At 51.5% G+C, this 283,700-nt stretch overlaps 7 protein-coding genes across 27 annotated transcripts in view; 2 read left to right on the top strand and 5 right to left on the bottom strand.

The window, feature by feature from the left end:
- Nucleotides 1-11,318, bottom strand: part of FCHO1 (FCH and mu domain containing endocytic adaptor 1) — a 24,487-nt gene extending 13,169 nt beyond the window's left edge. For 2 of the 4 annotated variants that reach the window (XM_073324176.1, XM_073324177.1), the window contains exons 1-5: nt 11,214-11,318; nt 5,294-5,363; nt 3,461-3,545; nt 2,480-2,674; nt 111-202 (exon numbers count right to left, since the gene is read on the bottom strand). In XM_073324176.1, coding sequence (XP_073180277.1) covers nt 111-202; nt 2,480-2,674; nt 3,461-3,487 — 314 coding nt within the window. In that variant the 5' untranslated portion in view covers nt 3,488-3,545; nt 5,294-5,363; nt 11,214-11,318. The remainder of the gene's footprint in view (nt 1-110; nt 203-2,479; nt 2,675-3,460; nt 3,546-5,293; nt 5,364-11,213) is intronic. The other 2 variants (XM_073324178.1, XM_073324179.1) reach the window with 2 other exon arrangements.
- A 1,599-nt stretch (nt 11,319-12,917) lies between these two features.
- Nucleotides 12,918-43,034, bottom strand: MAP1S (microtubule associated protein 1S). 2 transcript variants are annotated; one of them, XR_012156189.1, is made up of 8 exons: nt 42,855-43,034; nt 34,723-34,824; nt 28,391-28,473; nt 27,871-28,011; nt 23,377-26,704; nt 22,198-22,415; nt 20,248-20,937; nt 12,918-13,099 (listed from the first exon to the last, which is right to left on the bottom strand). XR_012156189.1 is itself a non-coding variant. In XM_073324175.1 (7 exons), exons 1-7 carry the CDS (start codon nt 43,006-43,008, stop codon nt 20,782-20,784), a joined length of 4,182 nt encoding a protein of 1,393 aa, XP_073180276.1. In that variant the 5' UTR covers nt 43,009-43,034; the 3' UTR covers nt 18,596-20,781. The 2 variants fall into 2 exon arrangements, 1 of the variants encoding a protein (XP_073180276.1); XM_073324175.1 differs by lacking the exon at nt 12,918-13,099 and having other exon boundaries at nt 18,596-20,937.
- Nucleotides 43,035-50,185: 7,151 nt separating this feature from the next.
- Nucleotides 50,186-58,053, top strand: LOC140903215 (zona pellucida sperm-binding protein 4-like). Its single transcript, XM_073324148.1, has 12 exons — nt 50,186-50,369; nt 51,281-51,402; nt 52,512-52,596; nt 52,986-53,141; nt 53,502-53,689; nt 54,503-54,600; nt 54,917-55,044; nt 55,617-55,806; nt 55,887-56,034; nt 56,550-56,637; nt 57,210-57,326; nt 57,899-58,053. Exons 1-12 carry the CDS (start codon nt 50,186-50,188, stop codon nt 58,051-58,053), a joined length of 1,659 nt encoding a protein of 552 aa, XP_073180249.1.
- Nucleotides 58,054-61,735: 3,682 nt separating this feature from the next.
- On the bottom strand, nt 61,736-72,842 carry LOC140903196 (uncharacterized). Its single transcript, XM_073324101.1, has 3 exons — nt 67,804-72,842; nt 64,825-64,908; nt 61,736-63,785 (listed from the first exon to the last, which is right to left on the bottom strand). The coding sequence occupies exons 1-3, from the start codon at nt 68,602-68,604 to the stop codon at nt 63,678-63,680; spliced, it is 993 nt and encodes a 330-aa protein (XP_073180202.1). The 5' UTR covers nt 68,605-72,842; the 3' UTR covers nt 61,736-63,677.
- Nucleotides 72,843-74,017: 1,175 nt separating this feature from the next.
- On the bottom strand, nt 74,018-80,922 carry LOC140903188 (uncharacterized). 3 transcript variants are annotated; one of them, XM_073324075.1, is made up of 10 exons: nt 80,738-80,922; nt 79,134-79,205; nt 78,649-78,768; nt 78,268-78,465; nt 77,559-77,753; nt 76,919-77,044; nt 75,995-76,063; nt 75,246-75,368; nt 74,764-74,842; nt 74,018-74,308 (listed from the first exon to the last, which is right to left on the bottom strand). In XM_073324075.1, exons 1-10 carry the CDS (start codon nt 80,783-80,785, stop codon nt 74,217-74,219), a joined length of 1,122 nt encoding a protein of 373 aa, XP_073180176.1. In that variant the 5' UTR covers nt 80,786-80,922; the 3' UTR covers nt 74,018-74,216. The 3 variants fall into 3 exon arrangements, with proteins under 3 accessions (XP_073180176.1, XP_073180173.1, XP_073180174.1); XM_073324072.1 differs by having other exon boundaries at nt 74,753-74,842; nt 80,738-80,921; XM_073324073.1 differs by having other exon boundaries at nt 74,757-74,842; nt 80,738-80,921.
- A 13,980-nt stretch (nt 80,923-94,902) lies between these two features.
- On the top strand, nt 94,903-97,052 carry GADD45B (growth arrest and DNA damage inducible beta). Of its 2 annotated transcripts, XM_073324039.1 has the most exons (4): nt 94,903-95,215; nt 95,355-95,456; nt 95,733-95,949; nt 96,231-97,052. In XM_073324039.1, the coding sequence occupies exons 1-4, from the start codon at nt 95,172-95,174 to the stop codon at nt 96,342-96,344; spliced, it is 477 nt and encodes a 158-aa protein (XP_073180140.1). In that variant the 5' UTR covers nt 94,903-95,171; the 3' UTR covers nt 96,345-97,052. The 2 variants fall into 2 exon arrangements, with proteins under 2 accessions (XP_073180140.1, XP_073180139.1); XM_073324038.1 differs by having other exon boundaries at nt 94,903-95,456.
- Nucleotides 97,053-152,026: 54,974 nt separating this feature from the next.
- GNG7 (G protein subunit gamma 7) lies at nt 152,027-280,352 on the bottom strand. Of its 14 annotated transcripts, none has more exons than XM_073324379.1 (6): nt 280,137-280,351; nt 254,041-254,117; nt 226,284-226,411; nt 204,587-204,612; nt 162,263-162,381; nt 152,027-158,098 (listed from the first exon to the last, which is right to left on the bottom strand). In XM_073324379.1, the coding sequence occupies exons 5-6, from the start codon at nt 162,341-162,343 to the stop codon at nt 157,973-157,975; spliced, it is 207 nt and encodes a 68-aa protein (XP_073180480.1). In that variant the 5' UTR covers nt 162,344-162,381; nt 204,587-204,612; nt 226,284-226,411; nt 254,041-254,117; nt 280,137-280,351; the 3' UTR covers nt 152,027-157,972. The 14 variants fall into 14 exon arrangements, with proteins under 14 accessions (XP_073180480.1, XP_073180473.1, XP_073180474.1 ...); XM_073324372.1 differs by lacking the exon at nt 226,284-226,411 and adding an exon at nt 167,188-167,227 and having other exon boundaries at nt 280,137-280,349; XM_073324373.1 differs by lacking the exon at nt 226,284-226,411 and adding an exon at nt 167,188-167,227 and having other exon boundaries at nt 280,196-280,349.
- Nucleotides 280,353-283,700: the final 3,348 nt, after the last annotated feature.

Here is a 283,700-nt window from a genome sequence, read left to right as displayed (position 1 = left end):
AGCACCAGCTCCACACTGGCCCGGAGCCGGGGCAACACCAGCGCCCCCCTAAGGGCGGGAAGCACCGCGCTGCTGGGGCCCAGGCGCCCCTCCCGCACCCCTGGCCCTACCTCTCGCGGACAAAGTCGGCCAGCTCCTTGGTGGAGACCTGCCCATGCTTCACGTTGTGGTACAGCACGTCAAAGCCCTGGTTCTTCTCTCCCTGCAGCGGGTGGCAGAGAGCAGAGGGTGAAGGGGGCAGAACGCCGCCGGGCCCAGATCCTGCCCCTATCCCTGGGCGCTCTCCAGTGGGCTTCGGGGGAAGGGGCATCTGGGGTCCCTGGCTCTGCCTACAGGCCAGACAGGACCCCACGGGCGGGGGGTCCCCCACAGTCACTGCCCATTGCCTTCCCTCCTGCCCAATCCACAGCCCCAGCTCTCCGCTCTCTCATGGTGGCAGGAAAACCCAGCCAGGCCTGAACTCTGCCCACCCCCCGGCTCAGCATTTGCCAGGGAGCCCCAGTGGCCACTAGCGCAGAGCAGCGGCCGTGGGGGGAAAGGTGGCAGGATGGCATTTGCCAGCCCTCCCCAGCACTCGCTCCAGGAGCACGGGGTGCCGTGGGGCTGCTCTCCCCCAGCTCTAGGATCCCCCTGGACTATTTCAACCCTTCCCCCAAGTCAGCCCCCCCCACTCTGGCCTTCTTGTAAACAACCCAGCCACATGGCCGCAGGCTCATTAGTGACCCCCCAATGCGGGGGGTGGGGGGCGGTGCCAGCCACACCCGCTGTGTAGAAAAGCAGGAGTCCGGGCAGGGCCGTGCAGGGAGAGGGGCTGACAGGAACTTGCTCGGTGCCAAGCTCCAACAGGCATGTGGTGCCAGCCATGGGCAGGCAGCTGGGAGGGCTCCCACTCACGCTCTGGGATGGGGGTGGTACAGATGCACCTTCCCACTACCTCAGCTCCTCCTGGACCCTCCCCCGGCCAGGCAGCGGGCACCACAGCCAGGGCTGGGCAGGGAGGGCAGAGGCCCGGGTGGCTCTGTGCTGGAGATGGGTATGAAATGCCCATTGGTTGGGGGGGCCCCACATCCTGCAGCAGAGGAGAAGGGCGATGGGTGGGCAATGCCACTTGAACACACCAGCCCCCCACATCCTGGGCTGGTTACCAAGGGGGGCTGTGGGCACCCCGTGGGTGAGCTCACAAGTGCCTGTGGACAGCCCGTTCCCGCCCCACACCCAGCACCCCATGAAGCAGCAGCCACAGCTGCTGGGGAGACAGGCTGGAAGCGCAGGATGTCAGGGGGGGTGGCCCAGGGGAAATCTGACCCCTCTCCCCGCCGGGTAAGAAGTGGGGTGTGACAGCCGGGGCAGAGGTGTGGGGCAGGAAGGTAAAGGAGATGCAGCAGTTAATGAAGGCTCACAACCCCACTACCTCCCAAGTCAGCATCACTAGCCCCATGTTACAGCCATGGGGAAACTGAGGCACAGGGCAGGGAAGTGACTGTGCAAGGTGGGAGGGGCAGCCTTTGACCCCAGGCATCCTTAGCTCCCAGGCCCACGTGCAAGGAGAGGGGGGCAGGGAGCGGCCGGCTCTGTCATTGGTGGTTGGGGCTGAACCCAAAGGGGAATGATGGGGGGGGGCAGTTCACTCTGGCAGCCCCCTGGCAATTTCCCTGCACCACCAGGACCCATGTGCGCCCCAGCACAGAGCACTGTGCATGGCAGGCAGAACTCCTGGGTTCTAGGCCCAGCCCTGGAGCATACTGTCCACCCCGCGGCCTTTCCGAGGTGGGCTGCGGTCGGCACGGCCCAGATCCAGTCCCCAGGTCCTTGGCAGCCCCCTACCCCACACCTCTGCCTCTGGAGATTCCAGGTGGGGGTGGGGGAGGGTAAGGGTGCGCTGTCGCTTTAAGAAAGCCACCTGGCAGAGCCATTGGGGCAGCAAGGAGAGAGCAGTGCACGGGTCCCGTTGCTACGGACGATGGGGTTGCCTAGCTACGACTTTGCCCTCCTGCTTATAAACTGGATCTGGTTGGAGGAACGCAAGGGGGGGCATCATTTTGGGGGGAAAGAACGGAGACACCCCCCCACACACTTCCCGGGCGCTGCGCGAGGCACGGCTGCAGGCAGGCGGCACCAGGCTGGGCGCGTTCGGACCAGGCAGTGGGCAGGTGTCGGCTCGCGCCCAAGCCAGGCCCACCCAGCCCAGACCCCAAGAGATGGAAGTGACCCATACCTGCTCACGGCTCACCCCCAACTGCACAGGGAGGGGGATGCCCCCTTCCCATCCCAGTGGGGCTGGACAGCAGCTGGCATGTGCCCTGCGGCCATACCAGGCATGCCACTCTCTGGCCAGGCAAATGCCCCCCAGCTAGTCACAGCGGCGCAGTCCACACGGAGGAGGACCAGTGGCCTCATAGCCCGTCTCCAGGCTCCCAGATCTGTGCAATCTCCACATCTACCCCCCGCCCAGAGTCTAATGGGCTCCTTGCCCCTGTACCTGGCGCAGGTCTCCCCCATCACGGCTCCCGCCGGCTAGAAATCTCCCCAGCACAGCCAGGCCTCCAGGGCCAGCCAGGGACTGCCTGCAGGGCAGCGGCGGGGCTCGGATCTCCCCGCACAATGTGCATCCATCACCAAGGTATTTCGGCAGCTCCGCAGTCCTCCCAGGGCTGTTTCCCTTCCCAGCAGCGAGCTGCAGAGGTGGAGAGCCCCTAACTTCCCACAGCTGGAGGAAAGAACCCCCCCCGACATCCCCAGAGCAGAGAGCACAGAGCCTGGAAATCCCCCCTTTTGGCAGAGTGGGCACAGATGGGGCGAGGGGAAGCACAGCCAGGGTGTTACAATGCACCAGATGGTCACAGCCACCCAAGCCGGGGAACTCCGGGCCAGCAGACCCATGGCCAGCACAGCCTAATCATTCGGGGAGCCCCTCCCCGCAGCTCTGCACCAGGGACAGCCTACGTTCTCTGGCTCCCAGATCTGCACTCAGTCCCCTGGGCCACATCCGTCCTGCCACCCCACAGGGGGCAGTCCCAGTTCAAAGCCAGTTTGCAGCAAGGACAGTCAGGCCCACAATTCCAACTGGCGGAGGGGCAGCGCGGCCTAGGAGACAGGAGAACGAGACAGAGTCGGGTGCAAGGGGAGTCTGGACTCCTGGGTTCTCTTCCCAGCATTGCCACCAATCTGCTGCAGGACCTCAGGCAAATTACTGCCTCAGTTTCCCAGCTGTGTAATGGGAATTAGACTCCAGAGCTCATGTCCACCAGCCTCCTAAGCCAGCCCCACCCCAGCCAGAGCAGGGCATTACAGTGTCCGGGCCAGGCGCATACCCCAACGCAGACCCACACGCCGCAGTCAGGGCCCAGCTCTGGGGTTTATGGACAAGACCCATCTCTCCAAGGATGCTAAGGAACAACCCAGCTCCATTTGAACCCCACAGCTCAGAGTCCCCCCCCATACCCTCAAAGGAGACACTTACCCAGAAATGCTCCCCAAAACAGGACATCTTGGAGCTGGGCGGGACGACGCTCCCTTCCGGATCCTGCAGCTCAGCTCTCCGGCCTCTGGAGCAAACATAGAGATCAGGTGGTGCAGAGGCAGGTTTCTTCCCGTCACGCCCCACAGGGAGCACCGCAGGACAGAGAGATCTCTGCTCGGGGGCGGCGGGGGGGGGAAGAGCTGCTTAACGAGACAACAAGGGGACAGGCCCATGGGGACACCGGGGAATAGGTGTGATACATAATTCTCCAAGGGTGGGAACATGCTTGAGAGGTTAGAGCAAGGCAAGCGGGGTGTCAGGACTCCTGGATTCTATTTCCAGCCCTAGAAGGAAATGGGATCTAGTGGTTAGAGCTGGAGGGAGCTGGGACTCCAGACTCTTGAGTTCTAGTCCTAGATCTACCAGACTTGTAATGGTTAATTCTTCCGGTGCCTTGCTTTCCCCACCCCCAAGGCACAGAGCCTCTCACAAGGACAGCCTGCAGACTAGGACTCCGGACTCCTGGGTTCCACCCCTGATTCTGCCACTGACTCCATGCATGAGTCAGTGCAGCCCAGTGCCTCAGTTTCCCCACTCAACGCAGAACCGGCCAGCCTCCCTTTCCTCCCCGCAGGCTAGTGGGGAAAAGCCGCGCCCGTGTGGTGCTCGGGGGCAGAGCCAGGGTCTAACGGGGGCGAAGCACTTTGGAACAGGGTGCATGTTTCTTTTAAAACCTAATCAGCTCGCAGACCCCGTGCTGCCGTATCCATGGAAACGGGCTGTTCTTTATATCCCACACTCGCTGGAGCCCGGTGTGCCACCCTGTCCTCACACTCCTCAAAAGGGCTGGCCCTGCCGCCCAGACACCCCGGCGCATCGGGTGGCTATCTCCAAACCCGAGGAGGTTTTGGACCCTGGCCGCGCATCCCCACCACGCAGGGAGCCTCCCTTGGCACCGGCACAAGCCAGCAAGGAGGGCTGATCAGCGCCAGGCAGTGAGCAGGTGCTAAATGTCACGGCGAGAACCCAGGGATTGGACGCTTGAGGAATGCAGCCAGGATGAGGGCTGGGGCTGACACCGGATACACGGCTGAATAATGAATGAGGCTCTGCCTTGCGCCCCCAGTACCTCTGCCCGCAGCGTCCCAGCGCGCTCACCAAACCACCTAACGCCTGGGCCACCTTCCCCATGGGGAAACCGAGGCATGGGGCGGGGAGTTGCCCAAGGTTGTGGAGCTAGTCAGAAATCAGGAGTCCCGAGTCCCAATCCTCCCTCCCCCATCCTCGCCACTAAATCCTACTCCCTTCTCAGCGCTGGGGTAGAGAACCCAGGAGTCTTGGCTCCCAGCTGCCGCTGCCAGATTGCTGAGCCCCCAGCTCAGAGGGGATCCCTGGGCCATATAGCAAGGTGAGGCACAAGCATGACTTTGTAGAGACCCTCACAGCCTACCGGGTCCCTAGTTCTCTAGCCCAGGGGGGGGCGCACCTGGCTGGCCTGTAACCACCCCCTGCATCACCTGCTTCCACAGTGCCGTGAGGTGAGCCTGGGGTCTCTAGTTCCCAGCACAGCACCGCGGTCCATGGGGGCATCCCCAGCCCCTGGGCTCGTTCACAGCCCCCCGAGCTCTCCTCCCAGCCTACCCCTACCCCTCCCCCTCCGTGCAGGAGAGAAAAACAGGAAACTAGAAAATCTTTGCATGCTCAGTTTTTTCCTTCTCTCTTTCAGGCCTTGGGGTTGGGGCCAAGCTGCTCAGTTCTTGCCGTGGTGCTGAGCCCTGGCCCCATATGCAGCAGGGCCAGCCCCCGTGGGCCCCCCAGGGCCACCAGACTCACCCAGCACTGACGGGTGCACGGTCCCCGCTGGTTCATCCTCAGCTCTGTCCTCCTGGGGGACCCAGCGCAGCTGAGAGAGAGAGAGAAACCAGAAGTTAGCACAGCACCACTTCCGCTGTGGGGGCCCGGGGGGGCCACCAGCCAGTTAAGCAGAACCAACACCTGTGAGTGCCTGCTGCCTCCGCCCACCCCTGGCCCGGCCTGGCACCCCCGCTCCTCTGGCGCATGACACGAATGGGCAGGTCTCAACCCGGGCCATTTCCTAACCAGCCCCCCCGCCAAGCTACATCTGCCCCTCCCACTCACGTGGGGCTGCTCTGCACACTTACCACCTCCCATCCCCAGGGCCCAGGGCACTTTCTAAAGGAGGAGAAACTGAGGAAACAGTTAGGGGAAACTGAGGCACAGAAAGGGAAAGCGACTTGCCTGAAGTCAAACAGCAGAGCCGGGAATAGAACTCAGAGCTCCTGAGTCCCCGGCCAATGCTCTACCCACCACACCCCGCTGCCTCCGGCCTAGTCATACTCACCCCCAGGCACTGAAGGCTCACACCCCCACCACCACCGTCTGCTCTACCAGAGAAACCCGGTGAGATGGCGCTTCCCGTCCCTGCTAGCCCTGTCTTTCCATGGCAGCCTCACACATGCAGACATGGGGCTGGGCACAGGAGCAGGGAGGGGGACCCAGATGGGAGCGGAGCGGAATCCACTTTGGGAGCAATGACCCAGCGTGGAAATCGATCAGTCCTGCTGCCCTGCCCGGCCTGTGGGCTCAGGAATCAACAGGGGGCACCTGCCTGGCAGGGGAAGGAAGCTGGGGACTCCTCCGCCAATGCTAGGAAGCAATCAAAGCAGGGGCCCTCGTCCCCATTGCTGGGACGCCAGCTGGGCACCCCCTTACACCGAATGAGGAAGGGGCTTTGCAGCCAGACTATCCTAGATGGACCACAGAGATTCCCAGATGCACCCATGGCATCCCCTGCACGGCCCCTCGCCAGGCAGAGGGGACGACGCCACCAGCCCTCTTCTCTGATGGGCTTTGGCGTCTCAGGGGCGGCAAGAATCTGCTCCAATTGTTGGCAGAAGGGGAGGGGGGAGGTCGGAGTCTGCTCCCTTTCCCAGCCTGGAGGGCACTCTGCCAACAAAAGGGTTCATATTTCTATAGTCCCTCCTCTTTCCCCCACGCCTCGGCCAACGTGATCCCTGCTTATCGGTGAAATGCAGCCACCTCTGGGACGGAACATGGCAGCTGTTTAATTGTACCCAGCAACGTGGCACACACCAAAGAGCAGGGAACCCCCATGGCAGGCTGGGATGGACACAGCCCCCGGATGGAGCTGCAGAAGGGACGGAAGTTCCCCAGGGTAGACTCTCACCAGGTCAACGCAGGCTGCATCCTGGAGCTCTGCATCTCAGCCATAAGACCCCAGGATCAGATCTCACAATGCCCCTGCCCCCACCCTGCCAGGCAAGCTGAGTTCTTCTATGCACACTGCCCACAGAGGTTGGCAAGGCCTGGCTCATGCCATGGTACAGCACCCATGTGGTGATGGGCACCTGTCGGCACCGGTGCCGTTTCCGCCAGCACAGGCCCAGCAGACGCTGGTCACCTGGAAGCACGGAAGGGAGCCAGAGGGATCGAGAGGCCCTTGCTGCCTTGTGACTCCTCTGGGGTGCCCCAGGGCTGGTGCCAGACTCACACTGCCAGGCTCTGACCTGCAGGGGGCATAAATGCACCCTGGAGCGGGGGTCACACCCTGCTGGAGTCAGCACAGCATTTAGGGAGAGGAACAAGGCCAGCCCACGGAGGGTGCTGGACTGGGAGGGCAGGGGGCTGTGGGTCAGGACTGAGGGGCATCAGCAGAGGCGGGGGGGGGTATGTTCGAACTGCCGCAGAGAGAAGCTTGCACAACACCCACCTCCGCTGCCAATCTCTCCATTTCACAAGCACTAAAATTAACGCACAGAAGATGGAAAAGGCCCAGAGCGCAAGGAACAAAGCAAACCCGGGGGGCGGGGGGGGGCGGGGGGGGGGGCACAGCCTGATCGGGTCTAGCAGCGCTGGACCCCAGGGAGCAGCAAGGCCTGCGGACAGAAGTCCCCAAACCCAGATGCGTCTGCCCCGGCCAGGGGACATCAGGGGCTGGGGTTTAAACATTAACCTCAACCCAGGCAGAGCAGGGCAGGGAGCACAGAGCCTGCCTTAAACATGGGGATACCCCCCCTCCAGCCGCCTCCCCACCCTTCTCAGTACCAGGCCCCCACCCCGAACGCTGCCCCCCTGCTCACCCAAGGCCTGGCCCCCATGTATACCCCAGCAACTTCTAGGGCAGGGTACTTGGTTCAAGGTACTTGTACCTTCTCGAGGGTACTTGGCCCAGTTTTTGGGGGGGAGGGACAGAGGGGGTGAAGGCCCTGAGTTACCCCTCCCATTGGAAACGGAAGCTCGCAGGGAGGGTCTTGTGCCATCAGGCTCATTGTGTGCACCTGGCAGGGGAATTGGACGCCTGGGTCCTTTCTCCCCAGCTAGGGCCGCTCCAGCAGCCTTCCCTCCATGAGCGTCCAGCAGTCCCACATCCTAGGATAAGCCGCGAGCAGAGGGCGAGAGGATGGTGGGGCAGGGTGCTGGCTGGAGGGCTCCCCGGTCCCCCTGCCCCAGCAGTGGAGGAGGGGGAAGAGACGGGGGGAGCGGCACCTTGCTTGCCAGGCCATCCCGGAGTCATAACCCAGGAGTCCTCCCACACCCATACATGCCCTCATCTCTAGGGCACAGGCGTTCCAACCCCCAGCTCCCGCGATCCCTAGGCCCCTGCCCTAGGCACACGAGCGCACGCCTGCCTGTGATTTGCCAGGCGCCCCAGTCAAACCGACCAAACAGATCTTCAGATGTTGCAGCCACGGGGAGACATCTCCTGGAACCCAGCGCCCAGCTGTGCAGCTCAGCCCCGGGGGGGACGGGGGGACCGAGGGGGGGGAAGGAATTCAGCTCTCCCAGCTAGCAACAGACGGTGCACCGCTCCACGGGGTCATTCCAGGCCAAGCTGCCACTCTGGGCAAGGCCTGAATAAGACGCAAGAGGAAGATGCGCAGGGCTGGGCCTGCGGGGCACTGGGCTTGGCAGGAACCGGGCACTGCGCTGGAGCAGATTAACACAGAGACAAACAACAAGCGGTCGTCTCAGCAGCCTGGCACTGCCAGCGCCTCCCGCGTGGACGCAGGAAATGAGCACGCCAGGCCCCGATCTCACCCCCTTCCTGGAGCAGCTGCCAAACCTCCCCAGGCAACTGGTACCACAGCAAATTTCCATCAAGAAGCTCCCCCACCCCCAGTCAGTGCTTGGCCCTGCCCGCCCCGCCCCCCCCAAATGCCAGGGCACAAGGCCTGCCAGGGCTCTAGCTCCGATATTGCCAGTCAGCTTCCTTCAGTCACTGGCATAGCAGGTTTTCCCCGGCTCAGATCCAGGCGCACACAGGGAGAAGCTGCAACAGGAGAACATGCCCCATCGCCGAGCCAAGCTCTCAGCGGCAGAGCGAGCTCTTTCCCACTACCCTCGCCCGCCCTCTGGGGCGGGGGAACCCTGGATAGGCTGGAACAAAGCGGCCCACAAGGCTTTCAACCCTTCCCATCGACAGTCCCAAGCTAGGAGCTTTACGGCTCAAGGTGCCGGGTTTCAGAACTGGCCTGGAAGCTCTACCGAGGGGAAGCAGGGCTCTCGAGCTCTCAGCAGATCTAACACCTAGGTTTAAGGAGGCAGGAGGAGGTAAACGGGCCCTCCCTTAGCTACCATGGATGGCCCGGTCTGGGAGCCACTGCGTGCCAACCCTGTCCTACCCTGCCAGCGTAGGACTAGAGCAAGACATGGCAGCACTTCCCACTCAGCATGTGCCATGCTTGCAAAGTGGGCAATATGCTGCCTTCTAGTGGCCTGTGCATGGAGAATAACACTCTACTACTGCTACCAGCTAATGGCCTTACCCCTTTGGCTCACCCAGGTCTAGGCTGAAGACCCCAGGTTCAAACCCGGCTCGGATCGGCACCAGAGCAGGTGGGAGCCAGAATGGGAGATGAGCAACAACATTGTTGGACCTCCTCAGAGAGGGGCAGGGAACGCACAGCCAGCCCCGCCAGCCTGAAGCACCAGCCCCGCAACGGTGCTTCCCAGGATCCAGTCACGGACTCTCAGAGGATCCTCATCAACCGAGATGACCAAGGGCACAAGGCCCAGACAACCTGAGCATCCCAGTGAATGAAATATACAAGAAGGTCACTGCGGACGCATCTCAGGAGGGGCAAGGGGGCCACGATGGACCTCAAAGGAAAAACCGCCCACTTGCTCCATAGGCAACAGGTCAAGGAAACCGTGGGTCATCCCAGGCCAGATGCCAACATACACAGCCGCTCCCCCCCCCGAAATGTTTCCACCCACCTGAGCGTCAGCCCTTCATTCAAAGGAGAGGATCCATGCCCTGGCCAGGAGAGCTCCGGCCGCCCATGAGCCCCTTTGCTCCGGAGGGCATGCAGCACACAACCCAACCCTGCAACGCTCCCAGCGGCCGCCCACAAGCCACATCCAGTGAGCACTCCCTGTCGCCCCACGTCAGAGGTCTCAAACGGCGCGTGCTTCCATGTGCGTGGCAGATGAAAGAGAAACAGAACGTTTAAACAGCGCCTCTGAAGAACACTTAGCAAGCTGGCGCGCGCTTTCGGGTCTGCCTCTCCCACACACAAGCCGCGGAGACAACCTGACAGCCTCGCCGTCGTTCAGGCTTCAACAGAGACAACTGCTTGGGAAGGCGTTCTCTCCCCCCGCCCCCACCCTTCCCCGACAGGCAGAAACCTGCTGGCATCTTGCACCCGTCTGAAGCCAGCTGAGGGGCAACCGCTCACCCAACATGGGGATCACAGCCTGCGTGCACGCCAAGTAAGGCTGGGGTTAAAGAACCCCCCCCCCCCCCACACACACACACTAAAATCCTTCCACACCCCCACAGCGCGGGAGGAGAAATCCAAGTCCACTGCAAGAATCAGACAGGGGGGGGGGGAAGAGCACATTTCTGAGTCCCCGTATCCAATGGCCTTCACCCGAGAGCACAGACACCTGCCCCAAACCTGCAGGGCTGGAAAATTTCAGGCAGGTGGCTGGGCTCAGGCAGCTCGGGAGCAGGGAGCAAATCCCCCAGCTGCAGGGACTCTGCCAAAAATATTAAAAGCGCCTTCCCAGCGAAGCTACACACTTGCCAGCCCCCCCCACACACACACACATACACACACACGAGCCCCCCCATCTCACCTTCCTAGCACCTGGCTCAACTCACGCCCTCCCTGGGCCCTTGCCTGCTAATGACAAACATTGGATTTTTCCAGGCCAGACCCTCAGCTGGTGTGATCATGGTGTTCAGTGGGGCTGGGGCCCACAGCCACCAAACGAGGGGATTGGGGGGGGGGGAGGGATCCGGCCCCCACTGGAGCGGGGGCCCACTGAAGCGGGGGCCCACTGACACCAGCCGGAGAGGGGAGAGGAAAGTGGCCCCACACAGATTTCATTTTACCCTCCCTTTCCCATGACAGATGGGCACCTGCCCCCTAGCCCGAAGGGGCAGGTTTGCGGGGCGGCCAGTCCCTGCCAGGGGTCTCAGACCAGCAGGTCACCCCCGTGCACACCCCAGGCCCACAGAGGGGGACCCCACGCGGGATCGGCCGCGGCCGGGGGGGGGGGAGGGGGGAAGAAGCGCAGGCGGCTCGCAGAAGGGAGGGGGGGCCCTGTATGGGGGGGGATCAATGGGGCGAGCGGGGCGCACAGAGCAGCGGCAGCTCCCAGCTGGCCCCCCAGCTCCCCATGGCGAGGGCAGGTCACGGGCGGCGGGAGGCCTCGGGGGGTGGGGGGCGGAGCAGCAGCCCGGCCCCGGGCAGGGCGCACTCACCTCTCCGAGCCCCGGCGGCGAGCGCAGCCGCACCCGCCCGCCCCAGCGCCCCAGCTCGGGCTGCAGCCGCCTGCCCGCCCCGCAGCCGGCCGGGCTGGAGCGGGGGCGGGGCCCGCGCAGGGGCCCCGTCGGGATTGGCGGGTGGGCAGGTGGGTGGTTACAAAAGGAAACAGGAGCGGCTCCTGATTGGCCCAGCCGGCGGGGATGTTGCTCTTGGCTGGATATTTGCATCTTTAAAGTGACAGCGCCCCCTTTTCCCTCACCCGCACCCCCCCCTTAGCCCGCTGCTTTGTATGTTGCCAGGGGGGAGCCGCCGAGGCACCCCCTTCCAGCCCCCCCGAAGGTGGGCTGCTCCTCTGCTGGGGTCAGGGACCTGGGGCCTCTGCTTGTGCGCAAAGGAGCCCTGCGCTGGGCCAGGCCCAGGGGAAAAACAATGAATAAATAATAAACCCTGAAACCCTGGATCTGGGCACCTGCCGGGGAGGGGAGGGGCGTGAAGTAGGTGCCTTGGGCAGCAGTAATGCAATCATGGATTTAATGTCCCTAAACCTACCATGCACCCTGATTGGCCTCTAACGCCCCTAAGCCTCTAATGCACCAAGATCTGGCTATAAAGCCCCTGAAGCTAATATACCTAAACCCCAGGTGGATCCAATCACCCTACAAGCCAATGCCCTTAAAAGTTGTATCTACAGCTCCTCACCCTAGAATGCGCCTCAGCCTGAACCCAGCATCCCTTGTGTTGGTTGTAACACACCTGCACTGGGGCATAATGCCCCGACTCCATCATATACCATTTCAGCCTGGGTCTAGTGTCCTCACCTCACTGCCAGGCCCAGAGGCCCTGCGAGGATATTCAGGATCAGGGCGGTCCTGGTTGGACTGGCCTTTGTCTGCGCTGCCAGCGCTCACACTGGCTGGTACATTCCAATCCTCTGGCTGCAGCCTGAAGTGAGCTCATAGCCCTGCTCCAGCTGACACCAGGACAGGTTTGTTTTCAGGCTGGAGCCCATCACTTACTGTTCAGCAGCTGCTGGGGTGGGGTGGGGGGGGGTGAGGATGTGCTCACTAGCCTGCCAGATGTGCCCTGACGTGCCATCAGTCTCCGTATCCCACTAACAGCTGGGCAACCCTGCTCATTCTCCTGCCCTGAGTGGTGCCTCTCAACCGGCTTCACATAAACACATTCCTCAACCAAGGCTCGGGGCATGACTTGTCCCCGGGAACATAGGGACAACGTGAAGCACGTAGAAGGACAACAACTTGCCTTGCAGCCAGGCAGCATCAGAGCCAGAACTAGAATCCAGGACCCTGACTCCTAGCTCCCTGTTCTAAGCCCTAGACTCCACTTCCACCACATGTCAGAACTAGCAGCTTGGAAGCCTGACCCCTTGCTCCTGTGCTAACCAGTGGACAACCGCTCGTCTCTGGCGGAGTTGCAGGTACTTCCCCACAGGGAACAAGTCAGAAAACCCCCTCAGCACAAAAGGGGAAGCAGAGGAGAGCTAAAGGAAGGCTGCACTGGACGGCCTGATATAAGTATTTACAGTGTGCAGTGCCTAGCCCAGTAGGGCTCTGGTCCATGACTGGAGCTCCTAGGCTGTACAGTAACCCAAATGACAGCGATGCTAAACCCAGCCGGTCTCCTTGACTTGCTTGATTGCTTCAGGGTTTCCTGTTAGCCAAGTCACTGAAAGACATTTCTGCACCGATCTTCTTCCACAGAGGAGCTCTGTATGGCCGGGCCTGAGCATGCAAAACTCTGAGTCAGACACCCCCAAAATCATGACAGTGACTTTAAAATCATGAGATTTTATCAAAACATGACACATTGGCGTCTTCTTCTTTGCCTTCTGATTTCTGAGCCTTCAGGGTCAAGTTTTTCTCTGCAAGCAGAAGGGTTAGAAACTTACTCATTTTTTAATGTGAGGACAAGGTGGATGAGGTAATATCTTTTATTGCACCAACTTGTGTGGGTGAAAGAGAAGATTTCAAGATCCACAGAGCTTCCAGACCTGAAGAAGAGCTCTGTACAAGCTTGAAAGCTTCTCTTTCACCAACAGAAGTGAGTCAATAGAAGATATTCCCTCACCCACCTTGTCTCTTTCATATCCTGGAACAACAGGTCTACAACACCACAGTGAATTTACTTCTTAATGAAAGCTGAGCTAATCCCATATTCACCTGATTCCAGGAGCTGGAGTTTTAAGGAAATCACCCAATATCGCATCAAATTGTGAGAGTTAGCAACACCGAGGAGCTGGCCCATGGGGTGAGCTTATGGAAAACATTCTTTCAAACAAGCTGTCAATGCCGGATTCTTTGCTACTTTGAGGGACGTGGGACTTATTTTTTTTTTAAAGTCCGAAGCAGGAAAACCCCCTAGCTCATTTTAAAACCCTTTTAAAATGGACCCCTCTTCCCTTCCCAATTGCTGAGCCCATTTTCACCCACAGAAGCAAGGTGGTTCTGCTTCTCCTGCACATTCCAGACCAGCAGTTCTTCAAACTGTGGGTCGCGACCCTGTTTTAATGGGGTTGCCAGAACTGGTGTTAGACTTTCTGGGGCCGAAGCTGAAGCCTGAGCCCCACCACCCAGGGCTGACACCACACCACAGGTTTTGCCGCCCCCCCCGCCCCGGTGCAGGGCAGTGGGGCTCAGACTTTGGGACCCCCTGCCCTAGGCAGCAGGGCCCCCCGAACTGGGGCATCAGGGCTCAGGCAGGCTCAGACTTCCATGCCCCCTTCTGGGGTCATGTCGTAATTTCTGTTGTCAGAAGGGGGTTGCATGCAAAGAAGTCTGAGAACCCCTGTTCCAGACAATCCCAATGCTAAGGAGCAACGGGGAAAGTCTTGGGGTTTCTTTGTGAAGACTTGGTTCATTTTGGAGGGGTCACGGGGAGGTCAGAGTTCACCCAAATGTTGTTGCCACCCCTTCTTTAACATCTGTGTGGGCCACCAAGACACTGGGCTCAGCTCTGCCCTCTGCAGGGTGCAGCGGTGGGCAGCAGCTGAGCCCTGGAGTCAGGGAATCAGCAAGGGAGGGCCATGGCCAGTTTGAAAAGGAGTCTCCCCTTTTCACAGCTCTCACCCCCATTTTGCACTGGAGTTCAGGGCTGCACCATGCCGTGGTGAAGCAGGCCCCTGCCTTTAAAGAGGTGCTGTTGCAACTGATGGTGAAAACTGGGCCCATCAGCTCAGGTGGTGCCCGTCTATCCGACAACTTTTCACTTCCCACCCAGCCGAATCCGGGGTGAAAATCCTGCCTCCCAGAGCGCTCGGGGGAGAGAGGGTTTGAGGAAGGGATTGTGGGGGAGAGGGACAGCAAGGACAGAGGAGAGATGCAGAGAGGCTGCTGCAGAGGAGAAGCTCTTGGGCCAGGCTGGGAGCAGGGAGGTGAGTAGGACATACACAAACAATAACAAAGATTGGGGGGAGAGGGGGGAAGCAGCCTCTGCAGCCTCATGAAGCAGCTGTTGGGGGGGGGGTAGCTGCACTGGGATTTCTGCTGCCAAGGAGCCCTCTCATAAGAGTCCCACCCCTCTTCACGGGGTGCTTAGCTGCACAGGGAGTTCCAGCCCCATGGGGCTGGGGGAGCCCTGCAGTCAGTGCTTAGCACAGTCCCTGCTGGGGATGGCCTGCATGGCCCAAGCTGGGACCCAAGACCTTAGTGAGCCAGGGGAAACCCTCTGCTGGGAGGCTGCTCCCTCTCTTAGGCCTGGCCTCACTGGTTTGGGCCAGACTGAGCTGGGCTCAGCTGGGAGCTGCTCTGTGCAAGGCGTCACCCAATCCAGCCCGCTGGGGAGTGGCCATCTCTGACCCCCGGCTGGGGCATTAACAGCAGGTGGCTGGAGATAAAGGCAGGGAGGTGCCTTGCTGAATCTCGGGGACACACCTACCAAAGCCCAGGTCACACAGCATATGCATGCCAGAAGCTGGCAAGGTTCTCAGGCCTGCCTCCCCAAGGCTGGATTAGCAGCCTTGCCCACTGCTGCAGCAGGCAAAGGGCCCAGCCTGAAGCCCAGAGCCAGACCGTGGGAAGATCTGGGGGATCGCTTTGTAGAGACTGGCCTGCTCTTACCAATGACGCATCAGAGTTGTAGACTCCTCGGGCTGCCCCTGCCCATGGTGGAAGCTCCCTGCAGCACTCTGGCACCTGGGAAGCTGCCCGGCCGGCTCTTATCTGGCTGCTCTGGACAAGCCTTGGTTCCAGCGAGCAGCACGGAGGGGTCGCCTCAGCCCCCAGCAGTCCGCCTACTACAGCTAGTGCAGGCGAGGGGCTTCCAGCCCCCAAGGAGCAGCCAGGCTGAATCGTAGCTCAGGCAGACGCCGGCTGGTCTCTGCGCAGGACAGCAGCAATTTGGTTACAGAGGGTCAGTACAGCCCCGTGCACCCCACACTCAGGCTTCACTTGGAGGGAGGCAAAACCCAGCCCCAACCTCTTCCCTTCTGCTAGTGGCTGGAGCAGAGGCCTGGGAGCCACGTGTAAGGGGCTCCATGCCAGTTTCTGGCACTGATCTGCTGCATGACCTGGGCCCAGTCATATTCCCTCTCTGGCTCCGTTTTCCTGCCTGGGGGATGGGTACCTGCCTCTCAGGCCAGGACTGGGGTTAACAAACATACCCTAGTGCTGTGCTTTGAGGGCACACGCCGTTACACTTAAAACACCCACAGCTGGAGCACCACCTTTGGACCAGATTCCCAGCAGGGCTGAGCACCCACAGCTCCGGCTCAGGGCCTTGAGGCTTACATGGGGCTCAGCCCCTCCAAGAACCAACTGTGAGGTTGGGCAACAGAAACGTGGCTGCTTCTGAAACTGGGCCTGAGTGCAGGAGCTCGGAGGTACAGGGCTGGGACAGGCCTACTCAAGGGCAGGATTCAAACCCTCTCCCCTTCCATAGGGCTGCATGAAGGCAGCAGAGCTGGGCATCCCTCTGCTTCACCCCCACCTCGCTGGCTGCAGGTCCCACTCTGGCTGAACGGACACAGTAGGACCCGGGCCAAGAGCCAGCATGTTAGGACAGTGCCCAGCCGGCAGCCCCTCTCTGCTGGGTGGATGGATGAGGGAAGGGGCTGGTGTGGCCTAGGAGACCGGGTTAACAGGGCTGGGCAATGCCCAACCAGTCAGCAATGAGCCCCCTGCAGTGCACTCCCACTTCCCAGCGCAGCCAGGGGCTCAGGGACTCCTCAGCATCTGTGGAGTGGCTGTCTCTTGCCATGCAGCAGCAGCCGGGGGTGCAGGAAGGGCAGGGCGAGGCAGGCCTGCATAGCCCCACGGCCTTATAAATGTACCAGTCCCTGCACATCACCCCGCGCCCCTCACTCCCCCCAGGCCAACTGCCCATCCCTCTTGCTCCTGCCCCCAGACTCCCACCCCACCCCAAACCCTACTCCCCACCACCACTGAAGCAAGAACAGGCCTGCAGCATGCAGCCCCCCCAGCTGCCCTGCTCTGTGTGTTGGGCCTTAAAGGCCCCCCCATTACTGGGGAGGGAAGGTCTTACAGCTGCAAGTCAGGCGCGCCCTCCCCCCCCCTTCTTCTCCAAATGCAGGGATCTCAGCTTCAGAAGTTTCCCAGCCAGTTGCCATGGCAACTCCTCACCCCATCCCTGGCCACTGTAGCCAATGGCAACGCTCGGGCCCAGGCTTCCCAGGCCTGATTTCTGGAGCTCTAAAAACAAAATCAAAAAGACCCCGAGTCAAGGATTTCCACCCCACCTCCCCAAACTCCTGGAAGGGCCTGTGCTCCCCACAACCTGCCCAGCGCCAGGGCCTCGGCCTCAGCAAGCAGCGATGACAGTGCATGCAAGGCAGAGCCCCGGCCCTGCACAGCACGTGGGGAGGGCAGCTTGACCGTACAGCCCTGCTAAGATACCCAGGGCTGCCCTGCTTGGCTCCCGGCAGCCACACCAGGACAGGGGCGAGGGGGCAACACCCAGCTGGGCCAGGTCCTTGGGAGAGCTAGGCCTCCTGCCTAGTCTTAGCGAGCCTGGCCCCTCGTCTAGCCAATGCCCCTTGCTGCTGGAGATTCACCCCACGGGCATCTCCCGGGGGGAGGTGAGGGGAGTTCACTTGAGCTGAAAGAGGAACAGGGTTCTGGTTGCAGCTGCATCAGGCTGCTGCTGGGCCACAAGGGTCCCAGCAAGGATCCCCCACCCACCCAGCCCCTGATCTCCAAGAGCCAGGGGTGCAGGCTAGGCCGGCCTCCAGCAAGGGATGCAGAGGCAGCACCCCCTCCTGGAGCCACAGCGATTGCCTGGCCCGGTTCTAATCCAGCCCTGCCCCGGTTCTAATCCAGCCCTGCCCCATGTCACCACGGAGGACGGACAGGGGGAAAGGCTGATTGCAGGCTGCTCCTTCCCCCATCCCTCCCATCCAGGATCTACTCTTCCCCTAGGATCAGGAGAGGCAGGATGGCACCCTAGGCTGCTGAGCAGCTACATGCCCCGCCACCAAGGGCTGCCCCACAAAGGGAGCCCAGGAGTAGCCCCCAGTGTGACTGTTTGAGCCCTAGGTACAGACACAGGCTGGCTGGCCCCTCCCAGCGGTATGACACTGCAGGGTTTAGCATGCTCTCACAACCAGGGCTAGCATGGGTGGCTCCTCAAGCCAGCAGTTACACCTCTAGTGCAGGGGGAGAGAGGGCCTCAGGGCTGAAGCATAGCTATGTGCAGGAGGCAGGGGGAAAACCCACGGCCATGCCCTGGCGTAGACAGCGCTACGCTGCTGGAAGAATCCTAGCTCCTGCCCCTTGGGGAGGTGGATTAGTTTACAGGGAAGGGAGAACCCCTCCAGGCCCCGTAGTGAGCAGACACACTGAGTGGTATAGCAGTAGGGCTGCTGCATTTTCACTGTAGATGCACCCAGGGGTGAGTTTAGCACTAATGACCCCAGCTAGCTCTGGCAGCTGCGTGGTACAGGCTGCTGCTAGCAGCGCTTACCTGGCCCTACCCGGGGTCCTCACAGTGTGGCTTGGAATAGTTAGATCAGAGGGCAGTCGCCAAGGCTAATTCAATCCATCATCCCCCTCTGCCGAGGCTACGAAGCACAGGCCACTTCCACCAGGGTCCGACCTGAAGGACCCAGCTTGATGTCTGCACGTCCCAGGCTTCGCCCAGCGAGGGGAACTTGGTGATGTGAGAGCTGCACCCCCATAGCCTGAGGCAGGAATTTACATCAATGAAAACCAATGCAAGAGTCTGTGTGAACAGCTGCAGCCTGCTGCACCAGTTTGAGTTCTCTGGCAGATCAGCCCCTGAACTTTCACTGGCCGCCCCCAGGTCTTGCTCCAAGAACCCCCACAAACCCCACTGCCTCCCCCTCGTTGTGCATTTGGAACCAAGGCCGCCTGGCCCTGCTAGGCAGCCACAGAGCACACAGCAATTTGTTGGGCTAGTGTCTCTTTAATGCTTGTTCAATACATTTACCAAACCATAACATCGTGTGTGCAACATTGTGGCGTGTGTCGGTGTCTAAAACTTCTAGCAAACCCACCCCCTGCCCCGGCCTGGGAGAAGTCACAAAGGGGTGGAGAAACAGGTGGTTACCACCCCCCACATTTTGAGCTATAAGAAGGTGGGGCAACCTCATGATCTCCTTCCCTCACCCCCTCTTTAAAAACATCTTCTAGCTAAGAAAATATATAAAGCACTAAAAGGTGAAACATTCAATTCCCCTTTCCCCACCCACCCCGCAAACATCTCCTAGACACATAGTACAATACAATCAAATGTAAAAAGGCCTCCAAGCCCAGCCAGGCGAGCACTGAGAACAGGATTAAACCCTTCTGCCATGGATACAAGAGGGGATGAAATCTGCAAGGAGCTGAGCCCCCCTTCCCAGCAGCTCACCCGGGGGGGACGCACTGGTGCCTCACAGTGGTAATCAGATAAATAAGAACCTTCTGTGTGTAGCAATTTTGGTTTTTTTCTTCATTTAAAAAAAAATTTACAAAAAAAGGTAAGTTGCAAACTTACAAAACAGGTTAGTGTCACATTCTCTCCCCAAACTTGCTCTTCAAGATGAGTTAGAGAAAAAGAAAGATGCGGAAGCTGTGGAGAAGCTAGAACGTGGCTGGGGATTCAGGCCCCCCACAAGTTTCATGCCTAGCGGTGCCCCCTGAGATCTGCTTGGCCTACGCAGACTGCTGGGGTCAGCAGCAGGGACGCAGGGTACAGGAGACAGGAGCGGCAGGGTTTGCAGAAGGGGGATGTTAGCTGAAGTCAGGAGCACCCCTGGTTAGTTTTGACACAGAGATTGGAGAAGGGGAGGGGGGGCTGTTACAAGACAACTCCAATTCCCTTCCTCCCTGGGAGACATTCACACCCCCCACGCCCAGGCCCTCTGCTCCCAGCAATCACACTTAACATGAACTTTCAAAAGGCCCGTGAAATTTGGCTTTAAAACATTTACAGCAACATTAGGGCTTCTGAGGTCCGCCATGGGGTGGGGCTGGGGTTGCCAGCCCAACCACCCCCACCAGGCAAGGGAGACTGGGCTGGCATGGGAACGCTCTAGCAGGGTTGGGTCACAGTTCCACACCCCATGCAGGGAGAACCCACTCCATGCTCCACTGCTTTGGAAAGCAGGAAAGCATCAGTCCAGTCCAGCCCCCACCAGCCCCAATTCAGCTTCAAACCTCCCTTAATCTGGGTCAAGAGATCGTGTCCACCTGGGAACCTGGCATCTCTGTGGGGGCAACAGGACAGTTGGGACTTTAGTTTTGAGGGGCACAAGGAGACTAATAGCAGCTGGGGGAAGGGCAGTCAACTGGGATACAGCCCCCCACCACTATAGCAGCCCCCCTCCCTGGCACATGGTCATGCTGTCAGGGGCATCACTGGGGTGTATGACTCGCAGACTCGTTTCACTTGTGCCCTCAGCCAGAGGATGAGACTCCAACTGGCTGCCAAACAACAGGGAAGCGACTGGATGCTACCACTGATTGGAGCCCCAGTCCAGGCTGCCCGTAGGAGCCCTGGGGCGATGCTGCAGTGGGATGGCCATTGCTGCATCACCTGACCAGTGTAAGGTACCTGCTTGACATCAGGGAGGGCAGACTGGTCCCGTTTCCATCACTGGGGCGGACAGAAGAGGGCCGTGCCTGGGCTGGGGAGAGAGGCAAGGAACAGCTATCCTGTAGCACACCTCGGCCCCCAGCCACAGAACCTGCTCCCCACCTCTGCCAGCAGTGGGGATTACAGACCCGGCCAACCCACGATCCAGCCCCCCATCCCCCTGTAGGGATACAGAGCAAGAGGCTGGGGCCTGTGTGCATGCAATAACCAGACGGTGAGTGTCTGTGGTGCACAGGATAGGAGAGGTAAGCACTCAGTGTAACCCTTTCCAGTCCAGGGGAGATTCCCTCCCATCTTGCAGGAAGCTGGCCATGCAGAGCTCATTCCAATCTTACAGTGCCTCTTCCCAATCACCCATGGCCAACGGGGCCTTGCCAAGCCCTCCCCCCTTCCAATGGGTTGCGATGTGCAATGACTGTGGGCGATCTCCCCTCTGCAAGGTCCAAAGCACCTGCTCCAAGTCTGGCTGGAAAGGGTTAACGCGGGCCGCCTTCAGAACTCCACTTTGCATGCTGGGAAGGTCTCGTCCTGCATGGCCACTGTACTGTTGCTGCCCAGCACTGTGATGCCCAGCTCCTGCTGGCGCTCGTGGGTTTCCTGGTACCATTCGTGCATCACCAGCGAATCAAAGGTTGGGATCAGGGTCACCTGAGGAGACCAATTTGAGAGTCACTCAGAGGCAGCAAGGTCTAGTGGGTCTGGCCCTGATGGAGCCAGGGCACCAGGGCTTCTATTTCTGCCACTTCCCTGCTGGGGGATCCTGGGCATGTCACATCTCTGCCTGTTTCCCCTCTCCCCCCCCCTTTGTCCCATCTGTTTCAGACCCCAGCTCCTTGCAGTGCGTCTGCGCAGCACCCGGCCCATGGGGCTCTGATCTCAACTGGGGACGGGCACTGCTGTGTTAAACACTCTGGTGGGGCAGACGGAGGCCGGAGCAAGGGGAGGTTCTGCCTCCCTCAAAATATGGGCACAAACAGCCTCACCACATCTCCAGCTGCTTCTGCCCCAGCTCAAAGCCACCCTGCCCCAGCCGCCAACACTTGTGCCAAACAGGGACACTGAGGCACACCAGTGACTATCCCCCAGGTGAGGTCACAGAGTTAACAGTTCAAAGGTCAGGGCCCCTCCTGCCTCAGGAGAACCCAGCCGCCCCTGCTCCAAGCCATGGCTACGTGGCCGAGCCCCCTACATCGACACGCATAAGACCGCAGCTTTTCCGCCGGCATGGTACCGCCACCTCCCCCACCGAGCCGTGCCATGCCAACAGACACAGCTGTGCCCCGAGTGTAGGGTGACCAGATGTCCTGATTTTATAGGGACAGTCCCTTTTTTGGGGTCTTTTTCTTATATAGGCTCCTATTACCCCCCACCCTGATTTTTCACACTTGCCCACCCGAGTGCCTCTGCACAGCGGGGTTGTCGGGGTAGCTGTTCTGGAAGGGGGCGATCCCCCCCCCCCCCCCACTCCTCACCAACACAGCTACACCGGCATAACTCTCCTGTTCAGACCAGGCCAGAGTCCAGTTCCCTGGTGGCCTCTGCTGAGTCCCCCCTCCCGCTGCAACCCCCCACAGTAACCACCGCCCCCCCAGCTGAGCCAGATGCCCCGAACGATACACACCGGGGACTTCTTGGATCTGGCCAGTAGGGGGAGCAGGTTCTCCCCACAGGACTCTGCCAGGGGAGGAGGCGGCCAGCAGCATCCACAGCCAGCTGGATGGCACAGCCCATGCAGTGGGGCAGCACTCCCAGCTCCCGCTCAAGGCAGAAACACTCCCCCCAAGCAGAGGGCTCGGGGTTGGAGCATGGGGCAGGGATATGGTTACCCGAGACCCCAACCAGGCCCCCCCGCAAGCCTGCCTGGCCATGCTCAGCGCTGCCCCCTGCTGCCGTCCTGCCAAGCCCCACCTGGACATCACTCCCCCAGTGATGTTTGCCCGCCAGCAGCGCATCCAGGATGGGTCGCATGACGCCCTCTTTGACATGGTCGTCTCCGCTGATGACGTAGCAGAGGGAGCGGATCCGCCGGAAGAACTCCTCGTCCACCGTCCTGGCGCTCCAGGAGCCAGGGATGTAGGCCAAGTCCAAGTAGATTGGCGGCTCAGGGGGAGAAAGGGCCTTGGAGCCTGAAATTGCAAGACGGGGGAGCTTTTAGACACAGGGGGCAGGGCCAGGGCTCCAGCAGGGAATGCCAGGCGGCCCGGTGCACAAGGGCCACACTATTGAAACATGATCAGAGATTTTGGGAACCTTGATTTCGGGCATTGCAGAAGGGCTCAATTTGTGCCCAGTGCTGAATGCCAGCCCACAGTCTGGCCCTTCCAGGCATCTCCCATTGGGACACCCAACAATGTCCAGTCACTTGACACATTCGATCCAGGATCCCAGGCTCGCTCTTGCACACCCACACCTGCTAGGGCACTTCCAGCACTGTCTCTTTACTGGAGTTTTAACTAGATTTTAAATCCAGCATCTCGCTCCCTTTGCTATTAGGGATGGTCACTCTCTGCATCTGGCTGAGCCTGGCTGTGCAGGGAATGGGTCACTAGCTCCCTGGGTCTGCAATGCAGCAGGGGGGCTCCAGAAGCTTTGCAAGAGGCTCTTCTGGAATCCACACATCTGGGCCCTGAGTTACGTGGGACTCGGGCTCACCAGCACGCAGGAACACCAGCCTTTTAGTTCCTACGCGCTGCAGGATTCCCCAGGATCCAGACAGCCCAGGCCAAGCCCCCCCCCCCCCCAACTACCGTGCTCACATGCCTCAACTCAGCCCCGAAGGAGCCAACATCTGGGGCATGGCCACCCAGTCTGTGGCACACTCCCCCAGAGCCAGAGCAACTCCCACCTGGCACATGCAAACTCTGGTGGTGCCATGGGCACCGACAGCAACGCAGCTCATCCCACAGGCCAACACACACCTGCAGTGACTGCCGTGGGCTGCAAGGCCCCATATATCCTCCACCCCCCGAGCCAGCCAGTCCCCTCGGCCTGGGGCTGGGTTAGCATGGGAGTGACAGGCTCTGCTCCTGGCCTGGGATCAGCTGGACTCTACGCCCCATCCCCATTCAGCGTGACCGCAGCAGTTACCTGCGGGAGATGATCTGCCGGCTCCCGAGAGCGGCCTGGCCCCAGCGCTGCGGCTCTTGAGCGATGCTCTGGTGTCCCCGCCGGCCCCGAGGCGTGGGCCCTTCTCCATGGGGGTGCCCTTGGCTGGGGGAAGCGTCCTGACCTTGTCTGCTGAGCCCATGGGGCCTCTGGCCTTGCTGCCCAGGGTCGAGTGTTTGGGGTTTTCGGCTTTCTGGGACATGGGGGCCGAGCCCAGGCGGGAGGGAGTCCTCTTCACCTTGCCAGCGGGCTCCTTCTTCCCCGTGCAGGCCTGCTCTGAGGGCACAGCCTCTGGATCCACCATGCAGATGCCAGGTTGGGCAGGAAGGGGGCAGGGGTCTTTCAGGGGGCCAGGAGGAGGGTCTCTGGCCCGGGCAGGGCCCCTGGCCAGGTGCTCCGACTCTTCATCTGAGTCCAGCCCGCCATCGGCCGTGATGGAGGGGCAGTCGTCGGTGGCAGGAGGGATGTCTGAGTCTGAGAGCGTGGGGAGGGACTCGCTCCCAGAGGTGGGGGGGGTCTCCGCGGCGTGCGGCGGCTGCAGCCGGCGGCCCTGGCTCCTCAGGCCTCTCCTCTGGGCCAGGGGCTTGGCCAGCTCCTGGGAGAGGTCGCTGTCATTGGACAGGTCCCGGGGGCTGACGTTGAGGGAGGGGGGGCGCTCTGACTTGGGGTGCTCAAACTCGCAGGGCGATACCAGGCACAGGTCCACGTCGTGGGGGGAGTCGGAACGGTGCCCATGCCGGCGCAGTCCGTCCGCCCCGTCGCTGCCCAGCTGGGCGTGGTGGCAGGGCTGGATGGGCAGGGACAAGCTGCCTTTGCCCACCGAGGCGTCTGGCTCTGGGGTCAGCCCGCCCGCCTGCGGCTGGTTCAGCTCCTCTTGGGGCGACTCGCTCACTGGGGGTAGCACCTGCTCGAAGGAGACCGACAGCGACTCATCCACCTCGGTGGAGTGGGGGGAGCCCACCTCAGCCGGCAGCGAGGGGGTGGTGATGGTGGGCGAGACGTCAGGGAGCTCGTCCTTGAAGGGGCTGAGGGACAGGCAGCCCGCCTGCTTCTCCTGGGAGGAATGACAGGAGTTGAACTGTTTGTTGTCGTTGTGGCCCGTCGCCAGCTCCTCTACCATGACTGCGTTCTCCACCGGGGACTGGTGGAACGGGGTGTGCCTGGCACTGGCCGGCCCCGAGCTGGGGGGGGACATCATCTCCAGGGTCTTCTCCTCGGAGCTGCCGCATGGGTCCTCGGCGCCCTCCTGGCAGTGGTTGAGAAGCCCCGTGGGCGTTAGGTCGAAGTCCACACTGTGGTCGCTCTTGGGGGTCTTGGCGAGGGGGGAAGGGGGCCAGATGGCCTTGAGCGGGCTAGTCTCTAGGTACCGGAACCCCTGGGGGCTGTCCAGCTCTTCTGGGTCGAGGCCGTTCTCCTGGCAATCCATGGGCCCCAGCCCGGCACAGCCAGCTGGGCCCTCAGTGCCACCACACTGCCCAGCCTCCCCGTTCTCCAGCGGGGACGGCTCCAGCTCACTCTCCGCTGCGGTGATCCCCTTGTCTGTTGACTCCTCCTTCTGCCTGGCCTCGGTGCCCGCCCATGCCGCCTCCTGTGTCAGGGCCTCCAGGGACAGTGACTTGGAGCCTTCCGACCCACCAGCCTCAGGGGGCTTCTTGCCAGCTGCACCTGCCTCCTTGGCCGCTTTGGCCTTGGGCTTCTCCGGCTCCTTCTTGAGAGTGGATTTCTTAAGGCTCCCTGTCCTGAGGGCCAGCTTGCGGGGCTCCAGCCCAGGCGGCTTGCGGGCAGGCGGCTTTGCGGCCTTCCCCTCAGCCTTGCTCTCCTTGGCATCCTTCCGCAGCAGCTCAGCTTTCCCCTCCCTCTTCACGGCCTTCCCCTCGGCGCCATCTTCCTTCTTCAGAGGCCTCTTCTCCTCCTTCCTCACCTCCTCGGGCAGGGACTCTTTCTTGGGCGGGGCCTTCTCCTTGCTCAGCTTCAGCCTCACATCCGGCTTGAGCTTCTCAGCTGAAGAGTCGAGCTTGGCTCTGGGCTCCTCGGCTCTCTCCTCCTCTGGCCTTGCCTTGGCCACCTCGCCCGGCCCTCTGGCCTTCTCCTTGGGCGCTGGCTTCACCTCCCTCTTCTCTGACTTGAGGGCTTTCTCCTTGAGAGCCGGGGGCCCAGCCTCCACCAGGCTCAGTCTGGAAGCAGACCGGAGGCTCTCCTTGGACGCCGACTTGAGGCTCTCCTTGCTTTCTGCCCTCTTTGGCGTGAGCTGCTTCTCGGGACGGGGAGCAGCCAGCGCCTTCAAGTCCTTCTCAGTGACCACCGGGTGTTTCAAAAACGCCAGGTGCTTCACCTTCTCCAGCCCCTCCAGGATCCTGCCCTGCGGGGTGCAGCCTGGGAACAGGACCCGGATGATCTTCTCCAAAGGGCTGGCGGGATGCCAGACCAGCAGGGCGCAGATGGAGGTCAGGCACTGCAAGGGCAGCTCCTGCTCACTGGGGTGGCCGTTGCCGGACCAGTGCTGCAGCAGGAACTCCAGCTCCTTGCTGCCCCGCACCGGGTTCAGCACGTACATGTCCAGTCTGCCAACGCCCATCTTTTGGAACAGCACCGTGGGCCCCAACTTGGGGCCGCTGTCCCTGCAGAGTGGGTTGGGCCTGATCCCCAGCTTCTCCAGGTAGCGTAGAGTCAGGCTGGCTTCATCACAGCTCTTCAGCACCCTAGAGTTTCCCTCAATACCCTTCAGCTTCTCGGACGCGTTGAGGAACATGACGCCCAGCTCGGGGGAGATGAGGTTCTTCACCCAGTCCCCGTTACTCTGGGAGCCCTGTGAGGAGGGGTCCTCCTCTAGCTCAGCGACCTTCCTCTGCAGCAGGCTGTTGACCCCCGGCAGGCTGTCCGTGCCGATGTGCGTCACCAGGATGGAGTCAATCCGGTCCAGGTGGCGCACCAGCTTCCAGAAGGAGGATTTGGGGTTGGAGCCCCCGTTCACCAGGACGTTGAACCCGTTGACAGCAAAGAAGGCTGTGTCCCCCCTCCCGCCGGGGAAGACGTAGCAGCACGGCTTGGAGAGCTTCAGGAAGCCCACCATGGTCGGGGGCTCCAGCAGGTCAAAGGGGGACTGTGGCTCCAGGGACTCCGAGAGGTATTCCACAAACTCCTGCAGCCCCTCCATCTCCGGCAGCATGCAGCCTGGGTTGATCCGCAGCTCAATGAAGTCCTGGAGGTTGTACTGCTCCAGGCTGGAGTCCTGCCACTCCCCAAAGTCAGGGCAGCTGACGGTCAGGCTGGCCTTGGCCGAAGGATCTGCAGAGCTCAGTATCTCCCCAACCTAGAGAGAGAGAACCCATGGTCAATGCCAGCACCTGGCTGAGTTCAGTGTAAAGCGACAGGCTGCTGAGTCATCCCTTGTCAGCCGATCCAGAGCTCCAGCCCGGCCATCCCAGGGGTTAGACAGACACGCCACCTCCAACCCGGACTGAGACACGAGTTCCCAGAGGGGTGAGGCCAGTCGGCAGCCACTAGACAGCCCCACCCTGCCCTCCTTCACCAATATGGGGAAGGCCATCCCATAGCAGGTTTGGCCGTGACACTGCAGTGTCACTCAGCTCAGCATCATTTCCCCTGTGGTCTGTGCTATCAGATGATTGTGCATGGGGGCGATCATCACTGCGAGCCCAGACTCTTCCCTTTGCATCATGGGAACATGCCCCACGAGCGCCGAGGGCAGCAGCCCACCTACTCTGCACCCGATCCTCCAATTCCCACCCCTGCACTTCCTAATTGAGCAGCCCTGGCTGCTGGTGTGATTCAGAGCGCGCTCCCTGCTGGGGAAGGAGAGATGCTACTGCCGAGCAAGGCCACGTTTGCACAGAAGCGTGGGCCTGGCATGGGGAGCAGTTCCAGGGCTGCTGGAGAAGCAAAGCCTTGGCCACACACAGCAAGGGGACCTGAGGCTGCCAGACTTCCAGCAAGACTGAACCTGCTGCTACGCCTGCTAGGTGGTGGGGATGAAGAGGCCTCATATGGACAGTTCTGGATGCAGCACTGAGCAACAGCCCAGCTCCATCAGCACCACTAGAGAGTGGGACTCCACCAGCCCCACGCCCTTCCCACAGGGCTTCGCTGCTGGTGCCTAGAGCTGCACATTCAGCCAGTTTACAGCCACTCCAGCTGGGGCTCAGGATCCATGGGGCTAGTGAGAAAAAAGTGACTAGGGTCCAGAGGGGCCCACACTGGAGTCACCTTCACTGCCAGCAGCCATGTCAAGGTTCTGCAATGTTTCCTCCTGCAGCCAGAGGTGGAAAGGCACACGAGCCCTGAGCCAGGAGAGAGAGACATGTCTCCGCATCAGACAGTAATGGGATTACCCAGGCCTCTCCCCCAGCCCCATTAGGAATCAGAGCTGCCTGAAGGAAGGCGTTTCCTGGCCCAGAGCTCACGGCCACAAGGGTTAGCCGCCAAGGGACGGATCGCGGGCACGGTGCCAGGACACACCTCTTTGTCCGTGAAGATCTGGAGGAAGTCCCGCAGAGAGAAGCAGCCTGTCTGCAGCATCAGCTCCCCGGTCTGCTCCACACAGGGCCCGGCGAACACCAGCAGCTTGTGCTGGGACACGTCCGTGATCAGGTTCCGCAGCTGGGGACCGAGGGCGGTTGAGTTCAGCTGTCCCCACCCACCCCACCCGTGCTCGGGCCCGCCACCCAGGCCCACCGGCCTACACCAGCTCTAGGGGATCTTTGCTGCCACACAATGGAGCAGAGACCAAGCCCCGGGGGGGGGTGGGGGAGGAGGTATCTGCGGGGGAGGTGTTTGGGCTGGGGAGGCAGCAGGCGCCTGGCCTGATGGAGTGGGAAGGAGGACAGGATGTGAGAAGATCATGGAGGGGAATGCAACCCCTACACTCCTGCAGGGTGCTCGTGGCCAGTGGCCCGGCACCTCCTTGCCCCCCCCAGCACCCCCCTCCCCGAGATGGTAAGGGCCCCATTGGAACCCAGTTCCCTGCCCACCTGCTCACCTCATCGCACAGGGACTTATCCGAAGGGTTGAGCAGCACCAGTGTCTCCAGGACATCTCCCCGGTGGTGGAGGGTCCGCTGACCTGCCCAGGAACAAGAGGCCTCGGCGTTGAGACCAGCTCCCCTCCAGGTTTTGGCCCCCACTCCCTTCAGGGAAGGGCCAGGCTGGCCCGAGAGCTGCACAGAGGGTGGCTGCCCAGGGCACAACGAACTCATGGAATGGCGAGAGGCCGGGCAGCAAGGAGCCTCCAGACAGGAGCCTGGCAGCATACCATGCAGCACTCAGCTGGCATGGTCTGCCCCAACATATGCAACCCGTCCCAGAGCAGGGAACCCCAGGCAGCTCTTGGCTGACCCAGGAGGCTGTTCAGAGCGTGCACAGTTCACCTGCCTTCTGGACCACCGCTCCCCTCTGCAATGCCGCAGCACTGCCCCCCAGCACCTCTGGGACCCTGGACATGGAGAGCACATCCGGGTGGCGTTTCAGGGAGATGTCTGTGCCGGACTTAGACAAGGCTGGCTAAGGAGACAGCTGTCAGGCAGTGCAGTGCAGAGACAGCTGTCAGGCAGGGCGCAGGGAGGGGCAGAGGAAGGCCGGTCTTGGGGCTAAGGCCCTGGAGCCAAGAGATCTGGGTCCCTGGCTCTGCCACAGGCTCTGAGTAGCCTGAAGCAAGGTGCCAAGTCTGTGCCACAGTTTCTCCACCCAGGAAGCAGGGCGATCCAAGGCAGCCCCTGGAAGGGCGGTGGGCGAGTGCGAGAGAGAGGGGAACCCGTAGTTCCTGACGGCACACACCACAATCCCAGCTAAAGCTAGAGGTGCCGGACGGGATCGGCGCGCCGGCAGCTACTGCAGAACCCAGCTGCGACAGGGAGTTTGCCCAGCACAAGCTCTGGCCATCCCCAGGCAAGACCAGTCATTCTGGCAGCAGGCAGCCTGCCCAGGCAGGGACACAGGCCCACACACAGACCCCGCTGCTGCATGCCCCCTTCCCAGCCTCCCCCACCCCTTTCAGCCCGGCTGAAGTTCAAGGCTGGAGGCACGGCCGCTGCAGGACCCCACTGGCCGGAAAGCAGAGCTGTGAGCCCGGATGCCACAAGAGGCCAGCAGATCTGCTGAGTCGAAGGATGAGACTCCCCTCCCCCCCACACACACACACTTCCTTCCCACTGCGGGGGGGGAAGGAAGGAAGCGGAGGGGCTGACTCAACCCACGAGGGACCCCCCACCCCTGTGCTCTGCTCCCGATATGGCAACAGCACAGGAGCCGGACAGGGATTGTTTTTAAGCTACGAACACAACCCTCTGGGCTCCCCTACCACTCTGGCTGGAATGGGAAACGTAGCAGCCTTGCTAAGTGGCCGGCTCTGCCAAGGCCCCATGGGTACCTCGGCCCCTTGCCCCCATTACTCTCAAGGCCCTGGGGGTCCACAGATGGGGAGAGGGAGGCCCTGGCCTGAAGAGCTTAAATGGAAAGCAGAAAGAACCCATATCTTACTGATTGAGCAGGGCCCGTGGAGGGGAAGTGACTGGCCAGGTCACCCAGGCATCAGCAGGAGAGCTGGGAACCACACAGACCCCCTGCATGATTGACCATAGCGGCCACTTCAGCCTCCCTTCCCCCACTGGCCCCCCCACCAGAAGATAGGCCAGGCCCAGAGCAGCTAGATGACTTGGCCCTGCCAGTCCACTGCAGGGTTGGGAAAACACCCTGGGAGCCCTCTCCCTAGGCACACCTGAGTGATTCTCCCCTCCACGAGGAAGGTCATGGGCCAGCAGAGACCCAGGCCCACACGGGGCTGGCCCTTTGCAGCCCCAGCTGGAGGGCAGCGTTATGACCACTGGCATTTCCTGCTCTGTGCCCGGACGATGCGGCCCCAGCTCAGGAAGGCAAAGCGGACAGAAGCTGCCTTCCGGAGGCCATCAGCGCACCACCTCCTCCTCCCTGCAGGCATTGGGGGGGCAGACTCCACCTTTATTTTCTGGGGTTGTCGGGGGTGGTCCAAGGCAGCACAAACTGCTCCCCCAGCCCCATTTTCCTTCCCAAGGGTAGAGCTGGGGCATGGAGCAATGCGTGTCCAGGGACCACCGAGTACCGCTTCTAAGCCCCTCCCAGCCAGCAGTTGCATGGGTCTCAGCTCACCTGACCTCCCAACCGGAGCAGAGACTCCCAATAAGCCAGAGACCCAAGCTCTGTGCCCCCGGGCATGCAGTTGGGCACCATGCAAATGGCATCTAATGCAGACAGCTGCACTGCCCTTCACTAGAGGGCAGCAATGGGGCAGAGAAATGGCTCAGTGTGCAGGAAAGGAAAACAACCTGGAAGCCCAGCCCCCTAGCGAACTGGGCTGGAGGCTCAACGGGTAGCCACAGGCACGGCTCCTGCTCCTGACGTTTAGTGCCCCAGGAAGGGAACCGAATTGGCTTTAACTCCACGTGTTCAGCGTAATCCCAGAGCATGGAAGGAAGTGGTTCCATTGGGCTGCTAACAATCTGCTCTGCATGCCCCAACTCATGGGGCCCCAGGCCCACGAAGGCCAATTTATGGTCTGGGGGGCAGGAAGATCCGAGGCACAATTAGGCCACAGGGCACCTCAGGGTGTTGGTGCCAGCGAGCTGAGTGGTTTACTACAGCTCAGTCCCAGGAACGAAGAGAATTCACAAGCCTGCCAAGCACAGGCCTGTCGGGGGTTAAATTCTGCCTCCCTGAGCCAGCTGGCTGCTGGGCTGAGTGCCTTGGGGTCTGGAGGCCTGTACTCCACAGCACGGGGGAGCTGAGTCGCTAAGGGCTGGCCTGGGACTCAAACCCACGTTCAATTCCCTGCACTGCCAGAAACTGACCCTGGGCAAGTCACTGACTCAGTTTCCCCATCTGTACAACCGGGGGGGGGGGAGTGAGGATTTCCCTGCCTCACAAGGGTGGGGGATGGGCTGAGGGGCTCAGACACGAGAAAGCTGGACCCATTTAAGCCAGCCCAGTATCATTAGAGCAGACCAACCTCCCAGTGCCGACGCAGCTGTATCAGAGTGAAGGCATTTCACACCCTGCTAGCTACTCCCACACAGGAATGGTCTTAAACCTTCCTGGCACGTGGCACCTTTATAGCACCATCCCGTTGTAACAGGGGCCACTGTCCATTTAGAGATGTCCCGTCCCAACCCAACCCACAGTTAAATCAGAACAAAAACGGTTCAGTCCAGGCCTGAGCACCTGAGCTGGGCTGGAAGCTGCAGCCTCCCCAGAGCGGTCCATAGTCCCTTCCACCCTTGGCCTCCCACAGAGCAAAGGCTGATCGAGCACCTGGACTGGAAACGGGACACCCCTTGCCACGCCCATGTCACAGGGCCACCGAGCAGCTGCTGGCAAGCAGCGATTCCGTTACTGCCGGTCAGTGCTGCCTCTGAATCAGCAGCCTGGGGGGTCAGCGGCTCCCTATCTGGTTACCAAGCCCCCGAGCCACCCAGCCCCGTGCACAGAAGGGGCCTCTGAGTGCAGCCGCCCTAGTTTCCAGAGAGCTCGTTTGGAAGAGCAAACAAACGAACCCTAAAGGAAGTACCCGGGGAGGCTGGTCTGGCCGGACTGGAGGAGCCAGCCGGAGACACCTGGGCAGGAGGGAGAGCAAGGCGAGCACAGCGCTGGCTGCAGGGAGCCCATTTCACGGCCGGGGCACCCAGAAGGGATTTTAACCTCACGGCTTTGGGGTGTAAGCCAGCCCCTTAGATCTTGAGCAAGCCAGACACAGGCGGATGTGGGACACCAGCCCACAAGGGTATTTCTTCCACCTTCCTCAAACGCATCCAGGGCCAGCCGCTGCCAGAGACGGGCCCGAGGAAGGGCTCCGTGCAGGCGCCCGCATTCGCAGCCCAGCTCCGTTACATGCACGGCAGCCTGAGCTGGTCAGGAACGAAGGCATTTCTACTCTCCCATGGCCAGTCACTTCTGCAGAGAGGCCCGTAAAACCCTCAGCACACTCGTTCCGGCAAGGAGACCCTGTGCTGGGCTGCAGGCTGTCGGGACCCCTGTGCACGGCCCAGCCCCTCGGACAGGATCAGCGGCTCTTCCAAGACCGACAGCGAGGGAACGATGCCACACAGCGCTAGCCCACGAGCCACCTCTCCCGGCCCCGCGGTCACGAGACAGCCACACCAGCAGGGAGCAGAGCCAGGGATCTCCTGGCAGCTGCCCCAGCCCCTTTCCCCTCCCAGCCAGCGGCTGCACGGGTCTCAGCTCACCCCACCTCCCAACCGGAGCACGTGCCGCAGCCCAAGTAGATCACAAGGCAACAGATGAGCCCCGACGCCAGGCCGGAGGCTGCAGCTCAGCAACTTGCTGCACAGAGCCGGCCTGCTCCCCGGCGCGGGAATTGACAGGACCAGGGATCAGACACGCGTCCAGCCCCAGCAGCAGCCCGGGGCGGTGGGGACAATAGTGCTGATGGAGCGACCCTAGGCTCTCCCCAGGCTGGACGCGTGGAACACGGCAGTGTACGTGCTGGTCTCTCTCTCTCTGGCGCCCCATTGGTAGCCGAGGCTGGGGGAGGGTTTTACCCATAGCAGCAGCACTAGCTGGTGCCCACATTGTTTGAACCCAGCCCAACCGGTGCCTCTGCTCTCCCTGTGCCACAGGAGAGGGATGCTACCAGCACGGGAGGCTCTTTAATCTCCTTGGGGAAGGGGCGCTGTTCCGTCTGTACAGCGCCTAGCACCCCCGGCAACAGCCACGCTGCTCCCCACTCCGGAGCACAAGGTCTGGCTTCACCTCAGCCAGCCTGCAGGGGTTATGCTAGGAAAGCACAGCCAGGCCAACGTCCTGCTCCACCCATTGGGGTCCTCGAGCTCTTCAGCCCCCCTGGAAAGGGGATAGTCCGCAGGACCCAGCTACGCCTGACAAGCAACAGGGAGCTCAGACCCTCATGCAAGAAGCTCCCTTCCGTGGATGCCTTAGAGAAGGGCATAGGGGAAGCAGTACCAAAGTGGGTTAACCCCACAGTGGAGCAGCAGGGATCCCCCCAACACTTGTGTCTAGGCACAGATGTGGTGAACCAGCGGTTCCCCCCTACAAGATGAGCAGGGGAGTATCTTGCTACAGCATGGTTTTGACTTGGAGTCAAGACGTCCCACTGCGAGCGAGGTAGACGGAACAAGCCTGTCCCTCGATCGGGGAGGGCCGGCCCAAGTCTAGGCACTGCAGCTGAAGGCGGTGGGGCAGCGTAGCCAGAAGCCAGCCTGGGTGTGACAAGGCCTCACTGGAAGGTGCGTGGAGAGGGCCGCCGGCCCATCCTCCCAGCCCGGGAACCCCTCTGCGAGCCGCTCCCCAGGAAGAATGAGCGCGTTTGTCTGCTTGGAGGGGCCAGGACAGAGGCATCAGCTGAGGGAGAGCACACGCAAGCAACTCTGCACAGAAGCAGCTTTGTAGCCCTGGCTAAATGTTTGCCCAACCCAGCAAAACACCATCAGGAGAGGGCAAGGTCCGGGTCTGCAGCCGACAGGCAACTCCCGGAGCGACCCCTCCCCACACAGCAGGAAGGACTGCACTGCCTCCATGTCTATTTGCAACTCCCTGGGCAGCCTGGCCTGAGATACAGATTGCAACACGAATTAAACACCCAGATCCAGGCCGGGCATGCGTGGAATGGGTCACGTGAGGTTTCTGCTGATGCCGAGCAGAACACGAGCTCCCAGACGCTGCGTCTGCTGCTGGATGTGTCCGGGCACACGTTGCCATCTGCTCCTGGTGGGCATAGCCAGCATGGATCCAAGTGTCATACAACCCTGCCCTCCCACCGCAGCCCCCCAGAAACTGGAGCAAAGGGGACCAGCCCTATGCACCCCCTGCCTCACAGGGAGCAGTCAGGAGTTGAGATGCTCAGATACTGGGGGGCACTGGAGTACCCCAGACAGGTTATTTCCAGTGCTGCTTCCACAGCAGGGTGGGTGTTTGTGAAACCCACCCCCAGCTCACGGCAGGGCCCGCTCGGAGCAGAGCTGCTGCCTCACTCCAGCAACGTTCAGACAGTCAGTTGGGTTTGCAAGAGATTCCCCCCGACACCAGAGCAGGGCGAGTTCTGGGCCAAGCAGCCTGGAGAGCTCCTTTAAATACTCCAGGGATGAGTGAATTCGCAGGGTGCAGGGACAGGACAGTCCCTGGAAATTCACACTGCGGAGTACCCATCTGAAAGCAGCAACGTGCAGACAGGGGGCCATCTCCAGCAAGGTGCCAAGCCCACTACAGCTGGGCTGCTGTTCCCGGCAGAGGGCTGGGCCCCTCACAGCCGCCTCGGGGTCTGCACAGCTGGGAAGGTGGAGACAGGAGAGGCCTGGCAAATCGCCCTTACCTTTCACGATGCTGGAGAAAGTGGCCGAGTGCCGGGACACAAACAGCTTCAGCTGCTCGTCCAGGTTGCAGGAGGCGAGGTCGATGTCCCAGCAGCGGATCCCTGGGGGGAGAAAAAACAATCAGCACCCACAGTTCTCAAAGGGGTGCAGAGCCCACCCCACCCCAACGCTGCCAGGAGAGGCACAAGGCTCACGGAGACCAGCCACCGCTGGGATTCCCAGGGGCTGATCTTGGCTGTGACACTAGCCCCGCTGGGCAAACAACTTCACCCGCAGTGGCTTCTGCCTCCCTGCCCACCCGTGGAACGAGGCCAGCTGCCTTGGCACAGGGTGAGCAATCGGTCTGCTCCGAGGGCTTCACCCCTGGGGAATGCAAGCACTGGGGACCCTGCGCGAACTTGGCTACAGGGGACAGGGAGAGGACATGCCTAGCTGGCAGGGCAGATTCCTCTCCAGCAGCACGGGCAGCGAGTCCTGGGGAGAAGGCAGGACCTACGGGACATCCTGGGCTATCAAACGGGTCAGCCCCCAGCCATCTCCTACTGAGCCATTTAAGGAAGAGCTTTCCCAGCACCCGGAGCAGGCCCCTATAGGGCCCCCTTTGCCCAGGCAGCTGCAAGGCCAGGACAAGCCACGGAAGGGAAACCAGGACCAGCAGAACTGCCCCAGATGAGGAATATGCTGAGGGGGGAATGGGTCAGCAGGGAGCCACCTAGCAGTGGGTCTGCTCTTGCTCTCCTCTTGCATGTGGGGGGAGGATCAGTTACCAGCCAGGTAAGTCGGGGGAACCAAGCCCCCCTGCCAGGGTCTTTAATCCCTGACATAGCACTGTCTTGCGGAACAATCCGGATCAGGCAGAAAGGGCTGAAAAGCAGCCGCAGGCCCCTGCGACAGCCTCCGCCAAAAGGGCATGCCGCACCCAGCCCCATCCGGAGAGAATCCTGCCGCCTTACAGGGACCTTCGTGCCCCACGCCGGGGGAATGGTGCCCTACTCAGCTAGCAGCCCAAGGAGCAGGGATGGGAGCTCTGCCCAGGGGTCGCTGGCCCCTCATGGCAAGTTACAGGGAATACACAAAATGGACCGAAGGGAAGAGCATGTGACCCTGCACTGTAAGCCCTCAGGGTCACACGAGCCGAGCCGCTCGCAGCCAAGGCAGGTGCTACTCCCGGCTCGGGGACAGAGCGGATGGCCAGGTTACAGCACACGCAATAGAACAACCCTGCCGTGCACACAGAGCCCTCCCCACCGCCATGCGGGGAGGGGAAGGGGTTATGCAGACACACGCTGTGCAATACGATGCACTTGCCGTCACTTCTGCAAGAGCGGGAGGGAGAGATAAAGTGACTAGAAGCCGCAGCCCCTGTGCTAGGCCTGCTCTCAAGGGCTGATCAGAGTGAGTGGCACTAAAGGCTTGTGCTGACCTCCCCCCGCCCCCCGTCCTCAATCCCACAGGCAAGCATAAGCGCTCCCAGGCAGGGCCCACAACTCGTCTGGCTAGTGTCCAGCCCTGCAGGCGTCGCCTATAAACATGAGCAGCTTTTAGGAGACAAGAGAGTTCCTTCAATAAAATGCAGCATGATCCGGGCACCCTGACAGCTCCGCACAGCTGCCCCAGCCCAGGGCACAAGCTGCTGCCACTGGCCCCCATTGCTGGAAGCCCCTCAGGTTCCTCATCCTCCCTCTTGCCTGGCAGGGTGTGTCCTGGGACAGACAAGTCTGGGGGCCTACGAACAGCCATGGGGGAGGAATAGGCTTCCGGCTCTGGCAACAACAGGCCATTTCCCTCTGCCACTTGGCTAGTGAAAGGGCAAAGTGCCAGCAGATATCCACAGGGGCCGGGCTAGTGAGAGCCACTCCCAGCCTCACGAGGGAAAGGTCAGTGCAGCGCAAAGGTAGCAGGAGCCCCCCCGTGCCAATCGAGGGAGCGTCGAGTCAAGTGCTGCCCTGAACCCTTGCCAGAGAGAGAAGGGACTTGTGTCCAGCAACGGGCAACCCAGCAAGCCTGGCCTTTGGAGCAACAGCTACTAAGGCTGTCCTGGTGTAACGGGGCTGTGTCGATGCTCAGCAGCAAGGAACACGGAGGTTCCAGCCGGGATCCCGACTCCTGGGACATTCAGCCTAAGGCAGGTTGGACCCAACAGGCCAGTGCTGTGCCCCCCGACCCTGCCTCAGCGTCCTGAGAACCCAGGCCTCAAACAGGAGTCCAGTCGCTCTGGTGAGGGTCTGAGCCGCTCCCCTCAGTAAGTGAGGGAGTCGGACGCTGCCGTGCTGCAGCTGACAGAGGAGGAATTGCCCAATCACACATGGCCCCCCAGACTGCTGCAGTCCCAGTCCACAAGGCAGCTGCACGGCCTGTGCCTGCGGGAGCTTTTGCCTCCAGCCTCTCTGCAGAACCTGTCTGGCAGAAAAGAGGTAGTGAGCAAAGGTACTTCTACCTTCCCTCCCACCGCCACAAGACTACCGGGCTGGCTGGCGCAAGACACAGCCTTTTCCATGTCTGCACGGACCGCCCCTCTAGTCCAGCCCAGGGCCCCTCTTGCCCCCTGACCTGCAGCTGCCCCAGTGAGATTCCCAGACCGACTCTTCCTCACAACCCAGATCTAGAGACATGAGCAACAAGGGCGGCCCAGATGCCATGCAGCCCGACCAACCAGCTCCAGCTGCGTTCCAGGCTAGGAGTCAGTTTCGCGGCCTTCTTCCAGAGTGACAGTCCCTCAGTCTCCTTCCTGGGGGTCACGGGTTCAAACCCTGGCCCAGATGAGTAGCAGCTCAGTCATTACCAGACGCTGTTTGGTGGCCCCCATGGGAGTTCAGTTGCTCACAGGCAAGCTCCCCAGGGACAGCTGTTCACATCACAGCACCCTTGGCCTGTTCAGCCCTTGGTCTCTGCCAGCAAACAGGAGCCCCCCTTGCCAAGCAGGGCTACAGTGTGCTGGCAGGGCAGTTTAGGGAAGCTGGCACGGCACCAGCTGTGGCTAAGTAAAGCTCAGTGACGATGGCTGTCACTTCACCTGCATTTGGAGTCGCTGACTAGTCCCTGCTCACATACACTGACTGGGTTAACACGGGTCTCTTGCAACGAATTCAAGTCACATCCTGCTGCAAAGCAGGGTCACTCTGCAACTGGCTCCCACACCTCCTTCAAGCAGAGTCTGGAAGCCAGGCGCCACACAGCTGGGCTCTGTGCTGTTCTGCAGCTCAGCATTTACCAACCCATCCGACCTGCCCATCTTCTCCCCAGCTCCTTACTGCACGGAGACTTACTGGAACTGCTCTGATCTCCTGCACAAGGCAGCAGAGCCAGGCTGCCTCATTCAGCACCTGTGACTGAAGAGGCCTCTTGGGGGCACAATACTAGGACGGCCCTGCCTTTCTCAATGAGAGCCTACGCTGCAGAGACCTGCGCAAGCCGGGGATGACCCAGCTGCATTGCATTCTGCCTCCTCGGCCACCCATTCCAAGCGGAGAACTTGCTGGGGCAGCATCCGGCCCAAAACTCACACCGCAATGGGGAGAGTGTTTCGCTGCTATGTGAACTCAGCCAACATGCTAGGAAACCCCCCTGACAGACTGTAGCAACAGCCCAACGGGGCAGGAACTTATCGCCACCTCGGCTGTACACAACACTTGACTACAATCCCTTTGTGGCTCGCTTCCTGTTTGGTGTCAGGAGAGAGGCCTGCATGACAGGGCAGTGTGTCAGCCGGAGGCTGAGCTCATCATGGGGCCTGGAAAACGGAAAGCAACATCCACAGCAAGCCAGATAAGAACAGAGCCAGTGCTAATAGTGTCACCCAGGCTTTTAAGTAACTTAAGAGGCTTCCCCTACATTTGCATTAGAGCTGCTGGGTGACTGCGCGCCAGGCCAAAAGAGGGACAGCTGGACCACCAGCACAGTACACTATGCTAGCTAGGTGTGGTATCAGCGTGCTTGCAACAGAGAAGAGATCCGGAGTCTGCCCCCAACCCCGTCCCTGATACTTTTGTTCATGGAACTGAGTCTCGGGGCTTGTAAATAGTCTCCTGTGAAATCATCAACCCTATTACACTGAAGGGAAACTGAGGCATGGATGTCCAGTGACATGCACTTGGGATGTGAAGGTCAGTTCCTGGCAAAGCCAGCAATACAGCCCAGGGGTCCGAACTCCCAGACTCCTGCTCTAAGCAGAGTCCCCCCCACCCCTCCAGTGTGGGAACAGAACCCACTGGGATGACTGCTGAGTGAGGACAGGTCTGGCTGCCATAAGGGGGTGGGGGAGAGAATCTGCCATTACATGACTACGACCATACTAGGTCAGACCAAAGGTCCATCTAGCCCAGTAGCCTGTCTTCCGATAGTGGCCAATGCCAGATGTCCCAGAGGGAATGAACAGAACAGGGAATCAAGTGATCCATCCAGTCACCCACTCCCAGTTTCTGGCCAACAGAGGCTAGGGACACCATCCCTGCCAAGCTTGGCTAACAGCCATTGATGGACTGATCCGCCATGCATTTATCTCGCTCTTTTTTGAACCCTGTTGCTCCCACTCGGGTAGGGGACAGGACACCAGCAGGGGAAGATCCCATGGCAATTTGGACAGTTCTGAGATGTGGGTCAGATGCAGGGTGACCAGGGCCCCCAGAGCAGCATGGTGGGGAGACTAGGTCCCAGTAGGCTGCCCCGCAGACAAAGGGGGACCTGATAACATATCTGGAGACAGCTACGGGCTGTTATAAAGAAGATGGTGATCAACTGTGCGCCACGTCCACTGAAGGTAGGATGGGAAGTAATGAGCTTCATCTGCAGCAAAGGAGACGTAGGTTAGATATTAGGAAAGACTCTTCAACTCTAAGGATAATTAAGCTCTGGAATAGGCTTAATTAGTCCCATAGAGTCAGCGCATCTATGGCATTTGCCGCATTTCCTAGATGCCAGGACCGGTGACACATGCCAACGCCCCAGCTGACCCCCAGCCCCGGCTGAGTAACATCCTTCTCCAATTCAGGTTTGAAAATGAAAGGTCAGAAGGGGTCACAGCCCAACTCCCTTCAGTCACTGGCTCTAGAACACTCACGGTGAGTCAGCTCGAAGACACCAGGATCAGATCCCCCTGCTGTCCACAGACAGCTTTATCCCACGGCTCAGAACTCCTGACCCTCACCAAGCAGCTCCTCAGGGAAAGGAAGCCAACCGCTTACTGTGGATCTGCATTTACTGCATCTATATATATTTAGATATATATTCCCCCTTGGGCAGCCTCCCCAGAGAGTTCAATGAACCTTGGTTTATAGCTGCACGCTCCCTGCCCCAAAGGGCTGGTGGAAATCTTCACAATTAGACTTCTGCCCCCTTCCTTACAGGCATCCATTTTTAAGCATCCACGGCCCTTTGAGTCAGCACCAGGTGAAATGCACAGAGCAGCTCACTCCTCAGCTGCTGCTTCAAGCTCCCTTAGACATCACATGCTGTTGGTTTCTTTGCAGACATAACTGCCTGAGGCTTTGGGGTTCAGTCTTGGCTCTCCATGCGCCCCCACTAGCCCTTCACAGCTTCCTCAGCCCCTGGGGAGGACAGAGCCACTCTGCAGGTCTGGCTGGGACATGCCTGCCTCATATGGGATGTTAACGGAGGTGGGTCAGGAGCATCTTTAAAGGCAGCACCAAAGACGTGCCTTCATGTTCCCACCACATTACAGGTTCCTTGACATTCACCTCTTAAGACAGGTGCACGCTTGCTTCCCCTGGAGGCACGCACCTTGCAGGAGTGACTCAGCCGCGCCGGCCTCAGCCAGACAGAAGAGCATTCCCTCCGGCTGTGAGCGCAGCCGCCTTCCCGGGCTGTTCTGTAAGACGCTGCACGTACAGCCATCAGCTGCGTTAGAAGCGGTGTTCCAAAAGCCAGCAACAGTCTCTGCGCTCTGCCTCCCCAGCTACCAGACGCCCTTGTACAGCAGCCATCTGTTCATTCCTGTCCCACGCTGGCCAGTCACACTAGTCAACTGGGCTCCTCTCCCCACCCCAGGAGAGTGGGTTTGATCCCTGCGGCCATAATGCTTCAGGAATTCTAACCCCAGTTCAGCAACAAAACACAAACCCCAGGCCCCTGTGCGGGGATTACAGAGAAGCAGCCTGTTTCACTCCCATCATGTCGAGTCCCTGGAAAGCAGGCTCCTGAGTAGTGATTTACAAACCGGCTTAGCAGGCAGGCCTCTTGCCCATCGCATGAGCCACCAAGCCAACAAATGAGGAAAAATACCGATTCATTCCCCCACCATCCCCCAAGTCTGTAGAACGGTTAACGATCCTTCCAACCAAAGGGAGATGGTGCAAGATTAGGGCATTAGAAGCGATGGGGGGAAAAGATGCAGAGTTGCACAAACCTTGCTCAACGTAACTGTTTTGGCCTTCTCAGGCTGCTTCCTCAGTTCATGCATGGTAGATACATATATTTTTTTAAAGATCACTTCCAAATTTGTGCCCCCTTCCTGGCCTTGAAAGCACCTTCCGCAGAAGGAGACACTAACTCTCACCCTGCTCCCAGCACCTCAAGTCTCCAGCATTTAATACAAAAAGAAAAGGAGTACTTGTGGCACCTTAGAGACGAACCAATTTATTTGAGCATGAGCTTTCGTGAGCTACAGCTCACTTCATCGGATGCATTCATTGGAATGCATAATTGATCCAATGAAGTGAGCTGTAGCTCACGAAAGCTTATGCTCAAACAGATTTGTTAGTCTCTAAGGTGCCACTAGTACTCCTTTTCTTTTTGCAAATACAGACTAACATGGCTGCTACTCTGAAACCTAGCATTAACACAGTTTATGCCAGTGCCATGCTAAGAACGCAGAACCCCAGCAGCCAGCCAGTTCCAAGACTGGAATTCCTTGACATCCCGTTCCAGGCGAAGGTTTTAATCACCGGTTCGTTAACAGTCAATGCAGATCCACAGCAAGTCCTTGGAGGAAGCCATGAAGCAGGTTTAATTACAAGTCATCCCTTCCTAGTTTCAGTTGGCAGTTTCCTCAATCCATGCTGGCCCACTATAGCAGAACACACCCGACAGACCAGAGCTCCAGATCACTTCCCGATGCCAGACAAGCTTCTCCAGGCAGACAGCTCCCAAGGCCCAGTGCAGGCCAGCTGCCCCATCCATCATGTCTGATACTCCCCCGCCCCGCTCTAATTTCTTGAGTTGAAAACAGGTCCCAGCCCATCTCAGCGATAACAAAGCAACCCCCAACCTTTGTCTGTTGCTGCTATGCTTAGCACCACAGGCCTCCATGCATAGGGTGCCAAGGTGAAAGTCTAGAGGGGGAAATGGGATGGAATTATACATATGCACTAAGCAATAAAAGCGTGAGGAATTCACGCAGTTGGGGACAGACCTGCTATCACCCCCACCCATGTTAAAAGCACCATGAACTGCCCCCCCATAGGAGAGATTCCCTTTAAACATAAGCAATAATCTGGTGGGCAGGAAGGGGGGAAGAGGAGGGCTGCACTAGACCACCACAACTGGATTTTGCATACCTACCCCCCACCTAGTCTGAAGTATCAATGCCCCCCCCCCGACCATGCAACTCAGCAAGAAAGGAAAGGAGACGAGGTGCTGCAATGAATCGAGGGGCGCTACACCCACACACAGGGCACAGCTACATCTGGGGGTGCTGCACCTTGCAAGTACGTAAGCCAAATGCAAAGGGGGAATTGCCCCAGTGCATCAATGCACACAGAACAGCACAAAATGCAGCAGGACAAGCGTAAGATCCGGGCCACGCTGCTCAGGGGGGTGGGAAGCAGGGCCACCCACCAGCGCATAAAACAGCACCCCAGGGGAGAGCCCCTGCGGAATTAGGGCATGGGGCACCAAGGCGGACAAGAGCAGCAGAGGAACGCTGCATGGTGCACGAGTGCGGCCTTATACCCTGGCGCACGGGGGAGCCCCGGGAAAGCGGGGGGTGCCCTGGACACAGGAGCTGCGCGCACCGGTGCAAGGGGAGCCCCGGAAAAGCGGGGGCGGGAGGTGCATTGGGTACAAGCAGGACAATGAATGGGGCCCGCGGCACCTCGGCCCGTGCTGCCTGGGGGCTGCAGCGGCGCCCGGCCGGGGGTGCTCGGCGCTGCGCGGGCCCGGGCGGGGCGCTGCTCACCTCTCTCCAGCGCGGCCAGCACGGCGCCCAGCAGGCCGGGCCGGTGGCAGCCGCCGCCCACGATCACCAGCAGCGAGTAGCGGCGGGGCCCGCGGGGCGGCGGCGGCGGCTCCCCCGCCCGGCTCGCGCGCTCCACGGCTCCCGCCGCCGCCATCTTCCGGCCCGGGCTCCAGCACGACGTGCGGTGGCTGGCCCCGCCCCTCCCCGCTTTTACGTCGCCGCGGCGAAAGCCCCGCCCCGCTGATATCATCGCCGGCCAATCAGAGGGCACGGAGAGGGGCCAGGCTGGGCGGGGCTCTTAAAGGGGCCGGGCACTAGGAGGGGACAATGGGGGTGGGGGTGTCAGAGGGGAAAGACCAGGGACCAAAGGGGGTGGGGCTGGGGGCAGCATAGATTGGGAGCTGGGGAGCTTCAGGACTTGGGAGACCTGGGGGGTATTGGGGTTGGGGGGGTATCGGGGTTTCGGACATTGGGGATGGGGCATCAGCACTGGGGGGCATCCGGCCTGGGGGTATCAGGGCTGGGGGTATCAGAGGTGGGGGCATCGGGGCTGGGGGTATTGGGGGTGGGGGCATCCGGCCTGGGGCATCCGGCCTGGGGGTATCGGAGGTGGGGGCATTCGGCCTGGAGGTATCGGGGATGGGGGTATCTGGCCTGGGGGCATCAGAGGTGGGGGCATCGGGGCTGGGGGTATTGGAGGTGGGGGCATCCGGCCTGGGGCATCCGGCCTGGGGGTATCGGAGGTGGGGGCATCCGGGCTGGGGAGGCATCAGGGCTGGTGGTATCAGGACTGGGAGATCAAGGGGCATTGGGGCTGGGAGGCATCAGGACTTAAGGAGACTGGGGGGCATTGGGGACTGGTGGGCATCAGGGCTGGAGTTTGGGGGAGTATCAGGGCTGGGAACTGGGGAGGAAGCGGCGCTGCTCCCGCAGGGTTGCCATAAGTACAGATAAAAAGCACTTAAGTCTAGATGCCAAGTACAGCATTACAGAAGTACATAGGAGTACAAGTATGCAGTGGAGATAGTATTTATGTGTTTAAAAGTATACGTGCAAGTATTTCCAACTCCTGTATTCCCTACGATTGTCTGGTTAATATATGGACAACTACGTAAACAATAAAAGCACATAGTGGAAGAGAAAGAAAAAGAGCAACAATGACTTTTTATTCATCTACACAAGGCAGCACGGAATAAGAATGAAAACAATCTCTTACCAATGTAAATAAATGTATAAATTTCCTTTCTGTTACTTACAGCTAGGTAGCTTCGGATGCAGTAGCTTGATCATTATGCTTCAGTAGGTTGTCACAACAATCCAGACCTTATTAAAAAACCCAGGTCCTTTACATTTTTTCTCTAATCTTGATTCTGCAGCCAACGCAACTTTAAAAATGTCTGGGATACGGAAGCAGCAACAAATGACTTTGTACTTCTGTTAGTCACAGCTGTATCACAGACCAAAATATTCCGAAACCGTTTTCTAAATCCTGCCTTCACGTTTTCTACCAAGCAAGAAAAAAGCCCTGGCAGCCAGAACTCAGGGCCTGAAGCTCCCAAGCCAGGTTCTAAGGGCCAAACAGAATATGGGATAGTGGGGAGGCAGGTGATTGTTTCCAAAAACTATTTTGAAAAGGTACTCGAAGATAAAAGAAAGTTATCCTTTCTGTACTTTTAGAATGTATTGAAATACAAGCACTAAGTACAGAATATGTAAAGTACTTAAGTACAAGCACGTAGAGTACTTTAAATACTTAAGTACGAATGTACTTACAAATAGGTGAACGCAGGGTTGGGAGCAGTGGGGGCGTCAGAGCAGGGAGCTGGGGGGGGTGGGGGGAGCATTGGGGCAGGGACATTTGCAAAGAGCAGTACTCCCCACTGTGCCCATCCCTAATGACCTCTGACCTTCCCATAATATCTTTCATTCCCATGCATCCTGACTGTCTACTCACAGCCCCACCAAAATGCAGCCACTTCTGAGGAAGGAGTGGGACATGCTGCACAAGGCCGGCCCCATAGTCAAGTGAAACCAGAAAACATACAAGCGGAGTGATTTCTCTACCATCCCTTCAGAGACTTGCATTGAGTAAGTCTTGAATACAGAGCCATATTTACAGACTCAAAATCTGACTAGAGATTAAAAGTTTTGGCTTGACATTCTCCCAACCAACCCTTCATTTAAAGAGGGCCTTTCAACACCTTCTGTTTAACAAGATATGAAATTCCCATCAAGCGAAACTACCCCCTTTATTAATCACACGTCATTCATAATAATACATTACAGCCTAAGTTTACAGCCACAACTCCATGAGGGTGACTATTTCTCCTCCGCTGCTGGGGGTTGCAGCCTGGCCAAGGGAGCACCATCTGAGTGGGAGTTTGCTATGTTGAGGGTGGATTCCCCTGCCAGCCTCTTTTCTGGGAAGCAAGTTGGAGCATTCGACTTCCCACGACTCTGCTCAAGGAGCTACAGCTAAGGTCATCCGTTGTGAGCTTCCCCCCACCCTGTCATCACGTTGCCCGGCGAGGATGCCCCAGCCCTGGGAACTGCACGCTCCCCCACCTGGCTCTGTGCATTCCTCCCGGGAGGGGTGTGCAGCCCAGGTGAGCACCCACCCTCACACGCAACCTAGGCTTCCTTAATAATTCCCCTTTGCCTACTCAGAGCACTAGACAGCGGCATCAGGACAGGCAGACAGCTGCGGCTGCCACTTCCCCCATGTTCTGCTCGTTGGGCTTTTTGCAATCAGGACAGTTGAACTGCCACTCCCTCCAGGCTGGCCCTGCTTCCCATGCCCAGGCCAGTTTGCATCTTGCATCCTCACCCTGCACAGGCTGGCCAAGGACAGGAGACAGCTTTCCCGGCTGGCAGCCAGCCCCACGCTCTGCTGGGTGTGGAAGGTGGAGAAAAGCCAGTCTGAAAAAACCACCGGCGTGCGCACGTGTGCGTGTGCGCATGCTAGGGGTGCAAGTCAGTCTCTGCTCTCAAAGGTTACCTGCTCCTTGGCCACTTCTGCATTCCCAGTGGCACCCAAACCACAACATGTTTGCAGAAGCGGGGCTGAAAGTGGGTTATCAAACCTTACCCCACACCTGCTGCTGCTCTGGTGCATTCTCCTTGGGGGGACGCCCCCGTGTGCACAGCTAGGAGCCTGTGTGGGTTTCTGCCCCATGGCAATTGGTGGATTAGGTTATACACTCCCAGTATGGATCTGGTTATCCTATAGCCCCAGCCCTAACCACAGGAGCCATTAAACACTGCACGGAAACACACCCACAGAACTGAAATACCTTTGGGGCTAATGCAGCCCCCTCTGGTTTTGAGAGGGTGGCCTTCTGCTTTGGGAGCCCCGAGACCTGGGGTCAACTCCCGCTTCTGCCATCTCCCCGACTGTGTGTCCTCAGGCCAGCCGCTGAACCGCTCTGTGTCTCCGTTCCCCAGCTGCCCAATGGGGATTTGTCTCTTGCACTAACAGGGAGCGTCGCTCACGATGTGAATATCCAGCATCAAGCACAACTGCTCCTTGAGTTCAGAAGGGGCCTGGAGGTGCTGCTGGAATATAAACCGTAGATGTGGCCTTCAGGGGCCAATGTGACGTCATGATGCTGGTGTTGTCACAACGTGACATCCTTGTCCCAGAGGATGACATTTGAAGAGTTGCAACTCCCAAGGTCAAGCTGGCAGTGGCCAAAACTTGTGACCATCCAGTGGTTCTTTGTGGGTTAGGTGGGTCTTGGTCCAGGTGGGCACCCATGACACACGGCCCTCTGATGGCAGGCTCAGCAGAGAGGTGAGGATGAAATGGGCCGTGGAGTTAAACTCCCACATCTGACTCTGGGGAGGAGCCATGGCACAGGGAAGGTGCTGGGGGAAATGGACGGAGCATTCATTGGGAAAGTCAGTTCCAAGTGAGTCCCCTCTGTGAGATACCTTGGCCACATTCTGTGCAATTCTATTTTAAAATCTAGCACCTGGGAGAAGGGACTTGTAGCCATTAACCCAGGGAAGTTGCCCCTGGGCAGTGAAACTGAGGAGACAAAAGCTATAGCTAGTTACAGTCCATAACTAACATCTAAAGGTCTGTGCTGAAGTGAAACTGATTTCACCGCTGCATGCTAGAGCCCTTCACTGGGAAATTACAACTGACAGCTGGCACCTGCTGATCTGACTGAGAAACGAAGCACAAGACTGGATCTCTAGTACACACATGCCCTCATGCCCACACACACACTCACTCAGCTGCCCAACTGCAGAGGGAATTTGGGGTGCTCTATCCCTGTCTGATCCTTCCCATTTTACAGATGACAAAACTGAGCCACAGAGCAGGGACGTGACTTGCCTAAGTTCACCCAGAATGGGATAGGCCCCCAGGTCTCCTGCAGCAGAGCATCTGCTTTCACCCATAGGCCCCACTGCTTCCTTTCAGAAGTGAATGAAAATGTTTCCTGATGTGGATTTTAGGCATTTCCCCGCACCTGTATAACCCACAGCACGAGTCAAACACCGGCTAACCCTAGGATGTAGCTCAACATCATTAGCAGAGACAGAACCATATCAGCAAGGCAAAACCCTGTATATTTTTACTGGCATTAAATGTATGCAACTTTGCATAAAATGCATAATCCGCATGGATTTACATAGCTGAATCCTGAGGTGCCAAGATGGGGTGTTATAACAAGGGAAGCTGCCTGCCAAAGGACCTCCCCTTCGGGATGGAGCCTGTAGTGGTTTCAGGGCTATAGACGATTGCCTTGGAATTATGGGAAGGTCTTTTTCCCTTGAAGAAGACTCATGGTGGGAGCTCCTGCTGGAGAACTGGGACACTGTCTGCTGGGAGCACAGGTGGGCTACTGCTGAGGTGGAGGTTATGGCTGGTTGAACACTTTCCATCAAAACTTTGAAAAATGCACCCCGTGCATCTGGAGAAGTGGGGTTTTTACCCACAAAAGTTTATGCCCAAACAAATCTGTTAGTCTTTAAAGTGCCACCGGACTCCTCCTTTTTGAAAAATTGGGTTTTCCACCACACACTTTTTCCGAACAAGTGCCTGTTTTCTACAGATAATTTTGATTTTTCACGAAAAAAGAAAAAAACCCTCCAAACACCTGACAACCAAAATATTTCAGTTTGGCTATGCTGCTGCAATGCCTCCTGAGAACTGTAGTTCAATTACTCCACATCCCCATTTTCCTCTATGGGCCGGGCTCCCTGACTGCACTGCATCTCCCACAATGCACCATGGCCATGGAGTCCCATGATGCCTCTCCTTTCCAAGATTTTGAGTTTTGGCCGAATTTTTCAGTTTTTAAATTTTCACCAAAAAATTGAAATTTTTACAGGGGAAAAAAAAACATTTTTGAGCAGCTCTGGCAGGTCTGGCCCAGCCTATAGGAAACATGCCTGTTTTCCAGGCAAGTCAAGGCCCTGATGCTCACGAGAAGTTGGCGTGAGAACCTTCCATCGTTGCCATGGTGGCTGATGTGACCCATGGGTAAAGAAGGGATATAAAGGAATCCCCAGCAAGAGTTGCCTTTTTCACTTTGTATGTTGGTGTCTCTCCTTTTTCTTATTTGCTGCTCTGCAGTGTGGGTCTAGTCACCATAGCACCCAGATCTCATCCAGCACATTTCATCCTTTCATCTCAAAGAGCTTTACGAAGCAGGTCAACCACCATTTTACAGACTGGGAAACTGAGGCACAGAGAGCAGAAGTAACTTGCCCTAGGTCATCCAGCAGGTCACAGCTAGGAATAGAACTGACATCTCTAGTGCCCCAGCCCAGGGCTCTGGCCAATAGGCCACATTGCTGCCAAACCACCTGAGTTGCAAGCCCTGGGGTCTGTCAGGTTCGGGTGATGGGCCCCTGCCGTCCTGCAGGAGGCTCCTGCTGGCCAAGCCCTGCTGAGCCTGTCAAGCTGACCTGCCCTCCAGCCTGGCCCAAATGGCCAGGAATACAGGTGCCCCTGCCTGCCCCGGAGAAGGTGCCAGTCTACAACCAGCCACGTGTATCTGCCCATAGCAGACCTCGTGTCTTTCCCTTTGCCCTCCCCCTGGCTCTTTGCCGGCTGTCTGTCTGTGTCTGCTCTTTGCAGGGTGTGGGGTTGGGGGGGGGACTGACTTGACAAAATCCCAGCTGTGCCAAGGAGCCGAGATCATTTCAGTCGCGACCCGCTGAATGGGATCAGCGGTGCCTCGGTGATGTTCCCCTCACAAGCTGGGCCAGGCTGGCCTGGCAGGCCGAGAGGCCCAGGTCCTTCGTAAGTCGCACTTTCCTGGGAGCACCTGGCAAAGGAGGGAGGTTTCTGTCCCCTAGGGGAGCAGAGGGGGGCCCGGTAGAGGAACTGGCGCGTGAGCCCATTGCAAAGTCAGGCCTGGGCTAATGCCATCACCACCACGGGGGTGTGGCGAGACGCAGGCACACGTGCAGGGAGGGGCAAAGCGTGGGGCCCACGGAGGGCATGTCTCCACAGACCAGAGCCAGCTTTGATCTAGCTAGCATGGGTACCAACAGCAGCAAAGCTGCAGCAGCAGGGGTCTCAGCACAGGCTAGCCCCCTGAGTAAGAACCCAGGGACCCAGGCAGGCTTGGACAGCCTATGCCACATGGCTTTGCTGCTCCCGTCCCCGAGCTAGCTGGGGTACACCTACGTGTGCTGCAGTCACCCCCCTGGATTGCAATGCAGACGTAACCTGAGGGGGAACAGGATGAGAGGAGAAAAGTGATCCTGTGGGGGAAGGAGAGGCTAGGCCTGGGGAAGCTGCAATTGGATTAATTTGCACAGATACGTCTCCCATGGGAGGGAGGGAGAGATAAGATTGGGGCTCAGTTTACCCCTCTATAAATAATAAAACCTCCTAGCACTTTATAGTCATCTGACTAAAGGAGTTCTCAATCTCCAAAGCAATCTGGCTTTCTTCCCTTTCCACACTTGTTGTTTTTTTTTTTCCAGCCAATAAATAGCCCCTCACCCGCTAAGTACCTCTTCAGCCTTCAAACACTTTATTTCCCTTTTTAAATGTTTCCTTTTGAATTAGCAAAACCTGTACGGGTCTTAACAAGGGCTTGGGGATGAGAAAGAATCAATAAAACACTTTAGAAGGGGTGTGGGATGGTTTTGATCCATTTGGAGCAAGTACAGTGAGTTTCAAATCAAGGCCAATTGGAAGGTGTAAACTGACTGCTGGCCAGCTGGAGTCACACCTGGTCCATATGGGAATTTAGACCTCAGTGCTGGCCAATCAGAGCTCCTTGAAAGGTATAAGACCTGTGCTAATAGCTTGGAAAGCAGTGAGTAGCTGCATAGGTGGGCTAGTTTGTGAAGTGAGGCTGATGGATAACATGATGTTTTGGCTCTTTTGTGGCCTCTTTTTTCTGATTGGGGGAGCTCAGGGTGGCTTTAGGAATGGGGGGGTTCTTTGGAATATTAGCCGGCTGACCTGTGGGCAGAGAAGCTTGGTATTCACCCTGCTCCCAAACCAGACTGAGATAGCTCCCCTTGTGCTGAGAGCTCTGGGTAAGTTGAACAAAGCTTAAAATCCTTTAGTCTCTCTAAGGTGTTGCTGGGATTCTGGGAGGAAGTTTCCCCTAGCAGGTAAAGCTGAGATGGTGCTGTGGGGTCTTTGATTATGAGTAACTTCCTGGGGTGTTCCTCTGCTTGCCTCCACTGAGGGTACAAATGTAATACTTATTGACTGTCTCCAAAGATTCTAGTTGCTAGACCAGGGAATGCCTTGGGAGTAATTGGCTCAGTTACTTTGCAGAAACTGGCAAGTGCCCAAAGGGGGCTAAAACACCTGACTGCTGGTGCACTAACGAAGCCAGTAATGCATAAGAACATAATGGTCAGACCAGTGGTCCATCTAGCCCAGTATCCTGTCTGGCAATAGTGGCCAATGCCAGGTGCCCTGGAGGGAATGAATACACCAGGGGATCATCTGGTGATCCATCCCCTGTGTCTGCTGGAGACCTGGCTCTGGGGTGAGGTGCATTGGATGCTGAATGACTTGAGTTGGCTAATATTACTCCTTGGCTACAGCTGTAGGGGGGTGGGAACTCCTCCTTCCTGAATATGGAGGATGGATGCTGAGGTGGTGTGAGGGAGTGGCCTTTGTGAGGCCAAATGGAGTGAAACTAGCCCTAAACCACATGGGCTAGCCCATGGCATTGGCCTGTCTCTGAACAAACTCCTGTTCCCTGTAAGGAAGGCTCCTACTCCATCCCCTCCCCAACCACACTCATGACCTTTGAGGCATGACCAGTTAAGGTCAAGTGGTAGTGGAAGGGAGGGGTCAGTGGCTCCTCAAGGCCGGTGTGACTCCTCTGCAGAGCCTCCCTGCTCAGGGTCTGGCAATGGGGGGCAGTGGATTTGGGACTAGGAGGAACAGGGCTGAAGGTGCTTTGTCTGATGATCCTCTTGGCCTCCAGATGCAGAAGGCAGGCCCCATGTTCTGCAGAGCAACCCTGCCTGTGGGACGCGTGTCGAGCAGCAAGCCAATAGCTCTGTGGTGGTTGAAGCGTCCTATGCTGGATGTTATGTCAACGAGAGAGTAAGGCCCTGTCTGGGAACCTCCCTGGTGTGAATGGGATGGGTAGCAGTGCTTATGAAGGGGGAGTGTGAGGAGACCATGGTTGGATCTGTCTGCAAGGGCCTAACCACTAGTGCACAGAACTGGGAATTGGGAGACCTGAGTGCTAATCCTGCCACTAACTTCCTATATGGGGCAAGTCTCTTCACATGCCCAAGCCTGCTCCTGAGCTTCAGGAAGGCTGAGGCTTGGCTGGTGTCCACACAGTGTCCTGAGAGCCTAGGCTGGCCAGTGCTGTGAACATGCAGTGTTACTAGCTGGGGGGACTTGATATGTGTTCACGCTACTCTCCTTCCCCCACCCCTTCCTTGGAAACACTTACACTGGCCTGGCTTCCATCCCTGGAGCTGGGAGCTAGTGATCTCTCTGCTTCCAGTGTGATGTCATTGCAGCTGGCTTGTCTTGCCCTTGGATCTGCTGCTCTGGCCAGCAATCCCTCTGCTGGCCCAGCTCAGAGGGTGGAGTCCCCCACTCAGAGGGAGAGCTTGGCTGCAGCAATGCGGGGAGGAGGACCCCAGTCTGTACTGGAAGGCCTGAAATCTCCCCCTTGTTGCTTCTCTCCCCATAAAGCTGGCTCTGTCTCTTGGTTAGACCATGGCTCAGCACCTGCCTGTGTGGGGGAGTGGCCTGGCCTAGCAGCTAGGTCAGGGTGTGAAAGTCAAATCTTGGTTTCTTGTCTGATCTGCCACTGAGATGCTAAACCCCTCCAGGCCAACTGGTGCTAGGGTCAGTGACACGGCAATGCCAATCCTCTCCCCTTGAGGAGCCGTGGTACCAAAGGCAGAGTGTCAAGGCTGGGGCGGATGATCTTGGCTTTGCCATACTCCCTCCCCTGAAACTGAAACCTCCTTTAGTGTTTGCTTAGCAGCTGCCGGCTCATGTCGGCTGCCTGCAGCCCTGGTGAGACTTGTGGGCCCATGTGCCCACCCAGGGGATAGGTTGGGCTGCCTGTAAATCCTGCTGTCCCCCTAAATCATTCATGCTCCTGGCTCTCCTTGAGCACATGGTGCTGGGGAGGGACTCTGAATACTTACACCACAGTGATGGTTCATCCTCTGCTTCCTGCCTAGGATGGCAGCTTTGTGATGACAGTCCAGATCGAAGGCCCTGTGGCTTCCTACAAGGAGGAGCTGAGGTGCCCAAACCACCTTCTAGGTAAGGGCACCCATGCCTTGGCCAGGGATGGGACTGCACCATTGCTGGGATCTTCCTGAAGGATACTACTTGGTGTGGCAGGAGGCCTTGTCTCTGGGCATCCTGTACCAGCTGCCAGGAGTTAGCCACCTCCCTGAGGAGGGACTGGGCCATGGGAGATGCTGTTGTCTCCTGGTCCATCCTTTGGGGTGGATAACTGGGGGTCCAGGCACTGACAAACCTCTCCTGCATGGCTGAAGAGAAGCAGGAGTTCCAGCCTGTGGTGCTGCAGGAGGAGGCCAGGCCTCTCTCAGCCACCCCGTGGGGCTTCCTCTGCCCATGGACAGGGTCTGGTGGTTTGTGGGGAGGGCAGCTGTCTGAGCAAGCACTGTCTTTGCCTCTCTCCCTAGCCCGGGATGCCCCGAGCCCTAGCATGTGCTCTGCCATCCAGGCCTCGGCTAGGCTGCCGTGCGCTGCCCCACCCATCACACGAGGCGACTGCGAAGCGCTCGGCTGCTGCTACCAGCCCGGTGACAGGCTGACTCCCTGCTACTATGGCGACAAGGGTGAGCGGGGGCTTTCCTCTGCCCGAGGGACCTGCTGGGGATCTCCGCAGCAGACCGATACTGGAGGGTGTGTCCGGGGGGAAGAACCCAGTTGGGGCCTAGGGCCACCCAAGGGCCTTGGTAGGCTTTAGGACCCAGTGATGGCGTTCCTGTCCCTTTGCACTCAGGCCTGTCCTGTCACTCTCTCATCCCAGTGACTGTTGGGGGCAGGACTAGTTCTAGCAAGTCAACTCCTCCACTGTGTCTAGAGACTCCTGCTTCACTGGGGTGCTAGCCTGGAGTTTTTGGGGGAGTCCCCAGGCAAATGGCTCCAGCAGAGGCTGCAGCTCCCTGCTGAGAGGCTGTGTGGCTCTCCCCCAGTGACCGCGCAGTGCACCCCAGATGGCCAGTTCTCAGTTGCAATCTCAAGGGATGTGACCACACCACCCCTGGACCTGAGCTCCGTGCACCTGGTCAGCGCTCACGGCAGCAGATGTGCCCCGGTGTCTAGGAATGAAGACTTTGTTGTGTACCGCTTCCCACTCTCGGCCTGTGGGACCACTGTCCAGGTAAAGGAGGGCACCTGTTGGTCAGTCCACCCTCCGCTGGGCAAGGCACTTCATGAACTCTCATCACTCTCTGATGACAGCTGATTGTCCTTGAGGTTATGGGGGGGGGGGTCACTAACAGTCATCATGAGGCTGTATTTGATGTGTCCTGAGACCATCAGATTTGTCCCTTGCAGCCTGGGGTTCTGAGCCTACAGCCTCTGCTTATGGGTGGTCTCCTAAGGTTTGGGCCCTACAACTCTGAAGTGGAGTTGTGGTGATGCACAAGCAGCCTATCAACCCTGCTCCCCAGTGGCTGCTAATGCTTGTGGTGAAGAAAGGCCAAATAGCTTTGGAGCTAAAGGGGACCCATGGGCAGGAAAAGGGGGGAACATGGCACCCATTGATCTTCCTGGGTCCCTACATGGAACAACCTTAGTGTCTCTGGTGTCAGCTACAGACTGGCCATGAAACCAGCCTGTTCAGTGTAGCTGGAAGTCTAGTGGGTTAGTGAACACTGGGGGGTGTGCTTGTCCTGGAAGGGGGTGGGGACTAGCATATTGACTGGTTTCTGGTTGACTTGAACTTGAGCCAAGTAAAGCTGGGCTGGATCTCTCCTATGCAGATTGGCTCCAGTCAATCCTCACAGGACACGACTCCTGCAAAAGCATGGTGGGGCAGGGAGGGGTGTAGCCTGGGCCATTAGATCTCAGACCTATTGTCTGTGGGGGCTAAGCTGCTGACCCCATGGGAGCTGCTGAGTTCTTGTGTAAGGGAGAATTCACATGTGAAGGCCTTTCTGGTGCCTCCAGCCTCTCTTCTCCCCCTGTGTAGGCATCTGGTGACCAGAGGGTGTATGAGAATGAGCTGGTAGCAGACCGCAAAGTGCTCACATCCCATTCTGGCTCAATCACTCGGGACAGCACCTTCAGGTAACAGGCCTGGCAAAGCTTGGAGGCCTCTGCTGGAAATGGGGGGGGGGGCATGTCAGCCAAGCAGTGTTTGGGTCCCTCTCCTAGGGGGGCACCTCCCCTGCCAGGGAGAGCTAGGGGATATGCACTGGCTCTGTCAGCCCACTGCTGAGCTCCCTGCCTATATCCCCTCCTGCTAGGGGAGGCCACCTGATCCCCTGGAATTAAAGGGGGGAGGCACTAGCCATTCACTGAAGTCTCAGGTCTCCCCCTGGCATCTGAGTATGCTCTCTGGGGAGTCCAGAGGTGACCAGCTGTCTGGCCTTTCCCCACCCAGGCTGACCATCCGCTGCAGCTACTCAGCTGAGGACTTCCTCCCTGTGAACATCATGGTCTCCACCCTTCCTCCACCCCTGCCTGCAGTTGGGCAGGGACCCCTGGCCTTGGAGATGAGGATTGCTACAGGTGACTGCATACAGGCCTGCCAAGCACTTGAGATGCTTCTGAAATGTTGACATGTCTGGCCCACTTCCATGCCTGGCTATCTCCAGAGCCTTGGGCTGCTGTGTGGCACTCAAGACTTGAATCACTGCTCCTTGGGAGTGGGGGGGGGGGGTGCCACTTACCTGGATGGTGGGGGTGACTCTGCTCCTAGAGCAGCTGGTTCCCACTGGGAGGGAAGGAAGCTTGGCTTGGCCATGACCTAGCCTGGGTGGTCTCTCAGCATGGCTGCACTGGCCTCTGGCCCTTCAGGGAGATCACTGCTGTCTGAAATGACTTTCCTGGTCTGCCTCCTGTGGTGTCCCAGCTGGGTCCCAGGGCACAACTGCCCTTGCTGATCATGGCTCTGATACTATACCAGTGGGACCTGGTCACCAGGAGACAAAAGCCTCACCCCATCCTCCTAGAGTGAATAGGAACCAGGGGGAAGTGGGTGATTCTGCCCCAGTACTTGCCTTGCAAAGTACCCCATGAAATCAGTGATCCTGCCAAGGGTCAGGGCAGAACTTGGTCATCTCATTTCATTCTTGCTGCAGATGAGCATTACAGCACCTACTACACAGACCGTGAGTACCCAGTGGTGAAGCTTCTCCGGGACCCAGTGTATGTGGAGGTCCGCATCCTCCAGAGAATGGACCCAAGCCTGGTTCTGGTCCTGCATCAGTGCTGGGCCACCCCAAGCACCAACCCCCTGCAGCAGCCAGAGTGGCTGATCCTTGTAGATGGGTGAGTCTGGGTGGGGATGGGAGCGGGGCAATCTTCTGCCAGGTGAGAAGCCTCAACCATCATTGCTTGGCCCCTTCTAGGTGCCCTTATGAAGGTGACAACTACCAGACCCAGCTGGTGCCTGTGGGCGAGGCCTCAGGGCTGCAGTTCCCATCTCACCATCAGCGCTTCATTGTCAGCACTTTCACCTTCGTGGACATCACCTCCCAGCGAGCGCTCTCAGGCCCGGTATGGTCCCACTCCCCAGAGGACTAGTCTTGAGACTTCCCGTGGCCAAGCCAGTAGGTCAGGGATCCTCCTGCAAATGCAGCTGAGACGGACCTGAAGCTGCTTTGCAACCTCCCAAGGCAATTCTGCCCCTCTCCTGATAGCTTGGGTGGGGAGCACCTGAGTGGACAGATTCTAAGCTACTGTGTAGCCTCGAGTGACCAGCACTAGCTTACCTGGCCTAAAGCAAACACCATCCAGTGTCAGGGGCAATCATGACCCTGTTGCCATTCTCATGGCCTTAGGCTGCAAAGCCCCATGCTGGATCATGCCTGTGTAGCCACATGGCAAACTAAGTTTCTGCTCTTAATGGCTCTGCAGGAGGCAAAGAATCCCATTGCTGTAACTGGCTGGTGATGTCCCTCTCTGGCTTTCACAAGAGCTGGAAGCAATCTTAGGGTAGAGGGAGGCAGTGACCCTCTGGTGCAGGTCCCCTTAGTTCTTCCTTGCCAAGCATGAATTCTCTCTGCTTCCAGGTGTATTTCCACTGCAGTGCCTCTGCCTGCATGCCCTCTGGACTGGAACACTGTGCAGTCCAATGCCCCACAAACCTGCAGGGGAGAAGTAAGTCTGTTCCTCCTTGGCATCTGCCTCTGGCTCTCAACCGGCCTGAGACCCTTGGGTCTTTCCCATTCACCCTCCTTGGCAAGTGCCAGCTCTAGAACCCAGCGCCCCAGACCCATGGGGTGCTGGTTAAGACAGGCCATGGCAGGAAGGTCTCCACTCTAGGGATACACAGGGCATGAAGGCTTGGCTAGATTGAAGCCACCTTCAGGCCTCCTGCAGGTTACCCCTTCAGGGGATATGACCCTGTTGGGAGGGCACCTAAGACACCCCCCCCCTGCAGATTGGTCATAGGCCTCTAGCAAGGTACCCAGGCACTAGCCGGGGGCTTGAAGTGAGACCATGGATCTCCCCTTCCCTGCCTGTGTGCACAATGACCGCTTCTATTGAGCCTCTCCCTCAGCAGTGACCCTGGGCACCTGAGTGTCATCTGGACTTTCCCATGGGGACTGGAACTGGGCCACAGGCCTTGCACTGGAGACAGCCTGCAAAGCCCTAGTCCATATGGGGTTGGGGGATTGCCTCTTCAGGAGCTGGGAAGAGAACTGTATTCTCACTTTCCTCTCTCCTAGTGAGAAGAGCCTCCCAGAGCCAAGCCTGGGGGGAGGAGCCCCTGAGCCTGGTGACAGCTGAGGGGCCTGTGGACTTCCAGGCTGGCCAAGAAGCAGAGGATGACCTTGCCCAGGAAGGTAATGGAGCAGGCCCTGGGGGTGAAATGGGACCATGGCACCCACCTGCCTCATGGGTGGGTGTTCATTAAACTGGGGGGTTGAGTATTCTGGGAATGGGGGGCCAGTTCAGAACCTCTCAGGTCCCCTCTCCTGGAGGGTGGGTGTTGAGGATCAGTGGAAGGAGAGGCTTGTCCCTCCCTCCATCCAGTGGTGAGGCAGCTGAGCCAGGGAGGAGGCACAAAACCGCCCCCAGGCTGCTGGTGGCACCATGAGGCAGTGCTTAAACCTGACCAGAGATGTGAAGAGCCCCTCACTTCCAGTCAGGGCCTAGTGTAAAGCCACTTCACACTTCAGCAGCTCCTGAGCAGCCAGTCACCCCTGCCCTGGAGACTATCTGAGGGAGCCCCTCAAAGCCAGTGCACCTCCTTTGGCTGAGCTCTGCCAAGCCTTGGCAGGCCTAGTGTGGAATGGAAGGGGGCTGTGGGGGGTGAGGCCCCTGCAGGGCAGGGGGGAGGACTAGGGTGGGATCTGGCAGTGACCACCTGAGCACTGATGTCTGGCTTGCTGTGTCCTTGCTCCTCCCTCCACAGGTTCCCATGGACTCAGGCCCCTGGTGGAGTGGGGAGAGGTGCTGGTGTCCCTGGCAGGGGCTGTTGCTGCTCTCTCGGTTGCTGTTGTGGTGGCTCTGGGCCTGAGGAAGCACTGGGGCAGGTGGGGACATGCCAGGGGGACTGCAAGTGCCTAAGGAATAAACCAATCAAGTGAGTGAAGCCTCCTGTCATTACTGATGGTGCAGAGTCTGCTCTGCAGTGTGGGTCTGCCATTGTGCACTGGGGAGGGTGAGAAGCACAGAATCCAGAGGGAATCGAGGCACTGGGGACCCATAGCACTGGGCAGTCCTGGCTCATCACACCAAGAGGCAGCTCAAGGGTGCAGGCCTTGCTGATGAGGGGAGTGGTGCAGAGAGGGACCTATAGGGCTGGTAGCAGCTAGTGATTAAGGGAGGCAAATGCCCTGCACAAGAAAGCAAAGACCCATAGGGAGAGAAGGGTGGCATCTTGTCAAGGTCTTGCCTGCTAAAGTGGCTGGTTCCAGAGCTCTGCTGCTGAATCTCCAGCTCCCTGGGCTCAGCAGGCCCCCCTGTGCCTGGCAGCTTGGAGGGTGGCAGAGCTGGGACCAGATTCCTGCATGCTGGTGTCTGCAACCAGCTAGACAGCCTTGGCCTGGTGCCCTCAGGACATGTCTTCCCTCCATAGAACACACTAATCAGCTGTTACATGGGGAAGGTTAATGGCCAGGGCACTCTGGTAGAAATTAAACCCTCCACCTACAGGAAGGCAAACAGGGGCTGCTGTGCTGGTAGAGTCAGGGACCAACTCCAATTTGTCCAGCTCTTCCTGCTGGCAGGGAAAACACTAGGCCCAAGACCCAGCAGGCATGGGGCTGGTCTTACTGCTCTGAGCCACATTCTGCTGTTGTGATTGCCACTATTGGAACAAGTGGACTCTGTCCCTCCCTATGGGGTGGAGGGGATGTGTGCTCTGGCCTCTCAGCTATGGGTCTATGCTGGGGCCCAGTCCAGGGAAAGGGTGTTTCTACCAAAAGAGAGACCCTTGTGCAGAGGGTTTGTGGTGGTAACTCCACCCTGCCACAAGGCAACCTGTAGTACAATTTACCTCTAAGCTCCTGGTGGCAGCTGGGGCCATCCCTGTCCCTGGGAAGGGGGAAGTCAATCACCTTTCCAATTCACTGGAGTAGCTGCAGGGATGGTAGAGGATCAAGCATGTGCTGCCCCAGCTGCAGTGGGTTTCCCATACAGCACTGCAGTGCCTTGGCTGGGTGTAGCACAGTGATTAAGAACTGGCTACAGGGGAAGTCTGGCTGAAGCCTTGCCTATACAATTGGACAACATGGTGCCAAGTCACTCCCACAGCTCGTGCTTGAGCCAGGGCACCCAGGTAATCCACTGCTGGGCTGAGAGGAAGGGGAGCAGGTCCAAGAGGGAGTCTCTTTGGGCTGGTTCTAAGATGCATCTGTCCTCTAGATCACATTAGGAGTCTCTTGTATGCATGGGTGGTGCTTTTGTGCTCATGCTGTATGATTTTAAAAATAGCCTAACTAGAATTGGAAACCAAGTTGAGCAGATCATGTAGAATAACTTTACCATTATGGACCATTGACCTTCAAGAAATTCCTGTTATTTATCAGGGCCAGATCCCAGTGGTAGATGGGGGCTAAACTTATCAGGGAACTGATCCCTTTCAAGATTGCTGAACTGTCAGCTTCAGTGTCAGCAAAAAAGCATGCTGAATTTTTTGTATCAGTGTTGGGCTATCCATGGCTGTAGTTCTGGGTCCACAGAAGCAGTTTAGGCAAAGGAAGTTGTGTTTTTAATATTTGCCCTCTAATCATTCTCTAGTTTCCTGCCTTATAGGACCATAAAATAGTTTGCATAGTTTAACAAATCATGTCTATTCTACTGGTACTGAAGGACTCTGTACCATTTTGCACAGCTCAACCTTTAGCAAGTATGTTCTTTTTTCAGCTGAGGCATTGTGCAGTAAAACAGCAACTATATTTAATTTTAAAGGGAGGGGGGAGCAATTCCCCTTCCTTACACCAGGGCTAGGCTGCTCAAGTAACCCTGGCCTAGGGCCAATACCCCACTTGGCCTGCAACAAACAGCTTGCAGGGGGTGGCAGCAGAGGCTGGTAAGGGGCAGGTAATCAGTGGTGTCTCTGGCTACATGGGAGCCGGTTGAGCCTTGAGGGTGCTACATTAACACTGGGGGAGGCAAAGGCTCATGGGTAGCCCCCTGTTACTGTGGGGGGCAAAGTACTAGTTGGGCAGGGGTCTGCCCATTCCACAGGCCACGTGCTCCTGGGGACAGGGCTCCAGTTGCTATGCGTTGTAAGAGTCTCAGGACCAGCGTGACCTAGTCTCTCACCCCACCAGCTGCTGCAGGCTGTGGGGTTTCTGCTGTGGTGGGACTCTGGCTCCTGCCCCATCTAACGCACACAGCTCAGCTGCTGTATGTCACATGACAGAGAACTGCAGCAACTGACCTGCATGGCACAAGAGCAGGTTTGTTTCTTCCCCTGGGGGGGATTAGGTCAGCTGTGTCATGCCAGTGTGAGGAAACACCCTTTCCCCTCTAGGGCTAACAACCACCGTGGGGTGTGCTGGGTCCTCTTGGGGTATGCCAGACAGCAGGGCCTGGGCTGAAGAGGGAGGAGAAGATGGCCAGAAATGGCTGCTCCCAGAGAGGCCTGAAGGCTGATGTGACATTCCCACAGGAGCAGTGTGGGGATTTTTCTTTAGCGTGAATACCCTTTGCTGCTGGTGCTGATTCTGAACCCCATCTTGGGGCTCAGGAGCGAGGCAGGGGAGAGAGAACCTTCCTTCTCCTGAGCCCAATCTAATAGCCTAGGGCCGGAGCAGGAGGCTGGCCCTGTGCATCTGGTATTTGTGTGGAATCTTCCCTCTGTAATGGAACACAGCTGGTGAGGGCAGGGTCCCCTGCCTCTCAAAGTGGCAGATCCCTAACGAGTTGCAGAGAGCCTGGGGGGAGAGAGGATCATTAGCATTTCCTCCTCCGGCTGTCCAGACCAGCTGGTGCCTAGCCACTGAGCAGGGCAGGTCTGTGCCAGCCGCTGTGGGGTGTATACTGCCAGGGCCTACACTCCCCCCAAAGCCAGCTGGCTGGAGGCCGCTCTGGGTCTGAACCCTGTTTGTTGCCCCCGCTCCCCTCCCAGGCTAGGTTCTGCCAAGCTCCCTGTTCCTCTCACGGTGTTTCCCAGCGTGTGGCTGGAGTCTGACTGGACACGCAGCCCTGTGTTGATGGGGCTAGATCCTCCCCATCCTGCAGGGGTCACTTGGAAATTCTCCACAGGCCGGACCTGTGGCAGGGTTTGCCCTGGCCAACAAGGCCCTGATCCTGAGCAGTCCCTGTAGGAGGTACTGCTGTAAATACCAGCTGACCTAGGAAGAGCTAGACAGAAGCTTTCAAGGGGCATGTAGGTATTATGGGCCCACTGTGAGTCAATGCCTCTGAAAAGCTCCTCACCGTGCCTCCAGGGCTGACAACGTGAAGCAGTGCCCCTGGGGCTGGTTTAAATACACGCTGTCCTGCTTTGGTGCCGTTTGTAGACACCCCAGGGTGGAAGTGGGGCTTGTACCTGTAGACCTTTACGGGAACAAGGTCTACGTTGTATGCTGGGTCGGCCCCACCTTGTCTCTGCTAGAACTGTTGGTTTTACCCTGACCGATACGCTTCCACTGGTACAAACTCTGTGTAGAGCAGGCCCGGGAGGACAGGGAATCCTTCAGAGCAGGAACAGGGTCCCCTGAAGCCCTGGGAGGTTGGCAGGCAGGGAAGTGGAAACGGCGCATCACTGAAAAGAGGAGGCTTGAGGCAGGGGCTTGAATACAAATCATTTAATAGGAACCCCCATCCTTGTCCATTACTGTTTGGGCTTCCCACAGGCTCAATGTGCTCTGGAAAACGAATGGGGAGCGGGCTGGAATTTCAGGGCAGATGCAGCTTTTGAAATAAACTGACCCCTTTAAGGGCCACTCACTATTTCTTTCCCATTCCCCCTTTGCGCTCCAGTCCCTTTGTGGCCTGCCCCTCCCTTGACCTGCCCCTTGTTTGGCCATTCACACAACCAGGCGACGTGCACAGCAGCTGTTTTACCAGGCTGCTTCGGGAACGTTTCTCATACCCAGCTGGCACCGGGGCTAATAAACACCTGGTGAATCAGGGCCTTCAGTGTGACGGTTTCCCTTCTGCTCCGGCACTGGGAGCTCTGATGGTCATTGCAATGGGCGGGTCTATGTGCACACTTCATATTGTGTCTGGGGCGGGGGGCAGGTTTCGTTGCTGCCGCTACAGGCGGAGAGCACAGACAGGGCAGCTGCCCCATGTATCTCCATGGTGCATGCTGCTGATGTGGCATGTCTTGGGCTCTGTTTATTTCCCAGTGTCCGTTTGAATTGCAGAGACGGGCTAAAGCAGTTAAGATCTGGAAGCGAGACAAAATCCGCACATGCATTGACTGCTGCCTTTGGGGAATGCTAGCAGATTACCTGGAACCAAGACTGATTCTCTAAACAGGGATGGGGGCCCTGTTTTCTGGGTGCTGTGCAAACACAGAGTCTAAACAGAGCTCACAGTCTAAACAGACATGATGGGCCAAGGAAGCGTTGTTATCCATGTTACCGGGGGTCCGTGAGGTTGAGTGATTTGCCCTGGTCACACCAGGAGTTAATAGCAGAACTGGGGCTTGAACCTGGATCCCAGCCCTGTGCCTTAACCTCCCAGGCCAGCCTTCCTCTCATTACCTATTGCCTCCAGCTCTCCCCCTTCCCCCACCCCATTTGCTGCCATGCTGCACAGCCTGGCTCTTTGCCTAGTGTCAGGGTGAGCGGGTTTCGTGCAGCAGCTGGGGAGCAGGGAGCATGGTTGGCTGGGGGGAGGTTTTAGACATGCGTGTGGGGGACGTTCCTTGGGGGTCTGTGGATCTCCAGTGTTTGCATGCAGCATGGTTTGCTCAGGTCCCCTCTTCCTGCTGCTCCTTCCTCCCCTGGAGAGACAATCCAAAACCACCCCTACTGACGCTGCAGGGATGCCTCTGGTGCTCAGATAACAGAGAACTCGGAGACCATGCCTCAGCAGCCAGCCCCTGGGAGCAAAGCTCCTTCGCCTGCTTCCCCTCCCCTGGCATGAGGGATTCCCAGAAGGCACTGAAGTCTCCATAGCTGGCTCCTATGCTAGCTTCCTCACGGCCTCTTGTGCAGGAGCCACGGCAGGGTGAGATGGGGCAGGAGAGCAGCGTGCTCATGGCTGGTACCTCGGTGCCATGTTAGAGCAACCCCCAGGCTACTCTACCGACAGCCAGGGACCAAGCAGAGACACGAGAGGCTGCAGCCAGCAACCTCCCCCTCTGCACTGAGCAGAGAATCTTTGGTCACGCGTCTCCAGGCAGGGAAAGCGGGAAGAAGGGATGTGGGAAATGTAAGTGAGGCTGGAGGCTGATTCTCAGAGCTGCTGAGCCCCTGCTGGCCCCACTGAGATCAGGGGCTTGACACCTCGGAAAAGCAAGCCAGGCTGGCTTCTCCTAGCACCTTGCGGGGCAGCAAGGGATCAAAGCAATTACAAACTGTGCACAGAGAGCTCCTTCCATCGCAGGCACTGGAATGAGGGGGGAGCCTTAAGGGCCGTGAGGGAAGTGACAAGCTACATTTCCTAGCACAGGAGAAAAACCAAACCCACCTCCTGAAACAGGCAAGGTGGAGATATTAGGACCAGAAGCTGCTCCCCAAGGCCCCTTCCCCCCACCCCATCCTGTCTTCGTGTTCCTGTCCTCCTCACAAGCACTTGAGGATGTAGAAGTTGCAGGCCGTCCCGCGGGGGCACTTGCAGAGTCTCCCGATCCGGGCTCCTTTCCTCACGGCACACGGCTCGCCAGCGTCGCACTAGGAGAGAGAAGGGCCACTTGGGTTGGAACAGCTGGTCAGATGCCCCTGGCTCAAAGCTGCCGCCCGCCTGGCTGACAAGCCATTCCCAGGCACCGATCTGTCCTGTCAGGGCTTACACAGCGCTGCAGATGTGCATGGTACACGGCCCCCACCCCGAGAGCTCACAATCAACTCCCTGTAACACTAAAAAGAAAAGGAGGACTTGTGGCACCTTAGAGACTAACCAATTTATTTGAGCATAAGCTTTCGTGGGCTACAGCTCACTTCATCGGATGCTGTTACTCTGAAACCTCCCAGTAACACTGCAGCTGAGGCTGTCGGGTAAGGACCTTGGAGTAAACGGAATCGTGAGACTAGAGGATCACGAGGGACCCTGCTGGTCTGAGAAAGTACAAATCTAAGGCTGCCGAACAAGGAGTTTATATGGCAAAACCTTGTCTCGGGGAGCCACGTTGGATGTTGCATTGTTTGCATTTGGGTTACTGGGCGTTGTCCCTTTAAGAAGTGAGGGGGGCCCTCTGGACTGTGGAGTGTGTTTGCAGAGAGCTGGGAGATGGCTGGCCTGGTTCCAGAGCATGAGAGACCTGCCTGCATAACCGCAGGCAAGGGCAGAATGTGTGTGTGGGGGGGAGGGGGTTAACCGTATCTTTCAAGGAGCCAAATACCGGGGGACATGGGGCTGGGGGAGCCCCCATTGCTCATACTGGTGGGGGAACACGGGGGGCCGGGGGAGCCCCCCCTTGCTCTCACTGGCAGAGGCACACGGGAAGTCTCCGTTGGTCGCCATGGGAGCTGCTGGGGGCTGGGCCCTACAGAAGATTTGGCCTCGTCATTCAGGCTCCCAAGTGGGAGCTGAGCGCAGCAATCTGGCGGTGGCCGTGCCGAGGTGGCACTCGCAGCTGCAGGGAGATTTACTCACCACCTCCCCAGGGCAAAGCGGCCAGGTCACGTTTACCCCAGGCCTTCGTTAAAGCCTCGGCCCTGAGCCAGACATGGGCGGAGCAAGCTGCAAGGGCCCGAAATAAAGGCTCCTTACCGAAGGCACTGAGCTCAGCTTCTTCTCTATGGAGGGCAGCCTCTCCGTCTTCAGTTTCTCCAGCACCTCTTGGAGAGCTTCAATCTGTGGGTGAGAAAGAGCGAGTCGGGCGGGCACCAGTCGGGTGAGCAGGGCGCCAGGGTCCTTCTCCATCCACAGCCAGCACTGCAGCCCGCCGTGCAGTGGGGAGCTGAGATTGGTCGCACCAGCTATTAGCGTGGCAAGAGGATCAGCTTGTCACAAGCACTGGAGTCTTCAGCCACGGCTACGCTTATGGGTGCCATAGTGTAGATATTTCCTGCCGTGGCTGAAGGGGTTTCCATTCCACCTCCCCGAGCCGCAGTAGGCCGGTTGATGGAAGAATTCGCCCATTACCCTAGCAGCGTCGATACAGGGGGATTGGGGGTGGGGGGGAAGGTTGTCTTAACTCCATCACTCAGGTGTGAATTTCTCACGACTGAGCGACGGAGCTAGGGTGCTAAGAATTGTCTGTGTAGCCACTGTGAAAGTCAAGGGGGCTTAGGAGCCTCCAGTCACTGAGGTGGGCTGGAAAGCTTCACCCCGCATGGGGCTGCATAGATACACACGGGACATCTGCATGAACAGCATGGCTTGGCATACCAGTGCCAGCCTAAATCTAGCTCGTGCTGGTAACAATGGTAGTGCGGACATGGCAGCACGGGCTGGCAACTGGAGTACAAGCCCACAGGGGAGCCTGGGTAGTCTAGCTGCCCCGGCTACCCTCCTGTTGTTACCCACCCTAGCTAGATCAAGGCTAGTCCGGGTGTGCCGACCTGGCTGTAATCCCATTTCCTTGGCAGTGTGGATGGACGCTGAGTGAGGGATGGTCCCTGCCCCCAAAGAATATTTGCACCCTGAGAGATTCAGTGAGTCCCCCGAGGGACTGACCCCAAAGTGCCAGCCCTGCGCCGTGGCCACAAGCCCGACCGCTTTACTTGCAAAGTCCCTGAATCAGTGTCTCGAGGGGATCGTTTGGGTGGCTGGAGCAGCCAGTGGCACCAACAAACCAGGACTGGTGCTGCCTGCGTTCTCTTGGTGCTTTAGCCTCAACCCCCCGTCCCAGCAGGGAGGCACATTTATTCTGCAGGTCCACCGGCGTTTTCCTGTCGCTTAGGATTTTAGCCATCGCTCCACAGAGGAGGACAGTGAAGGGCATGTAATCGGAATGCCTTCTGGGGTCTTTTATGGAGAGAGGTTGTTCTCTTGCCCAGTTCCATCTTCCACCCTCTGCGACCCCTTCACTTTAAACACCGGCTGGGCATCTCATGTATCTGTGCAACCTTGGGCGAGTCGCGTGGCAAGGCCCAGATTTTAAGAGCCACTTAGGCAGCTAAGGATGGAGTTACAGGTGATCTTGAAAACCCCACTAGTCACCTGTCTGCACCTTTACAAAGCTGGGCCTCACTTTGTGAAAGGGAGAGGATGAATTGTCTTTTCACCTCCCCGTTCTCTGTCTTGGCTGCTTAGACTGGGAGCCCTTTCGAGCGAGGACCGTTCTCAGGGCACATCTGTGCGGCGTGTGGCACAATGGGGCCCTGACCTTCGTTCAGGATTCTAGATGCTGTGACAACACAGTAAGTACCCTCCCTCGCGCTCAGTACTTTGACGGTCCCTATTACTGCAGTATCCAAGTGCCTCTTGAAGTCGTATTTCCCATTCTACTACCCAGGACAAGCAGGGACCTCTGTAGAGCTCTCTCAGGTGGTGAGAAGGGATCTTTGTAGCTTTCCAGCCCTGTCCACTATTGTTACGGTAACTCCTTGAAGCTCGACCGCCTCTTGCTTCTGCAACCCTGGATAAAAGGCGGCCCAAAAAGGAGCATTAGATTCATATGCACTAGAACAGCCGTTTGCTGACAAACTTTAAAAAGGGAGACCCGACAAACAGCGTGAAAGCTCAGAAATTCAGAGCCCTGGTCCATATTTCTTGTTCCAATAGCCCACCTCCAGCACTGGACTGCTAGTTAAAAAGTTTAAAACATTCATTAAAATACCAGACCCAGAAAAAAATCACCCACTCCGATACATTTGCATCCAGGTCAAGAAATGAAAGGATCCATTGTGGGATCCATTCCGTTTCTTTATGCAGCAATCTGTACGCAGAGGCTGGGTGTGTTTTAATCTAATCATAGCGGCATATTTAGGGTTTGTTTCATGTCGCTTTTAACCAAACAACATCTCTGAATCCGTGCCATAAAAACCAATCAGCTTTTTAAAGAAAGTGCCTGGTTCTCATTGGACAAACCTTTAGCAAACCAACAGCCGTGACTGATCTCTGGCTGGGCGAGAGCGGAGTCTAGTTGTCACTGTTACTTGGCTAGACCCGCTTCCTAGACTCTTGCTGGCCTGTTTGTTCTGGACGCAGGAAGCCCCTTTCTAGCTAGCTGAGCTGATTTCAGGGCATGCCAGCGCCTCCCGAGCACCGGTGACTTTATCCTTGCAATACCCAAGCGTCACCCTGGCTCAGCAAAGGACTTGCGCCCATGCGATTGACCTGGGGCGTGAAAGAGACCAGAGTACAGCTACCCTTGAAGCGGGAGCTGTGATTGCCAGCGGGGGTAGAGGTGCGCAGGCGAGCACCGACGGAACTAGTATGCTAAAACCAGGGGGATTGCCACAGATATCTACCTCGGGTCCCAGGCAGGGCGGTGCTCGGGGCAGCTGGCCCGCTCAGAGCTAGCGGCCTAGGGCCGCGTGAGCTGGAAATAACACCTCCAGGGGTGGCGGCGGCGGGACCCGCTGCCAGGGGTTTTCAGTGGGAGCTGGGCAGGGCCGCAGGAAAAAAATCTCAGCCTAAGTGACTTGCCCAAGGACACACGGTGTCCGTGGCAGAGCCGGGCAATGAGCCCAGAGGCCCAGCTGAGTGTCTGAGCCACGCGCCCACCCTCCCACCTAGCCCTTGAGGAGACGGGCAGCCCCTTGCACGCTGCCCCCAGTCACAGCGTCCTTCCCCCCTTACCAGCTCCTTTTCTTCTTGGCTCTTGCTCGCCGGGCTGCCCGCAGCCCTGGGCCCCAGGGTCTCCTGGCCGGCGGCCAGCAGGGAGAGCAGGGAGCAGAGCAGACAGAGCCGGGAGCTGGCCATGGTCCTGAAGTTCAGGCGTGACCCCCTTGGCTCGCCCCGGTGCGGCAGCTCGCCGGCTGCTCCGTCGGCTCCGCGCGGGGGGCGGCCGGCTTTATGCAGCGTGTCGCCAGCTCTTTGAATGCGGAGCGACACCTCCGCAGGCGCCGGATTGGTGGAGACGGGCGGGGGCGGCCTTGGGGGGCTGGCCGGGGAGCTGGAGCTGGCTGGTAGCACCAGGCCTCCTGTGATGGATTTTAGCCTCCTGGCCCCAGGGCGCCCGCCCCCCTTCGCCCGCCCCCAGCCAGCTCCCCGCAGGGCGCAGTGACCCTGAGTGCCAGGAGCACCCTGCCAAGGGCTGAAAGGCAGCAACACCGCAGTGCCCCTGGGCCCCGGGCCCGGCCCTGGGCTGCCAGCACACCGCCAGGCAGGGGCCCTTCCGGGGGCTAAAGCTAGCCCTGGCAGCAGGGTAATTAGGCCTGGCTCAGCGGGAGCAGCACAAGCCAAGCGGCTCTGAACCAGCTGGGTTCTAATCCCGTTACCACCAGGTAACTGAGCCAGTCCCACTTTTCCTGCCTCAGTTTCCCCAGTCTGTACAATAGTTAATGATGCTTGAGCTGCCTTTGCGAAGAGCTGGAGCCCTGCGGCCGGGAACCCCGAGCGCTGGAGCCAGTTGTGGGGGAGGCAAAACCCCTGTTTCATTTAGGCCCTAAGCTCTGCAAGGAACCCAGCTCGACAGAGAACCGAGCGGAAGGGGCAAAGGCTGCTTGAGAGACAGGCAATAACTCAGGCTGCCTGGCTCAGAGAGTCTTAAGTAGGTGGAGACAAGGCCCAAGAGCTGCACTTAGCAGCTTAACTCCAAAGGGTGGAAAATCAATGGATGAAACGGGCCAGGGTTGGGACCCTGAGAGCCTCATCACAAAGCAATTCCGCCTTGTCAAGAAGCATCAGGGCTGATCCGCCAGGACGCTGTGTCCCTGCCAGTAAATCACTGGAACTGTCCAGCCCACACACATTAATGGGCCTGTGGGGACCAGCCAGCCTCTGGGCAGCCGTATGAGGCCAGAGCACGGGATTTCCTCAGTGCATGGTGGGGGCTGGAAAGTGTCAGACAGGCCGGTGAAGGGATTTCTCTTTGAAGGCTACATCCTGGCTCATCCCTCAGTGCAGAGTGATGGGGCTCTGGCTGTGTGACGTCACCCTTCAGGGGCTCACAGACGTTAAGGTCAGAAGGGACCATTGTGATCATCTAGTCTGACCTCCAGCACATCGCAAGCCACAGAACCTCACCCACCCACTGCTGTAATAGACCCCTGACCTCTGGTTGAGTCACTGACGTCCTCAAATCACAGTTTAAAGACGTCAAGTTACAGAGAATCCACCGTTTACACTGGTTTAAACCTGCAAGTGACCCATGTCCCATGCTGCGGAGGAAGGCGAAAAAAACCCCAGGGTCTCTGCCAATATGACCTGGGGAAAATTCCTTCCCAACTCCACATATGGCGATTAGTTAGACCATGAGCATATGGGCAAGTCCCACCAGCCAGACACCTGGGAGAGAATTCTCTGTAGTAACTCAGAGCCCTCCCCAGCTAGTGTCTCATCTCCGACCATTGGAGATATTTGCTGCTAGCAGTCGCTGATTGGCTACACGCCATTGTAGGCCGTCCCATCAGACCAGGATCTAGGGGGAAACTGTGAAAGGGCTAGGACATCCTGTCCCCGCGGGCTAGACATACTCCTGCTTGGACCACAATAGGTGCGTCTTCACTGGGGGGGAAGGGCTTGCAGGACTCACATTAACACCTGCAAAGTAAAATCCGAGGGCCAATATGGCAAGCTATAGTTTTTACATGAATTAGTAGGTTGAAGTACAGACACTGGGGGAGTGCAAGGCCTGTCCCTTTAAGGGCTCAGGGCCAGGCAGTCTTGTTTAGTCAGCCCAGCCTGCCACCTCTGCTGGGCAGAGGCCTCAGGAGGAAGCCCGGTGGACAAGCCCAGGGAGTCAGAGCCCCACCTGGAGCAAGACCCATGAGCTGAGCCCAGGAGGGCCAAAAGACCTTTGGTTTGTTGACTGTGGACTAATGGCAAAGTCGGGGTTTGCTTTGGGAGCTAGACAGTCCATCCCTTCCAGGTACTACAATGCTCCTTCTACACTACGAGTGAGGGGTGAATCCCCTGCTCGGGGGCACATGCTCTCTCCATGCTGATCACACAAGCTGACAAGCTAGCGTGAGTATAAATAACCTCGTAGCTGCGGTGAGCCATGCTGAGCGTGTATCTACCGGTGCCAGGTGGACCTGTCCCTGGCATGGCTCAGCCGTGCCCCCAGGGCACTACCATGGCTACACTGCGACTTATACTCCTGTTTGCTCCACGAGTGCACCTGCACACCAGCAGAGGGATCACGCCGTAGCGTAGATGGAGCCTGAGCCACCTGGGCCAAGGGTGAGACCAGGGAAGCCCCAAGAAGGTGCAGGCCGGGGAATCGGTTCTGTGCACACGGGGCTTGAGCTGGGGCTGCCAGGGAGCCGAGCATCAGCCTAGATCTGCAGAAAGAACAAGGAGGACTTGTGGCACCTTAGAGACTAACAAATTTATTTGAACATAAGCTTTCGTGGGCTACAGCCAGACCTGCTAACTGAGGAACTACAAACGTATCAGGCCTCACTAGGATTTTGCCCTGTGTAGTTCCCACGGGTGAAGACAAGGCCCAGCAGCCCGGCGGGAGGAGGAACGTTCCTCCGAGGCGGCTGGTGCCGGCTGGCGCTGGGCTCTGCTCCAGGCTGAGTCCCGGGTTCCTATCACAACTCGCGGGCGCTGAGGAGGTACGTAAACAGCCCGTGCGCGGCCACCGAGCCGGTCACCCCGCAAAGGGCCCTGGTGCTGCAATGAAATTAACCAGCCAGGCTCCCCCGCCCCAGGACATCCCGCAAGGAGCGAGCAGCATCCGACCCGCACCTGGGACTGAGCAAACAGTGAGGCAGGCTTTCTGCGCAGCCGGCAGCCACGGGAGCAGCTAGGTCTGCGCACACCCCCTCAGTCACCGTCACCCTCCCAGGGCAGGGGCAGCCAATTCACTGAGCCAACATTACTCCCCCCTCCCCAACACACGACGTCTCAGCCTCCTGTCCCCTCCCCAACCAGGCACAGAGCTGAGCCCAGCAGGTCCCCGCAAACAGCAGATGGCTGCAAGCTTCAGCCACGCTGCGGCTAGGGAGACCTCAGCTGAGTAACTGTGTTTGTCAGATTCTGGCAGCGCTGCCTCTTCTCCCCTGCCCCAGGGAGACCTGTGCCGAGAGCCGCGCTCGGCCCTCTGCTCTGGCTGGGCAGATCAGCCCAATCTAGTGGCAAGGAGTTCCCCACACCCAGCTGGTTTCACCCGGGCCAGTGTTCGGGGAAGGCCAGCTGGAGAGCAAGGCAGCCCTTTGTGTAGCTAGGACAGTTACTTTGCAAGTGGGCCTGGGTGGGCGCCTTCCAAGGGGGAGCTGCTGAGACTCAAGCAGCTGCGGGTTTCGGTTCCTTTGCAATAGATTTGATGATATTTTGTTTCACTCTTCGGGGGCAGGGGTGGGGCACTAGCGGCTGGGGAGCAGGGAGAACAGGCTCCTGCAGGGCCAGGCCCCGTGAGTCATGGGCAGGCATGCCCAGCCCCCCGGCCGGCTGTAAACCCGATTTGTTTTGCTGAGTCCTTAATGGCACCTGCAGCCGGGCCCCGAGCCATAAATCCTGGCAGCAGGAATAACAGCAGGTAGCCGCTGAGCGCTGGAGGAATCAACTGGCCACCCCCAAAGGGGGGCGGCTCCATCAGCCTCTCACGGCTCCAGCCCCCGTGTTGTGGCTGAAGTGAGGATCAGGAGCAGAGGGAGCAAGCAGGGGCTGAGGGCAGATTCCCTGCTGGGCCCGCAAGCTAGAGCAGCATTGAAGGGGGGCGACCCAAGGCTGCTGCTTGCTGGTGAGGATGCGAGGCTGGGAGTGCGGAGGACGTTACCTGTCAGCTCTGTGACTTGGGGAACCAGGGCGCAGTATCCAGCCTGTCTGACTCATGAAGGACACCTCCCTCCCCAGCCTCTTGAACCAAAACCCATCAGAAGAAAGACTTACAAAAAGCAATGACAAGGCCGTGGGAGACACCTAAACCCCTGGGACAAGGGTGACAGAATTAAGGGAACTCCCCTAGCCTCATCTGCATCGAAGATGGGACAGGGAGGCATCTCCATTAGCGCACAGACTGGAGAACAGAGATTTCAAGGCAAGAACCGCATGGAACTCAGGGACCAGAAAGGCAGGGAAGCAGTGCATGATGGGGGAATCTCTGCTCCAGATGTTAACGAACCCACCTCTGCACACACCCAGCTCTGTAGTTATCAGACCAATTCGAGCAATAAGTCCTTTACTGGCATCCAGAATACTTAAGCTGCCAAATTGCATTGTGAGCTCCCTGGAAGGAACACCGCCCATAGCCAGGAATGAGCAGTTCCTATTGTCTAGCCTGAACAAAACTTTGGTATTCTCCCTTGAGCCATCAGTTTACCCACAAACAAATCAAGTGTTCTCCCTTGAACCATTGTTCTTTCCCGACAAAAACCCTGACCTATGCTCAAGTTCTCTGATGCCTGGATCCAAAATCTGCATCAGTTCCATTGGGACTTCATCTTCTCCTGAGTGATCGTGCCAGGGGCTCTGCCTGGCTCCACCCCTCCGGACCCTCAGCTACCGCCACCAACTTGGACCCTCGACCGATTCCAGCTTCACGGAGCGATGAGAACCCAGCTCTCTCTTGGTGCAGCCTTCTGACCTTGACTTGTGTGATCAGTTATAGCTTTCTAAACCTGATTTTGTAATCAAATTTCAGCTAGATTTACTATTGTAACTGTTTTGTTTGTTTGGCTCCCCTTGTAGGGTTATCACCTGGCAATAAATAACTTTTATGGTTAAACTGGTTGCTTCCCTCCCTCCCTCCCTCTTGTGTTTTTGGCTTCCCCATTTGCTCTTCAGCAACTCTCCTCGTACCTAAACTAAGATCCCTGCAGCGCCCAAAACTCCTGTGGGGTTTGCTCATCAGTGGGTTATGACCAAAACAACTGTAACGTGGAAGTGGGGATAGGGACGTGCTGAACCTGGGGCATAGGAGGGCAGCAGCTTGGAAGAGCTGCTCGGAGGAGCCTGCTGAGTTCAGGGACATATAAGGGGTTAGTCAGACACACGCTGTAAATGTGTGTGTGTGTTCGTCTGATTTGGGGCTGCAGGACCCAGCCCTGGGGGCCCTAGGTCCTGCAGGATACCTCCATTGGGAGGGAACTTGCAGCAAGAAGAAGCAGAGCTCCATACAAAAACACAAGTAGGACACTGATAGAATTACAGAACCCCGCCACCCTCCAGAAGAGTAACCCTCATAAATGAGCATACCCCAAAGTAACAGGCAAATCTGGAAACAGGGAGATTTAAGGCACCAGGGCAAATCCTTGCATTTTCTAAGGGCTCATGACTGTACAGGCAGGACAGGGACTTTGGTTTCACCTCCAAGCCAGGCACAGAGAGAGTGCGGCCCAGGCCTAGGCTCACAGGCCCTAGCAGGGCGAGGGGCCCGGATCTGACCCTGTGCTGATGCGGAGTCACACCACGGCACCTCCTTGAGGCACTGTGGCGCTGGGAGCTGCCCAGACACAGGCCCGAGCCCCAGGTGCAAAGACGAGACAGACGCACGGGGCGGGAGGGACACAAAGGCAGGAGCATTCTGCCCATTTTACAGAGGCCCGGAGAGATGTAGTGACTTGCCCATGGCCACCCAGGGAGTTTGTGGCAGAGCCAGGACTCGAACCCAGGACTCATAGGGACCATCTGATCGTCTAGCCTGCTCCTTTTGTGTGTCACAGGCTCAAGAACTTGTACCCAGTGACCCCCCCACGGCCTCTCCCCCGAAAAGCCACCCAGCCTTGGAGGGGGGCGAACTCCTATGGGCGTAGGGCACAGCCCAGCACCTTAGCCCATCTCGGTCACAGTGAGCGTGTTTCAAACGCGGGAGCCCACTGACATCCCCCCCTCCGGGTCCAGCTGATGGGAAAACCCCTCTCCCTCCACCCGTCCAGAGCAATAACCTCCCTGGAGCCCAGGGTCTGACAAACACCTTTTATTGGAAACCACCGACGGGCACCAGCCCTCCCGTCTACACACGCCTGCCGCTGGGGAGCGATGCCTCCACACCCAGGACGCCAGCCAGGCTCGGAGCCAGCGCGGGACCAAGGCTGCCTCCGTCCTCTCCCTCCCCGGGGTGCACGGTGAGCTGGTACCCAGCACTGCAGAGTCCCAGTCCTCTAAGCATGAGCACCGGCACCAGCATGGAAACCTCTGGCCGACGGTGCCGCTGTCTCCAGCCTGCCAGGGCGGAGCAAGGAGCCAGACCCAGCTGCAAGGAGGAACGGGGAGGGATGAGGGGGAGGAGACGAGGTGACGCTCCTACCTCCTGCTGGGGGGCTCCCCCAAAGCTTCCCCGCTGACGGGAGGAGCCTGTGAAGGCAGCAGAGGGATGGATTGCCCTAGAGATCCCTGGGGTGCAGGGGCTGCCGTGCGTGGGGCAGAGCGGGCCACAAGGACTCATCCGCTCCCAGGGGAGGTTTATCCACATCACAGCGCAGCTTGGCACAACTGGCCACGTCCGCAGGCACCTGGTGGAATAGCCGGCTGGGGGGGAGGGATAAAGACTGAGGGGCACTGGCAGATCTGGGGGCAAGGAAGAGCCCTGTGCCACATGGACCTGCTCACTTCCTGCCCCACAGCCAGGAGCCAGTGCCCGGTAAACACCCCCAGCATCTCAGCTCCCCCCACAATGTCCGCACAGTGCAAACCCAACCTGCCCCTAACTGCGCGGGGACGACTTCTTCCACCGTGGTCCCTGCTTTGCAGGGGGGACTGCCGCCTCCGCCCGGCCTTGTCTGAGTCCCTGCAAGGCATAAAAGGGTTAATGTGTAGCACTCAAAGGCTGCCAGTTCGAATCCAGCCCTAGGCACGTGCCAGCTCAGCACCTGGACGCACCCCCGTTCCTCTGCCCACCAGCCCCACACCCACACCCACCCCAAAAAACCCCCTACAGTGAGGGGAGCCCCTAAGGGCATCCAGCCCGTGTCCCAGCAAGCCGCTCCCCCATTTAGCTCCGTCCCAGGAGGCTAAACGCAGAGCTGCAAGCAGCACGGCTCACGCCCAGCACCGCCAGCCACCCTCTGCAGCGAGGGGGGGGTGGTACCGCAAGTGGCCGGTGCAGCCTGGCCCCCACCCGGCAGCACCGGGGAGACGGGCAAGACAGCCCCACTGTCTAGGGGGCAGATCCCCACCCGGCCAGGCCTTACCATGTAGAAGCCAGTGTGGTACCCACTCATGTACCAGGCCAGGAGCATGCAGGCCAGGGCACCCCCCTCATCGTCCTCCGCGCACAGCGGGTCCAGAAGCAGCGGTGGAGGGGGAGGGACGACCTGGAAAAGCAGCAGCAGAGTTCCTGGTCAGGGACCTTCCCTAGCAATAAAGATGCTTACAGAGATCCCCCCTCCCCGGGGGGGGGGGGCGGGGGAACAACTCACCCGGGATGCACAGGGACCCAGGAGCTTTACATGACACCCCCCCCCCCAGTCCTTCCTACAGTGATACACAAATCAACAGCCCACTGGCACCACCTAGTGGCTTCTTTATGCTCCAGCCTGTGGGGGCTCCCTGCCCCCCTTGCCTCCCAGAGAGGGCAGGGAGAGCCTGGGCAAAGCTGGGGGTGCCCCAGCGCTGGGCTCCTATGCCAGGCTCAGGGGGGTGGGCTCTGGCTCCATAGCTCATGGGGCTGGCAACCCCAAGATTGGACGCTGCAGGATGGCAGCTCGCCCTGGAAGTCTGGCCAGAGCATGAGCTACCAGAGATGGCAGTGGGCTATCAATACTGCCCTTTAACAGCCACCAGGCTTTGGGTTCTGCACTGGTTTGCCCCCTCCTCCAGCCCCGGGGGGAGGGCTGGGGCAGGAGATCAACAGCCAGGGCCCTTTCCCGCAGGGCGGGAGTCGCGGAGGCTCTGGGTTTGCCGTAGAAACAGGTCCCCGACGAGGAGCGTGTACACTCACCGGGGGGCAGGCGGATCTGCGGGGCCGGGGGCCGAAGGGCAGCAAGGGACCAGGCCACCAGGAGCCGCTCTGAAAGGGAGGCAGAGAGAGCGCCCAGCGGGCATGAGCCCAGAGAGAGGACGGGGATCTGACCCCAGTGAGCCAGGGATGGAGACAGCCCCATGGTGTGATCCCAGCATCTCCCGCCAGCTGTTCCAAAACCCCAGCAGGGCATGGGTCACTAGCCCCCAGACCTTAATGGGCTGCCCCTGTCCTTCCCCTCCCCTCCCCCCACTCCCCTGGGTCTGGGCTAAGTGGGGAGGGGGCCCTGTTACAGGGCCATGACATTTAAAGGGGAACCAGGGCACTCGAAAGGGCTAATCCCACTAGTCCCCGCTTGAAGGGCCATGGGCCCAGGCCCTCCATCGCGCTGCTCCTCTGTGAGGGCAACAGTGACACAGCGCCCCCTACTGCACGGGTACAGGAATGACTCCCAGGGACAGTGACCCCCCCCCCCGCCCACCTACCACCAGCACAGCACCCCCCAGCTCCACCCTGACTGCCAGGGGAGAGCGCCCCCTAGTGCCATGTTGGGCACTGGAGTCAGCACCCACTCCAAAGGGACCATGCCCCCTTCCTGCAGGCCAGTGCCCCCTAGCACCACTCTGGGGTAGTGGGGTCAGCGCTGACCCCCGGGGGAGAGCTCCCCCCTCTGAGACACCTCGTTCCCATGCAGCAGCCAGGGCTTTCCCCACAGACTCCCCCACAGTCTCCCATTCAAGGCCTGAGCAGACCAAACCCTGCTTAGCTTCAGGGCTGTGAGGCGCAGCTTGCGTTCTTCTCCCTGCGACGCGGGGGGGACACGACGGGACGACACGTGGAGTGGGGGCTGCGGTTGAAGCTCCCCCAGGTCACTGTCCCGCTGGGGCAAGCCCAGGCACTCACCTTGGGCGGCGGGGGGAAGTAATGCGCCCACTCCCCTTTCGTGCTCGGCCTCCTCCAGCTGTGGGGCGGCTCGCGGGGGAAGCTGGGGCTGCATCCCCTGGGCACTCCAGGGGCGTCCGCTTCAGCCTTGCCAAGGAGACACAAGGATCAGAGCAGAGCAGAGCGTGCCTCTGGCGTGCCCCGCACCAGGCCTTGCACTTCCACCAGCATGCAGCAGGGACCTGCAACCCCCCTCGCCTGCCCCAGGGGACCCCACAGAGAAGGGGGGAGGCACAGAGCTGGCAGGGGATCAGACAAGGGAGAGAAGAGGGGACACTAACCGCCGGGGAGAGCGCCCCCTACTGAGCCCCCCCACACCCGCAGCACACCGCCCCCTAGCATTGAGCTTTGGGGGTAATCAGGGGGGACAAAGGGAAGTGAAGAGAAAAACGGGGTGGGGGAGGGCGGATCAATGGGCAGAGTTAAGGGGAAGGGAAGTTAATGAGGGATTCGGGGCTTCTGCAATGATTACGGCCAAGATCTCCCCTCCCCCAAATCAGTCCCTCACTAACAGAGCCCCCGTTGCCCCCCCAGCCACTCAGTCTTGGGGTGGGGGCTCCTTTAATGGCCCTCACTCCCCGTCCCATGGGGGGCCACTCACCCTCCAGCTGCCCAGGTCCCCATCCACGGCCCCGCACGGGGACAGCAGCTCCTCCAGCACTTGCTGTTCCTTGTTCCCGTAGCCGACAAACTCCACCAGGCACGTCCCCGCCGTGGCGTCCACCGACCGCACAGTGGCCGGGTAGAGCAGCCCGTCCTCCGACCAGATGGCGCTGCAGGCATCGCCCGCCTTCCACTGGGGAGCGGCACCAACCGTGGCTCACACAAGAGCCCATCACACAGAGAGCCTGGCTGCTAGGGACCCCACGAGGCCCCAGAGTCTGTGTCTGCCTCGGGATCCCGACCAAACCCCAGCTCGGGACAGCACCTTCCACCTCCCCCTGCAGCATCAGAGGGAGGCAGAGCTCTGCTGTCTGTCGGATATCGGACCCAGGTGTCCTGAATCCCAGACCCGGGCTCTGGTCATGAGGCCCCGTTCCCCTTCCCACACTGGGAACAGAACCCAGGCATCCTGACGCTCTCCCCTGCTCTAACCATTCAACCACACTCCCCCCACCCGAGAACAATCCTGGCTCCCAGTCCTGTGCACTAACCACCACACCACCTCCCATTGAGATGGGTGAATCTGAGAGCAGACAGTTCCCCCGTAGGGCGGGCCCAGTGCCCAGGTTAAGGGGAGTGAGCCAGGCCCCTCTGGCTAACCCTGCCAGCACCCCCCCCCCGCGCAGCCCCACCCCACAGCATCTCACCATTCTCCGGGGCTCCAGCGAGTCGTCTGGGCTCTCGTCGGGGGGGAAGAGGTCCCGCAGCCTCTGCTCCTCCCGATTGCCGTAGAGCTCGTACTCCACCACGCAGGCGTCCCCCTCCTCGCTCAGGGAGACGATGTGAGCCGGGTAGAGAAGCCCGTCTCCGGACCAGACGGCGCAGCACGTGTCACCCACCTTCCACTGCGGAGACAGAGGAACAGGGCCTCAGGGCTGCAGCGGCGTCACTGGACGGGCCGTAGCCCACGCTACCCAGCATGAACCATCATTGTGCAACGCACGTGCTAGTGCGGCATTTGCACTATTCCACGCGCCGCCCTGACTCCAGCGTTGGATCCTGCAGATCTCTTCTTGCTCTGTACTCACCTGGGAGCCTTCCTCCTCTTCCTCCTCCTCCTCCACATCTCCTTCACTCTCGGCCCCGCTGGAGGCTGAAGACTCAGAGCTCTTGGATGCCTGGTCCTTGTCGCCAGCTCCCAGGGTGTCCTGCAATGTTGGAGATACTGAGGCAGCTGAGAGAAGGAGGGGAATTTGGGAGGAGCAGCTGCTCTGTCCCCCCGCCCCGCTGAGACAGGCTGGAAGGACCAACCTTTCCCCACAGGGCTGGGGGAGCATCAGACATGGAGAGGGAGGGGACATCCCAGAGCAGGAGGGCGAAGGCAGCTCTCAGACCTGTGCAAGCAGCCAGGTCACTGCCCCATAGGCAGCACAGATTGCAGCCTCTGCCCCAATCCCCAGGGGGCTGGGGTCAGCAAGACCTGGAGCAGGTAGCTCATGGGGCACATCCAACAGGCAGGGACACAGGGGGAAGCATCCCCAGAAGTTCAGCACAGCCCCCCCGCGTGCCTCACCTTACAGGAGCGGACGGCTCGGTCGTAGGAGCGGATCAGAGCGCAGTCATCGGACGCTGTGCAGTCGGCATTCTGCAAACAGCACGCACCCAGTCACGGAGGGTCGTCTACACACACGACATGGGGCTGCATCCTTCAGCTGAGCCCAGCCACCAGAATCAGCTACCCCGAGAGCATGACACACGCTGGCAGGCAGAGGGGCAACTGCGAGCCCCGATCCTGTACCGGGAGCTGGTCACGCCGACCCACGCAGAATAGGGCCCTTAGCACTAGCAAGTAGGGACGTTCTCTTTGTTCCCTGGCATGCTGCTCGGGCGTAACCGTCCGGCCAATTCGCATGATTGGTTTGAAAGCTCCCAAGCTCTTGAGATCCTGGGATCACAGGAGCATCTTGGCTTCTATTTAAAAATCCAAACAGTTTCTAGCCCACTGAGTTACAGAAGAAAGCTTGAAAACATGACCCTAGAAATCTCAAGCCTCAGAAACCCAAAAAAAAGAGGACCCCAAATCTTATTCTTTTTAAGGCAATCACACGCTTTCTGACCCATGATTGTGCATGCTTGGGGTTGGCGATGCTGAGATAAGAAAGTAAAGGCATGCCAGTGGAAGTTCACCCAGACCAGCCGGCACCTCCCCGAGTTCTTACCCTGAAAAGCTACAGTCCTGATTAGCCTGGACATATTAAACCATCCCCCCCTGGAGAAACTCTGATCCACAGCCGGAAGTGGATTAATGACCCCTCACGCTTCCCCATGCGGTACAAGGCAGGGCTGTGTTTCCCCTTTTACAGATGGGAAAAGTCCAAAGTCACACAGCGTGAAACCGGTAGAGCTAGGAACAAAAACCCAGTCCGCTGCTCTTCCCACTAGGCCATGCTGTTTCCCAATCAAGGTAAATACGAGTGCTGCCCGAACTCAGCAGGGGCTACTCACAGGCTTAAAGTTAAGCACCTGCTTAGTTCTGTGCAGGATCAGGGCCTCCTGTAAACAACTCACAAAGCAAGCAGAGCAGCAGTCGCCCCCCACCCCTACCCCATAATACGGGGCCCGGGCTCATTCACCCCTCTAAAACCCAAGACAGGGAAAACCCCGCAAGTAAGAAGGTTTGGCGCTGTTGAAACCTGTGTAACAAACCCACCAGCGTCTCTGCTGTAGTATGAAAACCCCCAAAAAGTATCCGGGCGTGCCTACGTGGTACCCAATCCTGGGGGTGGGAACTAAACCCTACCATGACACTCATAAAAGCCACCAGGCTTCCGCAGCCGCTGGTTTCCCAGGGGCTGCTACCACCCCGCAGCTGGGGCTGGATTGCAGGGTATTCTAGCCCCCCCCCCCGGCTAACACCCCCAGGGGGCAGCCCCCGCGCTCTCGTGTCCCCCCTTTGAACTTAGTGTAAAGCAGGGAAATGAACGACTCCAGCTTTGGCTTTAAGTGCAGCTTCTTCACCTTGGTTTGCAAGTGGGGGGGGGAGCCACACTGAGTCCTATCTGTGAGTCCCCCCCAAAAAAAGGCCTGGGGAGGAAGCCCCCCGCCCCGGGATTTTAGAGGCCCAGTGGGGTCCAGAGCCTGATGCATTCGGGTTGCAACCTGCCCCCCACGGCTTACCTGGTGCCCCTCCTTCTGGTACACGATCTCCCCCGCACACTCGGCCATTGCACGCGGAGCCCGCAGCCCCTAAGGCGCCATCGCAGGGCAGGCGCCGCCCGCTCCCCGCACACAGCTTCTTGCACCGAGCCCAGGCACGCACGCGGGGCCCGTCTCCAGGCTCCCTGGGAAATGTAGTTTTCTTCGCCCTCACCCCCTGGCTGCGTTCTGCAGCGCAGCCGGGGGGAGGCTTGGACTACAGCCCCCAGAGGGCATTGCTCTCCCGCCACAGAGTGGCGGGGGCTGGCAGGCGGCGCGCCGGTCTGCTCTGCACAGCGCCCTCTGCGGGTAGGAGGTACACGGCGCCGCCTAGGGATGGCCAATCTTCACAGGCTGGGCCGCGGGGAGAGGGTCCCCCGGTGTGACGAGCTGTGTCGGGGCTCAGCTCAGGCTGGGTTAGGCGGATTAGGACGTGATCTCAGGCTCCACACAGGGAGGCTGACAAACAGAGTTCCCCCTGGGATGCAGGCTCCCTTGTGGTTCGGAGACTAGACGGAACCCAAGAGACTGGAGCCCAGGTCTGCTCCAGATTTCCTGGGCAAGTCACTGCCTCTCTTTGTGCCTCAGTTCCCCCTCTGTGAAGCGGGGATCATGACCCTGTCCTGTCTAGGTAGATAGCAACCTCTTTGGGGCAGAGATTCTCACTCACTCCGTGTCTGTGCAGCACCCCACACAATGGGGCACCGGTGAGCTCTCTAGACCCTCCTGGAAACGGAAATAAAAATACTAAACAAATTCTAGCTGCCGTGAAACAGGACAACTATTTAATACCATGCAGCTGTGACCACTGCAGCCCCTCTGCAAGGAGAAGGAAAAGCTCTGGCAAACAACGGTTAAAGCTGCCAAAACTCTGCAACACCCAAGGCTGCACCGACAATTTCTCCAGGAAGCTAAGGCACCTCTGTGTGGCCTTCAGTCCACTGCTCCCTGGGATGGTTTGTGCCTTTCTCCTTGTCTGAGCAGCACCGCCTGCTATTGGCGGGCCACGGACGGGGCTCCCAGGCGGCTGTAGCACTGACCCTCTTGGTGGCCTGTCCTTCCGAGCGACCGCCGAGCTCTGAATTCACCAGGAGTGAAAGGTCCGCAGCCCTGATGAAAATCAGGCCCCAGGTACCTCAGCGCTTCCCACCGTTCGAGTGGCTAAAGCAGGGGGGGGGGGCCTTTAAAAAAAAAATCAATCGAGTAATTCCATTCTGGAGAAGGGTTGGTAGAGCAGCTATTATAACAGCATGCTCAAAATAACAAAAGAAACTAAACCCAAGAAAGTGTCTGTCTGTCTGTCTGTCTGTCTTCACTCCTGGCAAATTCTGAAACGACCGTCAGCCCCCAGATTGATTTTGTTAATGAATTTTACAGCCAGTTTTGGCTGGAACAAAAGTAAGTGTTCACCCCAGCAAAAGAGCAGCTCCTGTTCCTCTGCAGAGTGTTCCCGGCGGGGGGGACAAACTGATCCACGCAGTAGGTTTTGCAGCTTGGGTGAAGGCTAATGCTGCTGGCACTCCATGTGGGAAAAGATATTTGGTTTAGCACCGAATGGAAAATACGTCTCACCCTCATCCGAACTAGCATCCAAAGCACCATATCGTTCAAGGCCTTCGATCGCACAAGGTTCATTTGCAAGTGCTCTAGGTGCGACTGTCCCTTGTATAACAGGGGTCGCTTTTGTGGAAGCACATGCCTAGCTCTCAGCAATTGGGGAGTCTGGGAGCATGGTTTTAAAGAAAGGACTAACATGGTCACTGCTAGCACGAGGGACGTTATGCTCCAAAAGACATTCTGTAAATCAAATTTCAGCATTGGTGATGCGATCACTCGTTTTTGACCCAGCAGATGGGAGCAAAGTTGCCCATGATTTTGATTGTCACAGCCTTGGCACCGGTCGCATGTTTCTCCACAGCAATATGTCTTGAAGTATCTTTGTATTCGCCATGACTAGCAGACAAATCAGATCTGCAACGCTCACGAAAAGCAGACGTTCGCCCTCACCTAGATTTTTGTAGAAAAGGGTGCCGGGACTGCCAAGTGTCTTTAAACAGACATAGACTTTCACTTTTGTCTTGGGCCAACCCTCAGTGTCTTCATCAGTTATGGCTGTTGCTGAGTCTTTTGGGGGGTAATTTTATTTTTATTTATTTGTTTGATAATCCTGCAATTTCTGGCCTATGCTCAAGTTTCAGTTTTAATCGTGCGAGACTCTGCTACCGATACGATAACCCAATCCTGGCTCTGACTCATTTTAACACTCACGCGGTGTGGCCAGCTGAGGCTCTCTGAACTCCTTCTCACATTACAACTCAACTCCTCCTGGGCATGGCATTCCTGGCGGAAGTGGGGGGTCTAATGACACAGGGAGGGTGAGAGTCATAAAAAGAAACATGAGCGTAACCACCCAGTAGAAACACGTGGAGTTGTGACTTTGCGCAAGCGAAATACTGCTTTGCGGCTACGATTGCACACTCAGTTTTAATTGTATTTTCGTTCAGTCATAGTAACTGATGCTACTGTAACGTAGCAAGCTTAATGCAGGAAATGTTCTGCTTCAACCAAGAGAGAGGGTTGTGGGGGTCAAAGTGGGACAATCCCTCAAAACCCAGGACTGGTGGGAGGAACGGTGTCTCAAGTAAGGCTCCCTGAAATCAGCAAACAAAAATGTCTCTGTACTTGTACACTAAAGACAGGCCTAAAATGTGACCCACTAAACTCATTGCACTTGTGACCCAGAGAGGATCTGAACCCAGAGCTCTAGAGAGTAATTACCCCATCACATTACCGACGCCTTGCCTGTCTCACACTGATGGATGATGAGATGATGGGGACATTTGGGGATCACTAGCTAGATTGGGGCCTCTTTCTCAATTTCCTTACACCTTATGTAGTCACTTACATTAGTGCAAACTGGCTCACTGCCAGCGTGTCACCTCCGTTTTGCAATCGTGTAAATACTCGCCCACGGTGCAGGTCATCAGAGAACCAGGCCCAATAGCTCTGATTTGTTTGGTCTCCTGTCTCCACAGGAGCCCATATTTTAGATGAGCTTTCCAGACACACACAGAAACTGCAAAATTTGAAACAACTGCTCCTCATTAAACTCCGCTCCATGTGCTAGTCAACAACTAATTTCCTTTAACGAGCCGGGGACAAGTTTTTCACTCTTCCCTGCCAAAAAATAATAAGTCATAAATATTTATTTCAAGTGTAATTGATTAGAGTCATGATTTTATCCTTGCCTGCCAGGTTCTGAGCAATGAGAATAACTGCGGATACAGCCAGGAGACAGCTTATGGAGCACATGGTGCTGTCCCAGTCTTTCACCCTGAAAAGAACAAGACACAAGGACTGAAAAGTGACGGTTTTTCAAATGCGGGAAGTTTCTAAGTCCATATTTGGCCACCTGAATAAATGGTCAGATCTGCCGAGGCCCTTTAGAAGCGACCTCAGTGGAAATCCTGGTGAGCAGCCGACTTATCTCAATCCCTAAATCTAGTCTCAAAGGCGCCTAAGGGAATTTGCTACTCAGCCCCCAGGGGGATCTGGGCACCCAACTCCTTTCGGAAAACCCCAGCCTTAAGTGCCTATTCATTTTAGGCACCTTTTGAAGTGATGGTTTCTGAAATCCCAACCCATCAGCTGAGCTGCCCCCACGGCCTTTGCATGAGACACCTTGATTCCAGTCTCACCCCCCTCCCCAGATCAGCAATACTGCCCAGTGCCTCGGTGTCTCTAGTTTTCAACCGACTGGCAGGAGCTAGATTGTCCCCATGTTCCAAGGACTCACTGAAGTTCCTGGAGTGCCGCCCAAGGTCCTCAGCATGATCTTCCCCAGGCAGCTACAGGTTGCTCCCAGTGGTCTCACAGCTGGCTGTGCCCGTCTGGCTTTGAAATGGAATCCGCAGACGGCCACACTGATTTGCTCTCCAGTCGTTCAGTCCTTTGGGCCAGATGCTAATCTCAGTTAGGCTGGACTCCCTCCAGGGGGGTCAGTGGGGTGACTCTGGCTTTGCACCATTGTAACTGAGATCAACCTCCGGCCCTTTACCAAGCTGCCATGCGAGCCGTGAATGATATTTTCAGTTCCTCTCTGAACAATGACTGTTCGGCTCAGGAGGGCCTGGAAGAGGTGTGGAACCAGCCCTACTTTCCTGGAGACAAGAGGACGCTTTCTGCCAGACACACTCGGAAACTGGAACTGAGGCAGCCTCATGCTGCAGGCAGATCGTTCTTTGTGCCAATTTAGCAAAGCTGAAGGCAATGAAAAGAGGGTGGCTCTGGCTCTAGGCTGGGACCTAGGGTAGCTGGGTTCCCTTCCTGGTTCTGCCTGCATGACTTTGGCCAAATCCCTTTGTCTCCACTTCCTTTCTTGGAACTGGGGATAATAATCCGTCCTTTCCCCCCACGCTTTGTCCGTCTTGGCTAGTTAGATCACAAACTCCTCAGGGCAGAAACTGTCTCTTACCATGGATCTGTGTAGGGCCAGGCACACCGGGGCCCTGATCCCAATCAGGGCCTCTCCACCCGGCTCCAAGACAAACAATAATGACTGAAACTTTGACACGTACTGAAAATGCCATCTGGGGCACTGGCCCGTTCCACAATCCACACCCAGGGGAGGGAGACGTCAGTTCTGCTGGATTTCAGGCCCACCTGAAAAGCTTAGGGTGAGAAGCTTGGAAATGTGGATCCCAATCAGCTCTCGCAAAATACAAGAGACCAGCTGCTGCTTTTAAAAATCCTGGGCAGGGTCCACAGCGGGAGGAATTCGCCAGCGCTCTGGGGGTGTCAATGTTGCTATGCTGGTGGTTTGCACTGATTGGTCCATTTCCCCAGCTGCCCTTGCAACCAGATGGAAATGATTTGCATCCACATCACAGAAGAGAATCATAGACATGCAGGGCTGGAAGGGACCTCAAGGCATCATCAAATCCAGCCCCCTGCACTGAGGCAGGACCAGAAACCCAGACCATCCTTGAGGGTGTTTGTCCAACCTGGTCTTAAAATCCTCCAATGATGGGGATTCCACAACCTCTCTAACGCTTAACTAGCCTTCTAGCTAGAAAGATTTTCCTAATACCTAACCTAAATCTCCCTTGCTGCAAAATAAACGAATGACTTCTTGTCCTGCTCTCGGCGGACATAGAGAACGGTTGATCCCCACCCTCTTTATCACAGCCCTCAGCATAATTGGGATGCCCTTTCCCATTTGCATGGAACAAACTGCCTGTGGGATATTGTGATGATTAAAGTATTACTGGGTTAAAACAAGAGCTCCATCAATGGCTATTAGCCCCGGGGGTCAGGGATGATCCCATGCTGGGGGTGACCCTCAACCTCTGAGTGCCCGAAATCAGGAGGGGAATTCAGGGGTGGATCTCTCCAAAATTGCCCTGTTCTGTACACTCCCCAGGAAGCTCTGGTACTGGCCGCTCTAGGGAACAGGAAACCGGGCTAGATGGACCATGGGTCTGACCTAGTACGGCAGCTCTTATGTTCTTATGAGTCAGAAATTCCCTTTCCCTTGGAAACCAAAGTCAAAAATGAAGCAAATAAGTCTGAGAACCTGGAAAACCCCTCAACTCTAGTCTTTTTTAAGGTGCCGGTGTTTTTCCATTCATGAGTTCTTCTGGGCCCAAGATTTATCTTCTAGTCCGGCCTCGGGACAGCTTTATGAATGGCAGCGTGTACCGTGCAGCATCCTGAGCACCCGGAGATGGGGACAAAGCATGGAGAATGCTCATGTGGAGGAGCCGGGGGCTGAGAGAGAGGAGCCGGGGGCTGAGAGGGAGAGACGTGGTTACAAGAAGAGACGTTAAGGTGGAGCTGCAGTCAGAAAAGTGGCTGTAAAACTGGTCCCTTCTTACCCAGCGGGGACCTTTGTGATGTGTAAATGAAATAAATATAACGGTCAAAACGATGTGCCTTCCTGCCACATACACACCACACTCCCTTGTACACTCGCGGTGTGCACTGTCCCCTGGCACACTCACTCTGTGCACCACCACACCGCACACACTCACCCTGTGCAGCCTGGCCCGGCACAGCCCCTCGCACATGCATGCTATGCACCACTGCACAGCACACCCTCCTGACACATCCACACGCTGCAGAAACACATCTACAATCCTCCCACCCTCAGTCCTCCGATTCTCGCACCTTCTCACATGCACCCTCCATGCCCTCACACAGCACACCCGTGCACACCCGTGCACACTCGCACCCCCCATCCTCCACCGCAAGCTCTCCCCTTGCACACCGTCACCACACACATACATGTAACCGGAGAGAGAACCAGCCCTGCCGCCTCCCCCAGGCACCTATAAATACCCACGGCTCATAACCTGTGCTTTGCCAGCAGGTGCTTCCCGCACAGTGGAGCACGTCTGTGCCTCGTGTCCGTGCTGGACGCACACACCCAGCCCGGCAGCCTTGTCATCACAGCCTCCCCCCTTCCCCGCAGCTGCTCACACTCCTGCCACGCTGCTCCTTGGATGCGCTGGGGAGTGAGCAGCTGCCTGTCGCTGCCCGTGGAGCCCATGTGCTCGTTTGTCCCTTCTGGCACATGGCAGCAAGCATGGCTGGCCACGTGACCCCAGCAGCCCCCCTGCCCCCTCCCCCAGGTCGGAGGCCTAGCTCAGAGCAAAGGACTCAGGTGGGGGGGACATGCTCTCTGTCTCCATAGCAAGAGGTAGCGGGGTCCATGCAGCTGCTCCCAATCCCATCTCCAACCAACCAGCCCCGGGAGCCCTCTGGCCTGGAATCCCATCTCCAAAGCTCTCCTCCCTGTAATGCCCCTAATTCCGCAGCTCCATATGCTGATGGGCGGGAGGAGGTTCCTTCCTGACCCTGCCCGCCCCCATATCACACCCTGACTGGTGAGCACCGAGAGCCCACAGCTGCAAACATTCTGGCCCCCAGCCAAGGTCCCCTCTTCTCCAGGGCTGTTTGCCTGGCTCAACCCCTGCAGCAGCGAGTTCCACAGGTGAAAGCGACAGCATGGGGCTGAAAGTCACGATCCACCTGGTGTCAAGATGGGGGCAGCCTGCTGGGAGCGGCTTGTTTCATTCCTGCACCTCACTTGGCTGGGGTGCCGAGCAGACTGGTGGCCTTTCGCTCCAGGTTGTGGGGTGGCAGACACAAGTTCCTTCCGGGGCTAGCATCTGTTTCTGCCGAACTCCTCTTCCTCTTACACCAGCTAAATGGGCCGGGCCTGATCTCCCAGCCCAAGGTTACTGTCAGCAAGGCTGAGCTGGTGCCCGCGGGGTCTGGCTGATAGGAGCCGCGCTGAGCTGGCGAATAGGATCCGTGCGGGGCCTGGCTGGCCCGTGACTCCTCCTCATCAGGATGGCCACTACAGCAGCTCATCTCAGTGCCAAGCCGGGCAGCCAGGGTCAGACACCCAGGTGAAGGTGTTTCTCTGATGCCAGGATCTGCAGACATGTAACACGTGGACATCCAGGAATACAAGAGGCATGTACACATGCAAGAGCAGACGCAACACACACAGCTGCACCCTGACCCACAAACACCACATACGCCCATGCACACCCACAACACACACAGCTGCACCCTGACCCACAAACAACACATACGCCCATGCACACCCACAACACACACAGCTGCACCCTGACCCACAAACACCACATACGCCCATGCACACCCACAACACACACAGCTGCACCCTGACCCACAAACACCACATACGCCCATGCACACCCACAACACACACAGCTGCACCCTGACCCACAAACACCACATACGCCCATGCACACCCACAACACACACAGCTGCACCCTGACCCACAAACACCACATACGCCCATGCACACCCACAACACACACAGCTGCACCCTGACCCACAAACAACACATACGCCCATGCACACCCACAACACACACAGCTGCACCCTGACCCACAAACACCACATACGCCCATGCACACCCACAACACACACAGCCTGCACAGACAACACCCAGAGCGCACACAACACATACACCTGCCTCCACCCATGTGCACCCCGCACACAGCTGCCCACCCAATGTGTACACAGCCCCGAGTACACAGAACACACACACGCGTGCCTACTCGGCAACTGCCCACACCAACACACCTGCATGCACGCTCCCCCACCCACCCACGTGCATGCATGTAAACACTGCCTGCCCCCCACCTCCCTGACCAATCGCCAGATCAGCCCCTCAGTCCCTGGCCCTGGCAGCCCACATGGGCGCCACCTGGCAGCCCAGAGACACTGTTTCCGGCAGGCACCTCAAATCCAGGGATTAAGAACAAGAATGAAGCAGCCACAGCAGAGCCGGTTGCCTAGAAAATCTGGGCGGGATCAAGAGGAGAGCGGGGGGGCTTCCCCCACATGCCCCACACATCACCTGGTCCCAACACATGCCGCAGCTGGGACTGACATATGCCCAGCACGATGCAGTCACTCCAGCTGCCACTCAGCCAGACACGCATGCTGCTAATCAGCCCCTGCAGCTGGAACAAAGCCAAGTGAATGGCCCCGGGGCTGGATCCACCGCTGGGGTCAGCCAGCCTCACTCCGATCCCCGAGATGTTCCCAGCTGCTGGCTCTGAAGTCCCCTCTGTTAATACCCCAGGGCCACTGGCTCGAAGGTGTTTGCTGCTCTGGGCAAGCCAGGAAACAGTGCACCCCGGCTTCCCACGCAGGGAACTGACAGGTTCCAGGGCACCTCTTCCCTCGCCAAGCCCCACCTGCAGCTACAGCAGAGCCAGCCCTGGGCTGCCCCCCTGGCTGAGCTGGGCAAAGGCTGCCCTGGGGTCCAGCCCACCCTCACTTGCCAGCCAGGCAATGGAGCCAGAGCTGCCTGGCTGGCGAAGCTCGGGGGCTTTTGCATGTGTGCGTCTCTTGCAGGCGAGGGCCAGGTGACTGGGGGTCGCTAGTTTCACGTACTGCAGCGATCAGAGATAGCGAGAAATGTGGGGGCCAGAGAGAGGGTGGGGTGTATACGGAGAGTAGATGGGGGGGGGGGTGGACAGGGATAAAGGGAGGGGTGACATGCTCCAGCCTCTGTCCTGACTTGCAGAGGACATGGCTGGAGCTGGGGGTGTCTCAGCAATTACCCCCCTTCCACAGCATTGCCATGGCAGTAGCTGCCTCCAGCCCCATCTGGCTGCCCAGACCAAGTGGCAGCCTCCCACGGAACACAGGTGAATGGAAACTCTGTCGCCCTGGCAACCAGGTAGGAGCCCCAGATGCCACCTGAACGCCGCATGCAGGGAGCAGGCCCTGCAGAGCAGGCCCCACGCAGGGCTGGTGGGAGCCAGGCCAAGGCCTGGGAGGAGCGAAGGGTTTGGGGGATCAGAGTCTGTCGCAGCACCCCAAGCCTGTGGAAGCAGCTGCCCGGAGCTGCCTCCTCGCAGGAGCTGGGCTCTGGCTCCAGACAGCACCTCCCAGGGAGGGCTGAGGGCCTACTGCCGCGGCCAAAGTCCCCCGCTCACGTGGTCCTCACCTGGCTGTTGATGGCAGCTGCATGCGCTGACGTCCCAGTGCCCACGGACCCAGCAGGCCCACTGCAGCATGCCTGCACCCACCACTACCCTGCCCCCCGCCATCCCTCTGCACCCAACACCGGGTCCCAGCCCAACGCCCTAGCCACAAGGCCAGGCTGCACCCCTGGCATCCTGGGGAACCTTTGGCTGACGTCAGACACACGCACTTCCTGCAGCCCCAGAAACACGCCAGCTGCAAACTGCGTCCCCAGCCCCGTCTCTGCAGCTCCCGGGCCGAGTTTGCTGCAGGATAAATCCCAATCAGTGTACAGAAAACCACTGTGCTGGCCAAGCCAGAGCACGGCTGGCCTGTGGCAGGGAGCAGGGACCTGGCGGGGTGCCCTGCTCCTACCCTGGGCCGACACAGAACGTTCTCTGACTGCAGCCGGAGGGAACAGAGAACAACAGGATGGGGAGGCTGGGCCTTAAAAACAAGCCGAGCGGAGAGGGAAATCGGATCCGCCTGGGGCATGCAAGTAGAGGCAGTTTCGGTGGGTCTCTGCCTGCCTGCAGCTCGTATTAACCAGATAATACAAACACCCGGACACGGCTCGAGCCCAGCCCTTCGATGGTTCCACCACCAGATCCCAGCGCGCTTTGCAGAGCCAGTTTCATCCACCCCATTGCACAGAGGGGGAAGCCCTCGGATACTCCGGCAGGCAGTGCGGTACCCAGACCTACACAGAAGAGAACTGCACCGAGAGCAAAGATGAGGCCAACACGGGAGGCTTTTTGAGTCCCGCAGTTCTGAGGGTCACACCTCAAGACACCTGGAAGAGGAGCACCTCTGAAAATCAGGCCCCTTTCAGCTGTCTCAAGTTGCACCCCCACAATCAGCACCCTCTTTCTGTCACCCTATCTTGCCGTGACCGTCTGTGAGCTGTCACCAAACTAGGTCAGCGGGTGGCAGCAACCGACCACAGTTCCATCCCGGTGAAATGCCCTACCCGGGCACCCAGCCCCCCCACTGCAGAGGATGGCGCTGTCGGGGTGGGGGTCGGGACCGACACACGGAGATGCGTGGCAAACTAACAATACATGGAAACAACAGGAGGTTTAAACTGGAACACGGCCTAGAGCCTTCGCCGTTTAATAGACCTGGGGCTTGAAGACTCAGGGACGCACAGATCCCAAGGTGAGGAGGGACCAGCATGATCAGCTAATCTGACCTCCTGCACATCGCAGGGCACAGAACCTCCCCAGCCCACACCTGGAACCGCCCTCAAATAACTCCCGTTGGAACCAGAGCAGATCTTTTAGGAAAACAGACTGTGTGGATTTTAAAATGGCCAGCGATGGAAAACCCACCATGATGCTTTGCGAATTGCCCCGATGGCTACGCTCCCAGTACAAGATGCATGTCTTATGTCCAGGCCAGCTCTATCCGGCTACACCTGACAGCCATGCGACCTCGCAATACCATTGTCTGCGAGAGGGGAAAGCCCATTAGCAAAGGTTTGTTCCCCGGGTCGGTACTCGCAGACTGTGATCAAGTCACCCCTTAGCCACAGGAAGGAGGCTTGTCGTGCTCAGGGCAGGGGGAGCGTTCCGAAAGCTCCCATCGGCAGGAGCCACCTGATCACCTGAGAGTCTCAGCTTGGACCTTTGTAGCCCAGAGAAAAACTTAAACACGTGGCCTCTGGAGGCTCCCAGACCAGGAGCCAAACGAAAAGGATCTTGTGATTTTTAAGTTAACCTCGTGATTTGTGGGGGGTGACTCCGATTTTGGAAAGCTTGGGGATGGCGGTACTCTGTGTCTGCCCAGTGCCTAGCGCAACAGCGGCCCGGCTCAGGAAAGCAGAGGAAGAATGCTAACGAGAAGCATGGCTCATCAGCAGGGGCAGCCATCCCCGAGCTAGGATTTAGAGTGACCTCCCCCTATGCCCACTACAGCCCGGCATACCAGTGGGGCTGTCTGCAGGGCCGGGGATGGCCAGCGTGAGCCCCTTGGGACCTGCTGTTAGCTCCTATCCTTGCAACCTCCTTATTCACATAACCCAAAACGCTACAGCCTTCAGCTAGGGCCACTCCCTACCGCTTAGGATCTCACAGCCTCAGTTTCCCCGAGGGCAGCAGTACTTACCCCACTGGGGGAGGGGTTGATTAGTCAATGTCTCTAAGGCACTTTCAGAATAAAAGCACCATGTAAGGGCTACATGTGATTAACTTATTGTTATAATTGCTGCAGTAGGGTTACTACGGAGTCTGGCTCGATCACCGTATTTAGCTACCTTATCTATCCATCCCATATACTTCCCTCTGTCTATCCATCCAGCCCTATACACACCCCCATCTATCTATCCATCCATCCATAACCCCATACGCACCCCTCTATCTATTCCTTTTCACACCCCTCTATCTGTCCATCCATCCATAACCCCATACGCACCCATCTATCCCCATATACTCCCCTCCGTCTATGTATCCATCCATCCACCTCCATATACACACATCTACGTATCTATCCCCATTCACACCCTTTGTCTATCCATTGATCTCCATACACACCCAGCTATCTATCCGTCCACCCAGAATCCCATATGCACCCATTGATCCCCATATACACCCCTCTGTGTATGTATCCATCCATCTCCATATACACCCCTCTACGTATCTATCCCTATGCACACCCTTTGTCTATCCACTGATCTCCATACACACGCCTCTATCTATCCCCCCACACCCATCCACACACCCTCTTATCCCTCCAGCATAGGTCTAGAGTTCCCATCCCAGCTGTCTCTCAGGCCCAGAGCCTCCAAGGTATTTAGGGGCCTCCCCAGCCTGGGGGCTCTGACTCCCACTGAGATCAAGGGAGGGGGTTTGCACTTCAGGTCACACGCCGAGCCGCCAGCCTGCTGTGCACGCCGGGCCCGCTAGGCGGCGGCCTTGCCCGCCGCGAGCGGCCTCCGCCGGCTGGTGTGGCAGCTGGCCTGCCCGGCGCTGCTGGGCGCCTCCCGGCAGCTACCGGCCGGGTTTGCGACGACAACACACGACCGCAGGGTGCAAAGCCGCCACGCCCGAGCGCCCCGGGCAGGAAGGGTCAGAGGGGGGAGAAACTCGGCCCCCTGCAGCCTGAACCCCAGGTCCTGAGCACCGCCCCCTGCAATGCAGAAATGTCATTCATTGCACCCCCCTCGGCGCTGAGCTGGGGGCGCCCCCCTGCCCTGTGCCTGCGTCTCCAGAGAGACCAGCCGGGCAGCAAGCTGCCCGTTGCACTTTCTGTTTTTTTGCAAATCCACCTGGGGCTAATCTCCCCCGAAACGTGAGCCTCGAGCAAGCCTATTGCAACACGCCCTGCTTTGCACCGGGGACCTTTTACCTCTGCAAAAGTTCAGGCTCCAAGCTCGACCTCCCACGTGCTTTGCAGAGCGGGGCGTTATGCGAACCTTGCAGCTCCCCCCCCCCCCCGCCCCTCATTCAAATACAAACTGAAGGCCAGCCCAGCAGCGCTCCCTGCAAGTCCCCTGGCAGCTCCGCTGCTCGGGAAAGTACACGGTGTCTTGTTTGCGTTCCCAGGTTTGTGAGGGACCCGGAGATTTGGAGGTTGGTTAATTCTCGGCCTGAAATCAATCTTGCCACCCAGGCAGCTCCCATCGTGAGCGCGAGCCTGAAGCGAGTATTGTCTGCAGCCAGCAGCGTGTGTACCCCAGTAAAGACTGTACGCCTCCCCACCCCACCCCCACCCCCACCCCCGGGGTCTAAGGAGCGTTGCAAAAGAAGAAAAGAGAGGACCCCTAGAAGGTCCAAGCCAAGGAAACATGATGCACGCTGCAGGGGTTGTTGTGAAACAAGTCACCAAGTTTTTGCAAGCTGCAGAAACCATGACTGGCTCTAAAACCTCATGATTAACTCACCCTTTCCCCTCCGCCGCCTACACAGCATTATAGACTTGGTGCTCTTCGTTTTCTGCCAGCGAGGTGGAATGGGTATCGCCCTGATCAAATGGGGGTGCGGGGAGGCAACGTACCCCTGCATAGCAGGGAATTCACCAGACAAGTTTGCTTTTTGCAGCTCCAGAGCTCAGTCCTGGGAATATAGACACCTCCTCCCCTCCCACCCCCGCGCATCTCGGAATTTGCTCCGGAGTGGAAGAGAATACTTGTTTTCCCTTTGCATAATGTCCCTGCTTTTCCTTTGCCAAATGCATCCTCGCCTGGACGTGGCTTTTTGGTCCCTGAACAGACTCAGCCCGGGTCAGGGTGGCCGGGGGCTTCCTGGGAAAACGGCGCGGGGGGGGGGGGGGAATTTCCAGGGGCATGCATTTCCATGTAAATTCTTGGGATAGTTATCTCCTCTGAACATAGCACGGCTTCCAGCCCTGCCCCCACGGCTGCAAGCCCAGGGCTCTGTGGAAATCCCACGCCTCTGCCCAGCACAGGAACAAAACCTGCTGAGAAATGTCTATCGAAACTCTCGCTCGTGTTTTGTGTGTGTGGTTTTTTTTAAGCAAATCCCTCCCTTGGAAAACTTCCCCCGCCCCACGTGGGGCTACTCGCTATTTTCCCCCAGCGGGAGAACCAATCAGCTGGCACCGGGTTTTTTCCCTTTGTGGCCGAGGAACCAATAGGAAAGGAGACGCCCCGCCCCTTCTGCAAGGCTATAAAAGGCGCCCGCAGCGACCAGTGTCCCTGAGACTGTTTGGAGGAGCCGGGCTGTTGGATTCGGAGTGGCGCCGGATTGACCCGCAGCTGGAGCGTCTGTCGTCGCGGGGAGATTGCCGCCGGGAGGAGCGAGCCTTGTTTCTCCAGTGGATTATTGCACGGCTCCCGCCGGCCCTCTGCGCTGCTGCTGAGGCCCTTGGGCTGAGGGTTGCTGCTTCTCCCCCCCCCCCGGTCTCCTCCTGACTCCAAGCCGCTGTGGATTATAATTGCAACATGACCCTGGAAGAGCTGGTGGCTTGCGACAACGCTGCCCAAAAGTAAGTGTCCCCCTCCTTGGCGGCGCTGCAGGAGCATGCGGCGGTCCCGGCGCTCCCCGCTGGCCCTGCGCCGGCCGGGCTTTCCAAAGCGGCTCCGCATTAACGCCGCCCCCCCCCCCCCTTGTGCCCTCTCCCAAAGGATGCAGACCGTCAGCGGAGCGGTGGAGCAGCTGCTGGTGGCGGCTCAGAGGCAGGACTGCCTGACCGTCGGCGTCTATGAGTCGGCCAAGCTCATGAATGTGTAAGTGGCGCTGGCCGTGGCGTGTGCAGGGTCTGATCAGCTGATGGGGCGGGGGGGTGCTCAGCTCATTTAGCTCCGCTGGAGCTGGGGGGGGGGTGATGGGGAGCTGGGGGTGACAGATGCAAGAGAGACGCACTCTGGCATTGGCAGTTTGCTCAGGAGCAGCTGGGGGGGGCGGGTAGGGCTGAGACTCATTTCCTTAGATGGAGAGTCGATTTGTGGGGCCTGTCTTCCCCCCTGATCCTGACCGGTCTGCTTCCTCCCCCTGCCCTTCAGGGATCCCGACAGCGTGGTGCTTTGCCTCCTTGCCATTGATGAAGAAGATGAGGGTGACATCGCCTTGCAAATCCACTTCACCCTCATCCAGGCTTTCTGCTGCGACAACGACATCAACATCCTGCGGGTGTCCGGCATGCAGCGGCTGGCCAAGGTCCTCGGGGAGAGTTTGGAGGACAACAGCGAACCCCGGGACCTGCACTGCATCCTAGTGACGGTAAGTCCCCTGTGGTGCTGGGTGCCAGGGGTTGGGGAGGGTGTCCATCACCTGGGAGTCAATCCCATCCCTGTAGAGGGGAGCTTGTATTGTTCAGTGGTGCTGATGCAGGGCCATGTGACCTGGGGCTGAGCCAAGGTGCTTCAGTGATGTGTATGTTACCGAACAGCCGTGGTGTGGGTCACCGCTCAAGTATGTCTCCTGAATGGGCGGGGGTGACGTCCAAGAGGCTTGCGTTTTGTTGTTGCTAACGGTTGGATCTGTGTGTCCTCTCCCACCAGAATCCCCACACCGATTCCTGGAAGAGCCAAGGGTTGGAGGAAGTAGCCAGTTACTGTGAAGAAAGTCGCTGTAACAACCAGTGGGTCCCCTATGTCTCGCTGCTGGAGCGTTGAGCCGGGCACTGCCTTCTCGTTTTGTGCTGAATTCATGTTTTTTAACAAAAAAAACGACAACATTTTAAAAAAATAAAAAACCACCCCATCAAAATAAAAGCTAAGGAGTAACGGAGAGGAGAGAGCCTGGGCCGGCAGCGACAGTGTGCGTGGAAAGGGAGGAGCGCCAGGGGACTGGCGATGGCAAAGGGGCTGTGACAGCAAAGGGGCTGTGACAGCGTGGAGACCGTTAAAGGAGGAGCAGGCGGGCAGGAGACATGCTTGGGGGAATGGCTGAGTCAAGGCGACTGACTCCTGGAACGTGAAGAGTGCTCGAATCCTGTACGCAAGGCACGACGTGTTTCTCTGACGTGTTTCTCTGTCTGCGTGGGGTGTGGATGCCACTGATCCATGGCAAAAGACTGGATTTCCCTCCGCTCCCTTTCTCTGCAGCGGGAGGGGGCATGACCACATTTTGCTAAGGACTTAATGTGGCAGGGTGGGGAAGAGACTGGATTTTTATTCCATTTTTTGCATCTGCTTTGTGTTGTGGATGGAAGATGCGAGGACTGAAAAGGACAGTTGCAAATGAACTCTTTATTTTTTAATGGACAGAATGTCTTATATTTATAAGCTCAAGATTGCAATTTTTTTTCTTTGCACTCAAGCCACTAAGTGATTCTATATATTCTTGTACAATGAACTTGCAATAAATTTCTGAACGCTAAATATCGCTTCCTCTTGCATCCTTTTTTTTTTTTTTTCCCCGTCAAGCTGTGACACTTCCTGGTCCCTGCATGTTGCCTCACGGCACGTCCTGTACTCTGTGAGCGGCTCAGGATGTAGCTGTGTTCTTAAACCAGCTTCCAGGAGCCAGCCCTGTTCTCGCTCTTTGCAAAACACTGTGGCTTTCTGGCTCCATGGCGCCACCACTTCTGTAAATTGACAAAGAGGCTTAAACAAGCAGCAATTAAGGGCTGGCCTGTTGCAAAATGCCATGTGAGCTGCTGGCTGGTGCAGCCTCCTGCCTACTTGCAGCTAAACAGGATTTTGTCTGGTTTCGGGGTGTGGAGGAAGGAGCGTGGGCCAAGTTTGGAGAGTGGGGGGCTAAAGAGAAGTGCTAATTAGGTCCTTAAATTGACTCACTCATAGCCCCCCCCCCTTCAGGATCATGGATAATCAGTGTGTAGGTTTGATTAGACTTACTGAAGTGCATAAAGTTTTTTGTTTTTTTTCCTGGCATCTCCCAGCCCCTCCCTCTCAATGGTGGTGCCCCCCACAAGGCTGAGCTGAAAGCACCCCTTGTTGGGTGCACGTTTCCTGGGCCTAGCTGCCCCTGGGCAGCGTTCGCCAGCACAGCTGCTGCTGCAGACCCATTTCCACCTACAAGTTCTTTTGGCAGGAGCCTGGTTCTGCCCCGACTCCGAGAAGCAGGGAGCACCTAGGGAACAAGCCCCTGACTCATGCTAGCCCCTTTCTGTTGAGCCTATCAGGGCGGCTTACCCTGCGCGTAGCACTACGGGGGCGAGTGCTGGCTTAGCACAGGCTAGCTGGGGTGTGGCAGCAGGTCCACACCGTGCTCTGGGCCTAGATGGGGCCCCAAGTGTCAGGGGGGCAGGGTTGGTTCTAGGGCAAGACCATTCCCCTGCATCCAACCCACTTCCCCAACCCCCCTGAGGTATCCAGAGTCCTTACGGCTGAGGCTTTCCTAGGCTGGGATCGAAGTGTATTTTCCCCTCCAATCTGCATGCATCTCTTCCTCTTCTGAGCCTTGTGGGCAGAAAAGCCCCCCCATGGCCCTGCTGTAGGGTGGGGGCATCAGCTGTTCTGTGCTAAACCAGCCTCTGCCTGTGTAGTATAAACGGTGAACTAGACATGGGGTTTTTTTTTTTAGATGCCAGGTATTTAAAAGGACATGAGCCACAATTGTGGGCTACAGCCAGCAATGACTGGCTGGCAAAAGTAGCCTTTAATTCAAATCAGCCATGCACACAGGCTCAGCTAATGCGAGATCTTGCCTAACATCACCGGCTGCGTCAGCGTAATGGGGGGGGCATCCCACCCATTCAAGATCACTCTACTGCTTTAAATCTAGTCCACTGCCGGATTGCCGGTGTCCCCATTTTACAGAGCGAGAAGGGGGGAAACTGAGGCGCAGAAAGGGGCTTGCCCAAGGTCGCACAGCAAGACTGTGGCAAGTGGAGCCTTAGTCTCCTGAGCCTCATGCTAGCTCCTCCTGACTGGGTGAGGTAATTGATCAGGAGTGACCTGCCCCATGGCTTGGGGGCTTGTTTGACCCAGGGGTTAGTGGGGTGGAGGAGACACGAGGGTTGGCTGCCCGGTGGCATCCGCCTTGCAGCTAATCCCCTTGGCTGCCAGTCAGCGGCTTTGCACTTGCAAGCGCTCCTGGGGCTGCAGAAAATACGCAAGTATGGAGAGGGAGGCCTGATTCTTCCCATGGGGGTAGGGAGCCCATGCCTTGGACACTCCACACCTGGTGGAAGGTGCAGAGCCCCTGCTGCTGAGAGCTGCTTTCAATTCCCAAGTCCTATCTCCTATTGCGGTGAAGCCGACCCGCGCAGAGCTCTCGCTTTCAATTCTGGAGGGTGACCTGCATCCCGAAAGCAAAATAGAGGCTGAACAGCTGATTTCCTGTGGTCAGGGCTCCCCGAGAGCCCTGCGGCAGGGAGTCAGGTGCCGGCTGTGGGCTTGATGGGAAATCCTGTTGTTTCTGCAGGGAGCAAAGCGTCTGTGGAGACCTAAGACAAGAGGAGGGAAGCCGACATGAGAGAATCTAATGGAGTCAGGGTTCTTCTGCACAAATAATATGCTCCCTGCAGCTCCCCCTCCCCGCCCCGCTGCAACCTGCAAGATTTGCAGCCCCCCATCCTTGCAGCTTTGTGCCGGAGCTTGCAAATCTGGAAATGCAGCTGAGTGGGAACTACAAGAAACAAACATGAAACTGATGAATCTCCCCAAACTGGAAGAATGTAAATAAATAATATGGAAGAAGGAGGGGGCTGTTTGGGGAAAAAGGGCAGGTGTATAAATTGCACATGCAGATAGCCAGGGCAGGGGGGGGGGTTTCATTGCACACACACACACACAGCAGTGGCAAGTGTCCATGATGCACCTGTTTGCGGCCAGAGAGGGGGCCCATCCTGTATGTGTGTGTCCCTGTGTGTGCTGGCACATGCATGTTCCTGTGGGCACACGTGTGGGTGGGTGTCCATGGGGGTGGGCTCACCTTGTGTGTCATTGGCCTTCAGTCTCCACTGCCCCTGCACTCCTGTTACTAAGGCCCCATTCTGTTCTCCCAGCTCCACCCCCTCCCCTGGGGGCTGGGAGGATTGGGAATGGGAGATGGGGCCTTGCCCCGCTCTTAGCCTGCTGGTTAGAATCCAGCCAGAGGGTGACCTCCCAAGCTGTCACCAACCCCCCACCAGAGAGCTGCCCATGGTCCTGGCTGGGCAGCCCCGGCTCGTGGGTGTGGAGAATGAGGGGGTGGCATGATGGGCGCTGCTGGGGATTTCGCTGCCATGTAGGAAGCTGCCCTTTGAGCACAACCCCTCCCCCCTTCCCCAGGCTGCGGGGGCGGGGGGGTTCTTTAGCCTTGCCAGGAGCAGGCTGCCTCAGCCTCCCTGGCTAGGGAACCCCCCGCGCTCCTGGCAGACCTACTGTCTGCTGGGCAGCCACATGCCCACCCCCTCCACGCCCACGCTCTGTGCTGGGGGGGGGGGCTTCTCACAGCCACACGGGCTCAACAGAAATCCCCTGAGCCGCCTCCAGCTGGAGGGACTCGGAGCCCAGTGTCTCCGTGATGAAGTCACCACAACCACCAACCACACAGGAGGCAGCTGAGCAGTGAGTGATGCTCACAACCCAGAGGGACAGAGCGGAGGCCGGGGGCTGACACCCAGGCTCCATCTGATCCCCAGGGGCCAAGCGAGGGAGGGACGGAGGAGAGGGGGATTCGGCACCCCCCTTACGAGAGACACATCCCCGCAGCCTTATGCCCGCCCTAGGCACCTGACCCAAAACCCATCACGGCAGCCGACAGGAATCTTTCCACCCGGGATCAGGCCCCCTAAGGGAAGCAGCCACTCAGGAGCTGCGCATCCTCCAGCTCTGCCCGGAGTCTTGTTAGAAACAGGGCGGGGAGCTGTGTTGTGGGGTGGGGAGCTGAGCTCTGGAGCCAGAGCCCCTCCTCCCTGCCTTGGCCCTACGGCGGGGCGTGGGGGGTGTGTGGGTGCTGGCATGCAGGGCTGAGATCCACCAGCACCGAGCAGGCTATGAGGGATATCTGACCCATCACTGCGCGTGCCACACCCATTCTGGGCCTAAAGAGAGGATTTGGGGGGAGGGGGAAGTATTTTCTAGTGGTCAGAGCAGGGGCCTGGGGGTCAGGAATCCTGGGTTCCAGGCTCAGCTCTGCCACTGACTCACTGTGTAACCTTTGGGGACATCCCAGCCCTGCTCCGTGCCTCAGTTTCCCCATATCTGACATGGGAGTGATAACCCTACCTAACCCATACACCCTCCCTTCTTGCTGGGGAAGGAGCAAAAGCTGCTCGCTGCTCGGAGAGCCTCAGGCGCAAGGCGCTGGCAGCCCGGGCAGTGTAGCTATTTAATGACTCAGCCACCAGGGCTGCCGGTTTCCCAGAACAAACTCCATGGCCAAGGCCGGCCTGGAAGCATTCAGGAAGGGGGAAGAGCTGGGGATTCCCCTGGGAGAACGCAACAGCCATGAAGCATTCTGCGTCTGGCCTGCCAGCCGCTGCCGAAACAGGTGGAAAGGGCTATGCAAATAAAGCCAGGTGGCCAAACAAGCCAATGAGGAAGTGACGCAGGTGATTCCAGCTTAGCTCTCACCCGGGAGGCCCTTCTGGGTTCCAGCCCCACTCTTTCTGTTCAGACCTTAAATCCTCACTCAGACGTGTAACTAGGTTTGGTGGGTCTCAGCCTATCCCCCCTGGTGGACACATGTCCACAGCAACTGGCCTGATTAGCCAGTTCCCCCCGGGGACTATCCTGGGAGCAGGGGTGGGTGCAGGAGTGTGGTGCAGTGGGGAGCCTGGGACTGGACAATCCCAGGGTGGGGTGGGAAGCCCAGGGTGAGGCCTAGGATAGCAGCTCAGAAGCTAGGTCTCTGGGGAGGCCCAGTGGCCCCACAGCCAGCAAATCTGATAGTGCTGCTCACGCACGCTCCTAGCCCTGCTAAAGGGAGGGTCATCTCCTATTCATGGGGTGTCCTTGCCCCTGGGACCCCACTCTCCTTTGGAGCAGGGCACAGGGCGGCTGGCTCGTCACATACCACCTCAGAGAGCCCTGGTGGACTGAGATGGGGGGGCGAGAGCAGGCGGTAGTGTGCAGAGGCACGAGCCTAGGCGTGCACACATTTTCACGTGCACCTCCACCTGCCGTCTCACCTTGCACATGCACAGAACATGCATGTGCATCCCCAGTTTGTGCACAAGCCTCAAGGGCTTGCACACCTGTGCAGGTTGCATGCACGAGTGTGTGTGTGTGTGTGTGTGTGTGTAGGCTTCTGCCTTTGCCCCTGAGGCTGTCCCCTCCTGCAGGGGATGGCAGTGAACAAATGCCGCTGGCATTTCCGGGGGGTAGGGAGATCGGCAGCTTGGATGACATGAGTTTGGTTGGGTCTCAGCCCAAGTCCGAGCAGCCATGTCATTGAGCCTTGTCACCACTTTGGCCCCCGTCACTGGCAGCCTTGGCAGAGACCCTGGGGACTGACTGGGCCATGGAGGCTGAAGTCCCTTTTCACCTCTAGTCCTTCCAGGGCAGGGGTAGAGGGCAACCTCTCCCTGCTGCCGCCCATACTAACAGGGACTGCAGGTTACTGGCTGCCCATTGCCGGGGCATCAAGCCAGCCCCTGTTGTCAACACCCTGCAGAAAGAGATGGGTTAAATAACCTAACAACCCTTGAGCCACGTCCCCTTATTTCACAGGAACAGAGGTATCCAAAGCTTTGAAGCAGTCAGTGGAGCGACACCGATTTTGTTCCCTGGTGATCATTGACTCCAATGGAGCTGGGCCGATTTACCCCATCTGCGGTTCGGGCCCCAAGGTCGGTTTCCTGGGGTATTCCAAACACCAGTCTTCCTTAGGGAGCAGTTGTGCACTTAATGGCATGTTCGCATTTGCAAAGGCAGTAACAGCTTGCACGAGCAACAACATGTCACACATTTGCACCATGGCTCTCAGAGCAACTGACAAAGGTGCCATTAGCCTTAACTTCCAAATGGGGAAACTGAGGCATGGGGTAGGATTTGTCCAACATCACACAAGGAGTCAGTAGGAAAGCCAGGAAGAGAACTCTCCCTGCTCCAATCTCTAGGCAACATCATCCTCCCAGCATCCGGGGGCGAACCCAGGATTCCTGGCTCTCCATCCCCTGCTCTCCCTCTGAGAGCCAGGAATAGCACATGGGAATCATGAATTCTAGCCCCCCTGCTCTAACTATTCACGCTCATTCTTCTACCAGAACCCAGGTGTCCTGAAGCCCACCCCTCCCCGCGCTAGTTATTAGACTAGGTGTCTGAGCTATAACGGCCCGTTTGCCACTTGTCCACCTGCAGGAAACACGCAGCTTAAAAACCCTGCCCAGCTCCAGCTCTGAGCTGGCTCTAAAGTGTAGCACGCGAGGTCAGCACTTCCTCTTCCTTGGTTTCACTCCTGCATGCACAGCTTCCCTGCTCACCCCCCCACCCCCCCCACCACACACACACACTCACACTCACACCTTCCCTTCCTTGCTTGGAACACTGTCTTGCCACCCTCAGTGCTGCTGATGACAATAACCCTCATTAGCAAACAGCGTGAAAGTTTGATGTGGGAGGAGAGAGAGTGAGGTCCGACAGATACTGACGAGGCATGTTCGTTAATGACACCCCCACCCCTAGCACCTTCCAGCCAAGGATCTCCAAGCACTTCCCCAATAGCAATAAATGAAGCCTCACAGCACCACTCAAGAAGTATTTCACCTTTTTTTTGCAGATGGGGAAACTGAGGCTCAGAGCAGTGACGTGCACAAGGCCACACAGAGAAGCAGAGCTGGGCATAGAACTCAGGAGTTCGGACTCCCAGTCTCCCCCTCCAGCCGCCCCAGATGTGGCTGCATTTCAGCGCTGTGGGGGTGCATTTATTTTGCAAAACACTTTGGGCTCCTCACTCCCGGTGCACAGCTCCTTGGTGATGCAGGATTTCACTGAACGCCCGGAAACAGAGCCAGCTTTCTCTCTGCATCCCTCCACTGTGCACCATGTCCCACAGCCAGCCTGCTCTCCGCCACCTGCCGCTCCTCGCTTCCACCACACTCACTGCCTCTGTCACCGCCACACCGACCCGTGATGACCCTGGGCCCTTGGGATGGAAGAACATGTATTCCAAAGGCGTCACTAACTAGCATCTCTGCAGCTTCCAAAGGCAGGGGCTGGAGTGCTGATAAGGACTCACACCCTGCAAGCTGCTGCAATCAGCTTTCACCAAAGCAGAGGGGCGAATCTAGGAGCTTGCAAAGAGCTCTGCTGGTTGGGCCTCTCGGAGCCGCATGGAACCAGCTCTGGCTTCCCCCAGGACCTTGTTTTTGGGGTGGGGGGTGAAGCTGGTGCTGCTAGGATAGGCCATGCGGTGCATGTCAGTTTCACCCAGGGGCAGGGAGTTAGTCCCAGCTGATCAGTATGCCCCCCTCCTTAGCCCTGTTTTGAGGACAGAAGGGCTGCAGGAACTCTTGGGTGAATTTCACTTCCAGTGGCTAAGCGCCACGGCACACAGGCCCTGCAGCGAGCGCTCGCTGTTCATGAGGCTCCCTGTCTCGCTGCCGGTTAATGATTAGTTACGCACTGGTAAGGTGTTGGTCCTGCTTGTCCCGTTCCTCCCCCTTCTCGGTTCACTGTTCAGCACAGAAGCTGCCTCTGCCAGGTTCAAGCCAGCCAGGAGGGGTCCCGGTGGCGGGCGACGGGCACGTCCTGGGGCCGGGATGCAAGCAGCCTTGGCAGGCCATAGCCTGCCAAAGGAAAAGGAAAAATCTGGTCACCAGGCTTGGTGCAAAGTGGATGGGCCCCGGCACAGCGTCGTCCCCAGAGCCCCGCCAGGTGGGACCCAGGACTTCTGGCCCAGCCCGTGACCTTAGCAAGAAGGTTGGTGGAGAGGAGAGTGTGATCCTGCTCCCAGCACAGGGCAACGGCAAAGACCTGGTCACCCCGCGGCCTGGCAGAGCGGGCAGCGGCTGTTTGCATGGAATTCCTGGCTGCCTGGGCACAGAGCTGAGCAGCCCCACCCCCAGAATAGAGGACCCCCCCCAGCAGAGAACAATGGAGAATTCCCCCCCTGGCTCCAACAAGAACAGGGGGAGCCTGCAGGGTGCTGGGCACCTTGGGACTCTGTTGGAGGGGAGGGGTCCATGGTTTTTGCACGTACATGGTTGTGCTGGGCTCTGGGTGTGTCTGTGCGTGCACGGGTTTGCGTATGCGTGTGTGCACGGGGGTTGCACATCTTGGCTAGCTCAAGCCCTGAGCCTCCATTGCTCTCCACGAGCTCAGCTCCCAGTTCAAGCAGCAGAGACGGAGACGCTGTTGGCGCCCTGACCTGATTTAACCGGCTGCTCTGTTCCAGCTTCACCCCAGGGCTGGGCTGGGAGCAGAGGCAGCTTTGCACCTACACTTGCTCACAGGCCCATGGCACCTCTCTGCAGCAGCCCCACCAGGCCACATGCACAATACAGCCCCTCAGTGGGGGGAGGAACTGGTCTGCAGTCGTGTCAGTGGGAGGAAAACACCTTCCTGGCCCGTGGGTTCAGCTCTGAGGTCCCTGAAAACTGAGGGCTGCATCCTCAGCTCGTCCTGGAGTCTGACCCGGCAGCTTGGCTTGGGCCCATTCCACACTGCACGGCCTGCGCCTACCTGAATGTGGCTGGCTCCTGGTCACGCTCAAACCCTGGCACGCCTGGGCTCTGACACCCCCGGGTGCTGCAGCCACGCTGCTAACCCACAGCCCAGGACTCTGCTTGCTGCCTGGACCCTGGAGCTTCCCGGGCATGTGCACCCCTCTGTGCCTCTCAGGGCCCACCGCACAGTTTGTTCCCCTGAGCGCCAGGGCTCAGGCCTGGACAGTGCCTGCCCACCACTCAGCTGCAGAAGCTCCGCGGCCAGAGAGGCCAACCCATTGGCAGCGCCCCGGAGACCGGCTCTGGGGTCCCCTCCCCGGGCCTCGGCCCCAGCAGACGGATGCAGCCCTGAGTGCCTTGTTGTGGCTGCTGCTTTTCCTGCCCTGGGACGGATCCTTTCCCATACAAGGGTAAGAGGCTGGCCCTGGGACAGATAAATAGATAGCAGCAGGGTGATTCGTCTGGGACAGGAGGTAGCATGTCAGCTCTGCCAAGCCTGAGGCAATGTTCTGGGGCCTGGCCTGGATGTCCCAAGTTGCCACGGAGGTGGAGGAATCCCGAGGAGGTCACAGAGCCCGGGGGATGCTGCCTTGTGCCCTTCACTCTCCAGGCTCTCACACTGCCCCAGAGCCAGCTGAGGAGAAAGGGCTTCGGGAGACGGAGGGGCCAGTCAGCAGGACCTGGACTGGACTTTGTCTCCCAGTTCCCCCCTGTGCTAACCCCTAGACCCTACTGTCCTCCCAGAACTGGGGCCAGAACCCGGGAGGCCTGAATCCCAGCCCCTCGCTCTACCCACCAGATGAGTTTAGTGCTCTCGCACGTTTCACTTTAGTTACCCCATGATTACAGACATTCTGGGGGATCCCTCCGCATAGTAGAATTGCCCCCTCTTTCCCCCCACCTCGGCAGCCCTGGCTGCCAGCCTCAGCCTGTTCGCGTTCCGGCCCCGAGCAGGGTCCCACATGGTTCCACATCTTGTATCTAGCCCAGTTTGCAACCGTTCCAGGTGGCTACAAACTCCCCGTCCTCCCCATGCCAGGCGCGGCGGGTTGGAACCATCCCCGGCCCACTGCCAAGTTAAACCCAGCTGTGATTTCTTCTTTGTCTGAGAGGCTAGGGGCTGGCGTCCCTGTGAGACGGGCTCTGCAAACAGCCCAGCGGGAACACAAACACTGAGGGCTCACCAAACCCGCAGCAGCCCCCCCGGCTGCCAGGAGGACAGAGGCGGGGTGCACGTAGCTGGGGTTGTGTGGGGTGAAGAAGGGGAGTGGCTGCACGCGCTGTGCAGGGACAGGTGCCTCAGGGAAAGAGGGGGACCGGCACGGAGAAGAAAACACTGTGTCCTGTCTGCCAGTGAACCATGCTGCACACACATACGTCCATGCATCCATGGGCACAACCTGTGTACACACTATTGATACCTGGATCCCCCGCCGCACATCCCCTGCAGCCCTGCCGCCAGCGTCCCGTCCCTGGCCCGCCAAACCCTCCCTGGGCATGGCAGGTTGGCACTCCCCTGTAATTAGGCTGCATCGTGCCTCGGTGCCGTTTGGAAAGGCGGGGCGCCGTGCTGGCTCAGCCATTACTCAGCCCTACTTGGCTCCTGACCAAGCGGGCGACTCGCACCCAGCACAGACAGAAAAGGGCTTCACGGGCCACAGGCACTTCCGGCTGCCCGGCCCTGCCCTCTGTGATGGGGCGATGGAGCAGGGATCGGGGGCTATTGCCCTGGCTGATTGCTAGGGAGGCCCCGGACCATGGAGTCAGAGCCGGGCAAGAGTGCATGGGAGGGGCTGCTCGTGACCGGCTGCCTCAGTTACCCCAGAAGCAGTGACCCGGCAGCCGGTGGGGGGGGGGGAGTCGAGTGGGGGTGGGGAGAGAGGGCCTGCTTCTCCTCCCACTTACACTAGGAAACCTGACTCACTACCCCTTCCCACCCCCAAGCACTAGCCACACACTCCTTGCTGAGCTGGAAGCAGAACCCAGGAGTCCTGACTCCCAGGCCCCTGCTCCAACCACTAGACCCCACCCCGCTCCCAGAGCCAGGCGTAGAACCCAGGCACGAAGCGGCTCGGACACTGCACAGGAGTGCCCGGGGGTGCCAGCTGCAGGGCAGTGAGAAACCAAGCCCGTCCTGGCTCAGCTGGGGGCTTTTCACCAGTCCAAAGCAGGGGTAAACGCCACCGTTCGGATCTGCTGTGGCAGGGAGGGGGGGAGCCAGGCCCCCAGCGCCTGCAGGGAACCACTGCTGATTCACATCATGGGGCGTGTGAGAAGAGAGCCAGAAAGCCAGGGTGCATGAGCACGCCCGCGCTGGCTGTTTCATGCTGCAGGAAAAGCGGGTCAGTGCGGGAGGGTCAGCCCAGCCTGCGTAAAGGGAGAGCACGCTGGCTGTTGCAGAAGTCAGCTCAGAGACAGCGTGGACTGGTGGGTAGGGCGCCAGGCCAGGACTCAGGACACCTGAGCTTTTTTCCCCCACCATGCCTCAGTTTCCCCTCCTGCCCTTTGTCTGTTTAGACTGGCAGCTCTTTGAGGCAAGGCCTGGCTCTGACTGTGTCTGTGCAGCCCCTGACACAATGGGATCGTGACTTTGGCTGGGGCCTCTTTGTGCTTCCAGAATAACAGGGGGGCAGGGGCCTGGCCTGGCCACCGACAGCCAGAAAGGGGCCCTGGCCACTGGAATTCTAGTCAATGACAAACCAGCAAGCAGCCCTCCCCCGCCTTCTGGGGCTGAAAATTCCCATTTATTTAAAAAATGAGGAACCCCCTTCTCTCCCCCACCCCACGCGGTGCCCCTGTCCTCTGCTGCCCCGCTGGATCCGCCCAACGGGCAGGGGAGACAGGGCTCCAGCCCAGCAGGCGTGAGATCAGGTCACGGTGGGGGGGAGGAGGGGAGCAGTAAGGTGGGCTCCAGATAAACCAAAAAAGGGCAGGAATGCCGGGCCAGATCTGCCTCTTCCTGTCCCTGACAATGTCTCCGTCCTTATCTCAGCCTCTCAGGAGCGAGGGGGCCGCAGCTGGAGAGGCGCTTGGGGCAGCTCCTCCTGAGATGTTTCCAAAGCATGGGGCTCTGAGCTGCGGGGCACAGCTCGCCCCAGGGAGGAATCGCCTTCCTCCTGCCCCTTGCTGAGCCACGGACGCTGGTGCAAAGTGAGTGTGAAATGCCGGAGGCAGCCCCGTTTCACACTAGTGCAACCGACTGCACCCGGTGCAGGGCCCTGCAGCCACACCACGCAGGTCTGGGGCAGGCGGCAGGGGACCTGGATGTGCTGGGCCTGACGCCGACTTGCGTGGAAATGCTCCTGATTTGCACTGCCACAGTCAGGCCCACGAATCCGTCCCGCCTCTGGGCCTGAGTCTCCAGCGCCCTGCACCTCCTGCTGTTGCACCGGTGCACAGTGAGCCCAGGGTGGGTGTGAAACACCACTGAACGGGAGCGGCAATTTCGCCACAGGGGGCAAAGAGCGGGAGAGCCGGGTCCCTTTAGCCAACGCGCTGACCTAGGCCAGAGGGCCTGAATTTCCACCGCCCGGCCTCGTATCGTCATACACACTTGTGCAAAGTGAGTATGAACCACTCCCCATTGGTGCAAAGCACACTTCTCACTTGACAGCCTTCGCAGCCCCCATGTATGTCGCAATGACCCCCCCTGCATGGTAGCTGCGTGAGCTCACTCCCTGCTTCATACCTCCAGGCCGCTGAGGAGGGGGCTGGGCTGTGAAGCCAGCACGTAAGACCCCACCCGGCTGCTACTCTTGGGATGCCATTCCCTGAGGTCGCCTTGCTAAGCTCATCCCTGGCACAAGGCGTGCCCCGTCCCTACAGGCAGCAGCCATCATTTCTATGGGACCTTACAAAGGGGGGAAACTGAGGCAGAGAAGGGCTGCGACATGCCCAAGCTCACTCGGTGAACTAAAATCCAGCTGAACCCGCTCTAACCACTGGGCCCCACTCCCCTCCCAGAGCTGGGGATAGACGCAGGAGTCCTGACTCCCAGCCCTATCGGCTCCAACATGTTCTTAAATCCCTGGGGCTGGAACACATCACTTGGGTGCTGACTCACGTACCAGGTACCTGCCAACAAAATCTACACCCCCTCCCCCACGGCAGCCCTTGGTACCAGATAGGTCACGACCCAGGGTTTGTAGGGTGTTGCTGAAAGAAGGGGCTCATCAGTGAAGGGGTTAAAAGGGGCCAGGGGCTGCGGCGAAAGGGGGAGCAGAGCCTGTGTCCGAGCCCGGGGCCACGTGACGCTCGGCTGGGGAGCTGGCAGCCACGCGCCCCGGCTGACAGGTTCTGTGGCCTCGTCCCTTTGAAGCGGCACCTCCCAGGGGTGGGGAGGCCCATTAGCCGGAGGATGCCGGGGGCAACGGTGGGCTGCCGGATTTCCGGCCGCAGTGGGAACGTGCAGAGGCGTACGGGCCAATCCCGGCAGCCGTGGGCAGAGCCATGGGAGGGGTGGGGTGTTATTCTCTGCAGCGTTACTCCTGGTTTCCTTGCCCCGGCTCTGAGCAGCTGCCAGGCGCAACGGAACCAGCTGGGGCTGCAGATCAGCAAGCTCCCGGCGTGGCCACGGCCCGTCAGCTGGTGCAGCACATGGGCACTTGTTGACAGCCTCTCCCAGCTGCACCCGGGGCGCTGGGGCTGCTCGCTTGTTTACCTGGGCCAAGAGCACGAGGCATGTTCCGGCCTGATGCTTTACTCAGCCACTCCAATCAATGGGCCAGATCCTCCACATAAGCCCTGTGAGGTCCCAAGACAAAAGGTGCTAAGGAAGCCCCAGTGGGGAATTCATTGTCCTTGAGCTGCTGTCCACCACGCAAAGGGACTGGGTAAATAGCCTTGGAGGCTAAGTCTGGGGCAGGAACGGTAATGACACTGCTTGTGGTTGAGAAGGGCATGAAGACACTCAGCCTGGTGGAGGTGGCAGAGGGACTGCGCTGTGTTTAAAGCGGAAAGGAATAATTAGACTTTGAAATAGGTCACCTGGTTTTCACAGGAGCTCAGCACCTTGCACTTCTGCTTCTCCCCACCCCCATGCAGTCAAAACTCACAAATACAGCCAACAAAAATCACAAGATTGGCTTAAAAATCACGAGATCTTAAAAAGGGTCACAGATTCGGGTTTCACGTTCTTTGCCTTCTGGTTCCTGCGCCTTTAGGGCTGCATTTCTCCACGCCCAAGACGGCTAGAAACTTTTTTTTTTTTTGGTTCTCAGTGGATGCTGAGAGTCAGGTCATCCATCATCCCAGGACTCCAGGGGCTGGTGATTTAAGAGAAAACACCCAAGCATTGCAAGACTCTCAGTAAAATAACTAGAATAAAATTGGGTGGTGAACGCTTGAGAAACCTCTGGCCCTGAGCGGAGGCTCGCCTTGAAAAATCTGCCTTTTCAGTTATTCCCATTCCCCCACATCCTATTTACACGCTACTCGGCCCATAAAGCTACCCCATGCTAAGTGTCTGCAGGCTGGGGCGGAGGGGAGAGGGGGGGTCCTTACAAAACACCAGTGGGAGCCAATTAGACTGTGCTGCAAACCCAACTGCAGATTGGTAATTTAGCCGTGAGTGAGTTGCGTAATCCAGCACCCTGGGGCCCGCCAAGGGGCTTGTGCAAACGAACCGCAGCCTTTGCGAACAGCCTGGTTATTGTTCAGCAATGCAGCAGTAGGAAGGCTTTCCCAAAAGAGAATTACGTCCTCGGGGACACAGTGTTGTCTCCTAGAGCACCACGTGGGGACTCACAAGACCTGAGTTCTAATCCCAGCTCTGCCGGCTGACTGTGGGCAATTGTTTCCCCAGGCCATGCCTCGGTTTCCCCTCCCACTCTATTTAGACGGAGTTTGTCAGAGTGAGGTCTGTGTCTCACCATGTGTCTGTGCAGCACCTGACACAAAGGGGGTCACTAGATGCTACTGTAATAAGAGGAACTATGTGAAACATTGGAGGCTTAGGGAGCAGGGAAAATTACCTCCTTCCTGAGAATGAAATGCTAGTGGGGGTCCAAGCTGGTGTGAAGCTGGGAGGCCAACAGGTGGCAGCTTCCCCAAATTTCAGATGGGCCCTGAGCAGTGAGTTCTTTGCCACCGGGAGGCAAATGACGAATTCTCACTTATTCCACCCGAGCAGCGCTCCACCCAAGTAGGGTTTTCTTGACGCTGTTTCATCTAAACTCCCCAGTTCTGCAGCGTTCCCAGCCGCAGAAGCCAAACACAAGCCCTCTGCTGCCGTTCTAGGACACGCGTTGGAAAGGTTCTGTCCACGTGCCTCGGTCTTGTGGGGTCATGGCCGTCCCCATCCTAAATGGAAAAGGCAAGAGCTCAGAAGTTAACAAAACCTGACCAGATTCTTTCCACCGAGACGGGCACCCATCGCTGATGGCATGAAGTGGCCCCTCACTGGCAACCTCAGCAGAGGAGGTGAGGGCTGAACTGGCCATGAGGGTCCCTCTCCGCTCCCCGGGCGAGTTCCCTGCCTTAACTAGGCAAAGAGGCAGTGTAGCCTAGGGGATAGAGTGCTGGATACAGGACACCTGGCTTCTACCTGCATCTGTGCTCCTTGCATTGCTGGGGAACTCTGGGCAAGCCACTGCCCTGCCCTCTGCCTCAGTTTCCCCATCTGAGGCGAAGGAGGCTGGAAAGCGCTTTGAGATCTATGGATGAAAAGCACTGTGCAAGCCCTAGGTATTATTCATTTCTCACTGACTATAAAGCCACTGTGCCCCAGCTTCTGATGGCAACAACAAACCCGGCTCAACCTTGACTTTTCCCACCCCCCCAGCCCCAGTCGTCCCGCACGGATCAAGTGTTGCTCAGTTCAGTCCTTCTGTGTAAACATGAAACCGTCAGCTGATTCCTGGTAAGTTACAAGGAAACCCAAGAGCCATCTGGCAAGCAGCACCCAGCTGGGGACGTCGATCCTCTCCCTCTGGCGTCACGGCCGCCCTCCCCGCTGTCAGAGAACAGGCTGGAGGTCAGAGCCCTGCAGCCGGACCAATGGGGAATGGAGCGAGGCTTTCTTGGCAAGGCCTGGTCAACTGCACAGGGCTGGGGTCCGTGCACTGAGAACACAGCGAGTTCCTTCCCATGGAGGGAGCTACCCCGGGTCCCCCCTTCACTGCTGGGAACCCGCATCCAGGCCTGGCCTGCTCCGGCACATGCCCCTGACCTGCTGGGAATTGCAGTGTAAACAAGACTCTGCAGCATTCCCAGTGCCCTGCCAGTGACCTTGGGAAGGGCCCTCGCCTGCTTCCCTGGTGCAGCGTGGGAAACTGGCTGGCTCCACCTGTACAAGGAGGCTGCCTGGCTGGGCATCTCCACGGGGACGTGCCCTGGGCTGCTGAGGACCCCGCAAGCTCTGGGGGTCTCTCCGCCTCCCCCCTCGCTCGGGGCCCCCAGCTCCCATCCCTGGTGCAGCTCCCCCTGCTCTACGTAGCACCCCATCCCTAGTGCAGACCCCCCCTTTCTGCCACTCAGCCCCCTGCATCCTACTCAGCATTCTCCCATCCCCCACTCAGCTCACCCAGCACAGGAGCCAGCCAGACACTTTCTGTTTTGCTTTTTTTAAAAAAAAAATCGGCTGAAAAAACCACGTTGAACGTCAGCTGGAGCCGCCCCTCCAAAATACAAACAAACAGAGAGAGAGAGATGGACCCTCCCCTGCCCCACAGCCAGACACCAGGCCCTGCGAAAATGAAAAGAAAGAAAGAAAGAAAAGAAAAGATGCAAAGGATGGTGCAATTTCCTTGCATTTCATTTTGGTTAAGAGTTGGATATGTCTTTGCCCTTTGTGGAGTAAAGAGACAGAGAGAGCGAGCACTCGGAACTAGGTCTGGGATAGATAGATAGATAGAGGGGGTATATGGGGGTAGATAGATAGATAGATAGATAGATAGATAGATAGATAGATAGATAGATAGATAGATAGAGGGGGTGTATGGGGGTAGATAGATAGATAGATAGATAGATAGATAGATAGATAGATAGATAGATAGATAGAGGAGGTATATGGGGATAAATAGATAGAGGGGGTATATGGGGTACATAGATAGATAGATAGATAGATAGATAGATAGATAGAGGAGGTATATGGGGATAGATAGATAGATAGATAGATAGATAGATAGATAGAGGGGGTGTATGGGGATAGGTATAGGAGGGGAATGCATGGAGATTGATTCAGATCCGACATTCCTGTTGCAGAACGTCTCTTGGGGGCTGTTGCTGGGGCTGGGGCTCTGGTTTGGGGCTCTCTGGGGGACCCGTTAAAGAAAGGACACCTGGTATGCCAATGCTGGGGCTGTGTTGTGATCTGTGCTCCAGGCCTTCGTCGGGTGCTGATGGCATGGGGCACTGGTGCCATGCAGGATCAGGCCCAAAGGCCAAGTTCGCCCCCTCTTGGTCTCCCCCGTCTGTGCTGTGCAGCCAGAATGGGCGTGGCAGCATCCTGAGCCGAGCCCTGCTAGACACACCAGCGGTGCCCAGGCTGCCCAGCTAGTGCCGTGCAGCAGCTTCGCTGCCTCCCACTCTGCCCTGGCAGGCGGTTCCCTGGTGCTTCTCCCTGCTCCCGCCAGCGGCCCAGTGAGGTCCCCGCTGCTCTCCTCTGCTCCAGAGCCCCCTGGGGACACAGGCCTGCTCCTCTCCAGAGCTCTCCCTGCTGACAGCCTCGGCCCGGTGGCAGGATGGGCTGTCAGAGCTAAGCTGGTTCCTGGCGTATTTGGGAGGTGCCTGCCTGGAGATGCAGAGACTCATGAGCCCCCAGGCTGCCCTAGCATAACCTCCCTGCCACCCTGTCCTGAGGCTCTGCTGTTGGCCAGCGCCTCCACTCCCCGCCCCACGCTGTCTTCTGCACAGATAGCCGCCTCTCTCGCTCTGTGGGCTTCAGGATCCAACGCCAGTCAGATGGCCCTGTCCTAGCCAGTTGCCTGGCAGGGAAGACAGCTGGTTGGAGACACATGGCACCATTGTTATTTACATTACAACAACTCTTAGAGACCCCAGCTGAGATCAGGGCCCCATTGTGCCAGGTGCTGCCCACATATGGTAACCGAGATCAGGTCCCAGTCGTTCCAGGTGATGCCCGCACATGGTAACTCAAATCAGGGCCCCGTTGTACCAGGTGCTCCAAAGAGCTCTATACAGACAAGGACTGGGAGGATTATTAACCCCATCCTACAGGTAGGGAAACTGAGGCAGAGAGTGATTAAGTGACTTGTCTGAGGTCACATGGGTATTCTGTAGCGGAGCCAGGAACTGAACCCTGACTTGAGGCCCAGCTCACAGCCCTAGCCTGAAAGCCAATTCAAATTGTTCTGCACTAAGCCAGATCAGACTTCTGGGATTCTGTGATCCCCAGTGCCCTGGCTGGCTCCAGGCTCGTTCCTGCCCCCAGTGTCCCATAACACTGGCTACAAAGCCCCAGTCTAACAGCTTCTCTTACTGCAGAGGTAACTGTTATAACTCGTGCTGGCCCAAACTCGAGTCCTGTCCGCACACGACTCCTTCGCTCGAACGTGACCTGCCATTTCGCTGTGTGGCTGGTCTCACTCGAGTGACCTCTGCAGGGCAGATCCCCAGTGAGAGCGACTCTGCCTGTAGGAGTGCAGTGGCTGGCTCTTGTGGCTTTGCTAACCCCGCTGCCCTCCAGTCCTCTGGATCTACCCCCGAACTCTACAGCCCAGGGCTAGCTGCATCACTGTGATGTTGCTTTAACCCAGTTTCATAAGAGCAAGCAGGGAAGGAAGGGTGAGAACATCACTCCGTGCAAAGAGGGGAAAAAATACGACACCTGCTGCTAGCAGGGGCTAATTTATTCCCCTCTCCGGAGAGCGGAGAGCTGTGATCTCCCCAGGACATTGCCTTAAATCAGCCGTTTTTTGACATTATCATGGGAATCTGTCTGGCCCGGAGCCAAGCTTGTCTCTGAACCCGGATGCAGGTCCCATGTAGGCCTCAGTGAGAGCAGCTGCAAAGGCCTGATGGGGGGTTCTCAAAGCTCCGTGGTGCAAACAGGCAGGGATCCGGGTCCCCAGGGCAGGGGCTTGGCGGGGCGGATCCTCCAGTGTCCTGCTGTCATCGACACCAGTGCAGAATGATGTGAATTGTCACTGCTGGGTCAGTGGCGTTTGCCCTGGTGAGGGGCAGGGCAATTGGGCCCCAGATGATTAACCCCACAAGGGCCCATTCTGACCTGCTGCAGAACACAGGTCATGGACAGTCACCCAGTGCCTCCTTTATTGAGCCCAATGGGACCAGGCGAGGGAGGAGACCGGGGGGAGGGAAGGGTTAACAGAACCTTCACTGAATTCACACGCCCTCACCCAGTGCCCACCTGCTGCCCCATGCCCATGGCATGAGGAGATGCGGGCACAGTGGGCTAAGGCCACCCAACTCGCTTCACTTGTGATCTGGTGCATTCACTCAGTCATTCCTGCCGGCCACATCATGCCCCAAGGTGGCAAGAACATTCTGTGCTAGCGCTGAGCTGTGGATGGATGTAACAGCTGGAAAATTCACCTGTGTGATGAGCTCGTCAGGCATGAATGACTCATTGCTGCAGCTGGCTCAGAACACCTGGTTCCCAAGCTGTCAGGGCGTTACATAAATAATAACAACCCGCCTGCTGCCAGCTGGACTCTTGGAAGGCCAGGTCAGGTTTAGTAGGTGATGCACTTAATTCCCCATGAACCACACAGGAGTGGAGGAGCCTGGGGCTGAATCTTTGACCAAAGCTCTAACCAACCCTCAAACTTCATTGCTATTAATTATAGTCCAGTAACATCTGGAGACCCCCAACTGAGATCAGGGCCCCCATTGTGCCGGGCGCTGCACATGCACAATAAGAGCCAGACCCTGCCCCAAAATGCTCACAGGCAGAACAGACAAAAGGTGGGAGGGGAAACCGAGGCACAGAGCAGAGGTAGGACTAGAACCCAGAGCTGCTGCCTCCTGTCCCAGAGCCATGTCTACTGGACTAAGTTGCCTCTTAGTTACAGCACTTCAAAGGTCTAGGAAAGTTGGGTTCCTGTGTGTCAGGGCTAGACCTGGCCAAGCACAGCAAGGCTGATCCCAGGAAACGGCAGCAGAAGTCCAGCGGCGCTGCCAGCTCGCTAGTCTCTTGGGGTTTGGTGGTCGGCATTTTCCGGAAAGCTCCTGTTCTGGAGTTGGGCAATGCCGCACGCAGCTCAGGACGTTTCCGGCTCTGGTGGCTAAGGAGAAAACCTGTCTGGAGGGACCTGCCCGGAAATCACAGAGAAACCACCCAGGCTGATGATGTTAACACGGGCGGTGGGGGGGATGTCGGATTCAATAAGAACAAACTGGACAGATTATTCATTAGGACAATTACTATTTATTATTTCTAGCACAGGAGCAGCCGGCAGACCTATTAATGGCCCACTGTGCCAGCTGCTGCAGAAACACAGACCAAAAGCCAGTCCCTGCCCCAGAGCACTTCCAATTTAAGACACGAGGCTACAGATGGAGCCAATCAGATGGGAGAGTAAAAGGAAACAATGAGATCATATTGGTCAGCATCAGAGGCAGGTCTCAAGCAAATGTTTGCTCCAGATTTTGCATGAAAATTCCCATACGTTTCTACTTCAGGCCGTTTCTCAACGCAGAATTTTTTGCGGCACTGGCCCCAAAACAGCCACCTGTCTTGCAGAAACTGGTGGCTTTCCAAAGCCCGCCAGCGCTCCCAGGATTGTCAGCCCCAAACCCAAAGAGATTATTCTTAAAAATGTCCTGACAAACTAGCGCGGCTCGTGAGAGGGAATCGGACTCGGTTTCACTCCAGACCTGGCCGGCACCTTCCCCCTCCATGAAACTGGACCTTTTTTGAAAAAAACAAACCAACCATCACAAGCCATGTAGGATTTTGAAGCTCTTCAGACGGATTTTTTATTTTTTCCCCCAGTAATAACCAGCTTCGGGGGCGACTGGATCTCAAAGGGGCTTTGCGAGGGTCATCCAGCCAGTTTGATCATCTCCCAGAATACAGCCCAAGACCCAGCGAGGGGAGGCGGTTTGGCTGATGGCGCTCGGTGGCAGGAGAACCCAGGAGTCCTGATGCCCCATCGCATGCTTTGGCCACTAGATCTGAGTGTGATCAGGTGCCTACATTTCAGTGGGGTTCAAATTCCAGCCTCGGTCATGCTCTCTCATCCACAGCCCTTCTTAAATTCCTCAGCTGACTTTGATCCGCCTCATCCTTGAAATAGCCTGGGGGAGGGGTGGAAACCTCTGACTGGTGCAAAGGAATCTAAATAGAAAGCAGAGTTGCATGGGGTTGCATCATGGCTGTTGTGGTCCTGGTGAAATCCTGCTGAGTCCAGGGTTATTACAGTCCAGGGCCCGGAAGGGGGTAGGGTCTGGGAAGCCCTGGAACCGGGTGGGCTGCAGAAGGGGCCAGACACAGGCTGGGGTCTGACCTCAGGCCCTGATCCTGCCAAGCCCCGTTCACCGCCTCGCCCTACAAAGCCCGAGGGCATTAACGAGGCTGAGTCAGCGTTTGCAGGATCAGGCCCGCTGTGGCTCCCAAGCGTTGGGCCCTCCCCCCCCATGTGTCCTCTCAACCCCACACCCCCTCTCTTCCCCACCCCAACTCTGGGTGCCCCGTTCCCCTCCCCCACCATGTCTCTGAGTGCCCCCCCCTGCAGCCTCACACCCTCCCTCTCCCCTGTGCAGCCCCTCGCTCCCCTGCTCCTCCCCCCTCCGGAGCAGTGCCCCCGGCTGGCGGAGCAGCCCCTTGCCAAAGGCATTATCAGCTGTCCCATTGTGCAGGGACCCGCAAGGCTCCTGGGAAAGCTCACCGGGGGCTGCTGAGCATTGAAATCCAGACACAATGAGGAATGCCCTGGCCCTGCCAAGGCCAAGCCTGGGCCGAGGAGGAAAGGAGCAGGAGGGGAGGGGGCCGGGGCCATGGAGGATCCCACCGCAGCCGCTGTGCTGGGAAGGGCTCTGGATTTCCTGTCCTGCTGCCCTCCCATGCAGGAAGAGCACCGGGGTTTGTTCTCAGCCCCTGCCTTAGCTGGGCTGGCCCGCCGGGCTCTGGCTTGATAGCACCTGGAGTGTAAGGGGCAGCACAGAGCCTGTGGGACTGGGGGCAAATGATAAGCTGCTCCTGTGAGAGAGCAGGGGGCTGGGAGCCAGGACTCCTGGGTTCTACCCCTGACCCGGGGAGGGGAGTCTGGTGAGTTAGAGCAGAGAGGCTGGGAGCCAGGACTCCTGGGTTCTAGCCCTGGTCCAGGGAGGAGAGGGGGGTCTGGTGGGTTAGAGCAGTGGGCTGGGAGCCAGGACTCCTGGGTTCTGTTCCTGGCTCTAGGTGTGGGAGGGGAACAGCATCTAGTAGTTCAGAGCAGGCGGGTGGGGTGGGAGCCAGAAGTCAGGACTCCTGGGTACAAGTTGTCTATTCCCTCCTTTGGGAGGGGAGTGGGGACTAGTGGTTGTGGGGGTTGGCTGGGGTCTATACTTGGCACTGTCACTGACTTGCCATTTGCCTCAGTTTCCCCCCCTCTATAGAACAGGGATGATGATACCGACCCACCTCTCCCGCCCGCAGGGATTAAACAGGTGGGCCCTGGCTGCATCTCTGGGCCCCTGTCAGAGCAACCCTCCCGCACTGGCAGCCAAGCCCCGCCCAGCTCCCCTTCCCCTGACGGGGCATGAGAGGGGAGCCCGTCACTGAAACCCCTCTGAATAGCAGCACTAAGGCCCCAGCTGCAGCAGCTTGGAGCTCAGTGGGAGGAGGGCGCCGAGGCTACATATGGGCATCTCGGATGGCGCCGGGAGCCGCACTCAGGCTGGTGGGCACATGCCAAGCAGCGTGCCAGCTGTACACCCCCAGGCGGACCGTGTGTGCAGCGTTACCATGGTCCCCATCCAGTAACACACGCAGGGAAAAATCTCACCATCGCTGAAACACGGGCAGCCCTGAATAGAAGCACAGCTGGGTACAGGGCATTGCAAACACCTCCCCCCGCCCCCCCCCCCCGCGCCCCAATTACAGACAGGCATGACGACCCACATGGGCTCGTGCACACGCACTCACACCACAGACAAGCACAACGGGACGCGTGGTGTTGCACGCACGCACACGCATTGTTAGACGCACACACCCGTGCAATTCGACAACGCATGCAACAAACGCCTAGCCTATTGCACACAGTCACCGGTACAGCCAGGCGCAGAATGTAACACGCTCACAGACCCCCACAGTTATAACACAGACACACAAGCCTAATTATAGACATGACCATGCGAACGTATCCTCAATCGTCACACACACACAGCCACAATCATGATTTTCACTCACACACAAAATCAATCACAGCCCTCAAAGCTCCTCTACATCCCCCCACAGGACCATGCATTGTTCATTTCACACACACACACTCACTCACACACACACACTTACTTTCCCAGGGTCTGCAGAGCCGCTCTGTGATCTCGTCTCCCTCCTCTTAGGGTTGGTAACCACCATCCTTTCTTCTTTTTTAATTGTTCATTGTTCCTTATCCCCCCGCCCCACCATCCCAACCCCTGAGGAACCAGGCCAAAAATAACCCTCTCCCTAACCTGTCCCTGCACACGCACCCTTTGGATTTTGAATGCCAGGGGCTGCAGCCAGCCAGCCTGCACTGGCTGCCCTGGATGGTAGAGGAGTAGGGGGGAGGTTGGAAAGTCCCAGCAGCCCCTGCGGGGTCTGATCCTCCAATCGCTCCCTTTGGCGTAAATCAGGAGCAACAGCCTGAGTTACTCCACCTGGAGGAAGAGGGGATCTGGACCCTAAGTCATCCTTGCGGAGGGGGTGGGGGGAAGGCGGGTTGGTTCATTAAGGTTTTGTCTAGACTAGGACAAAAGGTGGTTTCTGAACGCATTAACTAGCCAGGCTCACGGCCCGATGGGCCGGGTGAGCTCGGCTGCCAGGGTGAGCGAGATAGGTAGGTAGGTGTGTCTGGGGATAGACAGGTAGATAAAACCCTCAGCATTTAGACAGTACTTCTTAGCCCTAGATCAGATGAAACAGCCGGCCCGCAATGGCTGCATCCCCCGGTCCTGACCCAGTGCCCAGCCCCAGCCCTGCCCGGGAAGTGGCTCAGCCTCTCGGATCCCAGGGCCGTGGCAGCCTGCCCTGAGCCAGCCGGGCGTGCAGACAGATGCTGTGAGAACGCAGCCGTTTCCCAGGGTGGAGGCTGCGTGTGGCTTGGCCAGCAGCAGCAGAGCAGAGCCCCCCTTCCCCACTCCCGGTTGGGCCTTGCCCCTCCTCTCCGGTGGGGAAACCACATGAGAAAGTGACATCAGGTGGGATCCCCCACATGTTCCCTGCGGGCCCCACGGGACAGGGGAGTGCTCGGCAGGGACGTGGGAAACGGCAGCTGCCCTCATCCTCCAGAGGTTGGAGGGGCAGGAAATGATCTAATGGCACATGGGATCCAGGAGTCCTGAGTCCTGTCCTGGTTCCCCATGGGAGTCTCCGGGGTGGGGGGGAATGGGATTCATTGCCCTCCTTTCAGGGGGGCTCCCTGATGCTCTTGGCCTTGGCCTCTGGTCTGGGATGTGAGCCCCCCAACCAGCCCCCTGCACTGGGTGACTGATGCTCCCCCAGGCTGGAAGGAGGGTGGGGGGGTCAGGAAAGAGATAGGAAGGGGGACTGGGACCCTGGTGCAGGCTGGTCTTCACACACAGGGATGTTAAAGGGGGACAATTCCCTCCTGCAGAATCACAGGGCTCAGGGGAAGGGGGGGATGAGCCAGCCCAACAAGCCACGCACCCTCCCAGGCCCCCACTCAATAGCAGGGTGAGGTGGTAGACGCCTGCCCTGCCCCCCAAAATAGCTCCAGCCCCCGATTCAGTAGTGGGCACCCAGCCCTGAGTCCCTCACTCCAGCTCTGTACAGTACACAGGGGGGCTGCTCTGGGGGTGTTCACCGCAGCTCAGGAGGGGGCCCCCTCCTGGGCCATCCCTCAGACATGCCCCTTCCCCCCCACCTCCGGCTGGTCCCTGCTGTCTCCCTTGCCATCTGGCTTGGAAGCATCTGACTCAGCAGCTTTTGGTGGGTCCTTGCCAGGCGGTGGGGCGGGACACGGAGGGTATCCCTGCTGGCCTGTGAGCTGGATTTTCCAAGCAGGGCCTGCTGGCCCAGACAGTGATTCTGCTTCATGGCTTGTCTGGAGGCTTTTCTGGTCTGGGGCACGTTAGCCAGATCTTCCCTGCATGGATTCCCCCTCCCCTCTGGGTCCATGCACACCCCACCGGGCCCGGAGCTCACCCCAGGCTGGAGAAAGGGAGCGGGGCCGGTGGCTCAGCAGCGGAGGGATGGAAAACAGATGGCAGAGGAAGAGAGAGGAGAGTGAAATAGAGGGGATGGAGTGAGAGGCAATGCCAGTTCCCATGTCCCACACACAGCCATGCCAGAGCCCTGTGCCGTACACACATACACACAGCCATGCCAGTGCAAACGCCATATGTGCACATCAAGACATGCAGTTCCCCTGCCAGTCCTGCTGCACCCTCTGCCAGGCGCTGGGCAGGGGAGGGGGGCCCTTGCCTGGGGCCAGCTGAGGGGCAGATGGGGAAATTTGCAAACAGACTACAGAACGTGCTGCAACCAGAACCCCAGCTCCCAACCCTGGGGCGACCCAGCGGTTTACAGACTGTTCCCTTTCCCATGCAGGGATCCCCTATACTTGGGATCCCCCTGATCTGCCTGTGACCCCTGCCCCACTCAGCAACCTGGGCAGGACAGAGTGCTTGTGACCCCCAGCCGGGGAGCCCATGCACGGTGCCTGTTGTGACCCCTGTGCTTTATGCCTTTCCTTTGAGGATCTCAAAGCTTTGGGGGGTTCAGTGAAGAGCTGGGAGGAGCAGGTTCAGACTGGGTGATGCTCTGTCTGAACTGGTTGGCCCCATCCCTAACCATAACCACAGGAGCCCCAGCCAGCCCCGGAGCGCCGCTCCAGTGAACGCCAGACAGATGGCTCAGTGACTGTCCCAGCCACAGCGCTGCCCACCCCGTAACCGATGTCCCCCGGGCCAAGAGAACATGCCTGACCCACACATGGCTCACCTGACCCCACACCCCTCCCACCGCGTGGCCACTGACTCCTCCAGCCAGCCAGTGCTGAGTCAGAGCTTCCTGGCACTCAGGAAACCAGTGCATGCTCGAAATTCACTCCCCGGCCAGGCTGGCTGACAGGGCTGGGGGGGGCGGAGCAGGGGAAGGGCCTCGCCTGGGGTTGCCCGGGCCCAGTGCTCCTGGCACCACTCCAGTTCCCACAAGCAGAGGGCACCAGGCTGGAATCTCAGCTCAGCCTGATGCAATGGGGCACCGTACCACGGGCAAGGGGCTCACCGGGGAGAGGTGGCGGCCCGGGCAGCAGGACGGTGACCCCAGCGCACGCTGGACTGGGCAGCCGTTGAAAGGCTTTGGGCGACATAGCTTATAGCAGCGTTTGCCAAGTGGTGGGGCATGCCCTGCTGCTGGGGGGGGGAGCACTAGCCGGGGGCACAGAGACACCCCCCCCACGCCGCCCTTAGTCTCCACTTTCACGGTGAAACGTCTCCAGCTGTTCTGATTGCAGAGCGCAGCGGGTGGGCCCTGCCTGGGGCTGCGAGAGCTGCACGGATAGCGCCGAGCGACGCTCCGGCCTCCTCCTTTCCGTGGGCGTCAGTGTGGACCCTGCATTCTTGGGCAGCAGTGTTAACGCCTTCACTGCCCGCCAGCAAGGAGGGGAAGCTTTGCCTACCCCACCGACTGCAGCCGGGCGAGAAGGTCTAACGCCTCATGGCGGGGCTGCCCGCTCTGTTTCAGCTTCCTGGACGGGGGGAGCTCAGCCTGGGGTAGGTCAGCTGGCTCCCGCTGCTCCCCACCAAGCCTCATGCAAACCCCCATCCTCCTCCTGGCCCACCCCCTGTCTGCTGAGAGCCATCGCAATGGGGGGGTCAGCCCTGGGACGCCACCAGGCTCCTGAGGGCAGCAGCTCGTGTGGGGACTCCATGTGCAAAGGACACCCCTGGAGCAGTCAGGGGAGGGGAGGATCCCTCCAGACAGGCTTGGCAGCCCACCCTCCTCTCTCTCTCTCTCACATCCCCAGGCGGAGGAAGGCTGCCGAAAAGCCCCGTGTCTGAAGCACACAGGCAGCTCCCGCCCGCCCCCTCAGGATCTCCTCTCCTGGCCTTTCCAGTCTTTCCATGTCTTTCCTGGCCCAGACGCGGGGCGGTTGGAAGGAGCCGGTTGCAGACACACACCTTTTATAAACAGCGCGGCTCACAGAGGCCCACTGTCTGCACCTCCCGCTCCGACGCCGGGAGCCGAGCCAGCTGCAGAGCAGCCGCCAGGCGTCGGTCGCGCTCGGTGACAGTTACGTGGCGGTAGGCCCTCGGGGACCCAAGTCAGCCAGGATCGGGGCCCGCTGTGCTGGGCTTTGCACGTACTGCCAGGGCTCCTGGCCTGGAGGGCGCCTCCGGCACTGATCCACCCCCCCACCCCACCCCCAGCAGAGGAGCGGGGTTCGGCTCTTGTGGTCCCAGCTCGGGCAGGAGAACAGAGGGGAAGGGGCAAAGCCCAGGCAGTAAGGAGCGGATTCTGCCCTCCCTTATTCTGGGTAAATCAGGAGTGTCTCCGCTGAGAGTCAGGCCCTGGCTGGTTAATCTCTCAGAGGTGGGGGAGGGGAACGTCACACCAGCACCGACAATTCTATTGCACGTGCTCACACGGGTGCATGCCAACACTGGCGTGTCCGCGCACACGGGCCTGGGAACACACGCGTGCCGCGGATACCTGCGCTCACCTGCACCACACAAATGCAGGCCACACAGCTAAAGCTGGGTTTACGAATACATACGCGCGGGGGGCACATCAGTGACAGGCATGCCAGTTTCCACACGGGAACCTGAATCGTACCATGGAGCACAGATACATGTAACCACACGCACACGCGTTCAGAGCTAAGTGCACACACCCGTCCCGACACAGGGCTTGATATGCACGCACGGGTAACCGGGCAGAAGCACATATGAACCGACACCTGCACCCCCCCCATGCACGTCGGTTCACACCTACAGTGCCCATGCGCACACATGCCTGTGAGTAGGGTCACACCCACAGTGCGCACCCCCCCCCCCGCTCTGCACACCCCCCATGCACGTTGGTTCACACCTACAGTGCCCATGCGCACACATGCCTGTGAGTAGGGTCACACCCACAGTGCGCACACACACACCCCTGCACACACACCCCCATGCACATCGGTTCACACCTACAGTGCCCATGCGCACACATGCCTGTGAGTAGGGTCACACCCACAGTGCGCACACCACCCCCCATCTGCACACCCCCCCATGCACATCGGTTCACACCTACAGTGCCCATGCGCACACATGCCTGTGAGTAGGGTCACACCCACAGTGCGCACACACACACCCCTGCACACACACCCCCATGCACATCGGTTCACACCTACAGTGCCCATGCGCACACATGCCTGTGAGTAGGGTCACACCCACAGTGCGCACACCCCCCCGCTCTGCACACCCCCCATGCACGTCGGTTCACACCTACAGTGCCCATGCGCACACATGCCTGTGAGTAGGGTCACACCCACAGTGCGCACACCCCCCCGCTCTGCACACCCCCCATGCACGTCGGTTCACACCTACAGTGCCCATGCGCACACATGCCTGTGAGTAGGGTCACACCCACAGTGCACACACCACCCCCCATCTGCACACCCCCCCCATGCACGTCGGTTCACACCTACAGTGCCCATGCGCACACATGCCTGTGAGTAGGGTCACACCCACAGTGCACACACCACCCCCCATCTGCACCCCCCCCCATGCACGTCGGTTCACACCTACAGTGCCCATGCGCACACATGCCTGTGAGTAGGGTCACACCCACAGTGCGCACACACCCCCCTCTGCACCCCCCCATGCACGTCGGTTCACACCTACAGTGCCCATGCGCACACATGCCTGTGAGTAGGGTCACACCCACAGTGCGCACACACACACCCCTGCACACACACCCCCATGCACATCGGTTCACACCTACAGTGCCCATGCGCACACATGCCTGTGAGTAGGGTCACACCCACAGTGCACACACCACCCCCCATCTGCACACCCCCCCATGCACGTCGGTTCACACCTACAGTGCCCATGCGCACACATGCCTGTGAGTAGGGTCACACCCACAGTGCGCACATACACACCCCTGCACACACACCCCCATTCACATCGGTTCACACCTACAGTGCCCATGCGCACACATGCCTGTGAGTAGGGTCACACCCACAGTGCACACACCACCCCCATCTGCACACCACCCCATGCACGTCGGTTCACACCTACAGTGCCCATGCGCACACATGCCTGTGAGTAGGGTCACACCCACAGTGCACACACACACACCCCTGCACACACACCCCCATGCACATCGGTTCACACCTACAGTGCCCATGCGCACACATGCCTGTGAGTAGGGTCACACCCACAGTGCACACACCACCCCCATCTGCACACCCCCCCATGCACGTTGGTTCACACCTACAGTGCCCATGCGCACACATGCTTGTGAGTAGGGTCACACCCACAGTGCGCACACCCCCTCCCCTCTCCTTGGAGCACATCTCTCTGTTGTCAGGGCCCTGCCCACGCCGGTGAACCTCCCTGTCGTCACCACCCCATTGCCAGGTGGCTTCTCCCCCCCACTCCCACGCGTGCTGCGAAGGCCCCAACAGGTAACTCCGGGTGCCGCCTGCATCCCACAGCCGGGCAACTGCCAGGATTACTCACCGAGCCGGCCTGCCCCTTCCCGCAGCGTCTGGGGAGCCGGTGCCCTGGTGGGGGTTCTCCTGGGATGAGCCAACCCGCCCACTGAGTCATTTCACAGGCGGGACGGTGCCCCAGCTGGGCAGGCACAAAGCCCCTGAGCCCGGGCCCTGAACACGCAGTCCCGTCCCCGACCCCGCAGCACCGGCTCCATCCCCCACTCCCAGCTCCAGGCTGGGACCTCCCACTCTCTCGGGGGGGGGGGGGGGAGGATATGGGGGGGGCCTGGATGTTGCTCCCCGCCCGTCTCCATCTGTCAGTGGGGAAGCAAAAGTCCAGCAGACGGGAGGATCCCGGGTTCCAGTCTAAGAACCGCCCGACTCACTAGGTGACCCTGGGGCAGGGGGGCGTCTGGTGCAGTCCCAGCTGCAGCGTCTGGTTGTCCTGCTCTAGTCAGAGGGGCCCTGGCCCCCGGGTCCGATCCTGCTGCCGCTGGGGAGGAGATGGGGGGGTCCAGAGTAGAGAGGCCTCAGCTGGGAATGCCCCCTTTTCCCCCCCGGCTGTGTGACCCCTGCCCATGCCCCTGTCCCAGTGGAAGCCAGCACAGCCAGGCGAGTGTCCCCTGTGGGGAGGGGGCCTCATCTGGGACCCAGATGTTATGGGGCTCAGTTCCCCCCCACACACACACACACACACTGGGCGGGGGTGGGAGAAGGGAGGGGAGAATGAAGAGCATCTGCTCCGGCACAGGACCCCCCCTGGGCCAGCCCAGCTTTGGGGCAGGAGGGGAGGGCTGGCATTACCCCTAACCAGGACGATCGGTTCCCCCCACCCCGCTCCCAGTGCAGCTCAGGCCAATGCGGACGCCGAGAGCTGGGGGGGGGCGGGGGTGTCCCTGCCCCAGCAAGACACTCCATCTCCATGGCACCGTCCTGTAGCGGCTCCCTCCAGGCCTGGGAGGCTGCGCAGGGACCAGCCTGCTAGCCGGCTGGGTTGCCACCTGTCTAGAATTCCCCAGGATGGTCCCTCTTTGGAGGGAAGCGTCCTGGGAAATCTGTGCGGATGCTCAGGCCCTGCTGCCCGCTGGCCAGGGTGATGGGCTCAAGGTGGCCCGGCGTTCTGTACCTCATGGGTAGCAGCCCCAGTCCAGTTCTGTCCTGGAGAGGATCAGGACAAGGCGCCCACCCCAAAGGACAGCTGGGAGCCCTGCCTCCGCTCCATCGACCCCCAGGCTGAGCCTCCCACCCCAAGAGCAGCTGCAGGCCAAGCTTTCCGAAGCCCATCACGGTCATGCACAGCGACAGTCACATGTGCATCCCCAATCACCTTGCCAAAGTGCACGAGTCTCATGATCCCCCCTTTCATACATGGGGAAACTGAGGCACGGAGCAGGGGCTTGACTCAGCTGAGGTCACACCCAGTGAGTCAGTCACAGAGGCAGGAAGAGAACCCAGGCATCCTGCCTCCCTGTCCTTGGATTTCTCCACTCAACCGCACAGTGCTCACAGAGGGGGCACCAGACGCCAGGCACCCTGGCTGCCAATCCTCAGCCCATACGCCCCTCTGAGTGCTGGCCCCAGGCGCCCTGACCCCCAGGCCTCAGCTCTCTCCCTTAAACCATGTTACCCCCCTAGAACTGGGAAATGGAACCCAGGAGTCCTGGCTCCCAGTCCTGAGCTCACTCCAGTGCGCCCCAATTAGCGTCCCTACAACGCTGTGGGTGCTCTAGGTGCCCACTGCGGAGGCAAAGGGAAGCAGCTGCCTTTGTCTCCTCAGGGACCCACCTTCCTAGGACAGCTCCGGCCAGGAGCAGGGCTGGGGGAAGCACACGCCCTACGGAGAGCGTGTTAGCGAGAACAGTAAACATCGGGAGCCAGCCCCGCTCGCGTGACAGCCCAGGGCAGGGCCCAGCTGCTTTCCAGGGCTCAGCGCTAGGGGATGGGTTGAGCCATCCCGGTGGCCACTCGATTCTGGGGCATGGCCTGGGGGCAGGAGGGTGCGGCCGGTTACGACAGAGGAAATGGGAAACTTAGCAACAAGAGCAGGGAGAAATGGGAACAGCGGGCGGGGAAAGCGGGCACCGTCCCATCCCTAGACTCATGCCAGACCTTGCCAGGGGCAGGCACCCTGCTGGTTCCCAGCCACAGCCTCCTGAATTCTCACAAGACTCCTCTGCCCTCTTCCAGAGGCTTTCGATTCAGAGCCCCGCCCCACCCGCAGGTGCCAACTTCCTGTGGCTCCCAGCGACGTGCCAAAGGTGGTACCTGGCCCCGTCCACAAGAGGGGAAACAAAGGCACAGACTGGGGAAGGGACTTGACAGAAAATCAAGGGCACACTCGTGAATAGAAGTCAGGGCCCCCCACAACTCCTAGGGCTCCCTGCTCTAACCTAGACCCCTCTCCCCCTCCACACCTTCCAGAGCAGGACTAGAACCCAGGAGTCCTGGCTCCCAGCCCCACTCTAACCCCACTATCTTTGCAGGCACAAGTTCACCCTGATCTATACCCCCGGGCATATCAACCCTTACTGCACTGGGTTAATGTGGTGGGCATTGGGGGCACCCAGAGAACAGCTAGTCCCATAACCAGGACAGCGACCAGAAGGGCCCCTGCTCTGACCCACAGCAGCTGTAGGGGCTTTCCTGCCACCATCCAGGCAGAGAAACTGAGGCACAAAGCCAGGAAGCAACTTGCCCAAGGGGCAGTGGCTAGAACCTGGGCCAGCACGGCCAGCTGCAGCCTTGGGGCACGCAGCAGAGTTTGTGGCCCAGGCAGGAGATCCCATGGGCAGCCTCGGCCTGCAGCAGGGAGCAGTTTCCACCTGGAGCAGGAGCTATTGGCCCAGGTCTGGGCCACACACCGCAGAAGGCGGCTCTTTAGTAACGCGCTCGTGACTCTGACTCATGCTCCCAGCCCCTTGGGCACCACGGCTCCAGCTCTGCCGGTTGCCCCAGGGCGCCCTGTAGAACACCCTATCCCAGTGGCGTGCAGCAGGAAGGCAGCGGTGCCCAGTGCAGGGGCACAGATCGGGGCAGGGCTGTTTGTCTCTCTAGCTGGGTGCAAGGTGGCTGCCTTGAGCAGAGGGCCTCACCCTGCTGAGCAGGTGCAGGAATGTCTGGTGGGAGGGAACCCGGCTTCCCTGAAACCTGCTGAGTCAGTGGCCCGGCTGGCGTGTGTCCCGGGGCACTCTCGGCATCCCAGCAAGCCACGGGGCTGGCTCCTCCCGAGCTGGGGGATGTGCAGCAATCATGGTGGGCATCAGCCATTGGGCACCCACCCCAGTGTTTTATCTTGTTAACGGAGCCTCATCACCCCCCTGCCAGCTGGGGAAGTGAGTGCTAAGTATGCCCATGCCACAGGCAGGGAAACTGAGGCAGAGGAAAAAGACTTCCCCAAAGGTCAAACCACCAATGACAGAGCTGGGGACACAGCCAAGAGACCTGACTCCCAGCGTCCCACCCTGCTCTAACCACTAGACCCCACCTTCTCCCCAAGCTGGGACCAGCCTCCCTTGCTCTAGCCATCACTCCCCTGCCAGAACTGGGGCTGGAGCCGGAGTCCTGAACCCCCACCCTCCCCTGCTCTTACTACTAGACCCTACTCCTCTCCCAGAGGCGACTTGAGCGGCCCAGACTCAGCTGGTGCCTTGGCATTCCCTTCGAGGCTTGGCCTCTGGCTCTCAGCCCTGGGTACCAGGAAAGAGGCCTTGGGGCAGAGATTAGACAAGCCTGGTTCTCCCTGAGATCAGGCTGCCCCAGTCCCATCACGCTCTCTGTGTGCCCTTGGCCAGGCGGCCCATCCCATCCCGCTGCGGGAGATGCTGCTACAGGGGGACCTGGGCCCCCTTGACTGCCCACTGCCCCGAGAGCCAGCGCAGCGGCCTTGGAACATGGAGCCGGCTTCGCCGCAGGCGCCAGGCTGGCCGGAGATTAACAAGAATGCGGGTCACGGAGATCAGCTGCACCCAGGGCAGTACAGGTCAAAGGACAGCGGCGTCCTGGCAGCAGCTTGGCGCGGGCCCCTGGCACAAGGTCCAGCAGAGATAGGGGCAGGAGTGGCCTAGAGAATGGAAAACAGATTAAGGGGACGTCACCTGGAAACGCTGTGCATGCTGGCCAGGGACCAGGATCTGGATTTCGGGGTTGGGAGGGGGGACGGACAAGGGGTTGTTAGACAGGGAGCAATAGACAGACATCTGAGGCTGGAGACAGACAGGATCTAGGGATGGACAGACAGAAAGTTTAGACACCACCCCTCCCTCAACCTGTCTGAGAAGTTCACCATGTTTTTAGTAGGCCCCACAGAAACACATTGTTTCACCCTCTCGTGCACCCCCCAGCTGGGAGGGGTGGGCCAAGCCTGCTGCGGGTTTGGAGACTCGCTGGGGCATTCCCAGCACTGTGCCCCTGAGCCTGCATGTGTGTGTACGTGTGCACCGCACCGGCCTTTCCTCAACTCTCCCACCCCCGCTGAGTCCCCGTCCCACTCAAAGCCGGGCCGGTATCTGAGCTCCCTGGTTGGATGCTTCCTGTTGGATGCGACAGAGTGTCACGTAGCAGAGGCCATGCACTCTGGGAAGGACTAGGAGTCAGGACCCCTGGGCTCCATGTCCAGCTCTGGCAGGGAAGGAGGGTCTAGTGGTTAGAGCAAAAGAACACTGGGAGCCAGGACACCTGGGTTCTCCTCCCAGCTCTGGGTTCATTCTCCAGCTACAGACACACACACACACACAAAGTTCAGATGTGATCCAGTCTCTGGAATGGGGCTAAACCAGGACCACAAATTCCCGCCCCCCGCCAACGCTCTGGGGACTTGGAGCTTCCGGCCTGAGAGATGCTGCAGGAACCAGGATCTCTCTGGACCATCCCGCCTGCTCCTGCAGGTTGCTCCTATCGGAGGAAGTGGGCCAGCCAGCACCGGGGGGAGCGCTGAGCCTTTCCTGGCAGCCCAGGCTGGCTTCGGCAGGCCAGAGGCTGCTCCCAGGCCCTGGCTGGTCCAGCCCAGCTGCTTGTTTATTTGTCCTTTTGCAGCTGCGACTGGAGCGGAGCAGGGCTGGGATGAAAGGGCCCCGCTTCCCAGAACGCAGCGCTTGGAAAACAACCCCTCTCCCCGGCCCACCCATGCCTGGCATCACACCCGGGCTGTGGCGGAAGCAGTGGGCGGGGGCTGTGCTCACATCAACAGCAGCACACAGCAAAAGCTGGCTTCCGGAGTGACTCGGCCACTCAGCACCGAGTCCGGCTGGTGGTTGGAGCAGGAGCGAAGCAAACCAGGTGCCAACCATGCACCGCTTGGGCTGGGAGCCCAGGGCCAGGCCTGCCCCAACCCAGAGGGCTGGTGAAAGCCTTCCTTGGCAGGCCACTTCCCCAGCAGTGGGGAGAAGCAGAGACTTCAGGTTACTGTGGCCCCAGGCACAAGCAGGGACAGGTCCGGGCTGGCGCATTGTGCGGGCACGCTGCACGGGGGCGCAGGCCAACTCAAACCAGGCAGCTCAGGGGGCAGGCGGAAAGGGTCAGCTCCGGGGGCCCAGCCAAGAATCACTCTCCATGACAGAGCTTTGGGTTGGCAACAGCCCTGGAGTGCCAGGCCCCTGCGTTCACCTGGTCTAACGGCCCCCAGCTTCCTTGGGTAGCTTCTGCCCCTGAAGGATCCCAAACGTAGACTGCAATACCCAATATCCATAGGGAGGGCTTCTGCCTGCCACTGGAGTGCAGCCACCTCTGGCTTGTAACACAGCAGCTGGTGAACAGGAAACAATGAACGACCACCGGCAGTTTAGCTGAATGGTAAGAATGTGCGCTTCTGGCACGGCCCTTGGGGCACAGTGGGAATTAACAGCTCCCTCGCCTTTGCCCCCGGAGCAGTGCTGGCTGCTGTACAGACGGACTGAAAAGACAGGCCCTACCTCAGACCGTGCCCAGCGCAGAGGCTTCTGCTCGTAGCGAGCGAGGAGGGGACAGAAAGCAGGGCCATGACACCTAAGCCCATCAACTGGGACTGCTCAAGGCAACCTGCTTTATTTGGGGTCGCCTCCCTCGCCCCTCCAGCCTGGCCGGGCCGCCCCTCTGGAAAAGGGACTGATCATTCCCTGCTAATGAGATGGGACAGGCTAACTCTCTTCCCCCATTTGCAGGTCTCATAGTGAATTCATCCCAACCCTCCCCCACCCCATTAAAACCCCTTTCACCAAGGCGGACTGATTTGCATTGTTATTAGTCAAGATAATATCAAATAGCAGCTTCTGCTGAGCTGCCCAGGGCATCTTTTAACCCAAGGCCTCTCTCCGGCCAGGTACAGGAAAACCACTTCCTCCCAGCCTCTGCAATGCAGCCGCCTCTGGGGTGGAGCTGCTTAACAACGCACAACAACAGTGAAGAAAGGTAGATCCTGGCCCCAGAGGAAGGGAAAGTTTAAGGTCCTGGAGGGTTTAATCTCTCCCAAGGCTGAAAAAAATCCCCAGAGTAGCACCCCCAAAGAGCAGGATTTACAGTGGCAGCTCAGCCCAGGGCAAGAGACCTTTGAAGAAGGGGCACAAGGCAGGCAGGACTCCGGGGTCCGCATCCCTCTGCAGAACTGCAGCCTGAGCCGCCTCCCACTCCGCACTCCCCTCCCCCGTGCATGCTGGCACGTTGCAGGGTTGTTCCCGGGGCTGGGGAAGCCGCATGTATCAGCGTGGTGCTGCCCATGCCTTGGGTTAGCGTTGTTCTGTCTGCGAGGGGCTGGTGCCAAAGAATGACGAACTAAGACGCTAGCAGGTTTTGGCTGAGTTTTCTCTCTGGTTTTCAAAGAGGGGGAGGCCCCTTGACAGCCCCAAAGAGTGCAGGGGCCTGAGCCTCGGTGACCCCATTCCTGGCTAGGGGGCAGAGATGGCAGTGAGCTAAGGTGGCTTTAAGCCCCCTTTATGCAGGGACCTGCTTTGTCACTGGTGTAAGTTAGAGCTGCCCCGGTGCTGTTCTAATTCACACTCTGTTCCCCATGGACCCTAGGCAGAGCTGGTAAAAATGGCACAGGGCTTTACCTGGCAAGAACCACTGCACCAGCCTTCTTTGCTACATCTAATTGGACCTGACAACCAGAGGCTGCTCCAGCTATGGGCAAGCTGGGGGGTGGGCACCGCAGGTGGGATCACGGAGCAGTGGGGTGACAGAAGTTCTGTCTTTGGGAAGTTTCCCCAGGGGCATGCAGCCCTGAATCTGGGCATCCCAGGGATTGGGGTGACAGACAACCTGGCTGTACAGTACGTCTGGGCAACAGCTCCAGGGATTATGGGGTGGGGGGACGGGGCTGGAGAATGAGCTACCAGGCCTGGGCCGCGTCTGCGGGGACTATGGGGGGGTGTATCATTCAGTGCTTGGGCTGCAAGCAGCTTTTGCACTGTTGGAAAACTTCCTGACCCCAATTGCCCCTCCCTGCAGTGCTGCCATTCCCTTGCCCCGAGCCACGGCCAGGCCTGACGGCTGCACCCACGCAAGGCCTGGGGAGATCCCTACAGTGCCAACCCCTGGGGAGAGGCATAGGGTGACCCAGAGCAGGCTGGCAGGCGTTGGTGCCACAGGGTAGCCACTCCTCAGCCTGGACTCTCAGGGGGAAACGGAATCCAAATCTGGCAGAGGACCTCAGAGAGATTCCCAGCCCCGGCCCCTGGCACTGCACGAGTGCAGCCTGCCCATTGCCCCCGCTCCAGGGCTGGCGTCTCCAGACCCACGCCGGCGTCACCAGGGAGAAGGGGAGGGGAACCATGCAAGCAGCTCTGCCAGCCCCTCAGGCTGTGGCGTGGAGCCACAATTCCCGGCCGCCAGCCCCTCAGCACACACAGAGCCCGCGGGGCTGGGGCCAGGATTTTTCCAGCCGCTCCAGCCCGCTCAGGTTCAAAGAGAAGGGTTGTAGTGTCAGGGAAGGGCGGGCCACGGGTGCCCTGCCCTGTTCGGAGACAGGCTGTGATCTAACTGCCTGTTTTCATCTCCGACTGCCCCGCCACACCTCACAGGGGCTGACCCACCTACCAGAGCGCAGGGCCCCTCCTGCCTTTCCCATCCTGTCCATCCCGGGTCGCCCAGGGGCAGGCGTGTTTGGGGAGGGAGTTTCCACTGAAAACATCCGACCCCTCGGCCCGGGTGATGCGAGAGCACGTGCCAGCTTTGAGCAGCGCTGGGCGGGACCTGCACCCCCCTCATGAACCCCATCAGTCCCGCTGGGGTCAGAGCAGCCCGCTGCTGGAGGGGGCTGCGGGGTGAGAGAGACGGGGGACCTGGGGGCCCGTGCGCTTGGGAGGCTGGGCTCTTTCCTGCCTGGGAGCGCAGGATGAGCCATTCCCGACCCTGGCTCTGGAAAGCTGCTTCCAGCCGCAGGGACCGTATTTCACTGCCCAGGCCCAGCTGCCCCCACCGGCCCTGGGGCTCAGGGCACAGGCCCAGCGCTGCACCCTAAGACCACAGCAGCGGCCGGCTGAGCCCTGATCCTACGAAACCCCCTGGGGGCAGGGGTGGCTGGCTGGGCCCGCTCCCATGTCACCTCTGCTCTGCCCAGGCAGGTGCTGCGACCCCACATGGCCCACTGGGGTGGTGCGCCAGGGGGCTGAGACTGGGACAGGAACAGCAAAGCCAATAGCTGGGCACTGGGAGGGGGCCTCGCCCCCAGGCATGCACCCTCGGGGCCCTGCAAAGAGCCTTCAGCTCCCTCCTGGGGCTTGCATTAGCCACCAAGAACAAGAGATCTCCCCCTGCCCCCTTTGGGGAGGGGGCACATCTCATTTACTGTCTCCTTTCACAGGGTACAACCCCCTACCCCCCGATCAGCCCCTCCAGCCCACCCATCTTCTGGCCCCAGCGCAATGCCGAGAGTCCTCTCCCACAGGCAGAGCCCCAGATTCTCAGGCAAAACAAACTCACATGCCTCAGAGCAGGAGCCCCCAGCTGTCCTGCTAGGGCAGGGCCAGTGGTAGCCCTTAGCTAGCTTCTGCCAGGCCAGCCCCTTTCCACTCACTCCTTTGTCCCGAAAGCTTGGCAGGGCCACAATAACCTCGGAGCCACCCACCGACCCCCTCTACAGGCATCTCCTCCAATGCCACCCTGGCCCAGGGGCTCTCCATCAATTAGCTGCCAAGCAGCCACCTACACAGTTAATTGCTTACAGGTGGACAGAGATGGGCTCCTTGTCCTTAACACAGCCCCTCACAGGTGGACTGGGGCCACAGCTCCCCTTAAAGGGACCACACACACCGGGGCAGTAGCCAACTCTCAGGCTTTTGGGGATTTTTTCCTCTAAGTCAGGTGAATATGTGAGACTCTCAGCTTGCGTTTAAAAACCGACACCAACAAAACCAGGACTGCGAGCTCGAGCGGCTCCAAGGAGGACTCGACAGTCATGTTCTCAGGATATCTAAGTCACGCTCAGGGGAAGGCCTGCTGGGGTCATTCCCGGGCACTTGGGGGGTGGCCAAACTACAGTAGAAACAACAGCCAATGAGCACAACAAACCAGACCTAAGCTGCAGGGATGACGAGGCTGCTCCTGCACTGCCAAATTCCACCCAGGATGCAAAGTGTTAACAGCACTGAGGCAATGTCTTGGCTGGAAGGGAGACCGTGGGGCTAAGGGCACTAAGCTGGGACTCAGGTGACCTGGGCACAGATCCTGGTTCTGCCACTGACTCATGTGACCTTGGTCAAGTCTCTCTGGGCCTCACTTCTCCAGCTGTAGGATGGGAGAGAAAGATCCTTCCTGCATCTGCTTAGACTGGGAGCTCTTTGGGGCAGAGCCCACTCCCCTGCCAGTGCTGGGGCTAGTCCTGGCTCCCAGCCCCCTCTGTTAGATCACAGGCGTCTTGACTCCCAGCTTGCTGTTCAAGCGACTACATCCGATTATATTCTCTCTCCCACATAAACCATTGTGGATGCAAATAGAAACACCCCATGAACCAAACCCAAATGAAATGTTCAGGGGGTTCAGAAAGTGTCTTATTTGTTTTTAACTGGGGTCACTTTTGCTGCTGCTTCTGCCCCCCCGGCCCCCAGACCAGAGAGGCTGTTAGAGTGTGGCTCACAGGCCGGATTGGCACAGCAGAGAAGGTATATGGGGTCTCCACTAATGCAAACCCAGAGCCCTTTGTACATTCTCACCACACACACACACACACACAGAGACCTCTGCGAGTAGTGTTAGAAGAGAATCCTCATTAGCTGTCAGCAGTATAGGGCATATGACACATAGCTGAGCACTTCTGATTACATCCTGCAGAGGGCAATGGTGTGCGCTCACACACACACACAAATGTGCACATCCACAGACATGCATCTACATGTGTACACACATGCACGGCCATTGCACATACAAGCTATGCAGCTACATTCCTGTTGGAAAATCCCAAGTCCCCTGTCCTCCTGACTGGCACAGACCCCCCACCCTGCAACTGCTCAGTCATGCCCACGAGGATGGGGATAGGGGTTATAACAATTGTTTATAGTCATGTTTTCTCCCCTTTTTAAACTCCCTTTCCTTTCTCTTCAGCCAAGAGAAGGGCGGAGGGGTTCCGGGGGCTGGCGCGTGTGCTGGGGCCGGGCTGAGTTGCCCTGCACAATGCAGGCCCCACAAACAGCTGTCAGAGTGGGGAGCAGGGTGGGGGCGGGGTAGTGGGTAGCTGCCTTTTGTATGACAATGCGGGGGGGCAAGGCACAAGCTGCTTCGGATGGGCTGGGATCTCCCTGGGTCATGGGTGGGGGGAGGGGGCATATCACAGGGAATTCATGGGGAGTGAGTGAAGTGACAAAGGGCTCAGGGGGACAGTGCCCAGCGTGGGGGGACCCCCCAAACAGAGCCCATTGTGCGGGTGGGGGGAGGGGATAGCTCAGTGGTTTGAGCATTAGCCTGCTGAACCCATGGTTGTGAGTTCAATCCTTGAGGGGGCCATTTAGGGATCTGGGGCAAAAGAAAAAAAAAAAAAGAAATTGGGGATTGTGCCTGCTTTGAGCAGGGGGTTGGACTTGATGATCTCCTGAGGTCCCTTCCAACCCTGATATTCTATGATTCTATGATCTTTTCTCGTTGCTCGGGACCAGGCGGGGTCCCTGCAGGTCCAGACCCGCCCTGCCCAGGGCACTTGGGGGCTAGAGAGAGACGCCCATCTGGGAGTGGGCAGCCCCGCCAGACACAGAGAGGCAATGGGGGGGGGGCAGGGACGGGATCAGAACCGGTCCAGAAGCCTGGGCCTTGGCCCATGGGGTGGGGGGAGATGGGGAGCCGGGTCCCTGGCTTATTTCCACTGCAAAGGACTGATCTGGCCAGACATAAAGGCCCTGTTGAGGACCCCCCCCCCGCAATCACACAGATGTCTCCCCACCCCACCCCCATCTGGCGTGTGCAGCGTTTAATGTGCTTCCAGCCCGGGGCGCCAGCTGTACGGGGTCAGGGGGCCCAGTGCCTGGCGGCAGCGGGAGGACCCAGGGGCTCATTCTCATGGAGACGGCAGCACAGGCCACCCGGCCCAGGGCGCTGGGCAGATGGCTGCAGGCAGCGGGACAATGGGAGCCGTGACCTGCCTCGCAAACACCCCCAGCTGCAGCTGAAATGGCAGGCGCAGCAGCTGGGCCAGGGACTCCCCTCGCCACGAGCCGTGGCTCCCACTCGTCCCAGGAACGGGCAGGGGCCAGGCTGGAGCCACACTGGGCTGGCACATCTCCATTCCCAGCCAGGGAAACGAGGGCGGGTGGCTAGGACCTAAGGCTGGGAGCTAGGACTCCTGGGTCCCATTCCTGGCTCTGATGCTAAGTTGCTGGGTGAGCCGGAGCTCGTCATGGCCACGCGCCGTGCCTCAGTTTCCCTGTCTAATAGATCGCAAAGCATGTTGTCATTACGGTCGTGCCTAGTGACTCCCTGTTGTGCCTGCCCAAAGAGAACAGAAGGGGAAACGGCGGGACAGCACCAGTATGGGAACCCAGGTGTCCGGAGCCCCCCAGGCCCTGCTCTGAGCCACTGGAGGCCAAAGGAGGCGGAGAAGCACTGAGCAGGGCTAGATCTCAGGCTCTGAGGCCCAGAGGCTCAGTTCAGGTGCCTAAATTCCCTGGGTCTCAGTGCGAGGTGGCCTTGAGGCTCTCGCTCTCCCACCCCTCTGCCCTCCCCCTCTCAGCTCACACCCCACCCCCTATCCCCGCAGGGCCGGCTCCACGGGGTGTCTCACGGGGTGATTGAACCCTGGCTCCCCAATGGCGGCTCCCTGGGCAGATTTACTCACCACATTCCTCAGGGCCTGGGGCTCGATTAGGGCTTGTCGCATCCCGCTGTACCGAGGCTCTGTTCTCCCATCCCCTGCCGGCCAGGAGCGCAGGGCACAGGTGCTGCTCCCTGGGTCCCGGGCTGAGCGGGGCCAGGTCTGGGGGAGGATTGGGGCACTGGGGACAGAAGCAAATGATGGATTAAAACATACAAAATAAACTGAAGCAAGAGGTGAAGGACCTATCCTGGCTGGAAACAGGAGCCTTTGTAGGAGCCTTGGGAGATGGGGGGGCTGTGCCCTGGCTTCACCCCTGCTCCCCACCATTAACAGTGGGTATTGGCTAGTTGTTACACCAGGAAGGCTGAGAGGTAGGACTCCTAAGTTCTATGCACGGCTCTGTGGGGGAAGTGGGGTCTAGTGAGTTGGGGGCGGGGGTTGGGAGCCAGGACTCCTGGGTTCTGTCCACGGCTCTGTGAGGGGAGTGGGGTCTAGGGAAATGGAAGGGGATGCTGGGAGCCAGGGCGCTGCAGCTGTCATTGGGTGGGTAGAGCCATGGCCCAGCCCCCATTGTGCTCGATGCTGTACGAACGCAGAGATGGTCCCTGCCCCAAATCTCACATGCTGAGTAGGAATCTCTTTGCTGCTCTGGAGTGTCCGGCTGCTGCTCCAGCTCTACCCTGGCTCTACCCTTTCAGCATTTGAGTGTCCCCCCCCACCCCCCGTCCCCCCCGTCCTACCTGGTGCGCTTTGGGCGGGTTTCATTAGCTGGCAGACATCTGCCCTCCCCCTTCCCACAGCTCCAGCTCCGGCCTTCAATGGCTCTCCAGGCCCCTTGCCAGGCCGGGGGAGCAGATCTGGGCTGTTCTCTCCACTTACAAGGGAGGTGAAGAGCCTGGCCCAAGGTGACGTGGCAGAGGTAGAAAGTGAACCCAGGCGTCCTGACTCCCAGTCCCCTGTTCCAAACACCAGTCCTGCTTCAGACCTCTGGGGGGACTTTGCTACACTGAAGCTTTGAACCAAGGGCTGAAAGACCCCTCCCAGCTGCGGATGGACTCCAGAGATGGGATTTGAACCTACCGTTTATGCCATCACTGCCACAAGCCTGAACCAAGAACTTGGCCATTTCTGGATGTAATCGATTCCATTTAACCAGTTCCCGCTTTCAGCCACGTCTTTTTCCCTTTATGAATAAACCTGTAGATTTTAGATTAAAAAACCCCCTTGTTCTGAACGCAGGACTCCTGACACCCAGTTCTTACGCCCTCGTCCAGAGGCTACTCCCATCTCAGAGCCAGACCTCCTGACTCCCTGTCCCCTGTTCTATCCACCAGGCCACTAGAATACATGGCTCCGGGGGGGGGGCACGTCCCTGGGAGCACACAGGGGCTGGCAGATTCCCCCAGGGCTCCCTTCACAGGCCGGAGCAGGAGGGGGACCACTGGCATTCCTGCACCCCAGCCGGGCTGGGGGTGGGGGTTCTCCCGGCTGCTGGTGAGAGGCGCCCGTCTGGCCCATTAAGATGGAGATTTGGCACACGCTGGCGGGGGAGCAGATGTGTGCAATGGAGACACAAAAAGCAACATGGGGATGTGTGGTCACAACCTGCCCCCCTCCCCCATTCCCTAAACACAGAGCCATGGGCTGGGGGGCTAAGGGCAGCTCCCTCCCTGGGGGCTGAGTAGGCCCAGCCTTCCCGCAGCGACAGGGTGTCAGAGGGGGGGAAGAAGGGGATGGGAGGCAGCAGGGCTCAGAAGGGTTTGCTCGTCCTACAGGAGGGGAGGTTTGCGATGTTTGGATCCCCTCGCCCCGGGCAGGCAGAGAGCAAACCCAAACGTGCTGGCTTTTGTGGACCTGAGCATCTGCAAGGCCAGGAGAAGGTGATGGGAGCTTGGCCTCAGGGGAGTTGGGCAGCACCTTTGCAAACCAGGCCCCTAATCCTCCCCCCGATTTGCCCCACGCTGCCCTGGCTAATCAGTTAACCTCCCCCCAGGCCCAGTCTAGCAATGTTTGTAGCTCTGCCTGGCATTTCTTCTCGGGCAGGGAGATTACAAACTCATCTAATTACCAAGCTCATGCCCAAAATAACCGCCACTGAAATGCAGCCACCTCTGGGGCAGCACATGGCAACTGCTTCTACTGGGCTCCCTTGCCCATTGCTGAAATGCAGCTGTCTCTGGGGTAAGGCCTGGAGGCTGTTTATACCAAAATCCCTTGTGCAGTGCTGAAATGCAGCTCTCTGGGGTAGGGAGCAGAGGCTGTTTATAGGGGTGCGGAAATGCAGCAGTCTCTGGGGTGCAGCACGGCAGCTGTTTAACAGGGCACAGGTCCAGGGCACGGCAGTGACCAGGGCAGTGTGGGCCAGGCTGGGAAGGAGAGCAGTGTGCTGGTTGTAACAGCAGGCTGGGACATGAGGGTTACAGCAACTGCTCCTGCCCTGGTGGGAATCCCAGCTTTCCCCACAAGGCAGGGCCTCGGGGGCTTTGCCCCACATTGGAGAGGGTCCCTGCAGCCGCACAGCACCCCACACCCCTCGCGGCTCAGCACCGATGCTGAGCGGTCCCAGAGGAGTCACCCACATCACTCCCTGCAGCACCTGGCGCGGCCGGCAGCCTCCCGTCCATGCACTTGCCCTGGACTGGCTTGGCAGCTCAGGCACTGAGCTACAGACTTAGCCTTAGGGGATTCCCTGGCCAGGGCCCATCTCCTGGGGCTTCCCCCATGGGGGCGGGGGGTCTCTCCCTATCTGCCCCAGGGAGAGCTCAGGCCCTGGGCTAGAAATGAGCTCAGCAGAAACCTCCCCGGCACAGCTCCCAAGGGCCAGCACTGCAAAGGACTTCCCCCCGGGGGGTTTCTGGAAGGAGGGAGAGCCCAGAACTTGAGGCGGGGAAGTTCCTTTAATCAGCCCTGATGGGGGGACCCCGACACCCACCTCTGGCCACTGCAGCCTCAGATGCCCAGGGCACTGTGACTAGGACCCCACCAGCCTGCACCCTGATGCCTTCTTTGGGACTGGTCATTTTCACAGAGCAGGTTTCAGAGTAGCAGCCGTGTTAGTCTGTATTCGCAAAAAGAAAAGGAGGACTTGTGGCACCTTAGAGACTAACCAATTTATCTGAGCATGAGCTTTCCTGAGCTACAGCTCACTTCATCGGATGCATACTGTGGAAACTGCAGAAGACATTATATACACAGAGACCATGAAAACCTGGATTTGTGCTGGAAATGGCCCCCCTTGATTATCATGCACATTGTAGGGAGAGTGGCCACTTTGGATAAGCTATTACCAGCAGGAGAGTGAGTTTGTGTGTGGGGGGGAGGGTGAGAAAACCTGGATTTGTGCTGGAAATGGCCCAACTTGATGATCACTTTAGATAAGCTATTACCAGCAGGACAGTGGGGTGGGAGGGGGTATTGTTTCATGGTCTCTGTGTGTATATAAAGTCTGCTGCAGTTTCCACGGTATGCATCCGATGAAGTGAGCTGTAGCTCACGAAAGCTCATGCTCAAATAAATTGGTTAGTCTCTAAGGTGCCACAAGTCCTCCTTTTCTTTTTTCATAGAGCAGCCATTCAAATGAGGGGCATTTGGTACCTCGGTATGGGAGGAACCCAGGGATCCTGGCTCCCAGTCCTCTGCTCTGACCACTAGCCCACGCTGCTGCTGAGTGGGCAGACACACACGCTTCACTCAGCAACCAGCCTGAGAGCTCCTTCCACCCAAGTGCTCGGGCCCCATGCTGCCCAGCCTGGGGGGGCGTAGACACAGATTGGTGGGTGGTGTGTTTAGGGGTAGAAGGGGGCTGTTAATTGCCCCGATCCCAGGTGGGGGTGAACTGGGCAGGATCAGGCCCCAGGTGGGTGTCTCTCTGCAGGATGACTGTCGCTGTCACACGCCCACTGAGCCCTCCCCGCCCCCAGCAGGAAGTACAGTGCGCACGGGGAGGGGGGGTGACAACTGGAAGTCCCCAGCCTTCGGTGGCGTCATGGGTTGCACCAGCCCTGAGCTGTTCCAGTGCGTCGTGGGAGCAGCCTCACGCCGAGGAGACCTGGCCCCTGGCGGCCACACAGCGTCACCCCGGGGGAACGGACGTGATCCCCCTCACCACAGCTGGGGGCAGATCCGACCGCGGCCTCCCCCACACCCATGGGTGGTTCCCGGGCCCCAGGGATCCCCCTTTCCGCAGCATGTGGGTGATTCACAAGCTCCCGTCCCTCGGGGATACCAGGGGAGGAGAAGGGATTGCCCAGAAAAAGAGGGTGGATCAAGATATGCTGCCCCCCCTGCAAGGGCAGGCGAGGCCCCACCCCCGAGGATCTCACCCCTCCCAAGCTCTGGAGATGCCCCCATCCCGCCCCCGATAAAGCCTGATCCTTCTTGCAAAGAAATGGCCCCGAGTAACATGCTGCCAGCCCCGTGGCACCAGATGTGTGCCCAACTCTCCTTAACAAGCTGCAGGAAGCTGGTGGAGATGGCAACGTGTGTGCTGGCGATCCCCCCCCCGCACAGCCCCCTGTTCCTCTGCCGAGCCGGGCCCAGGAGCCTGCAGCAGCCCCGGTGCCTGCCCGTGTGCGCCGTGCCCCCGCCCAGCTGGTGGCCTCTCGCCCGCTGGGCAATGCAGGGCACAGAGGGCAGATTGTCTGCAATGCAGGGCACGTGCCCGAGAGACAAGGCCGCAGCCTGGGGTGCCTGTGTGTTAAAAGACTGCACATGCCGCACCCAGACCTGCCCAAACACAAACCCGTCTGCCCAGGGCTGCAGATACGCACACGCACACACCAGGACATGCTGATGCAGGTACAGAAATACACCTGCCCAGGCAGCGCGTGTGTGCGTGCACACACACACCCGCACACACACACCCGCGCACACACACACCCGCACATATGCACACACGCACACACACCCGCACACACCCGCACATGCGCACACACACCCGCACACACACATGTGCACATACGCACACACGCACACGCACACATGCACACGCACACATGCACGCACGTGCGCGCACACACCCGCACACACACATGTGCACACACAAACGCACATACGCACACACACACACGCACACATGCACGCACACACACGCACACGCGTGCGCACACAAACGCACATATGCACACACGCACACACACACGCATACATGCGCACACACACACACATGCGCACGCACAAACGCACACATACGCACACACGCACACAAACGCACACACACACACGCACACAAACGCACATACGCACACGCACGCACACACACGCATACACACGCACACACACACACGCATGCACACACGCACACAAACACACACATACGCACACACGCACATGCACGCACACGCACACACACACGCACACACACACACACACACAAATGCACATACGCACACACACATGCACGCATGCACGCACACACGCACACACGCACGCGCGCACACACAAATGCACATACGCACACACGCACACGCACGCACACACATGTGCGCGCACACACACATGCACACACGCGCACACACAAACGCACACACATGCACACACACACACACATACAGTCATGTGCTAAACATGGACACCGGCAGCTGTGGACAAATATCTGGGATTAGGGAGCATCAGCAGCGCTTGTGGGTGGGGGGCAGGTAGAAATCCCAGGGCTGGAATAGCAAGCAGGGGGAGTGACTGGGGACGGGTGCGGAAGGGGGGCTGGAACGGCAGAGGACTATGCCTGGGAACTGAGGGCCAGGCACAGAGCTGGTGGGGGCAGGGGGGCAGGGCTGGAAGGGCAGGGGGCTGTGGGCCAGGCACAGAGCTGGGGGGCAGGGCTGGAAGGGCAGGGGGCTGTGGGCCATGGGCCATGCACAGAGCTGGGGGGGCAGGGCTGGAAGGGCAGGGGGCTGTGGGCCAGGCACAGAGCTGGGGGGCAGGGCTGGAAGGGCTGTGGGCCAGGCACAGAGCTGGGGGGCAGGGCTGGAAGGGCAGGGGGCTGTGGGCCAGGCACAGAGCTGGGGGGCAGGGCTGGAAGGGCTGTGGGCCAGGCACAGAGCTGGGGGGCAGGGCTGGAAGGGCAGAGGACAATACCTGGGGGCCAGGCACAGAGCTGGAGGAAGGGGAGCTGTTTGCCCACGTTTCTTTCCCCCATCAGCCCTGAGGCAGCAGAGCGGGATTTGGCCCCTTCTAGGAGGTGACCAGGTGCTCCCCACAACCCAGCAGGGCTGGGAAATAAGCGGGCGGTTGCTGGCAGGGCTCCCTGCACGTGCCCCCCATCCCCGTCCCTCTGCAGCCCGGGGCGCAGCTAGTTGCAGAGCAGCCCGGGGTGTGTCGAGGCTCCTGCCTTGGGCAGGCCGGGGTGCCCAGAGTTTCCTGGCCTCTGACGCCAAGGGCCGATCACTCTAGCCCCAGCTGGGCTAAAAATACCTCCTGGGGGGAAAGGGAGGGTTATTTTTAGCAGCAGCTCAGAGGTTTTTTCCATCAGCAACTTTCCCGACCACGCAGCGGCCGGTGCTGGGGCGGCTGCCAGGTGGGCCCGCCTGGCCCCTCGCTCCTGGCCACACGGCACCCAGCTGAGCCACTCGGGCATGGGGCTGGGATCCCTGAGCCACCCAGCTCCCCCAAGCTGGGCTCCCCTGGCGCCCCGCGGGGCGGGAGGGGGGCCGGAGTTTCTGTCATACTTTGCCAGCTCGGGCTGTGGCTTTTTTTGCCTTGCCTTGCGGTTTCCTTTGAAGAGGGGTTCCAGGAATCCGGGAGCTGAGCCGGGGCCGGGGGAGGATAAAAGCAGCAGGGTCGGCCCCCGGGGCCAGTCTGGGTTTTATCGGAGAAAGATTTTTTCATTTGAAGTGTTTTTCAGAACAAAAAAAGAAGGAGGGTTGAGCGGGAGGGGGTCTAGTGGGACTGAGAGCCAGGACTCCTGGGTTCTCACCCCAGTTCCGGGAGCGGGGTCTGTTGGAGCAGGGTGGGATGCGGCTGGGACTCCTGGGTTCTCACCCCGGTTCTGGGAGTGGAGTCTAGTGGACGGAGACAGGATTCCTGGGTTCTATTCTTTGTTCTCACTCAGTTTACCTGTGTAGAGCATGGAGTTGATTGTACCCCATGCCTTTTCCTGGTTATTTGTAGCATCCTCTGGCTCTCAGGCCTCCCTCTCCCTCCCAGGTGTGGGCACAGCCCCTCCCAGCAGCAGGGCAGAAGCAGCACCAGCCATGGGCACAGGACCGCTGGCAGACACTTGGGTTGGGCCCTTCCTGCGCCTTTCCCCTGCGTGGCCCCTGGCAGGGCCCCGGCCCCTCGGCTGTCTCAGCGTAGCCCTAGGGGTCAGTTGAGGCTCCCCCCAGACCTACTGAGGGTCAGCAGCTCCTTAGCCCCGGGAAGCCCCACGGGGGCAGATGAGCTGAGGCTCCTGCTGGTTGCTCCATGGCAGCCTGGACCAGCTGGTGGCTCCTTGGCCAGCAAGTCCCAGCCCAGGGATCTTGGTGAGCACTAGCCACTTAGCAGATGCTGGTAGCCCAGCTGCTATTTTTAGAAAGGCCCTAGGGAGACGGCCAGGCGGGTAAAGATGCTGACTCCCGCAGAACCAAACCCAGTCCCCATTGCCCACTTGTTACTCAGCAATAATGCATCGCTGCCGGGCTTGGCCACAAAGACACCGGTCACACAAGGAGCCTGTTCCAAACCCACGGGCTCCCTGCCAGGGCTCCCTCCCGCAGGCCGCCGGGCAGTGTGAGCGCCTCCTGCTGGCCAGGCCCCAGCGCGGCTTCACTGGAATTCCTGGGTGTTGTGTGTGCGGGAGAGAAAAACCCGCACAGCACCCCAGGGGCGGGGCCAGATGCTCAGAGAGATTCAGGGGCCTGCGCCACTTATGGCCAGTTCGTCAGGGCCCTGGGTACGGGACACAACCAATGCCCCAGCTTCTCTCTCACATCAGGTACTTCCTAGCTGGCCCCTGCCCCACCAACTGGGTCATTTTATTCATACCCAAACCCACTGCGCCCAGCTCCCTGGGGCCAGCTCTGCCAGATCAACCCTCCCCAGAGCCTCTGCTGCCCTAAGGGTCAAAGGCTGGGCGTCAAAATAGCCTTTGTGAGCCCCCTCTTCCCCCCCAGTGCTGAGCTTTGTGCTGGGCTCCCCCGGGAGGGGGCGGGAGGGGGAGCAGATGCAGTCACAGCTGGCCCCAGAGCTAGCCCAGCTGCCTGTGATTTGCACCAGGACACGGCCCTTGCTAGGCGAGAGCAGGTCACGGCTGCTGCGACCCTGGCTGGAGCCACTGCAGAGGGGCCCCTGCCGACTGGTGCTTGCAGCCAGCAGGCCTCTAGCCTCGCCTGGGAGGAGCTCCACCGTTTCACACTAGATCCAGGAAAGGGCCAGGCTGCATTGACTGAGCGGCTGCAAGCTGCTCCGGCCCCACTGAATCACTGCCAGGCGCTGCTTGATGGCATCCCGCGCGCGGGAGCTGGGGAAACAAGCTTGTTAAATGAGGCAAACGGCTTCCCAAACGCCCCTGGCTCGGGGCCTGAATTCCTGCCGGTGCTGGTGAGCGCCCAGAAGAGAGAGCAGCACCAGACAGTCACCCCCATCCACCAGCCTTTGGGCCTGCTGTGCAGATGGGGGGACAGGGGCATCCCACTGTGCAAAGAAACCCCCCCACCCCCCTAGGCTTGGCTCCGGTTCATGCAATCCAGGGTGGATGCTGAAGCCCTCGGCCACAGACGCAGGGGGACGACCGCAACCAGGCTCCGAGCACATCTTCACGCTCGCTGTTCAGCCAGGCTTGGAAAGCAATGACAGGGCCCCGAACCCTGCTCTGCCCAGCCTGGGCCAGCCCTCTGTGGGGAAGTGGGGCAAGCCTCGGGGGACTCCCCCCTTCCAAGCTAGGTTTCGGATAAGCAGACAGGCAGGTTTAGCGGGACACGGGCCGGGGGTGATGCAGCTAAACCTGGCATGGATGCAGTGGCCCTGTCTGTGCATCTGGGCTCCAGCAGGTGGGTCCCTCTCAAGCCCGGCTGCATTTGAGACCTTTGCTTTGTCATGCAGCGGGCGATTGGCTCCAGCTCTCCCTCCAACCCTCCCTGCTCCGTTTCCAGCTCAGCAGTTCCGGGCAGACACTGAAAAATCCCAGCTATTCCAAGCATCTGCAGGAAGCTCCAGCCCCAGACTGCCTGTTCGCAAGACACATTCCTGCCTGGGCCGGGCGGGCGGGAATCCGCTCCAAGTTTTTCCCCCACACCCGCCGGCTGAGACTTGGCTTCCTTCCAGGAACTCAACCTGGCTTCACCTTGGCGGGCGTCACCAGCAGGAGGCCTCCTGCCACACAAGGGGCGATTGGCCAGAGGAGCAGCGAAGGGGAACCGAATGCAGAGCCAGGCCAGGGAGCATCACACGCCCAGCAAGCGGCCCCACGGTGCACAGAGCAGCCGGCACAGGCCGGGGAGAGGTGCTAAGGGGAGCTCTGAGACCAAGGAAGCCAGTGGCGGTAGCGGGCTGCACTGCATCACCCCAAAGGCCAGCCCCACCGTGGCTCAACAGCTGGGGGGGGGTCTCCCCCTTCCCAGCCCCACTCGGGGCGAGATGTGCAAACCTGCCTACAAGCCGAAACCGCACGCAGCTGGGTGGTTTGTACGCGATGCAGCCCACAAGCCAGGCCCACCGTGAGACAGCTGCAGGCATCTCGCTTTGACTTTAGCGAGCGGGGACACACAGGGAGCCCCGGGGCAGAGCTGGGGCCAGCGCCCCCACTGGCTCCAGGAGGCCTGATCCTGAGCGGAGCCGAGCGCACACAGTGAAGGCAAAGGGGGAAGGCGTCGGGAAGCAGCAGGCAATGGCCCTCTCCTCCTCGGGGTACCAGCATTGCACTCAATGAGATGAGCCAGTGCTCGGGGTGGGGGGGCCTTAGCACTCACCGTCGGGGGGAGGTTGCAGTGCACGGGGCTGCCAGTGTTCCAGACAGAGGCTTGTTTAAGGAGGCACCAATGAGCGAAGCAGCCCCTGGGGTCTGACTGCCACTTAGGGTCCGTCCCTGCTGCAAACCTCAGCAGCAAGTCCCGAGCCTGGCTCATCTGGCTGGGGCTGGTGGGGCTCATGGTACTGGACTGAAAACAGCCATGTAGGGGACCCACCCCCGTCACCGGGCACCGCCCGGGCAGGCAGGTCTGTACCCCAGGCCCTGAGAGCTGCTGACCTGGGGCTGGTTGGTTGTGCAGCGTAGACACACCCTGGCAGGGCAGAGGGCGCCCCCTGCTCGGGCGGTGCTGCTGAAGGTGGGGGAGACCCATGCAGGGGAGGCCTAGCTGTGCCCTGGAGCTCCTCCGCATGGCTTGCCCCAGCAAGCTGAGGGGGCTGCAGCTGGAGGCTCTGCCAAGGGAGACAAGGCCTAGCAGCCGCCCGTGCCCAAGCAAGTTCCCTGCAGCCTGCACCCCAAGCCTGGCTAGGCGGGTTTAAAGCCAACACATACTTCCGGTGCGGCAGCCAGGCATGGTCAGGCGGAGATTGGAGCCTGCCGGTAAATGCAGCTGGTGCTAACAGGAAGGGGGAGCTCAGCCCAGAGTCCACTTCCCCTTTCGGAGAAGAGGAAAGGAACCGCGTCAGCCCTGGGAAGAAACAAGGCTCTCGCTTCCACTCTGGCTCACGCAGGGCTCTGCCTGCAGCCTCCTGGCCCCAGCTTCCCAGGAACGAATCCAACTCAGCTGGTGCAAGCGGCAGGCAGCACGAGGCTTTTATCTGACTCGGCCACCATGGGGCTCTCTTCCAGGCTGCCCCACCACCAAACCACCCTCGACCCCTGGCCCGTGGCTGCAAATGGAGCAGAACACAAGCCCTTTGCACCCATGGCCTAGTCACCCACCCTGGTGGTGTGGATGTTTGTGTGTGTGTGTGGGGGGGGGGGGGCAGATGTGATAATTGGTGAGTCTTGTCACTGCAGGAGAGCTGCACACCAGAGCTTCATGCAGCCATCCCCACCTCCATGGCAAGAGAAAGGGACCATCGCTGGTTACGCTGGCTGGAGCCGGCGGGGACTAACACAGGCCACGTCCTTTGCACTATAGCAGCATGAGAGCCGTGCCCCAAGATCGGGGTGGGGGGCCTGCCCTGAGGGTGTGCAATGGAAAGAGACGAGCCAGGAAGGATCCTCATCCCCATGTGACTGCTGAGGCCCAGGGAGTTTTGCTGGAAGGCCACAGCAAAGGCAGGCGCAGACTGCAGGTCCAGGCCAGAGCCAGGCTGCCCCTCCCAACCCAGCCCTTCCCGGACTTGGATGGCCGGCGCGAGGGGGATTTTCCATATCATGTGCTGGGAATTCTGAAGCTTGAGGAGTGAAACAACACGCGCGGGGGGGGGGGGGGATTTCCAGAGCTGGCATATGGCTATACCTGGATGCCAGGAAAGGTGCCAAGACAGCCGGTCCTAGGGAGCACAGAGTGGCAGTGACAGAGAGGGAGAGGAGCAACGGGCAGGGCAGCTTTCGGAGCCCAGACTCACCCCAGAGCTAAGGCCCCCGAGGCTCACCAGAGATCCGTGGGTGGGACCCTTCGTTTGCAGGAGCTTTCCCTACTTGCAGCTCAGCTTTAGCCTTCTGCTGGCTGGGTGCTCCGGCTCGGCCACCCACTGGGACCTTGGTGCAGCCGCGATTCCCAGGGGGCACCTGTCTGGGACCAGGGGGAGGTAGAACTCGACTGCAGCAGCCGGTGATTAGCCAGCGGAGAAGACGGCAGGAAGAACTGCCCTGCGTTCACTGGCTCAGTGGCATCCCTGCTCCAGCTCTGATCCATCTTTACTTAGGAAAGGGTCGGGGGGCGGTGGAAGATGGGACACTTCAAAGCTTTAGCCATCCTTGCCAGCTGAACAAACCGCCACCCTGCTCTGCTGGAGCAAAGCAGCTGGGATTCACCCTGGTGATGCGTCACCCCTGGGACACGGTTTCCGCTGTATTACCTCCCTTAAGTGCTCTGTAACCTGCACACTAGAAATCTGCTCCCTTTGTAATTGCCTCATAAGGGCAATTTCTACCTTACAGGTTACAACATTGAGAGGTGCAAGTGAACGTAGGAGATCTTCGAGAATTCTTACTCAGATGCAGTATAATCTAGGGAGAGTCAGGACTCCTGGGTCCTACCGCCGCTTCTGGGAAACGAGCTTTGCCTAGCAGACCAAGTGGGGGCTGGGAATCAGGATTCTTGGGGGTGTGCTCCCAGCTCTGAGAGGGGCAAGGTGTAAACTTAAAGTAAGGGGGCAACAGCCTGGCGGTGTTCTCACCCCCGTTCCAGAGACGCATTGCTAGGGCAAGTCACTTCGCTGTAACTTTCCATTTCCACGGGGGTAAGAAGTGGGTTCAACTGATCACTGCCTCCCAGAAACTGGGCAGGGTTCCTGGGTGGGAAGTGGTTTGAGGCTCCCTGCGTGAAAGGTGCTAAGCACACGTCAGGCATATTCTGCAAGGAAGTCAATCAGTAACGGGACTCAATGGCTTTGATTTGCAGTTACTGAATATACTCTCCAAATGCTCCAACTCTTGAATAACCCTGACTTCAGAACTGGGCACAAGTTGGATGGGTTGGCTACCATGCTCCAGCTGTTTCTCCCCCAGGGAAATAAACACTTGGTGTGGATTACGTCGTTCGACGATAATCTGACAAGTGACTTTATAAAAGAAGGAAGCCCAGACCAATTAGAAGTATGTTAAAACCTGCATTTAGCAGCATCCAAACATTTTGCTCTAGTGTAAATGACTGCAGAAGATCTGGCCTAGTGTCAGCCCCTTTTGGGAATGTCTCATCTCAGTAATGCCTGGTTATTGGAGAATCCCAAGTAAGTCTGATTAGCTGCAGTGGCTTTGGAAAACTTACAAGTCATTGCAGGCTGTGCTGGACCCCTCTGGACAATCCTGGGAGGGCTGCAGAGTAGGAACCAGCATTTATAAGAGAAGGAAATGCCTGACACTATTTGGTTTTTAAGGCATTTGCTGCGGGGAAGGTGCTTAACCAGAAATAAAACCCGGTTATTTTTCTCTAGAGAAACTGATTCAAATCCTGGCTCGCACCACAAACAAGCACTAGCCTGGTAGTTGAAGTCTCTCCTGGGGATACACCCACACCAGAGCATTCGGCACAACGTAGCCTTCCCAGAGAAAACTGGGGGCTGGAATAGCAAGGGATTGAGATGCAGTGTCACACTGGTTCTTGGATCTCTGGACTAGAACAGGAAGAGGTATTGGAAATCAGGGCAAGGGCGCTGTGATCCAAGATTGCACTAGCTGCAGGGGTGGGGGGGAGATGAACTAGATGATGGAGTTCAGGTCACCTTTGCTCTCTCCAGTTTCAGGGATTCTAGGAATAGTGCAGCAGAGGGTTGCTGCAGGGAGCTCAGCACCGGAGTGCAGGGACGCAGCAGGGTCTGAGGAACCTACCGCTGCACTTTCTAGGCTATTGCCAACCCACATTTCTCCTGCCATTTCAGTTAGAAGATGCGGTTTCACTTCCGCCCAGAGCCACTGCGATTCCACAGCAGGGGAAGAGATTCCTGCATGTAAAAGCACTTTGGGAAGTTGGGGCTAAAACCACCACAATACAAATGCAAAATCGTGCTGGCTAGCCATAGCCAATAGTAGCCCTCTCTTCAATTTTGTTCATACTGGGCCAGATCCTCGGCTGGCAAAAACTGGGACTGAAGTCAATGGAGCTGCTCTAATTTTCACCAGTTGCAGATCTAGCCGGCTGTGTTTAGTTGCTGGCCCTCGGGCATTCAAGATAATACTCTGCTCAGTCTTCAGGAACTGCAGCTGGCTAGCAGAAATGGCTTCTCAGTGCAGGTGGCTGTACGAAGGATAAACAGCATGCCAGGTAAAATGAAAAGTGAGCCTCTTTATTGTGTTATCAATTCACTTTTTAACAACAATTCCACAAAATATTAAACACTGTGCAAGAAATTGGTCTATGGCACACCAGAAATAAAAACCAGAGATCCAAAAATGCAGACATTCTGAAGAACCTACATTACAGACACTGATTACTTCCTAAAATACAGTTTTTACAACTCTTGATTTGCATTTGGCAACAATATCAGAGTTTGGCAAAAAAATTAATCAGAAGAAGAAACCAGAGAGAAAAATGAAGAGCGCAAAGTGCCAGACGCGTGGCTTCCCGTTTTGATGACGGAAATGCGTTATTTTTACTCTAGTTAAATAAAGTTGACTTTTTAAGTTCTCGTAAAAGGAAGAGGGACTTTTGTTTCTCAGAACTGGGCAAAGAGTGATGAGTTCCCCATTAGCACTTCCAAAGAGCAACGCGGAACACCCTTAAAGCCCCTCCTCACACAGCTGGAAGGTGAATTGAAGGATATGGACACAGTGCTTGAGGCCCAGAGATCACTGCAGTATCAAAGGGGTTGGCTTTTTAGAAGCACCTAGAGCACAGTGCTCTTGTTGGTCACTGGGGCTGCTGCATGCCAGTGCACCAGAGTGCAAAGGGGGCACGGAAGCAAGCACGGTCTTGTTGCCACGTGCTCAGCTGCCCTGCTCTCCTAATAGATAAGCCTGGCTCAAACAGGTAAGGATGCTGGTCGGAGCTAGGTAAGGAAAGCTGCCTTTATTCTAAGAGGAACAGGACCAAAGATGCCTCCTGGAGAGGCAGAGCACTGGAGTTACGTTTATAACGAGGGGGCTGTTTAAGGGGGTTGGATGGGAAATACTCCCAAATCCTAGGCAACCATATACCTGGTTTCAAGTACAGAGACCATCTATGGGGAAGGCTGTAAGTAACGTGATCTTTCCAGCTAGAGGCATCATGCAGCCTTTGTCCTTGTGTAACCTGTTTGTTGGGGCCCAGATACTTGGCACACAGCAGGGTAGCCTCCTGGCTACTTGCTAGCCCAGCTGGAAGCCCTCCAAGAGCAGGGGGAATGGGCTGGCCTACAGATTACATCCCTCACCTTTCTATTTTGGGCAACAGCTTCACCACATGCTAAAGAAACCTCAGACAAATTTGGACATGCGTTTGCCACCCAAAAAGGTCTTTGTGGAGTAAATGCTGAGCTGGCACTGGCTGTCTGGCCACCGATTCAGCTCATAATAGAGGCACCACTACCTTCCTCCCCCCTTTACATTTTGGAGCACTTAAAAAGTCCTGAAAGTGTCTTTTTTTTTTTTTTTTGGGCAAATGCACTAACAAAATACAAGCAGCTACTGTAATTTGCACTTATATTTATGCTATACAAAAACGTCTACAATATGATCACCCATTTACTCAGACAAGGAAAAACTAAAAAAGGTTGAGGATTTTTCCACCTAGAGGCAAGTCACCAGTTGAAGATACATCAGATACCCAAGTGGCAAGGCTCCTTCCAATTCTCCCGCCCCACTTGGAAATAGCTGTTCAGACCCAGCTGCCTTCGCCCCACCCATTCCCCTTATATAGTGCCAAGGACTTCCATTCGCCTCTATCAGCATCCGTGGAGACCAAGGAGAGGCAGGGACTCCAGACAGCACATGACATGCATTTGTGAAAGGTTCATGAAAACGTGGTCTGGATCAGTGGGGCCTGAGCTGCCAGCTGCCCCCAGCTTCCCTCCTCCCCATATTCTTTGCATAGCTCTTGTGGGGAAACCACAAAAACATCAACTGTATGAATCAAAGGAATTGGCTCTTGCTTGGCACACGGGTCCTGTCCCCTCTCCCCTAACCTTCTCAAATTGTGTCCTGCACCAGAAGACCATTCCACCCCCAGCCCCTCTCCACATGTTGGATAATATGGCACAGTCTAAACTCCACTACAGGTTCATAGTGTAAAGGACTACCCTCCCCGGTTATCAAACCAGCTGGCATGTTAGAGGGATTCAGACAGAGAGAGATTAGGTGAAGGTGCCGAACTGGATATGCCAGGCAGAGAAAAAGAAAAGGAAGATCGACACCAATTTGCTGAACTATTAAGTGACCGGCTGGTGGAATTCAACAATAGAATGACCTGTGGGGGAACCAAGTGTCTGGAGTTTATATGATTACTAAAGACTAACCCTGCAGACATGGTACAGGGCGTGAGAGCTTGACCCAGGGACAATTCGAAAGAGCTTTGGGCAGGAGATGGCAGTTGGTGTGGGACACGAAAGGGCTGCTGGAAGTAGAGAGAGGGATGGCATCAACCTCAGAGGGGTAGGTTTTGGGAGACTCCTTAGGCTGTGCGAGCTAATGACACTGGCTTGTCCTTCGCTTGGGTCTGGAGTGGAGTAGAAGTGGATAGCTACTGCAGTAACCTCTGCCACTAGCTTTCTCCTATGCACATGAAGAACCCAGGTCTGCTAGCTGACCTGGAAATTCATGCATCTGCCTAGATTGCCCACCATAGCACCATGCACTGTTCTCTAATGTAAAGGAAGAATCAGCAATGTGGAGTAGAAAAATAAGGCTGGAACCACACTAGGTTAAGAACAGAAGGAATCCTTAATCTACAAGAGAAAGCCCCACTGGGGAGAAACCCAGACACCCCTTGGGACAGCGTTAATTTCCCACGACAGGAGTAACTTTCGACAGAGTTTTAAATCACATTGGACAAAAGAGAACAAAGGCATTGCTCGCCAATTTTATGGGAATAGCTCAGCCTACAGGAAACCCCAAAGGCAGCTAGCTGCCCCAGGAGAGGCCCATTGGGTTTCTTGGCTGACAGATTAAGTTTAACACTGTGCACTAGATGGCCTACAGCAAGCCAGCAGTTCACAGTGCAAAGGAGAGGAACGGGAATGCCGTGCTGGCCCAGAGGCGTTTAATGAGCATGCCCTGGGGAAGGCTCATCGCAGAGGGAAGCAACACTCTCTCCTTTGCCACCCACTTCCTGTGGCGCACAAGCAAAGGCAGGGCAGGAAAGGGAGTTGGCAACTAGTTATGAGGCTGCTGGCTGATTTCAGGATTGGAACCCAGGGCCCTTGGAAAGGCCAGTGGAAGGTCGAAGCTCAGCGCAGGGCTCAGCACAGGGCCCCAGAAAGCCAGGTGAAAGCGGCAGCCCGACGTATGGTATGTGCGGCAGTTTGCAGTAGTGTTTACAAATGTGATTGTTTTAAAAAATGGTTTAAAAAGGCAAATGATCATGTAATAAAAAGCTGCCGGCAAAATATCTGGAACCCACGAGATCAACAGAGCGTGTCCCTCCTGCATAAGAGGCACTCTCGTCCTGTCAAAAGCCAGCCCGGTCAATCAGCTGCATGAGCAGGTAGAGTGGAGTGGCATCTAAGAGAGGCAGACTCAGATTATTAGGTCCCCTCCCCACCCTCCATCTGCCACCCCAGTAATAAATCTCACGCTGAATGGACCAAGATTGAGTGTTACTCCCCAAGCAGATGGGCGCTGTGTGGGCACTGAGTTGGAAAGAATGGAAGCCAGGTTTCTGGCAAAGGGCCGGTGTCAATGACTCAGCTATTATCCCTGTATTGTGGCACTAACTCCCCCTTCCCCCACCCTTCATTTCACTCAAAGTAACTGCTGTTGGATGGCACGCCAGGATCATGAATCTGGACAGAGAGCACAGCCTGGGCTCCAGAACCGCCTTCGAGAGTGTCATGCTGCAACACTTTTCCCTTACAGGAGGGCCAGGAACATAACCGGGGAGCAGTGCCTGCCTAGGCTGGGCTCAAGGCAGATGCCCGGTTGCTCATTTTACTATTAAAAGGTGTGTACAGTCTCCCTTATTGATATGCAAGTCTTCCCTCCCGCAAACTGCACCTCAAAAGAGCCCAAATCCTCAGAGTTCCCATGAAAGCTCAAACCCAGGTTCTCCTCTAGCTTTTCTTGTCTACAGCACAGAGATCGACCTGGGGACAGGAAGCATTCTCTGGCTTTGAGGGTGCCAAAAGTGCAAAGCACTGGGCTTCTATTAAAGGCCTAGACATTTCAAACAGACCCAAAACACTGGGGAAATGGCTCAGTGTGGCAGGCTTCCTAGGATTCCATATTGGAGGCTTTTGTCCTTCTCATCCTGAAGACAATCTGGACCCTAACGTGGCAAGAATATGTACAAATGGACACCCTGTGTGTCAAGTGAAAACGATTAGTACTTGCACCTTGAATTTGCCAGTATTCAAACTCCCATTTTACCTCAGAAATGAGAAATTAGTAACTGTTCTGCTGCCTCAGAAGCTTGCTCATCCCTCAGAAGTGGGCCACCCCCCGGCTTCTCCATGTTCTCCGTAGAAAGCTGGGTATTCTCTTGTAGGAAGAAATCTAGGCCTGACTGTTTAGATCAAGTGGACAGTATTGGACAGGTTCTCTTATAAGCTGGTACGCAAATCTGCGGCGGTGCCAGAGGACTGTTCAGAATTCTGCGTTCTTATAAAATGTTCCCAGGATGCACCTCATGGTAATAGATCTAACTACCAGGGAGAGGCAGCAGTACTTCCCTGAGCTCTGATCTTTCTCCCAAGCACCATTTGGGTTGCATTGCAGGGGAGGGGGTGCTCAGAACCTGCATGCTGCAGCAAGGATCCACAAAGTAGATTAAAAGGCCCTGCACTACCTTCAGTCCACCTAGGAGCTGTTATTACTGTCGCTTACATCCTGCAGCAGGTGACAGGCAAAGGAGAAGCGACTACCTCCCTTCCCCCTTGCCTGCTGCTGTGTGTCAAGTTTGTTCCCAAATGTGCAGTGCCCGTAGTTATGTTGGTAAATGAAAAATTAGTTAATTTTCTTATTTCCAAGGGATGGGAACTGTTGGGAGTTAATACTTCTTTCTAACAGCCTTAAACCACCCCCCACTCCCAATGAATAGGTTTGAATGCAACAGATCCGCGTTAATGACTAATGAGAGGGAAGGAGAGCTGGGAGGTTAATGGTGGCCAGTTCTAGTGTTTTGGACCTAGAATCTCGGAAAGGCCAGGATAGAAAAGTGTCAACAGGATACTGCAGAACAGAGCAAATCCCACCACCCATCAGAAAAAGGCAGAATAAACCCAACTCGATGCACTCAACATCGCAATTCTGCTAGGAAAATAGTGGTAACACCACACAGAACTAAAAATCCAAATTGTGACCGGAGGGTGTAGACACCCACACCTCCTTTGCCTTGGGCCAAGCACGACTTAAGGAGAGTCATTTCAGTTTTCATGGCTGATGGGTTACTCTATGAAGTATACTCCCCACAATGGGATTCATTTGTAACAAATACCGTAAGATCATATGATGCTTCAGAACCACATGCCACATTTCATGGAGAGAGAAAGTTTCATGATTTCGTTACACATTACAATGCAGCTGCCAAACACTTTGCTCTCCCTCCCCCACCACTAATTCTGAATTTAGTAATTTGTAATATCCACTTTTAATGTTTTTTTGTTTGTTTGTTTTTTTTAAACAAACAGCCACCACCACCACCCCTCCCCAAGAAACAAAGCAATCAGTCTGAAATTCTTTGAATACGTCAACTGGAATAACTAATTGAATCAAAAGCACACCCAAAGCTTTGCCCAAATACTTTAAAAGGTCAAAACTCCATCTTTTTAAGAGGCCATGAATCCCATTGGCAAATGCAGCTAAATTCTTGTTTCTCCCACCACCCTTGAAAACAGAATTAGTATTAATAATGCGCCCGCCCCCCCCGATGGTTTTGTAAATTGGAACCCCACTCAGTATGCAAACCACCCAGAAGCACCCGAGCCCCTTTCTGAACACTTCCAATTTGAGATTTTAAGTTCTATTTGAATCCAACATTTAGTGTTTATCCCTCTGCGCAGTTTTAAGTTTGGGACTTGGTTTAAATCGATACAGAACGGTGCCCTGCCTGAGAGAGGGTGTGCACGCGAGAGCGAAGAAAGCTATAGGATGATACAAGGCTTTTTGTCCTTAAAAGGATTCTCCGAGGCGGGTACTCCAACCAGCAGTGGGTCATTCCTGGCATTTTGCTCACAGTAATTCATTAGTTCAGAAGATGCTTTGGAGACCTAAATGTTCAGAGAGAAAGAACAGGTTTAGTGAAAATGCCTTGGATATCCCCACAAATTCCCCTCATGGCCAGCACTCAACCCACGCAGCCTGCACCAGACCAGCTGCTTTTAAACGTTTTTGAGTTATACAGATGTGCAGCAAGTGTTCTAAGGAGGGGACAGAGACTGGAATTTTAGGGGTGGTGAAGTTACAAGTCCAATGTTTCACAATGGGAACTCTACAAAACTGATCACCAGAAATAAAAAGGGGAAATGAGCGTGGAAAGAAATGCTTAAGACTCAGGTATAAAAATAAACTGAAGCGCAAGGGAAAACTCTCTTGCTCTCTCTTTACTAGAACGAGAGCACTTTTAAAATTATAGTCCCCCACCCCATAAGTAATTTCTGTCATCTTTCAGACCTTTAGGAGAGAATGCATGTCTGGAAGTGGTGATTCTCTGCTGCTAAAAATGGAGGTTTTGAAAACCACAGCACTGAAAGCATTAGAAGCTGTTAACTTAGAGTCCTGCTTATTTTAGTTCAAAGATTTATTCTGAGAACTTGGAACCCAGAGTAACAACCCAACCAAGACACTAGATGGAAGGGGAGGCTAACTTGGATGCACCTTTTAGTAATTAGAAGCCTGGGATACATGGTTAGGTTAGGTTTAAGTCAGGGAGGTTTTGCTAGCTTTGGAGACTGTACTTAACGCTGTATCCTTTGCTACTGATTTAACAGCTGGTTGTACATAAGGGCTAACACACAACATACAGAATCCTCATATCACAGGGAGGTCTCTTCTGGTCCAGATGTGAATTATTCATATTTAATAGTTTTATTCTAGGTTTCTATTTCAGCATCAGATCCTGCCACTGCAAACCCTACCTACAATCACAGACTTAAGAATGAAGAGACCTATTCAATTTAATTCCATTCCACACCCTTGGGTAGCACAGAATGGTCCTTTAATTTGCTTTCTAGTGCTTTGTCCACACCATGTACAATTGACCTAAGCAAAGGGGCTTCCACTATTGCCCTTGAGAAAAGATTTCAGTCAATTACTCCTACCAGTGAGATCTATTAAAGTAAATAATGAGGAGGAGGAAGACAGCCTACACGATACCCTCACTCCAGGATGCAGTCAGGATCCTAGTACAGCCTGCAGAAGGAGAGCTTACATTGGAAGATTCAGCAATTTGGTGCATTTCAGTTTCTGAACCTTCTAGCAACAACGCAGTGTACAAAGAGCCAGAGGAAGGCTGGCCTGGTGCTGGAGGCACTGGGCTGGGATTCGGGAGATCTGGGTTCAGTTCCGGGCTCTGCCACAGACTGGGACTTTGGGCAACTCACTGAATCTGTGCCTCACTTCTCCAGCTATACTTTCTCCCGCCCTCTGTCTTACTATAAGCTCTTGAGGGCAGGGACCATCACTGTTTATTTGCACAGCGCCAGTACCCAGCTCTGGCTGGAGTCTCAGAGACTAGTGCAATAATACAAAAAGTACTGAAACCCTAGGAGTCATGGCAGGTTTCTAACACCAACTGTCACTAGCCACCCTGACCAAATATGTGGAGGGGACAGTAACTCTCTTCTGCAATCAGTGATAAGGTCAAACCTCCAGCTGAAACCAACTACTCACACATGAAGCCCTAAGGAACAGTAATGACTCCTAATTCCAGAGCAAACGGAGGGGAGAGAGATTATCTTGACAGGAGTCTGACAGTAGGTGGCTTGAAAGTCCTGGCAGTGATCCTAAACCTTTCAGCTGATCTATAAACAGTTTAAGTGAACTGAATAAGGAGGAGGAAGAGAGACAACGGGGATAATACTTAGTCCTGCCACGAGTACAGGGGACTGGACTAGATGACCTCTCGAGGTCCCTTCCAGTTCTATGATGCTGTGTGATATTCTGTACTAGAGGTGTGCAAACTATTGAGGCTGGATGCCTCAGTGAGTTATTCATGAACAGGAGAGACGTGTGCAGTCAATCAGCATTGTGATGCACTGGTGGAGCATAAAACTTGCAGTGTCAGGTCCAGCTGAAGTCATTCATTGCCCAATTCTCTGAGTACCTAATCCTCCATCCTGCCATTCTCCTCTCCCAACTTGTTCAACAAAACGTTGGCAGTGGAGCATCAGAGGACTGGCATAGGATTTGCATTTATTTTCACAGCTGACGTTTTAGTAGTCACTCCTCTAGGAAGCCCACCTTTTTCTCCCATAATAGAAACAGGAGTTCACCCACGTTTATTTGCAACGCAGAGAGACATTTCACTCATTTTAGCTGTGAAACATCCAGAGAAGAAAACGGAGGATGTAGAAGAAAAAAAAAAAAAAAGACATGGGGGAGACATCTGACCCACTATCTCACAGGACCAGCAGATCGACTGCTTGGACAAGGCTTGGCTCGTGGCTTTAAAAACCAAACAAACCAAAGCTGACCTAGACAGCACATCTTCTCCATACATGTTACACAGTGGTATGTTGCAGTCCCGCCGTTGTTGTTCTTTCCCCCAGCAAAGGCTCTACAATAAGCACAAAGATAGGTAACTATACCCACACCCTTCTTGCTCTTCACCACACATGGTTTTGGATCTGAAAGTTAGAGATGCTTAGTAATACTTGGAGACTCAGCAATGTCTGTGCCAGGGAGACCTGTAATTTGTTGAGTCTTCCCCAAACTGGTCTCTCAGATCAGTGCATCACTGTAGTCTGGAAAGTGGTGCCCCTAAAAACAGCTACAAAACCTCAGGCTGGATTTAAAAAAGAAATTCCAAAGCAGTAGCAGCTCCCCCCGCCCATCAAAAGCTCAAGATGATGAATCTATCCCTGCAAGAGTTGCTGAACCTGACAGTCAAAGAAAACATTCTTCAACCAGGAAGCATTTAAATCTTAAACCAGGAGGAATTAATGTATATTTAACCAATATTTTAGTTTTTGGATGGTGATGAAAGACACAGTAAAGGCTTTTTTTGCTCTGCTTGCTGACAGGAAGTGATTTTTCATGAACACTTCTCTGCAGTTACCCAGCCACCCACCCCCTTCCCTCTGCTCCCAGGGAGCTTCACTTCAAGCCACCGACAGCAGAAACATTACAACCTTCCTGCCCCTAAAAACCAGTGCATACAAAGCAAATCATTTTCCAGATTAGAGCAACAATGCTGGCCTTCTGGCCAAGTGCAGTTCTTCCAGGGCACAAAAGACCAGGGTTCTAAGAATGATCTTGCGTGTCTTGTTCTTCGGGGTGGAAAGGTCAGGAAAGTCACAGGAGATGACTGAGTTTGTAGGCAACGAGACAGAATGACTGCCCAGTGGGGCCAGTTAGTACAAGATGCTAATGCACAAACTAGCACCTGTACCCTTCAGCAAAAGCTGCCCACTGGAAATCACATGCTCAGTGGAGATACTGCAGCCTCCTGGAGGGCTGAGAGGAGCATGGATCCCAAAACAGAGTAAAATCCTTAAGGATCCACTCTCCAATTTTCAGGAGGCATGGTGGGCGTGAAAGAGGGCGCAAAGGACATATTCCCTGTGCCCAAAACAAACTCTTCAAGAATGCCAGGATAAAATGCCTCAAATCAGAGCGTAACGTGCGTGTGTGTACAGAGATGTTGCATTTATTTTGTATTCTAAGACACAGCAACGACAGAGAAGCAGCAGTACACCAGAGACCCTTTTGCAGAGGTTGTGAACGGTGTTCAGGCAGGGTAGGGAGAAATAAAAGTTGAGATGGTTTGCGGGGTACTCATTAGGAAGCAAAATTCACTTAACAGGTGCTGCAAAACCCAAGTCCACTAGAGAGGTTACAGCAGCATGTGCCTCTGCTACAGGGTACTTTTAGTGCAGAGTTGAGAGAACTGGTTCTGCCCACTGCATGACTGTAAAGGTGACTGAACGTTTTTCCAAACAAGCATGAACAGAGCAGTCTATAAAGCATACAGCACTTTATCCAGAGGGGCAATATGCAGCCGTTCCGAAACAGTGTCTGTCCACAGGAGTTAAAGGAAGCTTGATAGCAAAAGGCCATGATTCAATAGCAACATGGAGAGGGCCTAATTTATGTTTTCGTAGCCCATTCCGGCACAGGTGAACAAGCATTGTACATAGAGGCCCTCTCTTCCCCTCCTCATAACCATGGAGAGAAAAGTTACTCGTGCGTGCTACTCCTGATCCCCTTCTCACCTTGATCCTCTCAATTCCAGCCTCGATACGGAGTTGCTCCACCAACTTCCGGGCCTGTGCTATGTTGTTAGTCGTTGACATTGTCTGCCATCAGTTCTAGCCCGCAGCACTTGAGAACGCTACAACAAAGCAAAACGAGAGAGAGAAAGGGTGGATTTAAGAATCGAAAGGTTCACTCTGCGCTACATCCTCTCGGAAAGCTGGACAGGGAGAGTCCTAAAACAGCAGAATTTCACCTTCTTGTCCACTTCTTGTCTTCTTCACACTGACCCTAATGCAACACATAAGATGTCATTCTTCAGAAGTGCAACAAGACACCCATATAATCACTCTGGAAGAGATCCCATGTAATACGCTCTGATTTTTTCCCAAGTTCCCTTTCTTCGATACCTTTTATTCAAAACGTAATTCCTGTGCTCCTATTTATATATTATAAGGGTCTTTTCAGCAAGGGAGAAGCTTACTAACTACAGAGGAAAGTGAGAAGACTATAGAGAAAGTGCTGCCAGATGCACAAATTAAACAGACTGAAAAATTAACAGGAATATTTTTCTGTTATCTTAGGTGAAACATTTTTAGTTAGATGAGTCTCATTGTTTCCTGAGGTTCCCACTCCTCTTGTCTGTCTGTTGTATTTACCAGTTGTCTCATCTCACACTGCCTCAGAGCTTCCAGTCTAAGTAACTGTTTCTCTGCTCAGTGTGTATGGTGCCTTACACAGTGGGGCCCTGATCCATGATTAGGGCCCCTCGGCACTAGCACAATACAAAACAACATACATTACCACCACCACCACCTCACCCCCTGCAATTTTTAAATGGGTGTCTTTGAAAAGCAGAGTAAGATGCTCAAATGGCTCCATAAGGGAGAAGTCTCCAGTGGGATCTGAATTTAGATGGATAGTCAAGGAGCGGAGGAGACCCAAGGAGGTTCCTCCAGATTGCAGGAACAACAAAAGAAAAGGCTCTCACACCAGAAAGGAGGCCAGTGCTAGACAAGGAGCAGAGAAGTCAGTCAGATGAGCTGATGCAAGGCAATTACAGGGATATTTAGAGCATGTGTCTCAGATGAGGTCTTGCAAAATAAGGACATGAGTGCACGTGAAAGCCAAGTGCACAAGAACAGTGCCAGTGGAGGTGACATGTTTCAGAAAAGGTGGCAGCATGGTTCAGAGTCACAGACAGCAACATGAACAAAATTATTATCCGTTTTCTGAAGTATGACCTGCTCAGCTGCCCTGGATGGAGGGTCCAGCGCAGAAGGGATTGAGACCTGGGTACCATCAATGCTGCAGAAAGTCAAATGCACTGGGGGACTCTTATGACATGGTGAGGCTCCACCACAGCTCACAGTGTTTAGCTGTGCAGTGCAGACACAAACAAGGTTCCAACCATGTGACCGCCTTGGATTTTAAGAAGGCTGTAGCCTGGCTCAGAACAAACATGGTTCCAAGGGGCTGCACAGCAAAGCAGAGGCAACAATTTAACACTGTCCAGGACTACTACATTCGTCCCGTGAATGAATTTGCAGAGCAGAGGCCAGTAAAATTCAGGGCAATCAAAGCAGAGTAACTGAATACCCCTTCTTAATGGCCAGAAAGTAACAAAAACAATGTTGGGTGCGATCTACTTATCAGCAGGTTTATTCAAATTAAAATAAACCTCTGCTACTGCCTTCCACGTCTGTTGCTGATGAGCAACTTGGCAGTCCCCTGGTGTACGCTCATGGACGCAGTATGCGATATCCAGTAGTGTTACCCTCTGCTACAGTTTCAGCCTGACCCATTTGGCAAATTCTGCTCCCTGATACCAGCCACTGAACGGTCCCACAGGGTGCTGCTACATTTGTATTACAGAGGGGTCATCCAAAAGAGCCTCCTGGGCATCTCCTGACCGTGACTTACCCATGACCTGAAGGAAACTGTAGAGAACTGAGACAAGAGGGAAGGATGGTGTCAACACTGCCTCCTCTCTTGCAACTCCCATGCCGATTGCCAAACCCCCGATAATTGCAATTGAACTTAAAATCAGACCAAACACCAGGCTGGAGATGAACCACACTCCCAGATCTCTAGTCAGCCACGTACGGGAATCCTGGTGTGCTAGCTTTAATCCACAATTTTTCCAACTCAGACAGCTTCAAAGCAGACACTAAAGTGCTCTTTTTAAGAGGGAAAAACAGGCATCTGTCCTGCTTAAAAATATCTCTCTCAGTCTAAATATAGACATTAAAAGGGTGTATTCTAGACCAGAATGGCATGCTCTGGGCATGTTTTGTTTGGCAGAATTGTGCAATCCACACTGAACTTTTAGATCCATGACAAATTCTACTCATGAATTTTGTTTTGTAACATCCAACGCTGAAGAAAAACAAATGGTGTTTCAGCCAACATTACTAATTCTATTATTAGACTACTCCCTAACGCAGTAGGGAGGAATTTATTTGGAAGTTTCCTTCCCTATACACTGGAACATGTTATCATTATCAGGGCAAGGTACCAACCCTTAACATACGGTTACTGGAGGATCTGTAGTCAACAACATTTTAAAAGGGCAGGCAAAGCTTTTTTTTTTTTTTAAGCTGGTGGAGGCAAGTCAGCTCATGGAGAATTTCTGGTTTCTCAAGAAAAGAAAAAGCCACAGAGAGAAAATCCAGGTGGTTTACAACAGAAAGTAGGTCTTGCCCCAAACTGGTAGCTCCTGCAACTACTCAAATCCAAACTCAAAACTCTGCAGATCAGAGCATAATGGTATCTGGAATTAAAAAGGGGTGGGATCCTACAAAAATCTTAATCAGCTGTCTCAGCACACTACCCTCACAAGACCCAAATGTCACAATCTTAAAACCTTTGCTTCCCCGCAGTACAATCTGCCTGCTTGAGATTGCCTCTAAGGGTGCTTGGCACAGCTTTAACTTCTATGACTCAGCACTTTTCTAGACCCAGTCTGACTAGGGAGAGCGCGTGCGTAGGACGCTCCAAGATTTGATCTTTTCCCATGATAAAGCAACCACAGATCCACCACCCGCTCACACATACAGAGTTTTGAAAATAGTTGCTTTAAAAAGTAGCGTTTCTAGATTGTACCAGCATAAGCTGGTAGCTGCAAAGGGCAGCTTACCTTGAACAAAGTTTGCTATTGTCATGTGAAGAGCTACACAAGAACTGCTAGTCTCCCTAACAAATACTGACAAATTCAGAATAGGAATGCCAGTGGCCTGTGATGCAACCTTGTATCATTTATAGGAAGCAAACTTATTTAGCACTGAGCTCTTATAGGAAATTAAGCCAGAGTTAGGTATTAATTAGTAGACTGCCAACGTGTCTGTGGCATTAACAGTGCAAAAGGCAGGCTAGTTTTCCCCTGCCCCTTGCTGGTTTTAGTGCAGCCAACAGTGTGTCTGGATCAGTGATGTCTCATTTACATATCTAAAGAAAGTAAGTTATAGCCTGGTGAAATAGCCTATTAGGCAGCAGGACCATTATTAAAAAGGCAGCTACAGCGGAGTACTTCCTACAGCATATGCAGTGGTATTAGGACCAGGGAAGAGAACTGGCAAGACCTTATTGCAAATAAAGTAGCCAAAGAGTCATTGTTAAAATATTAATTGTTCATCCGGATAGGACTTATCACAGAGTTGGAGGGGGGAAATACAAGCAATCAGATGCCTTTTACGTTTGCAATAGCACAAGTCACCTGCTTGTATCTTTACAGCTTTCTGTTTATGGAACACCACTGGTGAATCAGCCAAAGCCTGTTTAATGAAATTATAGCAATACCCTGAGCAGTGCATTGTACTAAGAAGTGCAAGATCATGCACAAATTTGAGCTTATTTACATAACATTCAGCTTAGTTTCCAGATGAGGGACATAAATCTGACACAGCAAAGGACAGATGCACCGCACCGCACAGTTATCTGCCTCTCATGCTAGCTTTACAATTCTTAAGCCAAAAGTCTAAACCTTTTGCAAAGGGTAAGAGTCCTTACTCCTCCCTCGCCCTGGCTTAAGAGGGTCTATCTGCAGGTACACACTGTCCAGCAACAGTTTGCAACACAGAACTAATGAGTGTATGTCCTTCACTTTTAACCCATAGGTGATGTTTCATTTAGTCACTTTAGGAAGTGCAGAAGAAATCCCTCTAATGGTTAATTTGGGAAAAGCCCACAAATAACTCATTCTTTTGAAGGTAGGCAGATTTCCTTCCACTGCACTATACTATTTTGTGACAAAAAACTCCCCCAACTGATGGGTATAGTAATAGGACATACCAAACAAACATTAGAGAGCAACATACTCCACGTCCTACCAATTTCAAAGCAGACCACCACTAAGAGCCATTGCTAGTATGTTTATTAGTTTTATTGCAACAAAAAGATGAGGTAGGCAAAACAGCCCTGCCCTAGAGTTTCCAATCTAAGTTTTAGATGAGACACCAAGAAGGGAGGAAGGAATACAATCATAAGGATATTCTGCTTAGATAAGTGCATGAAGTACTGGCCCATACCAACATCTGCATGCTTCTGCGATTTAATGGTTTGAGAAAGTGCAGCCTAAAGGTTCCCTTAAAATAAAGAATGGAGAGCAATATAAACCCATCTTTGAAACTATTCAACACCAGAAGGCAGCAGGCTAGGCATGAACTATATTACTGTAACACTGTTGAGAAACTGATGCTGAAGATCATATTTCCCTAGGAATGTTCTTCTGGTAAGTCCCAAGTAGAGGAACAATTGCTAAAGATGGAGAACACCCTAATGAATATGGTAAACCTTGCTTTGCTTATTCAAGCAATAAAGACACTGAAATAATAACTAGAAAAGGACATGAAAAAATAAAAGACCTGAAGAAGAGCTCTGTGTTGCTCGAAAGCTTGTCTCTCTCACCCACAGAAATTGGTTCAATAGAAGACGTTATTTCACCCACCTTGTCACTCTAGTATCCTGGGACCAACACAGCTACAACACTGCAAAAGAAAAATAAAGATCAAGCATCTTGAAGATCAATACAATGCATACAACAAAAGGACCCTGTAGATTTCTGCGCTGTGATGGCACCCTGCAGCGTTCTTATGGCTGGGCTGTGAAACGGTCCACGTTGCCTCGGTACACCCAGGAATGCAAGCTCAGAAACAGACTGGCATTTGAACCAAGTTAACCCATGTTTAAATGACAAGCCCGGTTTACAGTTATCATGGTAGAAAGATCATTTTTGCAAGTCACTTTACACCACCTTTTTATTTTGCGTCTTTTCTGCTTCACCAGTTTTTTCATAGTCTAACTGCATTCCTGTGAATGAAAGTAAATCCATATGGCTCTCTACGTGCAATGAAACCAGTTGCCTATTGTAATGGGATACAATTGCCATCTCAACCGGGATTGTGCAGCTTCAGGGCTGAAAGGAGGATGCTGAGATATAATCTGCTCTGTTTTGGGGGGAGGGGGTACAGTGTCTTTGTATTGTGAAATGTATATGACAGAACTAACATGATTCCAACAGCAATAACCACGAATAGCAACAATTCAGTGCGCAAGAAACATAAGTCAGAGTAGAGACGATGCACTATATGCCACCAGTGATAAAATGTTTACAGATCAAAACTACATTTCTATACAGCTTTTCAGCATAAAGGCTTCCAAAGTGCATAATAAAATAAACGCTTACCATGACTAGAGTACTTTGGAAACAAAAAGTGCTATGAAAATATCAACTAGACCTCATAAGAGGACTGTCGTCCAAGAGTCAAACTGGGGGGGGGGGAGGAGTGGGACAACTTCTCTACCTAAAATAATTCCAGAATGGCTGAATGGTTCTGCTAAAATGATCAAGGTAGCACAGTTGATAGATACTGTACATTTGTCATAATGAGGCTTCAGTGTTAACTGAGATTAATTGTCTTGCTTTATCATCTGCAGAGTCAAAATGATAAGTATTGCATGAGGTCACATTTGGAGAGTTTTCTTCACGGTCATAGAGGCTGGGAAGTTTTTTTAAATGAAAGCTTAAATTCTGCACAAACTAGCGGGGCCCAGAGAAGTGCTGGCAAAGCAACTACACCAGACCAGACCAATGTTGCTCAGGTCTTGGTCAAATAGATGATAGCCCCATGTTTCAGATGGGGAAACTGATGTACAGAAAAGGGACTTGTCCAAGGTCACACACAAAGTGACAGAGCATGGATTAGAAATCTGACGTTCCCTGGTTCCCAGTCCTGAGTACAGTTCACTGCCTTAATATATAGGGATTACAATCTACCACTGAAATTCTCTGCAATGGAATGTGGCAGTTGCTTGACAGTGCAGATCAATGATTCACAACTGTCTGGACAAGATGACAGTGAAATTTATATACAGCAAGGAAGTCCAGGCCTAATATGCAGTGGGACAGATTGTGAATTAGTGTAATAGATCTTGATGCTCTTTGTACTGACAAGGTGTGCAAGTCAAGCAGCGCTCTTAAGTCAAAATAATGGTCTCTTGAGAAAGCTAGCACTTGTCTAAGGAAGAAAACCTACCCACAAAATGCCAAGGACCAGTCTGATTACTTTAGTAGCTTCAAAGAGTATTCCAGGTACTTATGATTGTTGTATTGTTTAAACAGACTGAGAAGCAGCCTGTCTTGTCAAATGATAGTAGTGAAGGAAATATGTCCACGCATAAGGGTATGGGAGCTTACAGTTGCACAGTAAAGGAGATAAAACCTTTGCCTTGTTACAGAGCAGTTCTTATAGTAGTTGGACACGTCATATGAAGCTCCATCCGAAATGGAGGTGCTGTAAACATAAAAAACGTTGGTGACATTCACCAAGTAGGAATAGTAAGAACTACCTTTCCCGAGCAGCATTTGCAACCCAAACACTACAGTGCTGAGCTACTGCATGAGAACCAGAAAGTGACTCAGCTAGTTTGACTGTCCAAGCTGAGAACGAACACACACGTGTAAGCCACATGCATAGTGAAAAACAAGTTAGATTTTTAAAAGTTGTGATGTTCTTCTGTAGCTTGAATACTGTTTTAAAATTAGGTAGAAAATGGGCTTCAACTATGATTTTGTCACTTGAATCTGTCCCTTTATCTTTTGTTTTCTGGAGAACAGAGTGGCTACTTCTGGCTAGGAACATGGCATGAAAAGTGAAAGAACACAGTCTCTGTGTTCTACAGTCATTAAAGCCTGATCCTGAAATCATTGAAGTCTGCAGGAACTGTGTATGCACAATGGGAATATCAGGTAGATAAGGGTGCAAGACTGGCCCATAGTTTTTATAGAGGGCATTCAAATAATTGTTCCCCTCCCCCATCACCGCCATACAGACCACCTTTACATACAAAACTATGTTTGGTTTAGCTTGAGTTTTGGACCTTAGTAAACTGAAGTTTTCACACGTTTACAACAGAGTTGCACTAAACTCATCACCACAGGTTGACAGTGCAGTGACTGAGCTTTGAACCCCCCAGACTGATGCCCCCCGTATCTGTTAATGCACTGCGGTCATGTATTAACAAAGAAGGTGTAGATAGTTATTATATCTAGTAGGACCATGGGTGAAAAATCCTAGTTTCACTTGGGATTATCTACAGATAATCTGACCAAAGAGTTGCTTTGTAATTCTCATCAGATCAGTGCAGAACATTTAGGACCCAACTCTGCAAAGGGTCAAGAGCCCGCAACTCCCATTTTATGAGCACGGGCTCCAGTTTGTAGAAACCCAGCTAGGTTTCCTTAATACGAGTATGCAAAGGGACTTTTTGAAGCTATGTGCCATCCTAATTTCTGTTAACTTTTGCCAGTTTCTGGGGTTTGACATCACTACTTGGAACAAACACACCAACTGGAGCTCTGACATGCATAACAAAGGGAGACAGGCATTGTTCATGCCTTTGAGTGTTAATTGTGTAATTCTTCAAAGCCTAGATTCTTTTTGTTTTAAAAATACACATTTCTACCATCAGAGTCTCCTCCCCATCCCTCAAAAGAGTAACCACTGAATATTTCTACTATATAAAACTACTTCAGATGCTACCTCTGGCCTTCGTGCACAACATGCATCGAACGTTTCCAAGTGCACTTAATACCTGTACTGTATCTGAATAAAATGTTCAGATCAGCCTCACCTGAAAGCTCAATATGTTCTGGTTCACTCAAGAAGGTACATTTGAAGTACACTTGAGAAGTAAAGGCCCCTCTACATTTTACTTTCACAGCCAGATGAAAGGGAAAGTTAAATTTCACTGACCATTATCAGTTATCCTGCATTTAGCTTCCTTCTAAATTAACTTCATTTTCATTTCTAACCTAGCAATTGGAGTCATGGGGACAGGATGATGAAACTTCATCTCAAAGACCCAGCCGGTATTCTAAGCCTGGACGGCATTTCAGTGCAGGTGCACCAAGCCATTGTTAAGATATGGAGTTATGAAACTGAATACCTTGCTTCTCTCGTCAAGGGAACTACATGCCTTGTTATAATCTAGGATGCTTTACATGAAAAGGCTGACAAATGCAAAAATTCAACACAGCCTATGGAAGAACTGGAACTCTGGGAGCTATGCTGTAGATCAAGATATTTAGGGGTTGTGTACACTAGACCGATTTTTCTTATTTCCTATCATTGCTACCACTGGACATGGCACTGATGAGAGCATAGACAAGGTGCTGGCAGTCAGCATGTTGTCTAGACCTGCTCTGGGGAGGGTTAGAGGACAGTTGTTAGAAGGCCAGCAGCCCCAGTTGACAGTAGCACTCCCACCAGCCAACGTTACCAAATAGCGTAGCTGCTGGGGCGGGGAGCTTGTATGGACTCTCCTCTACGATTAGAAAGAACTTGGTGGGACCACAGGCAAGTCACTTAACCTGCTCAGGCCTGTTTCTTCATCTATAAAGTGGAAATGGAAATACCTGCCCATCTCATAGGGATATTGAGGGTTAGTTAAATTTTTTTAATGCACTAGGATGATAAAGTCATATTAACCCACCTCCGTAAAGTCCTCAGCGCTATGGAGAAAAGGTGCTGTAGAGAAGGCCAATGATTTCTTACTGCTGATTCATTCTAAGTGTAGGGAAGAAATAACTGCTTAGACATTCGTCATTTGCTTCCAGACTCTATGGTCAGTCAGCCAGCAGCTGCTCACCTGGGCTCCTCTGCAGGAACAACTACAGCTGCTGGAGAAGCAGCAGCAGCACTGGAAGTTAAACGAAAAAGCAGCTTTGGAGGGAAAACAGGCGGCCTAAGAAACAAGCACTGCAGCTGGGTGCATTTCCTCAGCTGCACTGCATGGCTTCCAAGCCCAATTTCTAGTACAGCATTGTAAACAATTCAATGAGAAAGCTAGTATTTATTTCCACATCAGGTAGACTTACATTGGAGATTTAGCCAAATACAAAATCCCTCAGCTACTGGAGCATAAAGCAGTTATGCAACTCAGATTATTACAATGCATATGTGCTGCTCTTCCATTGCCCCAACATGCACCCCATTCAACACACACATTGCACCCACCGATAGCAGTCCCCTCTTGTTAAGCAAGCTAAAAAGGCTGCTATAACTACAGATCTGGTCATGCATACTTCCAGTCTGAGCTGCATGGTAGCAGTGTGTTCCCAGGCTTTAAGAACATCTCAATTAGTTTCTTTGAAAAGGTGGAGGATAGTTAAATTGCCTCTCAAATTGAGATTGCTGGAATGTTTCAGGTAGCCAAGCTATAATACCAGTCACATTCCAGGACTGCTTTGCCAGACAAGTATTGAAAAAAAGATTTCCGTTACCCTGGTAAATAATTGACTAAACGCGTCATTAGCAACTGGAAACCATGAACACAAAAGATCCAGCAGCTTGCTGCATAGCACATGAAAGGCTTGGATTACTGTTTCAGGACCTTTAAGAAGCCCAAATAAACTTTTAAAGATGTCATCCGTAGATTTATAATGGATATGTAAACTCCCAGCGTGAAATCCTTTGGAAGAAGACCTTATGGAAGTATGTTTGAGCAAAGCACTTTTGATCCTAAGATAGTTCATATCGGAATGAGGTTTAGGCCACATCTGATCCTCCCTCTTTTTCCCCAAGGAGAACATTTTTAAAGTGTTGTGTACTTGGGAATACAATTTTAAAGAGAATAAAGGGAACACAAAACAGTCAGGACACCTGGGCTGTTCTCAGATCTCTGCCACTGATTTGTGGTATGACCTTGGGCAAATAATTCTCCCACCCAACGTTCCTCACCTGTAAGTCAGGGATGATACATTACAAGAATATAGATAGAGGCACGAAAGAATATTTAGACTTCTGTCTAGGAAGACCTTTCCTTTCTGTGTCATCTCTATTCATGACTCTGCAAAGGCAGAACAGAACTGAAGACTGTTCACATTCCATAGACTGTTCTGCTTTTGCTGAGAAACAAGGTAGAGGAGGGAATATCTTTTATTGGACCAACTTCTGTATCAGGTTTTCTGATTTCCCGTGTATGGGAGCATGTGGTGATTTCTTATTTGAAGGGGTACCTTCTGAAGTATGTAAGGTGCAGGAGATGGTTCCTCAGTTTTTCTGAAGTCCTCCTGCAGAGCTGTTCAGCATATTTGAAGTTATATCGAGTGGTCAGAGGGATAAAGACGGTAAGTCCTCTGGGGATGATGTTTTGTTTCTTGCATCAGGAAGCAGATGTTTCTGTTTACTCTGACTTCCTTCTTCATGTTGTGAAGTTTCCATTTTAAACAGCAAAATTCAGTATCTTTCATGTTTGCAGCACTGTAGCTGTGTCGGTCCCAGGATATGACACACACAAGGTAGGTGAGGTAATATATCTTATTACTACTAAAAAGGCAGCCATTGAGAGAGATGGCAATCAATACAATTAATAACGTGTATGTAAATACAATGTAAGTATTGCACCAATAGAAGATATGACCTCACCTACCTTGTTTTTGATAACCTGGGACCAACAAGGCTACAACACTGCAAACTGCTTTCCATTCATGACTCAGCAAAGCGATGCAATTGGAAAGAAATCTCTTGCCTCATTCCACCTTTGCCTAGGCAGGTTTTAACTCTTTGGAGTCCTGGGTCAGAGAAGGGAGAGATGGAGTCGGAAGACAGTGCTTCTGCAGGGAAAACAGCCTGAGTTTCAGAAACGTTGCATTAGTACATGCAAAGTTAAAACACTCCTATATGTATATTCACGTGGTCATGTGAGCAATTACAGCATGATTAGAGTCATAAGCTTCAGAAAGTTAGGCAGCCTTGAAGTTCTCTGCCTATCTCCAACAGCACAGCACTCTGAAGACGTGAGAAAGGGAACAAACTACAGGTCATGATCACCCCGGTCATTGAAAACTCCATGTTGAAGAGGTGATGTAAGCATAGGACACATGCTACAGCAACAAGGTAATAACACTTCCCACATAGCAGCAGCAGGACAGACCTGTGGAAAGAACAGCATTGCTGCACACTCCTGAATGCAAGCAAAATACTACGAAGGCAGCTGCTGGGAGAAAAGGCGATCAACGAAATTAAGAATGTGTACGCAAATACAACACAGGTATTGTACTAACTGGCAATGTTTGGAATCTCTTTAAGGAAACAAGTGTTGAAAGCAGTGAGGAAGGACTGTACAGTCTTGCAGCAACCAGGCAGTAAATTGAGAATGGGGGTGAGGGACAGAGCAGCAATAAATAAGAAGCAGGAACAGAGCAGGCAAGCAGAAAGAATTTTGATATGGGGAGGGTTGCATGAATTCCAGGCAAAAGATAACAGCAAAACTGATATGAAAAACAAAGAGCAAGTCCCAACAGCAAAGCTAGATTGAGTTGTGTGAAGGCCAGAATCCACTGTTTTCAATTAACAAAATATGCAGATCAGTTAACTTGAAACCCATCTCTCACACAGGATATAAAACAATCTCATTGGTGTATAGAGGCATGTGATAGTCTGACACCACTGCCCCACAAACCAGTTCTTTTGATCTAATGACTGGCTAGCAGTTAGCTGGAGAAATCCTTGCAGAAACGTTCCCATGTAATTGTGACAGAAAATCAAGTTCCATCAATAAATCAAACAAAGTAAAGGCTCAAAATAAGGCTGATCTAAAAGCAGGTTTCTCTATTTAAAATACATAAATTCCCTTTAAAGGGTTCAAAAACCTAACAGTTTGTTCAGAGTTTAAGTTCTGATCAAATGCTTAGCACAATGTTTATTACTGCTTACACACCAACATACATGTTGATTTGTGATCCATAAGTTGCAATGCAACAAACATCTGAAAAATGATATTTAGTCATGAAAAAACAAGAGTCCCCAAAGCCTGGGATCATTTCAAATTTGTTTGGTTTGTTATTCCCATGAACTATAGAGAATCCTCTGAGTTTCTCACTACAGTTTCCCTATTCCCAAAGCAATTTTTCATGCCCAAGGTAGTTTACAATTCTAATGATTTCAGAGTTTATAGCAGAATGATTGCTTTGCTGAGTCACAAACAATGCAGGGATACCAGTGATTATTGCATTCAGCTGTGAGAAATCGTGACTCAGTACATTAGAGTACTGGAGTGGAAAACAAGGTTCAAAAAAACACCCTCGGACTCCATCTTAATTTGGCTTTTAAGGATTATTTGCCCACTTTCATACCCCCGACTCCTTTCCATCAAAACACCCTGCCTGTCTGAATATAGTCTTCAAAATTAGCTCAGGAGCAAGAGACCTGAGTTCAGTTCTCTGTTCAGTACTGTAACATCACTGTGGTGGCAAATGCGTTAAGTGGCAAATTTTTCTGCATATCTTGGAGTCTAGTTTTTCCATTCTTCCCCCAACATCAAGAGCATGCAAAGTGATGCATGATCCTCCTGCCAATCCTCCTGGCGTTCTCTTGATGTAGTGCAGTGTTTAATATACAGCATCCAAATTAAGAGGATGAAGCTGCAACACTCAGAAGCATACACGGAAAAACTACAGAGAAACCTGACTTGTCCTGACATGTTTTTGTCTGCAAGGTATGAGGTGACATTCAAAGCAGTTTAATCATTTACCTTGTATAAAATGGAATGCTCAACAACAAATCCCTTTCTCTTCTATGCAATCAGTGCCACCTCCACCCTCCCACCCACAGGGTGCTCTCAAGCTTAAGGACAGGAAGTATTACAGTAGGAAATAAATATGCATTGATCCCTCTGGTTTCAGAATTCTTCCCATACTTCTCATAGCTGGGAAGTAGCCACTCCTAGCTGGCTACATAAACAAGTTAACATCTGAGTTAACTGCTGAAGCTATGTTGGGGTTTTGTTTTTTTTAAATATTAAATAAAAATAACTTAATTCTGATAGATGTTTCTGGATGTCACGGAGTTCAACATGCTACATGAAAAGCATCTCAAGAATGCACTTTGTGATGCTGAGGAAGCTTTGCTTTGGTTTCACATCCCAAATCTCTGAAACTGACTGAACTGTCTCCCACACATCCTACCATCAAGAGCTGATGGAACTGGCCAGGGCATAAGCTCAGCATTTGCACCCTGGGGAGTCTATTTATGAAGTAGATGTCTAGAGAAAGAGGTTTGAGAGAGAAGAACATATCGCTCCTTCAGGATCTCCTTTGGCTACTGCCTCTAATTTACTGCAATTTGTAAGCCAGGGGCTGCATGTAAGTATTACAGCAGAGTGTAATTCCACCTCAGGACAGGAAAACTCTTTAGTACGAAGAAAAGGAGGACTTGTGGCACCTTAGAGACTAACCAATTTATTTGAGCATAATGCATCCGATGAAGTGAGCTGTAGCTCACGAAACCTTATGCTCAAATAAATTGGTTAGTCTCTAAGGTGCCACAAGTCCTCCTTTTCTTTTTGCGAATACAGACTAACACGGCTGCTACTCTGAAACCTGTTTAGTACAGGTAAGACACTATTCGCAAGTTGTGGAGCTGTGTAGAAGTGTGCACACTCACACACTCAGACATAAAAGCCAGTCCCCCATGTGAACATCTTTCTGCATCAATGACCTAGCACTGCTTTCATCATCAGCACTACACTATAAAAGCAATCTTGTCTGGCAGTCTGAAGTAGGTTCTATACTTCATTTGTGCCCAGCAGGGGACAACCATCAGGGAATTACAGAAAAAGGGTACCTGCAAATTCAGCCTTGTTCCCTCCCTTTCCCCTCTCACATTCTAATTGCAGATACAAAGGGCACAAGCTAAAAAGGCATCAAGACTATAGGGAAGCATGTAGTTTAAAAGCTAGGATGGGGAAGCCTGACTCAATGGCTAGTTAGGATTAACACCCTGAAAAGACTAATTCTCATTTTAAAACATCTTAATTTTGCAGTGTTCAATAGAGGGGACAGGCCAGTTTTATAGCTCAGAACAAGTCTGAGATGAGGCACCATCAAATAATGCTACAGTATGTACATACACCCACCCACTTTTACCTTCTTAACACATTCTTAGGGCCAAGCTTTTCAATAGCAGAGCCCCCACAACCAGGGCCAGATTTTCAAGAGCTCAGCTTCCATTTAGATACAAATATAAGTGGATAGATTAGTTGAGCTCTTGAAAATTTGACCCTTATTAAGGGCCAAACAGGAGTTTAACTCTGGAAAATCTGCCCCATAGTTGAGGATATGGGGCACTTGAAAGTCTGGCCCTGATTGCTGCTTGCTGGGACTACTCTGGGGAATTTGAAAATCCTCTCACATCTAGGAATGGCTTCCTCAGAACATTGTTTAGAGCACATTACTCCTACCTACAATTCAAGCTAGGAGAAGGGTAGCACATAGAGTGAACACAACGCTCCTTCCAGACAAAAACAAAACAATCCACAGATCTGTGGTTCAGGAAGAGCATACTGAATCCCTGGATTCTGAAGTTCCTGTAGTTCAGTGTAGATACTAGAACAAGGAGTACTTGTGGCACCTTGGAGACTAACAGTGTAGATACTGTGTCCTGCATCTCTTGAAAGATGGCCAAAGCAGTAGGTTATCCACCAATCCTTCCCTATACACCACCACCACTCAGAGTGACAGCATAGCTACCTGCCTCAAATATTTACAAGACAATGGACAGCCCTCAGATATCTACCCCAAACACACTGCCAAACTCATCCATTTCATCCTTGCCCATAACCATTTTAAATTCAACAACAAAACACTTTGTCCAAACCATGGGAACAGCCACCGGCACTAGGATGGTTCCCCAATATACCAGCCTCTTCCTGGGCCACCTTGAATAGGAATTTCTCGCCAAATGCACCACAAAACCAATTATATATCTGAGATACATCCTCTTCACAGGTGTTAAACTCTCATAGATTTTCACCACAACTTCAACTACCACCACCTGTCCATTAAACTCTCTCTAGAACACTCCCACACCAGCATCAACTTCCTGGACATCATGATCAGCTTCAGCAATGGAACACTACAGACAACTATATACACAAGAAACCCACTGATCACCACACCTACCTTCATAGATCCAGTAACCGCCACAAACACACCAAGAAATCTTATCTACAGCCACACATGATACCACAGAATATGCTCTGAGGAGAAGGTCTCGGATATACACCTTAACACACTCAAAACCGCCTTCACCCCTAGTTGTCATTTACCACCCTACACTGGAACCCATACAGGGTATCAAACAATTACAATCCATACTCGATGGGGACCCCATCCTGAACAAAATCTTTCCTGAATCCCCTCTTCTGGGCTTCAAATAACCCCCCAACCTCATCATCAGAAACAAGCTCCCCACAGACCAGGACACACCAACTCATAGCAGCACCAGACCCCGCCAGAACAGATGCAAAACCTGCGGACATATCTCCACTGCTACAATGATCAGCATTCCTTTCAAGATCCATGGGTCCTACACATGCCTGTCAACATGTGGCGTACCTCATACAGTGCACTAACTGCCCCAACAATTATGTGGGTGAAACCAGACAATCACAACGCTCTCTAGAATAATCCTAACACAGGAAGATGATAAAAGACAAACACCGTATCACCTGTGGGTGAGCACTTTTCACAAAGCTATCACTCTGTATCTGACCTACCCATCCTCAAAGAAAACCTGCGCAACACTTTCAAAAGGAAAGGAGTACTTGTGGCACCTTAGAAACGAACCAATTTATTTGAGCATTAGCTTTCGTGAGCTACAGCTCACTTCATCAGATGCATACTGTGGAAAGTATGCATCCGGCGAAGTGAGCTGTAGCTCACGAAAGCTTATGCTCAAATAAATTTGTTAGTCTCTAAAGTGTCACAAGTCCTCCTTTTCTTTTTGCGAATACAGACTAACATGGCTGCTACTCTGAAACACTTTCAAAAGATGAGCCTGGAAGCTTAAATTCATAACTTTGCTAGACACTAAAAATCATGGTCTTAAGAAAGACACTGGATTTATGTCTTATTACAACCATCTATAACCCACTAACCCCCCTTTTGTCCTAGGACTACAGAGGTGTTAACAAACCACTTCACCCTAAATGGTCCCTTAGAATATGTGCAAAAAGAAAAGGAGGACTTGTGGCACCTTAGAGACTAACCAATTTATTTGAGCATGAGCTTTCGTGAGCTACAGCTCACGTCATCCGATGCTGTAGCTCATGAAAGCTCATGCTCAAATAAATTGGTTAGTCTCTAAGGTGCCACAAGTCCTCCTTTTCTTTTTGCAAAGACAGACTAACACGGCTGTTACTCTGAAACTTAGAATATGTGCTAACTTCTTATGCTAAACGATCTGTTTGAACTTGTCTTTAGCTGTGACTCTCTTACTCAGGTCTTGCCTGACCTGAGGAAGAGCTCTATGTAGCTTGAAAGCTTGTCTCTCTCACCAACAGAAGTTGGTTCAGTAAAAGGTATTACCTCACCTACCTCGTCTCTCTAATAACAATAGGGATTCAATCTGCTTTTCTTATACATGTTAAAACTATTTTTAAATCACAGTGTCTCCTAACATGTTTTTTTTTTTTTAAAAGTGAGGACAGGTCTCCAAAGAAAATCCTTGCTTGTAGATCACTGACCTGCACTGACCCTGGAGGAAAAAAGTGCTCTTCCCACACTGCTCCTGGATGACAGCCAGGAGTGCACTGGCAGCAACTAGAGAAGCAGAGCGGGACTTGACATGAGGTAATGCACATGTTACTGAACTGATTCTTAGCACCAGTCTTAACCCAAAGCAAGGCTGGTGCTTCAGGAAAGGAGGAGGGGGACGGAGACTGGTAACTGAGTGTACACTCATTTGGTGGTTATTTCTTTTAACAATGACCTCATGCTTTTTTGGAACAGAGAGTGGCTGTTGGCTGATGGCTTTTACTTCTTGTCTCGGGAGAACAAAGCAGGCTCCATTTTTCTTTTACACTTCCTGCATCAGTAGCTCAGCAGCTGAATGAGCTATTGAAATTTTTCCTGAGTGCTGTAATTTTTTTTAAACCTCCAAATTTCTATGGTGTGACAAACAATACACGGTGAGAGCACTGCAAGAATCTCTGCAGACAGAGCCATATTTCGGGTTGGGGCACACAGACTTAAAGGGACAGCGTCAGGTAAAGATAAGCCCCACCTCACCCCCATTTCACTTTTGTTTAAGAGGATTTAACAAACGCAAGAGACGTGCCTGCATTTTGGTTTGGGCTTAAACATTTCCCCGCAGCGTTTACAGCCCAAACGCTGCAGCACAGTGCTCATGCATGAGGACCAGCAAGTGAAATTAACCTAGTCTATTTTCCTAATAGCAAATATTTTATATTCTAACCAAGTGTTTCATCTAGGGTGAGGTTTCAGAGTAGCAGCCGGGTTAGTCTGTATCTGCAGAAAGAAAAGGAGGACTTGTGGCACCTTAGAGACTAACCAATTTATTTGAGCATAAGTTTCATGAACTACAGCTCTTCAAATAAATTGGTTAGTCTCTAAGGTGCCACAAGTCCTCCTTTTCATCTAGGGTTAGGGCTCCATGGCACTGAACACCTCCTAGAGCACAGGTTCTCAAACTGAGGGTCGGGACCCCTCATGGGGTCATGAGGTTATTACATGGGGGGGGGGGTCACGAGCTGTCAGCCTCCACCCCAAACCCTGCTTTTCCTCCAGCATTTATAATGGTGTTAAATATATTAAAATGTGTTTTTCATTTATAAGGGGGGGTCGCACTGAGAGGCTTGCTTTGTGAAAGGGGTCACCAATACCAAAGTTTGAGAACCACTGTCCTAGAGAATCCCATCCCAGAGGGCTTGCAATTTAGGACTCGCAATTAAGAGCAGCTACACAGGAGACCTTACAGGGGCACAGCAGGGCCTAAATTCAATAGCAGAGCCCCTGTAAGATCTCCTGTGGCTCGGCTATTGAATTTAGACTCTGCTGTGCCCCTGTAAGGTCTCCTGTGTAGCTGCTCTTTGCTGGCAGGAGAGAGATCTCCTGCTGACATAGCACTGTCCACACCAGCACTTTTGCTGGTAAAAAGTATGTCAGTCAGGGGTGTGTTTTTTTACACCCCTGACCAAAAAGAGTTTCAAGATGAGTGGAATCCAAGCAATAACTGAGTATCTGAGGCTGGCTATCACTTTTCCTTTTGGGGTTGATGGGTATATGGTCTGATGCACAGTTCTTGGATTAAAATAGAGGCTAGAACCCGGACTATAGTTTGAGGACCCCTGCCTTTGGTATTTGCTTTCCATCATGGTCCCCCAGATCCAGACACTAGTGAATTTCAGACATCATTTATTTTGTTGCTTTGAGTTTGATTTTTTGGGTTTAGTTATGATTTCGATTAGTAGATCAGCAAAATAAAATAAGCAAGTGACTTTTAGGATAGATAGGATGAAAAAATAGCTTTCTAAGGATTTAGTCAATATGCTGAAGATATGTGACTTCACATATAGCAAGCTGGAAAAATATCATTTCCTGTTATTCTAGAAAGCAAATAAGGGCTTGCAATTCTGAACTGAGGAGTCAAGGACTTCAGTGAATAAGGGGCAGACAGCAAACTGACTATTTGATACACTTCCCCAGTAAACATGCGGCTAGCAGGAGAGGAGCTTGTAGACCCATCTTTGCAGTGAAAGTGTGTACTAACATGGTTGCCAAGTCACAACTGTGCAACCCCTGTAAAAACGCCAAGCAGTTTTCTCTGATGTAAACAAGAGCTTCTGTGTTGAGGGAAAGGGAGCGTTAATTGATACAAGACTGTTGAAAGGTGTACAGATGGGCATTGGCGTTTACAGATAAAGCCCAAAGTGTTCGAATGGCACTACCCCAGTCTGACATGAGAGATCAGAGGCTAGTCTACTGCTGACATCAGAGATCTCAATGTAGCTACTGACTGAAATGAATGCTCATTGCCTGATTTAATCAGCCAGTAAGCACAGGTGAGGTCATGCTAAAAATACAGGACTGAGTGCCATTATGCAAGGTCACTAGAATATTTACCCAAAAACATGTGTTTCTCTCCTCTTCTGGGAAGCAGTATAAGCTCTGTTCCTGGCAACACTGCCCATGGAGAAAAGGGGGATTAGCACATTTACAAGATGGGGAGGGGAATACAATTACACAAATCAGACCTATTCTCTAGCTTCAGCTCCATGGAGTTCCTTTTAAGCTATCCAGTGGATTTTTTCCTCTTTCAGGGCACTAATTTACACATTAGCATCAATTTAAGTGATAATATATGGAAAAAGCCCATGTGGATCAATAGCAACTGCCCCATCTATAAGATCCATTACTTGCATAAATGTTTAGAAACTGGAGCAGTTCAAGAGACTGGCAAAGGATTCTGGGAGGACATTACATCTTAAGAGGTCTATAGCTCCATTTCCTTTCCATTAAAGAAGATGTTACTTGCTAGCAAGAATATGAAATTCTGTAAGACAGCATCAGGGCACTTAAGACACAAGAATTAAAAGGAGGACTCCTTTTCTTTTTGGGGATACAGACTAACACGGCTGCTACTCTGAAACAAGAATTAAAAAAAATACAGATTTGGAATTGTACTAGAATATGATTATTTGCAAAATTACATGGTAAACTTGAAGATTCCACAGAAAAGAGTAAGATTAATGCACATATACTACTGCAGATAGGCCTGGCGTTAAAAGTAACACTCCCTCCCTTTTCATTTTGTCATTAAAAAGCCCTTGGTGTCAGGTAGGTGGGGACTTCTGGTGACAATGCATTTTCACACAATCATAACGTTTGTACTATTGAACTCCGTGCCACCAGGTACTTAGGTGTTACAGCAGTTATACGTCTATCCAATATATATATATATATTAAAATCAGCAGGAGCAGCAAAAGCATGAAGCTGAATACGTGCACAAGTCACTACCTGGTTTCACCACCCAGGAGCTCTTTTGTAACTAATCACGTAAATGCAAGAACAGAAGCAACTGCTGGCTTCCGTTTTGCATGCATGTTCAACATGGGCTGCCTATTTCAGCCACCTCCCAGATACCTACAAGTCCTCCCATGCATGAAAGCCACACAATTAGAGTGACAGGTTTCAGAGTAGCAGCCGTGTTCGTCTATATTCACAAAAAGAAAAAGGAGGATTTGTGGCACCATAGAGACTTACAAATTTATTTGAGCATAAGCTTTCGTGAGCTACAGCTCACTTCATCGGATGAAGTGAACAATCAGAGTGGTTAACATCATATCTACTCCCTTCCTGAAACCAGCCAACACAGCTCCCTCATCTGAGTAGATAAATTTGATTGTTTTTCTAAAGATCTGAAGCTACCCCACAGGGTTTTTAATATTAGTCCACGGTGTAAGAGCTAGTTATATTATAAATGCTCCACTACATAATTTAGGCTAGACTACTAAATACCTAACCTGTGCTAAAAGTCTTTGATTTCAAGAAATTGAAGGATCTGGATTTTGGAAGGAGGTATAGTCAGGATCTGAGAGCAGAGCAAGACTTTCAACATTAACATCTTCCCTTGTGTGCATTTTAGTTAATTTCAGTCAAGGGATAATGTATGCTGAAAACCTGCCCACTTGGGCACGAAGTGCTAAGTACCTGCAGCTCCCACTAATTTTAATAGGAGCTGCATGTGCTCAGAGCCTTTGAAAATCAGGCCACAGCATTCCTCATTCTCCTTTGGAACAGCTGCAGAACTAGAGGGTCTTGGTCAGTATTCATTACATTTTTGGCTGGGAGGGAAGGGAAAAGAGCAAAAGGAATATGCTAGAGAGGCCTGTGAGTTGAGTAGTAATGGCTATAATGTGGTAGCTCAGCAGTAACAGGTGCCTTGCAAATCAGAGACAAAACTACAACACTGCTATGGCCACACAGTCTGCAATGCTGTGTAACCAGACATAAAAAATGCTTCCCCTCTAGTACCGGAGTAACACTTGCTTTAAATTTTCCTACTTTTGATCGCTTGTGGTTTATTCTCAGCTACTTTCCCTGTGCCTTATACAACCAAATTTTGTGGTGAAATTCACCCATGTGCAGAGGGCCATTACAAGGAATATGAATCACTTATGTCCCACTTAGAAGTACTATTTTGAGGGCTTATTAGCGTCTAGGGCTGAATTTCATCCATGGTGCTCAAGAATCCATACTGCAGAGAGGAGCAGGATAGTTCCTCCTTTTCCCTCTGATTCAGTAAATTCCCTGAATTATGCTTGCAGACTTGCTCATGTGATATAATAAACTGCACAACTGCTCAATAGTTCTGTCTGCTAAATATTAAACCGTCTTTTGCATAAGGGCTTTTAAAGCTAAGGACATTTATGACCTTTGAGCAATACATACAGTAACAGCATGTGTAACCTGTAACCAAAGAAATCTGTGACACTGCCTAAAGGAAAAGGGTAATAGTCTTTATGAAGATAGATACACTGTACAAAGAAGGTTGGGTAGTTATTTTTAAATGTTGAAGAGGAGCAGTAATTTTTAAGTAAAGGAACATTTGTACAGGTTTCAGAATAGCAGCCGCGTTAGTCTGTATTCCCAAAAAGAACAGGAGGACTTGTGGCACCTTAGAGACTAACCAATTTATTTGAGCATAAGCTTTTGTGAGCTACAGGTGTTCATGCTATTGTTAAGAGCAGTACTTGCCAGATACCAGAGTGTTAGCAGTAGCCAGTTACCACACTGTAATATATTTTGAACAGGAAGTAACAATGAATTAGTGTTGATTTTTTAATAACCTGTCCTAGATACATGTTGCAAAACATTTTATTAGGACAGTTCTATACAATGGTATAACTAAATGATGTATAGGATCTTTCTTTGAAAGTCCTACAAAAACTTAGTCTTGGTGTTCTGCAATGACATTTGGAGGTACAGCAAAACACAGAAGTGGATAATAGTATATACAGAAAAGAACCCATTTTAGGAAGAAGGCGACAATCCATGTTAGGAAGAAGAAATAGTACTGCATCCCAGAAAGGCAGCTCTATACTATTTAGCCTATTACATTCAAGCAGACTTCTCACTTTGATACACCACAGTTCCAAAAATGATCCTGCATAAGTCATTATACCTTGATTTAGGAAAGCAACCCTGTTCAAGATCGTAATTATGCACATGCTTAAATACTGTCCTGAATTGGAGCCCAAAAGGAGGGACTGATTTAAGTGGACAGATTGAGAGCTGAATATGTACAGCTTGGCTCAGCCACCATGGAGGTTGAAAATTGGGGGAGGGAGGGGAGGGAAGAGGAGAGAGGCGCTTGATAGTAACTCTGCAACTATCTGTCATGTGTAAACATTAAGCAGGGAGACAGAGAATTTGGGAATTTTTAGAGTAGTACAAGAGGGCGCTGCTAGAGTTATAGGACGAGATTAAGGAAAAGGAAGTTTAGGCTGAACATCAGGAAACCTCCCTTGACTTTTTCATAGTCTACTTGACCTGAGTTGGGAAATAGTGGAAGTACCTCTGAGACATTAAAAGAAAAGTGGGAAGAAGAAAGCTTTGAACAATGTGCTGGACTGAACATGTATACACACATTAGGAGAATCAAGAGGTCTGTGATTTGTACAGAAGGGAGGCAAGTTAAAAAAAGTGTACTATGCAAAGAGAAAAGTAGGAGATTTTACAAAGCCATTAAAAATACAAAGCTGCCACCACCTACTAAAATTAATAATTCTGCTCCACGCTGCTCTTAGAGTCATTTGTCCCAGATCTAAATTGGCACCAGCTCAAAAACAAAATTTCATCTTTCCTTCGCTGCTCTGCAGCTCCTGTGCATGCTCCGAGTGGGTGGAGAGGTTTTGAAATGAATCTTGTTTTCTGAAGATGAGCAAGTGCACCAGGAGGGGAAAACCCCGCCAAGTGTAGTAGCCACATTTGTTTTTCTTCCCTACAAGGAAGGTCTTAAATGGAGGCCAATGTTAAGTGTCATGCATTTGCAAAATTCTCACCTTCAGCAGCCAAGCAGCAGCCTAGCACTACATTGCACCTGAACTTGCATACAATGTAAAACTGGACAGAAACATACACCAGGCATAACATAACAAGACCGTTCTCTATCCACCAAGAACGTGATGGATCCAAAATGGCCTAAGACGGCACATCACATTTTGAAGCCAAACCCTTGTGGAAGAAGGGCAATGCCTGCCTGCACTATTCTTTAGATGCCAACACATCATTACTCGTGAGCCCTTAGAGTAGCTGGCGTTTGGGAGATTAAGAAAAGTTTGGCATCATTTTACCAATTGGAGGGGAGAGGGAATGTATGGATGAAGGCAGTGATTCAAGACACTGAATGAGATTGCTGTTCTTCAGGTGTTTTTTTGGTGGACTTGATGCAGGAGTGAAGAGAAATACCCAGGTAAGTAACATGCCATTTATAGTAACACAGCAAAAACTAAGCTATATCTGTTTATGTCACTGTAGCTGGAAGACAAAGGTTATCTATGGTCTGTAAAACACATCTTTCCTTACATCAAACCAATTTGGCTTATCAGAAAAAGCAGCTACCCTCATATATAGCAGATCTATGCAAAAAATATTTTACATGGTATGTAGGCATTGAAGAATTAAGTGTCAAGTATCTTTGCTCAGCATCTGTAAGCTGAATGCTTTGCTTTTCACAAAAAAAAAAGCTCCACAAATTTATTCTCTCCTAGAAATAGGATCATACTGTTACAAAGCAAGTTAGCCACATATTAAAGAGAGAATATAAAAATACCCTGTACAACACTCAAATAAGTCAAAGCAACTACTGTGAGGAATACACCAGAGCGCATCATTCTTATTATAGCACTGATTTACAAATGGCACTGGGACAGTCAGAGCTCTGGAGAATAAATACACCACAAGAAAAAAAAAGGGAGGGGGCATATTTACTGAAACTTTGCACAGCTCTGTATGAGAGGAATGGAAAGGCTAAGGCGTTTGGTTTCATAGGATTTTAAGTTGACTGTGGAAAGTGAGTTTGCTGGGAATGACATCAGAACCACAAGTTATAATATCCTCATTGTATGATTAGGCATAACAATCTTTTGTTCAGTCATTGCTACGTGAGATGCTAAGACTACTGGTAAATACTCGAGGTAACGGAACCATTAAAACTTTCACTGGCACAATATGCCTATAAAAGCTTTTTTTTTTTATTAAATACTTACTGGAAGAAACCTTGGCTTCTGTATTATATTGCACTACAGGTACTAGAAAACAGAGTAAGGGTATTTCTGGCCTAAGTATCAATTCAGGAGGAGCATAGCTGTGATAAAATGTTACTGAAATCCCAGGATAGCTGACCCTCTCAGAAAGACTTCAAAGTAGCAAAAACATGTTTTTTCCAACTACTCTGTTACAGTAAAATGTTAGTAGTACACAAAAGCTTATTTGTTCTCTACTAGCCTGAAGTTATTGTGCTTTCAGTGGTGATCCATTAGGATATCCCACTCTAATCAGGATTAGGCTTGGTCGGTACCGAGATTAGAGATATCCAGGGTGCTACATGAATCAATACTGGTGGCTTAGTAAGCAACAGTGTTCCCTCTAGATCAGTGCTGAACCAAAGTCCCTATGTGGTACTGGATAGCTGTAGGTACCATCTACATACAGCCCTCCAAAGCATCTAGGAGGGCTGGTTCCTCTGGACAAGGTACCAGGAGCCTGATCTGCAGAAGTACCCACAGATCCACAGTTGAAGTCAGTGGGAACTGTGGAGGCTTAACCATTTAATAAAAGACAGGTCCCATAAACTTAAGAACAAGCCACGTGACTGCTGGTTGCCTTCACTTGAAATCAGAGCCAGATACTTCTTACTACAAGAATATTTTCCATTTACTTTGTAGGCAAGTCTACAAACTGATCTATAAAGACTTAAGTGGTTAAGAACCAGGAAGTCATCATCTCTGAGTTGTCCCAGAAGTTGGCCATCTACCAGTTTTAAGATTAGGCAAACAGATGCTTGGTGACGAGATACTCTTCACAGAGGAGTTCGCCACATCTGGTCCAGCACCGCTTTAACTTGTTAACCTTTAGGGCACAGTTCAAGACATGTCTTTTTTCAGGTTTTTGTCTATAAGTGATCTAAGGGTAGCCTGCTCTGGGACTTGTCCCTCGCATGACTAGTGTGCACAGAGATGTGCAATTGAACATATTTTAGTAAGTAAAGAGTCAGTGCAGGGTGGAGTCTTCCCCCTTTAACACATTTTCTGCAGCTTCCAAAATAAAAATGTAAGCAACAGCCTCCTCTATAAAATCATGACAATCCCATACAGTACACAGATTAGATAAACATAATCCACTATAAAAAGGTTTGGACATCACAGATTCAGTCTTTTACAAATACTTGTGCAAGGAGGCTTCTGGCTTAGACATCTACCAGCAAAAAGTTTTCAAAAATTGATGTTATGACAAATATTTATTTCATATGAAAAGCCCTATGTCTCAGTTTAGGGCAAAATAAACTACCAGCTTGACTCAATTGTTCTCAGTCAAGCTTCATATTATTGGGAACCAGCATTCAGCTGATGCTAAGCAAACAAGAAAAATACTGACAAGCCCTTGGATGTGCCTTGGTGAAGTACACGCCCATAAAAAAGTTCTCCAAGAACATGAGTACCAAACATACACTAACTTCTTCCATGTGCTTTGACAAACCTGATATACAGTCAGCTACACCAGCTCTAAACCGACTTTTTTTTTTTTGGGGGGGGGGGGGGGAGAAGAGTATAAATCACAGCATGTTTTCTGCTGGTCACAGATAATCCTTTGCACGTTGTATGTTCGTAAGGAGTGTTTATGACCACAGCACTACATTTAAAATACGAAGTCTGAACACTTTGCTCCTAATGACAGAGTGCTTGCCAGGAGTACAGTGATGTGGAAGGTCAGACCGGCCAAACCAGCCAACATGGTTTGCACAATCATAGCAGCTAGAAACTTTTTCCTTTTGTTTTCTCTCTACTCCATTTTAACACCAAGTGGGGTTTCTCATTTACTGCTTCTTCGGAAAATGTTTGTCAGTTGCAGCAGATAAAAGCAGACTCTAAAGTGCAGAGCTGGGACCAGCCAACCCAGAACTATCAGAATTACTGGAATTGCTTCCCCTGTTCTGCTTCACAGGAAGAATCCAAGGAGATGTCTGTCTTGGAATGTGCAGCTATGGCCCTTCGCTGCCAAGCAATCCAGTGCACATCAGTGTAATCTGATGTCAACATTTTTACCAGACTAAGAGATATCTATAGTGGGCGGATGTACCTAGGAGTCAGACAATCTTCCAAAAGGGCCTTTTTGGTATTAATTCCCAATACCTTTCAATTGAACAGAATATTTAATGTGCTCGTGTGAACTGGCATTTGCTTTAATCTGGCACAAGCACAGAAAAGCTAGTTTTCCAGTTTCATACAAGAGATATTAAAGTTTGAACTCTGACCCTTCATGAGAACATTTTCTGTTGCTTTACAATGCAGCTGTAGTCAGAAGTGACTATAAAAACGGCACCTCCTTATTAATCATATCTGCTATATGTGCGTCTGGGTCATGTCTGCCAGCAGCACTGCCAAGCATACGAAGTTTTGCTGCAGATCCACTACAGTTTTGGAAGAATGAGCTGCTGAATTCTATTGTTAGCTCACAGCTTTGTGTATGGGTAAATTCCCATTAGAGAACCTTTATTACTGGTAACAATGTGAGAGGCAGAATGAGACCAGTTTGGTTTGAAGAACCAGGGTTGAATTTGCAATACTGACTGTTAGAGAAATCTCTTGAGTCAGGGTGAGCAAGTTAGATGCAGAAGTGTGTGTGTTGTTCTGAAAGCCACTGACTAACTGCACTTTCACCCACGTCAGTAGGAGAGGGAGACAGCAGTAACAGACCATGCACTCAGGCCCCTCTAGGAGTTACATCACAAGTACTGCAGGGGGTTAAAGAACAAAAGGCTGTTACTGGGACAAGTAGCCCAGAGTGTTTTTCTCTTCTTCACCGAGCATGCATCAGAATGCACTTCACACGAAATGTGGGACAAAAACCTGACTAACTACAGAGGACAAAATCCTTTTTGTTGTGTCTGATATGACAATCTCTACTGAACCATTGAACGGTGGCTGAATTCTCACACAAAGAAGTTTCTATGAATTTAAATGCGGAGTGTATATTTGCCCATAGATTACATGATTTAATTTGTCGACACCCACATTTCTTCACATTCTAAAGGACAAATGTTTCACAGTTAATATTGACAGCCTCTATTTTTAGAAGTAGATTTCATTTTGACCAGTCAAACTTACACAACCACCAGGAGTATATTTCTTTTCTCAGAATCTTTGACTTAGATTTCTCATACAGAAAGGGTCCTTTTTCTTCATCTCACAGACTGCAGTGCCTGGTTAGAACAGTCTAAGTGCTCAGCCTCAAGTTATATTACAAAAGTCATTGAACAAATGTCACCGATTCTTGTCCCATCACTGCTCAGCCATTATGTTCTTGTGTCTTATTGTCCTACTTTAGTAAGACGATCACTTACAGGACCAAAAAGGAGAACAGAACATTGTGAGCACTTAGCATTTGATGCTTCCTACAAGAGTAGGCACAGGGATTTTGATGCCACTGTGCATTGCAGTTATGGATTTTAATATGTTTGACATGATGGAGGAAGGACATTACCATTGGTAAGTAACTGTCTCCAGCTCACATCCTGCTACCCAAGGTAATGCTAGCCTAGGAAGTGCGGCCTGTGAGATTTTGGGACTTCATTTCCCAGCATGCTATGCTCCCTGCTGCTCCTCCTATTTGGTAGATGGCAGGGTAGATTAAGGGAAGATCCATGAGCTCCACCATTTGACACTTTTGGGTCTACCATGAGGTCCGGGGAGAAGGAAGCATTGACAAGGTATGGAGCCAGCTGTGCTATGAGCTCTTTTGCTGGATTCAAGCCCCATTCAGCCTTAAGCCATGCATGGCTGCTGATGGCCGCCTGGAATAAAAGATGGGGAGAAGAAGAAATGGAATTAAGAATGGATCAGGGTAGGAAAGAGTGCAGACATGGGGAAGGAGAGAAGAGGGGATAGAAAGTAAAGGCATGTAAAGAACTGAAGTGGGAGAAGCAAACTAAAGCCAGGACACAACGTTCTCTATCTGTACAGGTTTCAGAGTAGCAGCCGTGTTAGTCTGTATCTGTCAAAAGGAAAGGAGGACTTGTGGCACTTTAGAGACTAACCGATTTATTTGAGCATCAGCTCTAAGGTGCCACAAGTCCTCCTTTTTTGTCTGTATGGTTTATCCATTCACACAGGGTGTGACACTTCCCGTTCAGAAGAGGGGAGCTAGAAAAAAAACGGTGCTGTCCTCGGGGCTCTGGAAAGGTGCCACGTGTCCCTGTGCCCTGCAATGTTTGGGCACCTCTGCATAGTATAATTAAGGTAATTTCCCCTTCCATTAACACCACCTCCCCTGTTAATTACAACTCCTTGGACGTTTGCAATGTGAGCTGTTCCCTTACATCATGTGTGGTTACTTTGTTCTTGTGAGCTGCTCTCATGCGTGTGGCATTGACTTCACTAAGAAAAGAACAAGGAAGGATTTTCCCTCCCCAACAAATAAGTACGTGTTTTTTCTGGTCAAGAAAACCAGGAAAAAAAAAAAGCAAGCAAGATTTTAGGTCCAGAAACCTTGATGCTGTATCTTTAATATCACACCTTTTAGACCAGCGGTTCTCAAACTTTTTGTATTGGTGACCCTTTTCACACAGCAAGCCTCTAAGTGTGAGCATCCCCCATAAAATAAAAATGGGGGAGAATTTAATTTTAATGGGGGCTCAGGGCTGTCAGCCCCATGGAGCCGACAGCTTGCAAGCCCCATGTAGCCACGTTGTGACCTCCCTGAGGGGTCATGACCCCCAGTTTGAGAACCCCAGGTTTAGGCACTGGCCAGACTACCATGTTACGGGATTTTGAGTTCATTGAAAGGAGGTTTGTATGAGAAACTAAGGAGAGCATATATAGTATACGTAGGAATTAGGGCTGTCAAGCCATTAAAAAAATTAATCAAGATTAATCGTGTGATTAATCGCACCGTTAAACAATAGAATATCATTGATTTCAATATTTTTGGGTGTTTCCTACATTTTCAAATATATTGATTTCAATTACAACACAGAATACAAAATGTACAGTGCTCACGTTAGATTTAAAATTACAAATATTTGTACTGTAAAGACAAATAGTATTTCTCAATTCCCCCATTACAAGTACTGTAGTGCAATCTCTATCATGAAAGTTGAATTTACAAATATAGAATTATGTACAAAAAAACCTGCATTCAAAAATAAAACAGGCATTCACATAGCACTGTTGTAGCCAGCATGGCAAGATATTAACGTGCCAGATATGCTAAAGATTCATATGTCCCTTCATGCTTCAATCACCATTCCAAAGGACATGCTTCCATGACGTTGACTGGTTATGTTCGATAACTATCCAAAACAGTGCGGACTGACGCATGTTCATTATCATCATCTGAGTCAGATGCCACCAGCAGAAGGTTGATTTTCTTTGTTGGTGGTTTGGGTTCTGTAGTTTCCACATCAGAGTGTTGCTCCTTTAAGACTTCTGAAAGCATGCTCCATACCTTGTCCCTCTCAGATTTTGGACAGCACTTCAGATTCTTAAACCTTGGGTCGAGTGCTGTATCTACCTTTAGAAATCTCACATTGGTACCTTCTTTGCATTTTGTCAAATCTGCAGTTAAAGTGTTCTTAAAAATGAACAACATATGCTGGGTCATCATCCGAGACTGCTAGAACATGAAATGTATGGCAGAACTCGGGTAAAACAGAGAAGGGGACATACAGTTCTCCCCCAAGGAGTTCAGTCACAAATTTAACTAACATTTTTTTTTTTTAAACGAGCATCATCAGCATGGAAGAACGTCTTCCGGAATGGTGGCCGAAGCATGAAGATGCATACAAATGTTTAGCATATCTGGCATGTAAATACTTTGCAATACTGGCTACAAAAGTACCATGAGAACAGCTATTCTCACTTTCAGGTGACATTGTAAATAAGCAGCGGGCAGCATTATCTCCTGTAAATGTAAACAAACTTGCTTGTCTTAGCAATTGGCTTAACAAGAAGTAGGACTGAGTGGTCTTTTAGGCTCTAAAGTTTTACATTGTTTTGTTTGAGTGCAGTTATGTAACAAAAAATTTACATTTGTAATTTGCTCTTTCATGATAAAGAGATTGCACGAATAATACTCTTTTGTTTATCATTTTTACAGTGCAAATATTTGTAAAGTGAACACTATGCACTTTGTATTCCTTGTTGTAATCGAAATCAATAGATATGAAATGTAGAAAAACATCCAAAATATTTAATTTCAATTGGTATTCTATTATTTAACAGTGCGATTAAAACAACGATGAATCACAATTTTTTTGAGTTAATCTCATGAGTTAACTGCCCTAACAGGAATCCTTTTGATAAAATCGACTGCTTCAGAAGAGTTTCCTAGAAGAGCACATAGAGCAAATGTCACTGATTTCTCCAGAAGGACACTGATTTCAAACTTAAGAACAGTCTCTTCATACAACACACTGTTTCTATGACAGCTGTGCTTGTTTAAGTTCACAGCATTGCTCAGTTAAAATACATGGACTGTCTCCTTAATATTGACCTCATATGCAACACGGGACACTCCCATATTTTCAGGTGTTCGTTTCACAGGCCGTGAAACTAAACTAAGAGGGTGGTAGAATCATAGCAGAAGGCATTAAGAAAAAAGACTAATTGCTCAACTAATGGAGACTTCTAGCTTAAGCCAGAACAGTGACACGTATATCCCATGTGCCCTTTGGGTGCACTCATCCCCCTCCCCCACCCCTTGACATGTAGACACGAGCTCTTTTTCAATCTATGTGAAGCAAAGACAATAAAGAAGATGGGGATATGTGAGCACACAAAAAATTCTCTGAAATTCTCGCAGATTTCTAGACAAGCAATTTCCAAGAGGAGCAACATACTAACCTTCAGGGAACCATAAGAATCAATTAAAAAAAAAAGAGAATACCAGAGCAATATTCTTTCTGTGAACACTGCTGTGCCATTGACAATGTATGCAGCATGAATTGAGGTGACCATGTCCTTGAAAATAGGGTACCAAGACAGTCTGTTTGCTAAAGAAAGCTAAATATTGCAAAACAGAATAAGTAAAATACCAGACATTACTGCAAAGCCATGGGCAAGACATCCGGACACCAACTAAAATTACTTCGAGCAGTGAGTTAGGCAGTTTCTACTTTCTAACCTAACCCTGAGAATCCCTCAGTGACCCTGTGTCAAGACAATTGCAATCCCTGGTAGATTCAGCATCTCATCTGGTGGCAGAGTACTATTTAAAGCTCTTAATTAGGAAGACAGTGATTCAAGAGAATTAAGCAACCAGCCTGCTCTGGAAATCATTAAGGCTCTGTGCACACTGACAGGGAAACTGTGTTAGCACCTCTAACAAACCATATTTGAATACTTCTTTTGCTAACCTATTTCCCTGACTTGTGCAGCTGACAGGGCTTTACAAAGGCAAGAGAGAGTCTTCATAAACCAGAGACTGGGGCCTTGTCTACACTGGGAAAAGTAGGATCCATAATTCCCCATGGATGCTTTTGAAAAGCCCAACCTATAGCACAGTAAAATTCCTAAACACCTTCCCCAGTATGAATTCAAGAGCTGTCTGCCCAAAAGAAGCTAGGAATGGAGGAGTGGCGCCCAGCATGCCAGAGAGGAAACATCATTTTGCAGGAGAACATGTTAAAACGGCTACAGACTTAAATAAAAAGGAAGACAAAGGATGACTGAATGGGCACTTTTGCACACCAATGACTATTACCTACAGTGAGGCAGAGCCACACAGTGACATGTTTGAGTAGCGCTAATAACCTTTTATTGCTCGTAAGCCGAACCAAGTGAAGCAGAAAGGAAGAAAGACTTAATGCCAGTTTTTTATAAATATTTCATTTGTGATGCCATCTTTGCGAGGTGACCTTTGCTTATCAGGTTTCAGTCTCACTCAGCAGTAATCACTACTAGAGTAAAGTTCACACAGCAACAGCAATCAAGATGTACTAAAATATCCTTTTCAATCCATCTGCTCTTGTTCCTTTATGTTCCTCTTGTTCCTCTTTTCACCCTTGCAGATCTGACTTCCCTCTTAATCCATGCTTAAGCCTCCTACAGTTGATTCCACTCCAGGCCAACACAACATTCCTGAAGCCCTTATATTAAAATTAAGATCTTACAAGGAAAAAAGTGAAGCTTGTATAAGTAAAGCCAAGCAAAGGAGAGCAGCACCTACCCTAAAGATGCAGTTCAGATTGTGTTTTACCTTTCCCCCACCCAGCATCTGTCTTGTTTAGACTGCAGGCTCTTTGGGACAGGGACCATCTACTACTCTGTTTGTACTGCACCTTGCACAGCTGGATGCCATTCTTCATTGGCCTGTAGGTAGTACAGCAATAATAATAATAGCAGTAATTGCCCATGTCATAGGAAAGTGCATTTATTAACGACACTGAAAAACCAGATCACCTATAAACTTAAGTTCCTATGCACGTTATTTCTTTGGAAGTGGCTGGAGATTTATGGTATCTATGACATCTTTAAGGAGAAGCAGTGGTTGGCATCTCCCTCTAATCATATGACAGGGATTCCAAGAGATTTCTTTTAATATTTGTGTTCCGGTAGTGCCTACAGGTCCAAGCTGATGCCAGGGCCCCACTATTCTACAAACATACTAAAATGACAGTCCCTGCCCCCAGCAGCTTACAATTTAAATGAAAAAAGAAAAGGTGGGTGGGGACATGGAGGGGGAGTGACCTGGCCATGGTCACCCACCAGGTCAGTGGCAGAGCTGGGAAAAGAACCCAAGGTCTCTTGAATCCCAATCCAGTGCCTTAGCCACTAAATTGTTTTGACATGCCCCAATTAATACTGCTTCAATAATGGAAAAGCAAGTTTACAATGAATGGTTAAGCAAGATGCCCCAGAAGCCTGGCAATAAGTTGCCAGCGGAATAAAACAACTCTTTCACATGCTAACTCCTCTGCCAGGTTCAATTACTAACATAAATTGACTGCAGAAAAGATTTCTCATTCATATTTTGAAACTGCTTCACTCCCATGCATATAGCTCCTGGTAATTTCACTATAAATGTGCTTGACCTTTTGTAGTGGTCACATCACATGAGGACAGTGAGCGCTAATGGCTTTGTTCACGTTATATAAAACAAAACATACTGGTATGAGAGCAGTCTTGTGACTATCGCTCTCACTCCCTTTCCATACACTAACCTTGTTTTCATTAGGGCTATGTCTGCAGAGGGCAAAAAATGAGGTGCCCACAAGGGACTCAAAATAGATTAGCAGTGAAACCAAGATCCCTTAATTAAGTTAGCAGCATGCAAGTAAAAATGAGGATACTTGTTCCCTAAACCAGATTAAAATGCAGCTTGATTGACTCGATGACTACTTTCCACTTGTTTCATCCATCAAAGTGATTACACTCCAGCATGTGACTGCAGTGTCTGTGTAGATGTTTTCACGGAAGCCTGGGTCTTTCGGTAATGCTGATGACTGCAACATCATGTGAGGATTTGCAACTGAGGAGCGACTCCCACATGGGCCATGGAATCTGTTAGGCAGGGAAAGGAAGCAGAAGGTCGCTTTCTTTTGTCTCTTTTACAGGAAGTCAAGTCACGTTGGCTTGGAATAAGTTCAGGAGTTGAGCTAAGGACTGGGTAGTTGTTACTAATTTGAAAGAGTTCCAGGCTAGAAAGATAGGGAGACCAAAAAAGAAAAGTAACTGACGAATTACACAACAGGTTATACAATTACCAATTTTTGTAGAGCTACATGTTTTAGACGATTAGTACAGACTAGAATATAAATCCATTCAAATTTCTCCCAGTTTAGACAACACATGTTGTAACAGATGCTGGTTTAGTAGTTTGTCCCACAAAACTAAAAATGCAGAAATAGTCATATTGATCTGACCTATAAACTAGTAGTTTTAGAGATTTGCTTTTATAATACACTGTGCCTTAGACTTCAGCAATTTATCTGTATATACAGAAGTGCATGTCGCAAATGGAGACGTTTCATACAGCACTAGATATAGAACAGCTGCCAGCAGCAGCATGATAAAAAGGCCAGCAGGATGTTATCCTGGAAACAAACAGACCTCATTCCCCCTCCCACCCCCAATTTCCTCCCCCGCACAACCTAACCTGAAAGCACTTAATAGGATGCTCTAGATTAGCACTATTTCCTTATTTCCCAGCATTGCATCTAACTCAGGTGAATGCTCAGTTTCAGGTAGAAAGAGAAAAAAGGTGGGGGAGGGGAAGAGAGCGAGAGAGAAGATAAAGGAATAACTAGAGTGACTAAAGCAGGGTAGATTGAAATCAAATTATTTAAATCAGTTTTCTGTTTACCGATTTAAATAAAAAAATCAATCTAGTTCTGCATTTGTACTTTTAATTCTCCTAAATAAAGACTCATTCCCATTGGTCAGTACCATTAAAAAAAATTGTTAGTCTCTAAGGTGCCACAAGCCCTCCTTTTCTTTTTGCAAATACAGACTAACACAGTTGCTACTCTGAAACCTGTCATTAAAACATGTTTTTATTTGCAACCAGCTAAATTTGGTATTTTTTGCTGACACCGCCTATACACATTTATTTATGCAATTATATGCCTGGAATAAATTGATGCATTTATCAATTATATGCCTGGAATAGGTCACCAGGACCATGGTATTCACCCAAGAGTTCTGAAAGAACTCAAACATGAAATTGTAGAACTATTAGCTGTGGTACGTAACCTATCACTTAAATCACCATCTATACCAGATGACTGGAGGGTAGCTAATGTGATGCTAATTTTTTTCAAAAAGGTTCCAGAGGCGATCCTGGTAATTACAGGCCAGTGAGCCTAACTTCAGTACCAGGCAAACTGGTTGGAACTATAGTAAAGAACAGAATCATCAGACACAGATGAACAAGATTTGTTGGGGGAAGAGTCAACACAGCTTTTAAAAAAGGAAATCATACCTCACCAGTCTATTAGAATTCTTTGAGGAGGGTCAACAAATATGTGGACAAAGATGATTCAGTGGATAGAGTGTACTTGGACTGTCAGAAAGCCTTGACTAGGTCCCTCACCAAAGGCTATTAAGGAAACTATGTAGTCATGGGATAAGAGGGAAGGTCCTCTCACAGATCAGTATCTCGTTAAAAGACAGGAAACGAGAGGTAGCAATAAATGGTCAGTTTCAGAATGGAGAGATGTAAATAGCAGCGTCCCCTCGGAATCTGTACTGGGATCAGTTTTGTTAAACATTCATAAATGATCTGCAAAAAGGGATGAAGAGAGAGGTGGGAAAGTTTGCAGATGATACAAAATTACTCGAGATTCCAGTCTGCTTTGGACTTAACTAAGAGTTACAAAGGAATCTCACAAAACTAGATGACTGAATTCCATCTGCCATTTTACTGCAAAGTAATGTATACTGGAAAACAATCCCAACTCTACATACAAAATAATGGGCTTTAAATTAGCTGTTATTAGTCAAGAAAGATCTTGGAGTCATCATGGATAGTTCTCTGAAAACATCCGCTCAATATTCAGCAGCAAACAAAAAAGCTAACGTTGTTAGGAATCAGGTAGGAAAGGGATAGATAAAACAGAAAATATCATAGTACCACTATATAAATCAATGTTATGGCCACACCTTGAATACTGCGTGCAGTTCTTGTTGCCCCATCTCAAAAAAGATTTTAGAAATGGAAAAGGTACAGAGAAGGGCAACAAAAATGATTAAGGGTATGGAAGAGCTTCCATACGAGGACGTCTCAGCAGGAAGAGACAACTAAGGGGGAATATGATAGATATCTGTAAAATCTTGACTGGTGTGAAGACAGCAAATAAGGAAGTGTTATTTACCCCTTCATAACACACCAGAATCAGAGGTTACCCAATGAAATTAATAGGCAGCAGGTTTAAAACAAACAAAAAAATATTTCCATCGCACAACACACAGTCAACCTGTGGAACTCATTGCCAGGGGATGTTGTGAAGGCCAAAACTATATCTGGATTCAAAAAAGAATTAGGTAAGTTCATGGAGAATAGGCCCACCAATGACTTAACTAAGATGGTCAGGGATGCAAACCCATGCTCTGTCTCTCTAAGCCTCTAACTGCCAGATGCTGGGACAGGTGATAGATCACTTGACTACTGCCCTGTTCTTTCTGTTCATTCCTTTTGAAGCATCTGGCATTAGCCACTGCCAGGAGACTGGGTACTGGGCTAGATGGACCATTGGTCTGACCCAGCATGGCTATTCTTATGTAGCTTAATACATTTATTCAGATTCTTAATTTTTACATTATGTTAGTAAATAGTAAATGATGCATTTCTTATTTCATAGATTATTTTACTTGGGATTTGTGTCAAGTTGCATTTGGATGGAAATTGGAATTCCATTAAAATGTACAAAAGCAGGCCTTTTAAAATTGTATTAATTAGTTAAAGAAATCTATTTTAAGTGTGCAGAATATATAAAAAGTTTATCAAAACATGTCTTGTATTTAAAGAAAAGAAATATTAACTGTAGTAAGTGAACTGAAGATTGTTTCTGTTCCCCATGGGGTCAGATTTTCAAAGGTATTTAAGCGCCTAAAGCTGCAGATAGAGGCCTAGTGGGATTTTTAAAAGCGCTTAAGTATAGGTACTTTATAAAACCCACTAGGTCCCTATTCTGCATCTTCAAGTGCCTTTGAAAATCTGGCCCCAATGTCCTTCAAGATCTTAGAATTAGTAGACCTCTTCCTCTCACCCCTGATTTTAATTCCTAGATTTGAAGAGGGAAAACGAGCTCTCCTGCTTCAAGTCCCACTCGGTTTCTTAACTTTGAATGAATTAGTCCAAGTGAAGGAAGTATTCTCTCCACACCCATTAGCTGAATGCAGCCAAAAGTAATTAAGATAAAAGCTTTTCTGCACTTCAGAAACTCAAAGTACTTAAGTTTGAAAAAATGTTAATACCAGCGTTCACTCCATTTTAACAACTGAAGCTATAGATGCTTAATGCAGTATGTGACATTGTGACATTATTTACAATGCTTGAGTTGACCTCAAAAGTTAATGATGCCCCCCAAGCACATATTCTGTATAGAGGAGCAGCACACTAACTTATTTTAGCAGAAAAAAGAAAAGGAGGACTTGTGGCACCTTAGAGACTAACAAATTTATTTGAGGATAAGCTTTTGTGAGCTACAGCTCACTTCGATGAAGCTCATGAAAGCTCATGCTCAAATAAATCGGTTCGTCTCTAAGGTGCTACAAGTCCTCCTGTTCTTTTTGCGGATACAGACTAACACGGCTGCTACCCTGAAACCTGCTGTTTTAGGAGGGCTCACTGATGCAGCACATTTACATTATTTTGTTGAAGTAAATTTAGGCCTTAACAGCGCTGTCATAATTTCAAATAGAGTTTTAAACAGGTTTACTTTTTTTTTTATTCTCATTTAAATAAAAATCTGATTCAAATAAAACTCACGGATTGATTTAAACAGATTTTTATCCACCTTGAACCAAAACACTTCAAGCCTCCTACACCTTTTCTGGGAAACCTGTATCTCTCAAATATACATACTCACGTGACAACCACTGTAGAAAATCTAGGCATCCAGTCTAGGCATCTGTAAGTGTCACGGCAACCAATGTGTCTAGCCCTTGGTAAGAAACAGTGACGCATGACCTCATGTCAGCGTCACAACCCAGTGCCACAGTACGGTTTCTAGTGAAGACTCAGTGTTAAACTACCAGAAAAAGGACTGCCCTCTGCCTTGGAAAGGTGAGCCTTTCAGTACAAATAAGACTGATCAGCTGCAAATGAGTTAATTAATACAAGCTTGTCTAAACATGGAGTTGTTTCAGATTCACTGTTTCTGATTAACCCCATGTGTAAACATTTATTCCACAATCAATCTATTTCACTTTAAATTCACATGCTACCTTAGTAAGAAACAATTTTCAAATTTAGCTAAGCCCTTGGACTCTGCCTACCCATCCTTAAATCTGCTGAAAATAATTATGTCCCACTGCCTCAACTCCAAAGAAAGTTTACATAAGAACAGACTGATGTAGATTGAAATGTGTTCCAAAAATTTAAAATAGCTCTCTTAAGAAGTTACTACAAACCCACCAAATGTAGATCCTACTTTGCCTAGCAAGTGACTGGCTTGAGGCAAAACAATTAATTCTGCATATTTGTGTTGCAATCATTTCCAGTTTAAGTAAAACCTACCACAATGGTCCAATTCCAAGGCTGCAGGCTCACATTTATAGCATTGTTACCTTGATCTAGTTTGCAGGGAGTATGGTTCACATAATGATCAATGCCCCCAGTTTCAAAAACAGACACTTTAGACTGGTACAAGTGTAGGGTAACCACCCAGTGCACACAGAATCCTGTGCTTATCTAGGGATTTTCCCAGATGAGTGCACATTTGGATGTACTACTAGAAGGTTTTTCAGTTTGAATTTTAACCAGGCCTCCTACGCAAGATGCATTTTTGTAAACTATTTATATATAATTGAACTTCTCTACATCTCTGGAGGTGGATGTCAGAATCTTATTAGGTTACAAATGTGAATGTAAAATGCAAGGAAAATCTGGTTAAAAAAGCCTTAAGCAAGTTAGCTTTTCTTTTGATCTTTGCCCTGCCTGTTAGGAATAAGGAAGGAAGTTCCAATTTTCATGTATTCAATATTGTGTTGATTAAGGAAGCTTATTTCTTTATAAAATGCCTCTGCTGTTTGAGCAAAATATGCAAATCATGATAAAGGCATGATACCTGCCCCTTTGTTGGCTTGAAGAGATCAGGCGCATTTCAGGACACCACAGTGGAAGATGTATTTTCAGAAATTGTAAATAATGAATGAATGGCTAAAAAAAGATACTGAAAAATGTACAGAATACATCTTATACAAAGGATGATCAGTATTTAAAGATGGGCAACCTACAATCACCAATCCACATTCATTCACTTCGTATTAGAAAACTTTGAGTGTATTTGTAATTTACTTTTTCTGTCGTGTTCCATCCTCTCTCAAGGGTTTCAGTGCCTCTATCATTCATTCTAAGACAGGGAAATGACTGATCATGCTGTTTCTACTCATCCCTGTTCCGCACTTGGAACGCCAATTCTTTAGATTTCACAATAAACCTGATTCGAAGTTGGAGAGTCACTTCTTTGTACTGTGGTTTATAGATTGCCCCATCAGGGCAGTGGTTTATATTTTGAAGTCTGGCAATTGTCCTGAGAGAAATGTAAGCTTTATTCAAGTATAAATACAAACATATTGGTCTTTTTTTTTTTTTTTTTTTTTTTTTTTAAAAAACCACTAATTCTAGCAACTAAGCCCAGCCAAAAAAAAAAAAAAAAAGCGTGCACTTCAAGGTGTAGAAATCAATTATTAGGGGACAACCTTATGCGAAATCACACCCAGGAATATTCTGAATGGCATATTTACATGAGCCAGGAATACCAATCCCATTAGAATTCTGTGCTTTGTGCCACAGAGAATGCTGTATGCTAGCATGCTTACAGTGTTAATGACAGAGTCCGAGCAAGAGAAGTGCTTGTGTTTTCACGTTGGTTGGTTTGCTAATGGAAGACAAGGATGTTTTTAGGTTTCACTAATAGGAGTCAGAGTTCTGGTATGTAGAGCACTTTAAACTTAGTGCCACCTTCCAAAGACACCTAGGACAGGGACTCAAATTCTTCCACAGTGTGGACCGCATGTACTACAGAGCACTGGCTTACACCACCTGCCTTTCCCGTCATAATTACACGATGGCCTGTGGAACACAGAACTACGGAAACTGCCATACACAGCAAGCTAGTGGCTTATCAAATAAAAATTATCAGTACCAGATGTTTCAGTGCTTCAGAAGTAGAAGGGAAGAAAGATTTATAACCTGCTTTTGCGGCGCGGGGCGGGAAGGTTTCTTACTGATCCTTGTAATTTAATATTGGTTTAAGAGCTGACACACAAGAGTGTATTTATCCTTTCTGAAATCTCTTTTCCTTTTTCCAAAGGGACTGCATATGTTCTTTTCATCAGATCTTTTTCTGAATCTACTATGCCATGGATGGGCAAACTTCTTGGCCTGAAGGCCACATTTGGGTGGGTAAATTATATGCAGGGCCATGAATGTAGGGCTGGGGCAGGGGCTTGGGTATGGGAGGGAGTGCAGGGTGCAGGAGGGGGCTCAGGGCAGGGGGTTGGGGTGTGGCCTGGCGCCGCTTACCTCGAGCAGCTCCGGGGTGGCAGAGGTGCACAGCAGGGCTAAGGCAGGTTCCCTACCTGCCCTGATCCTGTACTGCTCCCGGAAGTGGCCAGCATGTCTGGCAGTGGCTCCTTGGGGTGGGGCAAGCGGCTCTGCCGCACGCTGCCCTCACCTGTGGGTACCACGCCTGAAGCTCCCATTGACCGCAGTTGCCCGTTCCCAGCCAATGGGAACTGCAGGGGGGGGGGGCGGTGCCTGCAGGTGAGGGCAGTGCATTGAGCCCTCTGCCCCCACCCCCCCAGGGGCCACAGGGACGTGGTGCTGGCCACTTCCGGGAGTGGCATGGGGCCAGGGCAGGCAGGGAGCCTGCCTTAGCCCCACTGCACCATAGGGCTGGCAATCCCACAGGCCGGATTGAAAGCCCTGATGAGCCAGATCCGGCCTGTGGGCCATAGTTTGCCCTCCCCTGTACTATGCTCTTGGCTTCAGTGACAGCCAGGGGCAGCAAGTTCTTCAGGTGAAGTGCGTGGTGTAGAAAAGGAGTTCCTTTCATTCGTTTTAAGTTTGTGGTCATTCAGCATTCTTGAACATCTCCTTGTTTGTGAATTTGTGGGAGAGGATAATTAGGAGCCCCTATTTGCACTTTCTACGTTTCTTCATTTTGTATACCTATCGTGTACTACCCCCACCGAATCCCAGTCTTCTCTTTTCATATGGAGCTTTCCCATGCCTCTAATCATTCTTCTTATTCAACCCTAAGGCTCTTCTGTATTCTTTTTGAGGCAGGGAGATCAGATACCCACACAGTATTTCAGGCAAGGACACACTACTACTTATATTTATGCTTTCTGGCATGTACTGCAATGTCTGGGAATTTGGCAAGATCTAAAAAAGCTATTTCAGTGTGCACTGCTCATCCTGCTCAACTTCTTACTGCAACCTAATGAATTCTAAAGATTTCTACAAGAATTTAGCCAGCCTGTGGCCAATAAGAGATTTTGTGCAATATGGATCTTTTGCAATTCAGCAGGCATAACCACAAAGGTAACTTGACAGAAAGGAGATAAGAGACAGCTTGGTCATAAAGGCTCAGAAGTGCCACATCCGGGGTGCTATGGATGTGAAGGGAGATAAGAGGAAAGCAGATACCCTGCAATATAAAATATGAGCCAAATAAATTTAGACACAGGCCCACAATGTACATTATGTGCCACAAGCAAGAGCAGGGCGCCAGTGAGCTGCCTCCCTTTCCTGTTGCAGGAGGAGGAAAATAGCTGATCCATGCAGTTTACATGTGAGGCAGAACCACTCAGCAGTAACCTGCTCTGCTTGTTAAGAATAGTCCTTTCAAGACCTCTTTTGAAGAGAGCTGTGTATGGGGCACAGACCAATTCAGCGAAGCCTTGTCCTATAGGTCTAATGATATGGTCAGTTTAAGGTTCAGTTCTGTTTGAACTATCAGAGTTGTTAATGCTGAGCAGTACTACAGACCAGAAACCATTCCTATCAGACAGAGCTGTATGCCATGGAATGGCATGCCAATTTTAGTTACATAGTTTTTAAGAAAAGGGCTCAAAATGGCCAGTGTGCACATACCTTTCCTCACTGTTCCTGGATTATTCCTGAAAGAAAAAACATTGGACATTAGTTCTGCGTGATCATTTCAAGATAACACTTGTTAGCATCTAGTGCGCACTTACACCCTTCACAATGGAACTCAGAATGTTGCAAAATGTTGCAGTCTGCAACATCAGATACTGGAAGTCCCTGAGGTTATAGAAGCCTAATGGTATCTGATGACACAAACTAAAACTTCCATGAAGAAGGGTCACTTCAGTTGTACAGCATTCAGTAAATCACTTTCTAGCCAGGGGCTGAAAGTCAAAATGATAGAAGTGATGACCAAAGCTGAAGGCCGCAATGAGACATCCAAGGGCAAGAAGGTATTTGGGCATACAGCAGGGCCTATGCCTGAGGCACTCCATGTTGGCAGGGATAAGGGGGCAGATAAAGGACGTCACCAGCATGGCTCTGTAGTACTGTACATTTTTCACATAACCAGCATTCTTTAAGGAGTCAGTCTTTTTAAAAATGTATTCTGCTTCATAGTTTTAAAAACACAAGGGGGAGAAGAATGAATCAAGTTTATTTACCCACAGCTCCGAGTAAGATATTTAAGCAAAATCAGGTTGGCTTTGCATGGCATTAAAGATGCTTAATGAGACTGTACTATAACTTCTAAGCAAAACTTTTAAACCAGAAATTTCCACTTGTCAACATTGACTGTGTCAGATACCTTTACAAGCTAAAAAGCTTTGTGTACTTCCAACTTTGGGCTCTAGTGTTAAAAAAGGAGGAGCAGAGGACCTGAAGCAAGCTGAAAGCTGGAAAACCATAACCTCCCTATCAAGCAAATTAACCGAAAACGGAACAAGTGACAGGAAACCACCTGATTTTCTGGCATGCTGTTTTATCACAGAGAGTAATGGGGGCAATGAGGGCAACAGGAAATTCATGTCCCACGATCAGCTCACTTGTCATGACCTAGGAAAAGGGTGGCCTTAGAAGGGTTTAATGGAATTTTACCCGTTTACTCAAATCATTTACACAAAATACATGTCAGAAACACACCTGTATTACTGAACCTTATGAACTTATGTCAGAAAACCTTAGCTTGCCATCCTGCTACAGGTTCAGTAGGTGCAGGAGCAAGTTTAATAACCCATGCATTCTCGTACATCCTTATATGTGCATCTTACATTAAAGTATCTAATTTATCTTTCCATCATTTTTACCAGTCTCTTTTTTAAATTAGGAAAATCTAACTGACTGGTCAGTTTCATCTGAGCTGCACAGTCTCATGCACTAGCTGAATTCTATAAAGTTTAGGTCGTACACGCGGCACAAGTGTCACTTAAAAAACCTTTTCAATATAAAACATGTTATGGAAAGATTTCTATTGGCTGTAGGCTTTGCAAAAAAACCCCACCTAATTTCAAAAGAAAAAAGTTTGAGACCAAATTTGACCTGGCCATGTCCCTTTAATCCCCAATTTGCACTCTTGAAATTTGAAGTTCTAATTTAACTTGTTAAAAAAGAAGAGCAAAACAGACAGGTTTCTATCGCATGGAACAGAATTTTGCAATTGTCACAGTGTTGCTAAAGTGACAAACTGAAGACAACCAATGGTCTATCTACTACAACAGTGTCTAAGAGCAACCAGTGTTGGGTAAATTGCTGAGGAAGGCACGAACTTCCCCAGAATTCACCTAGCTTTGTAATACTCCAAGACAAATGAGCATGATCATTGGCTATGGAATTTTTTTATCCGGGAGAGCAAATTACAATGCAAAAAGTTACCAGTGCATTTTTACAACTGAAGTACTACTGCCATCTGCCAAGTTGATTTCAACTAGTGTAATGAACTCTGTTCTTACAGCTGATGGAAAATACAATCAATACCGGCTGTTACAAGAATACAAGATATGGACAGTCCAGCATTTTCTCAGGAACTTCAAAATAATTTTGACACTATAATCCCACCCACCCTATTGCAGCTTACATCTTAAAACCTGATGCACAAGCATATGAGAAACACAGCCAGCAGTGTCAGGTACATGTGCTAGTACTCAATATTTTAAAACCCTCTGCAGTCCAGTTTCAAGGAAGAGCACCTGTTCATTTCTTGAGGATACACCTTCAACAATTCAGCTAGTTGAGAGTGGTTGGAGATGAGGAAAATGTATTACAATAGGTAAAAACAGCCAGATATATGTTTAATTTCTGTGTGGTTCAGTGTCAAAGTTAATTTGTAGCACTGAAGTTAGTTGATCAAGATTGCTCAGCCTCTGCCAGTGAGATGAGGTTTCAGTTCTCTGGAGAACTACTGTAAATCTCTGAAGAGAAGGGTGGAGGGGGGAACAAAAAGATTTGTAAAAATTAATGGAATTTTTCCCACAACTGCTAGAGAATGTTTTTCAGGCATTTAGCCAACACTGCTTTAGAGTGTAAAAAAGCATGTGGGCTTTTCACAGCTCTGTACTTGAACATTAAAACAAAAAAAGGCAGGCTCAGTGAGGCACCTAGGCAACAGTCACTCTGATGCAGGAAAAACTACGTCAGTGGGCTGCATCACTGCTGAGGCTCTGGGGTTGGGGAACCCTCCTACAGTATATCACTACCCACACAGTGAGTTCAGTTTACTGTTCTTGTCCTCAGTTCTATAGGCTCAGCGAGGAGGAGGAGGAGGAGGAGGAGGAAGAGCAAAAGCAAAGCACCACTTTTCACTTGAGTGAAAGGACAAAACTGACTCACACACTTACACACACGAGTAATAAGGCAAACCAGTGTGTTTGTAAGGTTAAATAAAAAGGTAACACTGCAAAGGACTGAACTGTCACATGCTAAGTTAAACAGACATTGAACACACTGCAAGTTATCATTACGTACAGGTTCTTCTAAATTCCACTTTGAGACCCCCAAGGGGTGGCCACTGAACAAAAGATACAACAAATCCCACATCTCCTTCTGCGTCTACACAATACAGTGGCAACTTTGTTGAGACTCCTGGTTTAGTGTGTTAAAATTAGGCAGGATGATTTTGGTCCTCATGCTGGTCTGTCCCCCACCAGAGATTTCTCCAACTTGTACTCACAGGTGACTATTTCTATTCAAACTGAGCAAGCCAGAGCAGTACATTTACAGCATAAATACTTGATTTAACACCAAGCTTTTCCATACAATTTCATTTTACTATAGGACATTAACTACCTGTTAGAGACTTGTTTTGCAACTGGCTCCCGACTGTCTGCAGAACTTAATTTAAGCATACAAAAAAGACAGGATTTAACTAAACCAGAAGTGCAATTTCTAGCAATCATGTTTTACTCAGAAAACTGATTCTCAGTGCCTCAAATTTCAATAATTAGTTAAAACAGGAGTTAAGTCTCATTTCCTCCCTCTCTTTTAACCCTTTCTGATCTCCAGAATGAGTCTGGGGATAGCCTCGTGGACGCAGATCTAAAGTTCACCCCACTAGTGTCATAATGCAGTAATGACTTACACTGAGTCATTCCAGGACAGACTTTTTTCTTATTCATCCTGGGAAAATGAAGAAGAACAGCAGGAGAAAGAGCAACCACTCAGACAAGCAGTGTGTCACCACTCAGAATACTGCTGCACCTTAATTTGCCACAGGTACCCGTATCCGATGTATCCGATTCCAGAGTATGGACCATGTTGACTTGTTAGTGGCGTTTTTTTCAATAGGCCAGAAAATCTGAGGTTGCTAAATGGTGCCATAAGAGATTATTACTGAGAAATTCACAAGTTATTTACATCCGTTCAAGGAGTTTTGCTGTGAACATACAGATGACTTTAGTCTGTCTGTGTGGCCACTGGTTTCATGCAACAGATCCCTTACATTAAAAAAATGTGATCTTGACAACAGAATTGCTTAACTCCAAAAGCACATGGACTCTGCTATGCCACTGTTTTGTTCCCAAGAGTAAGCTAGAATCAGTGTTGGTATCTACAGCACAAATAGCATAATTAGTTCTGAAAATAGTCCCCAGAGTAGAGAAAGCTTGAATTTAATTTAGGGACATTTAAGGTATTTTTCCTACCACAGTTCAAAACAAAGAACTTTGTTTCTATAGTAATTGGAAACTGTACTAAAACAATTTCCTCTCTATTGGCTGCACAGTAGTTTATTGCTGTAGGGTGGGTCGTTGATGTTTAGTGATTAAAGAGACATCTGTTTAGGGAAAGTATCTGCTTATAAAACATTTTGGACCCTGCAAACAGGCTAATCTTAGCAATGTCCTACTGAAGAAAGTTTATTCATAAGATTCAGATTGCACTTGTTTTAACTAGAACTGGTTTAGAGAAGACAATGCAGTATCAGCTGGTCTCTTCAACATGTGTTTTTAAACAGCTTTAGACAGTGAGCTCTTCAGGGTAGAGACTGTGTATTGCTCTACCCAGTACCTAGCACAAGCTGGCCCTGATCATGCTTGATCCATAGGCACTACTGTAACCATGATTAATAATATCTGACATGCTTATAGAATGCCAGAATGAGAAGTGCACAGTTGTTAGCAGCAGTAGTTCATCTCAGAAAGAAAGGATTCCTTTATATTTAGAGATAAAAGCAGGGCAGCCTCCGTGGTTATTTGCTCCGTCACAAAGTCATAACAGTCTCTGGAGAACAGCCATCTTTTCAAAATAAGAATAATTATGAATGTGTGAAAGCTTAGGGGTGCGCCGTCTTGTCGGTACCGAGTGGAGATTATGGTCAGCAGCTTGCAGAAGCAACAATACACAAAGGAGCCATCATTTAAAAAAAAAGTAAGTAAGTGCACAGGAACCAATCATAACACTGCAATTTGAGACTGGATGCAAAAATGGGCATTCACATTTCACCTCAATTTGAGTCTTAACTAGATTATACCTTGAACGTCCAATGTCTGCAACATTAAAATTAAAACAAAGGGTCAGCAAAGGGGCAGACTGTGTGTTTTGAAAAGATCCTGTATATAGGTGCATTGGAGGTGGCTGACAGCTATTTTGACATTAAGTATTTCTAGGGCTAAAAACCATCAGGAAGAACATGCATAAGTCTTCAGTGTCTTGCTCCCTTCCTCCACCCTCCCACTTTATCCACCCCCTCTATAAAGTCACCATCCTGTTCAACTTCAGAGTAAAACTGCCACACATTCCACTCAGAGTGGGCTGTTTGTCAAACTTTGCCTACATTTGTCAGCTGAGCAGTTGAGGCTAGTGAGTCGCACTGCCTACTCCCCCGGCCTGGAGGAATCAGTGCCCTGTGTACAAACCTCTCTCCACTGCACGTGAGGTTTTGTTTTTGCAGCAAAAGGTTCAGAGAAATAAGAAAATACATCATCTGAGATTCATATTTAATATACCCGCAGACAACAAGTGCGTGGCAGAGCTGAGGGGAAGATTTAAAAAAATCCACTGGGACGTGCTTCTAAATCCACTAGGTGCCTTTGAAAATCTAATCTTAATCCATGAAGCTATTCTCTTAAATCAGACTCATTCAGATCTCAGAATCCTGAAGGAGCAAGTTCATACAAAAAGCTACTTAAGTCTTTTCAGGGAATGCTGTATTCTGACCATTTACAAAGTGCTGTAACTGTTGTGGGTTATGAACTATAGGGTTCAGCATCCAAACTTGAGGCAAAATCCTGTGGGGGCACTGAGTGCCTTCAACTCCCGCTAAGGTCAGTGTGGGAGGAGGGTACTTGGCATCTCACAGGATCAGGCCTTTGGGCTCATCCAATGATTTTAATTACAATTACAAGCAGGGTGGAGGAGAAAGGTTAAAAGGAGAAAAAGGATGCTATGCGTATGGTAGTTTAGGGTAATTCTGGATTAAAAGAGCAAAAGGGTTTTACCTGAAAGAACAGAATAGGTCACAGCAAGGGGTAACCTTCAATTAAGTTTAAGTATTACTCAGACACACTGATGATCTTTCAGGGAATCGTTTAAGATTAGTTAAATTCTTTGCCTGGGATGACAGATAACGCAGCAGGATGCTGTAGCTCCTCCCTGCTTCCACATTGTGTCAACACCTAATTTAGGATAGAAACACGTGCTGTAATTTAAAGTGTGGGTAATTGCGATGGAGGGGATGTAATGTGAATGCCCCAGATATCATTCCTTTCTCTTACACAACTAGCTTGTAGAAAAGGTAAAAGGAGACGCAGAAAGCTAGGATGAGAAGCCAGGTGGGATTAGTCACTGAAGACTTAAAACACAATCAAAATATATTTAGTGCATGCATCCATTCACCCCCCTCCTTCACCATGCTCACACAAGGGATTTCAATATTCCACAGACATTAAGTGCGTAGCAGCCCAGCATTAAAGTAAATGAAGTAAAACTAATTCTCTGCTGGAGAATGTAATTGCTCTAACAACGGACAAGCAGCTTCCATGGAATGGAACTGACAATATGAAGGCAGATGATCAGGTCACTAGGAAACTGCTCCCCAGCATGGTAGGAAGAGAATAATGGCCTCACAGCAAACAAAATTTTCAATCTGGAATAATGGTTAAACTCCAATGATAGGAATATTGGTGTTTTTATTTGTCAAGAAGGAAGGAAGCCCTAGCCAGAAATACAAGGCAAGTTACAAAAATCAGTAGTAATGAGATGTGTCTGTTCTGACCCCTAGTGTTTTGTCATCAAATGTAAACATCCTTCAATTTTGCCACTAATGGGCGAAACAGCCCCTGAAGCTCCCTCTGTGCAAGGTCAGTTTCCCCTTGCCACACTACAAGAAGGAAGATCCTTCCATAACCTCCTAAGAAAAAGTGAGCTATGTTTCATTCCCCATAGAAATATTCTGGGTTTGAACATTGGTTTTGAGCACAATTATCAGATCCACAGCTCAACTCCCGAAAGAGTTCAAGGCATCTAACATGGGAAGTTACTACTAGTTCCAGGCCAACAGTTCAATGGCCAGCCTGGAAGGGTTAACAAGGCTGCTTTTAATCCTCCTCTTCAGTTTTCTGCAAAAACAAATTGTCACTTGTAACAGATATTTAGACTAAAGGTGCCCTATGCACCAACTGCCTCCTTTCAACCATACTTTAAAGAGATTCTAAATGCACCAGACCACCAGCTGCAGAGAAGTTACTATATTAAAAAGGCTTGAGCACCTCCCCCTCCTCTTCCCATTCAGTAATTCTAGGCAAATAAAAGATCAGAAATTCCAGCCTTATCTATACTGGGGATTTACCTTTGTTACACTCAGTGAAGGACAGCAACAGTTGGGTTTACACTGGTACAGCTCTCTTATGTAGGCCTGGTCTACGGGGGGGGGGGGGGGATCGATCTAAGATACGCAACTTCAGCTACGAGAATAGCGTAGCTGAAGTCGACGTATCTTAGATCGACTTAAAATCCCTTACTTCACGTCCTCGCGGCGTGGGATCAACAGCTGCCGCTCCCCCGTCGACTCCGCTTCCACCTCTCGCCGTGGTGGAGTTCTGGAGTCGACGGCAGAGCGAGTGCGGATTGATTTATCGCGTCTACACTAGACGCAATAAATCGATCGCCAATAGATTGATCACTACCTGCCAATCCGGCGGGTAGTGTAGACATGGCCATAGAGAGGCTATAAACCACTTATTAGCACCAGAGTAAGCTTATGTCAGTTTCAAGTAGGGGTAAACTGCCTCTGAGGCAAATTGTGGCCTACAGCATCTTAGCTTTTCTACACCAAGGGTTTGCCCCAGAAGAAGCTATGGCTAAAATTCCCAGCATATACAAGGGCTCTGTAGAATACTAGTTGCTCCAATTATGGTAACATCTGCAGCTATTTCTAGGGTGCTTGCCCATAACATTAGCTACTGAGAGGTACAGGTGATGGCTAGTAATTTGTAAAGAATTTTGACAGTAGCAAATTTGCTGCTTACAAATGCTCAGAGAGCATTATGCATTGTGCATTCTTTGGCCTCATTAGTTTACAGATTCTGCAAGAGTGACTAATTACACAATCCCCCACACTTAAAAATACCACAAGCTAGTCCATCTGTAGCATCACAAGCTTGGGCACGAGACAGACTGGGATCAAGACTGGGCACAAGACCATAGCACAGTGAGATAGCTAGGAAGCAGTGGATGTTGAGCTGGGCAATCAGGAGGAGCCATGTGACATCTAAAGTGGCCTCCAGTTGTAGTGCATTGCTTCTCCTGTTGAAGATCTGTTCGAGGGGGACAGCTGAATAGCAGGATTTCTGACTCAATGCTCCTGCAAGCTCATTTTATGCTGTGGATTGTTCTACAGCTGAACCTTGTGGGAAAATACACACCATTTGCAAATAAACACCCATTAGTACCAGATGAATCAGTGTCAGTCAGCTCAGTCCCTGACTACTCCGATGCAGCAGAAATCTCATTTTCTGAAATGTCAGAGTAGGAGTTTGAAGCTTATTAATGCCTCATCAAGTGCTCGAATAGTCAGAAAAGCGAGGTAGTGTGCCATGTGTAAGTCAAGTCAATGCCAAATTTAGAGGCTGGGTGAGGATTCTGTTAGTCTCTAAAAGAGGATTTGTTAAAAATAAAAGTTCATTTGGTTACAGCATAATAAGGCACAACGCACTGTTCGGAGCCAGAAGCAAGCAGACACCTTCCCTTAAGTCCAGTTCTACACTATTTTCTGTCATGCTATGAAAAAGACAGAAAGCATCAGCTAACCCCATTCCAGTGGGATGCCTGGGGCTAGATGACTGAAAGATCAGCAACCCACTGGCTGAGAGGTCAATTCAAAACATGATTTAACAGAAAAAACATAGTGCAGAGGAGGCTTCAACGGGGAGTTCATGGCAAACCATGCAGCAGCAGTGATTGTTTAAATACTACAACTAAACTGAGTCACTGAAATGTAGCAATGGACAGCTGAGTCCAGGTTTGGTTTTACTGGGGGGACCCTGTCAATGCCTCCCCCATACACACACTCCCTCTAAAATCAGAACTAGACCCAGGCACCCTCTCCCAAACTCAGCAGATTAAACAAAAACAAAAAGTTATTTAAAAGTCACTTTAGAGGTAGGTATCTCACTTCAAATGGGGCGTACTTTAAACCTGCAAGAAGTGAATCATCACTGAGAACAGAAGAACGCTTCTGTACTCCTCACCAAAAACAAGTCAAGATCTGATGCCAACTAAAATTGGGGGAAATTTAGGACCTGTACTGCAACAGTAAAATAAGATGCATATTTAAACCCACACCTCCGTGGCTCAGAACTGCAGACCAGCAGTAAAGATATTCTGCTGCAAGACTAAACACTCAGCTTTATACGATACACTTGCTGGCAGAGTGAATCAAAGCTAAAAAAAAAATCTGATAGAAGCTGAAGATCTCCTCACACCGTTGCCAAAAATCATCCAAGCAAAACCAAGCACTGCATGAAGCTCTGGGCTTCCAAATGGTCTACAACAGGGGCGGGCAACCTTTTTGGGCCAAGGGCAACATCTGGGTGGGGAAATTGTATGCAAGGCCAGGGTAGGGGGTTGGGGTGCGGGAGGGAGTGAGGTGTGCAGGAATGGGCTTAGGGCAAGGGATTGGGGCAGAGGAGGGGTGAAGGGTGTATGAGGGGGCTCAGGGAAGGAGGTTGGGATGCAGAGTGTGGCAGAGAGCTCAAGGCAGGGGATTGGGGTGCGAGGTGCAGGCAGGGGGCTTAGGGCAGGGAGTTGGGGAGTGGGGTGCAGGAGGGGTTTGGGATCCAGCCTGGCACCGCTTACCTAAAGCGGCTCTGGGGTGGCAGCGGCACGCACCGGGGCCAGGGCAGGCTCCCTGCTTGCCTGCCCCCATCCTGCTCTGGGAAGCGGCCAGAACCACATCTCTGCACAGCCCTGGTGTGGTGGGGTGAGGAGCCACAGGGCTCCGCGCACTGCCCTTGCCACACCTCCAGGTACCTCCCCTGAAGCTCCCATTGGCTGCAGTTACCCGTTCCCAGCCAATGGGAGCTGCGGGGGGTGGTGCCTGGAGGCAAGGGCAAAGCACAGAGCCTTCTGCCCCCCCGGGCCGCGGGTGCCAGCCACTTCTGAGAGCAGTGCGGGATCTGCAGCACTACTGGGGGCAATCCTGCAGGCCAGATCCAAAACCCTGAGGGGCTGGATCTAGGCTGCAGGCCATAGTTTGCCCACCCCTGCCACACAGCATGTTAGAGTCCAGACATTTAATTAAGAGAGCGAGCAGCCATGGGACAAGAGGGAAGGTCCTCTCATTGATCAGAAACGGGTTAAAAGACAGGAAACAATGGGTAGGAATAAATGGTCAGTTTTCACAATGGAAAGATAAATAATGGCATCTCCCAAGGATCTATACTGGGACCAGTGTAGTTCAACAAATTCATAAATTATCTAAAAAAGGAGATAAACAGTGAGGTGGCAATGTTTGCAGATGATGCAAAATTATTCACGCTAGTTAAGGCCAAAGCTGACTATAAAGAGTTACAAACGGATCTCACAAAACTGGGTGACTGGGCAGCAAAATGGCAGATGAAATTCAATGTGGATAAGTGCAAAGAAATGCACATTGGAAAACAATCCCCACTACACACACACAGAAAGATCTGGTGTTACTGTGAATAGTTCTCTGAAAACATCTGCTCAATTTACAGCAGCAGTCAAAAAAGCTAATCATGTTAGGAGCCATTAGGAAAGGGATAGATAACGACAGAAAATATAGCACCACTATGCAAATCCATGGTACACGCACACCTTGAATACTGCTTGCAGTTCTGGTCACCCAATCTCAAAAAAGGGCATATTAGAATTGGAAAAAGTACAGCAAAGAGCAACAAAAATGATGAGGGGAATGGAACAGCCTCCGTATAAGGAGAGATTCAAAAGACTGGGACTGTACATCTTGGAAAAAAGAGATGATGGGGAAGGGGGGGAATAACTTTTACAGAGGTCAATAAAATCATGACTGGTGAGGAGAAAATGAATAAGGACATGTTATTTACCCCTTCACATACCACAAGAACCAGGGGTCACCCAATGAAATTAACAGGCAGCAGGTTTAAAACAAACATAAGGAAGCCCTTCTTAACACAATGCAGTATCAACCCATGGAACTCATTGCCAAGGGATGCTGTAAAGGCCAAAAGTATAACTGGGTTCAAAAAATAATTCAATAAGTTCAGAGGATAGGTCCATCAATAGCTATTAGCCAAGATGGTCAGGGACTCAATCTCATGTTCTTGGTCCCTAAACCTCTAACTGCCAGAAGCTGGGACTGGGCGATAAGAGAATGGATCACTCGATAATTGCCCTGTTCTGTTTCTTCCCTCTGAAGCATCTGGCACAGGCCACTGTCAGAAAACAGGATACTAGACTACATGGCCCGTTGGTTGAACCCACTATTGTCATTCTTATTCTTATGAAATTACTGTAGGGAAAAAAAAATTATGCCACTTCATAGCTGGAGCTGCTAAAGTGAAGCAGAGTTCACTGCTCCAACAACTTTGTTTTCCTTAGTGTGTTCCACATTCCTTTGACAACTGCAGACCATTAAAATAAATGGAACATTCCACTGAACCATTCCCCAGCATGTAAAAATAAAATTGACACAAAGGGTGGCCATAGTAACTGTTAAAGGTGGAAAAAAAACCAGAGTCAAATCTGCCTTCCCTTTGTTTTCAGATTTTTTTCCAATTAAAGGACTACTGTTGGTGAATGGTAAGAAATTAACACTCAGATTGTGGCAGGCTCAGATGTGCATTTATACAGACCGATTTTTTTTTTTTAAAGCCTTCAGAATGCTTGGGGCTAAGGTGCTACTCAGTGCAAAGTGTCTAATATACAATGCTTTAATCAAGCCTTGTACCATCATTGGGTTAGGTATTATCACTGTTTCACAAAGGGGTAAAACTGAGGCCAGTTACTCAAGGCCTCATGAAAGTCAATGGCAGAGGAATGAAACATGCACGTCCTGTTTCTCAGGCCTCTAGTCCCTCACCTCCAAGCCAGATAAACACGGTGCTGTTCAGTGTGCATGGTGTCAAAAGGACTAGGCACTCAGCCCTTTTAAAACAAAGTGCCAATACACAGGCGCACCAAGCCTATCTTTAGCACATAAAAATGTACTAAGCCACTTAAAAGCTGAAACTTTGCAGGAGTTGCTAACGACATGCGCATGGTTTGTCAATGTTAAGGTCATAGAATCATAGAATATCAGGGTTGGAAGGGACCTCAGGAGGTCATCTAGTCCAACCCCCTGCTCAAAGCAGGACCAATCCCCAACTAAATCATCCCAGCCAGGGCTTTGTCAAGCCTGACCTTAAAAATATCTAAGGAAGGAGATTCCACCACCTCCCTAGGTAACGCATTCCAGTGTTTCACCACCCTCCTAGTGAAAAAGTTTTTCCTAATATCCAAACTAAACCTCCCCCACTGCAACTTGAGACCATTACTCCTCGTTCTGTCATCTGCTACCACTGAGAACAGTCTAGACCCATCCTCTTTGGAACCCCCCTTTCAGGTAGTTGAAAGCAGCTATCAAATCCCCCCTCATTCTTCTCTTCGCAGACTAAACAATCCCAGTTCCCTCAGCCTCTCCTCATAAGTCATGTGTTCCAGACCCCTAATAATTTTTGTTGCCCTCCGCTGGACTCTTTCCAATTTTCCCACATCCTTCTTGTAGTGTGGGACCCAAAACTGGATACAGTACTCCAGATGAGGCCTCACCAATGTCAAATAGAGGGGAACGATCACGTCCCTCGATCTACTGGCAATGCCCCTACTTATACATCCCAAAATGCCATTGGCCTTCTTAGCAAGAAGAGCACACTGTTGACTCATATCTAGCTTCTCTTTCATGTAACCCCTAGCTCCTTTTCTGCAGAACTGCTGCTGAGCCATTCGGTCCCTAGTCTGTAGCGGTTCATGGGATTCTTCCGTCCTAAGTGCAGGACTCTGTACTTGTCCTTGTTGAACCTCATCAGATTTCTTTTGGCCCAATCCTCTAATTTGTCTAGGGCCCTCTGTATCCTATCCCTACCCTCCAGCGTATCTACCTCTCCTCCCAGTTTAGTGTCATCTGCATCCTTGCTGAGGATGCAATCCATACCATCCTCCATATCATTTATGAAGATATTGAACAAAACCAGCCCAAGGACCGATCCTTGGGGCACTCCACTTGATACCGGCTGCCAACTAGACATGGAGTCATTGATCACTACCCGTTGAGCCCGACAATCTAGCCAACTTTCTATCCACCTTATAGTCCATTCATCCAGCCCATACTACTTTAACTTACTGGCAAGATACTGTGGGAGACAATGTCAAAAGCTTTGCTAAAGTCAAGGAACAACATATCCACTGCTTTCCCCTCATCCACAGAGCCAGTTATCTCGTCATAGAAGGCAATTAGATTAGTCAGGCATGACTTGCCCTTGGTGAATCCATGCTGACTGTTCCTGATCACTTTCCTCTCCTCTAAGTGCTTCAGAATGGATTCCTTGAGGACCTGCTCCATGATTTTTCAAGGGACTGAGGTGAGGCTGACTGGCCTGTAGTTCCCAGGATCATCCTTCTTCTCTTTTTTAAAGATGGGCACTACATTAGCCTTTTTCCAGTCGTCCAGGACCTCCCCCGATCGCCATGAGTTTTCAACAATAATGGCCAATGGCTCTGCAATCACATCCGCCAACTCCTTTAGCACTCTCCGATGCAGCACGTCCGGCCCCACGGACTTGTGCTTGTCCAGCTTTTCTAAATAGTCCCATGCTGGAGTTAGTACAGAATATGGGCGGGGAAAGAATGCTGCCCTGGGATTCTAGTTAACACTAAGGCCTTGTCTAGACTAGGATATGAACGTGAGATAACATGTTAGTGACAGCTTTCTCTAGATGAGGATTGTCTGGTTTAGTCTCCCGAGGTTGGTAATAGTTTGGCCTGATTCTGGCTGTTGGGTGTTGTGTGGTAGTGGCTGGCGTTTGACCTCCAATATAGCACAGCCCACTAGACAATGAGCTGGTGGTCCCTTCTGGCCTTAAACTCTATGACTTAAACATGTGTTAGGATATGTCTTCATGGCAGAGTGTAGCTAACTGGAGTTAAGAGAAGGAACTCAAGTTGAGTTAGCCTAGCTCAAGTGAGAGCACCCACACCGTGAACAACACTCGGGCTGCAGTGTCCATCCTGGAGTGATTTCCACTCATGTGTGGGTGCCAACACTTCTAAGGGCATATCCAGTGGTTCTTTGCACTGCGGTAAACTGAGCCCCTCTAGGAATTATCTTTCCCAGTGAATTATGGGATAAACTGTGAACATTCCGGGCACAGAGGGGAAATTGTTGGAAGGAACTGGAGAACTAGCGGCACTCAAGTAGAGCTGGCCTGCGTCCACACTGCAGAGTGGTCATGTTAGCAGCTGACTTGTGCTAACTCAAGCTTTTAGTCCAAGCCTCCTGATGGGCCAGCCAACATGAGTTAATAGCAGCACCACTCGAGTGAAGAATGTGTGTGTGTTAGGACAGGACTCCAGAATTATAATTCAGGTTAACTTCGCAGTGAAGACAGACCATTAGACTAGTCAAAGTTAAATTTCAAATCCACCTTCACCCCACCCTCCCAGGTTTAAAACTTGGGCCTTTTTAAGGCACATTAAACTGGTCACTATCTTGCTTACTTCTACAGAAGCAGAGGAACAAAGACACTGAAAAGTGGTACAAGGTTTGAGAACATTTCTCATATCCCAAAGCCTTAGAATAGAAGCCAAATGGACACTAAAACAGGTTTATGGATTGGAAAATCCAATTCAACTGTAAAGACTTAATCCCCGTTTTCACTTCTGCTGAAGTCACACAAATGCTTGTATATTCTTAACTCATATGAGTCCTAATATTAACTAATTTCACATTAGTGGCTTTTAAGTTTAACAGCCATATCATCATGCATTTCTTGAATTCAACATTCCAAAGAAGTTTTCACTTGCTCAGCGTGATATTCAGCCACAAGACTAGAGAAGACTTTCTATTAAAGTCCACAATTCATAAAAGAAAACTATTCTAAAGAGACTGAAATTCAACATCTTCAAAAGTGAAACTGAATAGCTTGATTTCATGCTATCTATTCCTAGAAGGGTCACCTGTGGGTAAATCTCCCTTAAGCAAACACCAGAATTAATATTTCACTTTCCCAGAAACATACTATAGACCCCCCTTCTGGTGCTTTATTCCCCACCCACATGCAACAAGGCTGTCAGATACTCAACTTCAGCTCAGAATATGAATCAATATGGAAACTCCCCTATCTGTCCCCATTCTCTTCTGGAGGCTTTTAAGTTTCAAAAGTTGGCCACCTAAGTGCTATTTAACACAATGGGTTCCTGTAGGGGCAAAGATGTACTCTCCATGTGCCTAACTACAGACTGTTGCAGCAGACTCACTGTACTCCTTTGGCAACAAGAGCTCACCTGGAAAGTGGCTGTCTGCAGAGAATTTTCAGCAATTCTCTACCATTTGTCTGGAATCTGAGCAGTATTAAAATGCTAGTGCAATGGTGGAAGACTGGATAAAAAATTTCTGTGCAGAGATGATCAAAGTGATAAAATCTTATTCATGGATAATTAGTCACTGCATTGGGACTTTGTAACATACTGTTATCTTGCCAAGATCTCAGATCATAGCATTAAAAAACTTGTTTCCAAGTTGTTCTATTCTTCCTAGCCCCCAAATATAAAAGCTACCTGAAAGCAGAACAGCATTTGTGAATGCTGTTGTATTTAACATGGCCACATTTCCACAATGTGGAAGTTGGCTATAAAAATTCTCCCAAAGTGAAAACTTCGGCTCCACAGTGTTCTGTTTTGAAAGATCACAGCTCGAAGATCAATGCACCAGATCCTCAGCTGGTGTAAATCTGTAGAGCTCTACATACATGACATCAATGGAGGAACATCAATGTGGGTCAGTTAAGGACTCATACTGGTGTGTTTACCACTCAAAGTAGAAGGCAAACCGCCATTATACTTTCTGGCAGAGGCTAAACAACAATCCTCTGCTCAACAGGTATGAAGAGTGTCTCAGATTTATGCCACAGTGTGTAGAACAGAAGATCAATTTAAGACCAAACTGAATGTTTAGGAAGATTTCCAATGCATCAAGAGCATAAACATGTCAAGATCACCAGCTCCAGGCCTTTGCTGTCAGGTGTTCCGAGCGCCCATACCATGATAAGTGATGGGAGAAGAAGAGACATTTAACCAAAAGGACTGGGTAACCAAATTGCAAGGATGTAAAGCCATGATTAGAATCAGCAGAATTAAATTTTGCCTATTCCACACATTAATATATTTGAGTAAAAATATCATACATCTCACTTAAAGGAGGACACCAGGCAAGTAATTAAGATGTGTGGTTCAAGAACCCCCACACTTCAAAACTTGTCATATCAGAGAAGTATGTCCAGCCTTGCTTAGATTTTCTAGGCGAGGTTTAACACCCTTCGGATATCAGACATCAAAAAGGTCTGATTTTAGTTTGATCTTTGGAACAGACAGAGCTCAACTGCAGGGTGGTGGGACTGATACACCTGAAAGGTAATTTAGCGGCTCATTTGCCCAGTGCAAGCCTCTTCACCCCAATAATGGAAAAGCTGCCTCCAGGTCCTAGCAACTTAAAGAAAGGACACTTGCACTTAAGGCATCACAGCTGAGAAATACAGCCCTCCAGCCATAGCACTGCTATGGAATCTGACTTGATATCCGGCAATTAAAATGCTGTTAAAATACACAGGCACTGCACAGGGCAGGTGCATTGCAGGAATTTCAGCTAATAAATTGATTGACAATCTTTGATGTATTGGGCTGGGAAGCAGAGACTCTCTATAGCCTCTTAACAGAAGTAACGTATCTAAGAGATCAGCAATCTGTATCTTCTATTTATACCTGACCTGGTGCCACTGACTGAAGTAGTTTGGTGCCAAAGGGGTATTCCCCTTTCTGTCAGTACCTCTGCTGGAAGAATAGGAATGGTCTGTGGGCTGAATCGTTTGATGTGCTACTTGCTACAGTGTGGTACATTAAAATTCTGAGCTGAGAGAATCAGCCAAGTAAGGACACAGAGCACACAGGATAACCTCAGTTACACTAAGAACATTTCAGAGGGTGCTGAAAAGAACATGTGATGCTTCACAAACATTCAAAGAAAGGTCCCTGGGCCAATTTCCGACCAATTCCCCCTCTGCAAACTACCAGCCTCTACTAAGTGGGACCTCAACCACATAGGGTTTTCCATCAATGAACAGGATGGTCGTCATCAACTCCCGTCCCCTACCACACAGGCTGCAGAATCTAAATGAGTGAAAAAACAATTCCTCCACTTCAGGGTGGTAATTATTAAGAGTACTGCTAAAAAGGTCCTTCCAAGATGACCACTGTCTCCTTCCCCCTCTGTAGAGTGCTCATTGAGCCAAGGGAGTTGTTTGTCTTTGCTCTCCTTGTGTCATTCTCACTCAAAGAGCACATGAGTCAGAGGCTGTGCACCACAGATGCCACTGATAAAAGCATACTGCATTTGGGAATATTAGCAACCCCGCAGAACAAAGAGGCAGCTCAAAAACCAAACCAAACCTCCATCGACTCCCAATCAGCTTCTCCAGTAAGTGTCTGGTAAATGTCACTGGCTTTAATCTTCACATAAACATCAATTTCTAGTTGTTCCAGATTAACTCCTAAACTCCTGTGCATTAAAGCAGCACCAGCAAAAATTAAAGGTCATCAGCAATGCAAGCTGTGAAATACCTTTGACATTAAATTGTGTTCTTGTCAGCTCAGCCCATGTAGTTATTGTGAACAGAAAAAGTAAGATTTAAATTCTTCTCTTTTCCTTTTTTTCTCCTAAGCAATATTAAATAGCCTACTCAACACTGCTCCACCGGATTTTTTCCAGGGGAAGGAAAAGTCACTTATTCGTAACAGAACAGCTAGTAAAAACAGAACAGCTAAGAAAAGTAGAACACTCACCAAAAAAAAAAAAGGCTTTCATCCAATTTTGAGGAGTCAGTAGGTTGAAAGCTTGACCTAGTAACAGAAAATTAGCCTTCTAATCTAACACTTACTGGGCTGACTTTGTCCTGTGTGTGGTGGAACAAGGGGTGTTATTTGTACCTTACAAAAGTCCAATATTGTTACTGTATAAGGTGCAATGGGGAGTCCAAGTTTCTAGCTAGAATAATGTAGCAGGTTGTCTCTATACAATTTGCACCAATTTAGCAAAAATCTGTTTACAAAAATAGATTAAGTCTGTGCAAAGCCATTGCGTGCATATTCTTAAAAACAGTTTAAAAGTGGCTCTTAATTAAGTTGGAAGCAACCCTACCGCTTAATCCCACAAACACTTAAGCACACATGTAATTTTGCTCAATGGGGCTACTAGCATGATCAAAGTCAGCCACAAGCTGTGTTTACACATTCAGATTCTTAATGAAGCTGCCACCTCTCTAAGCTACTGGACAATACAGTGCAGGCAGTTTTTAATGTGGTTTATAGATCTGTGTCTTTTTGACCAGAGATGTTCCAGAGCTGTAAGTGTTTGAGTCCCTCTAGTAAATCAGACAGACAGAATGACCCACTTTGAATGAGAAGTACAACGTGTCTATTTTGGTACAGAAGAGAGACAGCTGCAGAGCAGACTGTGTTCTGACCAAGGACAGAACGGAAGTCTTCCTTTGCAGGCACACAACGCTGTGAGTAGGGCTGTAGTATAGCCAGGCAGTTCACAATGAGCAACTGCTAACCCAACAAGCTTTGCTTCTACAGCAAAGCCATATTTTGTATAGCATTAACATTACTCATGAAATAGTCAAAAAAAATCTTATACACAGATTAGTGAAGAAGGATCACATATAGCATCACTGCAGGAAGTTACTTCACTAAGTCTGCGAACACTAGTTTATTTAGCCCTGACAGTTTTAAAACATTTATTCTGATTGGGGGTTGCAAGGAGTATACCTGAAAGAAGAGTTCTATGAGGGAAGGGGCAAAAACTTAACAAAAAGGTAGCAAGGAGCATGGAAGATATGCAAAAGCATGCTGTGCGCTTACTAGGCCGCATGCAGCCCACGGGTTGAGAACCACTGCTTTGGACATAGATAAAACCCAGTTTGCGCTTGCAGTGTATAAAGGACTGGACTATGCTTTGCATCCAATGAAGTGAGCTGTAGCTCACGAAAGCTTATGCTCAAATAAATTTGTTAGTCTGTAAGGTGCCACAAGTACTCCTTTTCTTTTTGCGAATACAGACTAACCCGGCTGCTACTCTGAAAACAGTCTCCCTAGGACCTTTATAGCTCCCACAGCAGCAAGGAATGCAAAGAAGTCCACAGCCGATTTGCAGTTTTGTGACAGACCGACCAAGGTCAGGACAATTTTCATCCATGCAATTAACTGGAGAGATGGGCTGTAAATCCAGAAACTTAACCGCTTGTTTGAAAGTGTGCACAGCTGAGACTTTAACTTAGTGTAAATGGATAAACTTAAAAAACCCAGCAGCAGACTAATTATAAACTTTATCACTTGGATTGTGGGAACAACTAGAGACCCCATCAGGATTGGGACCCCAGTGTGCTAAGTCTAACAAAGAGCAACAGACGATCCCAGCCTCGATGAGCTTACATTAATGCATATTTCTCTTTGCAGACTCTGGCAGGAGAATAAATCTCTCTCTCTGTTACAAAATAACTCCATGATTTTGGTAAATTGAGCTCCTCTGCGAATTTATGGCCCTGCTAACAATGTGGGGAACTCGTTACCAGAAACGAACAAATGAGGTGTTGGGTGTCATTAGCCACTCTTGCCTACCCCAACAAGGGGCTGTGCTAAGCAACTTTCCAGCTGACTCCTGCCTTATGTGGAAGGTGCTAGTTTGGCTCCAAGCCTGAGAAACACAAAGGTGTGTTCAGATTAGGTCAGCAGTCTGCTCCCAAAATATACCCTATGGACTTGTCTTGTTGCATAGACAGTGACTGGATTTATGAAGGCAAGCCCATCTATATGAACAAGAACAAAAATGCTTTATCTAGTCCCTTACTGCTGCTCAGCCTTAATGATCCACTAGCTCCTCACATTAAAAACCTAGAAGCAAAACTTTGCAGCCTTGAATCTGTTTGGCTGATTTAAGTGAAAGCACATAGCACAGTATTGGGAAAGCCAAAAGGTGATCATGCACCACTTCTGCCTACCCAAAATGATCGGAATTCTTCTCTCCCCCCCCGCCACCCCACTCATACAAGTACCAGAAAAGAACCTTGTACTTTCTGGTACACCAGTGCCAAAACATGCAATCAAATGCAAATGATTTTCTCCCCTTCCTCAATAGGCCTGACCTATAAATTTTAGGTAAGTTAGTTTGTAGTTGACCATTCAGCAGTACACTGTAGTTCTATTTCTTGCATGCCGATCTGCAGACAGTAGGGCAACGTTTGGAGAGCATATAACAAACATCACGCTCTATCTGGGTTCCTGGAAAGCTGCCTTCAGAGTCCTTCAGGAAGCGAGGACACACATCAGCTGCGCCTTTTTGCAGTACTAGAAGAAAAGCTGCACTTAAGTTCGGAACTTGCCACCAGAACTAGTGTAACTAACTTACATTCAGGCTGATTAAAAGGCAAAAACAGCACCTGCCCTTGTTGAAATAAGAATTTTATTTATTCTCCCTCACACCCACTGGGTTGTGAGCAGATGTGAACACACTGGCACAGGACTATGGTTATCCAGATGTCACATGCTTAGCACTTCATTTGTCAGCAGCAAAAGCAACAGGCCACAGCAGAAAGCCATTTCTCAGGCCCTTCTTGGAAGCCCATCCATTTGCTTTATTTGTTGGTGCTAAGCTGAGAACAGCAGCCAATGTATACAGGCCTGGCTCTGAACTGTTCAGCAGTGGCTGTGATGCCGAATATTTTTGCTCCACTTGGGACTGCACATGTACTATATTTGTTTGCCATTAATCCTTTTGTACCTGCAGTTCCCAGAGTTACCACTGATGGGAATAGACTTGAACATCTTTTTGAAAACCCGAAGGATTTTCCACCCCCAAAGACCCAAGAGCAATGCTGAATGCAAAAAAAAACCAAAAAAAAAACCCCAGTCTAGAAAATAACCACATAATGTCGCTGGAAGGACACGAGACACGGTGAAGGCACCCAAGGTTATGGAGAGGAACCAAAAGGAAAGAGCGACAGGAGACAAACTATTGCAAGGCTCTGGGTCTGGACAGGGATAATCTTTCCAACAAACAGAGCTTTGTGGCTTATTTATTTACAAGCCACAGGCTAAAAAAAAATTCAATGGGCTTCTTTTGCATTAAGACAGTCTCTGCAAATCACAGAGATGCTCAGTGCTACAAGTTTTGCTCAGGTGTGTACTCTTCAGAGAATGGGGACCAGCAGCAGACAGAATCTTGTAAGCATGAACTTAGCATTTTAGTGCTGTCAACATGTTAATTTAGCTACTGAAATAGCTGGAGGAAAAAAAGTTTAAAAAGGGGGGGGGGACGACAACTACTGTGCTTGATTAGCTCCATCCCTGGGTATCCTCTGCCCATTCAACTGCCAAGTATTAAGACAAAGCATGCTCAGAGCAATACCACTCCAACAGAAGTGAAGCCCTGAAAAGAACCTTTACAATGTAATTCTAAACTAAGAACAAGGTAACAAAGGAAGAGAGGGATGAGGGTTAAAACAAAGATAACATTAGCTGAACTGTATCATGCACAAACCTTATTAGTTCTATTACTTGTTAAATTTCTTACCTCCTTGTTAAAAGGAAAGAACTAGACAGCACAAAGGGGACATCAGTGGAAAGCAAAGCTCAAGTAGTGCATTTCTGGAGAACAGATGTCATACTTTATGAGTACTGAGAAGAGGCTGCTGGCATTACCTAGTGGGAAAGACCGAACAGTAAGCTTATTTCTTTTAAACACAGTGGACCAAAGCATGGTGAAGGGATACTCTAATACCTGAAAGGAAAACTAACTATTAGCATTGGATCCAATTTTAAAGCCAGAAGCAACTGGCCGAAGTTCAAACAGGGTAAAATTTGCTTTGATTAGGAAAAACTGACAGCAAAGATAATTGCACAGTGGAACAGTTTTCAACCAAGACAGTTGTGGCATATTCTCAGCTATCATAAGGACAGGCAGCATTTCGTCTTCAATTCCCAAGCTTGCCAGAAACTCAGAGTAGCACTCCACTGCCTGAGAAGCCTATCTGTGTGTGCTCCTCCAGCCCAGCTCTGTACACCCGCACCTTGAAAAGAGAGGGCATAAGCCAGAATTAGTGAGTGACAGCACAGTGAGCATCGGTATTATGACTGAGTCACTTAAGAGATTGGTGTCACTTAACTACCAAAAAGAGGGAGGAGAAAGGGTTAGACAATTCTATTTTTCTGTATGTCCCAAATGGCTAATCACAAATTCATAGCCATAGAGGTTCTGCTCTGTGGGGCTGCTCTTACCAGGAGGGCCCGATTGGCACATTCAGGGTAACAATAGCTAGCCTGACAGATGTAAGGAGGCTAGAGTACACAGACCAGAGGCTGGCCTTAGCTGCAGTGATGTGCCTATAAATGTCTAGATAAGAAGTTTATCTTCTGTTTCAGAAGGTTTGTGTGTACTGAGCAATATTCGTTCTGTACTGTACATTTCTATTTCTATCTCCCATTCTCTAAGAATGCTTGCCATGTGATCATGCTGGCGAGTCCTCCACAACTGCACTTCCTAGACCACTGGAATTTTAGACTGCTCAACACCTGTTCATATATGTACATCGAATCAGAGTTTGCCAGTTAACCATACTTCCTCAAGATGGTTGTATCTATGATTGAAATTGGCAAACCCCCACCCCCACCCACACGCTCTCTTCCCTCCACCCCAACAGGCCAAATTAACAGCACAGAGATTAACAAAAAGAATCCATATTTTCTCTGAATTATGCATCCTCTTCCCCTGAAAGGATGTTCCATAAAGGCAACTAAAACAGAAGCCAGGCAAGAACTGTGAGGAGACACTTGCTCCCCCTCAAACTGAAAACATTGAATGTATTTTCAGTCCATAGAGTGTTACGGTAGGTGGTGTAAAAGAAATTCATTTCACCACCGGTGGTGACATTAGGCTCCACCCCTGGAATTCATTCTTAGAGTCCAGGAGACTCATGGTTTACACTCAGATGTTTTGGCACACGTCAAATCTTGTGTTTCTCATTCACAAAATAAGCCACGCTGGCCAAATGTTTACATTGCAGCAAAAGTTTGTTGCTTCACATTAAAGGAAGAGTGCTAGCTCAAGACTCACTGTAGAAAGTTTTGCTCCTTCAGAAGTTCTGCGCATAAAATCTCTTGCATCACAACTTTGCTAGCTGCCTGATCTCTAGAATTGTATGCTAAACTTCTTTGTTGAAGTCTCCCATTGTTACAACCCCCCCACTGGCAGAAGGCATGTCAGGAGTGATAGCATAGCCAAGGCACAGGTGTTCATAACCAGCACATCATTTAACCCCGCTCAGAAGAGGTCTGGTGAGTATGGTGGTTAAATGCTGGTGGCTGCTTAAGGCCTCCCTAGTCATTGCTACTGGAACTGCAGCAGTGGGGGCACAATGATGGGCAATTTCCCTCAAAAGTGGTGTAGACAAGGCCATGGAGGTGGTCTTTTACTCTATGTCTACACTGCATACTGCTAACAACAGGGTGTAGGATACCTGTAGCTGCATGCCATAGCGAAAAGCTGGTTGTTCCACACTGCGGTATGTAACCTTTCCTGCTGCCAGTCTTTCCCCACTGCAGGAATCTTCCTCTGTGGCAGGGAAAGACCCCTGCAGCACGATGCTACACTGCAGGGGGGAGGCACTGCTTGGCAGAGTGTGGTCCATACGGAGGTACATCCCCACAAGGTTTAGGAATGTCCTTACTCTAGTCACCAAAGCAGCGCCTCAGTGTCTACACTGCTATATATACACACCTTTTCTGGGGAGGGGTGGAGGGGAAGAGGGGCGGTTTAGTGTACGTACTCTACACACTGCCAAAAGAAGAGTACGTCTACACTGCACACTGGTAACCATTTTAAAGATACCCCACTACTGAAGTGCTACACGAAGCCAAAATCTGCAAAGACGATTGTTTATAACATAGATTGGAAGTGGCCCTTTTAGCCAAGGGTTATGCTAGTTTTAGTCTGGGGGTAAACCCTTTCCCATTAATGCATTTTCCAGATGCAAAGTTCATGATGGTAAGGGGCTGGGAAATGGCTACAGTGAAAAGAGAACTGTCAAATTTAGCACCTTCCTGTGGGAAAGAAGGGCCATTTTCCAAAGCTAGTGAAAACAGAAAGGTGTAAACTCATTTGAAGAGGTGAGTAGATGGCCTGCACATATTAAAAGGATAGACTGATGGAAGGCGTCACTTCTGGGAGGTTCTAGAAGGCAATGATCCCACCAGAAAAATGCCAGCTTTGAAAACATTCCCACGTACAAATAAATGCACTGCATGGATTTCCCATACAGAGTCCAACAGTGTAATACAAACACCCTTAACACTGGAATTCAGTACCCTTCCAGCATCTGGTTTTGTGTCTGCCGATTTCCCCATAACACAGATTTTTGATTAGTGTTCAGTTGTGCTAAGTGCTTCACAGAACACACACACAGAAGATGGGTCTCTGCCTGAAAGGTCTTACAATAGAAAAGCAGGTCTACAACTGTTCCAGCATGTAGAGTACAGACACCGTACACCCACCTAGCAAGGGGAAACAGCTGTTTAGATGCTAAGGCCCTGCTTATGCGAGTAGAGATACAGCAGAACCTACTGTATATACTCTACACGGCTCTCTACGTGCCTAAGAAGCACCTCCCATGTCTACACTGCTATTTTTAGGAGCATAGCTCCAGCAGCAGGACCCCTTTCCTCACTACAGGGAAAGACTCCAGGAGCAGGGAACTGGCAGAGCATTTCTCTGCAGCCTCCCCATTGCTGCCAGAGCCTTGCACTGCAGTGGGGACACAGCCCGCCTTTCACTGCGGTGCACAGTTACACATACACTACATACCAGTATAAGAGCAGACAAGTACCTCCCTACATTTATTTTAAACCTGCTGCCTGTAAATTTCATTGGGTGACCCCTGGTTCTTGTGCTATGTGAAGGGGTAAACAACATGTCCTTATTCACTCTCTCCACCCCAATCAATTTTTATAGATGTCTATAAAATCATCTCCCCCCTTTAGTCGTCTCTCTTCTAAGCTGAACAGTCCCAGTCTTTTGAATCTCTCCTCATACGGAAGCTCTTCCATTCCCCTCATCATTTCTGTTGCCCTTCGCTGTACTTTTTCCGATTCTAATATGCCCTTTTTTGAGATTGGGTGACAAGAACTGCAAGCAGTATTCAAGGTGTGCATGTACTATGGATTTACATAGTGGTACTATGATATTTTCTGTCGTTATCTATCCCTTTCCTAACGGCTCCTAACATGACTAGCTTTTTTGACTGCTGCTGTAAATTGAGCAGATGTTTTCAGAGAACTATTCACAGTAACACCAGATCTTTGTGTGTGTGTGTGTGTGTGTGTGTGTGTGTAGGTAGTTGGGATTATGTTTTCCAATGTGCATTTCTTTGCACTTATCCACATTGAATTTCATCTGCCATTTTGTTGCCCAGTCACCCAGTTTTGTGAGATCCCTTTGTGTAGTGGCCTAAGGGATGAGCCCAATCTCCCATAGCTCCAGATCCCAAGAGGGGTTAGAAACACTGAATTCAAAGCAGAACTAAACTTCCCAAAGCTCACATCAACCTCATCCCAGAATCATTAAACAAAGTAAATTACGTTTTGGTGCCTTTGGTTCTTGCATCTGGTTTGTACTCAACACGATTCAACAGTAAAAGAAAAAAATGTATTTCTTTGGAGCTCAAGGGATAGTTGCTTGGATGCTAGGTTGTCCTACAATCAGAAGAACTGTTAGAGACATTTTTCTCAACTAGTGAAAGACAGAGTTAAGTAGTACAGAAGCATACCTTAGTTTGCTTTTACAGTCCTTTGCTTCTGCAATGTAAGTGATCCTAGGCTTCTTTATATTGAGGATAACAAAAGGGGTGTTAAAAGACGCTGCCTCAAAGGTTCTCAGGAATCATGTCCTTTGTTTTAGGGCTGTCTGAAAAGCTACTTCTGTTGCTGCTCTGAATGGCTACATGGTGGGTGACATGCACCCTTTGATAAAACATTTTTGTTTTGCAAAATCCTGGTGTTATTCTTGAGTTTGTAGACATGACAGTTACAGAATCTGCATCTTGCAGACATCTCAGCAATCTCCACACAAACCTTACTGCCAAGGGTGTGGATTTCACGTAAACCAAGTCTTTACTGCCACAGAGAAAGGAAAAAGGAGGGGGAATTACTGGCAGTACGGACCTCTCATGCTGGCAGTGTTCTGCAGCCCCACCAACACTTAAGGAAATATCTTGGATGATCTGATTACTGCTCCTGTTGCTAAGTTTTCTGCATTCTGTGTCAGAGGCTCTCTAATGAAGTGACTTTAGTCAGCATTTCTGAGGACAATTTGCAGAAATATTTATCCAAACCAGCACCTCTGAGGATCAGTTCTCAGCGCTACACCCACCATTCACTTTGATGGGAGTTGGGAGGTAGTGAGGGGGTTACGCTTCTTGTCTCTGCTATGTGCCATTCATAAATGCAGAACCACTGCCCTAATTAACAGGAAAAGGAAAAGCAGGCAAAACCTGGGGATTTTTGCTTTTTGTAAAGGGGCACAAGAGTCTCTGATACAGGTCATCAACATGGCTGCAGCCAGACTCTGACCAACCTTTGTTTATTAATGGCCAGAAATCTGTTGGAATCTACCAAGTGCTGTGATCCAGGTAGATCATGGCAAAGCAGCCTTCAAGGAAAGTGAGGTGCTGCAGGAAGCATCACTCATGTGGGAGGCACTACTTCCTCAGAATCAGGACCAGCATGGCACTCAAGGGATTAACGACACTGAGGAAATGCCATCTTTCTTCAATAGAGGGGTCCTGATTACTTGTGAGAATGGGTTGAGCTTGCAGAGACTTTATAGTCTGCTTGACAGCATTTCTCTGTCTGTAACTCGGTAACTTTTGAAGGTCAGTCAATTCCAAAGTTTCAGGAAACATTCTAGGAATCAATGGCCAGAATCCTCTTGATTTTGGGGAAAAACTGAAAAAACAGAAGGGGATGGGGGCAATCAGGAACACATGAAGTCGCAACAAACTCTTTAGCACAGCCACAGAGCCTCAAGCACCTCTGTAGCTGTCTATAGATCAAACACCTGGTTGATGGCCCCATGAACACCTTCCACAACAACAATACCTCATCTCATCCCTGCTCATCCTCCCAACAGAGTGTAACATGTTGGTACTCTGAACGAAGAGCAATGGGGGCATGCATATATACCATCATATTGGGCTGGAATATGGGACCCTGGTATGGGGATGAGGGAATAGGGCACAGAAGAGGGAGGGAAGGTGTGAACAGGGAGCAGAGCGCGCTCTGGCATGGAGGGAGAATGGGGAACACAACACCTGATGGGGGAAATTGTGCCCCCATTCCCCCCCATAAGCTAGTCCCCACAGAGCCTCTGCAATGGTGCTGGTATGGCAGAGAATGGGAGACCCTGGTGTGTCACTCTGGCTGGCATAATGGTCCTTAGTAGACTGTGGGGAGGAGAGGGAATGAGGGGCAAACAGAGCCCCTAGCTGGGGGAGACTGGGGAGTTGCAGGGAGTCCCTGAAAAAGAGGGGGTTGGGAAGGTGGCACCCCAGGGAGCTTTTGCGGTGGGAAATGGAGTGTGCAAGGAGCTCGGCTAACAACAAGCGACCAAGTGTGTGACCCCCCTCGTTAAAAACATCTCCTCGTGCTTTTTAGAGGAGCAGAAGGTGTTAACACCAGTGAGCTGGTCAAGCTCCCGCTCAAGTAATTATGGCTCTCTGAAGCCTCATTGTACTGACCTCCTGCTGTGAACTGTTGTGCAGTGTTTTACCCAGTTTAGATCCAAAAAAAAGCGTACGCACCTTGGGCTCAAGGCGCCTGTGACAATTTAAAGTCACAGAGGAGAGTTGCTGTGCTGTATTAGACACCTGCTGCATTTATTAGTTAATTTTGTAGACCACTTGGTGTCCTTCAGAATGAGAAATGCTAGAAAATGCAATTAAAGAAAGTCAGAACCAAATGGCTTATCTCACCCAAAGAGAGAGGTAAAATACAAAGTTTGCTTCTACTGAATACATAAACTACTAAAAAACAAAAACAAATCAATCTTCAAACCCACTGAAAAAATAAAAACCAGCATGTTGGGAGGAACATCAAGGAAGACTGGCAGAACAGGATGTACTGAAATCTTTTGAATCAGGAGAGGAGTTGCATTTGTTCGGACTTATATGGCCTCAGAGCAACATGTGTACCAGAGGACAACTTTTTTCTCCCAAGTTATCAGCAATGATAAACACTGGTCCTTGGTGGAAAACTGAGGAGCCCCAGAGATTTAAAAGCCTACTGTTCAAACAATTTCTGTGAAGTGTTAATCACAGAGCTGGTCTTGCACACACCTTTCTTGTGACCTTCCACAGCTACAAGGCATGTAATAATAATATAGTGAGTTCCTCTGGTTAGGACTGGCTGTGAAGCAAAGTTCTTCTCAGAGGAAAGAAGAGCTCATGCATGAGGTCTTGTATACACAATATGAGGAGGAAAAATTCAAGACATGGTTGATTTCTCCAGTCAAAGCTGCCATCGGTCATAAAAAGAAGTAACTTTCCCTTGAGACCTTTAACTGAAAGAGCTGGATGCCTAATAAACAAACTGCAACAGCACTTAATCAGATGGTATTTTGGGATTCAAAATTAATTCCACACACTGAACTATAGCAACAAGCAACTTAAAGTTGCCAAAAATCAACTTTTTTTTTTTAGTAAGTAGGAAGGAGACTTAAAATGCCACAGGGAAAAAAGTTTGAATGTAACTAACAAAGGTGTCTGGTAGTTTAAGTGATTTGGAGACCGTTCCTAGGATTCAAAATTTAAACAGATCCTAAACAAATGATCCAGTGTAGAGGAAAGGAGGAATACTATTCTAAGGGTTGTGGAATGCAAGTGCGTAGAGACAGGAGTGGTGGTGGGGGGGGGGGGGGCTGGAGGGAAGGCTGTATAATGCACCCTGAACACAGATCTGAGACAGACTGAAAATATGCAAAGTTAACACTGCTGAAGCATTTTTACATGCATCTATATTTAGAGAAATCAAACACCTAGAGAATGTAAGCAAGCGGCCCTGTCAAACTCGAGTATTCTATGCACTACCGTTTACAACTTAAACAAAAATAAGAGTATGACATTTGATAGGGCGCTTTCACACCAGGTATTACTAGGACAAATATAAAAACAGTGCAATGGCTAGATTATTCAGTTAAATCCACCAGCAAAACCTCACCGAAGATTTGCATTTTAAAACAGACCAAAAATTTACAGCCGGACAAAGTCTTCTTGTCTTGACTACAAGTTCAGACAGGACTGTAAACTAGGTGAAAGAGAGCAACTCAGCCATGTTTCCTAACCCTCTTTGCAACGATGGGCTTAGTTTACGCCTGAAGTCTGCATTTTGCACAATACAAACATGGACCAGGTTTTAGAGAACTCCGATGCCACAAGAATTAAGGAATTTATTGGCATTTGGACAAAAAAAAATCAAATCTGTTTTAATATAGGCCAACTCAACAGCGTACTAGCTGCATGGTGGTGTTGGAAGCAATGCCAACAGACCGATCGTTTATTTTTTGGACAATTCAGATATGTACATCCAACATCACACAACACATCATTTCAAGCAAGTAAGAAATGAGTTGCTATTAATGTTCCACAGGAAAAGTGGAAATCAAATGTATTCCAGAGTGATCTAGGACTCTCCTAGTATTACTGAGCTAAGTTATCTTGAAGTCCATTAGATAACACTGACCCAATTCTGTAAGCTCTGCACATTATGTTGTAGGATAGTGAAGTATCAGCCTGGTAATTAGGTTGCCTCTGGAATATAAATGCATCCACATTTGCAAGGAGTTTAGATGTTTCAAAGGAAAGATGTGTTTGGATTATTCTGGCTGTTTGCCAACACAGACACACCCCGGAAGGCTAACTGCTCACGTGTTAGTAGGAACACTCTTCTCTCCATCGGCAGCAGCCCCTCCAAAAAAAAAAAAGCGCGCAAGCCATTTCTCCTTGTGAAAAAAACCAAACTGTATTTGCGGTGGGAGGATGATCGTTTAGGCAAAAGGAAAACAAAGATTACTTGACTGTTACCCATTGCACAGAGAAAAACCACATCAAGATTTCAGCTGCTAAAGGTTAGACCAGCATGCAGGTGGAGTGTGTAGGAGGGCTGGAGGGCAAAAACAAGAGGCAGTAAAGACTGACTCAGCAGACAGCTCATCCCCTCACATTATCTTTGATCTCAAAGAGGAGACATTAAACACACTTGCAAATTAAAATATGAGCTGAAGATGGTTTATATAACAGGTCTAGAATAGGACAAATATTTTACTGTGTGCAGAGTTTACAGAGTACTTATGTCAGTCGTGTCTGCAGATGTCAGTCATGTTAGGAAGCCAGCACCACAGAGTGATTAGAAATTGTGTTCCGAGTCATGGGTGTAACAGGGGCACTTTATTTAATAAGCAATATCACACACATTACTTGTTTCAGGGTTTTAGTGCTACAGACTACTGAAAGACATCCTTCCCACACGGTATTTTGGAAGGCTAAATAAGATAGTGGTATACCCGAGATTAGGGTTGCCAGGCATCCAGAATGCCCAGCAGCTCTGGTCAGCACCACTGACGGGGCTGTTAAAAGTCCGGTCAGTGGCACAGCAGGGCTAAGGCAGGCTCCCTGCCTGCCCTGGCTCCACGCAGCTCCCAGAAGCGACCAGCATATACCTGTGACCCCTAGGTGCAGAGGCGGCCAAGAGAGCTCCACATACCTATAGCGAATCTAATATGTTTACAAGACTCTTCCCAATCTTTTCTTGGGAAGAGACTTGATCATCACATGGCAGCAACCATTTCACCTTGTTGGAGAGCTGCCAAATACTGACCAGTTAAGCAATGTTTTATTAAATCTCCACTTATCTCTCATTCCAGCTCACTGTATCAAGTTAATGCTGTAAGGTCTTCAGCAAGAGTTGGGAGTAATTTCTATGGGAACGATCAGGTTTCGGTTCTGACGCTTAAGCAGGTGCTGCACCTCTATACCACACAAGTGTGGCATAAACTTTTAGATTCAATGATGTTGACTTTTAAGAGAGTGGCATAGAGAGATCCATCTAACAGTTAACTAAATCAGTGGTTTTCAAAAGGTGGGTCGCAACCCCGTAGCGGGTCACAGAACATGAGGCACTGGGTGGTGGCGGCTCTGGTCAGCACTGCTGCCCAGGCTGTTAAGAGTCCCGTCGGCAGTGCTGCCCAGCTAAGGCAGGCTAGTCCCTACCTTCTCGGACACTGCTTGCGCACCTCTGCCTAGGAGGCGGACCTGCTGCTGGCTGCTTCTGGGGCGCAGCGCGGTCCGCGGTGCCAAGGGAGGCAGAAAGCCTGCCTTAGCACCCCCACTACATCGCTGACTGGGAGCTGCCCGAGGTAAGCCTGCGCCCCAACCCTGAGCCCCCCCAAACCCAGAGCCCCTTCCTGCATCCCTAGCCCAGAGCCCTGACCCTCATTCCTGACCTCAGCCCTGCACCCCAACCCTCTGTCCCAGCCCTGATCCCCTCCTGCACCCCAAAGCCCTCATCCCCCGCTCTGTTAGGTCGGGAGCATCAACAAGTTTCTTCAATGGGGTCACGAGAAAAAAAGGTTGAAAATCACCGAACTAGACAACGCACATAACAGTCTTTGTACTGCAAGAAAAACTTCCTTAGATAAAAAAGGCAAACATCTGAAGGATTCAATTTATGAGGAAATATTAAGATTTAATCAAAGAGCAGACATAGGGAATGCGCTACAGGGGACAAGTGAGGCAGAAAGTTTAAAAATGAGTGCTGGAGAAGTGTGGTGAACGAACTAAGTGGCGTGATAGATTTCCACGTACAAGAACAGAAATACTCAGAGCGGCTCAGCCCTAGGGGGCCAATTTTATTCCTCTAGAGCGGGATAGGCAAACTTTTTGGCCCAAGGGCCACATCCAGGAATAGAAATTGTATGGTGGGCCATGAATACTCACATAATTGGGGTTGGGAGGAGGGAGGGGGTGAGGGCTCTGGTTGGGGGTGTGGATTCCAGGGTGGAGACAGAAATGAGAAGTTCAGGGTGCAGGAGGGGGCTCTGGTCTGGGGCGGGGGTGAGGGCTCCTGGGTGTAGGAGGGGGCTCCGGGCTGGGACCAAGGGGTTCAGAGGACGAGAGGGGGATTAGGGCTGAGGCAGAGGGCTGGGGTGTGGGAAGGGGTGCAGGCTCTGGCTGGGGGTGCGGACTCTGGGGTGAGGCTAGGGATGAGAGGTTTGGGGTGCAGGAGGGTGTTCCAGGCTGGGATCGAGGGGTTTGGAGGGGGATCTGGCTGAGGAGGGGGTTGGGGCGTGAGGGGAGGCTCAGGGGTGCAGGCTTCAGGCGGTGTTTACTTCAAGCAGCTCCCAGAAGCAGCAGCATTGTCCTTCTCTGGCTCCTACACAAACACAGGGCCAGACGGCTCTCCACGCTGCTCCGTCCACAGACACTGCCCCTGCAGCTCCCATTGGCTGCAATTCCTGGCCAATGGGAGCTGCGGGGGTGGCACTTGGGGCTGGGGCAGCATGCAAAGTGGAGCCCCCTGGCCGTCCCTGTGCATAGGAGCCAGAGAAGGACCATGCCGCTGCTTCCGAGAGCCGTGTGGAGTGTCCCCTGATCCTGCTCCCTGGCTGGAGTGCAGGGGGGGGAGAGGGCAAATACTGCTGCTTCTGGGAGCCATGTGGTGCAGCCCGCAACCCTGCTCCATGACTGGAGCAGGGCAAGCCCCAGTCCCCGCTCCCCAGTGGGAGCTCGAGGGCCTGATTAAAATGGCTGGCGAGCCGAATCCTGCCCGTGGGCCGTAGTTTGCCCACCCCTGCTCAAGAGCAAATAAGTGAATTAAGTGTTCGTGGTTACTCTAGACTAATCAACTGCAATAGGTTCCCCACACACACACACACAAAGAAACTCATTTCACAGAGGCCACAGAATAGTCAAATACTAACTGAAGATTTTCTCAGTACAGACTCAGTAGCCTAGATGTAAAAAGCTCTGCACACTGTTCCTGAGTCACTCCCAGTATTAGTATAGAAGAGCACAAACAATACTATGTCTATTCATTATCAAGTATGTGAATAACGCTTTAGTATTTAATAGCATCCCTATGTATACTTCAGCATCACTGCACAGCTAATCAGCATTACATAAAATCCATTAGCTATGAGGGTTTTCTTAAACTAATTGCTGTATTATATTGCTACCCATTTTTCAATCCCACCTCCTTCTCAGCAGACACTCAACACCAAGAGCAAAAATGCCCAGCATGCAGTGACTAAGACACCTTTAAAACATAACCAACCCACAAAGGCAGTGCAGCTGCGAGCTACTCTAGTTTCTGGGTCTGAATTTCACTGTATGAGAAGGCAGCTTCCTTATTTAGACAGTTTGAAAAATGTAAATTTAAAAAGGAAGACTATGGCTGAGAATCTGCATAATTGGTGTCTACTCCTTGCTTACCTAACAGGAGAGGAATTCTGTCTGTCAGTTAGTCTAGACTGTGGTGTTCAGTCCATGGGATTCTGGAATCTGTGGGCCAGAAACACCACAACAGCTGAGATGCACCAGAACAAAGAACTGCCACCTGGTGGCTTCCTCATTTTATTGAAAATTTAAGTCTAAATATATTGCTTCATTCATATTCATTCTGGCATCCAAACAGTTATAAAGCAACTCCCACACATGCCAATTAGATTCAGTGCACAGTGGCAACATCTGATGCAATTTGCACCTCAAGTCAAAAGCAGGTTAGGTTTATATTTTTTTAAAAGCTTGCATACTTTACTTAAGGTTAGATAAAATGCCGGTATCAATAGTTTTTGAATTCAAAAGAGCAGCATTTCTACCCCTGAAACCAGTAAAGTGGTTTAACAGCGACATCTGCAGATCAAATAGGTACACTGCATGCAGCTGCCTTTTCCTTCTTTCCTACCTAAAGGAGTTGTGTGTAAAGACAGGAAATTTTCAAAGGCACGAGAGAAACCTGGGTGCCTGGCTGCCATGTGTGTCTTTGAAATTCTCCCCCGTGGTACATTTTATGGTCCATCTCATGTAGCTCTATGGACTCTGAACACCTTACAAACGATTTTATGGTGCTCTGCATGTTTCATGCATGAATTTCTCAAATGCTTCAGTTTCATTGGACGTACCTACAAGAAAAGTGGACTGGTGCTCAGAGGATACCAGTGGGTTACCCCAACACTACATTGCTGATTAAAAGCAAACCAGTCTGCTTAAGGGATAGGACTGGGAAAGCTAGTCTCTATTCCCTGCTCTCCCACAGGTTCCCTGTCTAAGCTTACATAAGTCCCTTCACTTGTGCCTCAGTAAGAAGGGGGAACACTTGCCTCTTTCAGAGCTAATGCCAGGCTTAAGTAATATCTGAAAAGTCCTTTGTGACTCCTATATAGAAGGAGCTATCTAGTTAAATGCAAAGTATTAAAACATTGATCCAAACAAGAGAGCACACCTTAGCCCATAACGAAAGGAACAGGACACTACTGGAGTTCCACTTGCACATTGCAGTCAGTTACCCTGCTGTAGAACTCTTAATAGCCACAAATTCCATATTAGGTGGCCCCCAGAGTAGTAGTATTTGACATTTACATAGAGCCTATCATCCCCAAAGGGATCTCAGCACTTTATTTGTACAGGCAAACACCAATGAAAGGTCATGACATCTAGATGTACAGTACTGCAGCTGTGGGTATGTGGGCCGGGGGGAGGAGAGATGATTTTGGCCTGGATACTTGACATGCTGAGTCCCAGGGAATCTTCAGCACCCACACAAAATAGACAGAGCCTCTTGGGTCTTGGTGGAGAGATCCACACAGGACAGGACTGCATGAAACTCAGCTGATCTACTTCAGGGGGATAGACAGCCCAAGTCTATCCTGTTGGGATTCAACTGACTCCAGGGAATCTATATAGTGTGAGCCCAATGCTTAATCTCTTATCTCCTTTAAAGTGGCTGCAAATTCACTCACCTAGTTCTGCCAGTCTCTCAATGTAATGAATTCTCATTGGTAGTTTAGCACCAGGAATAAATTGCAGCTGTAGACACTGTTCCAGTTTAAGAGTTAAAAACACAAGAAAGATTTTATTTTGAAGAGGGAAAACTCTCTGCAAGAAAAGCCATGTCAGAGTCTGAAGAGCTTGAGTGAGACTGCAGAGGCTGTAAAATTGAGTAGAGTGATCCCAGACCACCACCATCATACCAAATTACAGGAGGATTCAACAATGTTACTGATACATAACTTGTTATTCCACCTTATATAAAAGGCATGGGATTTTAATTACAACAGTGCTTCATTATATTAATTGGAGTTTGCTTATTTCAGGATTAGTCAGCACAACAAGACAATACTTTAACGCTGAATGTGTACACAGAAGATTGGAATTGGTGGTTTAATAATTTTGACAGAATATATGGTGCTAATGCCATGCTCAACTGGAGGAGAACAATGGAACAAATGGCAGTTTGCTTTGCTAGACACTTCCCAGAGAGACTTAAGTGCGATACCATCGATGTTCAGAGAAGCTCAGCACTTAAATCATTTATTGAGGTGCTGCCTCAGCTGCAGCCATTCTGCTTAATTAAAAGTGATGGGGAAGGTCTGGTATTTCCAGTTCGTCTCATGTAGTCTAGTGCAGAGTAATGAATCCTGCAACACTAAAGCTGAAAGTCACTGTGCTCAATAGCTGCTGTTCCAGTACTACTGGTTAATCAAATACCAGGTTCCAAAGAGGACTGGATTAGATTGATTTTTTTTTTTAAAGTGTCCCTGCTACCCAGTTACAGTAATTCCCCAAAAGCACTGGAGACGATTGAACTCTGTAAGTGTTACTTAGACATCTTAGTAAAAAAGATCCAATATGCAGGGCACATTTTGAGAGCGGCAGCCGGCAATGCACATTTACAAGCACTGAGAGGGAAAAAAAGGCAGAAAGCAACCTCGGATGGATGCTGTGGTATCCTGGATGGATCAAAATGACTATACTCATCCACAAAAAGATTAGCAAAAGGACCATTTAAAAAAAAAAAAAAAAAGACTACCAAGGCTGCAAACCTCCAGTATTGAAGAATTCCCCATCTCCCTTTGCTCCTGCATGGAAGCATAGAGCTCTTTTACACCCCGTGAAGTAAGACTTCTGGCTAAGAGGGATGAACATCCTTTGGAGCCTATCCAGCTTGATCCCTAATCAATCAGCGTGATCACTGTTGCACAATTCCACATGAGCCAACAGTGCTGTCTCAAGTCAGCAGCAATCCCAGCTTGAAGGATGCTGGAAAAGTCAAGCAGTAGACACAAGAGTCAAGAACTGCTCAGAACATGACTAAAAGGCTGGCAATGCTAGAGCGGACAGCACACCTGCATGCTGAAGCACCTTCAACTGCAAGCAGACAAAACCTTAGTGCCAATGCAATCTAGAATACAGCTAAATAGCCACTCAGAGGTTTGAAAGATTAGAGAGTCCCCCTGTTTGTCATCCAGGTAACAATAAACCTCTTCCAGCTTTCCTGCGGCACAGCAGGTGTCAATGTTTGTGAGCTCAAAGTTATGATTCACTTTGTAAAATGAATTGGAATTCACAGGCTTCAGTCACTTAATGCATCATCCATTTAATGCATTATTAGATGTTACAAACTGGGGCAATATATTTTGCCCTATTTACACAGTGATTTTATTGTAGTCGTACTTCAACCAAAGTGAATGTAGGGCCTTGTTTATTACAACAATGAAAACAGCTTGTTCACAACGAATATGAAGTTTGTATACCGAGGTACATGTTGATTCATTTGAATGTTTAAGTATTTCTGATCAGGGCTCCTGTTGAATATGCCAGAAAAACATTGGCAAGGGATTTTTTTTTTAAAAAATACATAATGTACGTGCATGCCCTAGAGGTCAAGCTGTGTTCTTGTGATGCTCAGTCTGACTTGGCAGCATCTGAAACATCAAATCAGTCATCTCCAATTTCAACTACTGGATGAGTGAGTTCAGTTAGAAATAGCAATCTGCTCACAAATTCTCTGCAGTCTGGTTAGCTGATCACATTCAATGGCTGATTAAGTTATTTGTGCACCATCATCAGGCTCGGTGAAGCACCGACACTGTCCCGCCCCCATTACAAGGGAATCCAAACAAATAATAGAAGAATTTGCACCCACATAATGCTGATAGGGGAATTCTACACAAAAGCGCTTTTACATTGAAGCCCCTTAGTATCTTTAGTCACGATGGCTAAAAACAGCTCTGGTGGCAAGTCTAACTTTCTCAAGCAGCAAGGACAAAAGACGTTCTAGGCCTGGAAGCAACTTGTATTTTAACAGAACATTAAAAGTCAGAGAGGAAGCATTAAAGGCACAATTAGTTTTTATATGTAGAAGCTCCCCTCCTGCATCACCTTCCGACTCTCCTCAGGAAGAGACTTCCTGCTTACCAGTAAGACATTGCTCAATCTTTTTCCGGTCAACCCTGCTTACTGCACTAAACACAAAGGTGATGTGTGTGTGTTCTGGATAAATTCCAAGAATCCAGCTGAGCTGAAATCTAAGTCAGCTTGTTTCCCCCACTTACTGTTTGAACACAAACAAAACTGTTTTGTGGAGTGAAAAACATGTCACTTATGCTTATCTCTCTACTGGGATCTGGGCCCATGAGTGCCTGGCTCCTTTCACCAATATTTTCCTCCGATTTATTTAAACCTTGGTCAATGCGACATACCTTCTGTACTCTGGCTGGAGGGAAGTGTTCTAATCAAATGTCATTTTGTGATGCAATAGTAATTGCTGCAAGTTCTTTATCACAGGCAAAACTGCCAGCTATCACTACAGATACTTAGGAATAGCAAAGAACTTTGCATGTGCCTAAATAATATGTATTACCTCCCCTTTTGCTTGCTTGAATTCTAAGTTAAAGTAGGGATGAAGAGAAAAACTTGAGACTTTGATAATTGTTCAGAGAACTACTGTAACAGTTTAGTACTGTTTGTGAGCTTGTAGAAAAGCTCCTTTAGAATTAAATGCAGTCACCTTTTTGCTATTAATAGGCACATTTGCATGTATGTCAATGATCAATAGGTTCCCCTTCCTGTTCTCTGGACACTTAATTATTCATTGCAGGAAAATCTGTTTATGTGCAAAGTAAACATAAAATCCTCAAGCCCCAGAAAGAACTCCAGTCCTCAGACCATGCCTTCCTCAAAAAGAACCTTGCATTAGACCTGAAAGATTAACAAAACCAGGTTCTGGATGACTCAGGGGTCAGGAGAGCAAGTTTAGAACAGAGGGTTCTCATTGTTACAGACAGCTCCTCTGCCCTTTTAGAGAAGGAATTCCAGCTCAGCACCGCCACTGATAACGGTGTAACCTATGACAGGAGAAGAGGCAGACTCAGGAAATCAGGCCCCAAACCACTAAGTACTAAGCAAGGCCAATTAGGCTTTAGACAAAGCTGAGACAAAGGTCATGTCACAACACAAAAAGCTTGCTTGTAGAGATCAGGGTCACAGAGACTGGGAGATCCAGCAGAGAGATGGGATATAACTGAATGCTACCACCAGGACAGCTATTGTAGGTAAAGGGCAAACGGCAGTAGTTAAGATATTACATTGGCTCCTCTCAAAAGCCTTGTTTTTGGACCACCACTGGGGACCTAGACATTCTTCAGAGTACAAGGTCAAGACACCATCTTGTCACTTTCATGTGCTCCACTTGTACCCACATTTCTTACTCAATTAAACTTTCTGTAACATTGGCCATGCGTTCCTTTCTGAGGCAACCTTGGACTCAGTGACCCTCCGAAGAATTAACCAGAGTAATGCTAGCAGGGGGAGAACAGGTGGTTAGAATTCCCCTCATTCTTCCTTCTTCAGAACAGATGGCAACGTTTGAGCTGGCTGGTGCATCAGATTCTCACTGAAGCAACAAGGACTTGCTTGATTTGATGCAAGTTCAAATCTCAGCTATGAATATGCACCAACGATTGAGTTTCAAGAAGCTTCCTTCGCAATGTCAGGTGAGCACTTACGTCAAAGCCAAGGAGAGAGAGTGACAGAGGCAATGGGTTGTGTAACACAGCACACTAATTCAACTATGCAGGAGCTGCCTGCTACCTCTGCACTGCCTCTACTTCCAGGAAAGACCAAGTTAAAGATCAGAGACTCAAGAAGTGTCTTCACCCATTTAGGATGTTGAGAAACAAGTTCTTGAAGACAGTGCTATCTACTAATCATTGTGCATTACCATTAGAGAGGCAATTTCAACATCCAGTACCGAGGGCTGCAGACCTAAACACACCTTTAATTAAACTTTAATTAAAATCACTATAAAGGGAGAGAGGGTGTTAGTTTAAACTACAGTAAACTAGTATATCAATAAGCAACTATGTACTTAGGCTATTTCTATGAAATAACTAGTGGGTGGTTGTTGTTGTTTCATAAGGGAAGGGCATGAACTGCTTTCCCAGATGTCCTGCCAGCTCTTACTAGTTAATGTCTCTGTACAACATGAAGTCAAAGAACTTACTCTCTTAACTCTCAGGCTATACTAGAGTCAGAGTTCACTTGTACTGCCCACCCCAAACTGCAAAGCTTTTAAGCAGCCCACTACTATGAACCGCCACTTCCCTAAGCAAAAACCAAACTACCATCTCTCTAAGGCCCAGTCCAACAGCACAATACATTTGAAGTGATAACAGTCAAAGCAGCTCAGTCAGCAGAGATACAGACTTCAGCCATCCCTCCAAGAACAAAGCACCAGAGGGACAATATCATAATTCAATACCTGGATTCCTAGAAAACTCTCACTAGGCTCCCAACCTACCCAATCTTTTATAACTGTACCACAGAGTTTGGTTCACGGTAATATAGGGCCACAGCAAGGCACTGCTTTTCAGCTTTTCCTGAGGAGATTGAAATGAAAAAATTAGCATCCATTTCAAAGCTGGCTCAGAACTACTGCATGCAGTTTTACCATGCCATGGAATAGCAGAGAACATTAGGGGCTTCTAATCTGCAAACAGATTTAAATAGTAAGTTACTTGGACCCTGAAAAGTATGCACAGTTGTTTAAATGCTTCTGGTGTTCAGTAAGAGGTGATAAATAGTGAAGTGATAAATAGCAAGCTGCTGAAGGAGTCAACCACAATTTTCAAACTGCAGAAGGAAGCGCAAGGGTTGGTTTATTGGACGACTTAACTCTCTCAGCGGAACACATCTACCTTTTGGCTAGATGAAGCTGTGCTGAGTAGAACCAACTGGTCCCCGCATGGGATGTGACCATAACAAGAGATGTGAGGCTCCCTGTGCAGTGACTTTTTTGAAATTTCAACAAGTGAATGTGAACAAGCACTGTACCCCCCTCTGCAGGTATGTTAAATAAAGCACATATGTTTGCATTCAAGTTATGAACACCAAACACCAACTTCCTAAAATGTTTACACCTAATTAATGGAAAAACTGAAGTGATATAAACGAGTGTTCACCTAAGGTTTACTCTTCTATCAGTGATCATCAGAGCTTCCTTAACGTGCCATTTTGAAAAGAAACGTACCTTACCCCAAGGCTGATGAACAGTTCAGGCATAAGGAGCGCACATCAGAATGAACAGCATTACCCAGCTCACAAAACTCTTAAGATTCCAACAGGCACCCGTAATCTTTTAACAGTTATAAAGCTCATTTATTTTACAGTCACCAGGTCCATGTTCTCCACCATAATGGAGTACTAGGCCAGCTTATTACAAAAGCCCTAGAGCAATTTCAGAGGCTGTTCCTTTCTGCAGTCCATCTTTTGGATAAGTATAATTGTTACTTACTTTCCACTAATCTAGTGAACAGCAGATGCATAAGCTATTCAGAAATCTTTGGCTGGCAGAAGGGAGATGACCCCAAAGTTTACACAGGAAGGGCAAAGCAGGCAGATGCAATTGTGGTATGGATTCACTTATTGGACCAGCTGGCTCAATGTAGGGAATAGTTCAACTGTAACAACCTCCCCCATACACCAAGTGGCATGTTAAGGGTTTTAAATCAGCTGCTCTAGCTCCAGTTTCCAGTCCCAGAAAATACATTTCCAAAATCCAGAGCCTTCCAAAAAATGTTAAACCTCTTATTACATATCAATTGCAGCAAGCCATATTGAGAGAAGAGGGGCAGTGGAAAGATTTGGTTAATATTTCCCTATTGTAGTTTAAAAAGGAACAGGGTCAGATTCTTGGCAATATTTTCAAATGCTTTTGTAAGGGTTTAAAATTAGTCCCTTAGATTGTGAGCTCTTCAGGGCTGGTACCATTTATACAGCAGCTAGCACTGTGGGGTCCCAAACGTGACTGAAGCCACTGGGCTCCCCAGTATAGAGGTTATATTCATTATTCATGAGGAAGAGGGAAGGCAGCACATGCCTACAATCAGCTGGCAAATCATATGTTTGGACTACTAGCTTCATATGTCCTTTCAAGATACTTCAACCAGGTAACACATCTAGCAAAGTCAAATTCTTGTAAGTGGGCCTTAAGAGTCACAAACTGCTATTTTGTTTACTCTAAATAAAAGCTCGCTCACTGGCTTGTAAACAGTGCAAGCACTGTCAGATACTAAACACAGGGCTGATTAATAACATGTGTGGCTGCTGTGATCTTCATGCATATTCAGTCCAAAAGCCTACACAAAAATCTAGGGGTGAGAGTTAGCATAATTTGGAACAATTCTCAGAAATACTAACCCCTCTTCAAATCTTCCTGATAAGCAGAGCGCCACCTTTGGGGTTTTCCACAGAAATAAGCCTTTTGTTTACAGGGCTTGCAGAATTCCACTCCCGGGGCTAGCCTGTTCCTGCTCAGAGAGAAAACAAGCCTGACCTCGGATTGCTGAAACAAAAACTGCTCCCTCCCTCCCCACACCATCACTCCCAGTGCAAAGGTAAAAAAAGCACAAGACATCATGCAATGTGACCAAGCTGATTGAGAACAGAATAAATGACAGCAAGAAATCCTGTTTATTGCCAATATCCCTGCAGGAAAAAACAAAAATCCCAGAGCGAAGAGGATGAACTGCATTGGGTGCACTCCTGCTTTAGTTGGTCAGGCTATGTTGGTTGTTCTCATCATTTCTTAGCTGGTGAAAGGGAGGCAGGAAGGCAAATGGACCACCAGTATATGAACTGCAGCAGTCACTGCTTATCACAGCCCTCACACTGAATGCATGGAATAGACATTCCATCTTTCACTTGTTACCAGTAGGCTTTGAAAGACCCCTAATGCCACATTACGAGAGCTCTTGGGAGGGAGATTAGCAGGAGATCTCTGTTGCAAAGTCTTGCGATTTTATTGATTTTTATCTTGGGATTTTGTTAAGCCTCAATATTTGCCATTTATTTATTTTTTAAAGCCTCAGCCTTCTGGAATCTTGTGATGAAAGAATCTTGGGGGTTTGGTTTAAGTTTCTAGCCCTTGTGGATTCAAAAAAAAGCTTGAAAATGGGCCTGAACGTAACCTAAAAGACCAAAAAGGCCAACAGGAAAAAAAACCTCCCACCATCCCCTTTTATTTTTACATCTCACAATTGGAGGGGAGGGGAAAATAGGGCTGACATGCTTTTTGACCATGCGAAATTGGTAATATATCCTTTGCACTGACTCCAGCTACAGGCACTCCACCCAGCCCCGTGGCAGGACAGCTTGTTTCACAACAGCAAAACAGCTCGACAGCAGTATTATGAATTGAAGTTTTAGTGCTTATGTTTTAATGCAAATTCAGATTGTATACAACGGCCATTTGCACAGATGGTGAATCAGTTTATTATTTGCACCACAATCGCATCAAGTACCAATCCAAATCAAAGCCCCACTGCACTAGGCACAGTACGTGCCCCCAAAGAATTTACAATAGACAGAGTGGAGGGGAAACAGGGGTGAAGTAACTTCCCCAAGTTCACAGCAGGAAATGGAACTTAGGTCTCCCTAGTGCTCCAGCCACTGGACAATGCTGCAGGCATTGAGATGTAACAGTTACCAGCTCAGGGAAGATGAAGATGTCAGATGGCAAGAGGTTTACTTGTTAGTTGCAAATAGGATTCACTTGCTACATCACTAATCAAGTAACTTAGGGACATGTTACATAGTGTACCAATAGGCTAATTAAAGCACCACTAATAGTAATTAATTGACTCAGACACCAGGACACATTCTCACATGATTTTGATTCACGGTAATACTGCAATTTTGTATGTGAGGTAACCATTTGGATGTCAGTATGGCTCACCTTGGAATATTCACTTCTAGGCTAGAAGGTCACTAGCCCAAGGCCCATACCAGGACTTTGTACTCCATGGTTACATCAGCATTACGTAAGCCTAAAGGCGGGGGATGCATTACTGAAGGAGTAGTTGCTCAGGAGAGATATTCCATGTACAATTGTCTTAATTGGACAGTAAGAATGCTCTTTTTAATCCTGGTATGTAGTGCCTTTTTAATCCTGGTATGTAGTGGATAGCAATCTAGGGGCCAACCAAGTTACAAATCATGTCCCTTTTCTAAGCAGCCCAGTCGATTAAAATCAGCAGTGTCAGACAGGTTTGGACGGGCAGCCAACACTGCGTGGCTAGTGCGCTTACCCTGATTACAGGGGAGCTGAACCGCCCACCGCCACATTCCCCAAAAGAGCAGCAACTTTTGAATCTCTCCTCATCCCCAGAAGTCTTCACATTTTCCAAAGCCAAGCGTGTGACCCAGAATTCTCAGTAAGCAGCAGCTGCCACAGCCATTCTGCACGCGTCAGATCCTAGAGCAAGTTGCCATTTGTGAAGTTGTTAGGAAGCTTGTTCTGGGAACTGGCTCGGACGATAACGGATTCCTGAAAACGGAAGGCTTAGGGATTGAGGAAAACAAAAAGGCGGCCTTCTCTCTCCTCTTCTACTGCTTTGTAGTAATCCATACATCAAGGGATCAATATTCAGAAATGGAAATCTGCAGGAACCAAAACCACCAAGAAACATGCTACTAAGCTCCAGTCACACCTGCTTCTGTAGACTCACTCAGCTGCTTGTGGGCTTCTCAGCAAGCCAGTGGGAAACATTCTAAATAGGGCAGCTGCTGGAAGACAGGGAGAGCAGCCTGATGAGCCTGTGCTCCCTGCATCTAGGAGAAAGGGATCTCTGCATGCATAGTGGTTCCAACAGGGGTCCTAGTGGGAAGGTGCACAGAGTAACAGGTAACAGAAGCTATAAAGAAGTTGCCCGGAGACTGAATAGCTATGGGGAAAGAGGGATTTAAGTAGCCTGGAGCTCCTGCAGAAAGGAGAAGAGGTGAAAAAAAAGAGATAGCCAGCATACCCCTTCAGAAAGACCACCCTCTCTGATGTTCAAGGCAAGCACATGATGGCAACCACATTTGCTTACTCAGTCATTTCACTGCTAGTATCTTAGTAGTTTCTTTGTAAAGCATTCTGAGATACTGAGAATGAGAGACAGCATACAACCATGAAACCATGCTCCTAGGCTGTGTCTTTCTATTAATGAGCAACAGGGAAAAAAGTTTACACATAATAAACCCTGCAGACAGCCACATTCTATCTGCAAGAGTTCATTCTTTAAAGAAACAAGACAAGCTAATTCCATGGTAAATACTTGGAGTTATATACCCTGCTTAATAATATCTTGTTACGCTCTTTCCCAAGGCTTTAAATAGCTAACACTGCAGATCACTCAGGAGAGCACAGCATCCATGGAAAGAACAGAACAGAACTTATGTTTCACTGGTAACGCTGAAAACTATTTTCGGAAACATTAACAGGGATGCCAGTTTCCTCAAATTGGTTGGAAAACTAACTAGGGGAAGAAGTGTGTTACAGCAATACTCCTTTCCTTGGCTAAGAGATGTACTAGATGATTTCCAGATCTTTTCAGTCTCTAACATCATCATCAAAAGCAACCTTTTTCTTTCCCGTTTTAGGGGAAAAGTGGGTTGTGGGGAGGAGAGAAGATAGAAACACACTAAAAACATGCCCAGGTTATAAAACAGTAAGACAGTCCACTATTTGGCAAAATAGCTTCAGTCTAAGGTCTTTTGCAATTTCCATCATAAAAAAAGTGTTTAACTCACCATTGTATTTGGCACACGTTCAAGCTCAGAGTGCGTTTTCAACTACTTAATTTTATGTCTATTTAGCTTTTCATTAATAGAGTGAAAAAATGTCTGCTGTGTAATGGATGAGATTTAAATTAAAATTTTATTCATAATACATACTTCAGAAAGAAAAGGAGGACTTGTGGCACCTTAGAGACTAATAAATTTGAGCATAAGCTTTCGTGATCATGCATCTGATGGAGAGCTGTAGCTCATGAAAGCTCATGCTCAAATAAATGTGTTAGTCTCTAAGGTGCCACAAGTCCTCCTTTTCTTTTTAAAAGATACACTGTAAATTCCAGGGCTGAAACCTAGATGGGACAATGAAGTTAACAATTCTTAAAGCACCATGTGATCTTTACTTACAAGTGGTCAGGTTTTAGATCTCATCTAATGACTGGCTGTATATACAGTGCTCTGCATTGTGACCACTCCAGACTAAGACTGGCAAATATTAGGCCAAATGGAAAGGCACACAGGTTCCTGTAATGAAATTAATGAACCAGAGGTAAGTCTGTTTTGCCTCCAAACCATTATCAAACTATGCCTAAAGTAAGGCGCTCCTCCCTTCCCAAGCTATACTTTCAGAATGGACCTTAGTCCATCATTAGAGAAACTAAAAATTCAGTCTTTAATATAGAATTGAGGGATTACAAGAGAGATTGAGAAGGAAAAAACAATAACTTTAGCAAATAGGGAAAGACATGGAAACAAGGTTAACAGTATTGTATTAGATTTGCATGTTTCTCCCAGGACAGGGCTTCTGAGGTTTCATTTCAATGTGCTTTCATATTATTCAGGTGCCCTAAATTCTAGAGACTGATCTGAAGTCAATGAGCTATTTCAGAGAGTCAATTAATAAGGAAACTAGATAAATGCCTTAATGAATCTTGGGAACACATAATACTCCAGATACAACAGTGATAACTGGAACAGGGCAACATAATTTCTGCTGGATCTAGGTCAGCAACAGAGCAATCTTCATTTAACTCCAGGAAGAGGACAAGAATCACCAGAATTTAAAAAAAAAAAAAAAAAGTTATATTTTAAAGACCTACTCATAGTACAGAGCGCTCTGAATGAGTCCATTGATGAAGCACTGGTTATTCATCTAGGAGAGATGAATGGAACAAAAGGGTTCTCTTAAATGCATCCTGAAAACAGAAGCCAAATCTAGCAGTGACATTTCAAACATGTGCCCTACTTCAGGAATAAATTCAAGAGGGGGAAAAAAACGCCACACAGCAGAGGTAGGAATCTAAGCTACAGAAAGCGTATGAGCCCCCCCGCCCCCCGCCCAAACTCACCACTCTAGTGAATACGTAATTTTTATTTCATTGTGCAGGGGTTTAACACAGACAGTGTCTATACATTGAAATATACTTCTCATTTGGAATTATAAAATTAGCACCTACTAGGGAGATTACCAGTTAACAATATGTTAACCTCTGAGCCAGACAAGCCGATACTAATGCAACATGCAGTGATTAACAGAAAATTAATCCATGAATGTTTTCATTACATTTTTTTAGTTTCATTATGCTTTGACTCAATCAAGCATTTCATTATGGCTCACAGGAGGGCACTCTCCTCCAATTCTGTGAATGCTGCATGGGATACATTTTCTGCACAGCAAAATCAGTTCTAGCACAGTAGGTGGCCAATAGAGAAATGGAGGGGGGAAAACAAAAAAGAAAAAAGTGTTGATTTACATTCTGCCCTTGAAGTGAAGCAGGTTAGGGGGACATTTTGGTTGTTAATACACAGCAACAGGAAGTTACTCCATTTCTGCTACCATTTGGAGAAAGCAGGGGGAATTGCCAGTCATACAAACGTGGACAGCTCTAACCAAACTTAGTTGGTACAACCATCACTTGGGCCTCATTTTAGTGAGCAAATGCCTGCTAACATATCCAGGGACCAATGATCTTTCTTAGATAATTGGCAAATGACTGATTCTGCTAGTTTAAAAGCACTAAACAGAAGCTTTCCTGTATGCTGCAAAGCACAAGTCTCATGGACACACTGCCCTCTTGTGGCAATTCAAGAAGTCTTAAGCCAGAATCTATTACCAGTGGCAGGAACAGACAGTGTGCTTGTCCCCACCGATGGCATTGTTCTCTTAAAAAGTATTGAAATGTGCAAGTCAGAACCAGCAAACTGTTTTGTGAAAGTGCCTCTCCAACTTCCTTGCTGACAAGCTCAATCTGTTTGATTTCTAGTTTATGTTTGGCTTTCAGTTCCATGAGGACTTAGTTTGGAAGAAAGAAAAAATGTATGACAATAGGTCACCTGAATGAAGGGGACAGGTTTAAAGAGGAATCACCCACAAGGCAGGTCAATTTTACTTAATAACCTTAACAGTATTTTAAGTCACCATATCACTACTTTATGATCCAAGGGATAAAAACATTCATTGCTTGAGAAAGTGACCATGAACGAGTAATCTATATAGAAATATTTGAAGCGGGTACACATCAAGAAAGGCAAATCAAATATTTAGTATTTGAAAACAGTCTTCCCTGTATTTCCCAACAAAAACCCACCAGAGAATGGATAGATTGGCTTCTGAGGGAGCACTACAAAGCTTGGCTAAGCGATGAAAAAAATGCGTGGAAGGCAAAGGGGACACATGAACATCAAGGAGGAAGAGGAATTTAGGAGGATACAACCCCCAGGGGTCACAACCAAGCACAATGGGATAAAATACAGTGGAAAATTTAGGCTGAACAGGAAAATAATCTGAAAGCACAATCCAGTAGCCTGTTGAACAATCTGCCAGAGAAATCACCCCATAAACAGAGATTTTAACACTAGACTGTACAAAGCACGAGAAAGGGTTCAACAATCCTGCATTGTCTCTTGGGTATGGACTAGATGACTTAAGCAAGCAAGCAGTCAGGTATGGGAAAATATTACTGTTTTATGAACCATCATTTTTCATTTTCTATGGAACAATAAGGGGAAGGATGGTGCAGGGGTTAGGGCACTAGCGTGGGATTTGCGAAACCTTGTTTTGACTTCCTGCTCTACCAGACTCTTTTGTGTGATCTTGGGAAAGTTACTGAGTCTTTTCATGCCTCAGTTTCCTGTCTGTAAAACCCAGGTAGCAACGTTTCCCTGCTTGCAACAGTGTGGTGAGGCATTCAGATACAATGGTCAAGGGGGCCATGTAGACACCTTGTAGAGACAGAAGTTGGCCTTTTTGTCATGTTTCACATTAAGGGGCTGTTTGTGCACTGTGCCCTTCAACAAGTCTCTACACTCTATTCTTATAGGCTCCAGAGACAACAAATTCTAAATTTGTAGATGTGACCTAAACATTTATACTGATCAATCAATTATCCTTGTGACGCTAAATTCAGGCTGCTCCTTGGTGTTCTCTAGAAGACCCAATATCTATCATAGTCATACTATTATCCAAAAGTTAGAAAATTGTAACAATCCTTTCTGACTAAAAGATGCCTGAAGTGCAGTCACAATGCATCTTTGGATGATGCATTTTGTAGGACGTCAGCAGATGGCTGCTCCAGCATTGTAGGGTGCAGCCCGAGCACAATGCATGAAGATTTAGTGTTTAACTGCTATTAGCACAAAAGGTAGTTGTTCAAATAAACCGCTGTGCAGAGTATTGAAAAATTTACTTTTAGGGATAGATACAGCTTTCTGCAACAAAGATGCTGCAACAATCGGCTGGATACACAACTATGTAAAGTTTGCAACAAGTGTCTCACAGAGCATCTGGATTAGGGCAGCAGGCAAATAACCCTTTAAGGGAACTGGCATTACCCAATCTCACACATACATTCCTCCCCAGCTCCTCCCTGCCCCATATCCCCTAGCATCTTTCCATCTAAACCCATATCCTTTATAGGGAAAAGAACAAAATCCAGAACAGAACATACGATCACCGTTTGACAAACCTGCGGCAAGTCCTATCAGCCCTGGTGGTCTCCCTGATTGGATTCTAAGCATATCGCTACCACTCTCCTCAAGCCACTGGGAGGAGTAATTAAAACAGCTACTCAGTTTTTGAAACTCCAGGATCCACAGATTAAAGAAACTGACAAGTCATTAAGAGGCACAGCAGTTATGTTAGGAGTGTGTTGTGATGTACTGTAACACAAAATGTACCTGTTTAGAGGATGCCAAAACTACAGTTTTCAGCACCAAGATAGCTGATTTCTCTGGCTTGACTGAAGACACTTTTCCTTTAAAAACAAAAAAAAACAGAAGAGAATTTACAATGATCAAGACATGGTTACTCTGTTTGACAAGAAACATCATTTGCACTGAATACACTTTGTAGCTGTCATTGCTCCCTGAACAGTGGATGTCCTGTGCAGTACTAAAAAGCATAAAGATGCTGAGCCCAACCAGATACTGTATTTCCTACTTGGCAGGCATTTATTATATGAAGGACACAAACAGATTAGCTACTAGCCAAGTGGGTAAGAGAGCGCCTCTTTGCATAGATAGAGCAGAGATTGTGTGGGATAGATGATATTTTCCCCCTCTATTAAACCATTTTAAGTTTCGATGATGCAAAAATATTTAAATAACTATGATGTACATTTTAGCTTACTGTTTCATGGTGATTGGCTGAGACTTTGATCATTGGCATCAATGCAGGCTGGAGCTCTGTGACAAAGTAATTCTCACTTATGCCTGCAGATGGCTACCTCACCAAAACAACTATCATGCATAAATACAGGGTTTGTTTGTTGTTTAAATCTATTGTTAGGCATGTAAGGAATGAAGAAATATTCCAAGTGCTTATAGTCAGCCATTAACTGAGGTATCACAGAGAACTTCTCTCCTGCTGACAAAAGTGATATAGAATGGAATTATGGAATTGGTCATGTACACATTATGCTTTTCTAAAGACGTAAGACAGAAGATTTCAGAGAAATCAGCCAAAACTATTAATGCAAAGCCTGTCATGAAGACAAACACTGTCCTAAAAAGAGAAAAATAATTTAGAAAGATTTAGTCACAGGCCACGCCTACAGCAGTATTCCTGTTTGCTTCCTCACCAGAGCAAACATAGTAAGTGCATATTTGATTTAAGCCTAATAAATCACAGAAAAGAACTTGCAAATAAAACCTTTCAGAACGTTTTCAGGTAGGGAAAGTTGCTGAAATGCATGTCTCTTTTGTTGTTCTCTTGCCACAGAGGGCAGGACAAGAAGCAATGGGTTCAAACTACAGTATAGCAGATAGGTTTTTCCTGAGATTTAATCAAATTGAAAGAACAGTAGAACAATAGAACAAATTGCCTAGGGAAGTTGTGAAAGCTCCTTCACTGGAGGTTTTCAAAAAGAGGCTCGATAGCCATTTGTCTTGGGTGGTTTAGACACAACAAATCCTGCATCTTGCAAGGGGGTTAGACTAGATGACCCTTGCATCCCTTCGACCCCTATGGTTCTTTGATTCAGTATGACAAAGAAATATAGCATACCCTATAAAGTGAGCTGTCTACGTACTTCTCAAACGCAAATCAGACTGGTTGAGGCAACACTATGTCTACCATGTTTTCAAAATACAGCCAGCGAAGCGGAGACCCCAGAATTATTAATAATATAAATCAGATATGTTTAATATTTTACAAACATTTAGCTCCATATCTGCTTTTGCAGGAGAAAAAAAGTTTTTGCACAAGAAATGAGGTTAACAGTGTTTAATTTATTACCTACTACAATGAAAAACCTTTAGCAAAATCCTGGCTCTTTTGTAGTCAACAGGAGTTGTGTCATTGCCTTCAATGGGGCCAGAACTTCATTCCTTGCATTTACACTGTGTCCACAGCTTCAAGTGTTATTGAAGTCGTTTAATACATGATGACAGGAAGTTGCCTCAACATTTTCATGACAGCCCTATGTTCCCAGGGAATGGTTAGCCAACAAGATTACTCCTGGGCTGGAGCCCTCCGGAGAGGTTAAATTTTCTGAGATATTGAGAGGCAAAGGGAGAACAAGACACTGAAACTGGATTCGTGAATGAAGAAAAGCATTTAACAGAAGATGCTATTTTTAGCCTTACCACTCTGGACAGTGTGGCTTTAAACTATCCACCATCTTAAATGAAATATCTAAAACGGAGAGAAGTCAGGGAGAGTAATAATTTTATTAGGATAATGTTGAAGTAAAAAGAAAATGGTACAGGGTTTAAGCATAGAAGGTTCTGGTTATCAGGGAATAAGGTACAGATTATCAAAGGGTGCGAAATTCGGTTTAGGAACGGGTGGCGTAAGGAATACATAATCTGCAATCTCCCCGATTGGGGGTGAAAGTTTAACCGGTCAAAGTACAGACATTGAGATATGGGGGTATGTCGTCCATATAATGGCTATGTTCAGGTGTGGAGTATAATGAGTGGATACAATGATAGGGATGGTTCTACCCTCATTTGGTGGGATTTAATGTTCAGTGACAGGTTTCAGAGTAGCAGCTGTGTTAGTCTGTATTCGCAAAAAGGAATACTAGTGGCACCTTAGAGACTAACCAATTTATTTGAGCATCCAATGAAGTGAGCTGTAGCTCACGCTCAAATAAATTGGTTAGTCTCTAAGGTGCCACTAGTACTCCTTTTCTCTTTGCGAATGTTCAGTAAGTTTATGGTTCCAGTTCATATGGTCCAATGGAAAAAGTCTCTCAGTCCCTATCCCATAGTGGATGCACGATGTTGTACCGGCTCACACCTCCTGGTACTGTTGGTGGCTGGTGATGTGTTCAATGTAGATGTCCCTGGACCATCAGATGGTGTCCGAGACCATGAGGCGTCGCATGAGCCGTGTGTAGCGTCGACCGATCCCACAGGTCTGCAGCACACGCTCGTTGCGGGGGTCCCAAGCACCCAGGACTCCGACGATCAGGGCATCCATCTGCACCTTGTAGCCCTTTGCTCTCAGGGTGTCGGCCAAAGGGGTGTATTTTTCCAGCTTACGAGCTCAGGCTTCGCAGAAGGCCGGGATCCTGTTCTCGAAGGAGATCGTGATGTCGACAAGGATGATCTTTTTCTGGGCCTCGTCAGTGACTACCACATCAGGTTGCAACTGGCTGTCAGTCCCAGGAATGGCGCAGTTCACAGCGACCTCCCCCAGGCGCAGTGCGATGGCTTTCGCTAGGCAGTTCTGGATGGCGTTGTGGCGCAGCTGCCCGGCTCTGGAGTGGGGCTTGCAGCTGCACAGGACATGGGGCAGGGTCTCGGAGTAGCCACACTTCCTGTAACACTTGTCTCGGTTCCCGTGGCGGACGGCTCTGTTGAACGGGACGCAGTTGAGCCGGGCACGGTGGATGAACCGCCAGTCGGTGAAACAGGTGAAGCCACCCCCGGCGAAGAAGTGGTTGCTGGCGTCCCACTTGCTGGTCAGTTCGAAGGCTTTAGCCTCGTCCGGTTTACGCTTCAGGATTTCCATGTACAGCGAGTGGATGGCTGCCTTCAGGGTCCTCTCCAGCATGCCCCTGGCGCTTGGGGTGACGATGGTGTTGTCATCAGACCTGATCTGTGGCACCAGGACTCCCAGCTCCTGCCGCTCCTTGCGCCACTCCCAGCAGCAGCCGATGCGCTTCCCCAGGCGACGCATGGCATTGTGAGCATGGGACCACAGTGAAGGGATGTCGCGCCCATCCCACCCGAATTCGCCATCCAGGGAACCACTCATGAAGCTGGCGGTGTCTTGGTTGGAGGGGGCTCTGCCGATCTGCTTCTTTGTTGCATCATGGAGGGCATTTGCTGAACGTATTCTCAACTCAGCCCTCCTCACCCATGTCTCAGTATTGCAGCCTGATTGGCCAGGTCTCATGGCTGACACATCTAAGCACAACAGGGCCTGAGTCAAGAAGCCAGGAAGCTGTGTGTGATAATTTAAAGGGAGGGGAGGGAATCTGCTGTAATAAAACAGGGTCAGCAATTCTGACTCCCAGGCTCTGTTCCCAGTTGTGCTGCTGATTTGTGTGACCTGTGACCTTAATTCATCTCCTCTGTAAAATAGGTGCTAATATGTCCTCCTCCCTGGGGTAATGCAGTTCAATGTTTGTCAACTAAACCGACACCCTCTGCTGAAGAGGGGCACCCTATTACATGTGTGAACAAATGAATTAAAGTGTAGTTGTCTGCTCCACCAAGGCTGTGTCAGCAAGTCTCCTTTTACACTGGTCTTGATGCTGCTCCACCAGGGGTGACATAGGTGGGAATGCTCATGTTAACAGGGCAATTGCATTTTTACCACTTTAGACATCTAGACTATGCTTACTCTGAGCAGGTCTAGAGAACATGGTGACAAAAAATGCTGGTGACTTTGAGCCCCCTCTAAAACTCCTATAGTTGTGGGGAGGTTTTGGTGGCTGGAAGGAGAGAAGAGGAGGAATATCAGACATACAAAGGAGAGAGATATCTACTAGTTAAAACACATGTTAACTGTAGCCAAAGGAGAGTACAGTGGAGTGCCAAACTCATTTTATTGGGGGGAAGGGGGAGAGCAGAGGACAAAACTCTGAGTTTCTCAAGTCTCTTCAAGTTTTGCTTTCTGTTGTCCTGGCTCAAAAAAAAAAAAAAAAAAAAAAAAACACAACCCACATTATCAATGGCCTGCTAGGCCACAATGTAACAATACCATTCTTTATGGTTAGGCTCTCAGTCTTCATGGCAACAGTTCAGAAAATACAGATGCTGTGAGCTCATGCGATAGCAAGTACTACAGCTCCTGCCTCCTAGACAGACGCCTTGTTTACGACTTTAATCATTAACAGTTTAAAAAAACAAAAAAATCACCTCTCAATGTGCAGCCAGTGAGGTGGCTGGACATAGTAAAACAGTGATGCATTTCAAGTTTTAGAAAGTCAGAGGAGTCATTAGTGATAATCACCAGGAAGCTAAGGAAGTTTACTTATTCCTGTTATGAATCTTCCATGTTTCTACTGCAAGGGAGGAAGGTTCTCCGGAAACAATTTCAAGAGTTGGAAACAGTCACAGGTCTGGACAGAGATCACTGCCATGGTTTAAAATGGAGAGAGGACATTACAAGAATACTGCTTTCCTCAGGGTGCTAAGGTAAACATGGTCACATGTCATTAACAGTTATCTGAGGTCCAAGGGAAAGTAATTCCAGAGAAGCTTTGGAGGAAAAGGAGTCAACAAACCACTGTACTAAAATCGAAAAATAGGGTTTTTGTATCCTTTCATCTGTATCCTAATCTCTTAAAATTATGGTCTAGAGATAAATCAAAAGTAAAATCCACCAAAGATCATATGGAATCCTGAGGTAAGCAGGAGCTTCAAGTTGACTCCCAAATATCTGGAAGGAAAGAATGGGTACTTATGTTGAACTCTCTACTTTGGAAAAAGAAAAGGAGTACTTGTGGCACCTTAGAGACTAACCAATTTATTTGAGCATGAGCTTTCGTGAGCTACAGCTCACTTCATCAGATTCAACATCTGATGAAGTGAGCTGTAGCTCACGAAAGCTCATGCTCAAATAAATTGGTTAGTCTCTAAGGTGCCACAAGTACTCCTTTTCTTTTTGCGAATACAGACTAACACGGCTGTTCCTCTGAAACCTCTCTACTTTGGGATCTTCAAAAGGATACTGCTATAGGTAATCGGAGGGGAGGCAAATTGCTGTTGGAGATTGCAAAAACAACAAAGCATGAACTGGAACAGAGCTAACAAGCTAACAATGTAATTTTGCTCACAGTAAACTGCTGCTCTATGCCTCCAAGAATATATGGAAAATCCATAAAGTTTCATGTAATAGGCAGAGGAACGGAAGTTGCGTCCGGAGCACCACATGTATCATCCTCCTTTGGTTTTTCCACTTGACTCCCTTTATGACTTTACTTCCAAACGGGAGCAAAAACTGACTTAATGATCACTAAAAGCAGCCACGAAATGAATTAAAGGAGCATTAACCCAACAGAAGTGTAAAATCTCTTTAATAAAACACAGAAAAGTAACATGATAATAACCCAACTCAGGTTCACTTCCAGAAAATGAAACACTGTACAACTAGCCTCATTCTGGCCATTAAACAATAAACTAAGAAACTCACTGGCCAAGGCCCTTCATTCATCTGTAAACATATTATTATTTGCCAGGAGATGCCTCTAGAGTACTGAGCATCTTTCCTTGGCCATAAAGAACCTGCTTTATTTTCTTTAATGCAATAACAAAAGCCTATATAATGCAGTAAGGCATACCACAGCACTATCCATTTCCATTCGATTTACAGTCCTGTGCAATGAAATGTCACTGACAACTACAGAGCACTGACTTAGGCATCCCAGGTTATTCCAGTATTTCACTCCTTGTAATATTAAAGGATAAATCACACAGCATTAGAGGATATTACCATATAATGCATTGTTAAAGCAGATATATATGAACTGCATTTAAAGTGATCACATAATCTAAGTCTTGTATATGTAGTGAAAATACCTGGATAAAAATAAACCTGCATTGTGTGTGAGAGCCTTGTAGAAATAAACTGGCTAATGACCCTTTCTGAACATGCAAAAAGCCTATTTATAAAATAGTTATACCCTGCCCTTCGACAGTATTTTTCATCCAAGGCTCTCAAGCTCTTTACACATTAAGTAATCACTGTTCTCCCCACGGTTCTGGGTTTTGGAAGTCTCAGCTGCCTGACGATCCAACCAAGTTTTAGTGATCATAAACAGATATTATATTGATCATTATGATCAGTGAATGGTGTAGTAGAAATGCATCTATAAGTGAGGGCCCAGGAAGAACTTGGAAGAGAAACAGAGCTTAAGGCAGCTCTTGAAATTAGTTGCCTTTGTGACAGAATCCTATAGCAAAGTGGTTCTCAAACAACGTCTGTAGTGATGACCCCTTTCACACATCAAACCTTGGATGGCAACCCCCCCTTATAAATTAAAAACACTTTTTAAAAATATTTAGCACTATTATAAATGCTGGAGGGGAAGCACGGTTTCGGGTGGAGGCTGACAGCTCACAACCACCCAGGTAATAACCTCACGACCCCCAGTTTGAGAACCCCTGCTATAGAAATTCTTGAACAACTTGAACTATAAAGTACAACAAGCAACAGACAGGTTTTAGCATCTTTTTACTCCATCCACAGGTGTGAAATGAGGACCCTTGCAGTACAATGAAACAGAAGCATTAAGAGTCTATTTCTTTATCAGAACCACTGACGGTATTAAAAAAAACTACTGAGGTGGCTGGGGTGAACAAATCAGTATGTTGACAAGAGCTCTAGCAATAGGATCTGGTGGCAATGCAAGTTATAACACCACCATTTAACAACAGAAATCCCTAGAACTGTTAAATATTTAACAAAGAAGATTTTTTCCTGTAATCTTAGTGACGGTCTTGAGAAGAAAGCCATATACTTCACCCAGAGAATTAAAAGAACTCTGCTTTCCAAAGCCATCTTCTAATAAAAGCTAGCCTGTTAGAAACTTTACTGGTGTCTCTTCTGCAGCATTTGCCCAAAATACTTAACCCCCCCCCCCCCCCACCACACAGGCATTTCCCCACTCCCTACATAAACTGGAGTTCAGCTGTTTGTTTAGTATTTCTCTTGTGTTTTCACTTGCCTTTGCTAGGAGCTCCAGTTGACCTGCAGAGGTACTGGGATTATTTCTGAAATCATTGCTCCCCATGCCAAACTACCTACTGATAGCAACACTTTCATTGGACACCTTTTCTAGAATGACCACTCACATTGCAGTAGTTTGGGGAACATTGCAGGACAATAACCAGATGTCACCTGGCTACAGGTTTTCCCCTTTCAGAAGGGGCCCATGATCTATGTTAGCCTTCAGCCTGATGCCAAGAACCAAAACTGTGTGCTACAGTCAGTCTAGATTCTGAACAGATAATGGTTAGTCTGCAATACCCCAAGAAACCAGATGATTATGGGCAAGCTATTTCTTCTTCAACTCTGTCCATCTCACTAGGATAACATTACAGTAATCACATATACTGGCAAATAAAACTGGAATTAACTTCACAATCCCCATAAAAAATAGGAGCAACAGCTGCCACTGTGGAAAAAAAACAACCTGGGATTTCTCTAGCATTTGAAAGCATTTCCTTCCTTAATTTTGATCTGTTTACAATGTCAGATTACAGACAAAGTAAACTAATATTTATAAAGCAGCTTAGCAATGGATCTTTGTAAATCTAATTTTGCAAATAAACATCTTTCTATGAACATGAAGCTTATTTTTTGGATACTGGTAGCAAGGACAAGAGACGGGCTATAAATTCACAAGTAGTTTTCTTCTATTTATAAATAAATAGGATTTTTCTGGCAAAGTTATCTGGTAAGAAAATACACCGACAGCTCACAGAAAATCTTGAAAAGAGTAGTTAGAAACAAATCTGGTAATGCTACATATTCTTTATAGTACATATTTCTTCTGTTACAAATCACAAGATTTGCAGACATTAGGGACATTTAAGACACAATGTTTTGTTTTGTAACAAGGTCACCTGCTCCTAGGTTTTCCTCCTTGTCAGTCATTTCCACAACAATCACCTACAGCAGAATGTAAGGGACAGTACCCTGACATTATAGAGGAGGAATAAGCATCACAGTGTTGCCAGCCCCTCAAAATACTCTGCTTTTTCTTAAAGGCCCAGCTCATGGAATTAGGAGATTAAAATCTCATGATTTAAGTCAATCTCCCAATTTCTGAATGCTTGATAATAGTGAGAACAGGTAAATTCTCATGAAACATTATTTGCATGTACATGCCTCCTGAATATCCCAAACAGAGGGAGGGATATACTGAAGATATGCACAGACTGGCGAGGGGGAGACTCAGGGATGCAGGCTCTGGGCGGCGCTTACCTCAAGCGGGTCCCGGAAGCAACAGCATGTCTATTCTCCAGCTCCTACACGGAGGCATGGCCAGGCAGCTCTGCACACTGCCCCGTCCACAGATGCTGCCCCTGCAGCTCCCATTGGCTGTGATTCCTGGCCAATGGGAGCTGAAGGGGTGGCGCTTGGGGCAGGGGCAACATGGAAAGCGGAGCCCCTTGGCTTCCCCTATGTGTAGGAGCCAGAGAAGTGTTGGATCATATTAAAGAAGTTCTGTATTAAAATCACAAATGAGTTTGATTCCCCATAGTTTAAATTCCAGGGTATTACTAATTAAGAGGTCTCTTGGTTTTTGGTACTGTTTCTCTCCCTCTGTCTGTGAAACTTGCAAGCTGCTAATTGTGTTAGGCCCACCTTGATCATCATACACATTGTAAGGAGAGTGATCACTTTAGATAAGCTACCAGCAGGAGAGTGGGGGGGGGGGGGGAGAAAACCTTTTGTAGTGGTAAATACCCATTTTTTCATGCTTTGTGTGTATAAAAAGATCTTCGATACTTTCCACAGCATGTATCCGATGAAGTGAGCTGTAGCTCACGAAAGCTTATGCTCAAATAAATTTGTTAGTCTCTAACGTGCCACAAGTACTCCTTTTCTTTTTGCGAATACAGACTAACATGGCTGCTACTCTGATAACTGCTTACTATGATTCTTTCTGTATTCACAATAAATGTGGCATTTTGCCTTTTCCCCTTTAATAAGATCCTGCTGGTTTTTATTTTATTGGTATAACAGGAAGGCCATGCTGCTGCTTCCAGGAGCCACATGGAGTGGCCCCCAATCCTGTTCCCCGACTGGAGTGCCAGAGCAGGGCCAGCCTCAGACTCCACTCCCTAGCAGGAGCTCGAGGGCCAGATTAAAACGGCTGGTGGGCTATAGTTTGCCCACCCCTGATTTACACCCTGCTCCTGAGAGTTAATCCAACCCACTGACATCAATCCCACAAGTCTGAGCCCGCATAAAGCTTGCGGCACTGAGGCCTTATTTACATAGAGGACAATAGCTAAAATGACCCTGTAGTGCAACAACAAACACTTAAATACATAACGTTACCTAAAACAGGAAGTTCACATGAAAAGCCAGAATTCCACTAGAGATTCTCTGCCTTCTCGGATACATTTTGTAGCTCTTGTTTCTGCAGTTAGTGTATATAACTAAAACTTCGTATGGATACTTTGAGCCAAAAGTTCTTCAGAAACGGTGGTAATCAGAATCTACATGGTTAAATTTAGAAAGGCACAGAACTGTAATACTTTTGTCAGTCACAGCCTTACTGATTCAGCTGAAACCGCACCCTCATATCATGCCAGTGTCAACTTCAACTTTGAATTTCCTATAGCGGTTGGCTTTTTGGTAAGCTTAACAAAATTTCCTGTCCTCCAACAAATTTTCTTCAGATTGTGTCTTCCTGGTCATTGTGGAGAGATTTTAATTTTTCTAATGCTAGCATAATTTCCATCTGAAAACATTAGAAAGTGTGGTAATAAGCACTTTCTTTAATAGTATTAAACATGGTAACTGCAAGGAATGGCTTGAGCTGCAAAGAGATCATATTTCACCTGCAAAGTAACAGCATATACAGTATTATCCAAACAATCTCTCCCAGGTGTTACCCTCAAACTAAAGCTAAATCTCAGCAACTTTTTATGAGAGACTAGAGTGTGGAGTAACTTAGCATCTTATAGCAGCAATAAGCAACCTAAGAGCAACTAATCTCTTAGGATATTAGGTGATACACCTATTTTCCTAGATCAGTGAGATTCTAGAAAAAAGTTAAGTTACAGGTACCATGGCCCTGGTACTGTGTAAACTATTCCCACAATGTAGCACCCTCCTGGCCGATAACAATTGTTGCTATTCCAAGTCCTGGGCCTCTCCAACAGAACCTGACAAAGTTGTACTGAAGTTGTGCATTATATTCAGATGTGCACTAGGACAAACTACCAAAACACAAACCCATTTCCCCAGCAGTTAAAGACTGATGAACTTACCCAAGGCAACACCAAGCCCTCCCTTCCTAGTTCAGAGGAAAAAATAATAGAAAATTTGTGGCTATCCACCCTATTTTAAAATAAACCCTTAAGTGTTTAATACTGAAATGGGTGCCAGTTCCAAAACAAAAAGAATGGGAGAGGCATATGAAACTGTTTGTTTATTTCACATACTGAAATGTAAGAAGATACTATTGGCCATCATGTGCTTCAAAAAGGCATAGGTCTAATCAGTCTACTTGACCTATCCCCAAAAATATTCATAAGCATAGGATGTTTAACCAAATGAACTATGGAAGCACCAATATGATTCAACAGAGAGATGTGCAGGGACGACAGGGGAGGAGATCAAATGTTCTCAAACAAAATTTTCTGATTAAATCCAGAACTTGTACAGTAGAACCTCAGAGTTATGAGCACCTTGGGAGCAGAAGTTGCTCGTAACTCTAACATGTTTGTAACTCTGAACAAAACATTATGGTGGTTCTTTCAAAAGTTTACAACTGAACACCGACTTAATACAGCTTTGAAACTTTACTATGCAGAAGAAAAATTCTGCTTTCCCTTAATTTTTTTAGTAGTTTACATTTAACACAGTCCTATATTGTATTTGCTTTTTTCGTCTCTGCTGCTGCGTAATTGTGTACTTCCAATTTCAAATGAGGTGTGGGGTTCACTGGTCAGTTGGTAACTCTGGTGTTCGTAACTCCAAGGGTTCTAATGTAACTCCAAGGTCATTAGAAATCTGAACCACTTGTGTTAGTCTAGGGGTAACGTTTTCAAAAGCACTCAAGTGACTTAAAAAGAAAAGGAGGACTTGTGGCACCTTAGAGACTAACCAATTTATTTGAGCATGAGCTTTCGTGAGCTACAGCTCAAGATGAAGTGAGCTGTAGCTCGCGAAAGCTCATGCTCAAATAAATGGGTTAGTCTCTAAGGTGCCACAAGTCCTCCTTTTCTTTTTGCGAATACAGACTAACACGGCTGTTACTCTGAAACCTGTCAAGTGACTTAGGAGCTTTTTGAAATTTTTGCCCTAGATCCATCCCTATAAAGAAAGGCAGAGCATGTGGTGATATGACAATGGATGTCAGATACCTAATTAGCACCTAGTCCAAAGTGCAGATCTTTTTGGTAGAGCACAGAAGACAGTTGCTTATTTACATTCATTCTTGGCAAGTACAGACACCACAATTAAATAAGGGTCCTCTTCTCTTCCCAACCATAGATTTGTTTAGGGTCCATAATGAGAAGAACCTGTAAATCCTGTAGCAATGAGCTCTTAGACGCACAGACTTTAAGGTCAGAAGGGACCATTATGATCGTCTAGTCTGACCTCCTGCACAACGAAGTCCACAGAATCTCAACTATCCACTCCTGTAATAAACCCCTAGCCTATGTCTGAGCTACTGAAGCCCTCAAATCATGGTTTGAAGACTTCAAGGTGCAGAGAATCCTCCAGCAAGGTGAAAACCCGCCAGGGCCTCTGCCAATCTGCCCTGGAGGAAAATTCCTTCCCGACCCCAAATATGGCAATCAGCTAAACCCTGAGCATGTGGTCAAGACTCACCAGCCAGACATCCACGAAAGAATTCTCTGTAGTAACTCAGATCCCATCCCATCACAGGCCATTGGGCATATTTACCGCTAATGGTCAAAGATCAATTAATTGCCAAAATTAGGCTATCCCATCATACCCTCCCCTCCATAAACTTATCAAGCTTAGTCTTGAAGCCAGATGTGTCTTTTGCCCCTACTACTCCCCTTGGAAGACTGTTCCAGAACTTCACTCCTCCAAGGGTTACAAACCTTCATCTAATTACAAGTCTAAACTTCCTGATGGCCAGTTTATATCCATTTGTTCTTGTGTCCACATTGGTACTGAGCTTAAATAATTCCTCTCCCTCCCTGGTATTTACCCCTCTGATATATTTATAGAAAGCGCCCTTCTTGAAGAAGGGCTCTACCAAATCACCCACGACACCACAACAAGGGCTGAAGTTTTCCAAAGCAATTTGCTGCTTCTGTACATGGGCAGTTCCTAGTGGCACCAAGGGTTTGCAGACTGCACCCTGCAGTTGCTCGTGACCCAAGTTCCACCACACTTTTAGCCAGAAAGATAGGTTCTTCAGCATACAGGTTCAGATTCAGGAAGACTGCAGCCTCCACTGTGTGTGTAAAGAATTCTGCAGAGCCAAATTATATTCTAATCAGTCACCCACTGCAGCTCACATGCAAACATTTTTATACTAATATTCTGGAGCAAGCTTTTCCTTGTCCTCCATAAACTCTCTGAATAGCTTTTGCTCCACAGGGCTGTTAGAAAATAATTACTACTCTAAACCCATAGGCCACTTTTCCAGAGCAGGTCTGCCATATGAACAACATTTGGCAAACATTTGTTTCATCTGCATTGGTATGTTGCAAGCATGGAGCCACTGCTGTCACTTAGATCCTATTCTATCTGTACTAGCCAATGTAGTGTCCTTTTTAGGACTCACCGCAGCAGTCTATGCTCAAAACCCTGCATGTTACTCAATCTTGCTGCTGCCTTTTACAGAAGTTTGTCAGCTTCTAGGACCCCTGTAAATAATTCCCATGTTTAAGAAACAGAATCTAATCCTTAATCAGGTTTTACAAAATTCCTGATTATAGGTGTATATTTAGGCAAATGCCATACATTTATTGAAAAAACTGCATGGGACCCCTGTGGCGTATTTCCACTGGAAAGCACAGAATCATAGGAATGTAGGACTACAAGGGATCTCAAGAGGTCATCTAGTCCAGCCTCTCGCGCTAAGGCAGCACCAAATATACCTAGACCACCCCAACAGAGGTTTGCCTACCCTGTTCTTAAAAACCTCCAATGACAGCGATTCCACAACCTCCCTTGCAAGCGGATTCCAGAGCTCAACTACCCTTATAGTTAGAAAGTTTTTCCGAATATCTAACCTAAATCAGATTAGCACAATTACTTCTAGTCCTACCTTCAGTGGGCATGGAGAACAATTGATCCCTGTCCTCTAACAGCCCTTAACATATCTGAAGATTGATCAGGTCCCACCTCAGTCTCCTCTTCTCAAGACTAAATGTGCCCAGGTTTTTTTTTTTTGTTTTTTAAAAAATTTTCTCAAAGTTCAGATTTGCTAAAACCTTTTATCATTTTTGTTGCTTTCCTTTGGACTCTCTCCAATTTGTCCACATCTTTCCTAAAGTGTGATACCAAGAACTGGACATAGTATTCCAACTGAGGCACCATCAAGACGATGAGAGCTGGACAATTACCTCTCATGTCTTATAAGAAAAACTCTTATTAATACACTCCAGAATGACACTCACCTTTTTTGCTACTGTATCACATTGCTGACTCACTCAATTTCTGATCCACTATAACCCTGAGATCCTTTTCAGCAGTACTATGCCTAGCCAGTTATTTCCCATTTTGTAGTTGTGCATTTGATTTTTCTTCCTAAGTGAAGTGAAGTACTTTGCACTTGTCTTTACTGAATTTCATCTTGCTGAATTGCAACAATTCTCTAATTTGTCAAGATCGTTTTGAATTCCAATCCTGTCCGTCAAGTGCAAGCAACCCCTCTCAGCTTAGTGTCATCTACAAATTTTATAATCAAATTCTCCACTCCATTATCCAGGATCTTAATGAAAATATTGACTAGTACTAGACCCAGTACAGAGCCCTATGGGACCTAACTAGTTATTTCCCGTGTTTGACAACAAACCTTCGATAACTACTCGGAGTATGGTCTTTCACCAGTTGTGCACCCACCCTGTAGTAATTTCATCTAGACCACATTTCTCTGGTTTGCTTATGAGAATGCCATGTGGCACTGCGCCAAAAGCATTATCAAAATCAGGATCTCACATCTACATGTCTGCAGAAGAGTTACCTTTCCCAGAAGAACATCTGCAAGTGAGTCCCTTCATTCAGAATGCAGAATTTACGTACCCTCAGTAAACGAGGCACACAATTGCACAGGCTGCAGAGGAGTTGAAATGAAAACTTTAAAAAAAAATTCTGTTGCAATTCCTACTCTGGACGTTCTTTCTACAGCTTACTTGCAAACATACATGGCACTGGAGCAGCAGCAAACATAGGTCTTCATACAAACGAGCAGGATACACGAAGTACAATCTGAGGGACACTATTCTTTGTGACGGACATAATAGCCCTACAGACTGACCTCAGTCTAGTCGGATCATCTTCCATGGAAATTTGAATGTGGGGTATCTGAGAAAACAGAATTTGGTTTGATCTTCACTTTGTCTACTGAAACCCCAGAATGCCCTTTTTCTCAGTATCTAGCCCTGCCTACTAGATTTAAAACAGCTGAAAAGCCAAAATACATGGTCTTGAATCTGAACTAACAAAGTGAAAATTCAGTCAGAGCAGCCCAACTCCTAAAGAGGGCCAAAAGAAATCAGAACCACCTAATGACAATGTCAAGAAAAAACTCAGCATATAAACTGCTTAGTACCTAAACATCTGTAATTTCAGATTGTTACAGTACAAAAAAGAAAATACAAACTTGCCAGTTTTAGAAAGCTCTGGGGTGAAAGGCAAAATAAACCAGAATACACAAAAAAGACTGTTTTACCTCAAGGGTGTCAGGAGAAGGTAAACACCATGTTGCAATTAGATCTGGAATCCTAATTTTGTCCAAACATAGTAAACACAGAATTAAAACCTGTTTCATCACAAGAGGAAGAGAAGCAATCAGCAAAATTTATCATCCAGCACATAAAGGTAAAAGAATGATTTAAAAAAACCACCACCAAACTTTAAAATGATTACCCAGGTCCTCTCCCCAATCACACCCCCACCTCCCAAAAAAACCCTAAATCATAAAATTAAGCATCTACATGATGTACTTACCTATATGTGACAAGGGAACAGCTTTCCATTAGAGCAATGATACATGTGACTAACCCCTTCCCTGCTTAGAAAGGGTTTGCAACACAGACAAAAGGCTGTGTTCATCAACCCTAGAATGCCTCCTTCCAAAAGACAGGGGGGAGTATAGTCTATCAATGACAACCTACTGTGCTCATGAAGGAAAGGAAACCCTTGGGTATTTACTGCAGTCCTTCTGGCTGGACTGGTGTTTTCTGTTCCCTTTGACTAAAGTAAAGCTTTAATGCTCCCTTTTGTTCCTTAACTCAAAGCAAATATTTGTGCTCTCACACCCTTACCTAATATCTACATGAAAATTAAAGGTTTCAGAGTAGCAGCAGTGTTTTGCTTTTGTGAGCTACAGCTAGCTCACGAAAGCTTATGCTCAAATAAATGTGTTAGTCTCTAAGGTGCCACAAGTCCTCCTTTTCTTTTTATGAAAATTAAAGCATCTACCAGAAAGGGTTCCTCTCACCCACCCTGCATGTCTTTGCCATGAATTAAAAATAAATAAATAAATCTAGTTACTATTTCACCAGCAGCCACCAACAGAATTGCCTTCCCCACAAAAATATAGGAATTACAGGACCTTTTGTACTTCAGCCTGTGCAACAATGCACTTCTTTAAAAACACATCAGCCGCTTTTAATACATGCCCTTGCTGCAGAGAGCCATTAGTTTATTCTCATGTAAGGTTAGATCCAAGCCCTACCCTCCAAGACTTAGTTAAAAATCCAGTTATGTGGTGGATTTTGGTTATGATAAATTGAGATTAAGTGGAGCGCGCTGGTTTCAGCACAGTTAGTGCCCTAAAGTGCATTCTTGGAGCCTGCCAGCTGCCTGACTTCCCAAACTAAATGGCAGTATACTGCAAAGAATACAACAACGCATGTTCTTAGAAATACATGAGACACTCTAGAGTAGACCCTCCAAACTAATGGCATGGGGCTGAAAAGAAGTGTTTTCTTCTGAAAGCATAATGACTGCTCCAGACTAACAGGTTTTATGCTCAAATAAATTTGTTAGTCTCTAAGGTGCCACAAGTCCTCCTTTTCTTTTTGAGGTTTTGGAGATTAAGCAATGGAGAGAGAGGCACCTGACTTTGCAAAATAGCAGTTTATAGAAACTGCCTGCAAAGTGTAAAACACAGTGCAACAGATTTGTAAACTGGAAGAGTGTGGGAAAAGCCAGAAGCCAAATGCCAATTAGGGCTTTGTTTGTTTGTTTGGGTTTTTTGGTACCAGGTCTGTCCAGGCTCCAACTTAATGTTTGACAGAAACCATTGAGAAACAGAAAGAAAAGGAGTACTTGTGACACCTTAGAAACTAACAAATTTATTTGAGCATAAGCTTTCATGAGCTACAGCTAGCTCACGAAAGCTTATGCTCAAATAAATTTGTTGGTCTCTAAGGTGCCACAAGTCCTCCTTTTCTTTTTGCGGACACAGACTAACATGGCTGCTACTCTGAAACCTACTGAGAAACATCTGAGCTATCTGATATTAGAGCCAGTGGCTTTCTTATCATAAAGAGAGAGACAGTATCAAGATTTTAAAGAACCGTGAAGAAATGGAGTCATTGAAACTTGAGTTACTACACATACATCCTTGACAAAAAACAGAGTTTTAAGCATATCAACACAACACATTAGATTACTGCAATTAAAAACTATTTGAAACCCAGAAATTTAGAATTAAGGTTCCATACTAAATGAACCATAGTTCAGACCCTGAATCTTCACGCTCGGTTCACAGCAGTGTGACAGAACTTTTCCTTACCCTCACTACACTTCATGATGTTCAACACTCATTCTTCCCACTCACCCTCAATAACTTTTACATTACAAAAGACAGATTTAGGTCTAGTCTACACTAGACAGGCTTTGCCAGTATAGCTAATCAGCATGGCTATCGGCAGAGGCTCGTAGTGTAGACAGCATATGCTGATACAAGGAGTTTCTGCCACTATAGTAACACCACCTTCCCATACACATTAGTTATGCCAACAGAAGCACCCTGTCAACATAGCTGCTTTTACAACTGGGGGGTTTGCAGAAATAACCTGTGTCAGCTGGGGGTATGGTTTTTTCACACCCCTGGCCAATAGCTATACCTACAAATCTTTGTAGCATAAACCTGGCCTTATACAGAATACAAGAGAAGCTTCTGTCTGCATAGTTTACAGTACATGATGTCTATGTTAATTTCATCACGATTTCCAAGGCTACTTCTGCCATTGTCTGTTAGCAACAATTTAAGCAAGTTATAAGAAACTTCAACAAAACCAAATTGATAGATTCCCAAAACCACGTGAATTAAATGAGCTTCCAAACTATTGGACTTGTTTTCAGTTGTGGTCTCAGTGTTCTACAGCTTTCCTTCCAAACTTGACTCCATTGTCTTTCCTATTCCTGTTAGGCTAGCCCTCTCCAAAACTGCTCAACCATTATTCCTTTGGTTCAGCATGTTCTTCTGATCCCTACTTGCTTTTCGCCACTTCATTTAAATAAACAAATTATAATTATAGAACACTTGTTTCCCCATTTCCAAGCAACATGGCTTTACTTCTCCTCAAGTAAAAAACATCCCCAGTGCCAAAAGATTTGTTCCACTTTTATTTCCTAGATCTAATAGGTACTGTACAATGGTTCTCTTTTTTAATATAAAACCCACTGAAAAAAAAAAGCCTTTTGTTTCAAGATTTAAAATTTTATAACAATAGGAAGCTATGGGTCAAGATTAACAGCATAAATCCATATATGATTCAATGACTGGAATGATGACAATGTTTAATCTGGATTAGCTGGCAATTAAATCTGTCTGATTGTATTAGCCTAGCACAAAACTTTCTGTAGAATGCCCCCACAGAGGCGCTCCGTACATTCATAGGTCATAGGAAAAACGATTTGCCAACATTTTGTTCTAGATACACTATGAACTTCCTATTGTGATGAGGCTGGAAGAAAGGAGCACTGATCCTCTTGAAAGTTTGATCCTACCTCCACTGATCGTCCTCTTCAATGGAATAAACACACATTTGCTCTTAAACATCCAAGCAATACTGCCTGTTTGAGTGGTTGATACTACCAAAGGAAAATGTTGTTATTATTAAATTTAGAAAGTAATACTATCAGAGAAGGGATTGTATTCATTAACCTTAACTAAGGATTTTTTAAAAGGTTCTATATTTAAATTCTGTAACTATTTGCCCTCAAAACTGTTTTTAAATAAAGAATTACATAGTAATCTTAAAGTTAACAGAATTTGTGTTTGGGAATATTCAAGTGGTGTACCTCAGCCAGTATCACAGCTCTCGTTTTCAGTAATCCTAGTTAGTTTTCACTAACAGTCATGACCTACAGAGCAAAAACATCATTCTGTTGCCAGCCAAAACAGAAATTTCACCACCAGGACATTGCAGGGATCACGATATCACCCACCAAACGAGGAACAAAATACTACTTTCTGTAAAACCAACTTCTGAATGACATCTGAAGAGAAACATTTGTCTGATTTTAGAGGAAAAGTATCAGAAAATAAGCACTTAGCTGGGAAAAGGTTAAAACACATGGGGGGGGGGGGGGGGAAGAGAGTAGGAGGAAAGAACAGAAAACACCCAAGGACTAAATTGTAAGAGCAAAGCCAGCAGAAATGGACAAAAATCCTGCAGGGCTTTGGGAAAAAAAATTTAAAAAAAACAAAAACCACCATCAACTCTTCTATATGTTTAAAAATAGACCTTACGCCCTCTGAATGGGATAAGTTGAAAAGCCATTTGAAGAACTTTAATAGAATGCCAATTTCTAATGCTGATTGTTCCAGGAGGTCTAATGGAAAGGAGAGGGCTGTCATTTCTCTACAGCGACCAGAGCACGACTGGGCAAGGTATCGAGTATGATGAACAACACATCCTGCAACTGTCATAGGCCCTGTATTCATAACACTAGCTTCAGGACTGAAAATGAAGGAAATCCTGCTTGCACTAAGACCTCTGGTTCAGTTACTGTCATATTCACACTAAAAGGGGTGGGTTATTTTCAGAGAATACACACTCACACAAATCCATTTTCTACCTTTTTCCTCCTACTATAGGAATGACAAAGTAAAACAGTACATGGGTGACTCAAGAGTTCTCAGATTTTACACCTTTTAATATTTTAAACAGAAGTAATTATTTCCAAGTACATGTCTGAACACTTAACATTTTGCAAAACAATATATAATAGGACAGGTCAGGATAAGGCAGACACACTTGTGTCTGTTCGAGTGGATGGGGGAAGGGCAAGTTATGAGACAGCCTTAACTAAGTTTCCTGGTTTGTGTCTCAACACTAACAGTTTGCCTGAATTTCCTCTTTTTTTGTAAACAGTAGTTTTAAAAATCTGTTCATAGAAAGTATTTAGAACAAGTTTAGACCAAAGATGATAATGAGTTATTGGAGCTATTTCGGTCACAAACACTTATTTAAGATCAGTAGCATACATGTAGCCCAATTCAGGAAAAAAATAATCTGGTTTCCATGTTAAAAAACAAAAACACACATGCTTTAAATATTGCTTCCACTCTGCACAAGCAAGACATTTGCATTGAAGAAAGCCAAGAGACAATTCTAAGATTTCTATTTACTAAAATAAATCAGTGTAGTGAATATTGAACTTTTTCAAAATTAAGCAGATTTTCTCTTGATTTTCCTGACCATTTGTAGTCTCTTCTCTTGACTTAAAATAACTTTGATTCTAATCTTTTTGGAGGATAAAGAAATAGAAGATTTACAAAATACAGAAAGAAAAGAAGTACTTGTGGCATCTTAGAGACTAACCAATTTATTTGCACATAAGCTTTCGTGAGCCATAGCTCACTTCATCAGATCCGATGAAGTGAGCTGTGGCTCACGAAAGCTCATGCGCAAATAAATTGGTTAGTCTCTAAGGTGCCACTAGTACTCCTTTTCTCTTTGCGAATACAGACTAACACGGCTGTTAGTCTGAAACCCTACAAAATACAGGTAATACTAAAAATAAGGCTAAACAAAGACACCCCTTTCCCATGATAATCTTTCCCATAATATAAGAAGTTTAAATACTAGAAACCTCAAAAACTCATGCATGAAATAAAGGTGCATAACTGGTGTATTTAAAGAAAATGCAACATATACATCCAAGTTTATCAGTCTATTCTTGTATATTTTGTCAAGCTACTTGATGGGATATACAAACCCCACACTGGTCAGGAACAGGTTAATAAGCTGCATGGAGCCCCCACCAGCCCCCTACATCTGTGCTGGGCCTCAGGCATGGAAGAAGGTGTTAAAAGGAGGGAGCACAGCTCAGTTTGGCCCTGACTGGGAAGGAAAGCAGACTGGCAGTCCCCACGTTCAGAAAGAAGCCTGGGTGGGGCCCCGGAGGTGACTGAAGACTACAGTCTGCCAGAGCCTTCCTGCGGAAGGGTAGGTCAGACAGTTTGATTTGTTACCAGGAGCTGGCTGGTAGTCATTAAGCCAAGCCACTGCAGCTGAGGACCACCTGAGAGGAAGGGGGCTGAAAGTTGAAGCCACCAGGCCCAAAGATTCTTTTTGTTTGTTGGTCTTAGACTTCAGAGGTACTGAAGTCCCCATATCAAAGCCACATCCATGAACAAAGTGTCCTGAAGACTTCATTGGGTAAACAGAGGCACAGCTGCTGCAGTACCACAGCACCTCTCCCACAGCTACCTATTTAGCTGACCTGGATGGAGCAAATAGAAAGGTGAAATGCTTACGTGATAGCAATAAAACCTAAAGCACTCACTTCAATATTGTAGGCTAGCCCAGAGTAATTTGGTACAAGTTCTACCATTAGATATGCATATGCAATGCACATGCAACTCCCACTGGAGTCAAAAGTTTCATGCATGAATCCAAGGGCAGAACTTGGCCCTTTGAATCTTATCTATGCTGCAAAAGTTTGGGTAATTTTTTTAACAAGCGGAGGATACCAGCATGAAGACGTGGGTAAAAATTATGCCCTCTTCAGCTTTGCTGGTAGTCCTCTAACAGGCTTAGGTTATTAACCAGGTGAGACCACAGAGCAGTGTGGGAAGGAACATTACTTACATTTTTCTTAATCTTCATTTCCCTCCCCCCTTTAATATCTTCTCTTAGTTTGATGTGCAAAATGTCAGACCCACAAAGGAGGAGGAGAACATCACATCACCTTGGCAACATAGTATTTACCACCTGTTAGGTCTCTCAACCTATCAGGAGGGTTACAAAACAGTCATACTAGCAATTTTCAAATTCAACACTTTCTGACAACCAACTGGTCAGGGTACCACCCAATTTTAAAAAAAGCATGTCAAAACACATTAGACAAGGCAAATGATAATTTAACACTTTACACTTCAAAGTACCTGTTCAAACAGTAGCCAGTCAAGCCTCAACCCTTTTATCTGTTTTAGAGATGGGGAAACCGAGACCTTGTGCAGACAAAGGATTTCAAGCATTCATAGCTAGCCACCACTCTAGTTAGATTGGTGCAAACCTTTAGCATTGACACGCAAAAAAACATGGACTGGAGCAAGCTGCTGTTTATAGCTTCTTATCCTAGAACCCCGCTTGAAACTCTGCAAGGGGTTCACTTCTCATATCACTATCTTCTTAGCAGGGGTCTGATAAAATTAAGTCCCCCTACGGCTCTGAAAGAGGAGTTCTCGTCCTACCCCTCAGCTGCCCTAACCCCAGAATACCTCATCTGTTGTGGACTGTTTCTCTACAATTCTTGCAACCACCATTTTTGGGCCATTCTCCCCCAGAGCCTGCCTTTTTCCAAGCAGCAAGACAGTGAAACTGTCATGATTGTTTTTCAGCTTTACTGCTACCCCCAGGGTTCTGATAGCAGCAGTGAAATTGATCAGTTGTCAATTCTACACAGCACCAGGGTCTGCAAATTCAGTAAGACAGCACTACACAGGCCCACATTTCTTCACAACTGAAAGGACAAGAAGGTATTTTTTTTTTAAATGGCAGCTTAAATTCTGCTTCTCTCCACCCCCTCCTGAACACATTAGGGAAAACTTCCCACTAGTTACTGGTAAGTGGACAAGTGACTATTTCAAGCCTTGCACAAAGCATAAACTATTCTAATGACAACCAGTTAAGCCGAGGCATTTTGCCAGCACCAAGGCTCAAAGGACCAGCCACTGTGCTAATAAGATGTCTTTCAGTATGAGGAATCATGATTCCCCCTATTACTAAAAGTGACAAATTCAGTTATGTGATTTTCATTTTACAAAGTAGTGGGCTACTTTAACCAGCGGGGGGAAAATGGCATTTAATACTTTCTGAAGGCCAGAGAGTCTGCTCAAGTTTGAGGAGAACAGTGTCTAGTAGCTAGAGCATGAGTTTGGGAGTCAGGAGCTAGAACTCCCCAAATTCTCAGTCCTGACACTATTTTCCCATATCTTTAGATCTTATCCAGCCCCCCATTACAGCAGTATCTAAGCACCTCATAATCTTTACTGTATTTATCCTCAGTACCCCTGTGAGATAGTAACATTGCCCTATTTCCATTTTACAGATGAGCAACTATGACCCAGAGAGATTAAATTATTTGCCCAAGGTCACAGAGGAAGTCTGTGTAGGGTAAGGAACTGACCCTGGGTCTCCCAAGTCCCAAGCTAGCGCCTAACAACTCATCCTTTCTGCTTGTCCTAGACTAGAACAAGTCAGTGTGTGCCTCAGTTTCCTCACCTGTAAAACTCCCTCTATGTTGTGAGCATCTAGTTAATGCTTTTAAAATATTTTGAAGTTATATGGAGTATAAACACTACATCAAGGGGGAAAATAAGGAACATTACAAATGGAACACGAGATACATTTAAAAACTGCTTCCTATGGAAGTTGTAACATGTTACAACACTTGGAAAACCACAAACAAAGAAAGTGTTATTCCTGTTTGGTTTAGAGCTACAAAATGCATGAGAGAAACTTAAACACAAAAAGCTATACTTTAGTATTTAACTAGTGTTATTTTGTGTAATATATTTTATATTGGCCATAAATACGGTTGAAGTAATCTAGGTAACACCATGAAGTTAAACTGCAGCAGATAGCACACCTTCATAAAGCAAACAGATTTAGGCCCCAGTACCTAAAAAAAAATACCCACTTGGAACTACGCACAGTGCATAAAGTTAAGATATATGCTTTAAATCTGCAGAATGAGTGTTAGTTCACTGCCATACTGTTGTAAGGCTAAGAATGTCCTGAAAGCTAATATGCTTCAAAAGAAAAACACAAGAACAGTTACTTGAAGTTCTCTTATAGAGTTGGATGGACTCAGATTAAATATCAAATTACTGCTTCCTGTGGCCTATGAGGAAGTCAGCTCCTCTACTGGTAAAGTCACCAGAGTTGTATTTGTCAGAGTACATTTTTTAAATACCTACACCTATAAACAAATAGTTCTAGGTTGTCAATTTCACCAAGAACCATCCATCAAGTGCAATTCCACCCTATTTTTTTAAAAAGCTGTACTGACAGGGAATTTGAATAATTCAAAACAATCACTAATATAAAAAGATACAAAGAACAGAATAAATCTAACACTAGACTATAACCTAGTTATTTCCCTCTTTGTTTCCATTTTAAAATCACATCTGCTAGCAATGGCCTAGTACAAAAAACATGAGTGTTTAGACCCTCCAACACAGCCTAATGAAACAACTTTGAGAGGAAATCCACTGCCTCCAGAATGAGCCATAACACCCCCCTCCCACAAACTCTTCCCTTCCTAATCCCCCCTGCTCCCCCAGAACACCTGCTAGTATTTGGCTTCCATACCAAATTCTATACCACCTCAGCCTGAAATTCAACAAGGAGATGGAGAAAGAGAATTTCCCTCCCTTGTTGCCTGCAACACCGACATTACCTGTCTAGCCCCCACCTCATAAAAATGAAAAACCTTGATCAGCACAATTACTCCTCCCTAAACTAGCCTGTGATTTACAATCCATCACACACCCCTCCAAAATACTCTCCAAAAAGAACAGGAAAGCTACCAGTACCACCTTCAACCAGCCATCAACTACTTGCCTGTGATATACCCCACCCACATCTTTAACAGCTCCCCAATACGCCACATTTGCTACCTCCCAACACACTATAACCATATACATATATATTCGCATGTTACCAGTCCCACATACAACTCATATTACCCCCATGCTCTCCAGCTGTCCCCGATACCCATGTTATATCCTCAAGTACCTTCTCCCCAGTTATCTAAAAATGGTCCTATCCAACTCCCCACATTCCTCCATTAATTACCCTGACATTCCTCTTTATTCCCCCACTCCACAGACCTATTGTCTTATTACCCCAGAACCCTCACATGCCCCTTTATTACCCCAAACTCACCCATCCACATGCCAACACCCCCTTATTCCCCCCAGGATTCCAACATGCCCCTCATTACCCTCCGCTCCCCAACCCTCTGCTCCCCTTTATTCCCCCAGTATCCTCACATGCCCCCTACTCCTCCATTCTCCCCTGATGCATATACCCTTATTACCCAGTACCCCCCTATTCCTCCACTCATTAAACCAGGACTTCCACATGTCCCCTTATCCCCCTACATGGTCACTCCCTTATTACCCCAGTACCCCTTGTTACCCTCTTATCCCCACAATGTCCACACATGCCCCGTTACCCCTTAACCCCCAACTGCCATCCCATCCCCGTACCCTCCTCCCCCCCACCTCCCTCCTCCCCTCCCCATCCCCCTCCCCCCAACCTCCCCATCCCCGTACCCTCCTCCCCCCCACCTCCCTCCTCCCCTCCCCATCCCCCACCACCCCACTCCCCCCAACCTCCCCATCCCCGTACCCTCCTCCCCCCACCTCCCTCCTCCCCTCCCCAACCCCCACCACCCCACTCCCCCCAACCCCCCCATCCCCGTACCCTCCTCCCCCCCACCTCCCTCCTCCCCTCCCCAACCCCCACCACCCCACTCCCCCCAACCTCCCCACCTCCCTCCTCCCCTCCCCCACCACCCCACTCCCCCCAACCCCCCCATCCCCTCCTCCCCCACCCCGTACCCTCCTCCCCCCCACCTCCCTCCTCCCCTCCCCCACCACCCCACTCCCCCCAACCCCGTACCCTCCTCCCCCCCACCTCCCTCCTCCCCTCCCCAACCCCCACCACCCCACTCCCCCCAACCCCGTACCCTCCTCCCCCCACCTCCCTCCTCCCCTCCCCAACCCCCACCACCCCACTCCCCCCAACCCCGTACCCTCCTCCCCCAACCTCCCCACCCCCGTACCCCTCCCCTTACGCCCGCCCCTCTTCCGGCCCGGCCGGGCCCCGAGGGGGTCCCTGGGGCGGGGGCTCCGCCAGGCCGCGGCCTGCGCCGGGGTTTCCCGTCGCTCCCTCCCCGGGCTGGGCGAGAACCCCACCCGCCCCGGGGCCCGGCCCCTCCTCACCCTGCGCGGGGCACCGAGGGGGCGGAGGAGGGGAGCCCGCGGCCGCCTCAGACACCAACCTCCGCCGCGCAACCCAACCTGCTGCCGAGCCCCAGCCGGGGACGGGGTGGGGGCCCCGCGGCGTGACTGACAGCACGGGAGGACCAATCAGCGCCCAGCACCCCAACGGGGAAGGCGGGGCCCGGCACAGCCGCCGGGTTAGGCTGCAACCTTCTTAGCGGGGCCTCCAAGTAACGGGGAGCAAGAGAGGAGGGGCCGGGCGGCGGGCCAGGGAGTGACAAAGGAACTAGCCAATCAGAGCACAAGGAGCCAAAAGAAGGCGGGGCATTCAAATGAAGTTCATGAATATTGATCCGCAAGGTGGTGGGGGGAGGGCATGTGATCATTTCACTGGTGTTTTTGCGGGCGGGTTATTTACATTTATTTAAATGAGCCCCTATGTGAGCCCTGATTAGTTATTCACTGTTAAGGGTTCACGCAATTAACATCTGTTGGTTAGCCTGGCTTGAGCTCTTAGTAATCACCGGGATCCGTTCTGGATCGTTCTCTCCCCTGGCCCCCGGGGGGGCTCCGCGCCCCTGCCCAGCAGGGCCAAGGCCTCTCCGGCAGGGCCCCCCGGAACCGCACAACGCGGCGTCTACACGGGGGCTTTTGCCGGGATGGAAAGGTCCCTCGCCCACGACCTGACGCCGTGACTGCCGGCGCAGGCCTGGCCCAAACCATGCCGCCTCTGACCCCGGGCAAGGCCACCGGCGTTCAGCTGTAGTCGCCTAGAAATAGGTCAGTTGGGCCATTAGAAAAACATCCAGCCATGAAGCCAAAATCTACATTCACCTTTATTTTGTTGTCCATCTTTCATGCGATCTGTCTCCCCAGCTCCTTTCCAGAGCGAAATCATGCAGGCAGAGCGCTAATGAGTGACAGCAGAGGGGAAAGAGGTAGCAAGAGCTTGCGAAAGAGAGGAAACACATGCCGCCTGAGCTTCAGGGTCAGAGGGAGAGTAAAAGAGGTGGAGGTCCCTAAAATCTATCCCAGATGTCAGAAGCTACAGGGGAGGAGGCCCTTGCACCTGCAGTGACCGGACTGTGCGAAAGGAATGCAGGTGTGTCAGGCCATGAACCGATCTTCTCCTTACGGTGCCTGTTTAGGAGAAAACCATCTAGTGCTTGACAAGAGTACAGATTAGAAAGTTTAGGTTAGTGTAGTGCAGCCCCTTGCTCTCTAGTGTGCTCATTGTTCCCTCTAGTGGTCCCTTTGCTGAAAACATAGCTCATTTAGAAAGTCTGTGTTGAACATTTCACTGTGTCCCGGCTGGGCACAAAGGGTTTGTAGTCTGGGGTGCTGGCTCTATGCACAGAGGTGAATTTCAGCCCCAATAAATAACTGATTTTGAAGTTTACTCATTTATTTTTTGGACACCCCACCCAACGCTGTGGATGGCAGACTCCTGCCCTGTGACATATCCCAGCACAAGAAAACCCGCACAGACACCCCCCCACACGCCCCTCACTGATTCCTGGAGTGAACAATAAAGCAGTGCCACTAAAATCCTTGGCCCTAGCATTGCTGTGCTTTTCAGTTGAGGTTCTCCAAGCGCTCCATGAAGGTAGATAAATATAACCCCGCTCCACAGACTGGGGAAACCAAGACAGGGAGCTGAGGTGACACAGCCAACCTCACACCCAAAGTCAGCAGCAGAGTGGGGAACAATGACTTTCCTAACTCCCAGTCCCCTGCTCTAACCACTAGACTCAGCTGCCTCCAAAGGAGGGGCCCAGAAGGTGGCATTTCAGAGACACCTGGCAAGTGCTCATGGTTCATGCAACTAGAAGACAGGCGCTCATGCTGCTATAAAGCATCTCTGGAGACCAGAAAACCAAACCCATTTGCATCCCAGCCTTCTGGCTGCAACTTTGTTTGTAACCGACTTAGTTCCTCTCCAACAGCAAGATGCCTGGGCTCTGCCTTGCAGCTTCTGTACCTTTCTGTGAATCCACTCATCTCATCAGCTTTGTTTCCCCAGTGTCTGAGAGGCTCTCTCAGAGACAGCCAGCAGGATAGAGCAAGAGCTCAGGGTTCAGTGGAGGATTTTTGATATTTCACTTCTTTGTGCTTTTAAATATCAGCAATGGCTGGTGTGAAATTTACCAGCATTTCACCCACACATAGCCCCACCGTGGTTGGTGAGGAAAGGGACCGTCCCACACATGTGCCAATAAAACCTTTATTCCTCCTCCACCCTTCCCTAGTCTAGCTCTCTAGCTAGGCGAGGGGGGATGTTATCGACAGCAGTCAGAGAGCTGGTGGAAGATGCCCTTTTTACAGCCCCAGAGAGGCTGAAGCCCTCTGATTATCCACTGAACAAGCATAGCAGGGCAAAGCTTGCCCCCCACACACACAGCCCCACAGACAAAGACACACCACCAAGGTGCCTTATCCTAACCCAGGAAGGACACTCCTTACGAAGGTCAGGGGAAACAGAGGTAAGTTTAGAGCAGCCCCTGAGGCTGCTCTAACTTACACCCAGGCTCAGGTAGGCTCCTGCACAGCCCCAGTGTATAAGGAGCACAAATGTGGCTTAAAGGCTCCCTGCACCTACCCAAGGAATTTAGAATCAGGCCCTTGGTTCTTATTTAGACCTCTGCTTACTTTCTCCTTTGGGCCTGGCCCTTTGGTCATGGACACAGGTGTCACCTCATTGGCCCCAGTGAAACAGATCTTGTTTTGGGTGAGAGAGGGAGGATCTGGCCCTGTGAATCAGACTGGGGGCTGGGAGGATCACTCAGCTGCCTGTCTCCTCTGCCTGCTCAGGAGCAGGAAGTCATGCTCCCTGGGGCTCCCAGGCTGGAGAATGAATCAAGGCTTTATATAACATTCCCCCATCCCCCAGCCAGTTGCCAACATCATGACTGAGTGAGGGCGACTGAGGCACTGCAGATCCAGAGTCACTAGGTGGGTGGCATCCTTCCTTTGTCTCCCTGACTCACGGGTCACATTTGGACCTCGGACTGTGGAAGGTTGAGTGCTAAGGAGCATAGTGATTCCCGCCCTGGAACCCTGACGTGGATCAAGCAATGGTCTCATGAGAGGCTGTCTGCCCTTAGAGAGCATGTCCTGGGAGGTGGGAAGCCAGCTACACACACAGAGAGAGAAATCTGAACGGGTTAGGGCTTATCCCAGCCCAGAGCAGTCTGGCAATTGCAGCAGAAGGCACTGGGAGGTAGGACCCCTGGTTTCTATGCCCAGCTCTGGAAAGGAAGGGTGGTATAATGGTTGCAGCAGGCACTGGGATCTGGGCCTCCTGGGGTCTCTTCCCATCTCTGTCACTGTCTTGCTGGGTGACCTAGAGCCCCTCACTTAACTTTCCTGTGACTCAGTTTCCCCTTCTGAGAAGCAGGCCTGATACAGTGAGTTACCCAGCTCATCCACAGGGGCATGGTGAGACTTCCAGTAAATGCTCACGTAGCCCTTTGAGATCCCCGCAGACAGCATCGCTCTTCTTCTCCTCAGGCTGTGGAGGAGGAGCGGCTCCTGGGACAGGCTGTCGGTTTACCCATCAGTCAG

This window comes from Lepidochelys kempii, chromosome 25 (assembly GCF_965140265.1).
Source record: "Lepidochelys kempii isolate rLepKem1 chromosome 25, rLepKem1.hap2, whole genome shotgun sequence".
In the NCBI taxonomy this organism is placed as follows: Eukaryota; Metazoa; Chordata; order Testudines; family Cheloniidae; genus Lepidochelys; species Lepidochelys kempii.
Note: the sequence above shows the minus strand (reverse complement) of the source record. Positions and strands in the feature narration are given on the sequence as shown.

What these genes read in the sequence shown, in the direction of transcription:
- GADD45B (XM_073324038.1), top strand. Translation starts at nt 95,251, where the DNA reads ATGCGGCGGTCCCGGCGCTCCCCGCTGGCCCTGCGCCGGCCGGGCTTT. An exon ending in TCGGCCAAGCTCATGAATGT is followed by an intron (nt 95,457 to 95,732) that starts GTAAGTGGCGCT and finishes CCTGCCCTTCAG; the next exon opens with GGATCCCGACAGCGTGGTGC. An exon ending in TGCACTGCATCCTAGTGACG is followed by an intron (nt 95,950 to 96,230) that starts GTAAGTCCCCTG and finishes CTCTCCCACCAG; the next exon opens with AATCCCCACACCGATTCCTG.
- LOC140903196 (XM_073324101.1), bottom strand. Translation starts at nt 68,604, where the DNA reads ATGAAACAGGGGTTTTGCCTCCCCCACAACTGGCTCCAGCGCTCGGGG. An exon ending in GCCAAGAAGAAAAGGAGCTG is followed by an intron (nt 64,909 to 67,803) that starts GTAAGGGGGGAA and finishes TCTCACCCACAG; the next exon opens with ATTGAAGCTCTCCAAGAGGT. An exon ending in AGCTGAGCTCAGTGCCTTCG is followed by an intron (nt 63,786 to 64,824) that starts GTAAGGAGCCTT and finishes TCTCTCTCCTAG; the next exon opens with TGCGACGCTGGCGAGCCGTG.
- GNG7 (XM_073324382.1), bottom strand. Translation starts at nt 162,343, where the DNA reads ATGTCAACGACTAACAACATAGCACAGGCCCGGAAGTTGGTGGAGCAA. An exon ending in CTGGAATTGAGAGGATCAAG is followed by an intron (nt 158,099 to 162,262) that starts GTGAGAAGGGGA and finishes CTGAACATTTAG; the next exon opens with GTCTCCAAAGCATCTTCTGA.
- LOC140903215 (XM_073324148.1), top strand. Translation starts at nt 50,186, where the DNA reads ATGGATAACATGATGTTTTGGCTCTTTTGTGGCCTCTTTTTTCTGATT. An exon ending in CCTGTGGGACCACTGTCCAG is followed by an intron (nt 53,690 to 54,502) that starts GTAAAGGAGGGC and finishes CCCCCTGTGTAG; the next exon opens with GCATCTGGTGACCAGAGGGT. An exon ending in ACTCGGGACAGCACCTTCAG is followed by an intron (nt 54,601 to 54,916) that starts GTAACAGGCCTG and finishes TTCCCCACCCAG; the next exon opens with GCTGACCATCCGCTGCAGCT.
- LOC140903188 (XM_073324075.1), bottom strand. Translation starts at nt 80,785, where the DNA reads ATGGCCGAGTGTGCGGGGGAGATCGTGTACCAGAAGGAGGGGCACCAG. An exon ending in CGCTGGAGCCCCGGAGAATG is followed by an intron (nt 77,754 to 78,267) that starts GTGAGATGCTGT and finishes GCCGCTCCCCAG; the next exon opens with TGGAAGGCGGGCGATGCCTG. An exon ending in GAAGAAGTCGTCCCCGCGCA is followed by an intron (nt 74,309 to 74,763) that starts GTTAGGGGCAGG and finishes TCCTCCTTGCAG; the next exon opens with CTGGGTCTGGCTCCTTGCTC.
- MAP1S (XM_073324175.1), bottom strand. Translation starts at nt 43,008, where the DNA reads ATGGCGGCGGCGGGAGCCGTGGAGCGCGCGAGCCGGGCGGGGGAGCCG. An exon ending in TTTCTCCAGCATCGTGAAAG is followed by an intron (nt 28,474 to 34,722) that starts GTAAGGGCGATT and finishes GTTCCTGGGCAG; the next exon opens with GTCAGCGGACCCTCCACCAC. An exon ending in AGATCTTCACGGACAAAGAG is followed by an intron (nt 26,705 to 27,870) that starts GTGTGTCCTGGC and finishes CTCTCTCTCTAG; the next exon opens with GTTGGGGAGATACTGAGCTC.